The 288,358-nt window shown below is 41.8% G+C and overlaps 5 protein-coding genes and 1 long non-coding RNA gene across 15 annotated transcripts; 3 read left to right on the plus strand and 3 right to left on the minus strand.

Moving 5' to 3' along the window:
- Window positions 1–13,825: 13,825 nt before the first annotated feature.
- rock1 (Rho-associated, coiled-coil containing protein kinase 1) lies at window positions 13,826–67,688 on the minus strand. Of its 3 annotated transcripts, none has more exons than XM_010886462.3 (33): window positions 66,834–67,678; window positions 46,022–46,103; window positions 42,641–42,741; window positions 42,266–42,403; window positions 39,537–39,712; window positions 39,231–39,315; window positions 38,624–38,768; window positions 38,203–38,341; window positions 35,332–35,423; window positions 33,817–33,976; window positions 33,214–33,283; window positions 32,930–33,018; window positions 31,836–31,884; window positions 31,580–31,715; window positions 29,628–29,719; window positions 29,056–29,302; window positions 27,186–27,292; window positions 25,515–25,665; window positions 24,317–24,477; window positions 23,935–24,119; window positions 22,970–23,039; window positions 22,777–22,880; window positions 22,433–22,598; window positions 22,167–22,260; window positions 21,299–21,387; window positions 20,982–21,173; window positions 20,189–20,354; window positions 17,401–17,471; window positions 17,174–17,262; window positions 16,921–16,999; window positions 16,454–16,715; window positions 16,039–16,246; window positions 13,826–15,639 (listed from the first exon to the last, which is right to left on the minus strand). In XM_010886462.3, the coding sequence occupies exons 1-33, from the start codon at window positions 66,924–66,926 to the stop codon at window positions 15,570–15,572; spliced, it is 4,158 nt and encodes a 1,385-aa protein (XP_010884764.1). In that variant the 5' UTR covers window positions 66,927–67,678; the 3' UTR covers window positions 13,826–15,569. The 3 variants fall into 3 exon arrangements, with proteins under 3 accessions (XP_010884764.1, XP_010884774.1, XP_019900959.1); XM_010886472.3 differs by having other exon boundaries at window positions 13,826–15,151; window positions 66,834–67,677; XM_020045400.2 differs by lacking the exons at window positions 13,826–15,639; window positions 16,039–16,246; window positions 16,454–16,715; ... (1 more) ...; window positions 17,174–17,262; window positions 17,401–17,471 and adding an exon at window positions 17,493–19,762 and having other exon boundaries at window positions 66,834–67,688.
- A 4,155-nt stretch (window positions 67,689–71,843) lies between these two features.
- greb1l (GREB1 like retinoic acid receptor coactivator) lies at window positions 71,844–127,838 on the plus strand. 4 transcript variants are annotated; one of them, XM_020045516.3, is made up of 34 exons: window positions 71,844–71,981; window positions 96,922–97,041; window positions 100,169–100,427; window positions 103,463–103,622; window positions 104,410–104,589; window positions 104,956–105,132; window positions 105,553–105,729; window positions 106,889–107,014; window positions 107,704–107,820; window positions 108,773–108,910; window positions 109,194–109,319; window positions 109,725–109,862; window positions 109,985–110,170; window positions 110,331–110,630; window positions 111,042–111,170; window positions 111,527–111,661; window positions 112,199–112,396; window positions 112,520–112,700; window positions 113,247–113,436; window positions 115,208–115,341; window positions 117,212–117,554; window positions 117,754–117,866; window positions 118,784–119,013; window positions 119,291–119,862; window positions 120,158–120,260; window positions 120,519–120,674; window positions 120,911–121,050; window positions 121,290–121,451; window positions 121,830–122,034; window positions 122,704–122,875; window positions 122,999–123,368; window positions 123,513–123,713; window positions 124,170–124,308; window positions 125,107–127,838. In XM_020045516.3, the coding sequence occupies exons 3-34, from the start codon at window positions 100,326–100,328 to the stop codon at window positions 125,268–125,270; spliced, it is 5,964 nt and encodes a 1,987-aa protein (XP_019901075.2). In that variant the 5' UTR covers window positions 71,844–71,981; window positions 96,922–97,041; window positions 100,169–100,325; the 3' UTR covers window positions 125,271–127,838. The 4 variants fall into 4 exon arrangements, with proteins under 4 accessions (XP_019901075.2, XP_010884786.2, XP_028974599.2 ...); XM_029118766.2 differs by having other exon boundaries at window positions 71,845–71,981; window positions 122,704–122,869; XM_010886484.4 differs by lacking the exon at window positions 100,169–100,427.
- Window positions 127,839–129,545: 1,707 nt separating this feature from the next.
- Window positions 129,546–153,972, minus strand: abhd3 (abhydrolase domain containing 3, phospholipase). The gene is made up of 9 exons (XM_010886501.3): window positions 153,713–153,972; window positions 152,170–152,333; window positions 145,184–145,366; window positions 144,070–144,115; window positions 137,422–137,534; window positions 133,520–133,693; window positions 133,201–133,249; window positions 132,891–133,056; window positions 129,546–131,386 (listed from the first exon to the last, which is right to left on the minus strand). The coding sequence occupies exons 1-9, from the start codon at window positions 153,869–153,871 to the stop codon at window positions 131,202–131,204; spliced, it is 1,239 nt and encodes a 412-aa protein (XP_010884803.1). The 5' UTR covers window positions 153,872–153,972; the 3' UTR covers window positions 129,546–131,201.
- Window positions 153,973–155,312: 1,340 nt separating this feature from the next.
- On the plus strand, window positions 155,313–224,435 carry mib1 (mindbomb E3 ubiquitin protein ligase 1). 4 transcript variants are annotated; one of them, XM_010886533.3, is made up of 22 exons: window positions 155,313–156,412; window positions 157,052–157,223; window positions 161,063–161,192; window positions 165,619–165,723; window positions 168,895–168,961; window positions 169,427–169,631; window positions 169,790–169,976; window positions 171,137–171,281; window positions 172,270–172,403; window positions 176,088–176,195; window positions 181,544–181,741; window positions 187,204–187,355; window positions 213,753–213,885; window positions 214,207–214,293; window positions 214,931–215,089; window positions 217,849–218,030; window positions 218,125–218,314; window positions 218,467–218,545; window positions 218,700–218,840; window positions 220,037–220,114; window positions 220,572–220,672; window positions 221,838–224,435. In XM_010886533.3, exons 1-22 carry the CDS (start codon window positions 156,184–156,186, stop codon window positions 221,976–221,978), a joined length of 3,123 nt encoding a protein of 1,040 aa, XP_010884835.2. In that variant the 5' UTR covers window positions 155,313–156,183; the 3' UTR covers window positions 221,979–224,435. The 4 variants fall into 4 exon arrangements, with proteins under 4 accessions (XP_010884835.2, XP_010884842.2, XP_010884852.1 ...); XM_010886540.3 differs by having other exon boundaries at window positions 220,040–220,114; XM_010886550.3 differs by having other exon boundaries at window positions 218,700–218,786.
- Window positions 190,682–196,232, minus strand: LOC105019944. The gene is made up of 3 exons (XR_828682.5): window positions 196,146–196,232; window positions 192,901–192,996; window positions 190,682–190,893 (listed from the first exon to the last, which is right to left on the minus strand). It is a non-coding gene; the product is annotated as an uncharacterized LOC105019944 (long non-coding RNA).
- Window positions 224,436–245,830: 21,395 nt separating the features above from the next.
- gata6 (GATA binding protein 6) lies at window positions 245,831–253,401 on the plus strand. 2 transcript variants are annotated; one of them, XM_010886572.5, is made up of 7 exons: window positions 245,831–245,938; window positions 246,664–247,623; window positions 248,315–248,481; window positions 249,120–249,245; window positions 249,563–249,650; window positions 249,762–249,847; window positions 250,544–253,401. In XM_010886572.5, the coding sequence occupies exons 2-7, from the start codon at window positions 246,720–246,722 to the stop codon at window positions 250,712–250,714; spliced, it is 1,542 nt and encodes a 513-aa protein (XP_010884874.3). In that variant the 5' UTR covers window positions 245,831–245,938; window positions 246,664–246,719; the 3' UTR covers window positions 250,715–253,401. The 2 variants fall into 2 exon arrangements, with proteins under 2 accessions (XP_010884874.3, XP_010884880.3); XM_010886578.5 differs by lacking the exon at window positions 245,831–245,938 and adding an exon at window positions 245,969–246,300.
- Window positions 253,402–288,358: the final 34,957 nt, after the last annotated feature.

The following is a 288,358-nucleotide window of genomic DNA, read 5'->3' on the forward strand; positions in this document are numbered from 1 at the left end:
AGCTTCTCCATGACTGGCAAGTTTATCCTAAGTCTGCATCCCATGAGCAGTTGTGCTGCTGAGAAACCACATTCAAGTGGTGTTGTGCTGTACGTGAGCAGACTCTTGTAGAAATCAGTTTCACTATCTTTTGCCTTGTGCATCAGTCGTTTCACAGTTTGTACTGATTTCTCCTCTAACCAGTTTGACTGTGGGAAATGTGGACTTGATGTAGTATGGACAAAATCCCAATCCTTGCTGAACTCTTTGATCCTTGCATTAGGAAATTGTGGTCCATTTATCACTAAAGACCGCTTGGTACTCCATGTATAGAAAATATAGATTTGGTACATTTTATCACAGCATCTGCAGTGGTGATGTTCAGTTTACAAACCTCTGGATACAAAGAGTAGTCGTCTGTGACAACAAAGTAGTCAGGTCCATCACATGTCAACAGGTCAGCTCCAACTTTCTGATATGGTCTACCTGGTGCAGGGTGTGGCTTTAGTGGCTCTGCACAGTTGCTTGCTTGGTACCTCAAACATGTAGGACAGTTTTATACTTCGTTCGTTACATCTTGGTTGATTCTGGGCCAATACATAAGCTAATTTCTTGCACTTCTCGGTTCCTAGTTACCCTTCATGAATCTTTTTGAGCATGTCCTTTCTCAGGCTCTTTGGAATTACAATTTTGCTTCCTTAATAGACAATGTTCTCAACTACTGTCAGCTCTGCAGTTCCAGTATTCAGCTGTGTCTTCTGAGCAATCTTGCTTCCTGTTTGGCCATCCATTCAATATTTTTCACTGCGTTCACAAGACTACCATCACCAAACAGCTCTTTTGCCTGTCATTTTACTGTTTATGTAACCCTACACAGTACAATTGCTTCATCTATGTCTAGGTCTTGCTCTTGTAGCAGCCTTTCTCTTAGTCCATTATCTAGTGCGACTAGATTCAGTAGGGTGAAATACAGGACTTGCCTCATGTTCCTGTTGTTAGCTGACGGGGGTAGGACCCATCATGGTCTTCTTTTGATCTTGCCTCATGTTCCTGTTGTTAGCTGATGGGAATGGGACCCATAATGGTCCTCTGCTGCTGTAGCCTCATGTTCCTGTTGTTAGCTGATGGGAGTGGGACCCATCATGGTCTTCTGCTGCTGTAGCCTCATGTTCCTGTTGCTAGCTGACGGGAGTGGGACTCATCATGGTCTTCTGCTGCTGTAGCCTCATGCTCCTGTTGTGAGCTTGTAATGTATACTGTTGCTTTATTTTATAATTATTTTCTTTTTGCTTATATACTTTTCTTTTTAATTCTCACTACGTAGTTGTCGGGAACCATGTCACAAGAATTTCATTGTGCAGGATGACGCTGTGTTGTTTGGTGCATTTGACAAAGAAACTTGAACTGTATATATTTATATTGCAGCCACATTATTCACTGTTTGGCTATTTGCATTTATGAGCAGGTGTACCTAACAAAAGTGCTGGTTTTGGGATTGTTTTACTGTAGTTTTTATCGTTTCAATCAATCAGATGTATTTTTTAAAGCCCATTTTACTTCAGCAGTTTTCATAAAGGGCTTATGCATATACCCAGTCTAGAAACCCCAAAGAGAAGGTAACAAAAAGAATTGATGCCAGTAGTTTATGGATAGTTTTATGGTATCTTTTCATAATACTTTGTAGGGTGGTTTGTATTTTTAGTTTGCATGCTAGTATACTGGAGTTTGTATGTTTAGGTTGATAGTAGTATATGGTAGTTTCAATGGTGTTTTGTATGGTAGTTCGTATGTTTGGTTAGTATGTTTAGTTTGCATGATAGTATAGTATTTTGTATAGACCATACTCTGTCATAAGAGTTGACAGAAGCAGTCTGATACCCAGACTAGAAGTTGGACTATTAGAGTGAGAATTCTGAGCTCCAACATTCAACTGAAAGTCCTACATACCGTTCATAAAGAACCGACAACAACCAGTGCCTCTCTCCTCCAACTCTCTGTTTATATCACAGGCCACCTACAATGCTAAGTATTGGCGTGCTTATAACCCAGGGCCTCTCAGTAGTTAAGTCATCTAGCGAAGAGTAGTGAGTGATCAAGCAGTATAACATCTTTCATCTAGGAGCACCAAGTCTGACTGCCTTGAATGTAGAGAGACAAGGAAGTTATACTGTTCAGAATTCATTTTGACTTCAATATTATCTTCTCACATACAGTTCCTCTCACTCCAGAATGTTGGCCGTGAAGCCCACACACCCGCAAAACACAGACACCCACGCACACAAACACACATCGACACAATCCATCTCATCAAAGCGACAATGATAATGATAGCCAGTATTTGTCTGTTTCTTTGTTCCTGTGTCAGAATGCCATAATAAAACATTGGCAGCAGAACAGAAACTGGGGAAGGAAGAGTGTCTCCCATAACGGACCTTGTTTCCATGGACACCCTGTTTCTTGTGGAGCTGTAGGCTGCTATTAAAAGGTTAAGGTGAAACACAGGTAAAGAGGAATGTGTTATGGGGGCCAGAATACACCACACACACCGTGAAAATGGCAGTGTTTTTGTTATACTATCTTAGTGAGGACCACTACAATAGTAAAACAAGGAAAATAATGCAAAGTAAGCACATTTGGCCTGAACTCACTTTGACAAGATGCTTTAATTGACTGGGGTTAAGTTTAGGGTGATACTTAGGTTATTATTAGGTATTAATGGTTATATTATTGAGGTTTGGTTTAGATTTTTTTTTCTTCTACGATTCTAAAGCACAGGACCTCTCAAGTAAAACACATGTGCGGGTGTGTATGTATATTGATATATCCAACATTTGAATATGTGTATTCATAGTTTTCAATTGGTTCAGTGACAACCTGGCGGGCAAAACATTGTTGAAACATTTGCGGCTAACACTGAGAATTCTATGGAGCTACTGTACAAGCCGGTCAAATGTTCTGCTTTAACTGCCCATGAGTGTTTCAATCACCTCACAATACATTAAGTCTTACACACTGCAAGTCTTAGGCACATGTGACCGATATACATAGCACCCGCTGAGGGTGCAGTATGTCCTTTACATCGTTTAAAACAGCGACATCCCTTCAAGAGCTGTACTTTGGGGATGTGTATATACCTTGTGGAAAATCCATCCCCTTACACTGCTACCAAAACGAAAGCATACAAAAGTACAGACAGCTATCTGTACATTCGATCTGGGTGGGTCAATAATCCAAATTGTTTGGGAGGTGAAGGAAAAGAAAGTGTAGCGTTGTGCAGCCTGTATAGCACAATCTTCTGACAAATGTGCCGCTACCGGTAATAATATACACGTTTCCCTAATGTCAGGTAAACCATTCCAACTGTTTAAATTACCCACCGCAGCCTAGGTTGCTGTGGAGGTTTGATTGGTGCGATTTTCTCCTGTAATAACCTTGTTATGTTTAGCAAGAGAGGTTTAGCTAGCCACACTAATGTTAGCTAGACCATTTTAGTTCGTTGCATCGGAGCAGACGAAAATAAACCATGTCATTCATTATAATGTTTACATTTAGATATGATTGTAAATATAATAAATGTATTTACATATTTTATACTTTTACCGCTGTACAATCGAGAGCATTCTGACAAACTGCACCACAGTTAGCGGTTGCTCCGTAGCCGACCAGAAGGCCCTGCAACGGGTGGTGAAAACCACCCAGCACATCACTGGTGCCCGGCTTCCTGCCATCGCAGACCTCCAGCGAAAGCGATGTCTGTGCAGGGCGCACGGGATCATCAGGGACCCTTCACACCCATGCCACAAACGGTTTGACCTCCTGCCATCAGGCAGGCGGTACATGTCTCTTCGATCCCGAACCAGCAGGCTCAGGAACAGTTTCTTTACATCTATTCTAACCCTGCTTAACTCTGTGACCCCCTCCGCCTCTCAGGGACCTTGTTGCACTACTCCCTTGTACTACTCTGACACAGCCTTGCCAGTCTGATAATGGAAGTTTTCAGTTGTTACAGTTACGTGTCTACCACAGGAACCGCACCGCTGCTATCCGTGCATTTCAGTTGCACATGCACCGTGTGCATTAAATTAACCTCTTTGCACATTCAGAATTGCCATCGTGCTTGGATTTTTACAGTGTTACATACGCATGTCTACCACGGGGACCTCATTGCTGCCATCTCTGCATCCCGGTTGCGCATGCTACCTTACTCCTTCAATTTGCCTCGTTTGAACATCTAGAACGCCATTTTGAATTTGTACCCAGAAAACTATTGCCCCACTTGTAACATACACTATACATAATACTTGTACATTTCCTGCCCTCCTCTATTTGCACTTCCGGTTAGATGCTAACTACATTTTGTTGTACTGTACATGTACTGATCAATGACAAGGTTGTATCCAATCTAATATATGCAGTTAGCGCATCCAATGGAACTGTAAATATCTGGCTTTTTGAAGTATAATTAGTGAAAGCTGTGGAGGTGTCGATGGAGGGCATTGGAAGGATAGTTTGTTTTGCCCACCAAGTGGGTGGGCCAATCAAATCAAATGTCCAGTGAATAAATAAAAAGTAACAGAATACATCTGCTGAGAAAATAGTTTTTTTTTGTTCAAAACCATTAGACACTTGAAATATCTGAAGAGATAAGGGTGCGTTCACTGTCGTTCACAGTTTCCCCTTGAGGAATCGACGGAAGAGGCAGACTCGCTTTATAGTTGATCCACAGCCAGTCACCAGCTCCGGGACGTTGTCATAATATTTCCAGCTGTATGTCCTCAGAGTTCTTCTCCACTCGTGCCCACTACCAAAAATTATCTGCGGAAAGATAACACACTTGGTCTCCTTAATCAGAGAAGGAACCAGGCAAGCCTAGTTCAGCTGGCCCGCAATTAAAAGGGATACATTTTGATACCCTCACTGGATTCGAACCCGGGTCTGCCACATGAAAGGCTGTCTTCAACCACTACGCCACGGTGCAATACGGTATAGCATCTCACCAATAGATAATTTTGTCAAACTAACATCACACCATGTTTGAATATTTCGCTAGACACCATTAAACATTGTTTTAAACGGACTAACGTTTCTTATGAAGTTTACCTCCACCACAAATAGCATCTATGAACTGGATGGCTTTTGCCACTGGCCGTTTAACAGCTTATTTGCCAGTAATAGGCCTACTAGTATCTAGTAACCTACTAATTGGTCATAAAAATTGAGCAATTTCTAGCAAGACTGAAGATAAACTTTACACTGCAAAAGCAATTTCATTTCATGGCACAACAACGTTTGTTTTTCTTTCATTCGTGAATGACATTGATACAATAAAAATCAATATAGGTGACGGTAACTAACTTTTTCGTCAAATGAAAAGACGAGAGAATCGTGGAAATCCCTACTCTTTCACTGCCCAAGGGGTTGTGATCTAGCCTATATTACCCCAAAAACCAATGCACAGATGCGTACATCGAAAATCCACCAGAAATAGTCGCAATATAACCGTAAACAGTTTTCAGTCTCAGCTACTTGTGTAAACAGTTCAGTCTCCGCTACATACTATCAAATTAATGCTGATAGTGTACAGATACATTTCTCTTTAGAAACATTCACTGAACCAACTGAAAAAACAATGGCTTGCTACGAAGATAGATGAGTTATGGTGTTCAAAATGTTTGATTGGATTGTTGGATTACACAGCGCCCATGTCAGCATCAAAGTCTTATTTCTATAATTTTTCATTTTGAATGCTTCCAATTTAAAACTTGAAGCTTTATTTATATAGCAGAAATTTGAAATATTCTGAAGCCGAGACATCATTGCTGTATGTTTGATTTAAATTATGATTATTTTTCAAGGGGGCGAGATTGAGTTGTCTACAGGATCACATTTTATTAATACTGTTTTCCTGACGTGATGTCATTCGGTGACTGGCCAGAGAATGCAACGGTTGACACAGATAGTCTGTTTTAAACGTTGCTGTTTTACGGAGTGTTCAGAGGGCTTAACAGTTTCCAACAGGCCTCAAATTTCACGTTTTTAAGGATAAGGCCACTTGGGCGTAAGGGGGTACTTTATTTGGCAGGGCACCAAGGCCATAAAGAAATTTATTTTAAGAAAAATGAAAAACAATTACTGTAGTGATTTAAGAAAGCTTGTGACCTCCTCATGCTTTATTAACTAATAACATAATTCATTATTGACCGAAATCAACCTAACTTCCTAGTTCTACCCTTGTGTGTCTAACATTTAGAAGTATGTTGTTCTTTAACCGATGTTAGTTAGCTCAATGTTAATCCCTTGTCAAGAAAGCCCCAAATCACCTTCAAATTAACACCTTTTGTCCAATAAATCCAGATGTCTTAAGCTAGGGTGGTCATATCGTTTTGACAGTTGCAGGGCTGATTTAACAGTCTGATTTAACAGTCTGTTTTAGCACAGAATTTTTTTTAAAGCAACATTTATATTATTTTTATTAGTTTGTAATTATAATGCTAATGTAATGAGGCGTACAAAAATAAATCACTAAAGTCATTTATGTTAAGCAATTTATTATGACTTAAGATAGAGTGGCCATATTACAGTTAATGTGGCTAGGTCTAAGTTCATATTCAGAAAAAAAAATTAACAGAGAATTATTCATGTTAAAGAGCACTGTCAATTTCAATAGCAGCCAACCGAGAAAATGATTTTTCCAACAGCCCAATAAGGCCACAACGGTAACTTCGTCTACAATGATTTATTGGGGTAGGTGGGCATTACGGCCACTCAAGGAGGCATCGGAAGCCATGGCCACCGTAAAATGAAACTTGTAAGCCCGGCGGTCAAGTGAGTCTAAGTTGGAACTCACTGACACTGTGACGTCTTACATCAGTTTCTGTGAAGATGTGTGTGTGGCGACAAAAACCATCCTCACATACTGCAACCAAAAACCCTGGTTTACAGCAAAACTCAGGCAGTTTCGTCAGTCCAAAGAGGAGCCCTACAGAAGTGGAGACAGAACCCTGTACAATCAGGCCAGAAACACACTGACAAGGGAAGTCAAAGCAGCAAAGAAGAGATATGCTGAAAAACAACTTCACAGCCAATGACCCCTCGTCAGTGTGGAAAGGCCTGCAGGTACTCACCAACTACAGGAGACCAACCCCCCACACTGCTGCATCTCAACGACTGGCTGGCGAGCTGAATGTTTTTATTGTAGGTTTGAGTGGCTCGCAGTCACACCTCTCCCCCACTCCAGCACCATCTTCAAACGGTCACCTTCACCCACTGCTACCCTGTCACATCTACTCACCAACCCCCCACATGCACAAACAATCTGTGAAGAGGGTGTACGGCAGCACTTTCAGAGGCAGAAGACCAAGAAGGCTCCTGGCCCAGATGATGTGTCACCATCCTGCCTGAAAGTTTGTGCCGAAACAACTGGCCCCCATCTTTACACAGATCTTCAACAGATCTCTGGGGCTGTGTGAAGTTCCCTCCTGCTTCAAACGCTCCACAATTATCCTGGTCCCCAAAAAACCCTCCATCACTGGATTGAATGACTATAGACCTGTCATCCTCACATCTGTGGTCATGAAATGCTTTGAAAGATTAGAGTTGGTCCACCTGAAGGATATCACAGGCCCTTGCTAGACCCCCTGCAGTTTGCCTACCAGGCTAACAGGTCTGTGGATGATGCTGTCAACATGGGACTGCACTACATCCTGCAACACCTGGACTCTCCAGGGACATATGCAAGGATCCTGTTCGTGGACTTCAGCTCAGCGTTCAACACCATCATCCCAGACTGGCTGGGGAACAACACATCGAGCACCCAAACAATCAGTACCGGCACCCACCAGGGGTGTGTGCTCTCCCCACTGCTCTTCTCCCTCTACACCAATGACTGAACCTCAAGAGACCAATCTGTCAAACTACTGAAGTTCGCAGATGACACTACGCTCATCGGCCTCATCTGGGATGGTGACGAGTCTGCCTACAGACAGGAGGTTGAACAGCTGGTCCTCTGGTGTGGTCAGAACAACCTGGAGCTTAACCCACTCAAAATTGTGGAGATGACTTTGGACTTCAGGAGGAGCCCCCCAACTCTGCCCCCTTCACCATTCTCAACAGCCGCGTCTCTGTAGCGGAATCCTTAAGGTTTCTGGGATCCACCATCTCTCAGGATCTTAAGTGGGAGCCCAACACAAACACCATCATCAAAAAGGCCTAGCAGAAGATGTACTTCCTGTGCCAGCTTAAGATGCTTAACCTGTCCATGAAGCTATTGATCCACTTTTACACAGCCATTATCCAGTCTGTTCTCTGCACATCCATCATGGTTTGGTTTGGATCTGCCATGAAACAGGAAAGGTACTACAACGGACAGTCAGAACTGCATAAAAGATCATTGGTGCCAACTTGCCCTCCATCCAGGACTTATACAAAACCAGAAACATCACTGCAGATCCATCACACCCTGGATACAACCTGTTCCAGACCCTCCCCTCTGGTAGGCGCTACAGAGCACTGTACATCAAAACGAACAGACACAGGACGTTTCTACCCACAGGCCATCACTCTGATGAACAGTCAACTTCAGACACTTAGTGCCAGGCACAATCCCTGTCCAAACCCGGTAACTCTGACCCTATCATCCACCTGTTTTCTACTTGTTTTTTTTGTCATCCTGTAATTCAGTGCTGTTCATACTGTATATATACTGTATTTATCATATCCACCTACCTCATGTACATCACACCTGCACAAAAATTACTTATTCATTCCAGCATCGTTTGCACTCTGCTACATTACACTAGATATAGATTACATCCACAGTCATTATGTAAATAATACATGTACTAAAATATTTATTTCCAGCATCCTTTATACCCTGCTCATTGCACTATTGTCCCATCAGTCTTACTATGTTATTGTTTTGGTTTATTATGTGTATTTATGTGTACTGTATATGGCAGTCGGTGACTCTTGTTGTGTGCCCTGGAAGTTTTTTTTATGATTAAGCACATCCTGACTCTGTATAATCCAGAGTCAAATTCCTCCTATGTGTACACATACCTGGCTAATAAAGCTGATTCTTATGAGTTCTTCAGCCTTGATCCCCGAAGCATTCTCCTCACAGCTAGCCAATTCCGTACTTGTGCGAGTTGCTTCTTCCTTTACGTTTTCTTTCATTCGACCTCAGTCACCATGTTGTGTTGTTTTCGTAGGTCCAATAAATACACAATGAATAAAATAAGAACGTTTATTGATTCTCAATATAAATAGTACACTATATGTATTTGCACTATATGAGTCAATATGTATTTCCATTGAGTTACATTGGGGCCAATGGGATGGGCGGAGTAAAATGCCAGCAACAATTGCAAATACACAGTGCCCTTTGATTCTTTTGCATATAATTACTCTATCCACCCTCCTGAATATTTCCTACAGTACATTTTTACAATATACACTAAGGAAAGTGGCAAAATAGATTCATTTAATATGATTAAAATCACGTTTTACCTATGACTTATTTTGAAGGCAAAGTCCGAAAACCGGAAGTCTTATTGTTGCTACGGAATCGCTAATGTTGCCAGCATGACGCAACTTCCGACGCCGCCTACTGCAGAACGTGCGCCTGCTTCTTACAATTCAACTGGTTTTTCGCGAGGTTGTCGTTATTTCATCATTACAAGCCCCACCAGCGAACTTTTGCTAGCGGGCAAAGTGGTTGCGCACATGCCACTAGTTATTTGTCTAGGAGTATGTTCTGTGAACTGCTTTGGATTCCTGCATCATGTCTGATCATAAAACATTCTCTTACGCTTTCTCATAAATTGGTAGTAATTGAGTGTGGAGTTGGAGTATAGCATGGTACACAGCCAAAGATCAGTGCCGGCCCGTGGGGTTGTGGGGCCCTAGGCAAGATCATGAAAATTTGCCCCACTCGAGTAAAAAACTGTCATTACAATTTTATTAAGGAAGAGAAAGCACGAGACGACAATTTCAATATTTAAGTTTATACATGTGTATTAAGTGTAGCAACAACCTACATATGAAAAAATATTTACACGATGAAACTCAAGTGTGTCACTTGATACTCTCAATGCCAGGTTTCTGCGTGAAAGGGACTGGATTATGGCCACTAAGCGGGTAAGAACCTCCCTCCAGCGCCTCTTCTCAAACTCTAGAAGTGACATTTCCTGCATGTCTATTGTTTCCCCCTTTTCGAGACGCATCGCTAACTCCTTCCATGCTGTCAGATGTTTGAAGTGTTCAGGTGTGTTCTCGTGGAAGTTTAAAATGGATTTTTCCAGTCATTTAATCCACTTCTGATTAAGTTGTACTCTTTTACAGAAAACAATTTACAGCAAAAGCAGAAGAGTGCATAGCTTTTAGGTGAATAGCTTAGCCAGCTTCTCCTAATTTGCTCACCATTTACCAAAGTCCTGTAAAAGTAGTGTTGGTGACATGATCTACCATCTTCTCTTCTGGGAAATTTAAAGTCAGATTTTGGTTGCATTGGACCTCTGTTTACTAAATCAGATCTCATTGCACCTGACAAGACAAAAGGCCAGTCAGCTGGATCAAGAGGTGGAGCTTGCTGGACTTTAGCTGAAACATCTGCAGAAGGTGCCTCAGTTGGAGTAGTCTCTTTTGCTTGGGAATCGGATGGGATTCTGAAGACTGCGGTTTTGCCTCAGGATCAGCAGATGACCCTTAAATATTAAATATACATTAACACAAATGAATGGACAGTGTAAAGGCTGATTTAAATAAAGTAGGCACAATGTTGTGTTGTACAATATAAATTAATACAACTAGTGTTTTATATCAGAGTGCAACTAAAAATTATAATCCTCAACAGTAGCACTACGGAAACATTTTGATGTTGCGGCATCATGGACTGAGTCTGTGACTGCAGCTGTGTGTACTTTAAGGAATTTCAGCATAGCCCCTAGTACATAAGACAGAAAGCACACGTATAAAATTAAGCATATAAAATACGGATAAATTAAAGGTGTTTTTGTAATGCATAAGATACTGTCACAATTATGCATAATGACTAGAAATGCAATACTACATTTCAGCTTAAGACCTTTATGATGATCACAATAACACTTTTTTCTTGCATTATTTAGACATTTTATGGTGGGTTAAATATGAATTTGGAATGAGGGAGAATATTTTTAGCGGGGAAGGAGAATGGGTGGGGTGGGTTAGGACTGCATGATAATAATGAAATTTGATTTTGCTCAAAATTATAATCGTGATTAGTAATGACCATTATTCTCAGTTGAGAAATTGCAGAGAAAGAGACAGTTAAATTAATTGCATAATTAACTAATCAAAAGGGGTAAAACGGCCATTTTGCGTACTCTTTACAACCTAATTACCCTTCACCTAGGCTAGGCCTGAGATGGCCCGCCTTAATTTAAACAACTAACATACTATAACTTACGCATTATTTATAGAAGTCAGAAGAACATACCTTTACTTTGAGCTTGTCTTTCTTCCTCAAACATTTTCCTCTTCCTCTTCTCATCTCCAGACGGCGTTTGGATGCCATTTCTATTCAAATTCTGATTTCAATTCAATTAACTAAAAAGCATAGCTGAGTTGCTGACATGACTTCGACTCTGACAAGACTTCGTGACGTTGTGACAGACAAGAGGCAATCCAGATATGTGAAGTCGGTATTACCATAGAGATTATAATATTTGGTATTTTATTTTTGACAGCACATTTTTGTCATGCAAAATGACTAATATATAGGCCTAAGCAACTAAGCATTACTAAAGTTTAGAGCGCCACAAATAAAAAAAATGTCTCGTTTCTAAAAAGTGAGCATTTTGGAGAAGTGTGGATGAGTCCATGTGTGTGAATACTGTGATAATTACGGTACTCGAGGTGTCCCACTATATCACGGGAGGCATTATGCAAAATAGTGTGTGAAGCGCTACTGTGTATATTTCTTATGTTTTCGTATTTTATTCATTCTATTCTTATGTATTTATCATCTTGTTCTGAAATTTGTCATGTATGAACTATAGCCTACAGAGCTATCCTTTTAATGTATGTAGTGGGTCTGGGTATTTTTGTAGCTACCATCTTTATGAACTGTATCATGTTTAGTAAGGTCCACGCAATGATTCGTCTAGAAGTGCTCACACGAGCATTTAGTAACATTATTAATAAAATATTTATTATGAACGTCATAAGATTGGGGGCCCCCCTTGAAAGGTGGGGCCCTAGGCGACCGCCTATATTGCCTAAAGGACAGGCCGGCGCTGCCAAAGATACGTGATTACGTTTTCTTCATGCAAGGTGTCGTTCTGTAGAATCTGGATTCTGTGCGCAACCAAGTTTTCCTGCGATTTTGCCATGTTATTTTAAATTGATGCAATTTGTTTCTCCAACAGGCACCCACATTTTGTCTTGCAAACATTTGGCAATGTTGACTATCAGGACGCAGTATAGTTTCATTGAGTGTGCCTTGATGGTAATGTTTTCTCTACAAATGCCAGAAGTTTAAGATGATGGGAACTGGAACACACATTGCTATTACATTATGCTGTAGTATAGTTTGTGGTCTATGCAACACTTAAAATATCAAATTCTATCCTCAGAAAATACCTTTCCTTAGAATGGCAGGTCAAACGAGGCCTTCAACTGTGTAGGTTTTGCTGACTGCAGGTGCAAGTTTGGAGCAGAGAGGTATGTAGCATCTCTTAATTCTGCTGCAGTCCAAGATATTTTCTTCACACTAAAACATCAACTGGATTACACATGCCATGAAGCACCACACAGTCCTGTTCATTTACATTTGGACTATTCAATATTGACACAGGAACCTTCCACATAGTAAGCACAGATTCTTCCTGGAAATCTGCCCACTGAAAAAATCTGTAACAATCATTCTATAAATCCTTTGTCACTAAAGCAATACCATATTATATGCAAATGTATAATACAATTAATGTTGTTACATCACCTAGCAATAGCAAGAAAATAAAGTTTGTGGTAAATGTCAGAAATTGGGGTGGCCATCAAAAACCATTAGATTAGCCATATCCCCCTAATATAACTGTTCAAGCAATGGATGATCATGTGAATATTACATTGAAAACACATTAACCAGAAAGGTAGATCTTAAGTAATGTATATGATTACCTGGTTTTCTTCATTTCCTGGTTCAAGATGTCCTGGGCAAATGTGATGAAATTAAAAGTAGTTAATGCAATGTACATGGTATCCTGACATGGCATACTGTGTGACAGGAGGAAAGTATACTGCCACCACAAAATGTCACCCTTGATAAAGATGATCTATACTTTCAGCAACCATAGTGTACAAAAATGGTTAAAACCTAAATACCATTGGCCACTATTAGAGCAATAATTAAGTTCAAAACCAGTGGAATGGTAAGCCTGCCTTGAAGACACTGCATGCCAGACATACCTCTTCTTTGATCCCAGGACTGTGATTGTACAATAGCTACAATCCAAAATCTATGATGAATCACTCATCATTCATTATTAATTATTTAAGTGTGTCTACATGCAGTTACTCGGAAATACGAGTATGTACAAAATCCCTCTCTGATCAGCTACATTTACAACAAAAGTCTGATTGTAGATGATAAAGATATGTTTATTGACACATATCCATCAGTGCGGCCTCCAATGCAATGAAACATGCGAATCATCCAAGACAAAATAGTAGATAGTTCCAGTGCTTTCTTCTCTTTTTACTGAAAAATGTAAAAAACAAAACAAAAAACATTTTGAATTAACGGAGGTATTCATGATCCTTATTTTCCGAATTATTTACACCGAGTGGGATTTGCGTGAATGGGATCCTACCATATTAATATTATTATAACTAAATCTTTAACAAGCCTTCGTCAAGGTACACAGTCCAGATACTGTTATGAGATACACACCAGACTCGGGGAACTTGTGTGTTGACACATTACACTATTGCAATAACACATTACTCTCATGAGGCAATTGATATAAACCAGACAGAGAACGTTCTGATAAAACCACAATATGGTAGATAAAAAAATAATGATGGAAGAGTTAAGATTTGTCTTGTTTTTGGAGAACACAAACAGATATGGCAGTAAGATCATTATCTGAACGTTAAGGCACTAGGTGGGCCAAATGCTACACCTGTTTAGTCTTCTACAAATAATTTACAATTCAACAGTGCAGTTTTACATTTGTTAACTTAATGTTTTCCTTTTGAACCATTTAACTATGAGTCAATGTAAGGCAATACATTACAAATAAAAACAATACAAGCAAAAAAAAATATTACAGAAAATGTACCCAATGAACAAAAACAAATCGATTACGTTTTTAGGTCTCCTATACGCCATTACAATGGAATTTCCTTATGGCTTGGAGAAATAACAATAATTAATAATAAAAATAATAATGCATAGATTTAAATGATGATCTTGCATGCTCCTCACTCAAAAACATTTAATACTCAGTTCCCAATACATACTCCGTCCCAACTGACCCCTGATATAACTGACGTGCAGAGTAATAAGGGATAGGAGAATGAAGGCCAGCAGAGTCCATCAGTCAAAGGCATCATAGTCGTTTTAGATGGAAAAACAATTACTGATAGAGTATCTGTTTTCACAGACATGGAAAGAAAAGAATCCCATTTCTGTATCCCCAAGATGTACCCATTTAATACAGAGTTTAGCCAATCCTACAACAGTACCTCAGTGTTGACCGTGTTTACATGCAAGACTCCCAGCAAAACCCCCAGTTCAAAAAAAAAAAAAGGAAAGATTTTCCCATGACTGATGACTGAAATATGTACTACCAACGGCATGGCATGAGCCTCTCTCTTCCCCATTCAGGACCCGAGTTTTGAAAAGATGAGCCACGCCGCCTTCAGGAAGAAATTCATAGTTGCAAGTATGTGGTGCCTGGGTGATGGAGTCTTAGCTGAGGACCCAGGTTGAGAGGGGAGGATAGGAGAGTGTGAGGGGAAGAGCAGGTCTTCTCAGTGTCCCTCTGGCCTTGGGTCAGATAATTGTCCCAATTTCCAGCGCTGGTCAGATTGGTTCAAATGATTTATATAAAATAGGGACTCCTTTTTTATGTGAGAATAAAGGAGGAAAGAATAAGTCCCAACAGAATCCAATGGTTCAGATGGTTAGCTGGAAGAAAGAACAGAAAACAGGTGTCCAGTAAAAGAGTGCAAGTAAATTCACAGTTAGTTAGTACTCCCGACAGAAAACATTTAAGACATAGCAACTGCATCTCCAATATGCTTTTAATGGTCTCTGGCATCATACTTGATAGAGGAAAATGCAACAACCCATATATGCGACACCTGCTACAGGAAAAGTTCCATAGGGCTAAAAGTTAGTCAACGAAACCAACCCACAACAGTTAAGTGTCAAATTAGACGGAAAGAATTCCCCAAGTCAGACCAAAAAGAACCAAAATGTAAGACAGTTCCACTGTTGTTAGATACACCAACACAGTCAGTTAATAACAAAAAGTCAGGCCAAAACAGTAAGGAGATAACTAAAAAGTTAGAACTTCTGATAATATGGTGTGGAGGAGTTGTTGTCAACAAGTGCTGGATGTTGTGTCTGCTGCTTGGAGGCTGGAGGCTGTGGTAGCAGAATGAGACTGCGACCTGTTCATTACACACGGCAGGAGAAGACAAATACCAAGTCATGTGACTGACCGAACAATAACAGACAGTCCACTAGCAGTAGCACAGAAAAATAGGACTCTCCCTGAACTCCCCAGAATATAAGCCTATAATTCCTCAATGTCTTGTATGGACCCAGACAAAACTCAAGCTTTAGAAAGAGTGCAGCTGCTAAGGCAGTGTCAAAGGATTTAAAAATAAAAGGACCTTTAGAAAACCGGGTCTGTGGGACAATAAGAGGATGTTTCTAAGATTTCACTCCATTCCCTTTATAGGGCCGTGTATTTAACCAAAAGTCAAGAATATGATGCTCTGGACAGAAGTAGCACAACATATAAGGAACAGGGTGCCTTTTCTGGCACAAAGAGTCTGTAAGGTTACCTTGGCTTGCCCGTAATGCTTTTCGGGTTCTTGCGGAAGGACTGGTTGGCTACAGAGCGTGTGGACAGGGTGCGGGGCGACGCCCTCATGAAAGAGGAGGGAGGTGTTTTGGGAATCTTCTTGCCCAGGTGGCCGATCCATTTCTTTTGCTCGTCTTGGGATAGCGCGAGCAACAGCATGTCCCGGGCAGAAGTCACATCGTAGTTTACTGTTTGAGAAAGGACAGTTAGAGACCAGCAGCCAGAACTCAGACAGAAACAAACTCAGGAAGTTTCAACCTCTCTGGAACTTTATCTCCCCTTTAACTCATTGCTTACCACTCAAAAAAAGCCAAAGGTAAACATTTATTATTTCATTGTGTATATTAATTAAAACCGTTTTTCTTTGTCTTTATGGTCCAAACCCCTGACTGTACCTTTGCAGGGGGCGATGACATCTTCCTTCTTGTCCAGATGGTCCTTGTGGCACTTGACGTGACAGCGGCGGCACTCCAGGGCAGGTGGGGGCTTAAAGACGTGCCATAGGGGCTTTGCGCAGGCCTCGCAGTTGGAGGGGAAGTGGTAGAGCGTGGGGATGAACTCGTGACCTTTATGGGGCAGACAGTTGGTCTTGTCCCCCTGCGAGACTGTCTCCATGTCTGCCTCCTTCCTGCACTCCCCCTCGTTGGCATACAGGATCTGAACAAAAGAGTCACCGGTTGAGTCTCTCCAAAACACGCCTAAGCATTTCTGTGAATGAAGGACTAGGGTCCTCTGTTGACAGCTGTCGAAATCAACGTGGCTAATGCATTTCCATCAACTATCATTACAAACAGCCACCATGCTATCGGATGCAAGACAAGAGAACAGGAGTTGAATGTCAGGTGAAAACGTTCCTTCCTACCTGGAATATCCTGGGGATCTCCTCGGTCTCAGCACGGTACACATCACCCTGGGTGACCGGACGCACGTGGAACAGTTTGCTGCACACAAGTCATGAGCAATGATCGTGTATCAGAATACAGTCTCAAACTGTTAAGCTCTCTCACGAACAAGCAGAACTCATCAAAACGTCTCTAAGACGGTGACATTTTGTCAATGTTCAAAGAAAAGGCTATTGGAAAGGAAATGCAAACCCATAAAACAAGCATACATACTCGATATCTAGTACCATGGAGGGGTTGGACTGTTCTTTGTCCTGTTCGTCGTTGTAAAACAGAATCTTCTTGCTGCTAACCACCACATACTGAGGAAAATAAAATCAGTAAATAATAGTACGAGTCATTCTGGCCCTAGAGGTAGACATGTTGGCAGCACATCAGCGCCACTCTGACTGGGCCATTTTACATATGCAGCTAAGTCAATGTCTGTAAATTAAATTTACCTGCTTCTTCCAGCCATATCGTTTGATATTAGGTTTATTAGGAATGGACAGCCACCCTTCCAGTCTGGATTCTACACAGGCACAAGATGGATGCAAATTAATACCAAGACTTTTAGTAACAGCCCCCAAAATGTCATGCAGTGATCAAATTCAAACGGAACTGAGGCGGGGGCCCAAGGCAGATCTACTATAACTTAGTGTGTTCAAGTTCAAATAATCAAGCATTTCTCTATGCTCAGGTCACACTTTAAAATAATTATAGTATACAGTATTGTGAAGTTCAAATATGCCATGCTGTTATTCAGTCGTTTTGGATTCAGTGCAAAGGGGAGCAATAGATCCTCACAATAATACCAGTATACAGGTTGAGAATCACAGATGTCATACAAGCAAGCAAAATGCATTTAAATCCAAATGACCACTTTCAATGAAAATACTCATGTCATATAATGCCACTGTCAAGGTCTGTATACTGTATAGTTACAGGATGACATGGCTTCATACCCTGGGTTGTTCAGAACAGAATGAGCCTGTTTGGCTCATGTGAGAAGTTGCAGTTGAACATGATCTCAAATACCCTCTTGCCTCCGTGCAAAATGTTAATTTGTTGAACATTATGAAAGCCCAACAAATGTAATCTATTGCTATGTTGGCAACAGACAAAGCTTTCAAATGATGCCCAAATGGTCAAGATGAACATTTCTAAGGGGCAGTTTTGGGATGTGTAAACAGCAGCGTGCTTGCTCTAATTCCTCAACTGCACAGCCAGGAGTGAACCTGACATTTTTCAGGTTCCTTCCGGAGAGATAAAACCAAAAGTCACCATATTGACGAAGTCTTCTGTAATATATGAAAGTGCACTGAAGTTACTGGCACCACTTTGGAGAGGTGTGGCCACTTGGAGACACCCGAAATGACCACTGAAGGCCAGATATTGCACCTACCCCAAATTTTCCAGGAATATTCATGTTACTGAATATATCCCAAGTAATTTTCAGATTTTGGTTACAACAAATGCACATATAATCATTGTAATGCTTACATGTAATCATCTCTATTTCCAAACTGTTCACTTTTAGCCATGGTTATTAATATGCTTTCCATAAGCCAATCGAAGGGCTTAAGGGTTACATCGAATGGCAAATTTTCGCTAAAGCATGTCATTTCAATGTTATTCTTTAAGCAAGTTACATATCATCGAGTAGTTTCAATTGAACCAACCAAAGCGATGGAATGCCAAGAAAATGTGTGGTGGAATAGATCCCAAATCACCTCAATTCAATATAGCATACATTAAGGTGCCTTGTTATATTCCAAATAACGCGGAGGTCAAACATATGGTATGACGCGATGCCTATGTAGATGTCAACTCCATAATGCTGAGGTCAAACATATGGTATGACGCCTATGTAGATGTCAACTCCAATACCACCACCAATTTCTATATGTTAGCTATGCTACCAGCTCATAAGTACTGGCAGTAGGATTTAACAGTCACCAACTACTTGTAAGCGTGCGGTGTAACTAGAGCGCAATCAGAGATCGTAACGTGACCAGGAAATCCATTCTGACGGTAGCTATGGTGAGGCTGGCCAATTTGCATTGCCCATGGGACTTCCCAGCCACTAGTCAGCTAGTTACACCTTCAACAGTTATATGTAGACTGTGGTGGTTAGCATGAAGCTGCAACATAGTTGGGAATATTGTTCCATTATGTTAAAGTGTTACCAATTTGATTTAAAGAGCATGCTTTTGTACAACACAAGCTGGAAAAAAACTGAAGTGATCAAAAGATCCACTACAAGTGTGTGACAGATCTAAGTGGCATTGCTTCTGTTCGGAGGTGATCATGCCAACAAAGAAAAACATAAGAGAAGGTTTGCTTGAAGCGAAAAAAATAAGGGATCAGAAGAATGGGTTTGATTCATGGTTTTCAGACATGTTTTGAAAGATGCTGCTCAGAGTGATGGGTTAAACCAAAGTATTATATGAATCATGATTAATGGTTAGTAAAATATCTTGTGAATCATGATTTGTGCTTAGTAAATGAAAATGTCCCCACCCTGACACAAAAGCCAGGCTTTTTTTTTTTTTTAAAGCCAACTAGGTTAAACGCCACAAATAAAAGCTTTAACCTCTTTCTATCACTCGGATTGGCCTTTCAAAAGTGTTGGTAAAGGCACACAAGAGGGATACCATTCCCCAAACCCACACCAAAAATCAAATCAAATCACCCAAAACAGACAAAACTGAAAAAGGTAACAGACACACAGTATTGCAGGCCGGGCCTCAGCCTCAGAGTTACTCACAGAAGGAAAAGAACAGAAGATACAGAGATAGGGAGAAGAGCAACGAGAACCTACTGGAAATGGGGGAATAAGATGAGGAGTTTAACCACAGACACATTCAAAGAACAGCAAAACAATGTTGGCAGGGCTCCAAAAACGAAATCCTTACAGGAAACCTAGGAATCAGCATTCTACACCCACCTTCATGCTGTAATACACTTAATCGTATGTTTTGGGGACAGGCTTTGATGGGCGTTACAAATGTGCCTATTGAAACACTATACAGACGCAAGTCTAATCACTTCTGAAATTCTATGATATAGTAGTTGGGCTACAGTCCCGCCCCTGGAGGGAGCCGTCGATCTCAGTTTCATCTTATTAACGTCCCATTAAACGAATCCCGTGCGCCACAGCTCATCTGGAGCAGGACCAAGGACCTTCGGCGTAGCTTGTCCTTTGACACGGCAGCCCCTGGTGAGCGGACCCTGTGGTGACCTTACCAGCAATGTTGCTGTCGGTTTCATCCGTCTGCAGGCTGGTGACGCTGGAGTTGTCCATGCGCAGCTGCAAATCGTTGAGCTTCTCCCTGAGCTGCTCGATGTCGCTCTCCTTGCTGTCCAGCTGCATCTGCAGCTCATTGCGGTATGTGCACTCTTCTGACAGTTGCTGTTTTGGGAAAAGGACAGGCAAGCAAAAACCTAACTGAACGCAGGTCATTTTGGGAACAGCAGATGCACGGCACCACAAAGAGGAAATGTAGTGCTGTCTGTCATGTTTTACTTCAGCTGTGCTCGAAATCAGAAATGGATTTTATAAATACTGTGATCATAATTATTATGAATATACAGAAAAGCTCTCTTTGCTTAATTTTAAAGCATACTACTAAATGAAAGGGTTCAAAAATTATAGGATTGAGACAAATCTGACACTACTGCCAAACTCACTGACAGACAGTTCAGAAACACATTTACTTGCTAAGAAAATGTACATATCTCCAGAATCGTACTTGATGTATATGAATCAATATAAAGAGAAATGAAGAGAGGGATGGCATGGCTGAGAGCTTTTGATTGGTTTCATATAACCATTCAACACAGCAGCAGACTTCCTAGTTATGTTTTAGGACAATTAAGGCAAAATAATGTGTAGATGTCAAGGTTAATTAACAACAATTACCAATTCTCCTTAACAGGGGAAGACTGGCAGTCAGATGAGGTGAATTTCATTGTTTCTGACTATTCCAAAGGGAACGCAGTGTATTTCTCTAGGCAGACTGAATAATACATTACTGACCGCCTGCATCTCACTGAGTTCCTTCTGGTACTTGATGGCCATGTGGTTGAACTTGTCCTTCTCCTGATTGAGCTCTAGTTGCAGCTTGCGGTTCTCCTTCTCCTTCTTCCGCAGGTCAGTTGTGCTGCCCTTCTTCTTGGTGTCCAGCTTCATATCCTTCCTGTTCATGATCTCTGCCAGCTTGTTCACTGCCTGGAGGGACAAAGTTGAGATGGAACAAAGCTTAAAACACTTGTAAACACATGTAAGTTTAAAAGGGAAAAGGAATAACACCGCATTTGAGGTATAAATACGAGGCAAAACGAGAAACTCTTTACCTGAGTCTTGAGCGTGCGCTCTGTGCTGAGGACCTTCTCATAGTTGGCCTTGATTGCGTTTGCGACCTCCTCTTGCTGGGAGACATACTCTGCAGGGGAGATGGAGAGAGTATTAGGAAATGGGCTTTAACTGACGTATAGGTAAGGGACCGTTTAAGGGACTCCATACACCTCATCCATTGACCAAGAATACAACAGACCCAGACTAAAACAGAAGATAATACACCTAGAATACAACAGACCCAGACTTAAACAGAAGATAATAAACCTAGAATACAACAGACCCAGACTAAAACAGAAGATAATACACCTAGAATACAACAGACCCAGACTTAAACAGAAGATAATAAACCTAGAATACAACAGACCCAGACTAAAACAGAAGATAATACACCTAGAATACAACAGACCCAGACTAAAACAGAAGGTAATACACCTAGAATACAATAGACCCAGACTAAAACAGAAGGTAATAAACCTAGAATACAACAGACCCAGACTAAAACAGAAGATAATACACCTAGAATACAACAGACCCAGACTAAAACAGAAGATAAACACACCTAGAATACAACAGACCCAGACTAAAACAGAAGATAATAAACCTAGAATACAACAGACCCAGACTAAAACAGAAGATAATAAACCTAGAATACAACAGACCCAGACTAAAACAGAAGATAATAAACCTAGAATACAACAGACCCAGACTAAAACAGAAGATAATACACCTAGAATACAACAGACCCAGACTAAAACAGAAGATAATAAACCTAGAATACAAAATTACAATAGATACAGAATAGAATAATACAACACCTAGAACATAAAATCCCACTATATTATGAAAACGTAATTTTTACGTTACCTTCCTTCTGAGTTCGAAGCTTTTCATCCATTTCTGCCTTCTCCTTGCTGAGGTTCTCCACATCTTTGGTCAGGGTTTTATTGGATTCCTCAAGCTAGGGGAGAAAACAAAATAATTCACAGGTTAATGTGTAGATGTCGTATAATCATTATCAGAATAACAAATGCTACTAAGATGCGGTTTCCTCTGTGCCCACAGACCACAGAGAGTTTGCATTGATTTGAGCTCCAATGCAGGAGAGGAACGTGTATTCAAGGCGCACTGACCCGTGAAATGGTGCAATCCTTTTCTGTCAGCTCCTGCTTGTGCCTGGCCAAGGCCTTCTTGTTCTCCTGGCTCAACTCAAAGTATTGCTCCTCCTGGAGCGCCCTGGCCAGCTGTTCAGACTCGGCCTTGGTTACCGTCAGATCCAACTGGGCCGACAACGAGTCCCTAGAGAGAGGGCGCGCACACATTTAAATGGAATCATAATCGTCCCGGATTTGACAGTAAGGTGGTCGGGAAGTTGCACTCTATACTGGTAACATATGTCGTTAAAATACTGACGCTTGATACATTCAGAAAAGCATGCAAGTACATTTAGAGGAGTTGACATGATCTGATTTGGTACCTTTCGCTGTGCAGCTCCTGCACCTTCTTGTGCTCTTCCTGGACCTGCCTGTTCTTCTCCTCGATCTCTTCTTTTAGTTCCTTCACCTGAGTTTTATAAAGCGTCTGAAGGCAGAGACAGAAGACATGGCATCAGTCTGTCGGCCAGCCACTGAGAACTGACATGGGGCAGTGGGGTAGAGGAAGCTACTCACTGAGAAATACTGTTCGGCCTCAAGTTGGTCCTGAAGTTCCCTCATCTGTCCCTCGTTGCCCCTGTATTGCCTGTAAAACAGACACACCACTCTTCGTAACACTTTGTAAGCATATACAGTATACTGCGCACTCGTGTTACAGAAAACACGGGGGGGGGGGGGGGGGGATCAAAATCCTATTATCCTAACCCAATTATGGACAAACAACCCTATACTATTCAGCAGGTGCCTGGGGTGTTATTAGATGGGGAATATTACCACCACTCCACCCCTCCATGCAAAGCATTGTAGGGAGAAGCCTGTAGAACGCACCAGAGCCAGATTAAAGATCCAGCCAGTCTAGTCTGGTGGGAGGAGCTGGACTGTATGTTAATCCTTAATCTTGTGGTGTAAACACTTCATAGGGAAGCTTTGCCAAAGTTACCCTCTGAGCCGAAATAATGACCATTGTAGGACAGTTTAACATTTTGACTCCCAAAGAAGTATTAGCTGGCAGCGCGAGTGAGAACAAATTAAAACTAGACTGTGAGAATAGCTTTTAAATGACTAATAAGTCAGATGCATGTCTGGAAGGCATTCCATTCATTTGGAAGGAATGTAGATGCATTAAGACAATACTCAATGTGGCTTGTTGAGGATCAAGGTGGAAGTTACCCACAGATTTGGGATCAGATCATCAAACCTCCAGCCCAGCAGTAACTATTAGTAATCTCAAACACTGAAACCCAGTCAACTGTGCCAAGGGTCATGAATTCATGTTAAACTCCAGTGGCGTAGAGGAACTACTTCATCCATCTATGATACATTGGATTGATGCCTCAGAAATCCCACCCAGTAAACAATTTCAAAATGGTACATTTTTAAAGTGCAGTCCCCTGTCCTCAATCTATATAGGATGTAAACGACTTCCTCCGCCGTTTGGGGTGGGGTCACAAGTCAACCCGTTGCGGTCCGTGACGACTCACTTGGTAAGCTGCGCCAGCTGGAACTCGAGCGAGCGTTTGCTCTCCAGAGCCGTGTTGATCTCCTGCTTCAACTGCTTCTCCGAACCCTTCAGCCGGTCCGCCTCCTGCCAGCGGCTCTTCAGCTCGTTCTGCGCCAGCAGCCTTTTACTGGACTCCTGCTCGAGCTGCATCCCCAGAGCCTTCACCTGAGAGGACAGGAAAAACCGTTGGTCCTAAACATGATGCCCAAGACGGGTCTCCTGCGTTCTGTTAGGAGGCATGAATCCTAACTACTATGTGTTGTGCCACAGATTTCCATCTTTTTGGCAGAATAAGGCGGTGGTCACGGTGTGACTGTGGCCATGCAGCCTAGAGAACACAAGGTAGCGCCAGGTGAAGTCACCTCATCCTCCAGCCTCTCCTTCTGCTTCATTAGCTGCTCCATCTTCTGCACGGACTGCTTCAGGTCAAACTCCAGCATGGAGCACTGCTTCTCCACCTCCACCACCCTGCTTTCTGCTCGCATTCGCGCTGCACTTTCCTCCGACACCTTCAGCTGCACCGCTGGAGGGAGACAGGAGACAAGTCACTAAAACCACACACAGTATCCACCATTATTCTATCGAAGGACCCTCTTACATACTGAATAGGGCATTTGAGTCAGTCTGGTGGTGTGGTTTATGAAATAATTACAAGACCTTATTGGCTGAATTAGTTTTGCCCATTCCTGCAGTACATATGAAGCTAAAATTAATTAAAAAATATATATATTAATGAATAATTTCATATTTTTTTTAATTCTTCGCTTGTTCAAACCCACAGTTTAATCAACTGTGGCTGGAGTCGCACAGGTGAAACCGCTGGATGTGGACAGCCAGCCTTGTATAGTGACACATGATCTGCTGTGGCGAGGCCGGTTAGCGCGCTGACAAATTCTCAAACAATGATACAGGCGGCTTATGGTAGAGTGATGAACATGAAATTCTCTACTGGATACGCCAGCCTGACCATTTCACAATCCCTCAAAACCTGAGACGTCTATGGCAATGTGCTGTATGAGAAAACAGCACACTTCAGTGAGGCCCTTTATTATCCCCGTGATCATGCTGTTTAATCAGCTTCTCAATACACCACACCCTTCAGGTGGATGGATTATCTAGACAAAGGAGAAATAATCACTTACTGAGATGTAACGTTGTTCGAGAAAAAAAAAACAATTTTCAACTCATGGGCCCAACACTCGACATGTTGCATTTATATTTTTTATGTTAGTCTATTGAGCTAGTCTCGTAGCAGGTGAATAGCTAGAGGCTCTGGCTCATTAGTAGGTAGTTTTCCACTGGAAGAAGTCAATGTTGCTTTAAACTGTGCAAGCCTGAAGTCAAGTCTGATGTTTTTAGAAGATAAAATCTGGACCCCGTCTTAAGACATACGGAGATAGTGTCAACATCCCAGAATTCCTCCCAACCCATCCAATGCCCCATGGGTATAAGAGGAGCAGGTGGGAGAGACTCGGGAGATAGAGGGGGAGAGACGCGAACCAACAGACAGACGGGGTGAAGCAGTGAGTAGGGCGTGCTCCAACACAGACTAAAACATACCATGCATGGCAGCTGACTTGGCCTCCTCAATGGACTCATATTTGTCAGTGAGCTGGGCCCGCGTCACCCTGTGTTCTGTCTGTTCCTGGTCCAAACGCTGCTGAAGGATCTTTAGCTTGTAGTTCAGGTCGATCTCCAGGTTGTTTTTCTCCTGTTGGGTAGAGATGAGGGGGTTTGCCTTTTAGATTACAATAAATATGATTACATGGAGCCCCTCATACATTTAGGTCCCAGATAGATGTACAACAGATTGAATTCATCCCCCTTGGACTAATGTGGAGCGATAATCTGAGTTAATTCAATTAAAATAAATAGCGTAATATGCCAAATGCCTATGTTGTTTCTTTAAACATTTTCTGTGAGGTTTGGTTTTATGGCAAACCAGCACTGCATCTTACAGTCCACACATAGCATGGTTTGTTTTTTGTGCAATATTGCCCAGTCTGTCCATGGACCTTGTCACACTGTTGAAGTGTGACAAATGGATTTAGTAATATAAGTGGAATAAAAAACAGAAATTTTCAAATATCATTGAAAAAAGAAAATCTAAACTTATTCACCCCCCCCCTGAGTAAGTACATGTAGAAACACCTAGCACAGAGATTACATCACATCATTGGCCTATGAAAGGTTTATGCACCTGAATTGTGCAATATTTATCCCTAAATTCCTGTCTCTGTCAAGGTGTACAGTATCATGGCTGGACTGCAGTTTTTAGTACTACCATAGCTTTTAACAGACCTAAGTAACCAAAGTAAAAACTGTGACTGTAGATTTAACCTTATGCTGTTGGTTATTGTCCCGCCGAAAGGTCCATTTCTCTGCCAAAAACCCTGAAGCATTTCTCCTACTAGAATTTTGCCAATGGATTTTCAGAAAACTCTCCCAAGTCTTTACCAATGTCCCGCATACCCAAAATATTAGGGCACCATCACCAGGCATGAAAAGGAAGTTACTGGGGTGTTGGATTGGTCCCAAACACGAGGCTTTGAAATTAGGCCAAAGTATACTCTAAATTGTAGCAGCATTACATTTGTGCCTTATACAGGATACTAGTTTTGTGATAGTTTCTTTTTTTTCTTTTCACACCATACTTTAGGTAATGATTGTGTAGTCACTAATGGTCTCACGGTCACATTGTGAAGCAGTGTTCTTCATGTCCCTAAACCTCAGTCCAGAAGGACAACTGTATCTTTGATGGTTGAATATTCAAACTACAGCATAACTATTAACTTGGCCATGCTTAAAGAGATACTGTCTGCTTCTGTTACACATCTACCAATCACTTCATGAAGCTTTCAAAAAAAATCTCCCTGTTTCTTGTAGTTAAATTGGTGCTTCAAATTCAACACTTGACCGAGGACATTACAAATGTGGCGGGGCAGAGGTAGTAAAAAAAAGGCACTGTGAAATTTGTTAACCCATCTGGACCCCTGAACCAATAACACAGGTACATTCGGTTAACAACAAAGGCATATTTATAGTAAATGTCTGATTTACCACAATTTAAAAGAAAATAATTACTAAAACAACGGTTTTGTCTTTGATATGTCCATTCAGAACAATCCTGGCAACAGGTGGACATTAAAATGGACTGGAAATTCATTATAATATTACATTCTGACAGCAGAATACATTTGTGTGACATTTGGAAAGACTTGGATGACAAACCTTCTCCAAGTTGTTGCTCCTCTCCTGGGCTTGCTTCCGTTCCGACTCAACTTTGGACAGACTGAGCTTCAAGTTCTTATTGTCCTCTTGAAGACCCGTCATCCGGGCTAGAGACACACACAGAAACAGTGTCACCATCAAAACAGTGATTTGCGTAACATGTTAAATCCACATTGGCAACACCATAAAGCATAGCTTTCAGATCTGGAAAACTAAATGCGTGGAACACGACAATAAAGTAAACATTTATTACACACTCACTTTTGTACACTTCAAAGTCAGTCTGAAGAGCAATAATAACTCAACATGACCCATCTGACATTCTTCCTGACACATCTCCTACTGCACAAAAATAATGAAAGGTCTTCTCACCAGATAAGAGGAGAGTTTGATTAATTAATTTGCGTCTGATAGGAATGCTGTGGGAATTGGGCAGTGCCTGGGCACGTTTCATGTTATGAATGAGACTAGTTAGAACTTGGAGCAAAGGCTCCCCAGGTGTCCCTTAAATAGTTGAGAAGAAAGAGCAGGACCAATCAACTCAGATCAGTGGAACATGCTGAAGACTGAGTACACTGAAGCAAACCAAAATGGTGTAGGCAATCACATTAGTCCACGCCAGTTCTAATGCAGGGCCAAGAGAATCCGGGTTTGGAGACAGACACTACGCATTTACTCAAACCGAGTCATGCCCAAGTCACATTTACCAAAAGAACAATGAGTGCAGTCTTTGGGTATAAGCAACTAACTGTCCCAATTCTCTAGCCTTTTCCCTGTTCAGTGCACTCCAGTACACAGACTTCAAAAGTCTAGGGTTGGTTTAAGAGACCATGGTTACATGAGTGCTTGGATGTCTGTTGTAAGTATAGACACGCCCCTATGGGATGGAGGTAGCAACGGCCGGGGTCAGCCCGTCACACTGTAGAATGTGGGGCCCTTATCGAGGCAATGCATTTTTTTTAAAGCCAATAACCAGCAATTATACGCCTTTGTACTTGGAACTAACAGACATTTTGGCAATTTTAATCTCGTACAATTCAGTATTTTTTCCCATGAAGCTGAGATCAAAGGCACTGACAACACGGCCCACATTTTCAGCCTTTTAGATCATGTAACTATGTATTCAATTATTTTATCTACAGAATCTTTGGACAGTAGCCATCAGTCAATTAACATATATTTCACAATATTCTGGATATCATACAGATTAACATTTCCTTTGCCATTTAGGCTATAGCCTGTTGCTAAGGTCTACTGGGCAACTGGTCAATAAAAATGCCACAGCAATTTCAACTAATCCATACCTACAATCTGCTCGTTATCTTGCCACCACTCAGAGACGGCACGCATTGTCACTACCAGAGACGGCACGCATTGTCACTACCAGAGACGGCACGCATTGTCACTACCAGAGACGGCACGCATTGTCACTACCAGAGACGGCACGCATTGTCACTACCAGAGACGGCACGCATTGTCACTACCAGAGACGGCACGCATTGTCACTACCAGAGACGGCACGCATTGTCACTACCAGAGACGGCACGCATTGTCACTACCAGAGACGGCACGCATTGTCACTACCAGAGACGGCACGCATTGTCACTACCAGAGACGGCACGCATTGTCACTACCAGAGATGGCACGCATGCCAATCCCCACTTTCACCTTGAGATCATTGGATTTCATGGGAAATTTTTTCGGGCATAGTTAATGTTTTTAAGGACAGATATTCACGCAACGTTTACAAAACATTTTATCCTGTCATTGCTATGACTAGCTACGGCAGAAAAACCCTGGAAGTGTAGCAATCCGCTAACCGGGATGAAAGGGTGGTGCATTGGATGTAGCCACAAACATGCTGCGGTACCTTGCAGTTGGCGGATCTCCTCTGACCCCTGACTGTAGTTCCTCCTCTCAGAGTCCAAGGTGTTCTGCAGCTGCAGCAGCTCCTTCTCCAGCTGGGCCCTCCCCCCGTCCGCTGAACGGCTCTTTTCCTGCAGCTCTCGGTTCAGCCCCTCCAGCTGACTCATGGACTTGGCCATCTCCGTGTGGCTCTTCCGTAGACGCGCCGCCGTGTCGGACTCCACCCGCAGCAGGTCATTGGCCTCCTCAAGCTGTCAGTCAAGGATACAGAGTCAATGCTGCTTGCTGACACACACAACTGCTTCAGATTCTGCATATTTAGACCATGAAACAGTTGCTATTTGAAAGTCCAACACCAGTCCTGTATATGGTTATAATTCCTTTGTCTCACTTGCATATGAAAACAAAATTATTTAAATTTGATGATAAACATCAATGTATGCAAAGCAACAAAGACATGGAGTGACAACACAGGGACACATCTTTGTTAATGCTCACATGTGTATCATTCTCATTCTAACCCCCCCCCCCCCCCCCCCCCGAGTGGTATAGTCTCATTATAAACAACAACTGTACCTGATTCTGCAGTTGGAGAATCTTGTCATTAGAAGCCTGAGAGTTTTGGCTGATTTTCCTCATATTCTCAAGCTGCTCCCGCAGGGTGGACACTGGAAAGAATTAAGAGTAAAAATAAAGTCAACCATTCTCCCCTTCAAAACAACCCACTAATCGTCAGAAGAGAAATAGGGCACATCCATATATATTTGATTAACCAATCTCTTTGAAGGTGTCCAATTAAAATAAAAACATGACTAAACGTTATTAAGAAACATCTGCTTTTGTGGCTGGAATAAACTTAAGCCTGGCATTTCAACTCCTCTGTTTATATGCATGTTGCTATGTGATCTGTTTAAGGACTTATTGCATGTAAACCCACTTATAGCTTTACAGCGATTCCCTGGTCCCAGTTAATGGAAGGGTCAAATAGGGCATGTGCATGGGTTAAGACTGCTAGTTAGCACTGCAGAAGGGGTCACAGAATAGCAGACAACACCAACAGGGCAAGCCGCTTTCATCTTGCTGTCGGGGTCAGTGGTAATCCAGTTGGGACAACATCTGTTTGGGGCAGATCAAGTCTGTTTCCCGGATGGTGCCATGGACCCTGGTCAAACGTACTGTATTATATTGATCTTTGTTTCAATGAAGGGGCTAATATGTGCAATCAGACATTACCTATGTGACCAATGGAGAGAGCTCTATCAGATGCTCTTGGTGGAATGATTACTAGTGGATTACATTTAACTATTATTGTTACGTCCAGGTGGAAGATTGGGTACTACTGGAATACATTTAACTGTTATTATATTTTTTAAATACTGCTGATAAAATCTGCAATTACTTCTAATAGAAAGAGAATGTTTTGATGAATTAATAAACTTCAAAAAATGATTTTACACATGATCAAATGGTTAACACTAGGACCGCCAAATGCCTAAGTAAATAGGCATTTGAGGATGTACTTTAAAATGTGTCATTATGAAAGCTACACCCCCCTCCATGACCTTTCTTAAATAGATGTGTTTTACATTGTTCAAATCAGTTTAACAGTTTGTGTTTACTAATCTGGGAAAATCACAGGGCACTTGGCATTGGTACGGAGGCAGGCACCAATCAAGTACCCAGGCAGGTAATGATGTCAATGGATGAACGGCCGATAGCCCCAAATATGAGATCAATGTCCCTAGGTTAAATGGGTGTGATAAACCCAGACACACCTATGCATGTGATTCTAAGGTAATGACGAATGTTGATGAGGGTGGAAATTGTACAGAATCTGCACTCGGTCAGCAATTAAGACACTGAATACAATTAATAACGTGTAGCTCACAACGTGTAGCTCACAACACTTATGTATGACAATATATAATGTTGTGTTTTGTTAAAATTACTCTTAGAACCAATCCATTTTGCAATCAAATATATTATTTTGATTGTGCGCGCCCAGGAACACCCCATGACCTCATAACACAGAGAGATGCTAAATGAGTAGTAAATTATTTGGACGCTGACAGATTAAATGGGCATTATGTCAAACCTTGTCATTGTAAAGAACATTTCCATGAGAAGTTCAACTAGTCAAAAGAATGCACACCAGCTTCTGTAATGAAATGGAAAAGTGACAGCCTCCCTCTAATCCATCCCATCAGTAAGAAACGCGGCTAATCTTCCCTTAAATAAGCAATGGCACATGGCAGGACGCGACAACCCTCGGTCTGGTTGCTAAAACTCTACAGTCAAGTTAGAAATCAAGCACTAAACAACATAGGGATTCATTGTGCCATCTAAATCGCTTAATTGTTTTAAAGAACTCTCTCAAACCATCATTGCTACAGCTTTTACAAGGTGGTCAACCAAAAGTAAAAGTTGTAAGAGTCAGTTTGCACTGCTGCATGCATTGTTGCTGTAATTCAGATAACTTCCAAAAGGTGGGAGCAAATCAGGGATATTTCCTTTAATACAATCCTTACCCTCATTTTCCATGTTGCGTCTTTTCTCTGCCTCCTGGTCGGCCTTTCTTTGGTATTCGGTGGCTCGGTGCTGGATCATCATCTTGTCTTTCTCCAGCTGAGACATGCTGGCCTCTACACCCTTCCTCGCGTTGGCCTGGGAGATGAGAAGGAACAGGATTAAGTCCTTATTTAGGCCCTATGTAATTTGTTTGCAAGACACTTGTAGACAACCATAGAATTATAATTTATTAGCTTTGATAAGTGTTTCACTCACCTCTTCGTCCAGCTCTTTCATGATCTTGTCAAGCTTCGAGTTCGAGGTCCTAAAAAAAGAAAGTTTTGCACTTCAACTTGCTTTGCTTGATCTTTTAACAATGGAACTGCTCTAAATGAACAGCATATTTTATTAAAACCAACATGTGTATTAGTTTAGTGTGAAACTGTGACTAATTGGTTAATTAAATGATTGGAAAGTATATGAAAGGGATCCAAGGAACACATTTTGCAAGTCCTAAAATGCTCTTAACATATAATTATAAGTAATGATTAGCAAGTCCCATGTAAAGTCCAGAAGTTTCTCAGCTCAAATCACAAGTTCCTAAGTTGGGGTAATACTTCAACACCATTTTTATTTCCTGTTTTAGTTGCACTGCAAGCCAATACATTTAAGAACACTACCTCACGCAGCACAGCAAATATTCTTGATACATTTGGTCCATTACACACCACAAGAATACCTAAACCATATCAAAGGCTGGCTTTTGGGGTCTGAGAAAAAGCATGAGAAACTTTATTTTGGGTGCACCTACCCCTGAAAGCTGCAATGCAGTCCTTGCATTTTTATATTTTTAAGCACTATACGTCAAATCACTGTGTGCTCATTTAATGAAAAACTCTATAACTCTATAAAAACCGATAATACAACATAAAAAAACAATCAGAGATAAGCCTTATTTTGCCCTCAGTTTAGAAATATCATAAAGAAAGATCGTGTATGTGAATGAAGACAGGGAACCACAGACAGGGAGCATGCCACTGCTGCTTTAATGAATTGCAGGAAAATACCAATTACTGACACATGAAGTAAACCACATTTCTAGCAGTTTATTTCCTTTTTAAAGTTGTTGAATTGCATATTATGTCTGGATGCTTCCATTCAGTCATCTTTCTCCAGGACACATATTTAACAGGACACTCATTTCTACGAGAAGAGAGGATGTAAGAGTGAATGAAGCCCTTTTGGAATGGGGAAGTCTAGTCTCCAGACTTTTTTTTGTTGCTAAGTCGAAAGTCACAACATTTGTGACCGGAGTTGGACTTGAGTCCAAGTCACGTGACCGGAGTCCAGATATCTAACAAGCTGCATACCTGCACTTCTGTTCCATTTCATCCTTTAGCTGCATCTCACTGTGGAGCTGTTCTTCTAACTGGTAGATCCTCTTCTGTAGGTTCTCCAGCTACACAAAACAAAAGTACAATGTTTTAAGACGCATGCAAAACATACTTGCATAAGTGCTAAACTAGTGTACAGTACATTATGTACTAAACACAAGGTAACAAACGTACAATCCAAGTCTGTTAATAGCAAGTTCAGACCACAGCAACTCCAGACGCAACAGACTGACTCATTTAATTTGCAAGTGAATACTCACATGGCTCTTGTCCTCCTTAGTGGAGCTGCTGCGTTTGTCAACACACTTGGTGCTGGAGCTCCGGGGAAACCTGGGGCATAGACCACAGCACATGATCACAGTGGGACCACACTTCCAGGACCACAGCACATGATCACAGTGGGACCACACTTCCAGGACCAAGGCCACAGACAACATGACCACACAAAACACATTCCACTGAGTGAAACACATATTGGTTGTTAGCGAAGTCAGGTAACCTGCAGTAGGAGACAACCAAAGGTAGACTTCTTCCAAGCTTTCTATTTAAACTAGTGGCATTAGGCTCCTGTGGCAGCCTTAAAAACTGTGCTGATGGATTTAGTAGGTGCAGGTAAAATGTGTTGATGTTAGACTGACAATTGACTCAGAAAAAGGAGCCAGAATATTTTGACTGTGGTGTGTCAAGCCTCTCTATGAATATGGTAGGTTTCAACCCAGCAGAATATGGTAGGTTTCAACCCAGCAAAACACAAACTCTTTCCTGTCCAATGAAGTACAATAACTAAATACATTTTACTGAAGCTGCAGGACTTAATGGCAATTGCAAGGAACAAAAACCTGGCAATGCGGAGTGACACTTACTGATGACTGCTGTAATAGGTGAAGCCCACAAAGGGCAGCTGGTTGCCCACAAAGGCCTTTGGTATGGGGAAGGTCTCCTCATCTCCCCGGTCTTCCTCGATGTCATCAAAGTTACTGGTGTCAATGTCGCTGCTCAGCTCAGGCACCACTGGGGCCGCCGCTGGAAACACGGAACGGAAGGTGGAGAAGAGAATGACTCTGCAGAGGGACACCGACTCTACTAGTTTCCTGTGGCTTTCTATGGCACTGTGTTGTGGAAGAAATGCCAGTCCTAAACGTTAAGGCATATGTTGGACTTCTAATGCTGGGCTTTGGCCAAATAAAGATTTGAGTATAATGACACCCAAGTGACAGCAACACACTTGACATCAACCCATATCTTCTCTCCCATTATGGTATAGACTGTTTGGTCAATCTAGCCAACATGCCAACTAGGATATGAAATGTATCAACTATAAACACTAGCACTTAGTCTGGCATTTGATACAGTAGGTATGGTAATTCTGAGAGAGAGTTGTCTCTTTCAGACACATCATAAATGGTATCCGATTCCCTATCAGGTGCAGTAGACTGGCACCCAGCCAGTCAGTACGGTAAGCATGTAGAGAAGCAGCTACGACGACAACTGCTATCTGTATCACACAGAGCCAGACCAGGGGCAGTGTTGCCAAACCAAAGTGCTGGATTGCAGACTGTTTGACATGATCCCAGTAAAAAGAGCTGCTACAGCCAATGGATTTACATTTAGCCCTCTGCTGGAGAGCACAACCTTAAGACACGGCTCCAGATCAGCAAGGTAAGCAGAAAGTAAACAGTTTGAAAAATAAGCTCACCAGTTTTAGCTACCAGTTTTATCCATTTCCACTATACATTTATATATAGGGATGGACCAATACCACTTTTGCATTGATAATACATACCAATTTTGTTGACATGGGCTACGATTGTCATAATTCTTGCACATGACTGAATTGTATGTTATACAGCTTTGTTAAGATTCTTGAATAAAAATATGTTGAAATACACTGCATTTGTGGAAATCCTATATAAAGGTAGAATGGGAAAGTGAAGACGTACTGGACATGTTAACAGCAGATTGTTATGACAATCCGTTTCAGCTCTTTAGACTCTCTTTGATGATACTTGATGACATTTTTAGCCAGTAAACATCATTAATGTTTATATGGTCCTCTTTTATACAGACAGGCCAAATAAATCAAGAGAGTCTTAGGCATGGCATAAAAGTGACATTACTTAGAGCTGCTGACCTCTTTTGGCTTTACAGTCAAGGGCTTCAATCAACCATCAAGGTTAACATGAGGGCAATCATATCAATCAGTTCTGGGACATTAATGTGCATGAATGGTTATTATTCTGAAACTCCATGAATGTCTGAAGCAGGTCAATTAGCAAACTAGTATAATAGCACATCTGTAACATTTGTCAATTGAAGAGTATATAATGAAGGGGGAGGGGTGTAACAAAGAGGAAACAAAAAACCTGACACCAACTCACTCTCTCGGATGTTCTCCCATGTCCACTGGTCATTTTTAAAGAAAGCGTGTCTCTTGATCTCGTCCACCCCATTGCGACCCAGCCGTACCTCCCTGGTGACAAATTAAACAAAAGTACACATAGAACAACATCCAGCTTACTGATAATAAGCATTGCAAATGAATAGAAAACCCAGTGAAAGCATTTAAACATGATAGCTCCCCAAAAGACCACAGTGCATTAAGTAATAACTAAGTCTAATCACATCAACAAGATCACAATACATTTACTTTAAGGAAATCACTTCCTGGCTTTCTGCCATCCCACACCTACGGGAAGTGAGCCATCTGCATTGTCACAAGTCTTCTGTCCTTGCACCCCAATGGCGGAACCAACTTCCACCTGAGGTTAGGACAGCAGAATCTCTGCCAACATATGAAAACCTACCTCTTGAAAGAGTACCTAAAATAACTACAGCCACACCTCCTGTTACTCCGTGAACGCAACATTATCTGTATAGTCTTCTGCCTTGCACAGACTTTTGCCCACAATTAATTAACTGAGGGTACTCACTACTACGGAGTTGTGGGCTTCACATATCTTGTTAAAATGTATGCATTAACCGTAAGTCACTCAGGATAAGTGCCAGCTAAATGATTTAACTTCAACTATAAATCAATGATGAAAGCAGGAAATCAGTAATAAAAGATGAAAGGGACGGTGCAAGGTTGTCAACTAGCCTTTTATCTACTTGCACAGACTCCAGGTTACTCATGAATACCCTTGTTTTATGGACAGTGCCTTGTCAAATAGAGGCAGTAAGCATCTTCTGGTTGCGTTAAGTCCTATTTTGTAAATGAAAGCCATGCCAATGCACCATGTTTGGGTTCACTGTATTGCCTTATAAAGAACCGCCGTCCAATGAGTTCAGCAAACGCATCAGTAAATACATGCAAGCCAGTTCAGGTGGCAGCCAGGATCAAAAATGAATCTGGGCTATTTACATTTTGTTTACATGCTTGGAGGCATTTCAATGTTACATTTTTCTTCATTACTGCAAGCATTTTTTGGCTTTTAACAATAGGGGTCCTCCTTTTTGGCTGTTCACCGTAGAGGTCCTCCTTTTTCAGCGTTAATATTTTTTAGATTTAACCTCATAAGGGCTTCATTGACACCTCTTTGATCCTTGTGGTGATACATGTTAAAGACTCCAAGCCAATAACAATACATTTTAATTAAATGCAAAAAGGACCCTATATTCCAATAATCTTGAAAGTCCAAATGTATTTCCAGAGGTTAACCATTAACATCCCTAACGCAAATACATAAGGATCCATGAGTTGAGCTAAATGGGCAAATAGATAGAGTATACAGTGAGGGAAAAATATATTTCATCCCCTGCTGATTTTGTACGTTTGCCCACTGTCAACAAAAATGAAATGATCAGTCTATAATTTTAATGGTATGTTTATTTGAACAATGAGAGACAGAATAACAACAAAGATATATAAATTGATTTGCATTTTAAAGAGTGAAATAAGTATTTGATCCCCTCTCACTCAGAAGGAATTCTGGCTGCCAGGTGGCTTTTATACAGGTAACTAGCTGAGATTAGGAGCAATGATCTCAAGGCAGCTGGGACCATAGTCACCAAGAAAACAATTGGTAACACACTACGCCGTGAAGGACTGAAATCCTGCAGTGTTCGCAAGGTCCCCCAGCTCAAGAAAGCACATGTGCAGGCCCATCTGAAGTTTGCCAATAAACATCTGAATGATTCAGAGGAGAACTGGGTGAAAGTGTTGTGGTCAGATGAGACCAAAATCGAACTATTTGGCTTCAACTCAACTCACCATGTTTGGAAGAGGAGGATTGCTGCCTATGACCCCAAGAACACCATCCCCACCGTGAAACATGGAGGTGGAAACATTATGCTTTGGGGGTGTTTTTCTGCTAAGGGGACAGGACAACTTCACCGCATCAAAGGGACAATGGACAGGGCCAAGTACTGTCAAATCTTGGGTGAGAACCTCCTTCCCTCAGCCAGGGCATTGAAAATGGGTTGTGGATGGGTATTCTAGCATGACAATGACCCAAAACACACAGCCAAGGCAACAAAGGAGTGGCTCAAGAAGAAGCACATTAAGGTCCTGGAGTGGCCTAGCCAGTCTCCAGACCATAATCACATAGTAAATCTGTGGAGGGAGCTGAAGGTTCGAGTTGCCAAAGGTCAGCCTCAAAACCTTAATGATCTGCAAAGAGGAGTGGGACAAAATCCCTCCTGAGATGTGTGCAAAACTTGTGGCCAACTACAAGAAACGTCTGACCTCACTCATTAAAATGCATTTTGGCGTGTTTTTCTGGATTTTTGTGGTTGTTATTCTGTCTCTAACTGTTCAAATAAACCTACCATTAAAATTACAGGCTGATAATTTCTTTGTCAGTGGGCAAACAGCAATGAATCAAAAATAATTCCCCTCACTGTACATGCCAAAATCTGGCACTATTCTTTTAAAAGGGCACTGCATAGAATCCTGCCTCTAAAATATACCTGGTCTGCTCCAAGTCTTCCCTTACTGATTGAGACCGATATAGTACTTGCTAGTCCAGGGTGGAAGGGATAGAATTGAGAGTGTCTAAAGTGAGTTTAAGGAGATCACTAATGCACACCGATAGACGGACCAGGGAGACAGTTTAAAAGAGTAAAGTCAGTACCTCAAATTTTGTAGAAAAAGATGATTTGAAACATTTAAAACAACTTCAGATCTTGCTTATTTTTACACTAGTAGTACAACAACAACAACAACAACAAAAAACGGACATTGTTCCCCTTTAAAACTAATATGTGCATTTCTTTATCTAGACTATCCAAAACAGCATCATCCTCCTAACCTGTCAGTCAGGAAGGCACAGATAAGGTTCTTGGCATCCTTGGAGATGTCACTGTCATCGGGGAAGGTCAGGGCATTCTTGTGGTTCATGATCTTACTATAGGTCCCAACCAACGAGTCAGCATAAAATGGTGTGTCACCTACAGGCACACAAAGCCAAACGTTAGCTAGTGTATATACAACCAACACATTTCAAATGGTCCTCAATTGTGATTTCCTAACACCTGACCTTAGAGAAATATTAAGTTCTAAAAGGTTTTCGTTTTTACAAACGTATGTCTTCTGAAACATAATCGGAATAATTTGGTCCAGTACTTTAGTTCTGGACCAAATTATTCAAGTTATGTTTCAGAAGACATACATTGTTGGTATATAAGGATCAGTTTTACTTGGATGGGAAACGGACTAGTTTTGCTACTAACCAACAAGCATCTCATAGAGGAAGACTCCCACAGACCACCAGTCACACTCGCGGCCGTAATATCCATCTCCTCCCTGGGATTTTAGTACCTCTGGCGAAATATAGTCTGGCGTTCCCACAGCTGTGTCACATCGTACCATGCCATCCTGAAACAAAGCACCACAGTAAACTGTGTATTGAGAAACATTTGTGTCGCATCATACAACACTTACGCGCTCTAAAACATTTCACAGCTCAAGAAAACAAGTACCTGCTTCAGCTGCTGCTATGGGCTGCAGCAAATTAAGTAGTGGCACATTTATTTTTGTCCTGCTAACGTCACCTACGTTTGTATGGAGTATTTCTTCTACTTATGACAATTGGAACCGGTTAGGGGCAGTTTTCTGATAACTCCAGTAAGATTGTACTTCTATTCAATTAAAATAACTGCGGAAGAATAACATTTTATACACAACATCACAAACATTGGAAAAAAGCCACAATACTACAGAAATACAATGGTTGCAGCAAAATGCTCAACCATTTCTAAAAGTGGACTCTACAGGATGATCACTTGCTCCCTAATCATTAGCAGTCATGGTGTGTTGGAGCTGTATTGTGATAGCTACCTTGTTCATTTTCATACAGGTCCCAAAGTCTGCCAACTTCAAGTGGCCTGCTTTGTCTAGCAACATGTTATCAGGCTTCACGTCCCTGAAAAGATACATTCATATAACAAACTAGCAACTATAAAACTTAAGACATAATATTACACAAGCAAAACATTCTCACAATAAGAGCAGTTCACTTAACCGGTAACCAAAGTCCCAGTTTAGAAAAACCGCATCAAGAACTGCAACTACTGAAGTAAATCAATTAAAGACACTCCAGAGCCAGCTTTGGAAATATAGGAAATGTAGCATTAAAAGTAGTACCGGTGTATGAAACCCATGGCATGGATCCCATCCAGAGCAAGCACCACCTCAGCGGTGTAAAAGCGGGCCCACTTCTCAGGGACGTCATAGTTGCTCATCAAGTTCACCAGATCTCCGCCAGGCATGTACTCCATCACCATGTAGAGGTAGCGGTCATCTTGGAAGGCATAAAACAGCTGTGGGGAGAGGAAGGGAAAAGGTTAAGGTTAGTGAACAAATGGAAAGGAAATTAACAAAATGTTTGAAACTACATGAGGATTCTGCTACAATGTCCTGAATCCCACTCACATGCTTCTTAGCAGAATGTTCCTATCAGGCAAAGTGAGGAAGAGACTAGTGATTCAGTAAAAGGCCATGGTTCTAAACTGGTTGTGTCCAAGGACCCACATTGAACAAAGTTGTCTTAGGCAGAAACTCAAAAAGAAAACATAACAGAACTTGATATGTGGGTTCACGAGTGAACCTCAAATGCTAACTGTCTAATGACCCCATGAAAAGCCTCTCTCAATGTGCAGGTGTGCAAAAACGACCTTTATTTCCATTATTTGAGTAAAAACAAAAAGGAATATATTGTGATGCAATAGCCATATAAACCAGCCCTGCCAGAGACTACCGCCACAAAAACAAAAACTCACCGAAGCTAGTGAACCACTAAATGCAATGTTCCTTCAATAAGCTAGCAACTGTAGTAACATTATTTTAGCACAAATTAGTTTAAATGAATCAGCAACTGCCCGTGCTGACACGAGTGAAGTATCTAGTCAGCTGCTATGTAGTCAGCTGAGCTGTCCCACAATGTTACAATGATGCTGGCAAATGGAGTTTTTGAAGCATGCTGAATTATGGACTGTTGCTGGGAAGTTAGAAAGTCTTCAGCAAGCTGTCAAGCAGTTGCAAATCAATGACAATAAATGTGTTCCTCAGTGGACCCAAAAACCTTAACAAGATTATATTCCATCCCTGCGTTTGTCAAAGAAGGTAACAGCAGGCAGTCTAAAACAATCAAAATCAGTTCATGGCATTGCTGATGAATACTGATGTGTTAACATCAATACTTTGTGTAGGAGTATTTTCAGACAGTGGGTTTTGAAAAGAATGAGACGATTCAACGAATTGAGGAAATGTAACAGATATATCCAAGTAATCTTGATAATTACGTTGGTAACCTGGACTGGCTGTGCAAAACGTTGTTTGCATGGGCATAATCTATAAATAGAATCAATATCTGAAAGGGAGTGGTTTTGATGACAGGGGCTCAACAACAACTTTATAACCAGCGGTCAAACCATTAGGGTTGCACGATATTGGAAATAAATGACATTGCGATATTTTTTTTTTCTGCGATATATATATTGCGATATGAAAAAATACAGGATGTCTTCAGAAAGAGCTTTGGCTATCAACCTGACAGTATGTATCCTTCATTCTTCCACAGCCCCATCCTCTATAATTAAAATGTATGAAACTCATTAAAAATATATATATTTCAGAACAGGTTGCTAGGTAATAATATATAACAGTAATAGTATAGCAATAGCAACAGTAGTAAAACAGAATGCACAATTGGGCATAACTTACTAACTGCAAGATGCAGTCTGTGGCCCGGGCACTGTAATCTGGTCCACTTGTTCAGGTGCAGCCTTCACCATGTTCACGGCATTGTCTGTTGTAATACAGACTAGACAACTCCTTTAGGCCCCAATCAGCTAAAGCTTCTCTCCTCCCTGTTGTGATATTCCCACTTGTATGATCCTCTGGGAAATTGCAGTTTGCAAACAGTGACTTTTCAGGTGGAGGTCCTCGTTAATATAGTGTACGGTCAGACTTATGTAGGGCTCCGTTGTCCGGCTGGACCACAAGTCTGTTGTTGCAGTATAATATTCCACTTGTGACAGTTTTGTTTCAACTTGTGTCTTGCATTTCTCATGCAGCTCTGGGATGGGAACTTGAGAAAAATAGTTGCGTGATGGCATTACATACCGCTTGTCAAGCGACCGGATGTTTTTAAAACCCTCTTTGGTAACCGTGTTAATTGGTACCATGTCTTTGGCAATGTGAAACCTAATTGAATATGCGATTTCTCTCTGCCGTTTGGAATTTGGGGGTGTAATACTGGCAAATGCATCAGAAATAGATTTTTGCTTTGGACGGCATTGAGATGCTTTGCACTCGTCATGCGAATATTTGTGGTGCCGCCTTAAATGTGGCAACAATTGCAAGGCATTCTCGACAAAGTACCTGTTTTTGGTCAACATCTTCCTGTCTGTAGCTGAAATATTTCCATGTAATTGACGATGCTTTTCTTTTTGCAACCAAATTCTCCATTTCGGTCTTTTTTGCCTGTTCCTCGCTCATCATTTCGTCACACGCAGTCTGCATGTCAACCACGTGCACCAACGAACTCAGTGTTGAAAATAATAATAAACTGTGTAGTCAATAACCCATAAATCAGAGTCAATTACCTTATATCAGACAGATATAATGCAGGTTTTCCACTTGAAAAATATATATATAGTAGACTGATTCAAGTTTCCCTTACTAAATCACACATTCTGCCATGTGACTACTGCGGATGCGTACATCACAATGTCGATGCTGAAACGATATATCGTGCAGCCCTAATTAGAATAAGTTATCATTTTTATTTGTAACTCCAAACAGTTCTTCCCTACAAGATTCTGCCCACAGGTATTCTAGCACATAGACTTATTTGACTCAAATATCAATACCTGTACCACCCAGGCGCTATTCGCAAAGGCCATAATGTCCCTCTCCTCCCAGAAGAAAGCGGAGTCCGACCTCTTGATCATTTCAAACTTGCTTAGCAGCTTCATGGCATACACCTTCTTTGTGGCTTTGTGTCTCACCTAAGACAGACAGGAGAAGAGCATAGTTAGGATGTATACTGGGCTTCCTTAGGAGATGTAAAAGGCACAAATGTAAGCCCGTACCACATATATAAAACATGGCAAGCAGATATCACAACTGACTAGATTCACACAGGACAATATTAACAGGACAACAAGACAACATTAGCAAGACAACAGGACAATATTAAAAGGACAACAGGACAATATTAACAGGACAATATTGTTGATCCTCACCAACTGCACTTCTCCAAACGCCCCCCTCCCAATAACTTTGACCACCTCATAGTCCTCCGCTTTCATCCGTAGGTCTCGGATCTTACTGATGGTGTCCTTATCTGAGGAGAGATGACATTGATAGGAAATCGGTTAGATCAAGGCTAAATAATGGTAGCTTGTCTAAGTATGACTACAGTGTAGGGCTAAGTAATAGAACTCAACCTTAGACTCAATGTTGCACCCACTGCTATGAAGCTTCTGACAAAAAAAACGGTCAGTAGGGCTTTTCCATTTTTCGGTCCGTGTATGCCAACCAGGCAGTACGCAATCAAACAAGCAGAGACCTCTGAGGATTACTCATCAGGAATGTAGACAAATGTCAGTTTGTCTAGATTCCTGATGTGTTAAATACACAGGATCAATACATATTTGTGATTAGAATTTGCAGAAAATCTGATGCGGGAATGCTACCGTACACGGGTGCTTTTTGCCTACCACTGTATTTAATGTTAGCAATTGTGCTAATATTATAGGATAAAGGTCGATCAGGAATTATATTCTACTTGAGATATAAAAGCACATAAAAATTGAGGAATTCAGATATTACAACATTTTAGTACTAGCCAGAGAGTTTTGGTACAAGGTAGGAAATACAGGCCAGTTTCTCTCCTCACCACTGACCAAAATATAGAAGCAAAGACTTAACAGGCTTAGTACTTGGTACTTGATTTATACCGAACAAAGGTATCAGACAGCATGTTTTGTTTAGCACTAACAACTTAAATTTATGAAAAAAAAAAAAATAATTTCTTCCATTAACTCAGACTATGAGATGTTGACCAACAGAAATAATAATATACAACTGAAATATTTAACGTGATCAATAATGGATGCATAATAAGCAGTAACGTATAGGGCACAACCAAACCCATTATATGAAGGACAAAATAGATCAAAACTTTTTGAATAATCAAACAAAAAGAGAATTGTTTTCTGGCAAATAAAGTGATGAAGGAAACTCCTCTTTGTGACTGCGTCGCAGTGCATCCCTATCCGCATAGAAAGCCTCTCTGGCTGGCATGTCTCATGTAACACTGGCTTCCCTGACCCTGGGGTAGCATTCAGCCAAATTTGGTCATTGCTGAACAAGATAATTTCATAGTGGTATGGGTCACAACTGGCTCAAGAATGCATGGAAAAAGGGGGCTGTGGGGTGCACCGGAGTTCAATCGATCTAAAAATAAAGCCACAGACTAGGACCATTTGTTTTGAAGGCGGAGTTCATTCCAGCAGTTACAGTTTCAGGAAGTATATAATCCTCCTCCTAGAGAAAAGATATTTAACAAAACAAAGGTATTAAAATAAATGTTTAGAAGCGTTTTGAAACAATTTAATTCACAGGATTTAGGACAAACATGCTCCCGAGATCCGCCAAGTCTGGAGTGCAAGCAATGCAAAATAAAAATTATCACATATATGTTACTTAATCATAAGATCCACATTCACAGTCATTGTCAACTGCTAAAATAGAATGTGGTTGAAGGAGTGACCAGCAAGTCTTCACAAATTGAACCCAGGCGAGTGCTTGAAAGAGAATTACAGATGAATCAAAGACAAACCTAAACAAATTCCATTTTTGGGGGGATTAACTCAGAGAATACAGAAACAAAGTTGAATCTGGTTTGAAAGGCTACAAAAGATCATGTACTTATCTGGTAAAATAACCCAATGTTTACCACCCAAGACATACTAGTTACCAACAGCTGCTAGCTTATCTCCACAAATGTTTCATGTGTTTCCAAATGTGCTCAAATGAATACCAGTGGTTACAGTCTGTCAAACTGTTAATGGTGGCTTTTTCAGCTTTAAGCCGTGATCTCGATTGGTGTGGATGGGCTTTAGCAAAACGGGTGCATTGTTGCATGACGATGCTTGCGTGGTCTGTCTGGGTGGGGAGGGGGGGGTTAGATTATCATGTGTTTGTACTGTGCAATGTGACTGATTAGACCTTTAGTAGTGTGATAGAGTACTGAATTAGACTAGATGTCAGAGTAATAATTTGCACACAGTAGAGCTGTAAGGAGTAGTCAAACCCTTAGGGGCTTGTGGCCAAGGCATGACTGTCCATCAAAACCTCTCTAACACTTGGCTGTTGTACATGACACTGGTACCCTCAAGACTAAATGAACAAATAGCCTGTGACATCTGAAGCCCCAAGGCATTACAGTAGCTCCTATTGACAGTTGCTAATAGGATGAAGAATTTCTGAAAAGTTAAGGTCCAGGTTAGACGCTGTGACATTATGGCCCAATACACAAAGGTCATGCCAGATTTGCAGACAACTCCACATTGCATACATCGTTTCTCCCCCTTTGCTTGAAAGCCCATACAAAGTCACTGGGTCTAAATATGAATAGTACCATGAGTGGAGCATAAAAGTAGAATTGTGAGACACAAAAGGACTACTGCTTCATGTTCATTCTCTAAATGTGCCATTTGCTGGGGCTTATTGTATACTTCCAGCCATTGCAATTACAGATGAAGTGGCTAGCCAGCTGGTCAACATTGGAAAGTTAATTATTTGTGGGAAATTGTAGGTCCATTAGCTAGCTAACTAGTTATCTTTCAATTCTTTGCTAGTTAGCCAGGAATCTAAAGCAGTACATTGGATATTCTAGGCAGTATACCACGCAAAAAAACTGTACATACACTCGTTTAAGGTATGAAGATAAAACATAGCAGTCAGGCAACATATGAAACATGAATAGACTAGTTTTCGTGCCAGATTTAACTTCCTCTCACTTTTGTAGCAGTGGCCTCCATTGTTTAAGAAATGTTGAATTTTTTTGTTATTGTGGCACATTACATCAACAAGCAGGGAATATTTCCGACGCTTGCATCGTTTCCCGAAATGTGTACACAAAAGGTCCGCTTCTGAGCACTGTCCTACGTGCTACGTTTCGATTCTGATTTTAACTCACACTTTGAACATTCTATGCTCCAATTTACATGTACCCACCATGGCTGTACACATCTTGCCCCTTATGCTAAAAAACACATAGCCCCTAGAAGTTCCAAAGTCAAAAAGACATGGTGGTCTCCTCGGTCTAAGAGGGTTTAGTGGTGAAGAGGGGAACCTGTCATGTCATCATAGACACCATGTGGGTCCTCGGCCATTAATGAAAGCCCCTTTGTTAGGGACAATGAGTTGGCTGAGCTGCAGACAATTGTGCCCGGCCCTGGACAGAGGCGAGGCAGTGACCCAAAAACCGCCTCCACTCTCTCCTGGCTGAGCCTAGTATAACATGGCTGTGTGTGTTTCTACAGAAGACACAGATTCTGCACAAAGGAGGGAAAACAAATGGAAAAAGAGAAGCCTTGTATGGGATTGCTACTTACATCTATTCAAAAAATTGTCGATGCTTTTGTTTTTCCTCAAGGCTGGAAAGTCAAGGTCATACACCAACGCATCCAAGCCATCCTGGTGAGAGGAGAGAGAATAATTAGCACATGGTATAACATGAGGCCTCGGGCCACAACTGGGGCAGAACTACAACACTCAAACCAGGCAACTGCTAGTATAACGTAGTTAACCAAAAATCCATAGTTAGCCTAAAACCAGACAGACCTCTGGTGCAGGGCATGATAACTGGACGTTACAGGCTATAACCCAGACCTTTACAATAAGCAACCCTGCAAGAGCCAGTCTCTGCCTGGCTTAGCCAACAGGGGCCTCAGTTTTCAGATAACCTCTAACAAAAGATCAGATTTTTAGTCCACGGGTAGCTTAAACAATTAAGTTCATCCGCTTAATTACTAATGATGGATTGGAAATCTCAAAGTTCTAAAAAAAAAAAAAAAAAAAAAAGCTCATGTAGAGTTTTGGCAGCGGTAGGTATTGAAAACATTTAATAATCTGTTCATCTTGAGCTCAATTACAATAAAGTGTTGATATTTAAAGACAGATGAAAGGCCAGACTCTTGGGCACATGGTATGGAGAGTGGAATGTGAGTTAGAGAGGCTGGTACCCAGACTCAGGCACTGAGGACAGTGTAAAACAGTTTTACTCAGCCCAACACCCCAACAGTATAAATGGTAATAGCAAAGCCTGGTTTGTTAAACAGCTCAAATGTATAGGTACTTTCATGATGTTTGTTTGGTTTCATCATGAAATTTCCCTGATATGATAGTGTAACAACCGGTTACATGCAGACAAACAATCGGAACTGCGTTTTTGCTTGGCTGCGCTGAGTCATGGAAATAGTCCAAAACACTCTATACCAATGTAGTAATCAGAATGAGATTATGAAGTGCTCCCTATATCAAGGGCACATTACCCTGCAAAAGTCTTCCATTACCCTGCAATAGTCTTCCATTTCAAAAGCTAGAATCTCTAGGATCCACTCTGTGCTCTAGAATGCAGGAAATAGGACTGTGGGTCAGAGGGCGCTATACAAATTATTTATTTTATTTAACTTGTTTACATTCTTCATTGTAACCACAATAATTGAACTCTTGCTCAAACTAAAGTAAACAAACAAGTAAAAAAAGGCAACATAAACATTATCAACCTAAGTGGGGCACGTACACTGGACTATGAAAGTCAACGAGTACGATTTTATTGGGTCCAATTTTGATACAAAGAAAAAAACAGCCCGGGGGAAACTGACTGACTGTAGTCTATAACCTTTCAAAACCGAATTGCTGGAAAATCAGAGCCATCTTGTTACCACAGCTGAAGAGACATTTTCAGCTCTTCTAGATATGATATTTATGTCATGAATATAGTCAGTTTGAAAGCAACTCTTGTTCATCAATATTTAAAATGCCTAAAATACATTATATATTACTTATAACTTATATTTTTACACTCAATTGTGTTCGTTTTTCAAAACATATTTTTATTGTTGTAATATGAGGGCTCAGCTGTAAGAGACTTTGGTCTCAGTTAATTTCTCGGTAGAAATAAAGATAAATAAAATAAACAGACGCTTGATATGGCTTTGTGATATGGAGGGGCCTATATACTCAGCAGCCATTGCGATTGCATCTAGGGCTTACTGGGTCGTAGCGTGGCCTACAAACGCAACATTATTTGGACATTAACAGTAACAGCTAAAAATAATGAAACCTTTATACTAGCAGTAGGTATTATATTTATCTAATGAAAAGCAGGCCACCAATTGATTCTTGATGAATAAAAATAAAAAAAAGTGCTTCATAAGTGTAGTTCAACTGTTTTCCCCCCATCAGCACCCAACAGGAGCTTGTCTAACTCACAGATTTGGAAACAAACTAGACAATATGGCTGCATAAGACCTGTGTGACGGGCAATACTTTTATAAGAATGTAAGGTAGTATTACAGAGGCTGCATTACAGGAGCAACGCTTAACCTTCTGAGGACACACTGCAAGAGCCCAACTGTTTACGGCAACAGCAGCAGCACATCCCAACAAGAGACACCTTAAGTCATTTATCACATACCTACTCAAAACAAAGTTCAATCTTTAATTTGATATCATGGATGTATGTTGATAAGAAAAAAAACTAGTCAAGTATTACTGACACCAAGAATCATTTTTTAATTAGCACCAAATACTGGTTGATTCTGACATCGGCAGGGTATATACAGTGCAGGCGATTACTGGCCTCTTTTGCGACAAAAAAAGTAGGAGCATAAACAAGTTGTGATTTGTGGCAAAAGAAAAATCTACCAGTGATGCTTTCAAAAACATTCGGACATTTACTTTAGTAGCTGTATTTTGCACACACACGTCAATGACAATGTGCACACTGTGCTGTAGTCTATCGTAGGTTGAAAGATGATTTCATACAGCATAACACTTTTTACCAGAATTGGCTCGTATTTGTTCAGTAACTGCATCAAAACAGCATCCAAAAGTTTAAGTAGCGTAATAGCTCCCCTCACATGTATTCATAGACACTGTTCCTGGTGCTCATCTGCACAAATAATTTTTTTTAATGAAAGCAGTTAAAATAATAGAGGATATTAGAATTAGTGCATGTCTGCTGCTAATTTCAGCTTTAATAAAGCACTCTAAAAGACAACCAATGAGGGACTGGGGAAGCCAACTGAAAAACACAGTGGCATCAGTGACACTAGTCCGGAGCCCACGTCTACATGATTATATTATTCCAACACTACGAATAATCCACAGCATAAACTCTAAATATTTACACTACTACACAATCATAGTTAATGGTGAACATAAGGGTCCCTAAGAGCCTGGTCGGTAGAGCCATGCTGAGGAAAACGAAGCAATGACCGGCGGGATTTAACCTAATCTTCCTTAATCCAGGATGTCTTACACAAAGAGGGCAGTGGGTGGCACACAGAAAGAACAGTTGAAGCCAGGGCCAGACCTGTAGCAGGACCTCTACGGCTCCTTCATTGGTTTTCACGCAAGGGAGAAGGGAGCGTCGAGTCCGACACCAGGTACTCATCGAGGAGGGCCTTGATGTAATGTGTTCAAGACCTGAGCACAGAACTGACCTTGGTCTACCTAGTTATGATTTGAAGAAGTGATCTGTGTAAAAACAAAACTACAGATGACACTACTGAGACATGAACCTGACCCGCCACCTGACCCGCCACTGTCCTCCTGCTGGGAAAACAAAAAGAAGGGTCACATGGTGAAATCAGCTGCAGCTCAGACAAGCAAAGACGGACCCTCTTATGTGACTCCACTGATGGTAGTGGTGCAGTAGTGTCCATGTGATGGTAAGTGCACAATATCCACACACTTTAGACGAGCAAACACAGTGTTGAGAAACGAGAGCAAGCTAGAAAACGGGCAAGAGCTGGAGACAACGAGAGAGAGAGCGCTAGCTGGAGAAAACGAGAAACCCTTTTAAAGTGGAGAGTGAATGAGCAAGAGCCAGGGACAGTTGAACTGAGGAGGCCAGACCCAAATATTTTTTTACCAAAGTCCTACCTTTTGCTTTAACACAACAGACCCCACCCCCACCCCCATCCCTCCCCTCCTTTGGGTCGCTCCTGCTCTCTCCCTCCAGTCCTGCACGATGCTAATCACACAGCTCTGTGCACAGCAATGCACGTTTGCATAACGTCCTGCCACAGAACTCTGGATGGCCGCTGTTCTCATTCCTTAACAGGACTGTACACGTCAGAGTGCTATTTTAGGTATGTGGCCAAACAAGTTCAACAAATGTTGAAACACAATAATAATAAAAGTACCAAGTCACAAAAATGTTGGTGGCTTTTCAATGAGTGCTAGTGAGATACCATTATGAGAAGTCGAGTGTTTGTTTTCCTCTCCATCCATTTGTAGAACAAATGACGGAAAAAACAAAAATCTGAAAAAGGAAGAATTTTTCACCACTTGGCCTGAATGGAATGACGAGAGACCAGAACATAGGGTGAGCCTTAAACTGAACAACTTACTACACAGGGTGGAAACTATGGGCCTATAGTAGGCCCCCAAGTAAAATAAAGTTGTTGCAAGGCAAGGGACCACAATGCATGAACAACTACAAAACCATACAGGATTCATAACCTCTGAGGGGGAACAAGGCTCAGTACAATGTGTTAATCTAAAAGCAGTGTACCATTGTTTGGTTGTCAGAGAGATGATTTTTATACCATGAGTGTCACAGTTTGCAAATTCTATATTTCTCTGCAATAGAAAATGCTTCTCCTGGCAAAGATCCTCAGTAATGTTTAACTGCCTCCTATTTCTTTGTCTCTAGATTTTACAGTAAACCGTGGAGATATGGATACATTCTAAAATGATGAATACCGCTATTTAACTTGTTTTGAAAAGAGCAGTGTGCAATATCAGGAATTGAGGCTAAAACAATGAGTTATATTAATAAAACACCTGCAGTCAATAATGGAATGTATTTTATAATATCTGAATAATCAATTGCTAGTTGCACCCCTTACACAGCGTGGGATGACAAAGAACATTTAAACAGTGATGCTTCCTTGCCCACATGTAGACATAAGACCACACTACACAAGCCATCTGAAAACTATTCCCAGTTAGACAAACGTAACCAGACTAGACCTATTGCATAATGCAGAAAGATTGTCAGCAGGTAAAAAGGCTGGGGGACTGCACCAAGTTCAGTCTCCGACAGCTCTGTTCCTCTGGCTCATTCACATGGACAGCAGGAACAGAGGCCCAAACCGGCCTCTGCCCACACGGATCAACACACTGATCAACACATTGATTCCCACTGATTCACTCTTTATAACCCGTTTGTCCTTTCCAGCTCCGTTCAAACCACTACGATAGAGGCATTACCTGGCCAGCAGAACACACATTGGCTCAGGTCATTTCAGCCCAGTAGTGAGGGCAGAAGCGGAGGTGTTAGCTCAGCCACCTTGGTAAGGTCCCGGCCTGCCCGTTTCCAGGCACAGTAGAGAAATTGTGCAATAAGCAAGAATTAATACTTACCAAATAGAAAAAAGGGAATGATATGAAAGGCTCAGAATCCCAGAATATAAAGCACCTGATATGATCTAATTGAGATAGACTTCACTCAATCAGGCATGGAGACTGGACATGACATTCAGAAGAGACATACTTACTGCCTTGTATGATGTTGATGGCTGATACATTCAGGCCAAGTCAAAACAGAGTGAAAGCACTCAAGACTAGGCCTAATTCAGTAGTCAGTGAGACGCCTCCAGCCTTCACATACTGATGCCTTCAAATGCATGGTAAAAACTATAGAAACTGTTCCAAATGGGGCTCCCAATTGGCACAGAAGTCTAAAAAACTGCCACGCACTGTAGTGGCGTCATTGCAAACCACAATAGTATCTTAGTTGCAGTATTACCTATGGGGCCTGAGAGCCCGGCAAAAGGGAAGTACAAATTTACTCTGCACTCCCTGGCTTGGTGAATAAACAAAACATTGGGTATTCGTTGCCCTGAGAACATTTAGGCTAACCAATTTCCTACTGACAATGTGAATCCCAGGAGGTGATAGAGCTTGCTGAGAGTGGAATCCCCTTCTGACCTAACGCTCTCTAGATATTTGGGCAAAGTTAGGTTAAATTGCAACATATTGCAATTAAATATTGAAAGAAATTTCAGACTTCCTTTTTTATTTGACTTAGGGAAGTAGTTGAATCAGACCAAGGACAAAAATGGTGAACAGATGCAAAGTTAATATCTCAAATCCCAATCAGAAAAAGCTGAACTGTATTCTAATGTAACTTTTAAAATAATACTTTATTTAATCAACAGTTTCATAACGTATGGTTTTATGAAATATAAAAACCTGTATCAAACCTGGTTCTTTTTGCAGTGATGAAACATTTGAAATAAACCGCCTGCCTTTCACAGCCATTACAGTAAAAGACGCAGGCTAGTATAGAAGGTTGAATATCCCAATTCTGTACAGCTATCTGATCGGCTATATCGGAAGCAAAGAATCACAACACTATTGTCTATCAATCCCCCAGCCAGCAATAGGTACCATGCCAATTGTGCACCACCCAATGGAGCCCTGGTCACAACCAGCAGCAACACAACCTGGGATAGAACCCAGGCAGTAATGGAGCCCTGGTCACAACCAGCAGCAACACAACCTGGGATAGAACCCAGGCAGTAATGGAGCCCTGGTCACAACCAGCAGCAACACAACCTGGGATAGAACCCAGGCAGTAATGGAGCCCTGGTCACAGCCAGCAGCAACACAACCTGGGATAGAACCCAGGCAGTAATGGAGCCCTGGTCACAGCCAGCAGCAACACAACCTGGGATAGAACCCAGGCAGTAATGGAGCCTCAGCTCTTTCACTTGTTTTTCAATACCAATTAGGAAAAGAGTATATAAAATTGTTCTATAAATCCAGTTGAATCCCTTTTGAAAAGTCATTTGAAAGGCAGCAGAATATACGACTAAGCAGAGCAATGTACAGGCCTGCTTAAAGCCTAAATTGGCCTTTCCACTACCAATGATTTATGTCTTCAGAAAAAAAAGCAAGAAAAGCAAAACAGAGGAGAGCACTGCATTGCGGTTTGCTAAGGCTCTGTAATTCACAAGTTTCTGATGCTGCAGGAAAGAGTGACATATTGATCCATAAGCTTGAATAACTAGGGCCATAAAACATAAATGCATTGCAATTAAACACATTACATAGTTAATAGTAAGCCCCATTCATCAATTTGCTTAAATTTGTCACAAAAACAATGTTCTCATCTTAATTCTAAGAGAATGAAACAAAAAGGGTGTGTTTAAGGGTTTTTACCATAAACAAGTCAACATAACCTACACACAAGTATCAGTAACTGACTTTTGGGACACATCCTATATTCTAAACATGTCCAAGAATGTAATGAAAACACTATCCACCCATACAGTTGAGATTGATACTGTTAAGAGGTTTACACTCTCCCTCTCACACAATCCCACTCACACCCACCTCTTGCATATGCAGCCTACCCTGGATTCACAACTATGAATAGCCCAACTATTCCTTTTCACATTGTCCTGTGCCATCCAAACACATAGATAGCCTGGTGAGCGGTCAAAAATGATCAACAGTAGCACGCAATAGCTTAACTGGGCAATGACTGCAATCAAAAGCTATTTCTTGAACTAAAAAAATAAGTTGACTGAGAACACATTCAGAAATTTTAAATATATTGATCTTTACATCAACGACCGGGGAGCAAAGGTTTAACGGCTTTGCTAAGGGACAAAACAAACTTCACCTTGCAGGCAACATTTTGGTTGAGCATTAACATCTTCTACCATAATCTCTACTGAGTCGTAGAGATGCATTCAGAGGAAGTATCCTCCAAAACACCAACCCTTCACCACCATGCTGGGTGGTTGATCGGGTATCAATGTGGAATGCAGTGTTTGGTCTTCTTTAGATAACAGGACATACTGTACATATGCTGTTCAAAAAGTCAACAAGCTTGCCAAAACAACTAGGAGCACCAGTCAAGACTCGTCAACCATCCGAATGAATTTACAGACGGGAGTTGAGCCTTTCAAATGACATGGGTCTAGTAATGTCTCGCAGAAATGAAATATATCATTCAACTTTATTGGCATCATATTTTCCCGTATCAACAAGCAGGCATGATGGGGGTACTGTGATGTTTCCCGTATCAACAGGCAGGCATGATGGGGGTACTGTGATGTTTCCCGTATCAACAGGCAGGCATGATGGGGGTACTGTGATGTTTCCCGTATCAACAGGCAGGCATGATGGGGGTACTGTGATGTTTCCCGTATCAACAGGCAGGCATGATGGGGGTACTGTGATGTTTCCCGTATCAACAGTCAGGCATTATGGGGGTATTGGAATGTTTTAAGGAAGGTTTGCTGCCTCAGGACCTGAAAACAATACCAGCAATTTAAGGAGCCATAAATGATACCATGTAATCAAAGCATTCTTAAGGAGACAGTCCGGCCATCTGTCTGGGAGGTGATCTTGAAGCAGGAGACAATGGTCTAAAATCCACAAGCAAGTCGACATTTGAATGGCTAAGATTTAACCAAAACGATGCCAGACTTCTGAGTCTGTCTGATAAACCCAATGTAGGGAGAAGGCGTCACAGATTACCCTTATATCTGCCACTATATGGTACTAAGTCATTTTTAGATAACTTGAAAGGGTTACTGTCCAGGCTTTTATATAGGGCAGTCCCCCAGTTAGACGGTTTCAAAGTAAATCTGAAACTGCCATGTAAAAATTCCCAAGCTATGCACTGATGCGGTAAACATGCAGGTCATAATGTCACCACTAGCACCATCATCTGTATTAAGTACTGCAGATAATGCATTAAAAACGGTTGTATACAAGGCTGCATACAAAGCTTTGTGGCACACTTGCAATATGAGCTTATGACATTAAGCTGTTCATTACAACATTTTTAGACTGAATGCTATTCAGAACATGGTGGTTATATTTAAACTGCAAAAGGCATGCGCTGATGACTGAGAGCAGGGCCTAAAACTCCGGTTCACAAGCCACACAAATCTACCAGTCAGTGAGATTTTTTTAAATAAATAATTAGTAACAAAATCTCTACCATTAAGAAAAGGGACACTCAATAACATGACTAAATAAGGAAAATAAAACAGAAGAGTAAAAAAAGCATGGCATTTTTATATAAAGCTGAAGGGCAGCATATTCCACACAGACAACCTATTTTTTCCAGACATTTCAGATGGAGTTAGTTTCCATGGGCGACTAACCCTAACCACATATTCTCTAAATGCCAATGCTGGGCACTGTGGACAGACCAGGCACAGGGCTAAGTGAAGCCTTACCTCAGCCCCCTTTGAGCATAACTGTATTGGGGTTACCTATCAACATGCTCAAGATTCTGAACTTCCTAAAATGTTGATGCTTGAACTACTTTTGTGCCTACATTTGGATTTAATGGTGTCATTAAGCAAAATCACATGTACAACACTTAAAAAAAACATTTCACGTTATTTTAGACGCAGGCAGTAACTGTTTTTGACAATTTGGCACTTCTGAGCCCAATACATTACATTTCTCCTTACATTTCCATTGCTCCTAATACACCCTAAGTCGATAGAGGGAGTTGACTCCTATTATCCATATAAAATATACTAATACAGCACATGAATACACATGGATTTTAGTTTAAATATTGTAAACACGATTCATTCAAATCATTCCATCACGTCACTGACCCATTGATGTCCTACCCACATGAGCCATACAGATGCCAAAGACATGAGGTGTTAGTTTAGGCCCTCTCCTCTAAACCCAAACAGTGCCAATGACAGGCTCTCTCAACTAAAACAACTGTTGGTAAAGCTTTGTTGATGGTCCGAAATCAAACTAACAGGCAATTCTCTGTATGCAGAGACGTGGGTCGTGACTTTGAGCAACTCTGCTCGTCATAAACAAGGAGAAAAAAAGTTGACCAAGAAGCACACTGACTTCCAACAGTACATAATATCTAGTGACAGCAAATCCCACTTACCTAGAAAGACTGCATATCTAACAATCCTTGTAGATAAACGCCAATGACAGTGAACCCTGGCATGGCAAACCGGGGCATTCCATTTCCTTATGAGGCCCCATTTATATTCGTACTGGCTGTCACAAAGACTGACGTCAAAATAATATTGAGTTATTCCAACAGAGAGAAGCACCACTCACGTGTTCCTTGGTACTGACCCAGGATTCTCAAAGTAAACAGGGCCATGGCTGCTCCTGACCTCAGCCCGGAGATAACCAAGCCTAACCGATTTATTAAACATTGACCCAAGGATCTAGAGGGATCTCACTTGCTCAGACCAGATCGGCAGGCTCTACTGAAGCCCACAGACAGCACAGCAAGCGCAGGCAGGGGGAGATTCCATGGTTAGTGGGATAAAAGGAAAAATAATGACAGTAAAGAGAAAAAGATTAAAGGGATAAAAAAACAGGAGGCAGTGATGTTAAAGGAAATAAATCAAGGGAGAGGGCGGCGGGTTTGGTAGCCCATTAATTAAAGGGCTGGGATCTGTATCATTTTAGTCTGCATTCTTGCACATGATCAGTCAGTTCAGGGGAAACGTTATGCGCAGCCATGAATAGCAGGGCCCATTGTTGTACAAACAGGTAGGTGAGTGTCTGAAGAGTAAAAGTTTAGAATTATACAACAGCACAGGCAAAAAACATTCTGACTAAGCCGTGCACAGATGCAACTCGGACTAAACTTTTACCTCCATATTTCTTACAACTGGTATGCTGTTCTTCCCTGGAGGCTAGGATGGATATCGGCATTAAGTGGGTACTGTAATGTATAACACGCAAGGCAAATTGTGTGGCCAAAACTGGTGAAAAAGAATTCTTACTGGATATACCGAGATCTGATTATTCAAGATCTGATCCAGTATCCAAAGACAGGATAAACATGATACAGTTGACCGGCAGGTCCTAAGTTGGAGACTGCATGGTGGCTGTGGATATTGGATCTGGGACTGTATGTGAAATACAGAGCGAATTTGAAATAGTATTAAAAGAAAATACCCCAATGATACATATAGCACATATCAGGGGTTTCAACCCAGGTTTACGACCCATGGGGGTTCTTGAGAAGTCTCATGAGAAAATTGACGAACGGTTAAAGGAACATGAGGGGGTACTTCAGGGGTAATCCAGGCTCAGCAAGTCTGGAGTAAACTGAAATCACTGATGTTTGTGAAAACTGCTGGCAATGATGCATGATTTGTGACATGGCACATTTTCAACAGGATTTTCCAATTTGAAAATGGGTAGACTGTGCCCATAAAGGCAACAATGCGTGGTTACGCTATGACATTCAAACTAAGTGGTATTAGTGGCTTAATTTGTGTCAAGAAAACATTCCACACAACATTATCACAAAACTGTTATGTTGACAGAGGGCAGGATGGATCAAGGGATTCATGCATTTTATTCCAAATTCTAACCTGGGTGTCTACATGTCAAGGGATAAATCGTGATGTCAGGCCAGGCAAAAAAAAATGTTCAAACAGGAGAGGAACACCGATTGGTCTTCTGCTACAGAAGCCTATCCACTTCCAGGTTCAACAGGTTGTAGTGTCTGAGATGCCCTTCTACTCACCACTGTTGTGATTATTTGAGGCTTTTCTGTCAGCTTGAGCGAGCCTGGCCATTCTCCAGCCTTTCTCATTAACGTTTTTTTTGTCTCACAGAACAGCCGCTCACTGGATTTTTAGTTTTTCGCATCCATCAATGTAAACACAAGAGACTTTAATGTGTGAAAATCAGAGGAGATGAGTGGTTTCTGAGAAGCTGGAACCAGCATGTCGGGCACCAACAATCACACCACGATCAAGGTTGCTTTAATCACACATGTCCCCCCTTCTAATATTTGGTCAAACAACTAGACCTCTTGACCACGTCTGCAAGCTTTATATAATGAGTTACATACCACATAACTCACTTTGGCAACTTGAGTTAACAAGCAGATTTACCGAATAGCGGCCATTGAGTGCAAATAGTCTATATGATGCGCATCGGATACACATTGCAGTTGGTTCCCGGACTGGTTCTTTAAGCATTTATCGGTCATCTCCACATATTTACCTCCCCTCCTCAGGTTTGAGCTCTATTTGTTGCAACTAACCACTTCCCATGACAAAGAACTAATTTGCCCAAGGGAAACATTTTCCGGTAGCTGATTTTGTAACGTTTTCATTGGAGCTTTTTCATTACAAGGTGTTGTGGTTAGGCTAACACAGACCTGTTGTAAAGGAACTGGAAAGATTTCGAATTCACAAGCACGGTGGATATTAAACAGGGTTAACTTTCAGTGCGACGTGACAGAAAATAACTTTCAGCATCAAATCAGCAGCTTTGGTGGGGAGTTAATTACTACCCTACTATCAGACATCCTAAACACGCTTTTAAAGACCTACATTTGTGCACAAGCCAGGCAATATGTGCTCAAGCATTCACCTACTTAACAAATAAATGAAACCACAGAAATGAAATGGGTAGTGTGTGGAGATAGATGCGTAGAGCGTTTTTACCACAGACACTGCCATCTTATCTTGTCGCAGCATTTTAAATTGGGGATGTCATTGATAGACCACATACCATGTATTACACGGGCCAAGCTACAATGGAAAACGCACTTGAAACATTAACGTTCACTGCCAGACAAGTCGAAAATGTTTAATGGGCTTGTGGGGCAATAAAGAAGGCCTTATGTGTCTGATGCATATCAGATAATTTAGATTTACCTAAATAGTTAGACAAGAATTTCAGACATTTAGTTAAATAGCTGTACTATTGCAACCGTGCGCAGCAATGTCATCAAAAACATACGCACTGTAAAACATTTTTAAATGACATTTAGAGGATTTCTGGCAATGTTTTCCCTTTGTATGATTGAACAAAGAATTGCAATATTATTTTGGGGGAATTTTTTTTTACTGAACGTCACAGTCAATTCATACCTATAGCAACGATGTTACCAAGAACCTCTAGGATAAACCATCCAAGCCAAATTAATTTCATACACAGACTTATCCTATACTTAGGTCAGAAAACAGGGAACAAACATAGGCATAGTAAGCCCAAAGTACCAAGGAACTAAAACCTGGCTAACACATGAAGTCTTTATCTTATACAATGGCCAGTGTTGAAGGTCCTACCTTCTCAACCATTGGTGAATGGGACTTACACTTGGACCGCACTGGTAGGGCACTATAATTTCTCTGTTGTGCAGATCGCAAGCTAAATTCACCTAAATAAATGTGTCAAGTATATTTATATAATTCTAATATAGTCGTGTTTATTAACTATAAAAGTCGCAGGGTGGAAGATCACTGAGCTATGCATACAGTATGTGTTGTTCCTGACGGCACGGGCTCCAGACTCTCCCTTTATCCATATAGTCAGACCACCCACCGGCAGCAGCACTGTGCCTCTCGCCAACAGAAAGAATCTTTTGCCTCATGCTCTCAGGGTCCTTCAGTCAGCACATCAAATTTATTTTACTCTAAGAGGGGCTTCAATCAGTATCTCTACCATTAATGTCTTATTGATGGAGTGAAGCGAAAATGGTGGTCCTTTTGGCAGGTTGTCCCATCTATGCAGACAAACTCTGAAGCGCTTATGTTCATGAGATAGTTAAGTTTCACTTTAATAAACTGGCATACATTTTTAAAAGTGCTTTCTCCACTATGGGGCCCTGGGTGTAGACGGATGGCAAAATGTTATATTTTTGTAAATTCTGAATTAAATGTATAACAAAATGAGGAGAATGTGAAGGTCCATGAACACTTTCCAAAGGCTCTATATATTTATGACATCATAACATCTACCTATGCACCTTATCACTCCGTATAAGTATCACCACATTCGCAATTGCTCAGTATACACATCACCACCCGTTGTAATTTCTTTTCTCAGATAAACAACCTGAACCACAGACAGAATCACATGCATGTGCATGTTATCTGTCCACAATATCGGTGAAAAATATATTAACCCTAATTACTTTTGTTTCGATCGTGCATTTACTGACTGGATTGTACACTCATTAAGCATATCACACAGGCAGTTCTATAAATAGGGTAACCTACATGGTGATATGACCATTAACCATGTTTAGGATACAGGTTCTTCACTCAGGGAACAACCTGGGCATTAATCTCTTGTGGACAGATAACATGAACATCAATGGTAAACTATATCTGCCATGAAACAACAGTCCAAGTGACGTCCAGCCAGCTCCAGAGTATTTGTAGGAACTGGTACCGCCCCAAGTTTGAAAAGCTTACCTTGAGGGTGGGAACATGGCTCCAGTCAGGCTTTAGCCTCTACAAAGCCAGAAAAGATTGTCGACCTGGCTAGCCTGCAATGTTATGGCCAAGAGGAAGATTGTTGAGACAAGTCCAAATGGCCCTATTGAACAAGGACAACCACATCTACTTACCACTAGCGTGACTAAGCAATCTGGTGAAACACAAAGGCCACCATTATTGCTCCAAAACATGGAGGAATAATTCATTTTTAGATAAGACAGCACAATCAACCAATTACATCATTGGTTGAAATTACCCATCAAGAAACATTTAAAATACTGCTGAGGTGCATAATTGTGTGAAACACCTCCAATCACCCCTAATTATATAGGGAGAGTAAAAATCTCCCCAAATAGTGCCTAGCGGTGGACCGTCCGTTTCAGCATCTGACCAATTACACGAGACTTCAGTTCAGGGTAAACTGAGGTTAGTCAAACCCTGGATGAATTCAGCCATCCCATTCTTTCAGCTGGGAGTCAGCATTAACAAATGTGATCAAATGCAACAAGATAAACTGTCAAATAAACAAAATGCCTAGTTATTTTTTATATATTAACGACTGATGCTTGCTCTGGCATTAAGAACCAGCAGAGCTCGTTTCTGTCTCAACTACAAAGACAACAGCAGCCCCTTAAAATATCAGCAAATGTTTCCCATCACAATGCTAGGAATTCTGGTAGTGCAGACAGACTCTCAGAAACAGAAGCCTGTCTATAACTAGGTGCTGGGGAGCAGGCAGCGTGTTACAGATAAGGCCCCCACTCCAATGGAAAGGATTTGGACAGAAGAATGACAGGGCTGGAACAGTGTCTGAGTGATAAGCCATCCCAGAGTGGAAGATGCAGGCCAAATGCCAGTCCAAAAAAATTCAATAATCCATAGGCAACAACATCACTGCTTTAGAATCAACTAGCGGTATCCCTGGTGACATAGGAACACAGACAACATGACAAAAACTTTAAATGCTATAAATATACATTAAAACGGAAGAACAATAACTCCAGCATGGAGAGGGGTGTGATACAATTGGGATTGCATTCTTTGCGAGGTGGGGGAAATTAGATATATCCTCAGAAGCAATATTTGTAAATGATGCCAGGGTACACAGGTCATTGAATGACAAAACATACTGACTAATTGGTTTTCGACAATTGTGTTACATGAATATTAGCCAAAACGTTTCATACAAGTGCATCCCAAATATTTGTAGTGGCTTTTAAAGTCAATATCAGCAATTGACTGGTGCAAAATGTACACTCCTACGGCTCTGCCATTTTTGAGCCAAAACGACTTTGGATAACCCTTGGCCATAACATTGCAGACTAGCTTTGGATAATCTTTTGATAACAACCATAGTACCATATGTAACACACTTTTCTTTGCGTTTTTGATTAACCATAAATGCTACTCAAAGCCTAGCAGCCAGACATGTTGGAAACTGCTTTATGAGTTAAATATACTGATTAAAAGAGTGGCTCTCAGGAACCTGAGTGTACGGTCAGTCTACATAGCTTTGGTTTTATGGGTAGAGAGAAAACACCCAGTTAGCTACCTCAGAACTGAGGCTGGACAGGCAGCTGTGGCTCCAGGCGCAGGCAGCACGTACAGAATGGCTTTGAGACACACAGAGGACTCCAGGCCAGTCAAACACAAGAGGTTATTTGATTAGTATGGAATTTTATTAAGCGGTGGGTGGAGTAGCAGGGTGGTGGTGGAGTGGGAGCTGAAGCAAAGGCTTCCATTCATTGATCAGAGGAAGATTGCAGCTAGGGGGAAAAGAGGAACAACACCCTTGTGTGTGGCTGCCCTAGGCCTCCATTGCGGAACCATCCCCACAGCTTTTTGCCATTAAAAGTCAGAGCAGAGACGGAGTTTGTGTATTAGGTGAGTTTAATTGCCTAGCCTTTCTCTACGGTAGCGAGGCATGGAGGTCAGGGAGACTAAACAACTGCTCTTGTTTAAAGTCAGAGTGGTTTTAATGTGGAGGCTAACTATCAGCGTCCACAGGGGTGGACAAATTATACCCTACGGGCCGGTTCAAACTGTACCATGGTTTGGTCTGAGTTTAAAGAAATACAAATATTACATTAAGTATGGGATAGTTAAGAAAAACTCCAAGCCACTTACATTTTTGATGCTCCATGTATGAACAGTTTGACTGAAAGATGGGAGCCCTTAACGAGGACAGGGGTTCGTAATTGCAAAAGATGCTGAGTGATTAGCCTCAGATTTAGGGCATTTTTAAGTAGAGTTGCATTTTTGGCACTCAGAATTGGTTGTACAGATCATGATTAGGAAACACCCACAAAATATCTGTTGCATCACACAATACAACATGTTTGAGCATTTACCTAATCAATTAAAATCATTCAGAATGCATCATTCTAATTCAATGGTTGAAAATAGAATTTGATTTGGGGTTATGACAGGGTAGGAACCAATGAGTTGTCAAACTTCTTTCCCAGGGGAAGTGGTGTTACATTTAGACAAGTAGTTATTGTTTGCCTTAGCATAAACCATGATGGAGGCAAAATTAGGTGGCTAACATTAGCGATTAACAAAATTTGAGGCAATGCCAGTTTTCGAATACAAAAGCAAATGAACTAGCATTTTTCAGAGATCAACATATAGAATATGTAAGAGTCATTGTAATACTACAATAAACACCATCAAAAATGTCCAGTAAACAGCTGCAGTTGTTTTAAGGTAATGTTTCATATGACCTTTTCCTACAATAAAATGTATCCAACTGCCGGAGATAACATTTCTGGCTGGTACATCTATCAGTTTGTATTGACTTGTAATCTCCTTATACGTGCTTTAGACAATCACAGTCCAATCCTTCTCACTCTAAACCACCCTGGACTAGCTAATACTATTCTGGTCTCATTCGTTAAGGGAAGACGAGGAAGAGAAAAGTCATTATTTAGAGGCTGGATAATACACAGCTCCCCGTTAAGGGTATGTATTGATAGATAGGGCTCTCACGATTATGACATCAGTAATTAATGATGAGTAAAAGCTAAACAAATAATTTTGATGAATGATTTAATTGTCTATATTCTTAATTTTAGGCTACTATTATAGTCTAAGCCTCATAATATTGTAAAAATACATATGGCGGATCGGGAGATGGTTCTTCGGGTTTGTGGTGCTCACCCTTTCTGGAGCAAATCTGACAATTTGCCTCCTCTGAATGACTGCACCCACCTCTTATTTGGCTTAAAACCAAAATGCACCCAGAGCAGTGCATGCGTTTGGCTGTGTGTTTGGCTTTAATGTTAACATTTGCTCTCCACAAAGCGCAACCGCAAAGCAATGACAATTACATTTTCCTATGCAATGTGATGTTTCACCTCGCTCTGCTGCAAATATCATTGCCTAGTTATTTGAAATAGCTTATTCTAAAACTATAATGTAGGCCTTCCTAATGTAGAAAATTGTGGTTCAACGATCAGTTGATTCATACAAAAATGACAATTTTATTACATTTTTATTTTATTAATGCTAAAATATGGATGGAAATGAAAAACAAATGACTTACAACTACTAATGACTTAACTACTAATGATAATAATATTTTTCTTAAGTCAGAGTTGCGACAAAAAGGCGACTGAACAACATTTGTTTAAATAATGTTGCAAAATTACATAACACTGCAAAACCACATACTGTAAATAATTTGCATATGGTATTTAACAATGACATACAAATGCCTTATTCATATTGGAAACGTATGATTTTGGTATCAAAACGCTGTGCCAAAAGATCATTGTCATAAAATGTAATGGTGATATGGCTGAAATAACCGCAATCAGGCAATAATGTAATAATTGCGACAGCCATATTGACAGCATGCTGAAAGAATATAAACAGCATGTGGAAACTGATGCCTGGCTTAGTGAGTGACAGGGGCGTTGTGCTGGAAGCTAGCAGCTATGGCACTCAGGGAGAGAGAATTAGCAAAAGGATGAGAAGCTCATTTATTCCAGCAGCTGAAGCACAGTAGAGCAGGGCCTTTTTACAGGATTGGTAATGATTGTGTTTTACAGTTAAAACAAATACATAACTCCCCTCAGATTGGCTTTCCAATAGGTTTCTTGTTTTTTGTTGTCGCTCTTTGGGGTTTAAGCCGGGGAATGTGGATGAGCACTGACTAAAGGGCTTTTAGAAATACACTTGACTTGATCTAATTGTATTTCCAGTCTGGCTGATTAATAAGGGTTCTAACACTGATTAGCCAGCAATATAATCTTCCTTCAATATTGTGAAACAGTTTGACAGCTTGCTTAGAGGATTCTTGGACAATCTTGGGTGAAAAAAATCCAAATTACCTAATAGGCACATTTCAGTACATTTAACAACAAATAGGGCATACTTATTTAATCCACTTAGCTATATTATAGTATTTCCTGGCCAATATGCGCTGCCACTAAAGATGTGGATCAAATACATACAGCCTTCAATAGGATGCTCTAAATCCGGGGTGGGCAATATATTTCACTGGGGGTCCACATTGAAAATGCCAGAGAGCATCGTGGGCCAGATTACTTTTTTAACCAACATGCCTAAAAAACACACAACATAGCTAACTCTGTTAACTTGCATATTATATTTATGCATATTTATTTTCCATGCAACACCATTTTCATAATTGAACTTAATTTACTTCAATAATGTTTTTATGTATGGTTTTTTTCTGTTAACAACTGTTATTACAGCAGACAAAGGCCTAAAAAAAAAATCCCTTTTTAGGGTTATTACTCAAGAGAAATGTTGCAACTCACATTTGCCTTAAAACTTAACTTTCAACCCAACAGAGTAAGCTACATTACATAAGGTATAGCGTATAACAGTTTTATAGGCATAATAGTTATTAGGGCAGACATAAGTCTATGAAATCACTTCTGAAGATTGTCACTCAAAGCAAATGTTGGTATAATTGCCGTCATCTAACTTCATACAGTATATTTTTTGTCCTACATGCTTTTAACGACAGTGATTCCAGCAGCCCAGACCCAAGAAATCAACTTTTAGGGCTACTCATTCAATATGAACAGGAGAGCCTCGTATGGGTGTTGGCAAGTCAGGTGAAGTCAGGAGTCATTTATATTGAAGCAGTGTGCGATTCTGATGAAGCAGTGTGCGATTCTGATGAAGCAGTGTGCGATTCTGATGAAGCAGTGTGCGATTCTGATGAAGCAGTGTGCGATTCTGATGAAGCAGTGTGCGATTCTGATGAAGCAGTGTGCGATTCTGTTGAAGCAGTGTGCGGTACTGGTGCAAGATGTTCATCAGTGAGGCTGCATCTGCGCTTGGACTTGTTGAACTGTAGCATCGGATGACAGTTTTTGTATTTCGCTGCATGCTTGCTCTGGAAGTGCCTCTGCAAATTGTACTCTTTAAAAACTGTCACGTTAGCTTAACATATTAAGAAGGTTGCTTTACCAGCGACATCGGCAAATAAATATTTTCCTGTCAATAGTTTTTTAAATACCCTGCTTTCGTTATCAAATTTTCTTAGGCTCATTTCCAGAGATCGCTAGCCATCAATTGCGTATAGTATGTACAAATGATAACTTCCGCGCGTGGATTGTGGTGCTGGTCCCTACGCATCATAGCAAAGCAAATACCTTGTTCCAACTTAATGGTATTTTAAACAGACAGTATGATACTGCTGTACTTATTACTGGGAGTGCCAAGGTACTTTTAATTTGAAAATAAATATGCAACAGTAAATAAAGTAACGTCATCTGCGGACCTCATCAGGTATTTTTTATTATTTTAAAAGTATTGGATGTATCGCGGGCCGGATAGAATGACTCAACGGGCCGGATCCGGGTCTGCTCTAAATAATATTAACCAATACAAAGTATGCATTCACATATGCTCACCTGTATTATAATAATTACCAGAACACACATTTAACAAGGGACGTCCTATGGATGTCCAGGGGACCATAACACAACCAAATGATGATTGGGGGGTGGGGGGGCAGGGAAACCTACATTTTGTTATTCTTATTTTTCAATGACCATTGATACAGAAGCACCTGTTGAGGTGTTCATGAGGTTTACAAAGTGCCACTCCGATACAAGTCAAGACACCAAGTCGTCACAGCAGGCAGACCCAATTCCCGCAGGTGAACGGGTGCATCTGAAGTGGCAGGTTAGACGACCCTTAGTTAACTTACTCCACTAAGACCTTCCTGTAATATTACTTGCACATCAGAAAGCTTTCAGGTAGACACCCCCAAACCTATACTGTACACGGTTTTATTTCTTAAACTGCAAATTAGCAATACCACAGCAACATGACCATCAATAAGTGTTTGGAAATACAGTAAAAAGTATAAATCGTAATTATATCAATAATTCAATAATCGACTTGATAATGTTGGAGTGCTGCACTTATGCTGGCATGCGCTGGCTAGAACTTAGGCCGGACAACTAACGTTACAAAAAAAACCTACTTTAACTAAATCGGGTTCTTGTTTCCTCATCATGGTTGTTTAGAATGCCACTTGTTCAGCTTGCTAGCCAAATAACGTTAGCTAGCTAATGAGCGAACCTACATCACCTGGTAGCAAACGTTAGCTAATCTTCAAGATGTCGGCGCGCTAATAAATAGCCTACTGTACCGGCAGTTACTCATGTACCTACACATGGTGGTTAGCTAGTAAACATTATGAAATGTTTAGTTTATTTAAATAAACACTACTAACGTAGCTAACCTTAATTAGCTAGCCAGCCAAGTTATGCCTTTAACATATATGGTCATGCTAATGCCACATATTTGCTAATGACGGTTAGCTAAGCAAGTTAGGTACTATAGTCGGTTCAATAACATTAGCTGACATTAGCTAACTTTAGCACGGCAAGTTTATCGTAAGGCTAGCTAGCTAACTTACCAAAAGGCAGTCCGTGTTTATTTCCGACTTCGGGTCCTTCAACATGGCATCGATTTTCTCAAAACGAGCCTCCAAACTTTCTCCAGCCGACATTCTTGCAGTCAAGGAGAGTTCCACACCGGTGTTACAATTAAAATTAGAAATCTCACCAAAGGACTAGCGATTCCTTTGCGTGAACTCAGTTACAGTAAATTGGAAACCACAGGTACAATCAAAGAAACGTGTCTCTTCTCAGTTTTTCACAGACGATGAAATATTTGAAGTGGCGTTTGATATTCAAAAGCCACATTTTAAGAAAATCAGTTTCCTTGTTCAGGTTTGGCAGACAACTTCAGCAATTCAAGAGCTAAATGCATCAACAGATTACAGTCGGCGTCCGCAGATGCCGCGGAGGAGGACTTAAAAGTATATCGATACATCCAAAGAGTAAAACTTAAACCGTTTTTAAAAATCCAATAGTTAGCAAAGTAGACATTACTTCGAGGCCTCTGTCCATATATCAGTGTCAGGCCCTTGCAACAAAAAAGACAATCGAGTCTGACAGCTGCAAAGTAGAAGTGGTGAAAAAAAAAACTTATGAACTCAGCCAGCTAGATATCCTTCCAATTGTCGATCAGTTTAAAACACGGTCTGGTTAAAACCTTTCATTGCGTTGCTTTCGCACTAAACCTCACGTTGGCATCGAAAGCGACCGATACAGACGGAAAACGTGTTGGTTCTACATAGATAAAGCTGCTTTAGATCTGTTATTTTTCAAAAAACAGACGATGCCTGATTTTCTCCCACTGGTGACCAACATGTCCGCCTTCCTGTTCAAACACCCGGAGAAGCAACTTTGAAACGTCAAGCACTGCGCATGAGCCCCCTAGAGGCGGGTTAGATGCGTTTCTCTGTTGACACATCTACAACGCCTGGATGGATTTCATCTTAAATATATGCGCATTTTCTGATTGAAATTTTCCATCGCAGCTCATTTGTTTATACATATGAAACACTATACTTTAATATCACATCAGAAAGAATATCACAAATGCTAAAAACACACTTAGCTACAATTCAGACAACCGTCTAAGGCACTCAATTGTAGCACTTAGCTGACAGCCAGGCTAGTCGGTGAGTGGCTTGGAATCTCCATCCTGTAGCTTGGAGGAAGGCATGTCGTATCTTCAATTCTCCAATATCCGTTCAGAGTTGTTACAATGAGACAGGTAAAGTACAATAAGATATGACAAAAATCATTAAGGGACAGTGTTAAGAAAACGTTTGAATAAAAATCACAATAAATCTCTGAAAATGTTCACTTTTGTTTCAATTGATTCTGTAGCCAGAGTAGGTAACAAACTCATTGGTCAAACTGGATTTTGGGTTAATTTTATAGAGAGAATGGCAGAGAAAATTTCATCTGCGAATAGATACTTTTTATTTAGGATGTCTTGGGTATTCTGCATGTGATTGGATGGTGTGACCAAGAGGCTTGATGGTGTGAGTATTATAGTTTAGGTGCTCTTATATGAAAGTTGTTCCAACTTGAACCATTTCCACAGTAAAATATATGCAGGACTGCAAATGGGTTTGACCATTCGGTCAAATGCCTCCACTGTATCAAGAAATATAATGACAACGTCCACATTAGAAAAACCTCTGTGAATATATTATAAGAGATGTATGATTGAAGATCAAGTTTCTCTTACGGATGATCTGAATTAAATAGTTTGCCTACCAACAAGATTAACCTGTTAGCCAATGAGTTAAATTCTTTGGGATCCTCTAAGACGTCCTTGTCCCCGTAGTTTTAATCTATTAAACTATGGCTCAACAACTTGGCAACCACCCTAGATTTACAACATTTGTCACTGTAAATTTTCACAAGTGTTTGATGCGCTTGCCGTCTTTTGTGTAGTCTTTGTGTAGCCTTGGACATTTCCACATATTATTGTGTTACATAAAATTTATTATATTAAGGGTCATAATGTCAAAGTGAACAAAAATATCTGCCAATCGTTCTCAATTAATTAAATGTGCTAAACAAAAAATGATTGATTTCACAACTATTCGCTCCCTTTAGTCAATATTTGAATATATTATATTAAGGGTCATAATGTCAAAGTGAACAAAAATATCTGCCAATCGTTCTCAATTAATTAAATGTGCTAAACAAAAAATGATTGATTTCACAACTATTCGCTCCCTTTAGTCAATATTTGATAGATAACCATTCGGCAGCAATTACAGGCATGAGTCTCTTTGGATAAATCTCTACCAATTTTGCACATCTGGATGCAGAATTTGTGCCCCAATATTCTTTGCAAAATTGCTCAAGCTCCAACAAGTTGGATGGGGTCTTTTGTTGTACAGAAATGTTCAACTCTTTCCTCAATTGGATGATCTCCAGGATTTGACAGGGCCACTTCAGGACACTGACCTTTTAGTTTTTAAGCCGCTCAAGTGTGGCTTTGGCTGTGTATTTGGGGTCATTGTCCTGCTTGAAGATTAATTTTCTCCCAAGTTCTAGGTCTCTTGCAGACTTAACAAGTTTTCTTCCATGATATCTCAGCGGTTTGCTGTGTCCTGAAGATCACGGTACTCCGTTGGTATGTCTGGCTGAAGGGCACCGTTTGGACTTTCCACCAAATAAGATCCAACTGGGATCAGCCGACACCTTTCCTGGCACATCGGAGACCATCCCATGATCGTCCCCTCTGTTTAGGATCTTACAGGATCATGGAGTCGGAGCCAGAACATTCCTAGAACAATAGGGTGAACATGTGCCTTGATGATGAGGAAGGCGATGCATTTGTGATGAGGGGAGTAGACAGTTATGGCAAGGGGACTAGTGATGTGTGTGACCCCTCCCTGCACCAATGGGCCAGCTATCCAGAACAAGAACAGGGATGGGTGTGGTGAATACTGACAAGACGAGATGCAGGGAGGCAGTGAGGCCCTGGTCCAGGAAGTTCCCTTCCGCTCTGCAGTTGCAAAGGCTGCATGTTGCATGTTGCAAGTAGGAGATGTTGACTAGAAAGGGCTGGGTTGACAGAGTGGAGGGGAGGTTTACTCCTTCCTGGGCAGAGGCAGTGGGACATGTGTCACTCGCTTTATCATCGGGCCTGGGCCTTTTGATGTAACACTGGCACAGGCTCAGACTACGGCCACGTTGTCATTCCGAAGCGAACAGGGGCGCGGAACCCCTCTATGCTGCATGACACACCCTGAGGAGGTTGTCTAAATAGATGGCCGCGGTGATCCAGGGAAAAGTGGTCATCCTGTTTGGCCAGCTCCGTCTGGACTTCCTTTCTCAGCCAGGTGCGGAATAAGGCTATAAGGGCGGGCTTGTTCCAACCAATAAAGGGAGCTACCATTCGGAAAGTGAGGGCATAGTTGGAGGTGGTCCAGGAGCTTTGGCACAGGTGGAGAAAACTCTCAATCCCCTCTCTGCCCTTAAGGGGGTGACCAAGGACCGCCCAGAACATAAATGGAGTTCTTCATAGGACCTTGAACCCACCCCTGTCCCCTATCAGAGGCCCACTCCAGTGCTTGACAGGTCAGTAGAAAGGTGACAGTAATTTTTAACTCTTTCCACACATAAAGACATGACATACCTAAAGAGTTAATGGAGAAACAAGACAAGTGCGGGATTGGATGATGAAAGGGCGTTGGGTCGGTGGCAGCTAGTAAAACAGCAACGCAGAGTTTGAAAGCAGGAGGGGAGGCGGGACCAGCATGTTCTAGATGAATAAAGGATACCAAAGTAAAATAATTTTGTGTAATTTGTTAGATTAGTTTAGCTTTATCTGTCTGTAGGGTTGGAGTGAAGATTATGTATCCATGTCCCAAAATGTAAAGAGATAACTATCCAGAGGTAGTAGTAACTTTTGACATGACTGTATGTACAATATTTGCTCTTCACAGTTTCATTTTTCAACACACAGACATAGTTCTACTGGGTGACATGCTGCTGTACTGCAAACCAAGAAAAGCACTTAACTTAAGAGTAATCAGTGTGCAGTGTGCGTTTTGCCAGTCACTTCGTGATCTATCTGAATGTTTTGTGGCATGATGGGAACCTTTTGGTACGCCTATCCATTGCCTCCATGCTTTGTTGGACCTCTGACTTGGTCAAAGCCGTGTGCACATCATTTTGTTTATTTTCACAAGGAGGTTGAGCGTGACTATGGTAGGAAGGCTTACACTACTCTTGTTCCACTACTCTTGTTCCAATAAGCAAGTAGATTTTCTGCATTATATCCTAGGTTTGCGCGAGCATTTTTTCCCCGATAGAGGGGGATGTTCTCAATCTGATCAAAACCCACAAGCGGAGTTGATTAACTGGAATAATATTTGAATTAGACTTAACGTATAAACAAAATGAAACACGTGTGCGTATGACAGGATATGATGTTGGATGTTATAAGCATATAGGCTACTTTCTTTCGTTTCTAACTATTGTTTATTTTGTAGTCTATGTTAATATACCTATATATGTTTTGCTTACATATGGGTCACAGGCTGTGTTCTACTAGAATGTACTAGCTACATGTATTTTGTTTTATAAAGAAGACGATAAAGATCACTGCTTTAAGACCTTTTTCTACAAGTCTAGCCTAAATTATCTACTTAGTGAACACCGTTTCATGAATGACCAATGAATATGACCCCTCATTACTTATTCGGGGGTGAAAATATATAGCCTAGTCCTAGCTTTAGCTTAAAATAATACTCAGTTTAGCATATATTGGAAATACGCTTTACGTGTAAAGCTCACGACATCCACCTCTAAAAAAGTCTTGTGTGAAATTATATAGATATATTCTGAGTTTGTGTTCTATGGGCTGTTTTTTTTGTATATTGATATGCAGCTAATTTTAGATATAGGCAGGTTATAAGATCTGCTCGCCCGTTCATCACTCTTTATTTTGTATGGTTCATTACAAGAACTACATGCCCGAGAAATGTCCCCACGTAAAGCAAATGGTACATACAGTAATTCCTTGACGTCACTTCGAGGCTCGGAGTACTGTGGCTCTGAATGCTCACAGGATTGTCAGGAGCTGCGAGCGCCGTGTGGAGTGGGAGAGCAAACTAAATAAACTAAATATTCTGTCTGGGTGATACACGTTTTAACATCAACTAATCTGAAATTGCAAATTGGTAAGTTTCTTTAAATGAAATTATTGATGTAGGTAAAAATGTATGTGTTTTACAGCTGGTTATGCATTTAATCTTGAGTTCGGACTGTATTGCGAACGTCTTCTTTTCCTGGGGGGGATGGGGTCGAGTTGAGACCGAGAGAATGTCTGAGTGTTATTACATTATATTAAAATAACACCAATGTTCTGTCTATGTATGCCTTATGTATGCCTAGTCAGTGGCGTCACACCTATTGTGGCAAAGTGAGGTGAGGTGAAGAGGGTTGTGGGTCAGGGCTTCCCAGCATATACGGATCTTCCTTGATGTAGATAGGAATATAGATGATGTCTTTTTGTGTTTATAACATCCAGACGCAGACGTATGCTCAAGGAAATGTTAATGGGCATATTTGAATTACATTTGGTAGCTGAATAACATTTGGTAAAATCAGGTGTGTCATTAGCATCATTTAAATATGTCACTAGTGTTATTATATTACATAGAATTCCAGGAAATAAACTTCAGAACAACCTAGCTTCCTCAAATTAAACTAAATCAATCTTGTTTTGTGTATTTATAGTGGTTAACTCAATAAACAACGAAGTGAACTGGTAACATTTAAACAAACATTTAAAATTTCCCGTTTGCTAAAAAGTTTGGCAACTGCCCTATGTTGCTTTGTTTAATGTAACTCACTACATTTATACACTATTTAAATACTATAAAATGCTATTTGTAGAACAAGAAAATCCTGCAATTATCAAGGCAGCCCCTTGGTTCCCAGAACATGGGCTACGTATCTTGGCAGGTGTGTTTTTATAATTGAAAAAGAAAATAAAGTCTATAGATTTCAACAAATTTAGGTACAACATAGAAACATTTAGAACAAATTTAGGTCAAAAATAGTAACAACATTAAGCAGTTACAGTGGATATAAAAAGTCTACACACCTTTGTTAAAATGCCAGGTTTTTTGTGAGGTAAAAGAATGAGATAGATCATGTCCTCTTTTAATGAAGAGGAAGGTTATTGTGAGTTTTTAATTTTTCAGTTTGTTTTTCAATTGAATTGTTCACGTTATAGGTCACATGGTGGAAAAGGTTCTGACATGATTCATCTTTATCTCATTCTTTTACATCACAAAAACCTGGCATTTTAACAGGGGTGTGTAGACTTTTTATATTCACTGTATGGAAAAAAGTAAACTACATTTCGGAAACAACTCAGTGTAGTCAGCCCTCCATTTTACCTAGAGGCGGTCTGCGCCGTTTAATGAAAGAAATCCACTGTTCACCAGCCTGCTATCCTTGTAATTTGTTATAATGGGTTTTTGTGGCGCTCATACCCAACTGACACCTGGGCATACTGTATGTTGTCAGATAGAATATGCAACCGTGGTGCTTCATACACCTTTTCTCAGTTGCATTTTCATTGCCCCCTCTTTGCTTGCCTCCACCTGGAAATGATTGGAAGGACCTCTATGGTCTTTTAAGAAGAAATGAAGAGAGTAGACGAGAATAAGGCATTGAGAAAATACCATTGTCTCTTTTTGTCACTTAGAAATGTACATTGATGTCAAATGTTAATATATTTTTTTATTGTCATGTCTTCACTTACTCTCAAGGCCTTCTAGTCTCTTACCTCTGTGTTACTTCATACCTCTGTGTATTCATTTATCTGTTTACCTATGTAATGCACAGAATAGTAAATGTGACTCCCAATCCAATTTACTTTTGGAAATGTTCTGTATATTGTTGAATTTAGGTAGTTCCAGGGGTCTTATTGAAATGTTCTTAATGATTTTTGTCTGACACAGTTGTAACTGAGAAACACAGTTTGTAAATGCTTACAAAAATGACACGAGATATGGGATCAGTCAAAACATCCTAATGGGTCAGTACATTTTTTTTGCAGACACTCTCATCTAGAGTAACCTACAGTTATGAATGCATACATGTTCACCCCCTCCTCTCATGTGGAAATCATATCCACATCCGTGGCATTTCAGTTGCCATGCCCTACCAACTGAGAAACACCGGACAATCCTGTTTGGGAACACAGACTGCATGGTCCTTACCTGATTTTTCGAGTTCTATGTTAAGGTAGCAGATGAGTCGTAGATGAGAGTGACCAGGAGATCTGGTGTGATTGAGCTATTATTTTAAGTACTACATTTACGAACCTGTCTGTCCAGACCAGATCCTAATCAGCAGTACTGTCCTCCATGTTTCATGTCCTAGAGGTGAACTACATTCCGTCTGGCTCCACAAATACTAATCATCCCCCCTCTGTAACTTCACCTCCCATCTTCTGGTTGGATTCTCTGTGGCAGAGCTTTCCTACCCGGTTCCTGGAAAGCTACTGTACCATAAGATTATTTTCTATAAATCCTGAAAACACATTTCAAGTGCAGTGTGCTGCTCACATAAACAATCTTTTATGTGAGCAGAATTGTCATTGTCACGTGAAAAAGCTTTTTTTTTTATCACTGTCCAGATGTCAGTTCATAGGCTACATTAGCTGATCAGACTTTGTTCCTTGGAATGTACTATTGTTATATAGCTTCATGACACTTATGCCAGTGTGGATCATGCTGAACTCTGGTTGCCTATGGCTCTGTGTCCGGACTGAGCACGTGCCTCCATGTCAGTAAGGGCAGGGGTCTGGCCTGTGGGCTCTGGAGCCCTGAGCACGGCGCTAAGCAGACTACTGAGCCGGCCATCTGGCCCTCGGGGGGCTGGTCCTGGCCTGTCCTGGCTTCCTCACACGCCCTCTTTGTTCACTGGGAACAATGTGAAGTTAATCTGGGAGAGATAAGAATAGCCTTTTCAGTGACACTCACTTTGCTGCCCTTGGTCCGACAGGTTTTTCTCTCATAGCCTTGAAGGAGACATCTCTTTATCTTTGTCTCACCTTACTGTGTTTTGTCCTCTTTTCTCTCTCTCAAATGGTACAGCTTCCTTATGGAATCACCAGCTTTCAGCTTCTTTGTAGGCAATCGTATGTAGACAAACATGGGGGGTTATGCATCGATGACAGATAGTTGTGAGAGAGTAATGTGCTGTGAGCACTATATTCCAAGTTTAAAAGAATGGAGTTACACTAGGCTAACAGCGAAACACAATGCTAAATCTGCTGCATTGATTTACAGCTATACTTTTAATGCCCTGAATGAGTGTTCACAATAAGATTAAACTCATCTCTTTCAGCCCCTACAAGATCCACGGTTTGTCTTTCAGGATCTATTGTTCCTCTGCTTCCAAGACCTGCAGGGAGGGACAAAGGTTCAGTCAAAAGCCGCCTGACATTTCTTGCATTGAGATTGAGAGCGCTCCTGAATTTGAAATAGACCACTAGCTGTTCTAGATCCATGCTTTTTTAGTCAGTTGTTACCAGGGTAGCAGGTTGATGAGCAATGTTTGGTTCTCTCTGGTTGGCTGGTTTAATATCTGTTGTAAATGGTCTTTTATTCAAACCACATCTCTGTTCACCTTGTTTGGTGTTTTGCGGTAGTCTTGACAACTAGGGTAAACACTTCTGGGTAGTGTCGTTCTAATGCCTGTATTGAAATACACCATTAAATATTGATCACAATACCCCATCCATCACACCTGTTATGACAAACCAGCGTGTGAATGGGTGGTTCATCAATGCCCTCTGCACTTTCCAATAAGGTCAAGAATGCAGAAGTTTCCGTTTTCACTCAATGTTGCTCTTGACACCAGCAGGAGCATATCAATTTGCAATGGTTGAATTTGCCTTTACTCTTAAAGGGAATGGGAGGGACAGAGAGTAAACCTTAGGCTATTATCAGATAAAAGTTAGGGAGTGTTCCACTCACTTGCCCATGCAGATTACTTACTGATATTTCTTATTTTTATTGTTTTAGGTCCAATTGCAGTGTTTCAATTATTAAAGCAAAAATAAATTCCAAAGGTGCTTTGTTTTTTTAAGCCTGTTGGTTCAATCTTATCTACAGATATGGATCTGAAGACCATAATGGGCTTTACTGGTAAAGAATACAGATGGTGCCAGAGACAAATCTTTTCCTTTTTAGAGACCACCTGTTTTCTGGCATTTGACGACTCTGTAAAAAGAGGTGATCTACTAAACATCCTTCATTAATCAAATGTAATCAAAGTCATTACATTTTGCATAATACTTGAATAATTTTATTGGTTAATCTGTTCTCTAACAGGTTTTGGCTACCTACAACTTTGTGAGAGGTTTTGTCTGGCAATTCCAAACTGGTCTCCTAATAGTGGACTCTAACATATGGAGTGTCTAAATTTTGAATAAAACATGTTCACTATAATTTCTTAAACATTCAGTCTATGCATATTAACATCTCAAAACAACCCTTATGTATATAATAGACATATTGTTAGAAACATTTCTGAAATTTCAGGTGTGCGTTCTATATATTTTTTACTGTAGGTATTATTTATTTGATATAGAAATGTGCAGGTAATAAACCAATGCAGCTCTCTTTTAGCAAATTACTTGCGGAAAGGTTTCCCACTGAAATTAATTTTCCTTCTCATTCACTTTGTTGGTAGGGCTTATAAAACCTCTGTATTTCAAAAGCTTACAGTAGAATGCCCTGTTTAAAACAATATGCCTAAAAGGTCATATGCTCCTATGAGAGGCCTAAATCTAGAAACCAAAAAATGTGTGATTCAATTATAAACAATTCTCTGTGAGAACTGTCAAAAATATTGTTTCAGCTGTTGTGGAATCAAGCTATGGAATTTTAGGTTGCATTTCATTTTGGTAACAACACTGCATAATGTCCATCTTTGGGATTGATTACTACCAGCACTAGCAATCAATAGTTAGATATTTATCACAGATGGCACTAGTCATTCAAATAATATTGAGTCATTAGTTTCCAAGGCCTCAACCAGGACTAAAGTGTTTTCTTGAGTGCATTTTTTTATTTAAGTGAGTGGAATAAGGTCTTCGGGGTGTTTTGTAGTTAACCATCATGGTCTGATTCAAAGGTATGATCAGCTGTGGAGTTTGGAGATATCCTCTTCTAACTGCTGCTCTTCTGGTCCAGACAACTTTCCGCATGGGTGCTTGTAAACTTTTAACCTGTCTTTTTTATTGGGGGTCAAGAATGCCAGGAACCCATCTGCATTGTTAACTCTTTGTAAAAATGAGAGAAAGAAAAACATTGACACAGTATTTGTTGCCAGATGTATCTGAAAATCAAAGTTAATTGCTCGGTTTTTCTGATTTTGTTAGCGTTTTCCGTCAGGATGTCTTACCTTTATTTGGTTTGTTGTCATATGTTACAACTGTTATTTTTATTCTCACAGTTCACAAAGCGGCATTACACTTTTGTTGTTTATTTTTTGAATTCCTACATTGTTTTTTCAAATGTGTAATAAGTCTAGCATCTGTCTGTGGGGTCCTGGAATTTACATACTTTATTTATCCAACAAATAACCATTCACTTGGTGCAGTACATTTCTTTCTGATGTAATTAGTAAAAAGCATATTTAAACTTGCCTAGCCTTGTTAGTGGACAACCCCCCCCCCCCCCCCCCCCCCGAAATGCTGTAAGAAAGCAAAGAAAGATAATAGATAAGGAAGGGAGAGAGTTGGGTTTTGGGGGGGGGGTGTGGGAGTGACTGGGATAGAAACAAGACAGCTGGAAGGGTAGAGAGGGAAGGAGGCAGGGAGGAGGATGTGCAATGGAGAAAACTGACTGTATGTACAACCGTTCAAAAGTATAGGGTCACTTAGACATTTCCCAGTTTTCCATGAACACATACATCCGATGTGTTTGAATAGGAAATACTGTATAGTAAAATAAATAGGAAATATAGTAATTGACAAGGTTAGAGATTATGATTTTTAATTGAAATAATAATTTTGTCCTTCAAACTTCAAAGAATCCTCCATCTGTAACCATTACAGCCTTGCAGACCTTTAGCTTTGTAGTTGTCAATTTGTTGAGGTAATCTGAAGATATTTCATCCCGTTCTTCCTGAAGCACCTCCCACAAGTTGGATTGGCTTGATGGGCACTTCTTATGTACCATACGGTCAAGCTGGTCCCACAACAGCGCAATAGGGTTGAGATCCGGTGACTGTGGTGGCCACTCCATTATAGACAGAATACCAGCTGACTGATTTTCCCCTAGATAGTTCTTGCATAGTTTGGAGCTCTGCTTTGGGTCACTGTCCTGTTGTAGGACGAAATTGGCTCGAATTAAGCACCATCCACAGGGTATGTTATAGTGTTGCAAAATGGAGTGATAGCCTTTTTTCTATTAGATCTCTTTACCCTGTACAAATCTCCCACCTCACCACTACCAAAGCACCCCCAGACCATCACATTTTTGATCTGAACACCTCAAACTTAGATTTGTCTGTCCAAAACACTTTTTTCCAATCTTTTTCTGTCCAGTGTCTGTGTACTTTTGCCCATCTTAATCTTTTCTTTTTATAAGGAGTCAGTTTGCACTGTTCTATGAAGGGAGTATTACTTCAGTTTCAAGATTTTCAGTTTCTTGGCAATTTCTCGCATATAATAGTCTTCATTTTTCAGAACAAGAATAGACAGATGAGTTCCAGAACAAAGTTCTTTGTTTCTGGTCATTTCGAGTTTGAAATTGAACTCACAATTGCTGCTGCTCCAGATACTCAACTAGTCTAAAGAAGGCCAGGTTTATTGCTTATTTAATTAGCACAACAGTTTTTAGCTGTACTAACATAATTGCAAAAGGGTTTTCTAATGATCACTTAGCCTTTTAAAATTATTAACTTGGATTAGTAAACACAATGAGCCATTGGAACACTGGACTGATGATTGCTGATAATGGGCCTCTGTAGGGCTGCACAATTAATCAAAATATAATCGAAATTGCAATATTGACATGTGCAATATCCAAATCGCCAAACTTACGGGGTTTTCATGTGAGGCAACGCGCTTGGATTGTACGTCCGTAATTGTTTTTCTTGTGGGTGCTTTAAGTATTTTTGGAGATTACTTAAATACCTGCACTAATTTTGTTTAAATACTTGATGGTTTTTCAATGTTAGTTTGAGTTAACACTGCAACTGCTAGCGAAGACTTCGGCTTCAAGTTTGCGAGTGGCACCAAGATATTGTCCCACATACAAAAACAGCATGGTTATTAAAAGTTTCGGCTGTCGGTGCCTACAAACAAACTTAATATGGAAGAAAATATACCTCAAGAGGTGAGAAATGTTGCCTAAACAGATACGGCAACAGCACAAATATAGCAAACGCTGCAAACACCCCTGCATTAAATGAGAAGTTAAACAAATAGTTCGACACAGGCTGCTCCTTCAAATTGGTAATACGTGTAAAATAGAAAACACTGAACTTTAACTTGATTTTTATTCAGTTTAGTTGGACATTATGTAGGCTATGGTCTCTTGTTAAGTGAGATTATCTACGTTGTTTACACCCATGTTTGAAAATCACAAATTATAACCATAATTGCAAAATCTGTCAAAGAAATCGCAATTCAATATTTTATTCAAATCGTGCAGCCCTAGGCCTCTGTACACCTATGTAGAAATACCACAAAAAATCAGCTGTTTCCAGCTACAATAGCCATTTACAAACTTAGTACGCTGTATTTCCGATCAATTTTATGTTGTCCTAATGGATAGAACATTTTCTTTTCTTTTGAAAACAAGGACATTTCTAAGTGACCCTGATCTTTTGAACGGTATTGTATACTGTTGCCGAAGGTATAACCCAGTTGGATCGTTAAAGCCAATCTGAAAAAGCCCCAGGCCCATCCCCCCTCTGAATGAAGATGGTGAAAGGTCACTGACCTCTTTCATTTCTGGGCATTGATCCTTCTACTGGAGGTGGGGTTTCGATCCTCCCTAAAGGACTACTAGATCAGCTGTTATACCTGCATTTCTCCAGAGAACTGTTCTAGTATGTTGTCAACAGTAATATTTCAAAACAGGTTAACTGGACAGTGTAAAAGTGATGTAAATAATGCAAATATGTACTTCTAGTTCAAGTGGGTCTGTATGGGAAGAAAATAATTATCAGAATGTCCTTTGAACTTGACTGTTGTCTCTCTGATTTTAGACAGATCTTCATCACAATTGAGCTTTATGGTGTATCTCATCAAACACATTTAGGTCTTTCTCTTGAAAGTCCATGAATGCCTTGCTTACTGACTGAAACAAAACAATCTTTGTCATAAAGACACTGATAATTCACATACAATACAAGGGTTCTGATCCACTGTTCTTAGCAATGAGCAAGGGCCTTCGTGCTACAAATGTTTTTAAAAAGGACAGCTAGAACTTGCAATATGTAACAAGGAGCTGAACATCCTATTCTATTTCTGAGCGGAGTGAAAAAGGAGTCTCTGCACATTTCAGTCCGATGCAATTTCAGAGTTGTAGTTTGCATTGTCTGCTATTTCTGAGGGAATGAAAATGCACCATATTCTCAGAGCACACACCTTTTGGCGCAATCTTATACATGGTAATGAGAGGGGCTCTGTTTCAGACGCTCGCTTTTTGACCAAGTCTTTGTACTTAGAGCATGGTGATGGATGGCAGTGATGGATGTCACTTCCTGTTGGCCTGCTGGTTATCTCAGATCCTGATGTAGAGGACAGCATGTTATCTCTTGTCTTCATCCCTGGAATCCCTGTACCCCCCCCCCCAGTAATCCTCCTCACACCTCATCACTCCCCCTCATAATGCCCTGTAGAAGGCTATTCCTTCTCAACTTCCCATCCATGTGTGGACGTGTGTGTGTGTGTCAAGGTGAAGGATGTTTGGCCCCTTTTACTTTGGACTTTGGAGTTGTAATCATCAAATCAGACTTTCAATTAATTCACTGAATGCTCATTTTCTATAATTTTACATCAGAGCTGAATTATTGTTGGCTATTCTACTACAGAACCTAATATATATGCGTAATATAATGTTACCATGTTTCCTTCAACTTGGCCAAAACTGTGGCTGACTGATCTCTGATGTGCTCACCATTGTAGGCTAATTCAAAAGCACAGCTGGATAAAATACATATCTAAATGTATATCCCTATGAAACTGATTGAAATCAGATGGTTGGTATGCAGATGCTGTATGGTTGTTTCATGGATAAAATCCTGAGGAATTATCATTTAAGATTGACTGTGAGAAATGTGAAGGCAATGAGGCCACCCAAGGTGTGCATGGAGAATGTTTGCTTTTAGCTCCGGGAAAAGTTTCACAATCACTCCGATTTAAATAATAAAACTCAAATACTTCCAGTATCAATGTATGTAGCCTATTATTCAGTGTTCATGATATATTAATCACATAAATAAACTTTTAGGAACTCACCTACATCTTGATGTGAAGTCCTGAATGACTGGAAGGAGGTTAGGTTTTATTAGAAGTCATTTGATGTTGTATTGAGGTAATGAATGAGATATGAGTCATTGCCGGAATGTCCCCCAAATGTCCTGCTTAGGAAACACAGCATACAAACTGTACTTGGGACAATCTGCTGTGTATGTATTTTCTGTCTGTGACACCAATTCCACAGGAACTCTGGCTACAGCCAGAGAAATTGTTTCTACTTCTTCTCTAACAAAACACAGTTAACACTAGATATTGACAACATGTTGGTTTTTACTGGCTTAAGGACAAAAGCTCTTCTGTGCTATATACGTTTTACCAATGTTTTAGCAATATTGCGGCTGTGTTATCATTACGCTAGTCTCCCATCCCGATGCTCATCCCCTCTCGCACATACACCCCAAGCAAACACGGTGTAATTAAACCCAAGGTCGTGACAGATTCAGGACTGCCAAGGGAAAGAAGTGTGTGTGTGTGTGTGTGTGTGTGTGTGCGCGTGTGCGTGAGTGGGAGAAGACAGGGGAGGGGATAGAGGGCCTCGGGCCGTAGCCTGATCTTGCTGTGGGCTGTCACAGATTGTTCAAGGCCACCGTGACCAGAACCTAGCCAGTCAGGACACTTTGTACTTCTCTGTCTCTCTCTCTCTCTCTCTTTATATTTTCCTTTCCCAGCTCTCTATATCTCTCTATCTCTGTCCACCAAATGGGGTCTCGAGATGAGTCTATTGTGAGGCTGACTGGTTCCCTGGATTATGGGTTGAAGAGAAAGGGTACATAGTGCCGTGTTATATGATTAGAGTTGGTGTAAGGAGCGTCTCTGAATTCAGCCTGTGCTCCAGTCTCGGACAGACCTAAAACCATGAAGCCCTCGGCAGGTGTGTTGTGGGTCATTTGTCTTGTCTAAGTTTGTCCTAGTGGCGCAGGGCTCTCAGCTCCCCACTTTGATATGATGCAGAGGCCATATTTACCGGGGCAGATCAGTGCTGACCTCTCTCTCTCCCTCTAGTAGATTTCTAGCCTGAGATAAGTCATGTTACAAGGCTCATTTATGGATCTCAGATGACCACTCTCTCTCCCAGCCTCTCTATTTCTCTATTTTCATGTGCTGTTACTACAATCTAGCCAATCAGAATTATTATTTTATAGAATAGTTCCACAGTCCATCTACATAATGTCCTGTTCACTTGTGTTAGACAGACAGAGCAGCTTGAACTATATTATAAACAGTTTTTTATGTACTGTATATTGCATAGTATGACTGGACTCATGCACTGTGTTTAAAAAATGTAAATATTCTTAAGTTATCTTTCAACCAGTACCTCTTGTATCAACTTTATAATTCCCATGTTTTCTCTGTGTGGCAAACTTTTCAAACATTTTCAAAATTCAGAAAAGGTGAAAGAGGGAAATAACATGATCAAAGAGAACAACAGCACATCCCAATCTCAACTGGTGTTTCATTTTGCTCTCGTCATCACCTTTCAGAGCTTAGTAACTAATTAACCCTTCTCCTCTCAACCCACATCAAGACCCACAGTAGAGAGCATGAGCTCAGCTCCTCTCAGCCCCGACTGGCACATCTGCCGGGAATATGTCCTGTCTCCCGCAGGATCAATACAGATGAAGAAGTGGCCACTGTGCCTGAATGGGTTTACTGTCACTTTTCTCATCAGTGAGGTTTGTGTTTGTGTCAAGGCCTGACAAAAGCCTCCCCAGCCACCATTGTCCAGTTAAGACAAAAAGAAGAAGAGAGTAGAAGCCCTGCTGGCACTGTGACCACCATGGGTCCTGGCTGAGCTGTGGTCAGCTAGAAGGCTGGGTTTAAAGTGTGGACCTTGTAACCAGGGGCAACGTGGCTACTTATTATTAATCGGGAGGGGGTGGGGTGTGTCTGTGCTGTTACAGCAGAGACGCCTGGAGGTCAGGAAGAGCGGCATGATGGATACAGCTGATCGACCCACAAGAAAGTAAAGGGGGTGGAAGGAGGGGAGGGGGGAGAGGACTGCTTCCTTAGGACTTTAAGGACGTTCTTTGTCAATGTGTCACTCAAATGAATTCAAGGTGGCTTTGGGACTTTAGTGGGAGGAAAATCAGAATAGATGGAGGCGTCTCATTCAGTGAAGTGTCTGTTCTCTTCTTCTTTATATCCTTCTTCTAAAGGCCTTTATTTATCCCGTTTAATTGTGATGAAAAGTTGTTAGACCGTCTCTCGCAACATCATTACATTTAAATTAACCAGATTTAGTGTATTCCGGTTTGTGTGCAACTGGATGTACCGATATTGTGTATCTTACACCGATAGATCTGAGATATAATTGCAAAATCTAGTGATTGAGGAAATGTCTGTCACTGGAGACCTGGACCCCTCACTGCTCACTGCTGTCATCTGATAAGACAAAGTGTTTTGATAATATTGCCCTCCACCCCATATGAGCCACAGCTTTAGAGTTCCCCTTTAACACCTCAACAAATAGGCCTGTCTAAATAGCAATGGAAGGCCAAGACAGGTTCTGGGGACACTTGCCATTAAAGGTTAAGGGTTTAGGGGAGGGGGAGAACATTTTGGTGTAGGCCAGATGCCCAAATGGAGATGTTAGCTGTGATGATGTTATATGGGTATGTAAACCATGTTTGAGTTGGGCTATGTTCCATTTCTCCTGTCAACTCATGATATGCGAGAGGAGTGTTAAGACAGTTATAATTTAGTTCAGATAGGAGTTTGTATGGATTGATGGTTGTGAGTTAAATGTGAAGGGCTTCTCTTGTTGATAACACCATGTAATAGATTAAGTAATATGCTGCAGTCGTACTAACATATTTAGTGGTAGTTCTCACAGTTGCAGTAGAAATACGCAATTAGGCCTATACTTTTAAATATAAATATATATATATATATACACAAACATTATAATTGTTAATACAAACATTTTGCATTTTTTCAAGTTTCTCAAAATGGCAGCTCTGAATAACTGTTTCTTTTTCTTATGTTCAGATAGAGCTGAACTTGTGTTCAACCCTGGCTGTGCAGCGTTGTAAAATGCAGAGTGAGTTCACACATAGGGCTTCTATTTTATTAGGCCATGTCAGCAATCCAGCATTGTAAATTATCACTAGTTCCGCGTTGATTAAGTTTGTTTATCAGGATAAAGATTTTGCAGACAATTGTACTGTAAAAACATATACAGTATACCAAACAAAATATATATGGTATATATTTACTACTAACGTATGCATTTTTATTTATAATTTCAATCTAGAAACCCTTCAAGTCATAGTTTGATTCCCCAGGGACAATTTAACTTGTGGAGACCACCATTTGTTGTGCTAATGCTGCATGGCAACTAACTACAAACTAATAATGAGTTCATTTGACATTGGAGAATTGCTAAAGTCTTTAACATTCCCCGAACAATAGCATAGATGTCAAACAGTCCATCTTTCATAGGATGGGACTGGAGAAATGGAACCACTCTCTAATGAATAAAAAGTGCTATGTAAGGACACCGTTTACCAAAAACATTGTTCTAGCTCATGCTCTTTGGAATGAGATGTAACTAAAAACAACTTAAAAGTTGGCATTAACTTTGTATGGCAACTATACATTGTCCTTAATAGTTTCAGTTTTGGCAAGCATTTGTTAATAAAGGACAGTGACCCTTTGTCTGCTGTATGTGAGGCAGGCTAGTAGTTGAAGGTTAAATACCTTGCCCTTAAACTCTTCCTCCACTAGCCCAGAGCAGAGGCTATTTCCAGTAGGCATAAAATAGCATTTAATAGAGAATGTCTCTTAAGCTTAATCTTTTTAGCCTATGAATTAATCTGTGTCTGGCAAATCAGCCCTTAGTAGTAACAAGAAAATTTAATATAACATTTGATGGGCATCTTGCTTTCTGTAAATACATTGACAATGACCTTCAATTCAAAATCCTGACAGATATTTTCTATGGACATCTTGACCAACAAGCTCAGTCTCTCATGTCGCCATGGTACTTCTCAGATGGGTTTTGACTAGTTTGAACAATTTGATCTCGTTTGGAGAAGTAATGGTCCACAGGGGTTACTGTCACCACCTAAGTCAGGAAAGGGACCATTGTTTTACATTCTAGTATCTCCACAAATAATTGTAGAATCCTGAGAGATATTCAATAAGCTAGGTAGTTATATCCTACAGAGTTAGCAGACTTCCCTCAAATTCTTCTCTTCATGCCAGCCTGCAACATCCTCTGTATTTCCCAGCAATCTTGCACAACAATACAAATTGCACTTGATTTGTTATGTAAATGTATGTAATGTTGTATTATTGTCAATTCATTAAAATATTGTTGTAACTGTTATGCACTGGGAAAAAGACAATTACCATAAAAAAGGAAGCCTGTCTGCCCCTGGTTATGTCCCTAATGAATTGGTCCCACACAGTCTCTCACATCTGTAGACCACAGCTACATTGCTCCCAGTTCTTTCTTGGACACTCAAGAGACCCCCCCACCACACCCACACACACACACACACATTTTGAAATGACTTTTATAACTGGACTGTAAACTTCCAGTGGCTTAATGATGATGACTTCTTCATCTGCCCAAATGCTCCTTTTGTCTGCCTTCCCCCCTAGCCCCTGTCAGCTCCCCCAGCCCCTCTGTCACACCAGGCCTTAAACTCTGGTTCACTCCCCTTTATAGTCCCCACTGGCTAATCCACAGCTACACCCCCAGGCTCTTCTGACACTTTTCTGGCTGGGGTCTCTGTTTTGTCTCCCTGTGCTGTCTCTCTGCTCTGTCTCCTTGTGCTGTCTCTCTGTTTTGTCTCCCTTTGTCCTTGTACTGTCTCTCAGTTCTGTGTCCTTGTGCTGTCTCTTTGTTTTGTCTCCATTTTCTGTTTTCCTGTGCTGTCTCTGTTCTGTCTATCTGTTCTGCTCCGGCCGACTTCAGCAATGGCATTCATCTGGAATCCTGCTGCTTTTGGCAGCCTTTTGTTTTTGTGGCCTGGCTCAGCTTGGCCCAACCTGCCCGGTGGAATGACTCATCTGCTATCCGACTGCACTTCAAGGCCCAGCAGGTAGTCTTTGGGGGGGGGGCTCATTTATAAGGAAATGAAAGCAGGGGGACTAGATGCCACCAGGCTAGTAAGTGACATTGTCACACCTAACACTCTAGAGGTAGCCAACATCGGGGAGAAGAAGGTGCTGTGGGAGTGGGTGTGGGACTTTTCACATCAGCAGCACTGTTATTGTTCTGTTGCCATCTTGTTGTTTTGTGCAGGTTTGTTGTCTTATTTTAAGTCTTCAGACACACTGTTCCCGTGAACACCTCTGCTTTACTTTCTGTCCTGCATCCTCGATACTCATCCCTCATGTCCTTCAATTCTACAATTACATTTTACTCCCAAAATGTCAGCTTTTACATAAAAGCAAAATGACGCTCCCCATAGTGTTAACCGCAGGTCTGAATTCAAACATCTGAACGTTTTGACATTGGCACTTTGTAGAGTTACAACAAAGTAACAATCCTAGCAATTTTGGAATTAAATGAAAAAATCAAATCCGTATGCTGGATCTAAAGACATTTGCTTAATTCCACTGGAAATCCTACTGGAAAATGGTGAACTTGAATATAAGGTTAGTTGTGTCTTAGATGCATGGGAATATTAATTTCAAGGGAACACAAATGTCAGGGATCAAAGTCTCCCTGGTTGCTGCATACTCTATTGTGTTTTATTTCAGTTGTGGAAATGGAATCATCCCTTTCATTTGGTGTCGCTCCATCTCAGCCGTCAAAGAATTACACACATTCCCAAATCCTGTTATTGAGACATTTTTAGCACAGTCTATGAGTTATACAGTGGTATCTAAAAACAACAGGTTGACACAGTCATTGGTTATGTTAGGTAACCTTCTAGTTCAGCATGTTTTGTGAGTGAAAAATCACAATTTCACTTGTATCCACTATGACCAGAGGAAGACAAATTAAAGTTCTATCTCGAGGTCCAATCAAAAGTGTACAGGTGAATGAGTTTAAGAGTAGATGGTTTCCATCTCCATTTAGAGTCAAGGAAAGCGACTAGCTTTCCAAAGCATAGTTTGGTTTTTACCGGTTGGTTTCAAACAGAAATTATTATTATACCTTTGGGTATTAACTTTTAACTTAACTTGCTAGCCAGCTATGCAAGCATGGTAAATACACAGCGACTTTTGCTAGTGCACAACTGTAATTTTACCATTATCATCACCAAGTATAAAACAAATGTATCTTTATGCACTTTTCAACTTCTATCAAAACAGTGGGCAAGTGATTCAAGGCATGGTCAAATTGTTGTAAAATATAAAAACCTTGACTGGGAATCTTTTGTCGGTTAACTGACATTGGACATGGGTGTGCACTCATGGTGGCAGAAAGACTGGCCATCCCATGTGCTTCCTACATATACATATTCATTATTTCTAAATAAAAAACGTTATACGCTCAATTAAGTTATTTAGATTATTCCCTGAACAGTACAGGTTCTATTTTGTTGATGCAAAATACACATTTTTTTATGCAGAAATCATTTGCTAAAATGCTGTCACTTTCATACTGTATGTAGCTATTTCAATGTTTGAAATAACATTTGTGAGTATACACACAGTTTGTTTGAAATTATGACACAAACATTGTTACGCAGGAGCCAAAAACCTGTGTGTGAAATGTAAACTGAAATTTAAAATGTTCAGCCACAACATGGGGAGCATGGCACTGTAATGCATGTGTATATACTATACTAAACTATGCTTGTGGAATCTGGGGTTTAAAATAATGCAGAACTGTATTCTGGATAAAATTATAACATTTTACAAAAATGTAAGTACTGTATTGTTGAAATCAGAGCGTAAACAACTCATAGTATTGATTTCTTAACTTTTAATTTCAGTACATCACAGACTGACTGCCACAAAATCTTTACCATAACCTACAAGGATACAAACAAAATACAAAATTCAGTTTTTAAGCAAAGTTGTAGTAATTTTATTCATTCCATTTTGTGAATAGAGCACACTTCTCCCAATTTTTTTTGCAAAAAAGCAGTAAACAGGAGCCAGCAAAAAGTTTTTGTAAATGCAAAAACCTTTTCAGACCTTCAAAAAGGCGTGGCGACTTGGAGGTATTGCCTTGCATGACTGTTTCTTGTGTAAACTGAAACAAAAGTTCCACTTGTGTGCCCTATTGTGACTATAGTCACTTGTTCTTTAACCGTATTTACTAGATACTTTGACTGAGAACAAATTCTCATTTACAGTGGCAACCTTGAGAATAGTTACAAAGGTAGGAGTAGCACCAGTGGCCACAGCAGGAATTCTTCACTAGGGGAGATCTCTTCTCATTGTTGAAATAGTAGCTAGTTGGCCAATTCTTTGTGGTAAAATATCATTGCAAGTTGTAACCATACTTCCCCAACATTGTTGAATATCAGTGTGTCTGCCTTTATAGCATGCTTTCTCTATAATAGCAACTTTTAATAAGATGTGCATATTTCATCATCTGGCAGTAGGAGTATTTGTGTAACTGATATCTAACTCAACATAAGGCTAGTTAGCTGGCTAGCATTTGGTGGATCAAAATCTCCAGAAACCGCAATCATTACCAATATTGTTAAAATGTATTGAGTGATCCATTTGACTATATTCACTTGTTGTTTTATTGAAATCAAACTTTCATTCTTGAAAATAATTTATAAGATAAAAAACGAAATAAGTTAACTAGATATCTGTATAGTGCTCATGATTTCTGGCAAACTAACTAGGCTGCTTTAGCGAAAGAAGAGAGAGGGAGTGAGAGAGAATGTGTGTCTGTCATCTTGGTCAGAAATATGACCATTTTATTTTTCTTACTGAACTTGATGGCCAACTTTAAGGCCAAGTCCAGATATTTTTATTAATGTTTTTTATGACGTACCTTTTGCTAGCTCACAGGATTTGTGAATTGTTCAAAGATCTGTATATAATGACAGAATAACCATGTCTCTACCTTATGCCCACATCATTTTGCCGACTCCATAAAAACACAGATGTAAACTGAGACATTTATGATAAAACATTTTGTTTTTCAGACACAACATACATGTTAGCAGAGGCTGGAAGAAATATAGCAACTGGACAATCCAGGAATCAGAGTTGTCTTAATGGGGGATTAAGACATTGGGATTATAATGCCAGTCACATAGTCTAAACAGTGTTCCAGTTTGACTATAATGCTGCTTTGGGGAGGGAGAGATGATAATTGATAATCCTCACAGTCAATCACAATACTGGAGGCTAGCTGATGATGTGTATGTTGTCTGTTACAGTGATCTTTGTGTATATATCCATTTTGCAGTGTTGTGGACAGCTATATTATTATTCAAACAATTCCAAAATATATAGAACGTTTAGAAATGTTTAGAAAAGTGTCTTGAAGGCCATGTGGGCTGGCCATCCTAGAAGTCACAAGACACACTAATAATTTGTAAGTTTTACTACTTTTAACATATTTCCTTGAAGTACAAGGAAAGCAATCTTCATTAGAGTTAGTCTAAGCAGCAAGTTTCTCAATGCAGCCCTATGAACCTGAGTCAATCCTGAGCTAAGACAAAGCAGCTTTACCTCTGAGAATCTGGAAAGCAAGAGAAGAAATGGAGACTACCGTCCTTTGGAATTTGAAGACAACAGCAAAGAGGAGACCCCCGTCTGTGTCCCCTATCCCCACTGTCCTGTCCCCTATCCCCACTGTCCAGTCCCCTATCCCCACTGTCCTGTCCCCTATCCCCACTGTCCTGTCCCCTATCCCCACTGTTCGTGTCCCCTATCCCCACTGTCCTGTCCCCTATCCCCACTGTCCTGTCCCCTATCCCCACTGTTCGTGTCCCCTATCCCCACTGTCCTGTCCCCTATCCCCACTGTCCAGTCCCCTATCCCCACTGTCCTGTCCCCTATCCCCACTGTCCTGTCCCCTATCCCCACTGTCCAGTCCCCTATCCCCACTGTCCGGTCCCCTATCCCCACTGTTCGTGTCCCCTATCCCCACTGTCCAGTCCCCTATCCCCACTGTCCAGTCCCCTATCCCCACTGTCCTGTCCCCTATCCCCACTGTCCAGTCCCCTATCCCCACTGTCCAGTCCCCTATCCCCACTGTCCAGTCCCCTATCCCCACTGTCCTGTCCCCTATCCCCACTGTCCAGTCCCCTATCCCCACTGTCCTGTCCCCTATCCCCACTGTCCAGTCCCCTATCCCCACTGTCCGTGCCCTCTATCCCCACTGTCCTGTCCCCTTGTTCTCCAGTCACTCTGTCACATGACCCATCTTTCCTCAGGTGGCTGTGGAGAGTGGAAGGTCCACTTCCCCTTTGTCAGGCCCTTTGGCTTACCCTCAATACGGTGATGAGGGATGGGTGGAGGGAGGGCCACAGGGCCAGCATTCAGGCCGAGAGTCCTTTGTTGTCCCTCGTAGGGCTCTTTTGAGGCCAAAGAAACCGCTGGGTTTACTCATTATCCTCATTTCAAATGGGTCTATTTAAAAGTGGCTGCTGTGTCAAATGCAGGGGAGGGAGGGAGCTGCTGCTGTGAGCTGAGGGACATTAATCACACTGACACTGCTCTTCCCCCGGTTGAACTTGCTTCTAGTACAGGTCTGTAAATAAGCTTATTATGTTTGGTTTGATTGGCAATTTATATATGTACTTCAGACTGGAAACTAAGTGTTTGTACTGAAGTTACCAGTCTAACCAGTTTAATTTGGTCATCCTTTAACTTGCCTGTTTCTTGGAGCTTATAGAGTACACTGACATACATACTTACATACTGACAGGGTAGTTGAATGATACACACATTTCACCTTAAAACACAAACCCAGATGTTCAGGAAAGAATTTTCAGCAAAGAAGTGTATGATGAATTAGTGCTAAGGAGTAATGGAGCACCTGATTGGCTAATGTCTCAGTTTATAGCGGTCTCACACACGCCCGTGCCCCACTATAACCATTGGAGAGGAGGTGAGAAGAGTTATACGGCCAGATTAAACCAACTGTCTACCAGATCAGCAGTAATGAACTGAAGAATAAGTCAGTCAGTTAGTCACACTACTTGTCTGGCTATTCAAAGATGAAATCTTTAACAAATCACTAACGACTGCTAAACAAAATTGTCGATTTCAACCTTATCTGCCTTAATGTTTTATATGTATTATATGTATGTTCTTTTAAATGGATTTATGTTTCGATTATGAATCATATAGTTTTTTTTAACATAAAGTTATGTTGATAAGTAGTAACTTACTGAGGCTTACTTAGGCCTTTATTTTTCTAAGCAGACAAGTGTTTGTACCCTAGGATGGCCCAGTGGTCTCTGACACCTCCGAGGCACATCCTCCATTACAGCAGTGGTTCCATTCTGAGCCACTGCTTTTTCAGCAGAATATCTCCTCTGTCTCCACTGTCGAAAGTTCAATAAAGCGTAACCCCCTCCACCCACCCACCCACCCGCCCAAAAAAGCATATTTCAATGAATCATAAAATGCCCCAAAATAAAGGTTAAATTATTTAAATAAAGAATAGATAATTATCTATTGAAGAGAAGGTTGAAGACGCATCGTGTTGTATAGTGACGGCAAATCCACATTTTAGACGAGAAGGTGAAAAGAGTTCATATGGAGTCAGTGGTAAGTATGGACTGAAGTGTGTCACATCTCCTGTCAAGTGGTGGTGTGTTGACTTGGGCCTTTTCTTAGTTTGCTTGAGACATTCTCAGGAACCTTACTCAAATACAGAAATGAATTACGTGGTCAAGAAAAAAAAGGGCCCATATAAATGCCGGTTGGGGTTTTGCTGATCTTACATGGCAACCTTTGCTACCACTTAAACGAAGTTCAACTTATAAAGTCTTTGTAGCATTCATAAATGCGTGAACACTACAGCAAGTGTTCCTGACCAAGAAAAGTATTTTTATAAAGTGTATAAACCTACATGCATGTCACATTCCGCAGTGTAGCCCTTTATACGCCATTTAAAAGACACATGCTTATTTATTAAGCCTTAATGTATGTATGCATGTAAACCTTTATTACTTTGTTTGAACTGTGACAAGGCTAACTTTTAAATAATTAACAATTAATTATTGTGAAATGGCAGCCAAAAAAGGAACACTTGAGTGTAAACTAGGTTGGATTTGGCCATCAGTCAGCTGTTTATATTTACCATTCAAAGTCATATGATAGTGGAGATGTGAATGACGCTGCGACACAACATCCCTTTGCTCTAGTGGCATTGGATCTGGAGAGTGGGGGCAAGGGAGGGAGAGATAGAGTATAGTATTATCTTTTTCTCTTAATCAGCCAATAGGTCAGGATCTGATTGCAATGTCACAATCTTTGTTGTGAGAGTATTTTCAAAAGCGGTGTGAGGAAACTGCATTGGTGAGGAGACGACAAATTGATTAGTGTCCAAATAGTTCAGAAAAGATTGCCCCCAAAGTCCCCATATCACTGGAAAAATACCGTGTTATGTAGTTGTGCTGTTTATGCACCCATGGACACTTCTACGTGTTCATTAGCCGTAATACGACAACTATTTTCACCAAATGGGCCCGGAAATATCCAGAAAATCTGTCACCACTCACCGATTGTTCGAAATGAAGAGGCATTTGACCAGCCAGACAGGCTGTAATGACACTAATCCTTAACATCTGCCTGCATAGCGCCTGCTGCTTTGTGGTGACGGTCGGTGGATCCTCAGTTTATTTATTTTGACCAGATGAGCCCCTGGTATTTATAGCGGGGGTAAAATCCCCAGTTAGAGGTCAGTCCCAATCCTGTGGTGGGTTCTGTAGGGCCAGGGTTGGGGCGGGGGGACAAATTGCACAAAACTGACCTGACATTCTTCTTTTCCCCATTTTGCGAAGGGTTGAGGTTGCCATCTCTAAATTGGCCCTAATAAAAAAGGGAGGGAGTGGCGGAGAGAGAGAGCGGGAACAAGAGCAGGAGAAAGGGGTGAAAGTTAAAAACGGGAGGTAGTCCAAGGCTCCCCTGTGCTGCTGTGTCATGGCATGGCTGTGTTGTCACCCTGTTGAAGGCTGAGGGCCGTGTGTGTCCGGGCGGGCGGTGTGTTGTTACCCTGTTGAAGGCTGAGGGCCGTGTGTGTCCGGGCGGGCGGTGTGTTGTCACCCTGTTGAAGGCTGAGGGCCGTGTGTGTCGGGGTGGGTGGGCGGTGTGTTGTTACCCTGTTGAAGGCTGAGGGCCGTGTGTGTCGGGGCGGGCGGTGTGTTGTTACCCTGTTGAAGGCTGAGGGCCATGTGTGTCGGGGCGGGCGGGCGGTGTGTTGTCACCCTGTTGAAGGCTGAGGGCCGTGTGTGTCGGGGCGGGCGGGCGGGCGGTGTGTTGTCACCCTGTTGAAGGCTGAGGGCCGTGTGTGTCGGGGCGGGCGGTGTGTTGTCACCCTGTTGAAGGCTGAGGGCCGTGTGTGTCGGGGCGGGCGGTGTGTTGTCACCCTGTTGAAGGCTGAGGGCTGTGTGTGTCGGGGCGGGCGGTGTGTTGTCACCCTGTTGAAGGCTGAGGGCCGTGTGTGTCTGGGCGGGCGGTGTGTTGTTACCCTGTTGAAGGCTGAGGGCCGTGTGTGTCCGGGCGGGTGGGCGGTGTGTTGTCACCCTGTTGAAGGCTGATGGCCGTGTGTGTCCGGGCGGGCGGTGTGTTGTTACCCTGTTGAAGGCTGATGGCCGTGTGTGTCCGGGCGGGCGGTGTGTTGTTACCCTGTTGAAGGCTGAGGGCCGTGTGTGTCCGGGCGGGTGGGCGGTGTGTTGTTACCCTGTTGAAGGCTGAGGGCCGTGTGTGTCCGGGCGGGCGGTGTGGCACTGTGGCAGGAGGGGATGCTGCCCCGTGTCTTTGTTTCCCTCCAAGAGCATCTGCCACTACAGGGGGTCAGAAGGGCCAAGATGAATGAGGCCCTAGAGAATTTACTCCACACTCAACAAATGGCATAAAACGGGTGGGGGCCAGGGGGGACGGGGGAGGTGTGTGGGGGTGTGACTCAGAGAAGGAGAGAGAGAGAGAGAGAGGACATAGGGGTTCTGCTGTACTGGAGGAAGGAGGAGTATTCACTATCCTTACTATGCAGGAGTATCATTTCCAAGGGACTGCTGGTGGCTTGGGGATACACCAGATCATACCTTTCCCCATACATATCATTTCATTGGATATATCCTCATTTTTTCTCTCTTTCTAAACTGCAAGCCTACCCAAAATGGACTATTATTTCTGACTGATTTATTTTCCGCTGTTGAATATAGTTTGTGAGTTTTTGTGTTTTGGATGTTCTGTCAGGCTTTCTGATCAAGGACCCTTGGAAGGTATGGGAGCATTTTGGAGTATATGGTCTAGCACTTTACTGGATTCCCATTAACATGGCATTGATGGCTCAGCTCTTAGCACCTCATTTAAGAGACACAGAAATGTTAGTCCCTTTTTGCATAACCCCCACCCCCTCTTTACTCTGCTGATGTGTACTCTCTTCCTCATTCCTGCCTTTTCTAATGTTAACAGTAGTCAACAGTCATTGTTCTGCTATTTCTGAAAACAGGCACAAGTTTCTTTTTAAATTGACTTGAATGTGTATAGATGTTTGATCTTATTTGATCACCATTTTATAGGATTAGAAAAATCACATTTGAGATAAAAAAATTACAAAAAAGAGCTCAACACCTATAGCATTTTAAGTTAACTAAAAATATTTGTCGTTATATTATTAAGCTCTGATGTGTTAAAAAAGCACGATAAGGTTTCCTGAGCCAGTGTCAAATGTTTCTGCATCTACACTGCGGTCCATTTTTACTTCCTTTACAACGCGTGTGTCACACCTTTATTTTTGTGAAACCCTTGACTGATTTTACGACGTTGCAGTTATCTTTGAATAAAAGGTTTAAGGGATATCCTCTGTCTCTCCAATGTGAGGAGGGTAATGTCATTATGCCCATGAAGGAAGCCAGGCAGAGAGAGGGAGGGAAAGGAGGAAGATAGAGGAGCAGGGGCAAGGGTCAGTTCACAGTTCTCTTGGACTTAAATATCTAACATTGCTTTGGCTTGAAATCTATTTCATTTTATAAAGAGGAGCTCTGTTTTCACACAGCTCATTAACAAGAAGTAAGCTGCTTCAAATGTACACAGACCTAGTTGTTTCTGTGTGTGCCTCTTTGACTACTGCCTTGAATTCCCTCTTCACAGCCCTCAGGCAAAGTTCTCTAACAGCACGTCATGCTGAAAGGGTCATTTAATGTCATTACCAGAAGAACAGGGCCCCACCATTAGGTGCCCCAGGCTGTGCATGACTATGTCTAGATTTATGACTCCGTTGGGTCAGGGACTTCTCACTGGCCATCTGTACTCTCCACTTTTCAATGCTTGGTTTCATATATGTAATATAAATATATATATATGTATTTGTTGCATAGTTGAGAGGTTTATCTGCAAGTACCTGACCTCCAGTGTTACTGTACCTGACCTCCAGTATTACTGTACCTGACCTCCAGTGTTACTGTACCTTAACCTCCAGTGTTACTGTACCTGACCTCCAGTATTACCGTACCTGACCTCCAGTATTACTGCACCTGACCTCCAGTGTTACTGTACCTGACCTCCAGTATTATCGTACCTGACCTCCAGTGTTACTGTACCTGACCTCCAGTATTACCGTACCTGACCTCCAGTATTACTGTACCTGACCTCCAGTATTACCGTACCTGACCTCCAGTATTACTGTACCTGACCTCCAATGTTACTGTACCTGACCTCCAGTATTACCATACTTGACCTCCAGTGTTACTGTACCTGACGTTCAGTGTTACTGTACCTAACCTCCAGTATTACCGTACCTGACCTCCAGCATTACCGTACCTGATCTAGATACCATCCAAGTGGAATGACCACCGATGGGACGCTGTGACCTTGTGCCTCCCACTGACCATGTCGGTTCGTTATCCCTATCAGTGTGAGACCAATCATTCACAAGTATATCCGCTCCAGCGCCATGAACAGCACGAATCAGTGGCGCCAGGGCGAGGGCTTGGGTCGGTGCGAGTCTCGGTATAGACAACCATAAACCCTAACACCCCAGTGTGTTTTACAAAACCACCCCCGAGGCTGACGGATCACGTAACCCCTTTCCACCATCAACGGTCACTGCATATGTCGTGGTTCTGCGCAATCTGTCGCCTCTTAGCGCCTGAGCGGCCTGACAGTCATTCATATTCATGGTCAGACATGTTGTCTTGACTGCACTGACCGTTTGAAAGCTTTAGTGCATCATTTAAACTTGAGTTTGATTCCAATATGGTTCTTGAAATATTAGGTTTTATTCTTTGTGTTGAGATAAGAGGTCGTGTAATGTATGTCCCTGGCGGGAAACACTTATTTTTGTAAGTGCTAACGGTGACCAAGACTAATTTCATGTTCACAGTTTTGGGGACACCTGTGTGCTGATCACTTACAAATCACTGGTAAACATTTAGCCTCATGTATGTCGTCCACATTTTATGTGTTAGTTCATTGCAGCATTGGCTGAAGATTCCGTCTGCTAATCTGTGTTAATAACGCATTCATCTGACTTCCGTCCTCAGCTGTGGAGCAGTTGCGTTGAGGGGGATGTCACCGCAGAACGGTTACACTCAGAGCTTCTTCTTACCAAGCATGTAGCAGAGGAGAACAAGCCCCTTCACGCCTGGGAACGATCACACGAGGTAAGGTCAGGTCTGCTACAGAGGAGGTTGGAATGCCTTAAACTGATCAGGTTTTATAGCGGCTGTCTGTAAGCTGAGTAAAGGAGGTCCTTTTGGAATATGTATTTCTGAAAGAGGAAGGAGGGTCTTGTTGTTTTGGACACAGTGTAGTAAAACTTCTGAAAATTTGAAACTATTGCGAAAATGTTATTGCAAATGTTCAGATGGTGTCTCCCTGTTTCACTGAATTCTTCATTTTCATGCCTAATGAAAACAACTCATGTTTTCTCCCCTGTGGTCTCCTGGAATCTGCAAGCTTCCAGAGCGACAGATTTCAATTCTGACCTGAGGTCAGATTCTTGCAATATGGCCATTACGGCCACCCAGGCTCAGGAATTTGAAGGAGAATCTGAGGCCTGTTTTCTGGTCAGCTCCCGCCTTCCAGTAGCCTCAGAGAAAATATTGTTTTCTTCACATCTTCAAACAGGATCTGTCTCTATCTGAAAAACACAGATCAGACACTTATTTATCATCCATCAATGTGAATGACGTCAATTGAAACCACACTTGACCACTCTGCTGCATCCGTTGGGCCACCTTTGCCACTGTGTGGCTTTGTTGTGATGGAGCAGGTGATGAAAGGTCTCGTCAGTGTTCACCTCTACACCTCTGGCTGAGTCAGCTGTACGAGGTCACCACTGTGGCATTGCAGTGTGAGACTAATGACAAATCTGCTCTCTGTTGCTCGGGGCTTGACCTCGACAGAAGACCTCAGGAGCACATTTTAGCCCCCTTTACCAGAAACTCCTGCCTCAGATTCTCTGTCTACTTATACCTTCCTCCATCCATCACTGGAGGACAAAATACTGTAGCTTCTTTATGTTAAGCTGATTATCTCTGTCAAAGCACAATCAGGCACCACACTTAATCTTGTCCTTTGTATGTCATGGCCGGAGAGACCCCTGCCCCGATCTCTGCCCCTCTGCCTTCTGAGTAGGTTCTTGGCTGGAGGCATGGGGGCCAGGCAGGACAGGAAAAGGACTTTAGATGTCTAGCTGCTCTAGCATGATTCACAAGTCTGAGCTTAATTTACAAAATAAGCGCAGACACAGATTAAGCCTAGTGTAGGACTAAAAAATCTAGTTCAATGGAATACTCCATGGAGCTTTTTGTTTTTTAGTCCTAAACAAGGCTTAATCTGTGACTGCGAAACCAGCCCTAAGAGTTTTTAAGGTTTCAAATATATAAACTGCACTGAGGTATCTTAAGTATCTACCTGGGAAGAGGCATGGACTTCTTCCTTTTGTATAAAAAAGCTTTTGAGTAGAATGAGTAAAAAGTGAGTACTGTAGTATTTAGCAGTTAGAGTGATCTCTCTAACATAGGTACTTTGGACATAATGATTAACCCAGTTAAGTCTTGGTTGATTCTATTTCATAATAGTTTTGCTGTCCTGACTTGCTGCTGTCCTGAACTCATTGATAAGAAAGACAACAAATATTTACCTTGGAAGAGCAAGGCTGTGTACTCTGTTTAGTACAAGGTAGCATTCCAAGAAGTTTCTTAGTAGATTCTTTCCAGAGTGTCAAATAGTTAATCTTTGGTTTTTGTTCGTTTATTGTTTGGGTCTAACTCTGTTGCTGTCTTGGGTCTCCAGTTGGAAAGGCCTTCTTTCCACTTCAATGTATTTTCCGAAGGGTTATGAATAATATTTGAGCCACTACATTCTGTTTGTATTATTGTGTTATTATTTTACATTGAGCCGCTATATTATTTTGTATTATATTTTGTGTTATATGAGACCAAGTAACACAGTTCTTACTGCTCTTGTTGGATTGATAACTGGTTTACAATTGCAATAATCTCAGAAGTTTATGGTTTATCACCAATATACTATGGCTAAGTTCTGTGTCCAGGCACTTCGCAATGCGTTGTGGTTTATTAGTTGTAATCCACACCCCCTCATGCATTATTGCTTAAGAATTTTGTTTAGGATCAGGGCATTTTATTTTACTGCAGTTTAACTATGAACATCAGGTATATGTCATGTGGCTTCTACAGCACATTGATTCCACCAATCCTCGCATGCTTGGCCTGGTGTGCCTCTGCTTGGGTAATGCTTATACTGCACTTGTCTGTCCCAGTTTGTACGATTAATGTTTTCTGTAACTGGCCAGTTACTCTTGTGAAGCAAGGTTGTGCTCTGCTTCGTCTAGATTGGTGGTCGCAGTGGTGGTAGAGACAAGATTTTCCAAAGTCATGGAGTTCATCCAGGCAGAAGAGGTTTCCCATGTCTGCCTGGCCGTTTCGCTCGATTGTGCCCTGTTATTGCTGCCAGTTTGGACACCTTTATTGAGGCCTGTAGAAGGGGCAAATTATCTAAAACGTCACATTGGAATTAAAATGCAGTAATATATATATATATATATATATATATATATATATATAAATTAGACCAATCTGCTGGCACCTATCGCATGTTATTATAGTAAAAATACTGTTAAACGCAAACCTCCCTCCTCAATGAAATAATTTATAAACAATTACAGTGGCATATACCTCTTTACCATATAATGCAGTGCTAGCTTTGATACTGTAGCTTTGGTACTGTAGCTTTGGTATTGTTTTTTGAAGGCCATAAATCGCTTAGCATAGTCAAAATCAATAGGCATAGTATTAGTCAAAATACACTATAGCACAAATAACCAGATCCCTAAGTAGCGTTGCACAGATGTCTTTCACACACCACAGGCAAGGTGATGGTTACAGAGACCCTGACTGTTCCCAAACAGACCTGAAATGGCTGTAAGTGTTTCAGTTTTCACACTAAAACAACACCAGCCAAATGTGGCCCAAGAACAGAGGTAACAAGAGTTTTTGAGGCCAAGGCTATAGGTTAGGATTTAAAGTGTGACATTCTTTTCAGTCCACTGCAGTTGTACACTTTGCTAATGATAGGTGGGTGATGTAAACAGGGAAATTGTCAAAAAGGAGAGGAGATTTATTTAAGGAAAGTTATTTAGCTGCACCGGCTGTATCAGCCGTTCCATATGGGGGCACTTAGCATTTCCCATAGACCTGCATAGGTTTTTTTAATATTTGAATTAGGGCTTTTGACTAAGCTTAATCTCTCCTTACTCCCTATCAGGGCCACCAGGCAACCTGTGTCCCCCTGCCTGTCCAGCTGCCACCTCGCGCCCAAAGCCAACCCCAGGCCCACACGGCTGACCTCAACAGATGTCCAGAGTGGACGAAGGGTGGGGGCAGCGGGGCCTAGGCAGGGCAGGAAGACAGAGGAGGAGAAGATGATGACGACTTACAGTTTCAGAAAGAAAGATAAAAAAAAAGAGGGAAACAGTGAGACCAACAGAGAGAAGGGAAGGGGAAGGACAAAAGACCGAGCAATTGTGTGTTCTCGCGTGAGATTTTAAGTGCATCCTAGCGTCTGCATGACCCCTGTACTAGTGTCGTTTGTAGAAAAGTGTTTGGATTGGTTGGCTACTCTCTTCCCTCTTGGTAATGGACATGAATGGAGCTAAGAATTAACAGGATTGCTGTAAGTTTGTTCAATTTATACACTGTCAGGGTTCCTGTAAATTGGACAGTAGTTTACAGGCAGCAAGGTGGCAAGTGATTGTATTTCATATTGTGGTTGGCCTACAATAATGTACAATGACTGTATTAAAAAAAAAGTAAATGCTAAAATAATTGTAATAAATTAGTGAATTAACAGATTTGTTAAATTAATTGGAGGGAGATGTCACAGCATTATACTTAGCATTTTTATGGTGCAAGCAGGTTGGCTGCTATGTAAACTGCTGAGATATTACAGATTTAGTTTTTAAAAAAAATGGGATGCTGCATAAAATGCAAATAAAAGCAGAATGCAATGATATGCAAATAATTTTTACCTGTATTTAATTGAAAATAGTATGAAGACAACATATCAAATGTTGAAAATTATAAATGTTTTTGGAAAATTTGATGCCAGCAACACGTTTCAAAAAAGTTGGGACAGGGGAATGTTACCTCTGTGTTGCATCATATTTTCTTTTAACAATGCTGTAAGCATTTGAGAACTGAGGAGACCAATTACTGTAGTTTTGAAAGTGACATGTATTCCCATTCTTGCTTCATGTAGGATTGTAGCTGCTCAACAGTTCAGGGTTTCATAATGGGCCAAATGTTTTCAATAGGTGACAGGTCTGGACAGCTGGCAGGTCAGTTTAGCACCCGTGACTATTTTACTACGTAGCCATGCTGTTGTGATACGTGCAGAATGTGGTTTGGCATTGTCTTGCTGAAATAAGCAAGGCCTTCCCTGAAAAAGACATGGCAGCATATGTTGCTCCAAAATCTGTATATATTGTTCAGCACTAATGTGCCTTCACTGGTGTGCAAGTCACCCATGCCATGTGCAATAATGCACCCCCATACCATCATGGACGCTAGCTTTTGAACTGTGTGCTAATCACAACCTGTGTGGTCCCTCTCCTCTTTAATCCAGAGAACGCAGTGCCCATGATTCCCAAAAAGTATTTATAATTTTGATTTGTCAGACCACAGGACAGTTTTCCACTTTGTCTCAGTCCATCTTAAATGGGCTTGGGCACAGAGAAGGCAGTGGTGGTTCTGGATCTTGTTTATATATGGTTTCTTCTTTTCATGGTAGAGTTTTAACTTGCATGTGTAGATGCAGCGATGTACTGTGTTCACAGACAGTGGTTTTCGGATGTGTTCCTGAGCCCATTAAGTGATTTCCACTACAGAATCGTGTCTGTTTTTAATGCAGTGCCGCCTGAGGGCCCACATATTGGTTTACTTGCCTTGTCCCTTGCATACTGAGATTTATCTGGGTTCTCTGAATCTTTTAATTATATTTTTCATTCTATAGATGATGAGATCCACTGGCGTGACCATCGGGGGTGCAGGGGGTATGGCTGCACCAGGGTTTGTGGTGATTGGGGGGCTGTGATTGGCCTCTATGATAAATATATTTTCTATTGCATTTCTATTTTATTTTGTTGTTTATATGTGGTTATCTCAGTCAGATGTTGGCTGTGAGGTTCATCTACGCCAGGATCGGCTTCCATACATATATACCGCATCATCATTTTTCATCCGGGAGGGGGGGGGGTGGTAGGGTAAGGACAGCTTAAGTGATTCTTAAGTTGTTGCACATCCTACCCATCCTCACTCCTGACAGACCCATCCTCACTCCTGACAGACCCATCCTCACTCCTGACAGACCCATCCTCTCTTCTGACAGACCTATCCTCTCTTCTGACAGACCCATCCTCACTCCTGACAGACCCATCCTCAAGACCCATCCTCACTTCTGACAGACCAATCCTCTCTTCTGACAGACCCATCCTCTCTTCTGACAGACCCATCCTCACTCCTGACAGACCCATCCTCAAGACCCATCCTCACTTCTGACAGACACATCCTCTCTTCTGACAGACCCATCCTCACTCCTGACAGACCCATCCTCGCTTCTGACAGACCCATCCCTTCTGGAATGATCTTTAAATACCCATTCATGCTACTGACCTGGTTTGGATTTTTTTATCATTACACAACTTTTCTAGTCTTTTTTGAAACTTTTTCTTTGTCCCAAATTTTTTGAAACTTGTGGCTGGCATCAAATTCACAGTGGGCATATATTTTTCAAAAAACTACAAAATGTTGTCTTTTTACAATTTTCTATTGAATATAGGGTTTATAGGATTTGCACACCATTACATTCTGTTTTTATTTAAATTTTTGCAGCGTCCCAACCTTTTTGGAAACGGGGTTGTATATTTGGTCTTAACAAAAGCTTGTAGCTGCAAATAGTATTTTCTGTTAACGTTTTTCTTTAACCCTGCGGAGGGTTGCTGATTGGCTACCTTCACCATCAACACCACCACTCTCAATACATTCTTCTCTGCTTCTCCCTGATCACAATTGTAGTATTAATATTTGTATTTCTACATGCAATTCAGCATCTAGCCTAAAAACAACAATACAATTATTCACCTCGATGTCAATTACATTTTTCTCATAATTAATTTGTTTTTGATCATTTGTACTTGTCTTGTAACTCTAGTAATTATTAACTGTACTTAGGTTCACTGCCATGTATGCAGAGTAAAAAGAAAGGACATGTCTGTCTCCAATACATTTTAAATTAGAATGGTTTACTAGGGATTACTTTAAGATATACGGCTCCATCATGAATGAGTGTGATCTGCCATTCCCCTTGAGTGTCTGTCTCAATGCAACAAATGGAATCCCAATTAGATGATTGTCATTACAACCACTCTTTCTGATAGTCTCCAACCTATCAGTATAATAGGAGGTTATAGTTTCCATTAACTCACCTTGTAGGTGACTCAAGTCTGGCACGACTGTATGAATTACAATTTCCCATTACAGTAATGCTTTCCTCTCATTTCAGGTTATGGGGAATTCATACGCAGGGCAGCTGAAGTCTGCTCGCTTCGAGGAGGCCCTCCATAACTCCATTGAAGCTTCTCTACGATCGAGCAGTGGCGACCCACAGCCCATTTTCACCCAGCTGTACCTGGAGCCTGACCAGTATCCTGGCAACATGGAGGGTAAGTGTGTCTGTCTGTCTGTCTGTCTGTGTGTCTGTCTTTGTGTCTGTCTGTGTGTCTGTCTGTGTATCTGTCTGTGTCTGTGTTTCTGTCTGTGTCTGTCTGTCTGTGTCTGTGTGTCTGTCTGTCTGTCTGTGTGTCTGTCTGTCTATGTCTGTCTGTGTCTGTCTGTGTGTCTGTGTGTCTGTGTGTCTGTCTGTGTCTGTCTGTCTGTGTGTCTGTGTATCTGTCTGTCTGTCTGTCTGTCTGTGTCTGTGTGTATGTGTGTCTGTCTGTCTGTGTGTCTGTCTGTCTGTGTGACTGTGTGTCTGTCTGTCTGTGTCTGTGTGTATGTGTGTCTGTCTGTCTGTGTGTCTGTCTGTCTGCGTGACTGTGTGTCTGTCTGTCTGTCTGTGTGTCTGTGTCTGTGTGTCTGTCTATCTGTGTCTGTGTGTCTGTCTGTCTGTCTGCTCATTTTTCCTAATTTAGGTGGTCATGTATAAAAACATTCGCTATCTGGGTCACTGAAGACAGAAACACATCATTATACTAATGATAAGTAGTCGAATGGCATTATGTTATCACCACACAGCAAATCCAAATTATCTCACTAATTTTGTTCTCTTAAAGAGAGGTCGACCTGGATGGGGTTGGGTTATGTGTTAGGGGTTCATCCTTCCCTTGAAAAAAAGATTTGCAAAATGGCCAGTCATCCTCTCTTTGTCTGACATCACATTAAGAGAATAGGTGAATGTACATAGTTATGGGGAGCTTATCCTATGTGGTCATTTGTGTGTTATGGGGACAGACATAAAGCCCAAGATGGACCTGTCCCTACCCTGCGCCGAGCCTCCGGGTCAGGATCTGTTGATGGGCCGGACCTCCACCCAGCTGGAGGACCTGGAGGAGGAGGATGACTCTGACAGCAGCACCCCCCCGCTGCCCTACCTGCAGGGCCCAACGCCAGACGGCTGCTGCACAATGGATGGTATTTTTCTCAAAAGACAAAAGCCTTTGGATTCAGATCTCTGGCAAAATAAAACCTATAGTATGGGGCCTCTTGAGTGTCAGTGCATCGCTACACCCTGGCCTCTATTCAAGGGTGTGTCCATTCCAGGATGCTCCAATAGGCGGTGAATATTGGTAGCATTCCAATTTGCTTTGTTTTCTGTATGATTCCTCCTGGTGTGTCAAATAGTTCTTTCTGTTTTCTCAATGTTAGGTCGGTTGTTAATGTTAGGCTCTTCTTTAGGTTCATGCAAATGAGGGCTTTGTTAAGGAAAGTCTTTCTCTCTCCCTCTCTCTCTGTGTCTGTTTGTGTACTCCTGACTGATGTTGTCTCGATTTTCCTCAGGTTTCTGTCAGGCCGGTAAGGACCTACGTCTGGTCTCCATGGCAACGGAGCCAATCGAAGTTCCAGCTGGGTTCGAGCTTGTCGGTGCCAAGTCCCCCAGTATCCCAGAGCACATTCTGGTGTGTGCCGTGGACCGGCGCTTTCTGCCTGATGAGAATGGGAAAAATGCACTTTTAGGTCAGTCTGTCATTTGTCAGTGACCTAATACTATAAATCGAGTCTTGAGTTTCCGTATAGGTAATTTCTTGTAAGACTCAAAAATAAAGGCACTATTTTAGACACTTTGACCTGATATACTGAGGTAGAGAGACATAGCAATTTTTGGTTATTATTCAGCTCTCAGCTTGGATGAGTCATCTGAAATGATACATTTTTCCTACCGCCTTATTGAAGATTGCTAGTATTTTTTTCCCCATTTCATGGTGCATTCAGCATTTGATGAACCTGTAATGCGTCTTATTTAATGCAATATTCAGTAGGTTAATTAAATCCTGGTTCTGAAATGTTAAGTGATGGCAAAGTTACATAAGACTATAATGTGTCCTTATAATTTATAACTATGCATTCATTTTGTTCTCTGTGTCGTGGTTTCTGCAGGGTTTTCAGGTAACTGTGTGGGGTGTGGGGAGAAGGGGTTCCGGTACTTTACTGAGTTCTCCAACCACATCAACTTGAAACTGGCCACGCAGCCCAAGAAGCAGAAGCACTTAAAATACTATCTGGTGAAGAACTCTCACGGTGCTCTGTGCAAAGGACCTCTCATCTGCTGGAAAGGTGAAATGTCTCACAGTGTGCCTTTATTCTTTTTTGTTAACACTTTTTGTTTAATTGTACTCAAAGATTGTAGGTTCAGACATCATGACGTGTCCCAAGTTTAAATCTGTCTGCGATTAGGAGATGCTGAAAACCAAAACTGTCATCAGAGTGTTGAAATATTAGCTTTGATTTGACATTTTTTATTTCTGATGTCAGTAATGAGGACGGTCCCTAGAAAAGTGGAACCTCTGGTCATCATATAGTAGCCTAATAGAATGAAGTGGCGTTTTGTATGAATATCTTGTAAAACTAAGAATAATAATAACAAGAAAGACATTCAGGGCTATAACACAAATGTAAATGCCTGGTGCATCCTGGGGGAGAGGGTTGAGTGACCCTGATCTTTTTTCAGTTGACCTGCACAGTTTAACATTGGGGTGGTGTTTGTAGCTTAACTGTTAAAGAGCGGTGTTATATGGATATTTAATGCAAGTTTAAAACGGCTGTAGTTCAAAATGTACATAAACATTATTTTGTGTTTGTTTCTTAAGAAAATTGAGATTTGTGTTAAATACAACAAGGTCCCATTGAAGCTTATGAAGCTAAATGCAACTGCATTATTGATATTTCAGATATGAAGAAAGGTATGAAAATTCTGTATAGAACCAAAATATTCCACATCGTTTTCGGACTTTTCCACTCTTAACACTCTGGCTGTTGAATGCGTTGGACTTCATGCAAATAATGGTGCCAAAATTAGTTTTGGTGGTATAAAAAGAAATCATGCACCTTACGGTTGTCAGCCTGAATGTCAAAGTAGTTAGTCTTGGTTGTTTGGCTCTACAGGTGGAAGCAGAGAGCTCTTTCAAACATAAACGGTTGTGCATTAGCATGTGTGTGAATTGGAAATGAGCAAAGCCACAGAGAGTGGGGTCAAAGCCAGGGTCGTTCTTTATCAAAGGCAACCGTGAAGCAATTTGAGATAGGTACCAAGTTAGGAAACGAACATCAACAGATTGTTACTTGTCAGCTAGGGGATTCAAAATATCCACCTTGCAATTACCAAATAAGCTTCCTTCTGCATTCAACATAGATTATCAAATGATTCACTGATAATTCACTGCTTTTTCAAGGAATGTAAAGAAAATGTATGTATTTCTCCCCTCCTTATCCCCAGACTGTAAGACGCGCCAGTTCTCCAGCAACAGTGCATCCACCTCCAAGCCCAGCTCCTCCTCCTCCATGAGCAGCAAGGAGAATGGAGGCACCAATGGCCATAACTCCTCGCCCTTCTCCTTTTCAGGTAGGGCACCAACATGGCCCTCGATATTGGTTCCATTCATCGTGTGTTTGGGTCTCTGTTAGTGTAGGATTTCACATAGGGGTTTTAAAAAAAAATTTATTGACATTTTTTCAATTGTTCAGTTCAATTCAGTTTGAGAACGGTAACCCCTATCGTTGTATACAGGGTGTCGGCTGAAAGCTATGATTTCCCATCTTTGGTTTGACTTACTACCATGGAAATGACTACAGTGATGCATTGTCTTCTGAAACACCTTCAATCACTTCTAATCATGTATTGTAGAGAGACTGGAAAATACCCCAAATAGTGTCTAGCAGTTTTTTCCATTCCAAAAAGTAAAAAAGTTAAACCGTAATTATTGCAGTGCACCAAAGAAAAAGCCTCCAGTGTGTCTTGGCTTAAAGTTTGGGAACTGCTGATCTAACTGATGTGTTAGACATCTGTGCTGATACGCTGTACTGGCATGACCTGACTAACCTTGAGCAATATCCTGCTCTCAGAGAGGTCAATATGACCCAGAGAGAAGGGCAGAGATTTGACTCTAGCTGGACAGTCTGTGTTTGTTTACCTAGAACTGTTTGGTTAAAGTTATAGTTCACTTTAGCGAATGGAAAAACTGAATTGAGTCATTCTTTCTGTAAGTATTTAGTTAAGGTAATTAACCAGCCTGGGGTCTCATCGCCCTCCAGATTCCCCTCCCACCAGGACTCCCTCTGGCTCCTTCTTCACAGCCCAGGACCTGGCGCCAGACTGCAGCTTCCTAAAGCCTCTGGCATCGACACCTGGGGGCAAGACTCTACCAATAGGTTCAGCTCTTCTTCTCTTCCACCACCACTGTTTCTGAAATTGTGTTAATTTAATGAGACATTAAAACTACATCAGTGAATTTTCCCTCACAACTTCAGATTTAAAGCACCATGTTACGTTATAGGTCAGTAATATCTAGTAATATTATTTCAACTCCAAATTCAAGTGTATTTTCTATTTACTGAGTGGGAGGGTGTGGTGATGGGTTGGTACAGGACTGCTCTGTTCTTTTAGTGTGTGTGATGTCAAGGCTATTTTGCCCCATCCTGCTAACTCGTTTTTTTAGATAACACTGCAGGACCAGAAAAAACCGTTATGTCCCGAATGTCACATATGAAATAAACTTCAGCCTAGGTATTTCTAAGGATCAGAAAAAACCTGACCATCCATTTTATTATTTCCCATTATCTGAGTAGGAGAAGGAGTTGTGGCCTGGAAACATGCTTGTTTACATTTCCAAGCATTGGCCAGAGCTGTTTTGTGTAGATTAGCTTCTCCTTCTAATTACACACACATCTCATCAACACTGAGGAGAAAATCCCTGGAATTCATTTTCAAGCTTGGCAGTCCAATAGCTTGTTTTTCAAGGTTGCGAGTTCGACGGGCCTGGGCTGCACATACCAATCAATGTGTTGCTGTAAATGCCCACACAGTAATTCTGAGATTGGAATCTGCCCAATTAGTTCAATGGCAATAGGAAATCAATAGCTCAGTGTTCAGCTGGCCAAATCATTCCGCCTGTTGTACAGTCTTTATAGATGTCTTTCATCTGTTTTCTTTTTTAATGATGAAATGCGTACACCTCATATTTGTTTATGTACTATAATAGTGAAAATAAATACACTGATATCATCGCTCAATAGAATATGAAAAGGATACCAAACCGTCTATTTAGCAATAAATAATCTAAAATGTATTGTGGTGTAACACAGTGTGTTTATGTATGTGCAGTGCCCACGGCTCTGAGAGTGAACGGACCGACCAACGGACTGGGCGCAGACGGCCGCCCCACCTTACTGAGCCCCTCCCAGGTGTCGCTGGGAGCTCAGGGACAGGGGTACAGAACCTCTGACCCAGGAGACAGCACTGGTGAGAACCGTGTTCTGCTCACTGGTTTTGTGAATTATGTTTTCTCTTTTCTGTTACAATACATCTGTGCCTGCTGTGACTCCAAATGTTCTCTGTCTTTTTATTATGGATCACCATTTCTGAAATACGTGGGAGAACATACAGTATATATTAATCATAGTACATGAATTAACTAAACAAATCCCGCTGCAGAATTGGTGAAATATTTGAGTGCCCCAGACTGTATGTGTTCAGCGGTTACGATAGTCATTCACTCGTATGTATCTGTGGTTTTCCTGCCCAGTTTCCTCTGCCATGACCTCAGGTCCACCGAAGAAGCGCCACCGCGGTTGGCACCCCAGCTCCACGGTCCCAGTCCCCCCCACAGCTGTCCCGGTGCCCGCCATTCGACCCATCGTCTGCCCCACAGGTCTGGTCCTCAGCTTTTCGTCATATTTATTGGTTTCCTTGTGTATCACCCCACCACTGATTGCTTAAGCCAAAGCCCATTGTGTCCTGGATAGATGCGGCCAGGTCCTTGACATTCCGTGTTGCCAAGGCTGATTCATTCAGCATCACCTGGACTCTGGTGCAGATAGCTACATTAGTTAGAGCAGGACTAGAAAGAAGCTGCAAGAAGACGCGTGGTTATATAATGTATGTCCTTTCATACAGTATATGGGGTCTTATTCAAAGGTTGTAAATAGTATACTCCAATGTATTTTATATTCAAAAGGAGAGTTTGTGCCCTGAAGTGTTACTTAGTGAATGTGTCTGCTCGACGTGCATCTGTTTGCTCTCCGTGGTCCGACGTGGTCTGTCTGTCTGTCATCAGGCCCTGTTCTGACCCTGCCCACTCCTCAGCCGTTGGTAGCGGGTCTCGTCCAGCCTCAACCTGTCACCGCCGGGGAAACCGTCGTAGTCCCCGACAACCTCCTCAGCACCTCAGGAGTCCGCCCAGTCGTCCTCATTGGTAGAAACAGACTAACTGCTATACTCTGCCGGGTTTCAAACCGACATTCTGTGACGTTTCGAGTGAGAATGAAAATGGGGTTCCTGGCTGCACTCTGACGAAGGGTTGGGTGTTTTTTGCAGGGCTCGGCACCTTGCCGTACTTCTATGGGAACGTGGGGGACATCGTGGTGAGCCCTCTGCTGGTCAGCTGCTTTAAGGGCAGCCAGCTGACTGAGAAGACACTGGCCGGCCTGGGCCTGACCAGCAGCCAGCTGCTGAGTGTGGACACCATGATCCTCCTCACCCTCCAGTACCTGGCACGCTTAGGTAAAAGCCTCAAAACGCCCGTTACCGGGTGCTCCATCAACGCCGATGAACTCCGGTCACTCCAAATGTGGCCCTAGACTCGATCGCCTTGTTTCGCACTGTACCAACCGGGGTGCACCGTTCCCCTGCAAAGAACGTCACCCTCCTCCTTTCCTCCCAGGTCCGGAGCAGATTCCGCTGAGGGAGGAGTTTGAGCAGATCGTGCTGAAGGCCATGTTGGTTTGTCCGGAGGGGCCGTCCATCTCCCCAGCTCAGCTGCCTTGGCTGGCCCGCCTGGAGGCCAGCGTGTCTGGGGGCAGTGTCCAGGTTCTGGTCAGCCACAACTCCCTGGGCGAGGGCATCTCCGAGTCCCTGCGGTCGCTGTGCGACGGGCCACCCCACCAGCGGTGCCTGCCCACCTATTTGGTTATTGTGTGTGCCTCCAAGATGACTGGCAATGAGTTCTGTGTGCTGGTGCTGGGTGAGTGTTCCCACATTGTCCGTACTGCATTACTGCACTGTTAGCTTTTATTCTCCTTATTCATTATTTACTGTATTTGCTATCCTATTTGGATATTTTCACTGGACCAATACTAAAAGCGCCAATTGTCCATAACCTGTAATTGGGTGGGGCTGGGTTCTGTGGAGTTGTAATACGTAATATCACGTCATACCCATCATATATGGTCTAGCACAACTGTCAGACAATCAGCATTCAGGATTCAACGCACCCTCTTTATAATGTTCTACAGTGTACTGCGCAGTTCTATAGCAGGCACTACATATCTGTAAGTGCTAGACCCAATGGAGGGAATCTACAGAGTCTAGTATATATTTTCCGTTAATTACAGAATACTATACACTGTAATATTTGAATGTATGTGTCTTCCAGGAAAATATCAGGCGCGGGCGCTAGCTGAGGGGATGCTCACCACCAATGAGTTTCTAAAGGAGATCAGTTACGAGCTTATAACGGGGAAAGTCAGTGTCCTGGCGTCTCACTTCAAAACCACCTCTCTAGGTGAGTATAGTAGACGCCTGGGGACTCCATATCAACGGAAAACACTCAAAGGTCGTTTATACGCTATTTTGTCTTGTTCTTTTTGTGGAGGAAATATTGTTGCTTTGGACGTCCAGTGAATGAATCAAACAAATCCAGGAAAATCTAAAAAAACATGAAGAAAAAAATTTGTCCACTCATACTGCTTTATTTAGCCATACCATGGAGTGAAAGTCAGTCGATCACTCGACCGAAATGGGATATTGTAGACAAAAAGACAGATGCATCAATATTCGATGAGAAGGCTGTGTGTGTTTCTGTTCCTGCCTGTGGTCACATGTCGCTGACCGGTGCCCTGTGGTGTTGTTTGTTTGCAGGGGACAACCTAGACAAACAGCTGTTGCGTTACCAGCGACGCCGGAAGGGCCAGGTCATCCAGCCTTTCCAGGGGGACGTCACCGACCACATCCACTCCCAGGAGGCAGCCAGTATGGTGCCGGCGTCTGAGTCAGGTGAGCCACAGCCTCTGTCTGACCCCTTCCTCTTTCCCCCCCTCTCCTCTTTCTGATTGGATGAGAATTTTAGATTTGATTGGGTTCAGCTTTATTGTCACTGAACAACAAAATGCAGTTATCATCTAAACGGAAGTGCAAATGGAGGAGGGCGGGGCAATTACAAGTATTAAATAAAGTGTATGTTACAAGCGGGATGTGTAGATGTACACTGAAGGCAAATACAGTGCAAAATGGCAATACTAAATGAGCAATGAAGGCAAATAGGGGAGGGCAGAAAATGTGTATAACATTTTATGTATATGTATGTGCAAGTGGGAATGAATAGTTGTGCAATAAGGCAAATGCAAGTACAAATAGCAATTCTGGGCAAATTGGAGGTGTAGGGTAGCATGTGCAGCTGAAGTGCAGGGATAGCAGCAATGAGGTTCCCAAGGTAGACATGTAGGTCAATTGAGAACACGGATGGATGTAATAACAAGCCCTGTGTGGCTCTGAGTTTCCTGCTGACAGGTGTGTGTCCCCCCTCCCCAACAGAGCTGCTGAGTGAGGTGTTTCAGATCCACCCTCCCCAACTGAGCGTAGCCAGGAGCCTGCTCTCCCAGGTGTGCTCTATAGCCGACTCAGGCTCCCAGAGTCTGGACCTCGGACGCTTCTGCAAGGTGGACTTCCTGGTTCTAGTTCCTCCCTCGCACGTCCTTGTGAACCAGACCGCTCAACGCATCCGACAATCTGGTACTCATGAGGGGGACATTAGAATTTGAAGGCTGTGGTTGGGGAGTGTCATGACTATCACCGCTGATGTCTTGCTGGCGATTGTTGGACTTGTAGTTATGTTTTTGTGCCTGTGTGTAACAGGTGTGCTGGTGGACCTGGGTATAGAGGATGCTTCCTCAGCCCACCAGAGGTCTGACAAGTATGTGGTGCGACTGGATGGAGACGTTCATGCCAAGATGGAGGCCTTCATGAGGAAGGTTAAACAGAACCCTTACACTCTGTTTGTCCTCATCCACGACAACTCCCATGTGGACCTTACCAGGTAAAGCAGACAAACACACATGTTTTAGGAATATACTTGGGTGGGCAAAGGTTATTCTTATTCAAAATCCGGTCTTCATTAACCCAAACCCCAGTTGTACTGTACATTTTTGTCTAAAATGAATCCCTAAGCTCGAGAATTTCTTTTTTCTTTTGCGGACATTAAAGATAAAAGAACGCTGTCCTCCACCAGGTTAATATTGTGTGAACACATGTTTTCACACACATTCACACACTTTTGAGTTCACTCCATTTTGCGCTGCTGATGCAGCTGGTTCTGAAAGATGTGGTTTTAAAAACTTTGCTTTGGCTAGAGGGTCTGTGCTTGGGCTGCACTGTGAAAACAAACCAGCCTATGCCAAGACAGAGAAGATCTGAGTCTTCTGTGTAGAAATAAACTTAGAACAACTCTCCTCCAAATTCGTTTTGGTTTCCCCTCCCTACACAGTGCCAGTCAGGGACAGTATCAGCTAGTGAAATGCCATGACCTTGTCCTGCTCCGCTCTCCACCTTTTCAACACCTCCATCTTCCTGTCTCCCTCCACAGCGCGCTGTCAGGCTCGGTGTGCAACGGGGAGCTTCAGGGTCTGGCTGATAGGGTGGTCAACTGCCAGGAGGTCCTGGAGGCCATGAACCTGCTGGTGCTACAGGTCAGCTGCTTCCCCTTCACCCTACAGACGCGACAGTCCCGCATCAGTGTCCACAATGAGGTGCACTGGCCTGCCAACCACTGCCTGGTGAGTGGCCCTCCACCAGTGGCTCCTCACGCCATCTGGTGGCACCTAGTCACTATTGCATTGACCTTTTTGTCATTTTGCAGCAGACTGTTTTTAAGAACTGCTTACAAGCGTTTACCTATACTAAAGATACTTTTCCTAAACTCTTCATGCAGCAACCCTCAAACATCACACAATTAGCCAAATAGCAAATGTTCTGCTCAAAACCACATTTTGTTCATTTAATGCCAATTCTACATTTCAAAATGCAAAACTAGCACGTTTTCTATACAAGAGGTCGTATAGTCGATCACAGCGCAACAACTTTCAAAATACTAACAGTTGATGGCATGTTTCAGTTCTAGACAATATGAAGTCCATTGTTTTTTATAATTCTGTTTCCTTTTACTGTAAACCACTCTAAATGTTTTTGGGTGTGTCGAATGTGGGCATTTTTCAATCAATCAATCACATTTATTTTATAAAGGCCTTTTTACATCAGCAGTTGTCACAAAGTGCTTTTACAAAACGCCTAGCCTGAAACCCCAAAGAGCGTGAAACAACTGAGTTGACGGGCAGTGGCTAGGAGAAACATATAAAGAACCAGGCTCTGAGGGGTAGCCAGACCTCTTCTGGCTGTGCTGAGTGAACATTTCAATAGTACAAATTGTAATCATTAATAAATGTATGTGGGCTATGTCCAGAGTCTATAAAACATGATCATAGTCAAAACCACAGCCAGATTGACAAGAACAGGGACATTTGGGGCTTGGGGTCAGCCGAATGGCAGCTGAAATCATCAAGTATCATCAGCTACTTGATCCGCAACACAACCTGGAGGACTTTGACTAGGCAAGGCAAGGCAATTTTATTTATATAGCACATTTCATACACAATGGTCATTCAAAGTGCTTTACATAAAAACAATTTAAATATCCATTTGACAGAGGTACTGTTACAGAAATAAGAAAAAATAAAAACCATTAAGAATATAAAACCAAATACAGAACAGTGAAGAAATAAGAAAAAACCTAGTGACAGCTATGAAGCCTTTGGGCCTGGCAGTCCGGTTTTTTTGGCAAGTTTTTGGCAACTTAGTATCTAAAAGTGAATGAGTCATCTGTACTTTATAGAATGTCCAGTAAAAGAAAAAATTGACAGATTTGCTGCAGTAAAGGTTGTATTACCAACAGGACATCATTCTGCCAAGGATCAACAAATAATACAACATATATGGCCTTTGATTCCAAATGTGTAAAAATAAAACACATTTACAGTAAATCAGCTATGTTTTATTGATCTGTTCATTCATAAATGCTTATCAGCTATTTCAATATAGCTTTAAAGCTGTTGTTGCAGATATAGGGACAACCTTATATTCAAGGTTTTGAATGTTTCATTTCTGGCATGCTGTGTGCAAGCATTTGTAAATAAGACAAGATCCATAATTGTAGTATTGGGTAAGCTTGTATGTAAAGAGCATTTTAGTGTTAATGATATGGTCTACAACAGAAAGATGTTGTGCTAATTGTGTATAGAGTTTTGAAAATATGACTACAGATTGGATAAAAGGATGTTAGTGAAAAGGGTTGTTAAATTTTTTTATAACAAGAGCCACTGTATCCAATTTAGGTTAACAAGCACACTCTGGTATCACAGAGCTTGCTACTAAAACCTACACAATCTGAGATTGTTCCACTACTCAAAAGCCAAATGTAAGTAGACAAAAAGGAAGACAGCAAAAAGTAAATTTTCTTAAACAGCAGCTGTTGCTTCTGCATGTGAACCCTAGGGGGAGCTGTCTCCTAAGGAGCAGGTGTACTTTGGCCTGAGGAGCTACAGCAGGTCCCTGCAGTGGGGGGTTGCCAGCCCGATCCTGCGCTGTGACGACGCCTTCGAGAAGATGGTCAACACATTGCTGGAGAGGTCAGTGACTTTGGCGTTTCTGGCTAGAGGTCATAGAATCTCTTAGGTTTAAGGTCATGTTTAAAGGTTCTGAGAGGCAATTCCTCTCTTCCTTTCTCACACATTCTGAATTTCAAAGTCAAATATAGGACCAATAATATACACACATCCATATATATATAGGACCAATAATATACACACATCCATATATATATATATGGAAAATATTTTTTTTGATCCCCTGCTGATTTTGTACGTTTGCCCACTGACAAAGAAATGATCAGTCTATCATTTTAATGGTTTGTTTATTTTATTTTATTTTATTTGAATGAGAGACAGAATAACAAAAAAAATGCTACAAAATGCATGTCAAAAATTGTATACATTGATTTGCATTTTAATTAGTGAAATAAGTATTCGACCCCTCTGCAAAACATGACTTAGTAACTGGTGGCAAAACCCTTGTTGGCAATCACAGAGGTCAGATGTTTCTTGTAGTTGGCCACCAAGTTTGCACACATCTCAGGAGGGATTTTGTCCCACTCCTCTTTGCAGATCTTTTCCAAGTCATTAAGGTTTCGAGGCTGACATTTGTCAGCTCGAACCTTCAGCTCCCTCCACAGATTTGCTATGGGATTAAGGTCTGGTGACTGGCTAGGCCACTCCAGGACCTTAATGTGCTTCTTCTTGAACCACTCCTTTGTTGCCTTGGCTGTGTGTTTTGGGTCATTGTCATGCTGGAATACCCATCCACGACCCATTTTCAATGCCCTGGCTGAGGGAAGGAGGTTCTCACCCAAGATTTGACGGTACATGGGGCTTCCATCATCCCTTTGATGTGGTGAAGCTGTCCTGTCCCCTTAGCAGAAAAACACTCCCAAAGCATAATGTTTCCACCTCCATGTTTGATGGTGGGGATGGTGTTCTTGGGGTCATAGGCAGCATTCCTGCTCCTCCAAACACGGCGAGTTGAGTTGATGCCAAAGAGCTCGATTTTGGTATCATCTGACCACAACACTTTCACCCAGTTTTCCTCTGAATCAGTCAGATGTTCAGTGGCAAACTTCAGACGGGCCTGTACATGTGCATTCTTGAACAGGGGTACCTTGCGGGTGCTGCAGGATTTCAGTCCTTCATGGCGTAGTGTGTTACCAATTGTTTTCTTGGTGACTATGGTCCCAGCTGCCTTGAGATCATTGAAAAGATCCTCCCATGTAGTTCTGGGCTGATTCCTCACCATTCTCATGATCATTGCAACTCCACGAGGTGAGATTTTGCACCAACTGTTTTCACCTTCTCACCAAGCTGCTTGGCGATGGTCTTGTAGCCCATTCCAGCCTTGTGTAGGTCTACAATCTTGTCGCTGACATCCTTGGACAGCTCTTTGGTCTTGGCCATGGTGGAGAGTTTGGAATCTGTTTGATTGATTGCTTCTGTGGACAGGTGTTTTTTTATACGGGTAACAAGATGAGTTTAGGAGTACTTCCTTTAAGATTGTGCTCCTAATATCAACTTGTTACCTGTATAAAAGACACCTGGGAGCCAGAAATCTTTTTGATTGAGAGGGGATCAAATACTTATTTCACTCATTATAATGCAATTCAATTTCTAAAGTTTTTGACATGTTTTTTGTTGTTGTTGTTGTTGTTATTCTGTCTCTCACTGTTCAAATAAACCTATCATTAAAATTGTAGACTGATCATTTCTTTGTCAGTGCGCAAACATACAAAATCAGCAGGGGTTCAAATACTTTATATATATAAATGTGTATTACAGCAATATGTAACATATCAGCTATGTGGACAATTCAGGCATAATGTATGTGTCATCAGAGAGCTCTTGTCTGACCAGCTACCCACCAACATCACCACCTCTTCTTGTCCTGTTGCAGGCACCCCCACCTACACAGCATGGTGATCCGGAGCTACCTGTTGATCCAGCAGTACACAGAAGCCATGATGGCTCTGACCTCGTCTCCTTCCCTACGGGACCACATCACCCCTGAAACCCTGGCCATGGTGGAGGATCTGATCAGCGCCCCGGGCCGGGAGAGGTCCCAGGGCCGGGGTCACATGCTGCTGGTCCGGGTGCCCTCTCTGCAGCTCGCCATGCTTGCCCGCGAGCGCCTGGAGGATGTCAGGGACAAGCTGGGTCTCCAGTTCTGCTTTGCCGTGGTGCTGGGAAGCCCTGCCACCGAGCTCAGCCTGGCCCAACACTTCACCAACCGACTCATGGTGAGACAGAGGAGGGGGGACAGGGTGGCTGTTCATGTGGACACGCCCCCTTTAGTGGTTTGCTGGCAGCGTCTCCGAGAAACGTGTCACCATCACATCAAGGGGCTCACCCGCTCCCGTCTGAGGCGGAGACATTTGGGTCATTTGGGACCCGGAGAACTTGGTTTCCAATTCTAACTATGTTGTGTTGTTACTGCAGGCCTGGCGGGCTGAGAGTGAGGACTGGGTCCCTCACACCTATGAAGATCTGGAGGGGCTTCCCTGCATCGTCATCCTCACTGGGAAAGACCCCCTAGGAGAGACCTTCCCAAGGTACTGAACTCACACATCACTTATACCACTGTAGAAGCCGCCTACTGGGATTTACAGCATACGAACTATTATAATGTAATGTACAACATATGAACTATTATAATGTGATGTACAGCATATTCATTATTATAATGTGATGTACAGCATATGAACTATTATAATATGATGTACAGCATATGAACTATTATAATATGATATACAGCATATGAACTATTAGAATGTGATGTACAGCATATTAACTATTATAATGTGATGTGAAGCATATTAACTATTATAATGTGATGTACAGCATATTAATTATTATAATGTGATGTACAGCATATTCATTATTATAATGTGATGTACAGCATATGAACTATTATAATATGATGTACAGCATATGAACTAGTATAATATGATATACAGCATATGAACTATTAGAATGTGATGTACAGCATATTAACTATTATAATGTGATGTAAAGCATATTAACTATTATAATGTGATGTACAGCATATTAATTATTATAATGTGATGTACAGCATATTAACTATTATAATATGATGTACAGCATATGAACTAGTATAATATGATATACAGCATATGAACTATTATAATGTGATGTACAGCATATGACCTAATATTATATGATGTACAGCATATGAACTATTATAATGTGATGTACAGCATATGAACTATTATAATGTGATGTACAGCATATGAACTATTATAATGTGATGTAAAGCATATTAACTATTATTATGTGACATACAGCATATGAACTATTATAATGTGATGTAAAGCATATTAACTATTATCATGTGACGTACAGCATATGAACTATTATAATGTGATGTACAGCAAATTAATTATTATAACAGTTATCTTCATCATGGATCGGATTGATTCCCTCACTTTCCTATATTTTCCTTTTCTAGGTCCCTGAAGTACTGTGATCTGCGTCTCATTGACTCCAGCTACCTGACACGTACAGCGCTGGAACAGGAGGTGGGTCTGGCCTGCTCATATGTGTCCCTGGGAGGGGTGCAGGACCCCCATCGGCACCAGGACACAGACAAGACCAGCTCCCCCCAGGACCCAGACCTGGACCTGCACATGGACATGGAGAGGCCCCAGAGCAATGGCAGCGCTGCTACAAGAGGCTCTGGTAGGTCCATGGAAAACAGACCTGTCATATTTACAGAACAGGCTGAATTTAATTTAGTTCAGTTAGACCATGAATTGCTCTGGATAATGTGTAGTGATGATGTTACAGTGCAGGATAATGTGTAGGAATGATGTTACAGTCCAGGATAATGTGTAGTGATGATTTTACAATCCAGGATAATGTGTAGTAATGGTGTTACAGTTGTACAGAAAGTTCATGGTGTGATGAAATAATAATGAGTTTGAATTCTCTCTGCTCATCCCTCTGTGTTAATCAGGCTCTCTGGCAGAGAGCTCGTCTGATATCCCAGATTCCTCCCAGAAGCCCTCCACATCAACCTCCTGCGCCCAAGGAGGCAAAGTGGGGAGCGTCATGATGGACGATGGGACTGGTCCTGTCGCCACCTCCTTCTCCCCCCACCAGGTCAAAAAGGAGTGTGACTCCATGGGCAGTGCCGTGGCCCAGCCCACTAAAGCCCCTCCCTCTTTCTGCTCCTCGGCCACCTCCTCATCCTCCCCGTCCTCCTCCAACCAGCGCCCCAGTCAGTCCACACAGTGTGGTCGGGGCCGCAAGTCCCCGCCCGTGTTTCCCCGGACCGTCATCCTGTCACGCGCCGCCTACAGCCTCCTAGCCGGCGAATCGGGGAGTCAGCTGAGCTCCTTCTCCCTGTTGCCTCACGCCGACGTCAGCTGGAGCAGCCCTCTGAGGCCCGACTTCAACCCTAACCTCCAGGGGGCAGAGCAGAGTCTCTTCTACAGACAGTGGACCATAGCCAGGCAGCACCATGCGGACCACGAAGCCCCCCCGGTGCCACACCCACGGCGCCTGCTTCTCAGTGGACCCCCACAGGTTAGATATCATATTAATTCAGTATATCACCTCCTTCCTAATTCTCCATCCACAGTGCACACTGCACGGCGTATAACAGAGCTGCATACTGATGTGAATTCACCTCTTGTACTCCTGCCATTCTGATCCAGAGGATCTATCCCACTCCCGACAGGGCTGTATGACCAACGCTGCCGCGTCTAAAGATGCTCTTTGAATGCGTTCTGAACATTAGGGGTTGTTGGCTGAATGCAATGTCAGAGTGGTGACAACCAGGTAGTCCATTTAACTCCTCTGTTGGTTTTGCCCGTGATAGGTGGGAAAGACTGGTGCTTACCTGCAGTTTCTACGCATCCTGTTCCGTATGTTAATAAGACTACTGGAAGTAGATGTGTATGATGAAGAGGAGCTGGAGGAAGGTGAGGGGCAGTGTTCTGTTTAACCTAGTTCTTTTTTCATCCTTTGCGTATCTATCTCCCTATTTATCTGTTTCTTTGTCTCTCGCTGTCACCATCTTTGTCTGTCTCAGTCTCTCTGCCTCTTCCTCCGTTGTTTCTCTGTCTCTCTCTTTGCCTCTGTCTCTTTTTGTGTCCCTTTCCCTTCCTTTGCCTTCTAAGTCCAGAAACTGTAGTTGATGTAAATGTACCGTATGTTGATGTGTAACCCTCCTCCCCTAGAGATGACGGAAACATCAGAGGCTGTACCCCAAGCCTGTCCGCAGTGGCCAGACATCGAGGAGATCCCCAAGCTACCCGTAGACCTTTTCCCCAGAGACCCGAAGTTCAGGCGGGCTAGTGCTGTTTACACTGCTAAGATGCCAAATGGCTTGAAAGGTCAGCAGCAAATAAAACCAGTTTTATACTCATCCCTGTCATTGCAGTTACAAGCTGCCCTTTCTTTGATTGATTTAGAGACCGATTTAACTGCATGCCACAAAACATTGGTTGAGTTAAAAATTTGAGCTAAAATCTGTGGTTGCAAGTTTATGTGTGTGTTACTGCCAATTTAATGATTAATTTTTCCTAAACTAAATAGCATTGCCGGTGTAAATTTTTGCTTGTCTAAACAGATCCTAAACTGGAAGAAGAGAACCAAATGCCTGTAAAGAGGCAGACAGTGTCCATACGGCTGAGTATGTTCGCGGCCCACAATGCATTTCACCATTGTGAACAGTGTCACCATTATGGTGAAGCCAACCCTGCCACACAGGTGAGTGCAAAAGGTTTAAAAAAAGCCATGTATTTAAATCTAAATATGGCTCTGAGGGGGAACAGCTAGTTTGTCATTGTCACTTAGTTGGGAGAACTTGATTTATTGGCTTAACTAACGTAACACCTGCCATAACACCTGCTTCAATATTGCTGTGTCTTATATTCCAACCACACCCATTGTAAATCCAGTGTGTGTTCTGTATTTGTGACAATGCGTGATGATGCGTTTGTGTTCAGCTGTCGGAGTGCACGTTCCACGCTTTCACTTTCTGCTCGTCCATGCTGGGAGAGGAGGTGCAACTCCACTTCATCATCCCCAAAGCCAAGGAACACCACTTTGTCTTCAGCCAGCAGGGCAGCCACCTGGAGAGCATGAGGCTGCCCCTCGTCTTTGCCAAGGTGCAGTGTGGGGAACAGTGGTGAATTGAAAAAAACGTTCATTCCATGAGACGGAACTTATGTGACATTAAAATTGGTCTTGAAGACCTGTTGTCCATTTCCGTATCTGCTCCTGGGGGGTAGAGGGCTATCATGGTTCTATTGTGTGTACTAAACTGTCCAATGACATCTTCACAAAGCCAGCTATGTACCTCTGTATCTCTCCTTCCCTTACAGTTTCCTGTGTAATGCTACTGGAGCCCTGGGCCCAAACCCTAGTGGAAACAGCTTGATCTTGTGAATTTTCAGCTTAGTTCTCAGTCTTGTTGACATGACGACCTCTGCCCTTAGCCTGCACCACTATTCAACTTTAACCATACCTCACCTTTGTCCTCCCAGGACCCCAGTCTGGTGAAGAGCCCGATCTTCACCCCGACGACGGGGCGGCAGGAGCACGGCCTTCTAAACATCTTCCACGCTATGGAGGGTGCGGCCCACCTTCACATCCTGGTAGTAAAGCAGTATGAGATGCAGCACTACAGGAAGTACTGGCCAAACCATATCCTGCTGGTGCTGCCAGCCATGTTCAACAGTGCCGGAGTCGGTGAGTGTCTGGGCTTTGAGGACGCGGTTTGTTTAGGTGTTGTTCTGAGTCAGGAACTAAAAATACAAAATACAACACTGACACAAGATCTGTGTCAAAGGACACCTTTGCCCTACTTGGCATTCGTGTAGCAACAGTATGTATTTAAAGCGTTCTCAGTGAACAATCTACTGTATATTGCTGTCTGCGTGAGTCACATGCATACGTAGCGGTTTTAGGTGAAAGTTGAATACGTATCTAGAAGGGATGGGTTTAAAAATCATTGCCAAGACGATAGTCTGACAAATGGATCCACCAATCAGGTTTAGTCTTTATGGATGGACCAGTAGTGTTGTAGCTGCTGGGGCATTAGGTAAAGGGTGACATGACAGGACAGTTTAACAAGTAACCAATGAAGTCATCATTTGAACCAATAAAGTGGTTAATGTTTGGCAAATCTTGTCCTGCTGTGTTCATACAATCTGTGACTGTGATCCAACCTGAAGCTTTCAGAGTTGGCGGTGATAACCAGGTTCCAGACTTCTTCCTAATCAGGTCATATGGCTAGGCAAAACTAATTAATAAGAATCAATGGGTCTTTCTCATTGTCTGTATCATTATGGTCAAAACCCTGATCAGAAGTAGTACTGAGACACACACCATCAATAACATAGCTGCAACATGTCCCAGGGGCGGCACGGTTCATGATAAAGGAGCTGTCCTACCACAACCTGGAGCTGGAGAGGAACCGTCTGGAGGAGCAGGGGGTCAAGAGGCAGGACGTCTGGCCCTTTATAGTAATGATGGATGACTCCTGTGTGCTCTGGAACGCACACCAACCCCAGGACAGTAACAGGTACAGGTAACAGCAGAACCTGGCCCACACAGGGATGCCAGTATGTAGTGTATAAACACCTCCAAAACCCCTCTGATTACTGACTCATTAAAACCCACTTGACGACCAGCTCTTACGTCTCTCCTTCAGTGAGGTGGCAGAGGCCGGGCCCAGCCTTACCAATGTGTCCCTGAAGACAGTACTGCAGCACATGGAGGCCACCCCTAAGATCTCCCTCTACGCCATGTGTGGCACCCGCAAGTGGAGCAGCGCTCTAGCCCGGCGCCCGCCCAGCGCCCCCTTCTCCCGGTGTCACCTCCACGACTTTGTCATGCTCAACGTGGACCTGACTCAGAACGTCCAGTACGATCTGAACAGGTACAGCTGTGAGGAAGTGGACTTCAACCTGAGAGCCAACAGCAGTGGTCTCCTGCTCTGTCGTTTCAACCACTTCAGCCTGATGAAGAAACACATCCCCTTTGGAGGACACAAGGACTTCCTGGTCAAACCCAAACTCGTGGTTGGTTTTCTTCTCCTTGGTTTCCTACCACATCTACTCGTCTTTTTAATCTTAGTGAGATACAATATATATGGTGCTGTGTGTTATTCAGAATATGTCTGGAACAATCAATCCCCTTAAACTTCTTGTCTGCTCTTCCTTCAGGTGATGGAGAACCCAGCCCTCATCAGCCCATCCCAGTATGTCTGTGCCCCGGACAGTGAACAGACTCTCCTGGCTGCCCCAGCTCAGTTCCTGCTGGAGAAGTTCCTCCAGAGCTGCAGCCACAGACTATTTCCCAAGGCCATACAGAACCGTACCAACCCTGTGTTGTCCATAGACAGCTACCTCAACATAGGCCCTGAAGTAAGATATTTAGACAGTTACCTCAACATAGGCCATGAAGTAAGATATTTGACAGTTACCTCAACATAGGCCATGAAGTAAGATATTTGACAGTTACCTCAACATAGGCCCTGATATAAGATATATAGACATTTACCTCAGCATAGGCTCAGATGTAAAATATTTTAACTGTTACCTCAACATAGAACCTGAGGTAAAATATTATGACAGCTGCCCCAGCATAGGCCCAGGTGTAAGATATTTAGGCCACTACTGAACCTTATCAGGGGCCCTGGCAAGGTACAGTATGAGCTGAACAATCTTAGAAAACAATTGGAGATCACGCAACAAGGTATCCATCCCATGCATGGAATATTAATGCTAATGACAGGTTTTCAACATTTCTGGTGTATAGCTTGGCCTAATGGGATGTTACCATACATAATAATGATGTGACTGTGACCTCTACATCCTTAGGTGTCAGTGTGCTACGTCAGTTCCCGGCCACACTCCACAAACCTGGACCACCAGGGCCTGGTCTTCAGCGGCCTGATGCTCTACCTGTGTGACTCCTTCGTCGTTTCCGGCCTCCTCAAGAATTTCCACTTCCTCAAAGGTAAATGATGCCATGTCAGTGTTTTTTTTTTTTGCCCTGCGTGAATTAGACTAGATTTGTGACAGGTGCTTTAGCGTGTGATCCTAATGTATCCCAAGATGACGTGCTCTATGTGACAATGTGTAGTTTAGTAAAACACACATGTTAAAAACAAGCTGCTCAATGTGACAATGTGTAGTTTAGTAAAACACACATGTTAAAAACAAGCTGCTCAATGTGACAATGTGTAGTTTAGTAAAACACATATGTTAAAAACAAGCTGCTCTATGTGACAATGTGTAGTTTAGTAAAACACATGTCAAAAACAAGCTGCTCTATGTGACAATGTGTAGTTTAGTAAAACACACATGTTAAAAACAAGCTGCTCTATGTGACAATGTGTAGTTTAGTAAAACACACATGTTAAAAACAAGCTGCTCTATGTGACAATGTGTAGTTTAGTAAAACACACATGTTAAAAACAAGCTGCTCTATGTGACAGTGTGTAGTTTAGTAAAACACACGTTAAATACAAGCTGCTCTATGTGACAGTGTGTAGTTTAGTAAAACACACATGTTAAAAACAAGCTGCTCTATGTGACAATGTGTAGTTTAGTAAAACACACATGTTAAAAACAAGCTGCTCTATGTGACAGTGTGTAGTTTAGTAAAACACACATGTTAAAAACAAGCTGCTCTATGTGACAATGTGTAGTTTAGTAAAACACACATGTTAAAAACAAGCTGCTCTATGTGACAATGTGTAGTTTAGTAAAACACACATGTTCAAAACCTAACGACCTCTGACCCCTCCTTTAGGTGCCACGTTATGTGTGATTTGCCAGGACCGCAACTCTCTTCGTCAGACCATCGTCCGACTGGAGCTGGAAGATGAGTGGCAGTTCCGTCTTCGGGACGAGTTTCAGACGGCAAACTGCAGTGAGGACCGACCGCTCTACTTCCTCACTGGGCGCCATGTTTGACCCTGAGACTAATGCCCTCCTGTCTCACAGACCCGAACCAGATAGGTGGATACCCGCTTACCACTGATCTCAGACCAGCTAACAATCATGACTATTACTGGCTTGTCTGTCTGAGGGCACAGCCGCTGTCCAGTTGACCTCCCGTCACACAAACTCTAATCAGAGAATGTTCCCTGGTCTGTTCCAATCACAACAATTCCCTGTCTATCAAGATACCAGAAATACGTATTAGGCCCTGAGAATGTAATGGACATGTGAATGGTGAAGGCAGATGGGAGTGACTTATCTGTGATGCTCCTCCACCTTGTTGCAATGTGTTTGGAACAGAGGTAGTTTGTCTTACCTCAGGTCTGTGTTGGGTTCGGTCCCTAATCTGAGCCTGTTTGCAATTCATAGACACTGAGGCTCAGAGATCTGCGCTAATAATACTGATTTATTTTCTTTCTGCAATGAGCGAGTCACCACTGGTAAATGGGATTTATTCAAAGATTGTAAATGTGCAGCTGTGATGAATGCAGTTCTTCTTGGTATGTCCAGTCATGGACCTACGCTTTATCTCAGGGTTTTTAAAGTGAGACTTAAACAGAAGTTGTCCGTCACGATAGGCAAGCTACTATCTTTCTCACCTTCAGTGTCAAGTGGTGTTACTTTCTTATCTGTTGTGATCTTGTTGATACCCCTGAGCTGATATGACCGACCAAAGACATCCACATGTGCACCTTGCCCTCAACCCCTCCTATTCTTTCCCTTTCTTCTTACTGTCCCCCTTCACCTGTCTGCCTGTTTCATATCAACCCTCAAGAAGAAATCCAAATCTGCTAGTAGATTACTCAGAACTTGAGCAACCTAAATATCTAGTGTATATTTTATATACTGGTCAGTCTGTGATAACATTTCTAATCAATATCCAAGCCACAGTGCAGTCTCATCCATTCGAATGGGACACCACAAGGACATGGGATTTTGTTTCATTTGTGCCTTTTCACTGTAATATGTTTACCCTCGCTAAGTTGTTCCTGTGTCTCTTTAATAATCAACTTATCCATTCAATTGGAGCGAATGAGAACAGCCCCGAGTCCTGTTGACAAATTATCCATCTCTATCGGGCTGATACTCTGACAAAGATGATACATTTCCATGATTTTCATCAGCTCTTATTAGATAAGGATGCTGAGGAATGAGCAAAACTTTCACTGCCACCTGATCCTGTTGTTGACTGTGCCTGTGGTCTTATCTCTGGCTTTAGCGTTGCTAAGTGTTCTGTTTTCTGTGCCTGATAGTATTGACAGCATAGAGCACCACCTATATACCTTAATTCATCAAGTCAAATCACCTACAGTTGCAGGGTTTTTACATGAAACCATGGATAATCAGAGATTGGGTGTATTACTGTAATTTTCCAATGAGTAGATCAATAAACCTGAAATCAGGTAGGAATGTTTTTTTATATTTTACTGCACAGGGTCATCCAAAGAATATGCCTTAGTGAGTTCTGTTACATGTAAGCATACTCATTCTCATACACTCAATGGTTACACATTTACAGTGAAGGTAATGTTGTAATATGTCTTACAATGAAGAGGAAATACCATTTGTATGCTAAGAGTTAAGGGATCTTAGGATTAATATCTGTTGTTAAGAGCTTTGTTTACATGATTAATATATTAAATCAACCCTATTACGGCTTGTGGAGGGTTTTTTATATTTTTAGTATTGTGTCACTTTTATCAGTTTTGTTTTAGTATCATACTGATGTCTTTCTCTGCATTCTGTGTTTGATGTCATGATAATGTCTTTCTGTCTGGATTCTGGGTTTGCCAGCAAGGCTCAAAGTATCTACCTAAGATTTCTTCTTACCATATGTTTTTTCCCCTCACATTTCTCATGTCAGATTTTTGGTAGTATTTAAAATGAAATGTCCTTTACATTAGTGATTCTTATTTATTTCAACAAGCATTTTGGACTGATAATCATATGAAAGTGTAGTAATATGAATTGAATACTGATGGAGTGTATCCTCTTCTAAAAACAGAAAAATTGATGAAATCTTTGCACAAGACCAAAATATCTTGAGTCTTATCTACTGAATGTTGTGGGGGTAGGATATGTTAACTTGCACTATACAACTTGCCAGCAGCAAAAAAAGTATTGAACATTGTCATCAAAGCTGTAATGGTAGATGTTTAACAAATACACCAAAACATATTAATCACACTTTCCAGAAAGTAACACAGTGTTGATATATTGATTAATGATCAGACACTTTGATATTGATCAAACCCTTTTGACCCATAGAATGTGTCTTGTATGTAGATAATTAGAAAAACACATGATTTATGCAATTTGCTTCTCACAATCGTCACTGGAGCATCTTCTGTTGTGCGTATGTGTCTTATTAGAGATTTGGCGACTCACCCGATGGTAGCCGTGACCTTACCGTCATCTACCTCATCTTGACCGTTGTGGTTGTATTGTAGGCTGTGAACATTTGACTTTGAAAAACATGCTTTTGTTGTTGGAATGTATGAATGTAAAATAGTAACATTAAAATAAACTAAGGAGTTGTGAGGATGTTTTTGTTTTCAGTAAATGGGTTGTGCTTATTTTTTCATTATATCTTTTTTGGAAATGGTTTTATGCTTTATTCAAATCCGGTTTGGGCTGTTTGCATGTACATATAAGCAGCTGACCAAATTGACCATATCATAATATCACACTTCAGTTTCATTCCCCATCTTAGACATTACATGTATCAGCCAGTGGTTGTGTGCCATTATCGACTGTCATTGACTGACAGGTTGCTGTAACATGATCTGTTTAGCTAAAATTTAAAACACACCTCCTAAGGCATATTAATAGCTGTCTGTTATCAGCAACATCTGGGCACCTTTTAACTTGGTCTGAAACAGATATGTTTTATTGTATGTTTCATTGGAAAAACAGGAGTTCACAGAAATCCATCCTGCGTGGGACTACTGAAGCTCCAGGACCGAGTGTTTATTCTGTGATAAACAAGGGAATGAGAACAGGGAGAATGGTTTACACAACTGATCTTCCAGGAATGTCTGTGCAGTAAGTCTGGATGTCCTCAGTACTCGTAACACCAATTCCATCCAGGAACAGCACCCTCCTCTTTGTTTTACTTTTGTCTTTGTAAAACATCGTCACAAGGCCCTTGCCTAAATCCCTAGAGCACTCATACGGATTTTCATTAGTTCAGCCCTCAGGCCAATCTTTATCTGAATCTGGCAATATTGTATATAATCTAACCATGCACTTTCCAGATAATGAAAGTATTAAACCTCTGACATAATTATTAATGAAACACTAGTAATCAAACCTAGTGACCTGGTATGTTTGCGCGTGCATCCATGGCTGTGTGTGCATAGGTTTGTATGTGTGTGTGTTTGTGTGTGTGTGTGTGTGTGCGTGCGTGTGTGTGTGCGTGCATGTCTAGTCAATACAATGTAGGTCAAATAGATTCCTGATGTGAGATGTGTCCTTGGGGTATTGTTGCAGTTACACAACTATCATAACCATCCGGATGAATTGTGAGCCACAGAAAAACCCTGCAGCTGCTAGTACCCTAATGACTCACTCCTAGCCTTCTGAACCATTTAGCTGAAACCAACACCCAGCTATCTGGAAGATTACTCTGTGTGTGTGTGTGTGTGTGTGTGTGGGTGTGTGTGTGTGTGTGTGTGTGTGTGTGTGTGTGTGTGTGTGTGCATGCATGCATGCCTGTGTGTGTGTGCACATGCGTGCGTTCGTTGAGGATTATCGGCCAGTGAGAGTAACACTCTTTGAACCCGGGTCCTGTGGAAACATTACACTAGGACAGCCAATGACAGCGAGGGGACCAAATCCATCCAACTAAGAACTGTGAGTGTGGCATTGCGTGACAGCTGTTTCATAACCTAGTGACCTGATTGTGCAGCTCCTGATGGGTTGGTTATATGATAAGCTATACAGCTGTTCTCTGGCAAGGTTATGGTGGAACACTGCTGCTGTTCTCCTGTCTTCTGCAAAGATGTTACTCGAAGAGGGGAAGGAAATGCGCAACATTTCTGTGAAAGAAATGTATGCACATCCTGGATTAGGATGTGAAAGAAATGTATGCACATCCTGGATTAGGATGTGAAAGAAATGTATGCACATCCTGGATTAGGATGTGAAAGAAATGTATGCACACATGAAGCTGCATTGGATAGAAAACCTTTGAAGTCAATATATGTAGGCTGAGTCAACTGAGAGAGATGAGACAGGAGACAAATGCACTGCAGTAAGATCCATTTAATAATTTATTAAATACAGCATAATACACTTCATGTTGAAACATGTGCATGTAGCAGTACTTTTACTACAACATTTTATTTTAAAATATTATTGCTGGGCATGTTAAACAGAACACTTTTTTAAAAATATAAAATTAAATTTAATGACTAACAGAATATGTCCTTTGTGCTACTAATTGCGATGTGGTGTTATTAGTCGTAAGGTTCAGGACGTGATAACGCCGTGATAATGCAGCACATGCTACTTAATGGCCACCGAGCACAATAAAGAAACATACAAATTCCACAGGAATAAAGTCATACATGTGTATGATACGAAACCCCATTCCCTTCATAGTGCAATGCTTTTGGAGTAGGCCCATTACCTTCTGGACAAGAACGTGCACTATAACGGAAAAGGGTGCCATTATACCATTGTACGCATTGTCTAAACCAGCGCATTGACGGTCTGGTTGCCAGATCTGGTGCTACTCACACATGGAAAACGTCATTTTGTCTACACCAGAACCAATCTGGCAACCAGCCTCATTGATGATACATTCATCTCAGTCAAAAGAGAGGCTATGAATACATCCTATCTAGCCCATCTTATCGTAACACAAACTGCTTTCCTGTACATCATACACATCACTTTACCTAGCACCTTCATTCTAACATGAGGTTTCAGGGTTGACATGCTCAGCCTATAACCTACAACTAGGTTAAAATACTGTCAAAAAGTAACTAAGATGTGTTTGTGTCCTCAACATAAGTGGAATACAATATCTCTATGGTATTTGTATATTCATTTATTAGGCCTATCGGGTATACCTACTTACATATTAAAAGCTATTGAAATCAAGTGCATTTGCTAGAAGGAATTAGATGAGGCATGGTTTGTTTAAAGTAATATAGTGCAATTTCACATTCCTTATTATTAACAATGAATTATTCCAATAATATTACAGTCATCTGTTAGAGCTATTCATTGTGCATAAAGAAAGAATGTGTGATTAAAAGTGCGTGCAGAACAATTCAAGAAAACATAAATACTATAGTCTTTGATGTGTTAGGTAAGGTAAAGGTAGCATCTTGGAACCCAGAACCAAATTTCTCACTACAATAGCAGCTAGCCATCTGTCACCAGAGATTAGGTCATATAATTTCTGATAGGTCTATAGGATCTTTAACATATTCCATTCACATTCATAACAAACCTTTGACAGACAGACAGGTAGATAGACAGACAGGTAATATGTAAAAAAAAAAAAAAATCCCTGAGGACTAAAATCCTACAAGATTTGCTGTTTGAAAACACAGATGGATGGAAGGAGACAGCTGAAGTTATTCATGCCACATACTACTTTAGCTAGCACAACTAATGTGAACATTCTCATATTTTCGATGTGGACAAGAGCAGTTGCATTCACTTTTTCAAGTAAGCATGATATGATGCTGTATAATTGCTATACACATATCTTATATTAATTAACATATGAATGAACACATGAATGGATAGACAAATATTGTAATTGGACAGGATGTGCCCTTCAAAAGAAATGTGATCTTTTTTGCTTGTGGTGAGGGAGGTAGGAAACGAAGGAATGAAGGGAAGATTTTAGGAGTAGATGAAGAATAAGGGGTCAAACTAGTCCCACTAGCTGGAAAGGTCATTGAGGTCACTGCCCTGTTCTATGACAGCCTTGGCAAACTGCTTGAACACGCGGTCCATGTAGGTGCTCTGTCGTGGCCACAGGCCTTCCAGAAAACCAATATGGCCGCCGTGGCAGGTGATGAGGAGGGCTAGGTTAGGGTTCTGCTTCACCGCCTCCACTGGAATGGCTGAGGAGAATAGGACACCAGAAACACTGTTGATGATCTAATAATCAAGCAGTGTTCATGTACACCAAGCCCTACAGAGTAGATTAGATTTGACTCCACACGGAAATACTTTTCTGCCTCTGCGCCTGGCCTCTTGGTCATCTTTGAGTTAACAATCAATTCCACAATGTACCAGAGAATACATGAGGAGAACTGATGCCATCTGTCATAAGGCTGAAGCTGAACTGCACCAGAGAATACAGGAGGAGAACAGAAGCCATCTGCAGCTGAAGGCTGAAGCTGAACTGCAAAATGGATCTTTCAGCAGGACAATTATTGAAAACACTTGAGCAAATCCACAACCGACTGGATAAAAAATAAGAAACGGGACATTGTAGAATGGCTGAGTCAAAGCCCAGATCTTAATCTAACAGAAATGCTGAGCAAGATTTAAAGTGGGTTGTACATTGAAAATCCCTCAAACTGATCACACAGTTGAAGCAGTTCTGTTTGAGCTCTACAGTATGCATCACAAATAATAATGATGTGAAAATGACATAAATAAATATTGGAGGAGAACAATAGCCATATCTAACAAGCTGGAGTGGCTCATTTGCATCATTGATTAACTGTGAAATGCACACCCAATATCTCTATTAATATTAAGAAAGAGGAAACGTTTGGCATGTTTCATGTCAAAATGTGGCCATTAGGTTATTTCTGGCAAAAGGGTGAAACAGGATGACTCATTACCCACAGGGCCTGCGGTTTTATCTGCAAGGCCTAAAATTGTTTTATAATGATCTGTTACTTCTGACAGAACTAGGCAGTGGTATGCCTTTCAAAGTAGGCTGCATATCAGTTACTCACACATTCTGAAGCATTTCTAAAAACACCACTTCCTCCTTTCAAAAAGTCCAAAATAGAAGAAATGGAAGAAATATTTCTGTGTTTGTCAACTTGTCATTTAGTTTGTCTGTGTTAATGTCTGTGTTGACTACTCTATTGCGTTATGATTTATGCTATGGGTTAAGCTAGCACTTGCCAGTTATTGTTATTTACCCTGTACATGTTTACAAAGTGATTAAGATATCATGACAAATACTGTATGTTTACTATAAGTTAATGAGGCATAACATTTGATTTTACTAAAATGTGACTAAAATGTAAAGGCATTTTGTTGATCAAAATGGCTCAGTGTTTTAATCATGTTGACAATAACTAGACTAAATAATTTTTCAATTGAAAGAAATTGCCTAAAACTTGACTGAGATTAAATAGAAAATTGTGCCACAATTAACACTGATCTTTTGGCAGTTGCTGTGATGAAGCATAGCACTAATCACAAATGGGATATTACATTATTGGGGAGAAAAATGAAAGCAAAAATGTTTTAGTTTTTAATCCATTTCAGATTAAGGGTGTAAAATAACAAAATGTGAAAAAAGTGAAGGGGGTCTGAATTCTAAAACAAATAATAACAGAAATTGGTGATTTAATCTGAGCCCCCCCCAGGTTTTCTCACCGTGACGAGGAGAGAAGACATCATCTGCAGCATTCAGGCACAGCATTGGCACCTGCACAGATTTGAGTCTATGGACGGGACTGGCATCATGGTAGTAGTCGTCATTGGTGCGGTAGCCAAACATAATCGACGTGAACCTCTCATCAAACTCTCGGATGGTCTTGGCCTGCCGAGGGATTAAGACAAAGTTCAACGATAAGGTGACAGCGTTAGTGCTGGCAATAGTCCAAGAGGGCCATAAGGACCTCACTAAAATACATTTGCTGCATTTCTATTTAAAGGAGGTCATTAACATGGTTATGCGTTTTACCTTCATCACATGATCAATGTCGTAACTCTTCTCAAGGACAGATTTGTGTCTGGAGAAGAGAAAAAGTTGTGGAAGCAGAAAGTAGGGAAGTGTGTGGGTGTGCTTTTATATCCAACGACAATGCCATTATAGTACAGAATAGAAAATATGTCCAGGTTCCCCAAAGAAGAAGACCAAGAGGGACATATACATCCAAACCAACTACTGGGGTTGGGTACTAATCACTTAAAGGCTAAACAATGTAGCTCAATGCAATGACCAGCTACGAGCAGGACAAGTCCCCACCCCAACTGTGACTCTAGAAACAGGCCCCGCCCACCTGTCGACACCCGCCTGCAGACAGCTGGTGAGGTAAGAGTTAAAGAGGAAACGGTCCAGAGGTTTCTCCAGAGACGCTGTGCACTCAAACACATCCCAGCCTGCCGAGAACACCACCACCCCCTTCAGACACGTCGCACGGCCCTTCCTCCCGAGGTAGTTGGCCAGCATCATCCTGGGATTACAAAGAAGGGCCAGAGAGGGAGAGGGAGGTGGTGGGGAAAAGATGAGGAGAAGACGTTGGAGGGATGTCAGGGAAGATGGCGTGTTGTGGAATGAAGAGGAGGTAGCAGAGAAGGATTGAGAAAATGTTTTACTCTTCATTTATCTGTGTTAAACTAGGAGATTACGAACTCTATTTTGGGGTTAGCATTAACATCGCACTAGTGTCAGAAACATTTTCTGTCAATTTTGACCTGTTATACTAAAACTCTTGTGTGCAAAGATAAGTAACTGATCTGTCTTATAGCTTGCTTATAGCTTGCTATCGTTCAGATGGGAGGGGTTAAAATAATAATAATTCAGGCTGGGCTGGCAGGGATATTTCAGACCAACCAAAAGCTGGTTTTAGTGTTTGGTTATGGCATGAATTATCCATTCATTACACACATGGCCCATATGTGCATAATATGTGAATATTATTTTCTGGCCTATAAACACATTTAGAAATATTCTATTCAGAGGTTATATTGCAGTAACATCTGCTTTCTTTCTGTTTCATGATTTAAAACCAAGTCAGGCTATAAAAAGATTGTTAGGAAAACCACAGCAATTATGATTTTTGGTTATGCATCCACATGTATCCAAGACAACTACCCTTTTAAGTGGACTGATACAAGCATGCTTGGTGAGAATGTTATGTCAGACTATGGGAAACATTATGCAGGTCTCCAGCAGATCTGGATTCTTCTATGAAAAATATATTTGTACAGAGATAGCTTTTTCTGTCATCAATGATTCCTGTTAAATTTCCTGTTTAAAGCCTTTAGTAGCCTGAATAAAGCAGTAGGACACTTTTTATGGCAAAATAAGAAGGCTTGTATAACTTACAAAAAGCTACAGCTGTCAAAAGAATTGGGTGTACTTGACCTTCCTAACCTTAAATCCTATTACTGGGCAGCACAACTTGGTCACATGGCATCATGGATTTACTAACTAAAAGATCTATCATGGCTTGGGAGTGAGAGTCAATACTGTGCTATAATGCCTTTACTGGGTTGACCCTTTATAGCACACCCAATTTGTACACACCGATTTAAACAAAACCAAATTATGAGTCATCCATTGAAAACATAGGAAGAAATTCAACCACAATATCCAGGGGACAGACAAAATAACAGAAACACCACATGGAAATGGACTGTTACTTTGAAGTAACCAAATCACAATTACAAATGTGGCTGCAGAGGTCACATTAGGTTGATTGGCAATCAGCTGTAAATATGTGTCAGGTAAAGTATAAAAGATGTCTGACAATTATCACTTTGACATTTGAGTTTTCAAAGCAACATGAGGCATTAAACAGAGTTCCAAAGGAAAAAAATTGTCTGCCAAATTGCAGGTGCATCTACGGAAGAGGATTAGTGCCAAGCAATAATAAAAAAAATAAAACCATCTCGACATTAAAGTCATTATAATGCAAGATTAAACTCGTTAAATTTCGAGAAAAGAAGTCGAAATACAATCTTGAGAATAAACTAATTAAATATCGAGAATAAAGTCGTTGTGTTTCGAGAAAAAACTTTTTATATTTAGAGAAAAATTTGAAATACAATCTTGAGTATAAACTCATTAAATATCGAGAATAAAAATCGAAATTAAATGTAGAGAATAACGCATTCAATCAGTGTGCATTGCATAGCCTACTGATAGAGGACATGGCAGAGTTGGATCAATTAGTCAAGGTATATTATAGACTTTCTTTCAGTAACAAAGAAATACTATCAACTTTAGCTAATTATGACAGAATTATAATTAGCATACAAACTTTAAAGAGAATTTGCAAGCGGCTAGGTCTTTTTAGAAGAAAAAATCTGTCCAATTTGCGCGATGCACGCGCTTTTGTCCAACATGAATTGACCAGTGGACAAATGCAAGTTCATCGCTGGCTTCACCTACGCGCGATTCATTGAGATTCATGGGTTGAGATCTGGTGACTGTGGGGGCCATTTCAGTACAGTGAACTCATTGTCATGTTCAAGAAACCAATTTGAAATGATTCGAGCTTTGTGACATGGTGCATTATCCTGCTGGAAGTAGCCATCAGAGGATGGGTACATGGTGGTCATAAAGGGATGGACATGGTCAGAAACAATGCTCAGGTAGGCCGTGGCATTTAAACGATGCCCAATTGGCACTAAGGGGCCTAAAGTGTGCCAAGAAAACATCCCCCACACCATTACACCACCACCACCAGCCTGCACAGTGGTAACAAGGCATGATGGATCCATGTTCTCATTCTGTTTACGCCAAATTCTGACTCTACCATCTGAATGTCTCAACAGAAATCGAGACTCATCAGACCAGACAACATTCTTCCAGTCTTCAACTGTCCAATTTTGGTGAGCTCGTGCAAATTGTAGTCTCTTTTTCCTATTTGTAGTGGAGATGGGTGGTACCCGGTGGGGTCTTCTGCCGTTGTAGCCCATCCGCCTCAAGGTTGTGCGTGTTGTGGCTTCACAAATGCTTTGCTGCATACCTCGGTTGTAACAAGTGGTTATTTCAGTCAGTTGCTCTTCTATCAGCTTGAATCAGTCGGCCCATTCTCCTCTGACCTCTAGCATCAACAAGGCATTTTCGCCCACAGGACTGCCGCATACTGGATGTTTTTCCCTTTTCACACCATTCTTTGTAAACCCTAGAAATGGTTGTGCGTGAAAATCCCAGTAACTGAGCAGATTGTGAAATACTCAGACCAGCCCGTCTGGCACCAACAACCATGCATTGAAGCAACTGCCATGTGCTTGGTTGATTAGATAATTGCATTAATGAGAAATTGAACAGGTGTTCCTAATAATCCTTTAGGTGAGTGTAGGTTATATACTGCACTTTTTGTTCTTTCTCTAGGCTACTATAACCAAGGCTAGATTAACAGCTATTTATAAATATTAGATTTTATGATATTTCTGTACATGGCAAAGGTAGGCAAATCAAATCATAATGTTTGTTATGTGTGGTGAATGTTTGTTATGGTACTGTGCTCTCCCTTTGTAAGGCAGTATGTCAGTTGAGAGGTACTGGATGTCAAATTAATTTAGCCCTCAACAAGGTCTGGGGTGCTGCACTAGAAATGTTTCACTGTCCACATATTTATTCTTAGTTTCTGGGCTTCTTAATGTACCCTGGCTTTCTAGCTGTATTTTTAGTGATGGTTATCAACTCAAAGAAAATAAAACGGCATGTCTATAGACCCACTTTGATGTATATACAGTTTCAATCTGTTTTAGCTATTTTGAAGTCTCTACACCCACTTCTCCCCAAAGAAAAATCATAAGAAACATGTTTACGTTTTTCACTCAAACCACTAGACACCCGTTTGGCTGTATGTTTGACAACCTTGGCCAAGGGTAACTCTACGACTTACATTTTTGATAAGAACATCCATGCCCTTCTGGAGAATAGAGTTGATGACAACAAAGTAAAACACAGTAAATCAAAGCAACAACATATTTAGCCGTGGAACCTGTTCAGATCGTCCCTTTTGACGCAAACGCCAACTTTGCACCCAGAACTCTGGTTGTGAAACTAGAGAAAATAATTACGAAACACCCTTAAATTCATAGTGCTACAAATGTCCTAAGATAATAACATTAGGTTTGTATTTGGGAAAGCAGAAGGCAGGAAAACAATAATAATAACATAGGCAAACAATGACATTACTGTAACCACTGTACACTGACATACCCGCCCATGGAAACTCCAGCGGCCATAAGAGGGGCGTCCTCATTGGTCCTCCTGACGTGTTCGATGACAGCCTCTAGGTCCTCTGTGTTGGCTGCGCAGTATGTTCTAGGAGTCTGGTGGCACACAGAGATAAGAAGAGTTCACTGTGTGCTTTTCCAGTGTGTGTGAATGTGTTTGTGTGTATTGTGTACTATCTGCCTGCGCCGCATATGAACACAGAGGTATGGGCCCCCCATAGTCAGGTCTGGTACATAAAGTACTGTCAATGAAAGCTTTCGCACCCTCATGCGCTCACAGGCACACAAACATCCGTACACGACAGTGCTTGCGATAAAACAAGGCGCGCAATGAGCCCATATCAAATAAAACCAATGGGTATTTGTTCCATAAAAAGGTATTAATATAAGCAATATAAATAACAAGGAATACATAAAAAGAATGCTGTGAATAGCAGTAAGCTGATTATTACCAGAGTACCAGACCCGGGGTGGTGTGCGTATAGCTTTTATTTTTATGTACATATAGTTGGAGGTAGTTGTGGTTAGGTAAACAAGAGCAGCTGTAGTAGCATATATGATGGGTTTTAAGTGAATGTGTGCGCACAGCATCACTATGCATGGCCTTTGGAACATATTCAGACATCTTCACTTTCTCCACATGTTGTGCTGAAGACTTAAATTATAATTGACAAACCAAATTGTCTGTGAATCTACAAACAATATCCCATATTGACAAAGGGAAAACACATTTTTAGAAACTTCAGCAAATCTGAAAAATAAAAACGAAACTATCTAATTTACATAAGTATGCATGCCCTTTGCCATGACCCTCCAAATTGTGGTCAGATGCATCTTATGTCCTTTGATCATCCTTGAGATATCTTCAGGAAATCATTGGATTTAACCAGTGGAAGATTCAAGTTTGGAACCACCAAGATTCTTTCTAGAGCTGGTCGCCTGGCCAGTCTAACAGAACTTCAAAGTTCCTCTTAGCAGAGATAGGACAACCTGTCAGAAGGACAATCATCTCTGCAGCATTCAATCAATCAGGCCTTTATGGTAATTGGGCTAGATGGAAGCCAAAATAAAACTATTAGGCCTGAATGCCAAGCACTACATCTGGTGCAAACAAGCTACCCCTCATCACATGGCTAACAACAATTCCCACTCTAAAGCACGGTGGTGGGAGCATCATGCAATGGGGTACAAATTAGCTGCATGAAGTGGGTGACAGGTCAGGACTGAGGAAAGGATGAACAAAAAATACAGTGTTCCTTGAAGAAAATCAGATACAGAGCACACACAATCTGACTGGGGCGAAGATTCATCTTTCAGCATGACAACGACCTGAAGCACACAGCCAAGACAACCATTCAATCAAATTTATTCATAATCAATCAAATTTATTTATAAAGCCCTTTTTACAACAGCAGTTGTCACAAAGTGCTTTACAGAGACACCCGGCCTTAAACCCCAAGGAGCAAACAACAGTAGTGTTGAATTTCAGTGGCTAGGAAAAACTCCCTAAGGTCGAATTTTAGGAAGAAACCTAGAGAGGACCCAGGCTCAGAGGGGTGACCAGTCCTCTTCTGGCTGTGCCGGGTGAGATATTAAGAGTCCAATTGGAATAATAAATACATTTCTCTGGGCTAAATCCAGAGTCTATTTGAATTTAGACTAGGTCAGAAGTATGACCAGGTGGACAAGGACAGGGACAGCAACGGGCCCCCCAAACCAGGTAATCCGCAGGTGTGGACCAGGACCTCATCTCCTTCTAAAATTTAAAACTGGAGGAAACTGAGAAAAGTTAGTAGTACATCCCTCATATCCCCCAGCACAATAATATAGCAGCGTAACACCTTGGAACTGAGACGGGGGGGTCCGGTGACACTGTGGCCCTACCCGGGGGAGGCCCCGGACAGGGCCCAACAGGCAGGAAATCAATCCAACCACATTGCCAGGCATCAACCAAAGGGACACCCACCAACCGCAACCCCCCTGAATGAGGGCCGAGTATTGCTAGCGGCGTACAGCCCAATTGCACAAGTGCGCAACAGAGAGTCAACAACAAGCCAATGACTCTTCCCCCGAAAGGCATTGGAGGGAGGGCATCCCAGTGGCGACGAGAGCCCACCTGGCAAGACAGCAAGGGTGGACAGTATCAAGCCTACTGGTCACCTTCACGCCCCCGGGCCAGGCTACACCTAATTATAAACCGTGCTGTAGAGATGAGTTTTTAGTAGACACTTGAAAGTTTGCACTGAGTTTGCATTTCTAACCTTAATTGGCAGATCATTCCACAGGAGTGGAGCTCTATGAGAAAAGGCCCTGCCGCCAACTGTTTGTTTAGAAATTCTAGGTACAATTAAAAGGCCTGCAGCTTGCGATCTAAGGTTACGTGTAGGTATGTATGGCTGGATCATTTCAGCCAGGTAAGTAGGAGCAAGTCCATGTATTGATTTATAGGTTAAGAGTAAAACCTTAAAATCAGCCCTAACCCTAACAGGCAGCCAATGTAAGGACGCCAGGACAGGAGTAATGTGTTCAAATTTTTTTGTTCTAGTTAGGATTCTAGCAGCCGTGTGCAGCACTAATTCAAGTTTATTTATTTGTCTGGATAACCAGAGAGAAGAGCATTGCAGTAATCTAATCTAGAAGTAACGAAAGCGTGGATTAATTTTTCTGCATCAGTTTTTGATAGAAAGTTTCTAATTTTTGCGATGTTTCGAAGATGAAAATAAGCAACTCTTGAGACATATTTTATATGTTCCTCAAAGGAGAGGTCAGGGTCAAGGGTAACGCCAAGGTTTTTTACAGTTTGAGTGGCCATTGAGTGGCTCCGGCACAAGGACTTGAATCTGATCGAACATCTGTGGGGAGACCTGAACATTGAAGTCCACTGAGGCTCCCCATCCAAACTGACTGATTTTTAGAAGATGTGAAAGGAAGAACTGGAGAAACTGCTAAATCCAGATGCGCAAAGCTGGTAGAGGCCTACCCAAGAAAAAGCTGTGATTGCTGCCAAAGGCCCCTCTACAAAGTACTGAATAAAGGGTCCAAAACGTATGTACATGAGAGATTTCAGTTTGAATTTTTGAAAAATTGGCAACAAATTCCTAAAAATGTCATCAAATATGAATTTAATCTATAACACAACAAGATGCGGCGAAAGAGAAGTAACTGAATACTTTCCCAAGGCAACTGTGTGTTTTCATCCAAAAAGCTCTGGCATTACAACTGTCTGACTCAGGATCAAGTACTATTCAAAGTACAGCAGCAGCAACAGGAGGAGGTACAACACCATTTAAGAGCAGAATAAGTACGTAGATCACAGCATCTATTTATCACAAGCGATGAATAGATGCAAGGAGCCTGTTGCTGGAAAGCTTCTTTCCACTAATGGTCTGCAGCATCAATTCATCACGAACATAGCACCATCGATTAATGCAAGTGTTTTTCTAACAAATTAAACTTTGCAACTGCTCCACATTGTACCTAAACCCACTAAAGTACTAATACCTGACTAGATTTAAAATAACCTTGGGATGATGTAGGTTTTATAACTTATAATCTCTGACATCACCATCACAGAGTTTTAAGTCCATTTAACGCAGCCTATTTCTCAGTCAGACGTGGTGTCTTTCTCTCTGGCTGCAAACTGGGACTACCAGCACTTTTCCTCATCAATATTCATGCAAAACCTCAGCCTGAGCGATATCATTTGTTTTCCCAGCAGCCATACTCCCTGCTGTGTCTTCGTAGCCTATGTTTGAGTAAAGGACTACTGATACTGTTACTGACAGATATTTTACAAAGGATTACATGGCCTTATTTTCTGTGATTTTTTTGTGACATCTTTTGTGACATCTTACATATTGTTAAAAGAAAAGTACTGTATTAAAAAAAAAAGATTTGTGAAATCAGCAACTATAAGAATGTGAAAATAATGCAGCAATTGTTCACAAATGTAAAACACAAAATAAAACGTCATAATTTTTGATAATAGCTTATCTTAATGAACAATGGAATTGGAAAGTATTCAGACCCCTTCACTTCTTCCACATTTTGTTACATTGCAGCCTTATCCTAAAATGTATTGAATTGATTTTTCATTCTCAGTCTTACACATTTTAAAATCCCCCAGAAATATTATATTTATATAAGTATTCAGACCTTTTCACTTCTTGATGCTAAAAGGTTGGCACACCTGTATTTGGGAAGTTTCTCCCATTCCTCTCTGCTTTTGAAAATTGAAGCTTCGCCCCAGTCTGAATTACTGAGTGCTCTGGAGCAGGTTTTCATCAAGGGTCTTTTTTTACTTTGCTCCGTTCATCTTTCTTCATATTCTTACTTCCTGACTTTCCATGTAGGCCATATATGCAGTCTCTTTCTAACAGACAAAGAGAGACCTGTCAAATCCCTAGATGTTACAATGGAGTTCTTAGAGACGTCCAAGATCATCTTCTGGTCAGCTCTGGGGCTGAACTTTGTGGGACAACCTGTCTTATGTAAATTGCCATTAGTCTTGAGGTTTCTCAATTTGCAGATCTGTTTGACAGTTGAATAATGTACTTCAAATTGCTTGGAAATGACCTTGTAATCCCAGACTTATAAGCAACAATAACCTTTTTTATGAGGGATTCAGAGAGGTCTTTTGATTTTGGCATGTTGTTACCAAACAATCATATGGTTAAGACCAAGGCAGAACAATTTTCTAATCTCTTTTGAAGGCTGGACGCTCCCAAGTTACTCTCAAATGATTTTCTTATCATTTGCACCTGTTTTGTTGCACCTGATTCTAATTTTAGCCATTTCGTGAGATGATAATCGTAGAGGTGTACTATTTTCTGCATAAGGAAATTGTATTTATTTCTATTTCATAACTGGTTTCAATGTTAAAAACATGTGTTGTGAGATTATCCTATGAATAATTTGGGTTGCCTTTATTAAAAAATATGTTTCATTAATAAAGTATACTTTCCAGGGGTCTACTTTTATGAAGGTGGTTTGAGACTAGCAGAATTACATTAGCTTTAAGAGCTAATACTTGGAGTTTAACTAAGGCTAAGACACTACTGGTGTGTGTGTTGGGGGGTCTTTGTGGAATTAGGCCAATAGCCCTGGTTGTGGCAGAGCAGAGGACATTTCTCACAGTAGGACATTCATTCCAAACACTGTGCCCTATTTAAACAATGCACACTATTGAGACTAAACTAGCCACAGAGAAAGCAATCACAAAGGCGTATAAATGCATCGTCATTTGCATAAAACTTCAGCTCAATTCCTCAATGATAGTGGAAGGAGGATAAATCCTTATTTTCACCACCAATAGTAGTGCATAAATCATTGTACAGTTAACCACAAATGTATTTAGACAGTTTCTATTTTTTTATGTTTATTTACCCATCGGATTAAAAATTTTACATTGACTATGGGGTAAAGCGAAAACTTTCAGTTTTAGTTTAGTACCTTATTTACACAGAACTACACAATGTCTGGCAATAAACTCCTTGGTAGCTATGACAATGTGTTTTGGTGTCATTGACGTGATGAACAGCTTTAGTACACATCAGAAATCAACATTCTGCGGCCATCAGCAGTCACAATATCAATGAAGACAAGTGAGCCAGTCTCAGTTGTACCCATACATGCCAAAGCAATAACATTATCTCCAGATGTTTGTTCCAGAACTTTACAAGTTATTTTTGGTACTTGGTATTTTTGATGTACCCTCTGAAGTTCTGCTGGTGTACTGTTCTGCATCTGACACATAAATGTCTCCCTCCTTGAGAGTGTTCCTTATCAGTCACCCTTGGTCGACCAAGTTGTTTGACATTGCTGAAATCACTGGTGCTTTCTCTCCTTATAATGTAACAAAACGTCGATTTTGACACAGAGCCAAAAATAAATGGAGAAATCTAAGAACTTTCAACACTGGAAAGTTCTTCGATTTTATTCACATGTACTAATTAATTATGAGAGCGTTGACCTCAAATAGCAAATTAGATATATTTTGACACTTCTCATAAACTATGGCATGACATAAGAATCAGTGTAAGATTTGGCTGATATTGTTGCATTTTCCAAAATAATAATTGCATCTCTTAAATGGCATCTTACCACTTCCTCAGTTCAAATGGAGAATATGGTAACAGAGTACGTACCGACAGACAAATACAGACCACAAAGAACCACACAGGATATTGCATGATAATTTCTACCTGAAATATAGTTTAGGTGTGAGAGTATGTGTAGTGTAGTGCGAGAGAAAGAACTGTTTTTTCCTGACCATAGAAAAAGAAAATCCTGGCAAGCGAACAGGAAAGGTTAATTTAGCAGCACCCACTGGTCATTAATCCCTGCTATGTAACAAAATACTCTGGTCTGTTTGCATACTGTCTGGGTAGGCCCCTATTGGGTTACACAATACACCAAGTGTTACACAATGTAGGTTACAAACTTTGGATTATACACTATGGGTTACACACTATGGTCTACAAACTATGGGTGTAAAAAGCACCAGTGACAATGAATGAAAAAGTATGCACATTGAATGGAAAGTACTCTGCCAAAAGGATGTTGTGAGCGTAAATATAAAATATAAACAGTATGAATGCAAATATTTTTGCACCTTACAGTCAATTCTTACCAAAAGAGTTTCACCAGACACCCCTCTATTGTTGAAAACCACACATCTGAAAAACAAAGAAAACTGTTACTTAACCTATTGAATAATTTCCTTTTTTGTGTTGCATTCCTTGTGTGAAACTATAGTTTCCCCACTTCTGAAACTACAAGATGAATGCTTATGCAGCTACTAAGATAATGTTCCTAGGTGAAAGCAGGTTTCCAGACTGTGTCATGATTATGCTAATCATCCAGGTGCACTGCATTGCTCAAAGAAAATGCTGTCACAAAAACAAGATATTAAGAGATATACTTTTACAGTACTGAAAAGTGAACGAGGCAAGATATGTAAACAGACACATGTGTACTTCTATTAGTAGTGAACAGCAGGAGCAGAAACCTCTCTCTAGTCATCTGTTATCTGAGAGACTGAGAGCTGTCTCTTTCTGTTAAACTTAGCAGTTGGGTGTAGTCATACTGTAGATTAGGAAGAGAGCAGGGCAGAGGGTGTAGTAATGAACACTTGCTTCCTGCTGCATAAGGGAAGGTGGTTGGGCTAAGCTAAGCTGCTAAGCTTGTACCAGTAAGCTGTAATTGATGAAGCCAGCAGACCAGGCCTTTTGGTGAGAGCTGGCCAGGAAGATGCTGAGTAGGTCTGCTCCCGCCCTCCTTTCCTGTCTGGAAACTGCTCCGTTTCAAAGAATTAGTGCGGAGAACACAAAACACAGAGGGGCATTTTGAAGGAGAGAAAACTGCCTCCCTCTGCATTTCTTAGTGCTTGTGCAACATTCAGCCTTTTCTTTCCAAAGCTCTGCCTGCTGAGAGCTTTGCTAGCATCTCTCTTTCAGCAGCTGCTTACCTCAAGTAACCTTAATCCATTCGTACACAGTTTTTTTGAAAACACAATGTACAAATGCGTTTGTAAGTACAGTCAAGTCCTGATGTGTGCAATGCCAAGGGACAAATTTGGACTTTTGAAATGGAACGTTCTAAAATATATTGGCACGTGAACAAGTGTTAACAGAACATTGTGTTCACAGTAGCCCTGAAACACAGTAATAAATGGAACAATCATTTTAATAAATAAATTGTGCCATGTGCATTACTGTCCTGCACCTCTAGCATGGACCACCCACCTGTATCCCAACTCCCTGCTCTGTTGGACCATGTGGAGGATGTAGGACTCTCTGCTTGTACCAGTCAGGCCTGGGAGAAGCAGGACAGTGGGCCGCGTGGCTACGTTGGGGTGGGAGGTGCTGTCATCGTTATCAAACCAATCCAGAGAGATCTGCCCTCCGTCTGCAGCTCTAATGAGCTCACTGCAAAGAGACACATGACCATCAGGGTAGAGGGCCACTGCAAAAAACATTTACATACGTAATCACACACACACACACAATGCAGTGGTCGTATCTATACTGCCTTGCTTAATTGCTTCAAATACACTACTGTTCAAAGGTTTGGGGTCACAAAGCAAATTTTATGTCCATTAAAATAACATAAAATGGATCAGAAATACAGTGGAGGCATTGTCAATGTTGTAAATGACTATTGCTATTGGAAATGACTGATTTTCTATGGAATATCTACAGTGGGGGGAACAAGTATTTGATACACTGCCGATTTTGCAGGTTTTCCCAATTACAAAGCATGTAGAAGTCTGTCATTTTTATCATAGGTACTCTTCAACTGTGAGTGACGGAATGTAAATAAAAAATCCAGAAAATCACATTGTATGATTTTTAAGTAATTAATTTGCATTTTATTGCATGACATAAGTATTTGATACATCAGAAAAGCAAAACTAAATATTTGGTACAGAAACCTTTGTTTGCAATTACAGAGATCATATGTTTCCTGTAGTTATTGACCAGGTTTGTACACACTGCAGCAGGGATTTTGGCCCACTCCTCCATACAGACCTTCTCCAGATCCTTCAGGTTTCGTGGCTGTCGCTGGGCAATACGGACTTTCAGCTCCCTCCAAAGATTTTCTATTGGGTTCAGGTCTGGAGACTGGCTAGGCCACTCCAGAGCCTTGAGATGCTTCTTACAGAGCCACTCCTTAGTTGCCCTGGCTGTGTGTTTCGGGTCGTTGCCATGCTGGACGGGCCACGACCCATCTTCAGTGCTCTTACTGAGGGAAGGAGGTTGTTGGCCAAGATCTCGTGATATATGGCCCCATCCATCCTCCCCTCAATACGGTGCAGTCGTCCTGTCCCCTTTGCACAAAAGCATCCCCAAAGAATGATGTTTCCACCTCCATGCTTCACGGTTGGGATGGTGTTCTTGGGGTTGTACTCATCCTTCTTCATCCTCCAAACACGGCGAGTGGAGTTTAGACCAAAAAGCTCTATTTATGTCTCATCACACCACATGACCTTCTCCCATTCCTCCTCTGGATCATCCAGATGGTCATTGGCAAACTTCAGACGGGCCTGGACATGCACTGGCTTGAGCAGGGGGACCCTGCGTGAACTTCTTCCATAATAATTGCGCCAACAGTTGTTGCCTTCTCACCAAGCTGCTTGCCTCTTGTCCTGTAGCCCATCCCAGCCTTGTGCAGGTCTACAATTGTATCCCTGATGTCCTTACACATCTCTCTGGTCTTGGCCATTGTGGAGAGGTTGGAGTCTGTTTTATTGAGTGTGTGTGTGTCTTTTATACAGGTAACGAACAGGTTCAAACAGGTGCAGTTAATACAGGTAATGAGTGGAGAACAGGAGGGCTTCTTAAAGAAAAACTAACAGGTCTGTGAGAGCCGGAATTCTTACTGGTTGGTAGGTGATCAAATACTTATGTCATGCAATAAAATGCAAATTAATTATTTAAAAATCATACAATTTGATTCTTGTTTTAGATTCCGTCTCTCACAGTTGAAGAGTACCTATGATAAGAATTACAGACCTTTACACGCTTTGTAAGTAGGAAAACCTGCAAAATCGGCAGTGTGTCAAATACTTGTTCTCCCCACTGTACATGGGCGTACAGAGGCCCATTATCAGCAACCATCACTCCTGTGTTCCAATAGCATGTTGTTTGCTAACCCAAGTTAATCATTTTAAAGGCTATGTGATCACTACAAAACCCTTTTGCAATTATGTTAGCATTGTTGAAAACGGTTGTGCTAAAGAAGCAATAATATTGGCCTTCTTAAGAATAGTTGAGTTTCTGAAGCATCGGATTGTGACTTCGATTACAGGCTCAAAATGACCAGAAACAAATACGTTTATTTTGAAACTCATCAGTCTATTCTTGTTTTGAGAAAAGAAGGCTATTCCATGCAAAAAATGTTAACTGAAGATTGCTCACAGCGCTGTGTACTATTCCCTTCATAGAACAAAGCAAACTGTCTCTAACCAAAATAGAAACAGGAATGGGAGGCCCTGGTGGATGACTGTGCAAGTGGACAAATACATTAGAATGACTAGTTTGAGAAACAGACACATCACAGTTCCTCAACTGGAAGCTTCATTAAATAGTACTTGCAAAACACCAGTCTTGACATCAACAGTGAAGAGGTGACTATGGGACTGGGCTTTCTGGGCAGAGTTGCAAAGAGAAAGACATATCTCAGACTGGCACTGGATACATTCATGCAATGCAGACCAAATGAAAAGACACTAGAGGATTATTTGATGCCATCTGTCAAGCATGGTGGAGGCAATATGATGGTCTGGGGCTGCTTTGGTGCTGGTATATTGGGAGATTTGTACAGGATTAAAGGGATCTTGAAGAAGGAAGGCTATCACTCCATTTTGCAATGCTATAACATACCCTGTGGATGGTGCTTCATTGGAGACTATTTTCTCCTACAACAGGACAATGACCCAAAGCACAGCTCCAAACTATGCAAGAACTATTTAGGAAAGAAGCAGTCAGCTGGTATTCTGTTGATAATGGAGTGGCCAGCACAGTCACTAGATCTCAAACCTATTGAGCTGTTGTGGGAGCAGCTTGACTGTATGTAATGTAAGAAGTGCCCATCAAGCCAATAAAACTTGTGGGAGATGCTTCAGTAAGCATGGGTTGAAATCTCTTCAGATTAAAAATCATTATTTCTAACTATGTCAATTACTATATTTCATTTGGCTAAATTTCCTTTTTAAACTAATTTCATGTATGTTTTCACAAAATACAAGGACATTTCTTAGACAATATACAAGGACATTGACCCCAAACATTTGGACAGTAGTGTATATGCTACTAGACTTTTCTTTTTTAGCTCATACACACATCCTCCTGCATGCAAGCAAACACGCACAAAGATAAACACTCTGCATGAAGGTTTCTGCATTGCAGCGTTCTTACAAAATGTTCAGTAAAGCAAAAGCTCACTGCAGAATGCAGATGTTGTGTAAATACAGATTCTAATAGAATCTTCTGGCTCTTACACATGATGCTTTGCTGTTTGAATAAACAGGCCTAGATGATCATAAATCAGAATTCTTTTTAAGTATCTACACAGTCTTGTACATGACAATGCTGTCTTACTAAACCTAAAACCAAGATACATCATAGAGGCATTGTTCATTCCCCAGTAGAAGTCCCCCTTAAGTTGTAGGTACAAGAAGCACATTTTAGAACCATCACTACGTTTGTCAAAGGGAATACAGTCACATTGTAAGGAAAGGGAAAAAGAAAGCACTGGTGAGCTCCAGAATGGCAAGTTTATGACCAAAGAATGTGAGTTACTACTCTCCTCAGAGGACTTCACCAGCCCATATACAAAAGGTGGACTTCAATGGGCAAAAACACAAATTAAAACAGGATGGCCAAAAAGCACCTGCAGAGTCCTGGAAAAAGGTATCATGGACCTTTTAATTTGGAGCCCAGGTGAAAAAAATGGAGGACTCTTGACTGGCCAATTCAATCACCTGACCAATGATTTACACATGCTAAGGACATGACTGAAGGCTATAGGCTGAAGAATCAGGAACTGAAGATGGCTACATCACAGGCCTGGCAGGGCATCAACAGGGAAGATACCCAGTACAGGCCTGGCAGGGCATCACCAGGGAAGATACCCAGTGGCTGGTGATGTCCTTGGATAACTGACTTCCGGCAATCATTACATGCAAATTATATGCAACCAAGCACTACGCATGACCACTTGATGGTAAATCATGTTAATCTGTCCAATTACTGGAGGGACTATGTTCCTCAGATGCTGTCATTTCTAAATTGTCCATCTGTTATGGGTGGAAATACCCTCATATTAAAGCTTTCATTCGGTACTTTAACCTCATGGTTGTTGTATCATTTTAAATCCAAAGTGCTGAAACACAGAGACAATTGTCACTGTACAAATATTTTTGGAGTTCAATGCTTGTGGAACCTCCATAACGAACGATAGGGAAAGCATCTCTATATACGATAGTTCCCATAACAGCATCTGTTGGATAAGGGTCATCAGATCAGCTAGTGTCAGTCCCAGAACTACATTAATAGGGAGATCCCTACATGCAGTAGTGGATTTTTAGAGTGTGTCAATGTCTAGTTTGGTCAAGTCTATGTTGTTAGCTGGGGTTAATGAATGCCAGCGCAGCCCATCTCCCATGACCTGTCTACCAACCAGTCCTACAACACGTGCACCAACCAGTCCATCGATCCGCTCACCAACCAATCCCACGACCCGCCCACCAACCAATCCCACAACTGCCCACCAACCAAGCGACTAGGAGACTACACCAACATGGCTGGACAAACCAGACTGGCTTTGTGGCCCTTGACTGTCAAATTTCCATTCCATAAAATTTTCTAACCACTCCAGCATTAAACACGCACTTAAAGGTACATTCTGTGGTGACGAGTATACCATGACACACATTTTTTATTCATTGGAGGATTATGGTACTTGAGGTTCTCGTACCAAGTGTTTCATTAGGCTATGTGAAACAGATGCGTGTTCTTGTCTAACTCACACTGCAGCAGAGTGCAGCATCAGAGTTGATCAGTTCCACCCCACATCATGGAATTGGCTAGGTTTGTAAAAGTTTATTTTAACAAAAGGCAGCAGACATGGAATTATTTGATTTGAAACTAACGTTGGCATAAGAGAAAGCTACATTTAAATCTAAATGGTGGGTGAAATTTGCTTCAGGTTTGCTTCACCATACAGTATATTTCTCAAGCACATACATTTTATTTCATATAACCTCTAGACTATTGCACAATATATTCCATAATGTGAACCAGATACTTTAGCAACACTACAAATACTTTAGCAACACTGACATTTTTACTTCCATGTTAACCTGTATTCCACAGCATTCATTGTGAATTCTAGTCATGGACAGGAATCAACGCTGAAGAAGGATAATCAGAAATTATGTACACAAAAGGATTAAGTATGTAGGATTAGAAGAAATTTTACTTCAGACTAAAAGGGAACATATGAAACCATCATGAAAAATATTTTCCTTTATTATAGCTGGATAATAGTTATAATTTCTGACAGAATGTTGACTTATTTCACCTTTAGAGTCTAAAATAGGGCAGGGACTAGGGCTGTGATCCAAGCCACAGAACAGGAACAGGAGGACACCTCTTTGACAGACATGCTAATCCCTGATTCAAATGAGTAGAGTGAGAGACAGAGAGAGAGTGGAATTTCACTCCGACAGTCCCAGACAGTTGAGAGAAACCTGGACAGGATCTCTGTCCAATTCTGCGCAACATTCCATGATGGCTCAAAATGTCAAAATGTCTTGATCAGAGGTTCCTTTCTCATTTCTGTAATGTGATTACTACACTTTAGTCCAGTGTAGATTTAATTGTGGACAGAAAAGGTTTTCTAGTCCCTCAGGACAAATAACCTCCAGTAAATGACATCAGCTAAACACACGTACGCACACAGATACACACCGGCACAAACACAGGCTTTGATCTGAGACAGGTGGTGGGTGAGACCTTTCTGCTACCATGGTGCATTATTGGAATTGGGAGACATGTAGCTGCTTGATTGGGTGGTCAGACCAAGGCGAAAAAAGTTAGAATGCCCTTAGTACTAGGACATCCTTCGAAGTCACTATTAAGATCTCATTGACATATTTTATAACTGGGCGGCTAGACTGTCCAGGCTAATGTTCCATTTTGTGGTTAGTTGCCTGCAGTGTCAATTTCAGCAATTGTACTGCATAATATATTTTAGGAAAAGGCTTTCCCTCAATTGGGGATTGGCCATTGAAAATGTTTTGATGTTGCTCCTTAGTCAACATACTTGTATATAATAAATGATGGCACTGAACAAATGATGACATTACTCTGGCATACTCTACCACAACCATTTCGAATTGATGTCAATCCACCTCATTAATGCAGGAGGCCTAGGACAACCCTGGTCATTAATCTCTAGAGGAATGCACAAACTAGCCCCGGAGGCCTGACCAACTACCATCACACAAAAGATTCCTTTCACCTTTGTACTGCAAAATCTTGGCTGTAGATTGGTCTTAAATTGTGAAACCTGAATGAAAAGAACTTACATGATCAAACCAAATGCTAAAGCTTAATCAACTCCGGAAGGAAGGCAAAGTCTGTTTCTAACACGGCAGGGAACATTCCACCGCTTTAATGTAAGTTGAAATGTCTGTTGCCTACAGTGAAAACAGAACCATTGAGTTCAATGGTCAATAATTTGATTTTCTACCTTGACCAAACACCTGAACTTGCAAGGAGACAAATTCTCATACTCTTTAATTAGGGTCCAGTGGTTTTCCTTGTCCGGTCACATGGCCAGGTGATTCTTAGGGCAGTAACCAAAGCACGTTACCTAGCGTTTGGACAGCAGGTGCGTTAGTTACTGATGGTAGTTGGTGATGAGTAGATAACTAACACTGCAGGGGGTGAACTGCCAGGCCACTAGGCTCGATCCTTGAACTTTACCAGACACTGAGCTTCTATGAAATAACAGGTGTGAACAGTTATGGCAGAGATGAACTTCAAATGTAAGAAAACCTTGCGTGGCCTTTCCTCTGTAATACCTGTTCACTCTGAGATAAAAGTTATTTGCTTATTAACCAGTTATTAACATTCATTTGGCAAATGTCACTCATTCAGCTATTTAATTCATTTGACAAGAACTCTACAATAATTTCTGTAAAGGATTCTAGAAGTCTTACTTTCTGTAGCTTACTCCAGGTTTAGCTGTGACGAAAGGTCTGAGCAGCGTTTGGATCCGGCTCTCCCAACACCAGAAGGTCGGATAGTAGGTCTCCGACACCACGGGACATTGGTCCCGCAGAAACTGGTAGAACTTCTTACCACCAGATATCAGTTGGGGCTTCTGCAGTAGAAATCATGAACCAACAAAATCTTGATAAGTATATGGCTTCATGTTCATTCAAAATGTACAAAATGAAATGACCTTGATAACACATAGAATTTGTTTCACTGAAAGAGAACATAGAATTCTCTATGTCTCATAAATATTTGACTGTTGTGTATGGTTTATTTGCTAGTTCTAGTGTCCTTGTGTATTGTCATTCTTGGTGAACTACATTACTAAGGAACTTTTTCGGTCTGTTCTGCAGTCACTTGAAAAATGAGGAGATTGATAAGAAGAACCGAAACACAGTGTTATCATTGTAACTGCCTGGGATTATAAGAGATAATCACAATATAAAACAAGTCCTGTTGGAGTATACAGTGGATATAAAATGTATACACACCCCTGTTAAAATGCCAGGTACTTGTGATGTAAAAAAATGTGACAAAGATAAATAATGTCAGAACTTTTTCCACCTTTAATGTGACCTATAATGTGAACAATTCAATTGAAAAACAAACTGAAATATTTGAAGGGGGAAAATAAAAAACTCACAATAACCTGGTTGCATAAGTGTGCACACCCTTAAACTAATACTTTGTTGAAGCACCTTTTGATTTTATTACAGCACATTTTGTTTTTCAGTTGAATTGTTCACATTATAGGTCACATTAAAAGTGGAAAAATTCTGACATGATTTATCTTCATCTCATTCTTTCACCTCACAAAAACCTGGCATTTTATCAGGGGTGTGTAGACTTTTTATATCCACTGTATATGCCTTTAATCTATAAACGTGTTTAACAAAAATAGAATATAAAATGTATACCAGTTTGTAGAGTGTGATTTAACATCAATATGTCCAAATGTTATCCTATCCCAAAGTGTTTAATTAGTTAGGAAAATCCAATATTTCAATTAAACGAACATGAATTCGTGAATTTGCTTTACATTACATAAATATGCTTGACAGCTTGAATAACAATTGCCTACAAGGAGTCAACAATATCGGGATTTATATTAAACAACAAACGACTCAGGATAAAATATCTGCAGCTTGCAATAAACGGCTACTGAATGTGTAGCCTATCTATAGGGCTATGAGAAATAATGAAAGGACAAATGCTAAATTAGACAGTAGAACATGATATGGCATCTACAGAGAAATGTCATTATATCACACGTGCATTATCACAAATTTTCAAAGGTTATATGCTGTAATGATCAGCCTCTTAAGCAAACCATGCAGCCGCTTAGCCGGGTTGATGCGCAAAACCCCAGCGATATCCCTCATCACAACCGTTATATGGCACGGTCCAAGAATTACAACGCAACTGGCGATTACAGTATGCAGTATGAAATAACACTTCTTCAAAAAAGCCACTATGACCCCCTACCTTCGCGACAGAGATCAAATAATAGTAGGCATACGCTGCGCAGAAGCCGAGCACCAATGACAGTGATCCAGATCCAAAAAGCCCAACTTTCACTTGATTTTCCAGATAAAGTGACAGGTCTCTTGTCAAAACATTAAAATTGAAGTCCAGTGAGATCATTTCCAGGCCCCTGTTATTTCGAGCTCTTCAGCTATAGCGGCCAGGATCGAATGAAACCTCTACTGCTCTTGAGCACAAGCGGAATACAATTGTGAAGGATAGTCAAGGGGATCAGCGATATATATAGAGGCAGAAGATGGCGCTCTTTGACCAGTCTGCGCTAAACTTGCCAGAGAGAAATTCCCAACCTATTTTGTTCCGGGGACAACCAAAAAAAACGCCAGAATATCTCGAGGACCACACTATGAAATGTATTGCATTAAAAGTTAAATATATTACAGCTTTAAAGCACATTTTAATAGCAAAAGTAGAGTCTGGGCATGTCTGAAATGTAGAAATTGCATAATAATAATTTGGACAACGGTTATTATTTTCGGAAATTAAAAAGAATAACATGTAGCTGTTCCATGGACCATTAGGTTGAAAACCACTGCAGTAGAACCAGTCAACACAGAGTAGGGACAACGGAAAGTGGGGACAGTTACAGTTAGGTAGTTTTAATTACTGATCTTATCGTCTGATCTTATTGTCACACTTATCTTAACGTCACATAGAGAAAGGATCTAAGGACCAAACCATTCGCTGGATTTACGGGAGGTTGTGAATAAAGTATTCAATTAAATCATATTTTAATTAAATCATAGACTATAGGTCAATACAAGACAATATAATATTATAGAAGACCGGTTAGACACATAACCAAAAAAAATAAAAAATGAAAACATGTTTTAAGAATAGTTTCTGTACATAGGAGTTTATAGCTTGCAGGTATACATTTATTAGCATATTTCATGCACCAGCTTCTACTTCACACACAAAATCCGCATGACCACGCAAATTCCAAATAATCAAGGCTATTTAAATGTAAAAATTCTGGCATAAAATGCAACCCATGATTCATAAGCATTAGGCCCAGGCTCCGGGATAAAATAACTGAGGGGGCATTCTTTTTATATAAATGAGGGGGCATGTCTTATTCATTTACCATTTGCAGTGTTTATGGGTAAACAAAATTAGGTGGCACAGTTTCTATCTGGAGGGGCAATGCCCCTTTGGCCCCTTGGGAGCCAGGCCTGATTAGGCCTAAGGTGCGCATGTAAATAGTTACAAATTGGGGTTAAGAAAACTTTATTCCAGGGAATAACATATAAAAAAGATCATGTTGTAACACCATATTGTAACACCTTGGCCACAACTTTTTTTGCACATGAAGACTAGGCCTTCGATTGTGTACAAGAAACTAGGCTAAAACAAGATTTACTAAAGATATAAATATATCTATATATATATATATAGTCATAAAACACGTGAGTTATTAAACAATTAAACATTTGGAGCGTTTTAGAACATACATTTAGCATGTTGCATTTAACCCCGCCTTCTGCTGTGTCAAATGACGCTATGAACTAGCCAAACCAAACATCTTCGTCGTCCACCTTCGCTTGCTTGAGAGATGATTGACAATAATGGCGACGCGTTCATCCTGAGTTTAGTTATGCGACCCATTTGACAGAAATAAATAAATACATACATGTGAAAAAGAAATAATAATTAATAGGATAAATATACGATTCAAGGGATCAATTATTTCATAAAAAACAGTACATTACGCTAACAGGCTACAGCGTTACTCAAGTTGTGGAGCCCTTGTGGCATTCTTGCGGAGGCACTCACAAGCTAGCTAGCTACACAGCTAGCAGCTGGCTAACAAAGGTCTACTGTTTCGTGACGATGCAGCTACTTTACCAGCTCTTGGGGTGACAACATATTGTTGTATTGGGACGAAGCGCCACCAAAAGTGGATAACTACCGAAAGATACCAGATTTTTTTGTATTGTTGCAGAAGAAGACATTGTCTTGTGTGGAGTGGAAAGTGCGTGCCATTCAACAGCTTAACGTTAGTTACTTGGGCAGCTAACATTAGCCACTTGCTAGTCACTCAGTGTGTAAGTTAGCCTGGTTGTTTCCCAATCACAGTGCAGCAGTGTGTTGTTGTTTGGTCTTGCTAACGTTCATTGGCAAGTTAAAGGACACGTTTGTGCCATTCATAGTACGATATATTTGACCAGTAATGTATCTTTGTTTTTGCAGTTAGCGTGTGTCTTTTAGCAATTTTGTTTTGGAACTTTACACAACAAGCAGGCTAGCCTCAGCCTAGCGTGCTAAAATTACTTGCCAGCTAACGATACGCTCTGGACAACAACAGAACGATTTTGTGTCTCAAAATTATCTTGACTAGACAGAATTAGCTAGCTAGCATATTGTGCTAGCTGGCAATACTTCTTTGTGCTGTTTGCGAAAACGTTTCGTAAATGACCACGGGTAGGAATAACCGTGTGATGATGGAAGGAGTTGGTGCGAGAGTGATCCGTGGACCCGATTGGAAATGGGGAAAACAGGATGGCGGAGAGGGACATGTCGGAACCGTCAGGAGTTTTGAAAGTCCGGAAGAAGTGGTTGTTGTTTGGGATAACGGGACTGCAGCCAACTACCGGTGCTCTGGTGCATACGACGTGAGGATATTTGACAGTGCTCCCACAGGTAGTGTTGCACTGCTGGTTCTGTGATCGCAGTATTGTATTCTGTTAGCCTTTTATCATGTGTTTCAATTAGCCTATGTATTGGATGTTGTGTATACAGAGTTGTTTGGCTACCATGTTAATGTTACACGTTTTGCATTGCATCTTGCGTACTACTTGAAAATACCCAGAGTTGGATAATATTTACTGTACAGTTGGGTTACACATAAAGGAGATGCTTCAGAACCTGGCAACAGAGGAGACAATGATATCGCCCGTTCTCTCTGACAACCATAATCGTTCAATTTAAATGTCCGTTAAGGTTAGCTAGCACTACAAATTTGTCAAAATAAGTTTGTTGATTATTATTAACCTAAATGTAGAGTTTGGCAGAATAACTATTGTCATTACTGCAGTTACACTCGATACATTTTGTGGCTTTCCGTTTAGTCAGTGATGACGGAAATTACCATGATTATCTCCTTATTAGGGAAATGGGAATTTCTTTGACTGTTTACACTGTGTATATAATGCCCACTGACATTTTGGTTGAATGATGGTATGAAGATGGCAAGTCAGGAGACCCCAGGCAGATGGTAGATTGTTGCTTTAGACTTTGACACCAACAGTTTCCGTAAAGGCCTTTTTACTACTCTCTCAGGTATCAAGCACGATGGCACAATGTGTGACACCTGCCGTCAGCAGCCTATCATTGGTATCCGCTGGAAGTGTGCAGAGTGCACCAACTATGACCTCTGCACTACCTGTTACCATGGAGACAAACACCACCTTCGACACCGCTTCTACAGGATTACCACCCCTGGTAGTGAGAGGTGAGTTTTGTCCGCTGCCCTGTTAAGACAGTGAGCAGGATGGGTGAAATTTCTATGCAATCATGCTATACGTTATTCTGTCTGATTATCAGCTCAGTGTAAATGCAAAACGGAACCTGAAAGGGCTTAATGTGTTGGGATGCATTTATCAATTTAGCTTCAGCTTTATGACCCAATGTATAGTTTAGTTAAATTATATAATCTGATCTACATCCTTGGATTGTTTTTTTTTACCCTTAGTTTTGCTGCATACTCTCTGGTTATATCTTTCTCAAAGAAGTGGTGTCTGTTTTTGTCCCCCAATCAAGGCTCTCTGTTGCCAGGCGACTGCTCAGCCTCTTGCAGAATCAATGGTGTTGGGGCCTTAGCCAGTCCCATGTTACTGACCATGTGTCTGCCTTGTTCTGCTTACATGGTTGATGTAGTCAGAATAATGAAAGCAAAATAGCACCTAATGCTAAATGGAATGTATTAGTTTGAAATAGGTGAATCTTAGAATCTATCTTACAGAAGCACCTACTAGTTAATTTGTGTGGTTTTAAAATGAAGTACCTGAGTTGAAACAACATGCAGGAGTGAAACCAGGACAGTTTATTGGGTAATAACATAGAGTGGAGATGCTTTCTTGCTGTATCAGACACTCCATCCGTTTCCACCCCTTTATCCGAACCAAAGGGACACAACAAACGGAATTGGTGCCACAGCTGGCATCCTTTCAACGACGTGTGACTTTAGTTCCCCCGAGACAATTATTGCATGAGTGCACACAAAGGCAGCGCCCCACCCCACACACACACACAGACGGTGCTCTGAATGAAAGGCATGGTGGATTATTTTGCAGTGACACTTGTGATTATTCAACTTTGCGTAAGGGTGTGCCCAAGAGTGTGCTCCTACTTGGCTACATTGGTTTACACCTACATTGTCCAACTGCTTGGTCAGGTTGTCTATCTTACTACTTTTTTTTTCATCAGGCCATCAATGCTGTACAAGCGATTTGTATTTCTAATTGTATTTGGTCTTATAGCCCACCTTCCCATGCGCTGTTCAATCTTTACACGACGTGTGCTCTACGCGTGGGACGATATGAGAATTTCATGCCACGATTATCCTGGCAAAAATTATCCCAATTAATAACAATCCCAATAACAATTCTAGTTTCTAGCTCAAAACGGCTGATCGGATATTGTAACCATAACATAGATCTTGTTTTTGTGCATTTAAAAAGCCATTGAAATGAAATAATATCAAAAAACGATTTTAAATGCTTTTATGCTAGAACATGTAAATCTCTAAACGTATATGTTGCCAGCTTCATTGACTAAACATTGCTCAGGATGTTTAGTGGCATTCAGTAAGATATGTGCTCCCCCTGTTAAATTAAAGTAGTCAGGAACACTTTGGTGACTGAATACAGAGTGTAGAAGTTAGACCTAGTACTGTAGTAAAATAATTTGATTTTTCATCATGTCATTCTCCATCGCAATGAATAGCCTAAAACACTGTTGACTTGTGCAGTGGTGATAAAATAGAGCACTGTAACTCTGGAGGGACGTTCATTTCAATGACTAGCCTACTATCAGACACCCCACACACACCTTTATAGCCCTACACTTGTACTATACACAGGCCAGGTAGGCCTAATGTGTGCCCAAACAATGTCCTATTCAACAAATAAATGAAAGTGCACTAATTAGCGGGCCGGTGGGAGAGATGCGTTTATAATAAATATATTTAAAATGTGGCTCCACATTTTAAAATAGGGATGTCTTCATGAAAATACTATAGATGGCAAGAAATCTGAGATGTGCAACATCAAAGGCCACTGCCTGGCAGGTAAAAACTATTTAGCAGACTTAATGCTTTCGGACACATTTCTATCATCCAACTAATTATCCAACAAAACAAAGATCTGATAATCCCTCATCTCTGGAATATGTTGGATCGTATATGGCCAACATTGGATGCCAGTCGGCTTGGTATTGATTTTACAACAAATCAGACAGATATTTTGGGTGACGGATGAAAATGTCCCAGATCCGGTTCGGCTGGGATTTACATTTTGTTATCCCAAGAAGACCTCGACCATGAAGACACTTTCTTGGTGGACATGGAAGCACATTCAAGTTGTTAGTCATTTATTCTTATGCTTCCTCCGAGGTGAGACCGATTTATAGGCTGATGGAAATAATGGACCTTTTCATAATCTAAGATTTCGTTCTTTCATTGGAAAGTTTGGGGAAAGTTTTTTGTAAAATCAATACAGTACAAATCTGACAAATTATGACATTTAAGAATTTTATTTGAATTTTTATTGTAATTGACAATATTCTACTATTTTCTTACCCGGCTTACTTTAATCTCTGCTCGTATTCGTCCATTAAATAAATCTTGTTCTTGTGCATTTAAAAACACATTACAATTAAATATAATCAAACAAGAGTTTTGTTGCAATAATACAAGAAAATGTAGAGCTCTCATTTACATGGGGGCTCGTGAGTAGAGCCATTCGGCTTCATTGACAATACATTGCGGAGGATGTTTAGTGGCATAGTACAAGGTGAGGTGAGATGTGCGCACCGCTTGTAAAATCAATCAAGCAGTCAGGGAAACTTCAGCGAGTGGCAGAGCTTTTTCAAGTCCCTCATGTGAGGATTATCCTGATTTACGACTATCCGATTATGGAATTTCTCAACGATTTCATGATCCGGAGTATTTTTCATGGCGATTAGTACTAACATCGTCTATCGTCCTAACCTTAGTGTGCACAGAATTGGAATGATGCATGTCAGTACTGTGACTAACAATGTCAGTCACATGCTTAACCCAGTTGCAAAAATGATCAGTAGAGTTTATGTACTTCCGTGATGAACATAATGTGTACTACCTTCTCATGGCTATGTAAGCATGACATTTTATCCCTATGATCAAACATGACATTTTTTTTTAGTGATCCTGCTGGCTTAGAGGCTCTTTAAGGTGCACTTCTAGATTTTGGCAAGGAAGCCTTTTATTTACCTCCCAGTAGTAAGAATTTTTATCATAGGTACACTTCAGCTGTGAGAGACAGAATCTAAAACAAAACTCCAGAAAATCACATTGTATGATTCTTAAATAATCTGTTTGCATTTTATTGCATGACATAAGTATTTGGAAGAAGTTCACGCAGGGTCCCCCTGCTCAAGCCAGTGCATGTCCAGGCCCGTCTGAAGTTTGCCAATGACCATCTGGATGATCCAGAGGAGGAATGGGAGAAGGTCATGTGGTGTGATGAGACATAAATAGAGCTTTTTGGTCTAAACTCCACTCGCTGTGTTTGGAGGAAGAAAAAGGATGAGTACAACCCCAAGAAAACCACCCCAACCTTGAAGCATGGAGGTGGAAACATCATTATTTGGGGATGCTTTTGTTCAAAGGGGACATGATGACTGCACCGTATTGAGGGGAGGATGGATGAGGCCATGTATCGCGAGATCTTGGCCAACAACCACCTTCCTTCAGTTAGAGCATTGAAGATGGGTCATGGCTGGGTCTTCCAGCATGACAATGACCCGAAACACACAGCCAGGGCAACTGAGGAGTGGCTCCGTAAGAAGCATCTCAAGGTCCGGGAGTGGCCTAGCCAGTCTCCAGACCTGAACCCAATAGAAAATCTTTGGAGGGAGCTGAAAGTCCGTATTGTCCAGCAACAGCCCCGAAATCAATCACAGTTGAAGAGTACTTATAATTAAAAAAAATCATACTTCTACGTGCTTTATAAGTGAGAAAACCTGCAAAATCGGCAGTGTATCAAATACTTGTTCTCCCCACTGTATATATATATATTTTTTATTTTACAGAGTCCTGTTGGAGTCTCGCCGCAAGTCAAAGAAGATCACAGCCCGGGGCATCTTCACTGGTGGCCGGGTGGTGAGGGGAGTGGACTGGCAGTGGGAAGATCAGGATGGAGGCAATGGCAGGAGAGGAAAGGTACTTGTTTTGTTGCAAACTGTTCCAAAGGACACTAGTCAGCTCTGTTGTTAGAACGAGCTGCCTTTTGTTAACTGACACAATGCTTTTGACGTCTAGACTGCCTTGAAGATATATTTTATTCAGACTTCTATGTCTTATTGGGCAGGAAAGTGCTGTAAGAGAGTTTTTGCTGTCTCTTACAGCACAGTAGGTTGAATTTGATCCCATGCTGCAACAATTTATGTGTCACAGTGATAGCGGCTTAGACCGCAGGGCCGCTGGGCATCAGTAGTAGACACTAATTAACACGTAAACCGCGCATTACTCTGATATTATTTATTATATAATGCAATTATCCCGGTTGTGGGTGTTTTAAATTTCTTAATTCGTAGCTATGTTAGCATCCAACTTGTGGAATGTGTTGATTGATTTATAAAATAGGTCCTCACTGTAAAGGGATGTTTTCATGCGTGCAAGAGGGGGTTATTGAAGAAAACTGTGCCACCATGCTTGATTTTAAGCGATGATGACACGTATAGCAAAACATCATAAAATAACCGAAAGTCAAGCTCCCGTCTAGAGGTTTTTAAATTAAATATATTTATTCTTATTACAGTCACCAATCATCTCCATTACAATAGTAAGTGAATTCTACTTTAAACAGTGACTACTAATGATGGCTAGCTGGGCTTACTATTCTACCTATGTTTTGATGAAGGTTAACATGTTGATGATACACCCTGAACACAGAAACATACACTTGTGCTCTTAAGTTTGCATACCCTGGCAGAAATTGTAAAAATGTTGCATTTATTTTGAAAATATGACTGATCATGCCATAAAATTATTTTATTTATGAATAGGGATGATATGAAGCCATTTATTATCACATAGTTGTTTGGTTCCTTTTCCAATCATAATTATAACAGAAATCACCCAAATGGCCCTGATCAAAAGTTGACATACTCTTGAATGTTAGGTCCTTGTTACAGACACACAGGGTGACACACACAGGTGAAAATGGCAATTAAGGGTGAATTTCCCACACCTGTGGCTTTTTAAATTTTAATTAATGTCTGTATAAATAGTCATTGAGTTTGTAAGCTCTCATGTGGATGCACTGGGCAGGCTAGGTACCAAGCCTTGGGGAGCCGAAAAGAACTGTCAAAAGACCTGCGTAACAAGGTAATGGAACTTCATAAAGTTACTTCAATCACTTATTAAGAAGTGGAAAATTCTGGGCTCTCTTCATACCAAGCCAAGGTCTGGTAGACAAGCAAGATTTCAGCCAAAACTGCCAGAAGAATTGTTTGGGATACAAAGAAAAACCCACAGGTAACCTCAGGAGAAATACAGGCTGCTCTGGAAAATGACAGTGTGGTTGTTTCAAGGAGCACAATACGACAATATTTGAACAGAAATGAGCTGCATGGTTGAGTTACCCGAAAGAAGCCTTTACTGGGCCAGTGTCACAAAAAAGCCCAGTTACAATATGCCCGACAACACCTTGACACGACTCTCAGCTTCTGGCAGACTGTAATTTGGAGAGGGGTCAACAAGGCCTATAGTGAACAGAATACTATCCCCACTGTGAAGCATGGTGGTGGATCACTGATGTTTTGGGCGTGTGTGAGCTCTAAAGGCATGGGGAATCTTGTGAAAATGTATGGCAAATTTAATGCAGCATGTTATCACAAAATACTGGCAGACAATTTGCATTCTTTTAAATGAAAACTGCGCATGGGATGCTCTTTCTCTTTCCAGCATGGCAATAACCGTAAGCACAAGGCCAAGTTGCAGCAGAAATAGGCGAAGGTTCTGGAGTGGCCATCACAGTCTCCTGACCTTAATGTCATTGAGCCACTCTGGGGAGGTCTCAAACTTGCGGTTCTTGCAAGATGACTAAAGACTAAGTGACCTGGAGGCATTTTGCCAAGACGAATGGGCAGCTATACCACCTGTAAGAATTCTGGGCCTCATAAGACAAATATTACAAAGGACTGCACCCTGTCGTTGATGCTAAAGGGGGCAATACACAGTATTAAGAACTAATGGTATGCTGACTTTTGAACCGGGGTCGGGTTATTTTTTTCCTTGTTGCCCCATGTTTTACTTTATGATATTGCTATTCTGTTATAACCTACAGTTGAATGTGAATCCCATAAGAAATAAATGTTTTTTGCCTGCTCACTCATGTTTTCTTTACAAGTGGTACATATATTACCAATTTTCCAAGGTTATGCAAACTTTTGAGCACAACTCTACATCTTTAAGTGGTTTAAGTAGGTTGATAAAAATATCAAGATACATTGTTCTAACAGACATTTCAAAAGATGAGACCAAAATCAGACTGTCAGGCCTGAATTCTGAAGTACTTCATCTGGCAAACAAGGTACCGCTCATCACTTGGCTAGTGCCATGTTATGTTGGTGAAGCATTGTGGTGGGAGCAACATGTTATGAGGATGCTTCTTATCAAGGATCGCCATCCTTCGCCTTTGCCTCTCTGATATTTTACTTGTCCTGCCACTTCTGGCCTTAACAAGAACTGTGCCTGTGGTCTTCCATTTCCTCACTATGTTCCTCACATTGGACACTGATGGCTTACATCTCTGCGATAGCTTTTTGTAGCCTTCCCCTTAACCATAATGTTGAATAATCTTAGTTTTCAGGTCATTTGAGAGTTGTTTTGAGGCCCCCATGTTGCCACGCTTCAGAGGAGAGTCAAAGAGAACAACAACTTGCAATTGGCCACCTTAAATACCTTTTCTCATGATTGGATGCACTTCTATGAAGTTCAAGGCTTAATGAGCTCACCAAACCAATTGTGTGTTCCAATTAATCAGTGCCAAGTAGTTACAGGTATTCAAATAAACATGACAAGGGTGCCCACATTTTTGCATAGCCTATTTTTCACATCTGATTTAATTTCATACAACTTAATATTGCTACACTAAAACTCTTTGTCTGGCAAATACCCCAGTACTCAGCTTTTATTAGAAAATGAATGGCATGCCTCTGTGATAATTTTCCGTGACAAGTAAATTATTATGCAGCCTCAGAGGGGTGCCTAAACCTTTTCATACCACTGTATGTACATCAGGGAAAACAAATCTCAATAAATCGGCACACATTTAAAAAACACAAATGTTTTTTCATAGTCTTTATGGGGTCGTGTGTAGATAAATGAAAAAATCAATTGTGTCTACTACAAAACAAAAGGTTGAAAAAGTGAAGGCATCTCCATACATTCCAAAAGCACTGTATGTGCATTATGTAAGTTTTAAGTTTAGGAGAAGTCAAGCCAATTAATAGAAGATAGAACTGAAATGACAGCACTACAAGTTCAAATGAGAAAGATAGGCTACAGTACATAACGTGTGGAGTTGCTATTTAGCTAATAAGATTATTAGATTTACGTTGGGATCAAATGCCCAGTTACGTTTAGACTAGCTAACATTCAATTAGACTAGCTAACATTAGCTAGCAATGTTAGTTAGGCTTATAATTATATTTTTTAATGCACTCAGGACTGCTGTTATGTATTCTGAGGAGATAAATATCAGTCAGTCTACCAGATCAACATGAGTTGACTTGTTTGATTTCCTTGTTCTTTGCTGCCCTCATCACTCTGGCACACATCATATGACCCCTCCTAGTTGAAGAAAAAATGTCTTCTTTTGCTCGTTTCCTTCCAAGTCTCGTTGTTGCGTTTACTATTACAGGCCTAGTTTGAAGAGTCAAACCTACTTTTTCACTACATATGTTCTCACCACAGAATACACTTCAAGAGTTTGGATTTGTTTAACATTCACTGTGTTGATTTTAAGAGAACAGCCCCATGGAGCTCTAGTGGGTTGACTCCAGTTTAGACCCCAGTTATATTCAATTTAAGATTCCCCACAGGCAATTTTAAAGGGTTCATTTTACTGTGTTATTTAATGGTATATCTCATTACTGTTTTATGACGCTGTAAGCAATATGCTCAGGCAGCTTCACACAGCTGACTGCTATTACTTGTCCCCCAGCTTAGATGTAGGTATGCTCTTAGTTTAGGATGAATATTATTTACCAAGGCCCATTAATCAATTACCCCAGGAAAGAGAAATATTACTTGGGTCTGAATTAAAATCAAATTCATCTTTAAATGTAAATATGGAGAACTCTGTCAAACAGTTAAAGGGATCATTTATTTGCTATTCTTTTCTATTCTATTTATTTTGTTTACTCCATTCTTTCTACCCTATAGGACCTTCTGTTTTTTTGGGTGTTATATAAAATTTCATAATTTACTTGCTGTTATTCATTTATGTGCCCCAGATTTACATAATACACTTCATACTTCACCAAATGTATTGTGTGTAAATGAGGCATGCCTTTTAATGATTCTTAAATGGCAATACTGTGGCGAACTTCTTCCCTCACTTCATCTCATTCCTCCTCAGGTGACAGAGATCCAGGATTGGAGTGCAGCCAGTCCCCACAGTGCAGCCTACGTCTTATGGGACAACGGGGCCAAGAACCTCTACAGAGTGGGCTTCGAGGGGATGGTGAGTAAAACAACACATACAAAAGATCATCTGTCAGGTGTCCTTTTTATTTGACCACAGAGGCCAGGGGGCTTTCTTGTGCAGCCCGTCCTTTGTGGTGTGATTGCCGCGTGGCTAGCTAGTAGCCAGGGCCCCATTGTTGCAGACAGGTGGATGGAGGGAGGGAATCTACATGAGAAAGGCAATCTGTTCCCTTCTGTCTTTATGAGGAAGAGACTGAACACAGAGGTCAGCTTCTGGGGGAGAAGAGCTGCTTCGGGTCCCACAAAAGCCTTATATGACAGGCAGCCTCTTGATTGGTCGAGGAAGTCCTGTTTTTTTTTAATGTGGCCAATCAGATTTTTAGCTTGCTTGTGTAACAGATTTGTCCTTTGTTCTTCTATTAGGTCTGTTAGGTTTGAGTGATTGAAGTAGACTACATCTGTTTCTGGATTAATGTGAGCATGGATTATGTATGCTTTTTGCCCAAAATAATGAAAGTCAAAGCCTGTATTCAAACATGGCTGTGTCTGTCTTTTATTCCTCTTAATGTTCTAGTGCTTCAACATTGCACTTGACTTTTGCCGGACTGCGTAAGCGGAGCCGGCCTAGAAGAGCAAATGTCTCTTACTGACTGACTGACTACTCCTTGTTAAATATCGTAGTGGTTAGAGAAGTGGACCTGCTAAAGTTCCTGCGTTCTAATCTCCTCACAGTCTAAATAAATTATGCATTAGGATTTGTTCCGGATAGACACAAACTTCATTGGCTATAACCTTCAGTATCTACGTTACAGTTAGCCTAAAATATTGCATATTGTTTCTGGTGGATTTTCGAAGTACGCATCTGTGCATGCTTTTTGGGTCAGGATAGACAAAAACGTAGCTGGCTACAACATTCAGTAGGCACGTTATAGTAAGCATAAACTAAAACTGTTTATGATTATACAGTATTGCAACAATTTCAATAATCATATGGATTTTCGACGTACGAATCTGTGCATGCTTTTGGGGGTAGTATTGGCTTTATCAAAACCCCTTGGGCAGTTAAAGAGTAGGGGTTTCCACGATTCTCTGGTCTTTTCACTTTACGAGATTCAGTTATCAGCTATATTGATGGAGTTATTGTATCAATGTCAATCACGAATGAAAGGAAAATGAATGTTTTTGTGCCATGAAATGAAATCGCTTTGACAGGGAAAAGTTCATCTTCAGTCTCGCTCGCTATTGCTCAATTCTTATGACTATTCCAGTTGGTAAGTTAGTACGTCCTAGTAAGTCTGTTACTGGCTAATAGGCTGTTAAAACGGCCAGTGGCAAAAGCCATACAGTTCATATATGCTATTTGTGGTCTAGGTAAACTTAATATGAACCATTAGTCCGTTTAACACAATGCTTAATTGTGTCTAACGACTGGACGAAGGTATATCACTGTGGCGTATTGGTTAAAGACACATCCTCTCATGTTGGAGACCCAGGTTCGAATCCAGTGAGAATATCAACATTTAATACTTTCAATTGCGTGCCGGCTGAACTATGCTTGCCTGGTTCCTTTTCTGGTTCTAGAATCTGTCACTTTTAACACTTTTAAACACACTGACAAAATTGACAATGAAACACTGAAAACAAGCACTGTATTGCAAAAATATCCTCTGCATACAAGTCTCCCTTGCTTGTCAAATGTATTTTCTTAACATTGTTTTTCAATAACTTACCATCATTTCCTAATAATAAACTACCCCTCAGTAAACCATTCTCTAAAACTGTTCATGGATGTATTTTGTACAATACATTCACTGTGGCACAGAATAGTTTTTCTGCAAAAAGTATCCCTTGTATATTAAAATATAGTGTGGTTGGATTTATAACACAATCACTGTCCAGATTAACAACAAAAATATAATCCAAGTATGCTTATTTTTTTAGATATGTTCTCTACATTAATTTACTTAAGCTCTAACCATTATTAATGTGCTCCACCTTATAATGTTTTTAACAAGTTTTCCTCTCACATTGTTATTCCACTATGCAAATCTGCAAAAGATTAATTAATGTCATATATATATATATATATATTTCACTGCAGATTTGTATTTTGAAGACAAAATATGAAAACCAAATGTAATGATGCCTGCTTGATGCTAATCTAGTGAAACCAATTGTAGCTATCGAGTTGTGACATTTTAGCTAGGTAGCTTCTTACCTTTGGTTGTCTCTCAAACAATGGCTAACTGCTTTATGTCAATGTCACAGCCACTTACTCACAATTCAACCCAAACGTGCATGTGCACAGACACAGCCAGTTATGTTTCTTTGACATCACTTTAAGGCTTGATACTCTGAATGTCGGATACAGGATGTTGTTGCTCTGCTCTGATGCCCGTGCGATAGTAAACTGAGCTCAGCTTGGTAAAAAAGGAAATTTTATTTCATCAACATATTGTATTTGTCTGTAGCGGTGCTTCACAATTTAGTAGCGGTGGAGTGCCGCTCTGATTACAATAAGAGGGAAACATTGAAATGATCTGTGGGTTTGGTTCGGGCCCGTTATTGTCAAAAATCCTTGTTGTCGAAAATGTTGGTTAATCTCTCAGTACAACTTGAGACTTAACAGTTTTTCCTTTCCCTTTTCTTTGACTCATTGTGTTTTCCTTTCCTTTCTTTACTCTTTCTGTAAAAAAAAAAAAAAAAAGAAACACGAATGTCCTTCAACAACAACAGAGTCAAGTTTGTTGGTTTGCCTCGTAAACATGGTCTGCTTCTGAAATGGTACCCTTTCCCCTTCATTGTTCACTACCTTTGGCCAGATGTAGTGTGCTATGTAGGCTGCCATTGTGGACATAGCCAGTGTGCGGGTGAACCCTGCTGTGTACCACCATCTCAGTCAGGGGAGCAGGGCCCATGTCTGCACTGCCTTGTAATCATCGTGGCTGCCCTCTAACTACGGCACAGTGGATGCACATCTGAGTCATCACAAATGATATGATGCAGTGCCTCCCTGGCGAGCCAGTGCCTTGTAATGTTTCCATATCCTTCACAGGCCTGAGGGTAAATGCTGTTGTTGCCACACCCAGGATATCACTGCAGCAGTGAAGACGTGTGATTGTACTCCTTCAAGGGTTTCTGCTGTAGTTGTAATAAGTAGAATTAAGTACCGTTAACTGATTCTCCGTTTCCCGTCCCTTCTCTTCAGTCGGATTTGAAATGTGTCCAGGATTCCAAGGGAGGCTCTTTCTACCGAGACCACTGCCCTGTTCTGGGTGAGTACAGCGCTGCTGGTCCGTGGCACTACACCCACCGTCATTATTGCACCAGTTTCTCCTCAGCGCATGGTTCTGCAGTGGAGTCCAAGGGCATCAGGAGCACGTCCCTGCCAGACTGCTCTTTGTGGTAGTGGTCACTAGGTGGCAGCACCACACAGATACAGCCTGGTGCAGTCATGGGTCACACTGGCACAGCATTCCTACAAACCCGTCTCATTGGCTTGGGAAAAGACTCCAAATTCCTGGTCAGTGACACCTGGGTGGTGCTTTGCGCCCAGTGCAGCGCAGGAACAAACAAATTAGGTCCTCGTTTGAGAGCCGTAATAACATCAGCCTCTCCGGGATCCCACCTGTCCAACCTATTTTGTCTTAATGACACAAACCTGGTTAAGTAAACGTGTTAGGATAGGCTACCCCCTCATTGTGTAACCAGCATGTATTTCCCCTGCCGGCACTCCCCAGGCGAGCAGAATGGCAACAGGAACCCAGGCGGTCTGCAGATAGGAGACCTGGTCAACATCGACCTGGACCTTGAGATAGTCCAGTCCCTGCAGCATGGCCACGGTGGCTGGACGGACGGCATGTTTGAGACTCTCACCACCACCGGGACCGTGTGTGGCATCGATGAGGACCACGACATTGTGGTGCAGTACCCGAGTGGAAACAGGTGATTTAGACCAGACCGAGTCACAGCCTCGGGCATAAGACTTGTGAAATGGAACGGAAACCGATATGGCCTGAAAGAAACCATTGATGACCCTATTTCCCGTTGGTGTTGTCGTAGAAGCCATGTTCAGGTGTAACCAGCGTGTGTCTGCGTTCCAGGTGGACGTTCAACCCTGCCGTGCTGACCAAGGCCAATGTGGTGCGTAGCGGGGAAGGCGTCGCGGCGGGGGCAGAGGGCGGCAGCTCCCAGTTCCTGGTGGGAGACCTGGTCCAGATATGCTACGACATCGACCGCATCAAGCTGCTGCAGAGAGGACATGGGGAGTGGGCTGAGGCTATGCTGCCTGTAAGACACCCCTGAAACCACTCACCTGTAGTAGAAAAAGCAATTCTTGAGTTTTCTATGATGTTTTATGATCAATAACCAGAACCTTGCTGGAGCAAGTCAAAAAAAATTGTTTCCCGCTTTCTCACCTCCCATTTGTGAAGACTGTATCAATCAAGTGTGCTTTGACAATAGAATATAAAATTCTATTGGAATTTAGTTGTAGTCTATAAATTGGCACAAGCGTGTGTTATCATTGCTTCTCATCAAATTGTTAGAAACACCACTCTACAATCTGTCAACACTCCACTAAAACCAACACCCTCAGCAGCTAATGAGCTGTAACACCCAGTGATGGGTACTTACTTTGATCACTACCCACTGCTACAGCTGCTCTCAGCCTGCCTGTCTGCTGCATCCATATATATTCATCCTTTCTTCTAGGGCAGGGTCATATTCTGTTTCAATATCCACATCAGCATACTATTTATATATTCAATCATTATCTTTTACACCAGCTTATTTTTTACTCTGCCCTATGGCATCTCACTGTCTGTCTACATCTGATGTGTACAAAGCTTTTGACGAGTGACATTTAATTTGATTTAGAACGTATGTATGTAGTATGCTGGAGAATGCAGTTATTGGAGCCTAGCCACTCTCTTATCAAAAACAGTGAGACCCCCAAATGCCTTTTACCTCGCTCATCTCATATAGTGTTTAAGTGGAACTATTTTCATCTGTCTGTGTGTCCCTTGGCGGACATCAACAAGGTGTCAAATAATTGGCTGTATAGATGAGAAAAACGTCTGGCTCTCACTCAGCCCTTCAACTGCCCTTCCCTTTGAATAATCAGAACACTGCTTAAAGACTCATCTGTGATTATGCTTTCCTGTCATGTTTTTGGAAAGGAAGAAATGAGATGCACAGAAACACAGCTTTTCTTTGTGTTGTTCATTTGATTTAGAATTTTCCTATGTTTTCTATACCATTGTTTTATCGAAGATTAAACTAATGGTTTTAGGATTCCCTTCCATAATTAGTTCTAAAACAGAAAGCTACTTCATTAGTTTGTCTTAAGGCATAAACTAACAATCATTAACAATTTATTTTCTGTAAAATTGTAATGAAAAAGACATATTTTTCTATAGCAATGTAGCCGATGTGTTGTTTTCCCTCAGACCCTGGGAAAGGTGGGCCGTGTGCAGCAAATATACTCAGACAGCGACCTGAAGGTGGAGGTTTGTGGAACCTCATGGACCTATAACCCTGCTGCTGTCACTAAGGTGGCCCCTGCTGGCTCCACTGTCACCAACGCTTCTGGAGGTAGGCTAGACACCAACACTCTCTTTAGGTTTAAGTACGATGTAGGGACTCAAGTATTTACTTTAATACAAAGTCGTATTTACCCTTATGCTAACGCTAACCTTAAATTGCTTGTAAACCTGGCATCAATTCTTAGTAATGTTCTCCTGATTTGTTAGTTAAGTGTGGTCTTAATCACCCACCAAGACATAACGGCCAGTAACTTTATTGACTCTTCAGACTGGTCAGCTGATACTACGGGTGTTTACTTTATCATCACAAATATGCATAACACTTTGATGTCATGCCTGAGCAATCGCCAGTGGCAACTATCAAATAAACCTGTCGCACACAAACATTACCAACAGCAGTGAATTTGCATGCAGCGTGTAGCGTGGCACAGCATGAAGTTTCCGATTCTTTACTAGCAAACTTTTCATCCAGCCAATGGATATTCAATGTGTGTGATTGTGGAGTTGCCTGTCTGTGCAGCTCGTATTAGGAGTAACTTTATAGGCACGTTTTGATCCTGCCTAGAAAATACCTGAAATTGAAGGGAAATGTTTGGAAAAAACATTTATCACAATAGCAATGCATGTTTATGATAGTACTTCTGTGGTGGTCATTGTACCTGTCAAAGTACAGAATTAACAGATTTTTAACAGGATTGCAAATTTTAGCCCTTTAACTCCATGTACCTAACTTTAACCCTAACCCCAAGCATGACATTTACCCTTAACCTGCAACCAAAGCCTGAAATAGACATTTTTCCTAGGTTGAATTTGACAGTTGTTGAAAACAAGGATACTATAAACACAAACATGGTCACAGCATACACAATTACTGTCTTTGAACACAGACCATAAACAAATGCCTTTTTCATTACCTTTGCTGAGAGCCTGTTTATAAATGCACCACAGATGCCCACACACCACACAAGCATTCAGCACTACTTGGTACTAGAAAACGACCCCTCTTAAGTTGTTGTCCGTCTGTGTGGTTTGTGTAGAACGTCTCTCACAGCTGCTCAAGAAGCTTTTTGAGACCCAAGAGTCTGGTGACATCAATGAGGAGCTGGTCAAAGCGGCAGCCAATGGAGACCTGGCGAAAGTGGAGGACATCCTCAAGAGGCCTGACGTGGACGTAAGAGATCTCTGGATTCAAAACAGCCTCCAGGTTGATAGAATATGCCGATCACAGTTTAGTCCCAGGGCGCCATTTTTTCCCTCTAAGATATATTTATTGCAAATTGAAATGGCTAAATAATGATAGAAAGAAAGACATTCCTCCAGGGCACAGTTAAACATTCAGCAAGAAGTGCCTTCTATACATCACCGTTTACTGCAGTCAGTCACACCCATTTACTGCACACTCTATCTTAAAAACATTACACTCCAGCCCAGTGCAAGCATCCAGGGCATTGGAGGGCACTGCAGTATTTGCTTCATTCAGTATCTATACGAGCTGAATATGCATGTATGTTCTAGGGCCAGCTTTCCATTTGACTAGGAAAACTGTGGGACCTATTTCTAATCTATATATTGGGCACCGAGTTGTTCCTGGTCTGATGGTTAGTCTGCCCCCAATGGTGATGTTTGCCTTTTCATCAACTAAGCCATTAAGCTCCTTTAAGGAGTGCTGTCGCCACTCCTATTTCCTTGTTTAGAGAGCAACTTAGAATAGGAACTTAGCCTCCCTCCACTCATTGTAAGTATTCTGCGGCATTGTTTTACTGCCGATGTTTGGGGGTTCACTGCCTTTGAGACTTGGAAATTACTTAGAAACGGCTGATTTTTAATTGCGTATCTACATGGGCATATAGAGGCTCATTATCAGCAACCATCAGTCCTGTGTTCCAATTGCACGTTGTGTTTGCTAATCCAAGTTTATCATTTTAAACGGGTGATTGATCATTACAATACTCTTTTGCAATTATGTCAGTGCAGCTGAAAACTATTGTGTGTATTCAGGTAGTAATAAAACTGGCCTTGTTTATACTGGTTGAGTATCTGGAGCATCAGCAATTGTTAGTTTGGTCATAGGCTCAAAATGGCCCGAAACAAGGAAGTTTCTTCCGGAACTCATCAGTCTATTCTTGTTCTGAGAATTGAAGGCTATTACATATGATAAATTGCCATCTTTTACAATGATGTGTACTACTACCTTCACAGAACAGCACAAACAAGCTCTAACTAGAATAGAATGAGGAGGCCCCAGTGCGCAACTGAGCAAGAGGACATACATTAGACTGTCTAGTTTGAGAAACAGACTCCTCACAGTTCCTTTACTGGCTACTTCATTTAATTGTACCCGCAACAAAACACCAGTCTTGACGTCAACAGTGAAGAGGTGACTCAGGGTTACTGGCCTTCTAGGCAGAGTTGCAAAGAAAAAGGTTATATCTCAGACTGGCCAATAGATAGAAAAGATTAAGATGGGCAAAAGAACACAGACATTGGGCAGGGGGGAAAAGTCTTATGGATAGATAATTCTGAGTTTGAGTTGTTCGGGGCACAAAGAATAATATTTGTGAGACGCAGACTAAATGAAATAATGCTGGGGGAGAGCTTGACGCCATCTGTCAAACATGGTGGAGGCAATGTGATGGTCTGGGGGCTCTTTGGTGGTGGTGTAGTGGGAGATTTGTACAGGGTGAAAGGGATCTTGAAGAAAGAAGGCTATCACTCCATTTTGCAACACCATGCCATACCCTGTGGACGGCGCTTGATTTGAGCCAATTTCCTCCTACAACAGGACAATGACCCCAAGCACAGCTCCAAACTATGCAAGAACTATTTAGGAAAGAAGTAGTCAGCTGGTATTCTGCAGTGGCCAGCACAGTCACTGGATCTCAACTCTATTGAGCTGTTGATGCAGCAGCTTGACTGTATGGTACATAAGTGCCCATCAAACCAATTAAACTTGTGGGAGGTGCTTCAGGAAATATGGGGTGAAATCTCTTTAGTGGAACAAATTGACAACTTGAGGTCTACAAGGCTGTAAATGCTGCAAATGCAGGATTCTTTGATGAAAGCAGTTTCAAGGTCAATTATTATTTCAATTAAAAATCATTATTTCTAACATTGTTAATAACTACAGCTCCGGAAAACCTTAAGAGAGCACTGCACCTCCAAAAAAGTCGAAAAGGAAGGTTTTGAGTGAGGAACAGAAGCATTCAATGTGCAGTGGTATCTTAATTTTTCCCGGAGCTGTACACTCACCTAAAGGATTATTAGGAACACCTGTTCAATTTCTCAATTATCTAATCAACCAATCAAATGGCAGTTGCTGCAATGCATTTCGGGGTGTGGTCCTGGTCAAGACAATCTCCTGAACTCCAAACTGAATGTCAGAATGGGAAAGAAAGGTGATTTAAGCAATTTTAAACGTGGCATGGTTGTTGGTGCCAGACGGGCCGGTCTGAGTATTTCACAATCTGCTCAGTTACTGGGATTTTCACGCACAACCATTTCTAGGGTTTACAAAGAATGGTGTGAAAAGGGAAAAACATCCAGTATGCAGCAGTCCTGTGGGCGAAAATGCCTTGTTGATGCTAGAGGTCAGAGGAGAATGGGCCGACTGATTCAAGCTGATAGAAGAGCAACTTTGACTGAAATAACCACTTGATACAACCGAGGTATGCAGCAAAGCATTTGTGAAGCCACAACACGCACAACCTTGAGGCGGATGGGCTACAACAGTAGAAGACCCCACCGGGTACCACTCATCTCCACTTCAAATAGGAAAAAGAGGCTACAATTTGCACGAGCTCACTCATTGGACAGTTGAAGACTGGAAGAATGTTGCCTGGTCTGATGAGTCTCGATTTCTGTTGAGACATTCAGATGGTAGTGTCAGAATTTGGCGTAAACCGAATGAGAACATGGATCCATCATGCCTTGTTACCACTGTGCAGGCTGGTGGTGTAATGGTGTGGGGGATGTTTTCTTGGCACACTTTAGGCCCCTTAGTGCCAATTGGGCATCGTTTAAATGCCACGGCCTACCTGAGCATTGTTTCTGACCATGTCCATCCCTTTATAACCACCATGTACCCATCCTCTGATGGCTACTTCCAGCAGGATAATGCACCATGTCACAAAGCTCGAATCATTTCAAATTGGTTTCTTGAACATGACAATGAGTTCACTGTACTGAAATGACCCCCACAGTCACCAGATCTCAACCCAATAGAGCATCTTTGGGATGTGGTGGAATGGGAGCTTCGTGCCCTGGATGTGCATCCCATAAATCTCCATCAACTGCAAGATGCTATCCTATCAATATGGGCCAACATTCCTAAAGAATGCTTTCAGCACCTTGTTGAATCAATGCCACGTAGAATTAAGGCAGTTCTGAAGGCGAAAGGGGGTCAAACACAGTATTAGTATGGTGTTCCTAATAATCCTTTAGGTGAGTGTATATTCCCTATTCATTTTTCTACAGGCCTATTTCCTATTCAAACTCATTTCATGTATGCTTTAATGGAAAACAAGGACATTTCTAAGTGACTCCAAACTTTTGAACGGTAGTGTATGTGTGTGCGCGTGCACGCGCATATGTGTGTCGAGGAGAGCGCTGGCCATGTGCCCTAGTGCCTTTCAGTGGAATTATTGCTTAAATGTTGGTGAGTGGGCCAAGAAAACTGCCTGCCAGGACGAGACGTTCAGTGACTCCCAAAGGGGCCTGCATTATAATGTATGCCCCAAAGTATTGCAGCAGTGCATTTGTCAGGGAAAGACACACTTTGTGTCTGCTGGTGATGAGACTGGATTACCAAAAAGAAGAATACAGCAGTCACAAATATTTGTACTTTGTGTCTTTGCAGGTGAACGGGCAGTGTGCTGGACACACAGCAATGCAGGCAGCCAGTCAGAACGGTCATGTGGATGTCCTCAAACTTCTACTGAAACACAATGTGGACCTGGAGGCAGAGGTTTGTCCATGCAACAGTCCTGTACCCCCCCCCCCCCCCCCCCATACTGACATCAACGCTAGTAATCCTTCAATACTATCACAAACACTGCAGTATTCCTTCATTACTAATATATTTCAACATTCAATATATTTAGGGCTGTCACAGGTAACACATTAGCGCAAAACATTTTCAATGTAAAACACGTTCATTCCAAACTCCATTTCTTTCCCAAACGGAACGTACGTTTTACGAGCATATTTTTCTGCATACCCTTTAGTGCAGTAAACGTCACACTGCGGTGTGTGATAATCTTTTCTCTGCAACTGCAGTTTCTGTCATGGCCATAAACAACCACCGTGCTCTATTCTTGACAACCCATTCCCAGGTGTTTTTTTCGGATAATAGCAAAAAAAAATAATAATTAAGACATTTTAAATACCCTTTGATTCAGCTTCCCACAGTGATTTTAATCCAAAAAAATGTTATTACCATTTTAGTAATTTAGCAGACACAATTATCCTGCATGACTTAAAGGAGCAGAGTTAATGGGATAATTGTCAAAAAATCATATTCTCCTTAGCTTGGGTTGTATCTAAAGCCCCACGGTGTCATAATCCAGAATAAGCCATTGTTTCCTTCTGCCCCAGCCCAGAGTTTTAGCTTCATTTTCATTGTCAAAATTTATGTTTTGGAACCGTTTGACTGCTTTAGCATGTAGGACTTGTGCATTTGTTTTGATATAGAAAAGGCTGCAATGCAAGCAGATCATTTACTCCAGAAACCTGTTGATGTTGTCGTCGGGAAAACATACTTATTTCCAATGCTTCCCTTTTTTAGATCTAAGTTTTGTTTACTGCTGGTGTCAGTCCATGTCTATTCCCGGCCCTAGGGAAAAAGCATGTGCTTTTTCAGATGGATCCAATTCCAAATCTGCTAACACAACAAATTACTAAACTTTTTTTATATTACAATGTTCTTTGCTTTGTTTAATATGCATCATGGGACTTTTGAGATTAACAAATTAATCGTTTAAAGATTCCATTTTTTGCTGGATACTAATATGTTTGTATGTGCATAATCTGTTTTTGATTACATGGGGTAGAAGTTGGCACAAATTACATGGTACATGGTCATTTTGGGGACTCTTCTTGGCTTGACAGCGGCCCTTTTACAACCAGCGGCCACAAATCGCAGACTCTTAAAGATTTTATGGCAGCGGTGTTGGCACCCCTTTATAATGACAAGGGAAATATTACAATAATACCATATACATGGGTAAGACGTTTTATCACCATGCTGTTCTTGTTTCAGGGCTGATGCCCAACTGAGTATTGTACTCAAAAGTGCATTAATCAGGCTTAATAACATATTATCTAAAGAAGGCAAGTAATTAGTAGCTGACTCTATTGTATAATTTAGATGTCACCCAATTGATTATGGGTGCTGTATAACATTGTCTTGCTAGTTATGATTGTGGGGAGTTCACAAAACTAGAGCTAGCTGTGGTTAGCATCGCTGGCTTTTTTATTTGGCAGCCTTTTATAGCTAATGACATTTCAGTATTTAAGTAAATTGGATGACATTGATGCTACAAATTTTTTCTTTAAGGTATGTGCCTACTTTAACAATGCCGTTGTCTTCCCAAAACCTGTTGAGATGAAACAGTAATAATCCCCAGATTAAACTAATTTGACCATCAATATGGCTGCAGCGTCTGTAGAATGTTGATAACCAGGGCAGTGATGCGACAGAGTGAACAACCCATGAATAACAATGTGTAGAATTTAAATATTCTTGAAGTTGGGCTCACCCTCAATTTATATTACTCTCCTGTTCAACAAAGGAAAAAACTTACTTGCTCTATGGGCTAACAACATGTAGATAAAAAAAACTGCTATGAACAAGATTTTAACTTTACATAAAGATCTTGGGCTTTCTTAAACTCGTTATTATTTTTTTAACTAGTTGAAGTATTCTAAATTTAAATAGCAGAGGAGTAGAGGACGATTTCATCTAACTAGGTCTGAAACATTAGGAATTTATGCAGTTCCTCAAAACTGTACTGTTAGCAGGAAGTAACCAGCTTGACCAGATGCATGTAATAGGTGCTCTTCTGCTCATCTGACATCTTATGATGCCTGAATAGGTATTTTATGTATTAGCTAAACAGATTACAGAAATGTTTTAGTTGATGATGGTCTTATCTTGGTTAATCCTCAATACAGTCCTTAAGTATGCACATGAGGATCAAATAAGTGTCAATGCGAGAATTGCTTAAAAAATACAACAACATTGTCTGAAAAAGTTATAGTTGACAGGTGGATATTAACATATACAGTAGGGCAAAAAAGTATTTAGTCAGCCACCAATTATGCAAGTTCTCCCACTTAAAAAGAGGAGAGAGGCCTGTAATTTTCATCATAGGTACACTTCAACTATGAGAGACAAAATGAGAAAAGAAATCCAGAAAATCACATTGTAGGATTTTTAATACGTTTATTAGTAAATTATGGTGGAAAATAAGTATTTGGTCAATAACAAATACAAATAATAAGTTAATCTCAATACTTTGTTATATCCCCTTTGTTGGCAATGACAGAGGTCAAACGTTTTCTGTATGTCTTCACAAGGATTTCACACACTGTTGCTGGTATTTTGGCCCTCTCCTCTAGAGCAGTGATGTTTTGGGGCTGTCACTGGGCAACACAGACTTTCAACTTCCTCTAAAGATTTTCTATGGGGTTGAGATCTGATGACTGGCTAGGCCACTCCAGGACCTTGAAATGCTTCTTACGAAGCCACTCCTTCATTGCCCGGGCGGTGTGTTTCGGATCATTGTCATGCTGAAAGACCCAGTCACGTTTCATCTTCAATGCCCTTGCTGATGGAAGGAGGTTTTCACTCAAAATCTCACAATGCATGGCCCCATTCATTCTGTCCTTTACACGGATCAGTCGTCCTGGTCACTTTGCAGAAAAACAACCCCAAAGCATGATGTTTCCACCCCCATGCTTCACAGTCGGTATGTTGTTCTTTGGATGCAACTCAGCTTTCTTTAAATGTACTGGTTTAAGCAGGGGGATACGTCTGGCACTGCAGGATTTGTGTCCCTGGCGGCGTAGTGTGTTACTGATGGTATTCTTTGTTACTTTGGTCCCAGCTCTCTGCAGGTCATTCACTAGGTCCCCTCGTGTGGTTCTGGGATTTTTGCTCACCGTTCTTGTGATCATTTTGACCCCACGGGGTGAGATCTTGCGTGGAGCCCCGGATCGAGGGAGATTATCAGTGATCTTGTATGTCTTCCATTTTCTCATAATTGCTCCCACAGTTGATTTCTTCACACCAAGCTGCTTACCTATTGCTACTGGTGTCCTTTGACAGCTCTTTGGTCTTGGCCATAGTGGAGTTTGGAGTGTGACTGTTTGAGGTTGTGGACAGGTCTTTTGTACTGATAACAAGTTTAAACAGGTGCCATTAATACAGGTAACGAGTGGAGGACAGAGGAGCCTCTTAAAGAAGATGTTACATGTCTGTGAGAGACAGAAATCTTGCTTGTTTGTAGGTGACCAAATACTTTTTTTTCTCATTTTGTCTCTCATAGTTGAAGTGTACCTATGATGAAAATTACAGGAGAACTTGCACAATTGGTGGCTGACTAAATACTTTGTGAAGGCAAAAGTAAAGTAACTGACATACCAACTTGCCTGTAAAATAAGGTGGAGGGGGTGTTATGGTTTGGGCATTTATGGCTGCCCCTGGAACTGGCTCACTTGTTTTCATTGTTTTATGCTGCTGCTGGCAATAGTTGCATGAATTCTGAAGTGTGCAGAAACATCTTGTCTGCTCATATAGAACCGTGTGCCTTACGACTCATTAGGTTGGAATTGACTTCATAGAAGGACAGTGACCCCCAACATACTGCTGAGGCAACCATGGAATTATTCAGACAAAAAGTATAATGTTGTTTATTGGCCAAGTCAATTACCTGACATAAATCCAATTGAGCATTTTTTTTAAATGCTGAAGACAAGACTGAATGAAAATCTATCAGAAAAAACTGAACTGTCCAAATACATATGGACTGCACTGTAGAATTAATCAAATGTAGTTATAAAACCCTTTTTACATCAGCAGTTGTCACAATGTGGTTTTACAAAATACCCAGCCTGAAACTCCAAGGAGCAAGCAACAACAACTGTTGAAGCACTGTAGAACTACAGTGTTGGATCATTGGTCAGGTGCTTGATTAAATTCTGGGTCCATATGTGTTAATATATTAGAATGTAACTTGACTAAAGAATACCCTCTCTGTGAAAATTACCAGCACGTTTATTGGCCAATTCACCCCTCCCTTCTGAAATTGAAATGCTGCAAGCACCTGCCAATTCAGGATTTGTCCCAGCTGTTGTTTCATGACATATTTACAGTACCATTTATGTTGGCATAGATTTTCCCTTAAATACTCTCTGAAAATTAATGAAGATAACTAGTGGTCAAAAATATATATTCAAAATATTTCACAGGGGACATAGCTACAGTGCTAATGAACTAGATTTGTAATGCCAGAAAGATATTTATTTCAGTGTGCCCTCATCAGCCACTTTATTAGGTACACCTACTTGTTAATGCAAATAGCCAAACAGCTAATTATTTGAGCTACACATAATATTGGTTTAGCTGTTAATGTCGGACTATGGTTGCTGTTGGTGCCAAATGTGGTGGTTCCTCCATCTCAAAAACAGTTGAACTAGGATTTATCACACAGGTAGTCTCTTGAGTTGGCGGAGAATGGTGAAAAATAAAACACCCAACGACTGGCAGCTATGTAGACGAAAACAACTTGTTTGTTAGTGAGATCAGAGGAGAATGGCCAGACTCATTCAAGTTGACACACAGGCCACAAACACTTAAATAAGCACCACAGCAGTGGTGTACAGAAGGGCATCTGTGAACACACAGTCCGTCAAACATTGCAGCAGATGGAGGCATGATGGTTCCCTATATAGGTATACCTGATGAACTGGCCCGTGAGTGTAAAAAGGATAATGATTTGTTATTCACCAAGTCGCTAGACCCACCAGCCAAATTAGAACTGTCAGTATGCTTCCATTCTGCCCTTCTGCTTTTGATTTTGTACCATGTGTTGTTGGTGTTTTGCTGTGAAGTTAAATTGTTTGTGCCAGATTGTTCCCCTGTGGTAAATCCATTCATTACTGTGTTTTGAATTACCAAACTATTATGTCATGCACTACTCTATTATAGAATATGGAGACGACTGGTATGGTTTGATAAATGGATGTGGTTGACAGTAGGGTGCCTGGTAGAAATCCTTTCTGTATGTCACAGCTCAATGTTGTTTGCATCAGGACAAGGATGGCGACCGAGCGGTGCACCACGCATCCTTCGGAGATGAGGGCTCGGTGATAGAGGTTCTGCAACGGGGCGGGGCTGACCTTAATGCCAGAAACAAACGGAGACAGACCCCCCTACACATCGCCGTCAACAAGGGCCATCTGCAGGTGGTCAAGACCTTGCTGGACTTCGGCTGCCACCCCAGCCTCCAGGTAACAACTCTGAACATATGTGTGAGTGCGCAGATAGGAGTGCATACATGAGTTGAATTCATCTGTACATCGTGTACTCAAGTGAATTTCATGCTGATGTTGAAGGGTCGAGTACGTTTGCAATGATACATTTTACTGTTTGCTTTCTGATAAAGGAGACCACAAAATGATAAATGTTCTGTACAGCATTGACTGTTTTGCTGCACAATTCATTCAGATTTTAGCAATGAGTGAGTCTGGCTGTTTGTTTCGTAAAAGCATGATAATATGGGACACATTCAACGTTTTCAACTCAGGAGCTCGAGGCCGGTTTCCCTGCTTTTAATTATTTTCCTCTAACCAGGGACTGATTTAGACCAGGGACACTAGGTTGGGGCTATACATTATCAAGCAGAACAGAAAACCAAGTCTCCGGACCTTGTAGTGTGAATGTTGAATGCCCCACATTTTATTAAATACATTATTAGGCTACCTGCTTTGGAGCAATGTCATGAATCTAATTTCGAACCAAGTGTTTGTGCGGTTTTCAAAACACTCAAAGGTTTACAATGTAAACATCGTCTTCACTTGAACAGAATAACTATTGATTATAGACTGCTGTAGGCTTTGGTTAATTATTAATGTTAAATTCCAATCTTGCTAATATTGCCGTATGATCTAGCTGTTTTTGAGAACAACTAGACAACCAGATTCGATGGGAAGCACCAAATATGTGCAAATTGTACTGCTGCTACCTTCCAATAGATGCAGTGGGCTTTTAAAATACTAATATAATTAGCTATCTAGCAAGCTAGCTAACATTACTGTATAATCCATGCTGTAATTAGCTACATTTCACTGTCAGATGAGACAACACAGTAGCTAGCTTAAGATCAGTTCTGTCAACCCAATAAACCATTCAAAACACACAGCAAAACAGATAGCTAAGCATTCTTGCACATGCATACAGTGCCTCAGTTGTACTTTGCAATGTGTAAACATGTTCTTGCATTCTCTTTCAGTTTAGCTCTTGACTGTCTGAAACCAGTGAAACAATACTGTCCGTGGTCACTTCTACTTGACATACCTTTAATAATTAGATTCAACTGATTTGAACTAGTCAATGGTGACAGCCAAGGAATCACACCCAACTCAGGAAAAACTATTGTCCCCAGATTGCTTTACCTGGCCTGCATCGGCTGTTCAGGAATATCATCGGCCCTTGGGAGAACCCTGAATACACATGAGAGCATTTTGGGGTTATTCAGCAGTAGCCAATAACTTAGTCTTATGCAGCCCTCTGCCACCGTAATTCTGACGCTAGAAAGGGCTTTTGCCTGTGACATCGTCCAAAGCTGTAGTGTCACTGCCACATTGAAGAATACTCATTAAAACTCTTCATGGTTTTTAGGATCTGCTTTCTGATTTAAAAAAAGCTTGTAAATAAAAAAAATTAAGTAACGGAGTAATGTGAGAAGTAAATATTGGTTTAAAAATGAAAATATGGTGCTTACTTTACCCATGCTCTGTCAAAGGTTTCCTGCATACCACTTGACCTACTGCAGTAGGTATGTTTGTCTATAGTACTCTTCAGAGATGATGAATATTCATGTCCTTTTCAAATTATGAAATGACATATCGGTAGGATGTTTTCGTTTTGGCCAAATTGTTGTTTTTTTTATACCATTCCTGCTTTCAGTGCAAGAAGAAATATAGATACAAAGCTGATTCTATGCTGCATAATCATTTAACAGAGGTAATGACCTCCACATGGACAAGCACAGCATTTGGTAAAACCGAAGCATGTTTGAAAAACAAGTGGTTCATAGCTTATATCAATATTACACAAATTAGTTCATTGTTAGTGTACATAGAAACACAGACAGGTTCTATTGATCTCCCTATCTTTACTGTCTCCAACTCCAATCCCACCTGTTATTTTGCATCACTCCTGACCCTATACATTATTATGGAATACATCTTACATTGTGAATGTAAAGTATTAATTATGAAGGGAATCTTATACAGCAAATATATGAAAATGAATAAAACCCTCAAAGAGAACTTACATTGTATAATCAATTGTAAGATATTACATATACTTAGAATTTGTGATGAATTTGGTTCAAGTGCTCACAATTTTATCTTTGCATTCTGAGAGGAGCCAAGCTTTAGACCGCTTTAAAACCCACTTGTGTGCAACAACACATGATTGATGAGCCTGCTCACATAAACACACCAGCAGCTTTCATCATTCATCAGATATATCACCCAAAACAACCAGTTTTACTAGGCCTATCTAAAAGGCGGATGAAACGTTTGCCTCAGTATATATTTTTTAGCATTAAAGTTGAGGTGGTCCGTAGTCAAGGCTCCTGACTGGGACTCGCATTGGTTTAGGCTATAAAGAAAGACACTAAAACAGAGAAATGCCTTCTGACAATAGGCCTAGTAGAAGGGTTGTTTTGGGGGGGTGAAGTGTCGGGTGAATTTTGAAAGCTGTCGGTGTGGATGAGCTGTTTCATCAATCATGTGTTGTTGCACAAACCTTTTTTTATTACCTAGGCTAGTACATGTAAGCCCTGTTGCTTGACAGGGCTCTCAGAATGAAAAGTTAAACAGTGACCACTCAAGCCAAATGTCACAAAATATATATGTCATATCTCACAATCGATTATGCTTCACACATTCAGCATGTTCACTGTGACAGAACGTTAATGTATTTTCTTAGATTTTCTGCATTCAGCAGTTGTATGTTGTGTAATGAGTGGGAAGGATCCAGCGCTGTGCTGTTGCTCTGCCATGCTCTTCATTTGTAATAGGGGTTCGTCATTTGACAGGCCAACCAAAGCCCCTTGAATTACTGAATTTGACCCAAAATCCATTTTCCTTTATTTTCCTGAGCAATCCACCATCTATGAAAAAGTATTGAAATATCATAATTAGGAAGCACCATTATATCGGCCAGCAATTGTTATCGGGAAATTATAGGCAAAAATGTAGTTATGTTTTTAAATATATAGGAACGTTATTTTGTATAATTAGCATTTTACATTTGAACTGTCATCAGAAGCAACATTTTATTTCATTAAGGCCAGTGTATGCAGGTACAGGTATGACAAAGCACTGGTATCCCCATCAGTGTTATCTGTGTGTTAAAGGAATATTGAATTGTATTATCGGTGCATCCCTATTCATAATATAGAGAAGGATTTCTGTTGCAGCATGTGTGAATGTTCTTTCTTTTTTGGCTTGGGACCACTGTTGACTTTTTCAAAACCACAAATGTCCTTTTTCAAATGTCATTTTCAATTCATGCACAGTATGTTATAATGTTTTTTCGCATTCTGTAGCTTTGGTAAATTAGCAATGTTAAAAAATTTCAGAGACCAGCTTAGAGTTGCGCAAAACTTAAAGTGCAATGCTCCCTGGACATGCTTGCTGGCTATGTTGATTTACACCTTCTAGGTTATGTAAAAAACACATCTATCATATGACTTAAAATGTTACCATATTCATCTGCATAGTAGAGATTGTTTTTCTAGCTCAAAGCTGTGTGAATGAGGGAGACAGAGGTGTGGAAACGACTTTCCTTCATGGTAGTTGTACTAAGTACACTGCTCAAAAAAAATAAGGAAACACGTGAATCACACATCAGTTCTCGATTAATGAAATATATAAAAGATCAAGATCTTTACTGTACTTTGTGTAATTCGTTGAACAGTCAATGGAAACCAATATCACCAACCGATTGAGGGCTGGATTCAAACTTGCACCGAAAATCTAAGTAAACAATTGAAATCACAGGCTGTCCAAACTCATAATGTGACTCAGTAGTGTGTATGGCCCCCATGTGCCTGTATGCACTCCCGACAACATCTGGGCATGCTCCTGATGAGATGGCGGATGGTGTCCTGGGGGATCTCCTCCCAGACCTGGATCAGGGCATCAGTGAGCTCCTGGATAGTCTGTGGCACTACTTGGCATTATTGGATGCATCGATACATAACATCCAAGAGGTTCTCAATTGGATTCAGATCTGGGGAACATGCGGGCCAGTCAGTGGCAGCAATGCCTTCGTCATCCAAGAATTGTCTACACACTCTGACCGCATGAGGCCTGGCATTGTCCTGCACCAGGAGGAACCCAGGGCACACTGCACCAGCGTAAGGTCTGAGGCTTTCGTCCCGGTACCTAACAGCAGTCAGGGTACTGTTGGCTTGCACAAGGAGGTCTGTGCGACCCTCCATGGATCCACCGCCAAACTGGTCATGTTGGATGATGTTGCTGGCAGCCTAACTTTCACCACTGCATCTCCAGACTCTTTCACGTCTGTCACATGTGCTTAGTGTGTACGTACTCATCTGTGAAGAGAACGGGGCGCCAATGGTGGACCTGCCTATTCTGGTGTTCTCTGGCAAATGCCAATCGAGCTGCATGGTGCTGGGCTGTGAAACCCGGTCCCACTAGAGGATGTCGGGCCCTCATGCCAACCTCATGGAGTCTTTCAGTCAGTCTGGTCAGAAACATGCACACCAGTAGTAGGTAATTTTGTAGGGCTCTGGCAGTGCTCCTCCTGTTCCTCTTTGCACAAAGGAGCAGACACCGGTCCTGCTGCTGGGTTGATGCCCTTCTACAACCCTGTCCTGCTCTCCTTGTGTAACGGCCCATCTCCTGGTATCGCCTTCATGCTCTTGAGACTTTACTGGGAGACAGCAAACCATCTTGCGACAGAACGTATGAATGTACCATCCTTGAGGAGCTGGACTGCCTGTGCAACCTGAATAGGCTGCAGGTACCGCCATATGCTACCAGTAGTGACAAGGACCCTAGCAAAACTAGAGAACAATCTGTCCGGAAGAGAGCAATTGTCTGTGGCCACTACCTGCAAAACCATTCCCTTTTTGGGGATGGTCCTCCTGTTGCCTCTCCAGTGCATCTGTTGTCACTTTTATTTGCACCAAAACAGGTGACACTGATTCACAATCGCTTATGCTTACTAACTGGACAGATTGATATCAATGAAGTTTAATTGACTTGGTGTTATACTGTGATGATTACATGTTCCCTTAATTTTTTTGTGCAGTGTATATTACATTAAGCAATTTCAGCTGAATATATGCTTATCATAACTATATGGATATATTGATGTGTTAAACAAGTGTTCCACCAATTAGCTCATTTGCTGATCTGGAATGCAGGCCATGGTTATGAGTGTTATGAATTGTACAGCGTATTTTCGTGCGTCCCTAACATGAGAACTATAGAGCAATGACTCGTTACTACACGGTTTTGTGATTTCACAGACAGGGATACAAATACAAATGATTTAGGGAACATTTGTATTTTACCCAGCTTAAGCTTAAAAGTGCATTTACAAAAGTTTTGTGATTTGTCTTTGTGGTTTTGAATTAGATTTGATTAGTGATAACGTTGTTGATAATGGTGTAACAGTGAGGTTGATGTAATGTCCCTTGTAACAGGACTCTGAGGGAGATACACCCCTGCATGATGCTATCAGCAAGAAGAGAGATGACATGCTGTCTGTGCTGCTCGAGGCGGGAGCTGACGTCACCATCACCAACAACAACGGTTTCAATGCCCTACACCACGCCGCCCTCCGGGGGAACCCCAGGTACTGCCCTTATACTTAACCTGACAATAAACGCTTTCCGCTAGGCTAGTGATAACACCTGTTCACACTGCTTGGAAATCTGCCTTTGACATCACGGGACAAAGTGTGAATGGGTTGGTAGGCTCTGGACTCCCGTGTGATTTGTGTTTTGTGAAGTCTAACAAGCGTTTGATTTTGCATTCTTGTTGAATTCAGATAACTGAATAGAATTTTAATGTTAGTGATTGACTGACGACCATGTGGAGGTTTCCATTTGATTTGGAATTTTCTGTCTTTGCCTGCCTCCATCCATACATTCTGCCTCCTCATGCTGGGCCTCCTCATGCTGGGCCTCCGGGCTTCCGCTGCTCCACTTTGGACTGTTGGGATGTTTGGCTGGTAGCTCCATCAAACTGAGACTCTGGCTGTGGACTGGCGGGGGGCTGATGTCAGTCAGTCTTCCAGCTGGCCTTGTGGTCTGCCTTGTAGTTTCTGGTATGGTTCAGGGTGGCCTAAGGGATGCTAGTATCATTCTCCTTCCTATGGTTCCCTGTAGCTGACACACATTCCATTGGCACAAGGACAGAGGGAATTGGGGTCAGAGGGCTCTAGAGCACCTGCTATTTCAACCCTGCAAAGCCTGGTCCGGTCTGGTCTAATCCACTGGCAGTGGCACAGACAGACAGCAGAATAATAGAGTGGATAACACAGGAATACAGCCCCTCAGTGTCCTTCTCGCTCTACTGGCCTGCCACAAATAGATAGGCAGTTAGAACAATAATCTTGATTGCAGTCTCCTTGCCTTGCTGTCCCGTCCTGGTAGTCTGTTAATGTACCTCAGTCTGAGACGCATTGAAGGCATTTGTCATATTCTAGTAATTTCCCTAGTTAATGGCATCAAAAGATGGAAGACAAAATGCTTCTGCTTTTCTATGGTCTCTTTCTTATGAGTCTTGAATGTTGAGTGGGTTGGTAACTTAACTCTCTTTGTACTGTAGGACTGAGCCGTGTTACATCTCCTTAGACTATGGATGGTGTTATCACACTGTGAGAGTGTTTATCTTTGTGTTTGGTCTTTAAAATTGTCAAACATAGTATTTATTAATGTCCTTGAATTGTGTAATAGGCATAAACATCTGCAAGCGTCACTTTCAGTTATTGCACAAATAACTTCATTATTGCACAAATAACTTCATTATTGCACAAATAACTTCATTTTTTCAGACTAAATTCATTGTGTGTAAAGACATTTCTACCTATTAGAACTAAACAGGTATTGTCTATACTAATCCTCTTAAGTCATGAAGACTGTATTTTCTTTTCCACCAACTCTGCTATTGTTTTTGAATGATTTGGGACATGGCTTAACTGGCAGATTAACCTGTCTGTATCTGTCTAGGGACGTGTCATCTTCACTGACCACTAATGTACAACTGCTTTTGATAGAAAATCGGAAATCACACGGATAAAATCCCCATGCCAGTTTGGTTGCACCCCAAAGGCGAAACAGATCGAATGTAGCCTAATGTTACTTTCCAGTTAATGGGAAATGTGCTGGAGTCACTATTTATTACAGGCCAGGGTCCATGTTGTTGCACCATGCTGCCTTGCTTTGCACTGCCACTGTCTCACGCGCCTTCAGAGAAACCAAGATGTATGTGGCCCTCTTGAATCTGGCCATTTACTTTTATTTCACACTTAAGCTCCTCCACAATATTCCAGAGAACGAAAGAAAGATTGCCCTCTGGACAACTAAGTCTTAAACCCCTTGAAAACGACATCTCCCTTAGTTGAACTGAAATGACTTATTTTAGGAGTATTTTAGTGGAGTGCCATTTGATTCCCCATTGAGCGCTTGGGACTGGAAGTAGCTTCTGACTGCAGTTGTCTGTCGTATTCCTGAAAAGCACTCAGGTGGTTGTCAGAAAGACTGAGTTTAGTGGCAGTCTGTGGCATTGCTGAACACTTGGCGATCCTGTACATTGTAAAGTGAAAGCTATTTTCCTTGAAATATCTGTTGAGAGGGTTGGTCGTGTTCAGTTGTTATTACCATTGTTTACTGCTCCATGTTGAGGCAATACGTGTTCAACTATGGATGAATGCTGCCTGCCACAGAGATTTCTGGTATGGAACATACACAGTACCTAAAAACAAGCTCCTGGGATCAGAGGAAGCAGTCTGACAGTCCTTCCATGTACCGTAAATAGGTGAGCCCTTGGCCACATTTTTCACTGGTGTCCTGTGTCACAGGGCTGTGTGCGCGCTTGGGCCCTCCAGGTGTGGGTTTGGGTATGAAGGGAGACACATCGAGTGAGTGTGGCATCTGACATTGTGGGTAGAGACAAATCCGCTATACCAGCAGGCACCTGCTAATGTGAGAGCTTAACTATACATACAGCTTCATCATCGCTTGTGTGCCTCAAAGCCTTACGTGTGTTTGTGCGTTAGAGAGACAAGTGTACATTAAAAGCAGATTTAGTGTCTTTCTCCTTATAAAGCAACGTGGGTTTTGTGTGTCACTTAGTGTATACTATTTTTTATCAAATTGTGTGTTTTATCTTTGTGTACCTTTTTAGCCCTTCAAAAGTGTGTCTGTGTATGGTATGTGTGTTTACTGCAGGGGGACTGGTTCCTTTCAGTGGCTTTGACTTGGAGGCTGGAAGGCGCTAGCTGATACAGCACTGTAAACAATAGGATTAATAGCCCGTGACTCATAAACACTACGGTACAGTGCTCCAAACAGAAAAGGCCCTGCCAGACGGCACCACCACCTTTTTACGGGCCTCTCACACCCTTAATACAGAGCCTAACATCCCTTTTAACGCTTCAGTCTGGGATCTGGGAATCTATTCAATGGTCAAATGGGCCGGACTTTGTTTTGTTGATTTTTCAAATAGCATAGTGCAGCTTTCAGGCCCAAACAGATGGTTAGGTCAGCCTGTAGAGTAGTAATGACCTGATCTGCTGGGTTAGTAGGTGCACATACCATTATGAAAAAACAACCAACCTGAAATGGATGGTTCTCTGCCTGAACTATTAGACTAGACAACGGAGAGCACTTCTGATGTTGTTTGTTGTAACAGGGCTCTTAATTAGGGAACACATTTCACAGGGCCTTGTAGAGAAGAACATTGTAAAATGGAACTGTCCGATGTTTGATTTCTGCTGTCGCAACTATAGAGAAGACAGTTCTGAATTCAGAATGAGGGTTTTAACACCTTAACCTGCCTGGAATTTGCTTGTTTACACTGTCACATGCTTTACTGCCAGGCTAGGCTGGGTTTTAGGTGTTACAATGCTGTTAGTAGAAGGATACGCTTCAATTCAATTAAATAGTCATCAAATAATACATAATTAAGGATTTTATAGTAAATATGACACTGTTGCAGTTCTCAAATCAATTATATCTGGAACCATTCAGGTTATTGATAGGCTTATTTAAAAATAAATTGAACAGCATGTTGCTTTTAGATCACCATATAATCAGATGGACAGGAGCTGTCAGACCAATTGGGAAGACAAGGTGTGCCGGTCAGTGCTGTTGGTCAGGGACGGAGATCTAAGGGAGGAAGAGAGAAGGCCTGTGTGTCAGTCTGCAGGGGTTTTCACCTGGTGGTTTGGGCGTTCTGCTCCCATCCTCTGGAGCGTCCAGCTCTCATCCCCCCCCCCCCTTTCTTGTCCACTACCTTAACTCACACAGACATGAGGGATCCAGAGCAGTTGTGTCACCGTCTCCGCTCTGCTGTCTTCAAAATGCTCCCTTAAATATTCACTTTCAGTTTCTGTAGCCCTCCTGTTCTTCGTTCCCTTGCCTGTTCGCATTGCAACCCATCAACATTGTAGTTGTCATCATGTTATCTTGTGCTAGTCAGGTGGAGGGGTTAGTTATTATGTTATCTTGTGCTAGTCAGGTGGAGGGGTTAGTTATATTATCTTGTGCTACTCAGGTGGAGGGGTTAGTTGTCATCATATTATCTTGTGCTAGTCAGGTGGAGGGGTTAGTTGTCATCATATTATCTTGTGCTACTCAGGTGGAGGGGTTAGTTGTCATCATATTATCTTGTGCTACTCAGGTGGAGGGGTTAGTTGTCATCATATTATCTTGTGCTACTCAGGTGAAGGGGTTAGTTGTCATCATATTATCTTGTGCTACTCAGGTGAAGGGGTTAGTTGTCATCATATTATCTTGTGCTACTCAGGTGGAGGGGTTAGTTGTCATCATATTATCTTGTGCTACTCAGGTGGAGGGGTTAGTTGTCATCATATTATCTTGTGCTACTCAGGTGAAGGGGTTAGTTGTCATCATATTATCTTGTGCTACTCAGGTGAAGGGGTTAGTTGTCATCATATTATCTTGTGCTACTCAGGTGAAGGGGTTAGTTGTCATCATATTATCTTGTGCTAGTCAGGTGGAAGGGTTAGTTGTAGCATGGGGCCCCTTGGCTGTTGCTGTGTTCTTTCCACAGCCATCTGACTGAGTTCAGGTCTGTGTCTGAAGTGCTCTGCATACATCCCTGCTATTTTTAAAACCGTTGAGTATCTGGAATATCCTACCTGTAATGTATTCAAAGGCAGCAGAATGTTGAGTCTGAGTCAAGAAGTAAGTAACACTACACCAGTTTGTTGAATCTCTGTTGGGACTTTTTATTGGTCCTTTTGGAAGAAGGTTAGACACATTTATCAATGAAACATGACCCTTGATCATTAATCAGTGATCACTTACTGACGATGATGAGAGTCGACGAGAAACATTTGTCATCAAGGCATTAGAATACAGCGAATTGTTGAATCTAATATCATCCGGTCGGTCAGAACATTGGAGGAGAGAGGGGAGCTCCGGTTGGACGATATGTAGTCATCAAAGCATAGCTACAGCTGGTTGAAGGGGACCAAATCCATTCAAGAGGTGATTTGGTTCCTTTTTACCAGCTTTAGCAAAGCCTTGTGGGTTCACGGGTTTAGGGAGTGGAGACAAGCCTGCCAGAACACACTGGAAACATAAACACACAATACAGACCAGTCCAGTCCATTGCAGCGAAGTGGGTGTCGTGTCCTACTACTGCAGGAGCAGCTACCCAACCAGTCACACACTTAGGCAGCCAGTGGGGTAATCACATCCAGACCTAAGAAGGACCGCTAGACTGTGTGCTGTCTCTCCCTCCCTCTCTATCTCTCTCCCTCTCTGTTGTTTCCACACCACAACCATATCACAGATCGATCAAGGACCAAGATTGTTTACCAGATGTATAAATCTGAAGCATCCGGTTGGAATTTCCACTCCCCACCAAATAAGGTAAGGAGAGGAAGCCCAGCCGGCAGTGGCAGAGTATAGAGCCAGCGGGACTGGCAGACATTTCTGATCATTTACTCATTGATTCAACATCTCTTTAAACGGTTTTTGGGTCTCAAGAGTAGAATGTTTGAAGAACGGAGTGAACTGTTTTGTAGATTTGACGTTTTATTTACAAAAATATTGCTCAAGGAGCACCAGGGCGCCAATGAGTTATTGCAAGTACAGAATAGGCGTGCCCCAATGGAAATGTGTAAATTCATCCTTCGTACTCACCTATAGGATGTTGCTTGTGCTTGAATCTGCCCTCCTTCCGAGGTTCTGCCCACTTTGCCTCACTCTCCTCCATTTCAGACAACACTGTGTTGGGTTCTGTATAAAAACCGCGGTCAATATTGTTGAATAATCCCCATCTCTCTCATGGTCTCCTCTGCCCCCCAGCCATCGGTTTATCCTTGTTGTCAGTTATTTGGTTGCGCTCCAACAACACTCAGACTTTGAAAAATGATTTCCTCCAAAAATTCCCATAATTTTTTTGCGATGCACTTAAATCAAATTTTACAGGAATCATTTAGCAACTTTACCTGGATGATTAGGGCACGCTGTGTGAGTTCAACACACTACTAATAGGGCACATGTTTAGCGCAGTCATTCTCATCATTGACTGATTGAAGTAGTATGTATATACATAATGAGGTCCATTGCAGATCAGTTGGTTGTGGGTTTGATTCCCATGGGGGGCCAGTATAACAAAATATGAACATGTATGCATTAAGTTCCTCTAAATATTAGTTCCCGCTAAATTATGTAAATGTGAAAATAATAACGAGCCAATTCTTTTCTGATGTCTTCCTCTGTGTTCTTTTTGAGAACTGTTTAAGTCTGACTTTAAAATGTCATTTAGTTATTACGCCTGGTTTCGTATTTACAATATTCTCAACAGTCTGTGCATATATAGGTTGTTCTATGAGTGCCCATAAGAGTCACTGTCTCAGAAAGTAGCCTGGCTGAGGGATTGACAGGATGAGATATGTAGAGAAAGAGGGGGTGCGAGAGAGGGTATAGATGGCCGCTCCATCTAGCTCACTGTCCATAACGGGGCAAAAGCAGGGGGGATGACAGACAGACTCTGAGCATTTGATAATGTCAGCATCTGCTGTTTGGTGTCAGACAGGCTGCCAGTCCCAGCCAGAGAGGGGGAGGCCCTGTGGACAGTAGAATAGCTGCTCTAGCCCTTTACAGGGGAAGACAGGGGTAGATGGATTGAAACATGGAGATGGTCATTGACAGAAACACTGAGCAAGGGTACAGACTGAACGTAATGGGAGACGAGACTGCTGGGGAACAAAGGTGCAAGACAAATGTACTGACCAGAAAATTACATTTCAGCTGGATATAACCTATTTACCCAACTAAAATTTAGTCTTATTTTAATATCCATATTCCAAAACCCCTATGTCAAGCAGTCATTGCTGAGCTTTACCTAAAGCTTAGTTACATTCCAAGCTGCCCTAGACTTCATTGAAAAACAAAGCAGGTCTGTCTCATTCTTCAAGCCTACTTGCATTTTAGTTTCACAGCACAGAGATTCTGAATACCTCTATCACCAGTTTTATCTTCATGAATCAAATATGACTGCACAGAGTAAAAAAACAACAACAACCTCAATGTATTAAGAGAAGACAAGTAGGGTACAAATTCAACCCCTCTCATTCTGGAGTCTAAAAACTCTGAATTTTTCCTGTCTAGTCTCAGTGTCTCTAGAATGGCACTGGCTCAGGTTATCGAAGACCGCATTAAAAGTCTTGTCTCGGCTCTACCTATTTTCTCTTTCTCTCGTGGATGGCAAAATGGAATTCGTCTTCACACGGCATCGTCCTCAGCATATTAATTAAGCCACAATGGTATGTCATTATAACAGTCCCATAGCACAGAGGTGTCCTGGGGGAGCGCTAGTCTTTTCCTGTGCTCCACTGCTCTGCTCTAACATGGTCTGGTTTGAGCTGCTGTAAGCACCGCACTCAGTTCAGCTCACTACAACTTCCACAAGCCTTTGTCTTCCACTGCAGGAAAAAAATAAATCAATGGAAGTGCTTTCTTGGTGTTGTTTCACCTTTTTCACCCCCAACCCCCCCCCCCCTCCCATGGGCCTGTATTTGTTTGAAGCAGTGATACAATTGGAATCGGCTGACGGGTCTGAAGCCTGGCCTGATCCAGCATTGTGACTTTTTGACGGTCCTAAGCTGAACTGCTAACTGCCATGCGGCGCTGCAAAGCATTTGGCAAGCATAGCAAACTGAACAATGAGGCCAGGAATCAGAAGAGGGGGGTAGGGGGTGGGGGGTTGGGGTGAGGGAGGGGGAGGGATAGATGGGTCTGGTGCTACTGCTGGACAGGACACAGTAGGCCCAACACCATGCCAGCCACATGATACAGGGCTGAGGCAGAGCCAGCCAGCAGCTTTGGAGACCACAGCATTGGCCTGCCCATCTGACTCTTTCTGAATACCTGCCTTTCTGATCTGCCTCCTCAGCAACTCTCCTCTCTGCTGCTCTTCCATCCCCTCGCCACTTTCAGAACACAAAAGATGGCAGCAGTTGGCCCCAATTCACCTTCCTTATTTTCACGTCCCAAGCCAGGGGACCTTTGGAAAAGATTATGGTATTAAAGCTGGAGCCTGGCTCTCTCTGGTGTAACTTTCTTCGTTTCTTTCTCACTCACTCTCCCTTTCTGTCTCTGTGCTCTACTTAAGTTTGGAACTAAGTTTCAGCTGGCTGTGATTCAAAAGGCCACAATGCAGTTAAACCCACTAATAATGAAAGGAGGCCCTGTTCCTACGACGTTGTCACAGGAGGATTATTCCTCCAGTTTGTCAAAGTGACGCAACTCATTTCTTCCTAAACTGGAACCAAATAATTTCCAAGTATGTATTCCTACTGAGGAGAACACGCTACAACTGACAGAACCAACTCATTTTGTAACACATTTCTACAAGCCAAGCACACTTACTACATTTAAACTCTGGTAGATGTATATAGGTTAAACAATTTAGGTTTTGGAAAATATTGGGATTGCTTGATTAGTCTTGTGCTGATAATATTGCCAGTCAAAACCAAGCGAGCCATTTAGAGAGCGCTGCTCTAACATTGTCCACCCAGTGGTTATACTGCTGCAGTGAGTCTGCCCACAGACAGTATTGGTAATTTATTAGCACTTAAACCACTCTCATTCACCCTGTTCTCTCTCTCACGCTATTCTCATTTAGCCCCTGGATTGCAGTCATGTTTACAATCATCACCATACACAGCGACTATCATCATTAAAATAGAAACAGTCCTGACGCCAGTAGAGAACCAGCACCTCGCCAAGAATACATACTTCTTTACATTCCATAGCTGTCATATGTTCATATGGGTACATAAAGAAGTATGTACACCAAGCAGGCCATCCCAGTGAGAATCGCAAGGTTGCACGGAGCCGTTAGTAGGAGCAGCACAGAGAATGTACATGTTTATCCTCACCGTTTTCCCCTCTTAAGAATGCAGTGGGAGTCTCCACTGTAAAGGTGACTTTGAGCGTGATTTCAGTTTCTTTCCTTTTGCCGCCCAGTAAAGTTAAAGCAGTCCCCCCCTAAACATCACAGGTGGTCCTGACCAGGCGGTGGCGAATGTCCCAGTGACCCCATCTGTCCTCCAAAGAACTGGGACAAACCATTGGGAACTGGGAGGGGTTCTCTCTTTCTCACTCTCTCGCTCTCTCTTTCTGTCTCTCTCTCTACAGCAACGGAAGGCTGTCCTTGTCTTCTTGCAGAAAAAGGGGAAAAAATGCACTGGGGGGGGGGGGTTAAAAACATTCAAAGTAGTTGAGGATAAAGGGTAGTTGAGTGGTTGCCTACGCGTCCTTGGTACAGTCAGTGGTAAGCCTCTCCACCTTGTTTTATGAGGCTTGAACCTACAGTCCTGGAAATAGGGGTGTCCCTTTCAAGCTACGTAGACTACACAGCACACATTTACACCTTCTTGTTCCTTCCCCTTTTCTCTCCCTCTCTTACCCACCCCCCCCCGTATCTCTTACTGCCTAGACACTTCCCTCACACCCGCTTGTGCCCTACGTGTCTGTGTTGTCACCGTCCGCCCAGGTCCCTCAGCCAACGTCCAGCCAGGTCCTTAATGCCCACTGCCTAATGCTGCTGTTGGAGCCCAGGGTGGGGCTCTACGGAGGTGGAACAGGAAGCCATTGTTAGCTGTGTTTGGGCTCACACACAGGCAGGCCACAGGTCACATGCTATCGCTAATACTGGCCAGCCCACTCAGCACTTGGATGTGGACCCCCTCCCCCCTCACACTTTTCCCCCCTCCACCTCTCTCTCTGCTCTTTGTGGGGCTCTCTCTCTCTCGCTCTCTCTCTCTCTCTCTCTCTCTCTCTCTCTCTCTCTCTCTCTCTCTCTCTCTCTCTCTCTCTCTCTCTCTCTCTCTCACTTTTCCTCCTCACCTGTCTGTCCTGTGTTTACAGTGATAGCAGCTGTTCTGTTGGAGGAGGAGGGGGGGACAGGAGGCGATAGATCAATACCCTTTTACGTGGCAGTGTAACATTTTCATTGAGTCTCTAATGAATCTTTACCCCAGCACAACACATTCCACAAGTCAACAGTGTTTGACGGCAGGTCATCCTCTATAACCCACCAGCATGCCTGGCTGCTATCAGAACCAGCCTAATGGCTGGGTAGGGGACATTCCTTTACATAAAACCTCTGTGCATGTGGATGACGAATGTGTAAATGTGTTAATGCCATATATAGTGAGGCTTATTTGCGTGTTCTGGAAATAGGAATGAATGAAGAGGTGTCTGGAAAGTATTGGAACGGTCCTGTCCAGTTGTTCTCAGCATGCAGATAGGGTGGGGCGGGCTGGTGGATGAGACAGCGCTACTGTGTTGGAGGTGTGACGTCCCGTTTAGGAATTGTCACAGCCGCCTGAGAGAATGAGCGAAGAGGGAGGAATAGGAATTCCATCTGGTGGACCAGCTAGCGTCTGACTGACTGGGATGTAAAGGGGAATGAAGGATCCCACTGGTTGCCAGTCTGGCCCTGCGACATTCTGCAACACTGCAGCAATGTTAGTAGTAGGAAACTAAGGCAAACACAATTGCTAAAACAATTTCGTACACCTAAATAAAAGTCATTAAAGGGCCTGGGGAAGTTCAATCCTTTTGGCAAAATGTTTTTCTTTTGTTTCAGCACAAAATACGATATAAAAAAGCAGGAAATATCTAAAATTGTACTTAAATGAGTCAATGTAGTTAGTTTTACTACAGCATCCATCCACTGCATTGTGGTGCCCTGCCTCTTAGCCCCTAGCCAGCAGTCAGAGAGAGAGAAGAGGGAGAACCTGGGTTATGACCACTGGTGACACTCATCCACCCTGTCAGCCGTAACTCCCCTCATCCCCTCCTTCATCCCCCTCAGTGTTAATTCACCGGCACAGCTGTGTGCCGTCAATCCTCTCACTTTCATCCTCCCCTGTTCTGTTTAAAAACTCACGTCCCGTTGGTTCCCAACCACAACAGACAGCGTTCCTTCTGCTGACCCCTCGTCGTCATCCCCCACCCCGACCACATCCTCCACATTCCACCCGTCCATTCAGCCTGCCGCCAGGCTCCGGACTTATGTCATCAAAACGTACCCCTGCCATTAAAGAAAAAACAACCATGATGATCCCTTCTCCGGGGAAAAAAAAAAAAGAGTGGGTGAGCATTAAGGGTGTCCTTCTGCCAACAAATACTGTATCTCCTTAAGCAGGTGGCTGCAAAAAAATAAAATGGACGAGTTCCAAGTCAGGTGGAGGACAAAGTGTGAAGAAGAGCTGGATATTGTAGTGTGTTTGGCTCAGCCTCAGCCTCTCTCCACGCCAGTGCAGGTTTGATTCAACGGGTCTGTCATTAGAAAGTGGCGGGGCTGCAACCGTGTCGCCTAATGAGCCAGGCAGGGAGAAGGAGCTGTGCTGCTGCAGCATGTCCGGCCACAGCACCGCCGGGGGGATGCAGGAGGGAGGAGGAGGAGGAGAGAGTGATGGGGAAAGCGAAGAGAGGGAGAAGGAAAAAGAACCACGTTCTTGAACAAACGAACAGAATAACTTTCCCCCGTCGTTGGTTCCACCTTCACCTGCTTCTTCCCTTGCATGTTTTTTTTTTTCTTTCTTTCTGCACTCCTTTCGGGCCGGTGTCCCCCTTTTTCTCCACCCCCCCCCTCCCCCCCACACCCCCGCGGGTCTTCCTGGGCAGTCGGTAATGGACCACAGCAGCGAGAGACGAGCCCCGGGGTGTTGGTTGGTTAAGTTCTCTCCTGGCCGGCTGGTGCTGTGTACTGCTGCCTGCTGCTACTGCAGAACAGTAAATTCCGCTCCCCTTCCCCGACTGACTACGCTGCTCCCAGCCAAGCCACGCGCCTATTAAAGGACTGCGTCCCTCCGCGGTGAGAGAGACGAGGGGGAGCGGAGCTGGGGACAGACGTCAGGGCCCATCAGCGATAAACTCCCCGTCCGAACGAAAAAGGGGAAGCATATATTACCTGTCAGATTAGATCTGGGGCTGTTCCTCCTCTCCTCCCTCTCTCCCCTCCTCGTCCTCCTCCTCCTCCTCTCGTCTTCCTCGGTGAGGAGAACCATAGTGACCTAGAGAGCTAGTGCTCCAGCTGCTGCAGCCATCGTGTGCTGGTGCCTGCCTGACTCGCTGAATCAGCTCTCTGGATGGGGGGAGGGGGGTGAGTGGGGGGAGCGCTAGAGTCAGAGAGAGGAGGGGGGAGAGAGAGCACACGTTTGCACACAGAGACACGTCTCTCTCACACACCCACCAAACACATCACACGCATGCGTTTGTTTTTCTATCCCTACGGGGACCTAAGACCTAACCCTGACCCAGAAATCAATTTCCCCTAACATGAATTATACCCTGACCTTAAGCTTGGTATCATCGCTTCTATGCCTAAACTTAACCTAGCCATAACACCTAACAGCTAATGCCTATACCCTTAAGGGACCACAATTTATAGCCATTCACCATGTCCAATGTGGGTTTTTACCGTAACTCCTGAGCCTGAAATTTAATTATACTTATTTTGTAGTCCACGTAAATGTGTATCTCAGAAACACAACCACACACGTGCACATACACACAGGGATATCTCTTTCACACGCCATCCAACCTTTATTGAGCTAAGTTTGAGTCCAGGATTAGGCATGGTGGCTAGATATGCTTATATACAAATATTAATCAGTGAGTATCAGAGTTAGGGGAGGCATCACTGGCCATTTTGTTCCATGGGTTCTTGGTGGGAGACGGGAATGGGCTACGCAAGGAGAGATATTTCAATTTTCGATTACTTGAGACAGCCCATCCATTGTACTGACGGATCTGCAGCCTACTAAGTGCGGTTATGGATGGTCCTTTGGCTGAAAAAAGAGATGTGTTTACGTGACAAAAACATTCTGTTAAGTTTGACAGCATATAAAGTATATACAGATTTGACAGCAATGAAAATGAATGTGTGTGTAGTCTGGCGACTAAACCAGTCAAGCTTATTCCTATTGTAACCCCCTATTGTAACTGATATTACTAATGCTGTGAAGACTCACCATGCAAAAAAATTCATTCATATCGGTGTTTGAATTATTTAATTATTATTGGCGCACCTGCTCAGGTGTAAGAGTGTATTTAACCTACGCCGTTTCTTCACTAACCAAAGTCTCACTAAACATGGCAGATTAATGTGCATTGCCCTAGAGATCCACCATTTACATAATTGACACTGATTGGCTAAAGGGAACGCTGTAGTATTTAATTGAAATGTGTTAATCACATTCTTCATGTTGGTCGAAATGGGGGCCCTCCATCATTCCTGGTGGATGGCGTGTTTGCGGTCACATTCTAGTAGTGGAACTACTTTACAATGCAGCTTTGAGTCAAATAGCAGAGAAGATTATTGAAGTTTTGCAGAAGAAACCGATTTTGATAACAATTTGCATGTGTTCTCGTTACCTTGAGGGAGGCCCGGGGTTGCCTTTTTTGTCTTTATTTACCTTGGAGGGCCTGGTGAGTATTAAAAGGCTGTTCCCGGATGAAGTCTTTTCAGTAGAAGGAACACCCTCTTTCAACCAAACCAAAGCTGCCAGGGTCACCTCTTCAGGGGGAGAAGGTCGTGACCTAGAGAGGTTGTGCTTGGTAGCAGGAGGGAAAGAAGCTAACTCATGCTCAAATAGCATATACAAACATGGTGAATAAGAGACAGGCTAACTCGTGGTGCCGCCCATAGAAATTGAATGACTAGTAGAAGAGTGTGTGTCTGTGGTGTCCTCTCTTCACACTCTGCTCTTATGGCTGGCCAGGCATTTAAAACACGCATTCAGAATCCGTCCTGTGTTGCTGGGCTGCTCCGGTGTCTCTCTCAACCACCACCTCCCTGACCATATTTAGTCAAGCAGTGCAAAAAATAGACCCCCACCCCCCTCCCCCACACACCATCTCCCTCTGCCTTGTTCCCTCCCTTCTGTAACCCCTCTCAGCAGCTGTTGGCTAAAGGCTCCGGGAAGCCTCCGTGTAGTTCCCCCGCCTATCGATTGCACCTCTCATCCGTTCTGCGAGGCGAACAGCGTCCGTTGGCTTGGCCAGGAGGACAGGCGAGCCCAACATTGCCTGCTGCTCCTGCCATTTGCTCCGCTATTTTTAGTACCGCCAAATAAAGTGGTCTCCCTCTCATGGATCCTCTTGTATATTCCTGATTCAGTTTTTCCCCCATCTCTCTTTTTTTCATGTTTCTCCCTCCCTTTCATCCCCTTCTTTCTCTCACTCTTTGCCTGTCCTTTTTTGAGTAGTGCTGGAGCACACTGCTTATGGAGGAGCTTGTGTCTGCTTCAACTCTATACTTAGAAGCACTGCGCATGTAAGAATTGGAGGAGGGATAGCGGGTGTGGGTGAGAAGTGGAAAGGCTACTGGAGAGCAACTGATATAATTGTGCTGCCAGAGTTCTTGTGTCCATTTTGACAACACCTGCATGCTAGTATCAACCTCACTTGGCCTAGTGTTAACCAAAGGCTTTGGGTGTCTGTCTTCTTTTGAGCTTTTATTAATCTTCCTGTGGCTTTCCCAATGCACAGTGGCCACTGAAGAATCCGTTTAATTAGTTGGTCTCATCACGGGACCCATCTACTGTATGTTCTTTCTGGAATGTCCTCTGTGCCCTTTTCGCTCTCTCTTCTGTCTTGCTCTGTCCTCTCTCTCACGGTCTCTTTCTCCCCCTCCCCCTTGTGTATCTCTCCACCTCTCCCCCTGGAGATGTGCCTGTCTTTGAATATTCCTGCTTCCCCTAGTGCTCCAGTCCCTCATCACCCTGCGCTGCATTTTAACTGCAGTGCCCGAGGATGTGGATTCCATTATTCTTAGCCCATGTTTTTTTCCCCACACCATTTAGTGTTATGTGCCCTGTAAGTAATCGTGTGAAAACATCTCTGAGGTATTTGTGTCATTAGAAAAGAGAACGATAACGCGCCGAGACTCAGAAGCTGACAAGGAGAAGGGGCTGAAGGGGGAAGTGTGTTGTCATCAGAAAGTCGCCGATTGTCTTCGTTAGCCCAATGCTCCCCATTCCCAGATTGATTTATGTATCGTTGCTAACAAGCTCCCTGGCACCACTTTCTCAACTCCACAATAGCAAAATTATATCCCTGTCTTTTTATGGAACCGGGGAGAGATCCTTGCATAGATTTAAGTATGCAATTCAATTAATGTATTGTCAGTGCAATTTATAGCCATTCGATTACATTATCTTTATGGCTATTACAAGAATTGACCATTTGCCAGGTTGGAATGGATTCATTCCAGGCTAATGTGTCTGCCCAAAGCTTGACCTTACATGCCCAATGAATGTGCCGAATTGCAAACTGTATAAATGGCAGGCGCGGAACGTCCACCTGTTATTGGTCTCAAAAAGGCGTCCCGCCGTCCTGTCTGCACTTTCCTTCAGCACACAGACAGGGCCCTCCTTAAATACCTAACACCTTAGCTCACAGCCATCATGTGTCCACCGTGGCCATGTGAGTAGGCCCAGGAGCGCTTTCACCTCCTTACCTGACCAGCTCCCCTCATCCACACCGCTTCCTTCCCTCTAAGCCCATCTGCTGTTCACCTCCTCCGGTCTGGCGTGTGTGTCATCACGCGGCGTTGCCCAGGCGCTTTACGTGTGGTTGAAGTAGATCCGCTGTGCAGTAAGCGATGGAGGGACAGGAGGCTGGCTGTCCCACTGCCCCATGGGGAGGATTCAAGCAGGATGTCAAACTAATTGTCCCTCTGCGGTTTTCTCTCAGGGAAATGTTTACATCAGCATTATCCTCTCATAACTGTCTGTCCACGATGAGATGTTTACTGCCCCTGCAGCCGGTGCCTGTGTCACCCACTCCCACCTTGTGTTTTACCTGGACTGAATGAAGAGGGAGCAGTCGGCTCACTGTGAAAGTCTCACATGGCATGGTAGTCACCCCGTAGACACACTCACCCACAGCCATGGACAGTTGAACATAGTTAGGTGGGACAACCACACAGCATGATGATAATGCGTGAGTGCTCACGCAGCTGCTATGAACAGGCCAGTGCTGGTGTTATATGATTCAAGAGAAGCAAGGATTTGTTTTGTTTTAATATAATATATTGTATTGTTTTACACAGGGCTGACAATTAATGCTGGGACTACTCCCTGAAAATCTCTGGGCCCACATTAGCTATGGCTTGGTTAGAGCTATATGCTGTTTATTTTGGTTAGGTCACATGGTCATGGAAATCCTCTTGGTCAGGTCACGTGGTCTGGAAACCTCTAAGGATAAAGCCCCTGGTGTGCAGTTGGGACCTCTCCAGTCTCCAGCTTGCCCAGCCCACGCTGAACCAACCCCAGCATTTTAATCAGCATTATCATCAGCATTATTTCCCGCGATGCAGGTGTCTGCCTCCGAAGCCCCGACACAGCATCGCACAGCCCCATGTGCATCCTCCCAGCCTGAGTGATGAATAGTCTGGCCTGAATGTTTATCTGAGCCGCTAATCGATCAATATGAGAAGGAAGGGGCCACAGCACTAATGGATGGCTTGGGTTTCAGCTGGATGAAGGGGTGGGGCATGTGTTCTCTCTACTGTCTTACTCAACACTCATGCTTACTCTTACAGGGGCTCCAATTAGAAGAGTCATTTATACACCACTTGGTTGTTTAGCAATAAAACAGGCGTTTGCTCAAGTATGGGACCATAAGTTGTCTACTTAGATTGTTGATTGTAGGTTGTTGACAACTGGTAAACTAAATTAAGTGAGTACCTAACTCAAAACCTTCCTTTCCAACTTTTTTGTAAAGGAAAGAAAAAGGTGCAGTGGTCTCTTAATTCTTTTTTGGTCTTTTCAAATGGTACACACATGATCCACAGTAACAGGCTTTTATATCTGGATCTCTCTTAGTGTGACTCGTTGGTTATTTACCTGCAGTGTGTTTGTCTGGCCCCAGTTTATCAAGTTAATCCTAGCTGATTCCATGATGCAAAATGCTGAGGAGAAGTCCTCTGGTGTGATCTATTAAAAGATGATTGATCTCACGTTACTCCAGGTAACCTTTGGAATGCCCATTAGACAAAATGTGCTCACATAGCACCGTTCACTGGAGCCAGTATTTGTATCCAGAGGCTCATCTCTTTTCTCTATACTGTACAGTTTATTTCCAGAGGCTCATCTTTATTCTCTATACGGTATTCGTGGCCAGAAGCAGTATGATAAATCAGGAATAGACCTGTTTAACATTTTGGGTGCCACCCAAGAGCCGGTATGGGTTTGGTTTAACGGCCCTACTATGTTACATATGTAGAACACAGCTAAATGAAACCTCCCCCCAACCTTCACTGATGTAACCCTAGTGACGTGTAAAGAGGGACTTTACATTCCAACGTCCCCATCCCAGCCAGTGTCCAGACTGTCTGTCCAACAGATCAGCCAGAGGACAAGCCGTTACAAGCCTGAATCCTCCCGTGTCCAATCAGAACGCCCACACCTCCTCCGTGGGCAGGGCCAAGCATGGCTCCGGGCCAGTTGATTATCGTGGCCATGGTATAATTCTCTCTTCTGTCTCTCTCTCTCCTTCATCCTGTCTTTCTTCTGGGGGTGGGGTGCTGCTCCGTTCCTCAATAACTCAAGGACACGGAGCTCTTGGTGAGAGAGTGACAGTTCCACACACACATTAACTTTGACACAGACACACATGCTTCCATGCAGACCAGATAACAGCACAATCTGCCATTCTTTTTTTGACCGCAGGAGCGCTACCAGAGCCACAGATACGGGATGACGTTAGGGTTTTTGGAAGTATATAAGGCTGCACGGTAACTGAGGTTCACGCGGACGTCACTAAATTGACATGAGCAATATTAATCACATGAGCATGTGGAAGCTACATGTAACATCTGTTTTATCAGGTCTTTTTTCTCTCTTTTGGCTGCTTTTTGAACACACAATGCCCTGCCCTCTGTCACTGAGGAGGAGTTACGTTAGGATGTCATGGTCTCAGTTAGGACAAACATCAATTGTACCTACAACTGGTCACGCAGTTAAGACAAACCAGACCACTTCAGACAGGCACGTTAACACGCGGTTGTTTTCACACCACAGACGTCAACAAACAAGCTTGACAGCTACTGACTGGAATAGTCATTGAATACCATCTACATACCAACTTGGTATGCACAGAGATGGACCGTTCGCACTCTGGAAACCCCACGCTCCCAACTGGACAAAGCTGTCACACTGGAGTTTATTAACGAATGCTAAAATAGTCGCTCAGTCCGTCCTGCCGCTGATAACTGGAAAGATTGGTGCACGCCTAAGTTGGGTGCAACGGCCACGCCGCCGAGCCACGCGCCCGCCGAGCCACACACCGCCGACCTCCTGAACTGCATATGAAGCAGTGCTACTGTCTCTGTGTATACTGTGTACTGGGCTTCTCTGCTCTGCCAAACCTAGAAAGAGTAGGATTTATTTGTGTTGGTTCCCTTTAAGTGCCTCAGCATTGCAGGTAATAAATACAGGAGATGAAGGTTCTACTCCCCACTACACGCTGACAAGGCTCTATGAATATTTTCTCACTCCATTTAAAAACAAATGTTGTTTATATATTCATTTGATGTATTGCATGGGCAGGTTGATGCTTTATGGCCAATGATGGTGTCCTAGTGTTTGGTGCAGCTCGTCTGTGTCCGGTCACGGTTTACTTTATCATTGACATGTTATTCAGGATTATTGTAGATTTGAGAGCAAAGTCTGGCCTGGTCTTTCTATTTCATTGCTCCACTGCTTCATAGTGGGGATCTGGTACACGTCATGTTGCGCATAATGGCTTCATAGCTACATCTTACTAGTTGAGTCACCTCACGACTGTATGTTAGGACATGGTCCACATTCACATCTGGTACAGCCCCATGTTACGGCAAGCATGTAGGCATGATGAGATAGTAGCTAGCTACAGGTCATGTAGGCATGTTGAAGTAGTAGCTAGCTACAGGTCATGTAGGCATGTTGATGTAGTAGCTAGCTACAGGTCATGTAGGCATGTTGATGTAGTAGCTAGCTACAGGTCATGTAGGCATGTTGAAGTAGTAGCTAGCTACAGGTCTTGTATAATTCTACATTGTTCATTATGTGTCAATGAGTTATTTTGGTAAGTTAAGCGGCTCGTGTGAATGCAGTGTGACGGGTGAGTGAAGTGAAAGATGTTTGTGATGCATCATGTGCATGCAGGACGCAGCTTCTCTCTCAAAAAAGGAGCACCTCGCATTATTTAACCTGTGGTTTGGAAGCATTGCAAACCTCAAGCATAAAGACGATAACCAGTCCTGCTCCCTGGTGAGACATTATGTATGGTCTGTAGCGCGCTGGGCCATATGGCCGCGTTGTTTTAGTGTTCATGGAGGAAACTGCAGCTGGTACAGTCCTTTACTCCCCATTATTCCTCTCCACAAACAATGGATTAATTTGAATGAGCTTAATGGGCTCTGTTCCGCTGTGTATATCCCTGTGTAATTTGTAGTTCGGAAGAAGGTGAGGAGGAGGAAATCACCCATGACTCTCCTTGTTCCCTACAACACGGCAGCCTCCTTCATCTTTGTTATGATCTCCTTACTACAATTACAACATTTTAGTGATGGACAAAATCTGATCTAGGGTTTTTGGTTTATTTGGGTGTCCCCTACAGAGTGAACACAGCCATCCGTCCCAGGCTAAACAACGTGCGTGGAAACAGTGTGTGTGGCAGCCAGCGCTTGGTGATTTAGAGAGCTGGATTTACGAGAAGGCTGTAGATCGTTGGTGCCTGTCAGACCGTCTCCCCATATGTTGACAGTCCAGCAGTCAGGGAGGCAGGAGGCGATCGAAGGCCTTGGCTTGGAGCGACTGAATTTTCTACCAGTGCTCTGTTCTGCTCCACAAGCCCACAGTCAATCCCTCCACGTCTGGGTTTTTTTTTGTTCACTTTGAAACAACAGCGTGAAAACTTCTCCCAGGCAACAATAGGTTTTATCTTGTACTTTGTTGTTCATGCCATGTTTGATAGACAGAGTTGTGGAATCAAGAAAAGGGTCAGGAAATCAGTCATGATGGTACCGGAGGTGGTAAAAGATAGGGTTTCACTAGGTTTGGAGTAGCTAGTAAACGTTGCTGCTCGACCAGCTGTTCTCGCCATTGTGTTTGATTGCCATCTACCTGCACACGCCCTTTTGTTATGAATTGGAACTTAAGATTTATGAAAATGAAAGTATTCATTTTTTTCTGGATTTGTTCCTACCACTGCTGGTTCTGTGTTATGATTGAATGATTATTATATGTATTGTGGCAGAACATGTATTATGACAACAAATGTATTTTGATTGGTGCACAAATTAAATTTATTTTCCAAGGTGTTGAAAGTAGTAAAGCGCAAACTAAAGAGGAGCATTGTGGGAAAGATAATTGGGTCATCTGAAACCAATGGTATATTTATGTTCCATTGGGGTCTCTGGCTGTCTCCGTCTGTCTTCATAAATCCATATGAATCAGTATGTTCCCCAATGCAAGGTGATTTAAAGATATTAAAAAAACAAGGCATTAACATGCCTACTTCAAATATGGACTGAACCACACTTGGCCAACTGGGTTGCTTTAAAAATTCACCCACTTAGAAAATGTTGACACAAAGCAAGGTCCCACGAAATTAAGGCATACCAGAACATTGTAGTAATAATGTCACACTGTTTTTTCACCCATGCCGGTTTATGCAAATAAATAGTTGTTACTAAAAGAACACGCACACCCACATAACGCTAGACAAAGGCAGTGAAGGTCACATCGCAGGGAGAATTATTCCAGCCACGGCAGCCTAATCAAAGGCCTTTCATATGGAGCTGGGGCCTGGTTCTTCTGTGATGTGCTGTTTTACCCCTATTGCTTTATTTAGCCATGGGCTCCTCCAAGCCACTTCCACAGCTTTAATCAGGCACAGATTAGACCTTGGACACCAATTGGGTGCCATTATCAGGTAGAAGAAAAAAGCATCAGGCTCCAGACCTGGTAGGGTTGATGTAAATACCATTGGACTAGTCAGTCTCACTGGAGCTACTGGTAGTCTCACTGGGTTTCCACACCATTTTTGGTAGCCAAGCAATATTTACTTATTCAGGCCCTGTCATCATATATTCGCATCATCTATCCTAGGTCTCTCTGAAGACTGTCAAATGAGTTTGTCTGGACTGTTCCATAAGGAAGAGAGTGGAAACGGATAGGAGGGTGGATCTGTGCATTAGCATTCTGGCTTTGTGGCTTTTGTGAATGATTTGTTAGGAACAGGGCCACAATTTCACTGTGCCTGAACATATCGATCCTGTCGTCACAGTCTGACATACCCATGTGTCTTCCCAGGAAACCTCATCTGGGTAGGGGATTCTGATAGGGCTACGTTACTACCATGCATCACCAATGCTGCTTAACCAATAGTCGACAAATGCAGTCAGTAGCCATGTTTCTGTCAAACCCTTCTCATGCCATGAAATACCAGTCACAGAAAAACCTCATGGCAGGCGTGGTGGACACCCTAAATTATAAGATGTTCTACAAATGTAAAAAAAGTTTAATGGTGGTTATGTTCTCGTAAATAAAACACAAACACACTTCTTATTCTGTTCTAGTGGATTTACTGCCCCCATGTCTGGTGCCCTCATGTGCTGTTGCATTGTGGGTACCAGGTACTGACCACCACACAGATGGCTGTCAGCTGGGCCAAGTTAGCATAAGGGCCCTGTTGACTCGCGCTTGCTCCCACACGCGCACACACACGCACGCACGCACACAGACACAGACACACACACACGGTAAACCGTCGCCTCGTAAATGACAAATTGCAGCCCAAGACAACAGGCCTTGGCTGGGTGGCCCTAAGGGACTTTGGAGATTTCTCACAGGGTGACCCAGTTACTTCACATCTTCTCTAGCTCTTTCTCTCTCGTCCTCTATCATTTTCTCTTCCTCCCTCTGTCTTTGACTACCTCCTTTTCCTTCCTACTAATTGGACCCCCCCCATTCCTTATGCATTCTGAGGCCCTGTATCTAGAGCTGCCTGCAACTTGAACAATGGGAACTTTTCATTTCAATTCAAGTGCTTCATTTTATAGGAAACATTTACGTTCCCAAAGCAGCTAAAATAGATAATGTGCAGCAGATCCCAGCGGTTAATACAATCACAAAAGTGTACAACGACAGAGGCAGTTCATCAGGCCATTTATTTAACCTGCTTCCTTTCCTGCACATGATCAGAATGTCTTGAAGCTTCCTTGGTGGTAATGCCCAGGTCAGCTCTATACCCCACTGCTACTAGGATCCAGAGTCAGAGCAGACCTCCCCTCTCTTCCCCACGTTACCACTCGAAATTCAAAACAAATTGAACACAGGCATGATAGAAATGTATAAAACATTTATTTTCCTTTCCGGCAAATAACTGACTGCATTGCAGCAGTGCCAAGCAGCATGGTTGAGGCATAAATATTAATGTCTGCCCATTTTACCCAGCATGACAGGGAGCTTGTCCATCTAGTACACCTCATAGAGATGGAAAGAGAACGCCTTTCCGAGAGAACAGCCTATCCCAGAGAAAAACCTTTCCCAGTGTATGGTAATGTTTCTCTGTGTCCATCTCTGTGGTCAGTCTTCTTCTACTGGAGGTTCTGTTCTCTGTCTTTCCAGCCCAACCAACACTACTGGGCCAGTACTGTAGTTCCACCGAGCAAACACCAGAGGATGCCAGTCCACTGATAGGACTGGGCATGCAAGCTGGGCTGTCATTGGTTAGGTTGTTGGTCAATGTGAATTTTTGACCAATCCTGACAGGGAAGGACAACGGAGGGAGAACAAAGGCTGTTGATGGCATATTGCTGATCTGGTGTATGGGACAGTTTCTTTGTGGGTCTCTAGCGGTTGATTACTTTGACTTCCAGAGGCTGCACATGGTTCAGTATAATGATTCACCATGTTAGTTGTCATTTAGGTCCAAAAAGATGGATTTTGCAAGGGAAACGTGTTCTCAACACTTCCTAAGAGTATTTCCCATGTGACATTGTTTTTTTTCATTACTGGCTGCATCTCTGTCCCCCAACGTGGTTCGTTGTTGTGTCACCCTGTCTCTGTCTCCAGCATTTTCTATGGGTTTGGGATTGGTCCCACAAACAAACAATAGGGGGAAAGCCCTGGACTATTGGAAATCAGTCCACCCAGGGCTTGATTCAATATCGTCACCCGCTGATTTCATTCTTTGAGTTTGAGTGGGGCTTTGTAGTGTTATTTGGATGAGAATGTGGCTTCACTCTTCACTCAGTAGTGTCAATACAGGGCTAGAAACTTGAGTAGAAGTTGATATATCTGTCAAATAATTATTCAATTACTTAATTGTATTATTTCATTTAGTTGTTTAAATGTCCCGAGTGTCCCATTTCGTAACTACTGTACTATGTTGCAGAGACCAGTCTGGACTCATTGAGTATGAGGTAGCTGCAGAGGGGATCCCACACACCCCTGCATTAACACGCACCCCTGCATTAACACGCACCCCTGCATTAACACGCACCCCTGCATTAACACGCACTCCTGCATTAACACGCACTCCTGCATTAACACGCACTCCTGCATTAACACGCACTCCTGCATTAACACGCACTCCTGCATTAACACGCACTCCTGCATTAACACGCACTCCTGCATTAACACGCACTCCTGCATTAACACGCACTCCTGCATTAAGACGCACTCCTGCATTAAGACGCACTCCTGCATTAAGACGCACTCCTGCATTTAGACGCACTCCTGCATTAACACGCACTCCTGCATTAACACGCACTCCTGCATTAAGCCTTTTAAGATGGCTGCAAGCAATGCTGCTGTGCATAAGACACACACACGGGGTGGGGGTGGGGGCAGCTCAGCACTGCAGTAGTCCAGCAGCCAGGCTCATTTCTGCAGTGGACGGAAGGATGGATGAGCAAACGGATGATGGATTAATGGATGCATGGCGGATGGAGGGATAGATGGATTCATTAATGGGTGGATGGATATGTATATGGATGGGTGGATGGATGGATGGATGGATGGGTGGATGGATGGATGGGTGGATGGGTGGGTGGGTGGGTGGGTGGATGGATGATGGATCGATCGATAGATAGATAGATAGATGGGTGGGTGGATGATGGATGGATGGATGGATGGATGGGTGGGTGGGTGGGTGGATAGATGGGTGGGTGGATGGATGATGGATGGATCGATCGATCGATCGATGGGTGGGTGGGTGGATGATGGATGGGTGGGTGGGTGGATAGATGGGTGGGTGGATGGATGATGGATGGATCGATAGATAGATAGATAGATGGGTGGGTGGGTGGGTGGGTGGGTGGATAGATGGGTGGGTGGGTGGATAGATGGGTGGGTGGGTGGATGGATGGATGGATGGATGGATGGATGGATGGGTGGGTGGGTGGATGGATGGATGATGGATGGATCGATAGATGGGTGGGTGGATAGATGGGTGGGTGGGTGGATAGATGGGTGGGTGGATGATAGATGGATAGATGGATAGGTGGGTGGGTGGGTGGATGGATGGACATTGTGGTGCTACTACAGCTAGCAGATGCTGTGCTGATGCTCGTAAGTGTGGGTGGGCTTTAGCTAACCAGTTCACCAGAGAGCCCTGAGCCCTGACGCCTACTCTCCACCACATGTGTGTTTCTGTATGTCTGTCATTTTTCTCTTGACTCTCATGCTCTTTGCCTTCCTTTTTTGGTGCAGTTCAGAGACACGCTTTGTGTTGTTACACAGCAGTGCTGGCCAAGGTGACCAGTTTATCTACAGAAAGTCAAGAGACGTTAATCTTGATGTAGCCCTGTTTCTGCCTGGATTCAATCTGAATGCTGGTCATAGCCAATGTGGCTTTTAAAGGCAGTTGAAAATTGCGTCTACATAACATACAACATATAACACGGGGTCTATCCTGAATGTCCTCTCTCCGAGCGCAGTGCCTTTTAAAGGCTTTTGGATGGAATCCAGGACCTAGTTACCACAGTTACCTGTTTGACTGTGGCAACTGAGCGACAGTGTTGTCTCAGTGCATGAGGTGTTTGGATGATACCCAGTGGACTGGTTGCTAGCACAGGCACCTCCCCCAGGTAGGCCAGACAATGGACAGGTTTTGGAGAGCTGAGGCGGTTGATGGGCCAGGGTGGAAGACCCAGTGTGCTCAGCAGGCGGTTTGTTGCATATCTCTTTCCTTCTGCCTCTCTCCCCCTGTCTCCACTCTCCCCCCTCGGCTCTACCTCTCCCCCCGTCTCCCCTCTCCCCCCGTCTCCCCTCTCCCCCCCGTCTCCACTCTCCCCCCGTCTCCCCTCTCCCCCCATCTCCCCTCTCCCCCCGTCTCCACTCTCTCCCCTCACTCTGCCCTACCTCTCCCCGTCTCCCCTCTCCCCCTGTTTCCACACTGTCCTCTCACTCTGCCCTACCTCTCCCTGTCTCCCCCCGTCTCCCCTCTCCCCCCGTCTCCCCTCTCCCCGTCTCCACTCTCTCCCCTCACTCTGCCCTACCTCCCCCCGTCTCCACTCTCCCCCCGTCTCCACTCTCCCCCCGTCTCCCCTCTCCCCCTGTCTCCACACTGTCCTCTCACTCTGCCCTACCTCTCCCTGTCTCCCCCTGTCTCCACTCTCCCTCCACACACTGCACTACCCCACCCCCCCTCACTCTCCTGTCTCACTCTCTTTTCTGGATTATTTTCCAGGATCAGTTTGCCCTCCAATGTGTCTATCTTTTTGGTGTGGCATTGCATAGTCGGCTCTCCTTTGTCAGTGCAGATTATCAGTTGGCTTTATTTCCAGACTCAGTCCTCTTTGCTGCCTTGTTGTATCGTGTGTTTTCTCATGCAGCAGTCCTCCCTCTACACTGCAGCCTCCAAATGACCTTCAAATAGGAACACATTTACTCTTTGCTGCCTCCTAAACAACACCATTTGAACAATCGATAATTGTTGGTGGGGGCTTCGCATTTGCAGGGCGAACACTTTGGCTCCCTTGTTCACTCCCTTGGTTTGACTTTAGAACATTGTTTTCTAAAATTACACAAGCACTTGTACAGTAGTCAAAGACTAGCACAAATAGAAACTGATCCTGCTGCTACCCTATCCTTCGGTTAATGTGCCATTTGTTTGATTTCCTTGGAAGAATGAATGGTGTTGTTTTGTTGCGTTAAACTAGGTTTCTACACCATTTATTCTCCACTGCAGGGTTTCTCAACCCTCCTCTAGGGCCCTTTTTCAACTCATCTGACTCTGAAACGCCAGGGGGCTGAGGAGAGTTGCGTATATCTAAGTACACTCAGTGACGTTGATATAATCTATCCTGCCCACATCCATATCCAGCCAAAGGTAGTTAACTAAACAGGCTGCTGGGCCCCTCACGACACCCTAGTCATATTCACTACTGATGACCTACCTTCCTTTCTGGAATGCTGTTGTCATGCACCTATAGTCCCGTTCCTCTCATCCGTGACCCCCCCCTCTCTCCCCAGTGCCATGCGTGTGTTGTTGTCTAAGCTGCCCCGGCCCTGGATCGTAGATGAGAAGAAGGACGACGGTTACACTGCCCTGCACCTTGCTGCGCTCAACAACCATGTTGAGGTGGCCGAGCTGCTGGTGCACCAGGTACTACGTGCGCACACACTAACAGTCCATTGATGGTGTCGCTCCTTTAACTCTATTAAGACTTGTGTGTGTGTGTGTAGGGAACTTGTAACAGGGGTTTGCATGTAATGAATATAGTTTTTGACATCCATAGAGGCTATAACCTGTTTCCTCGTAGGTTCATGATTGTCTGTTTCTTATCTGAGATCACGTTGTTGGTGCAACTCTACAACAGGCATGTGGAGGAGCACATCCTGTAGATAGGTTCCAGCTGGCCCTGGGAGTTCATAGAGGGATGGTTAAATGTTAACTCTCTGTGTTCCCTCTGTTTCTTCATCTCAGGGCAGTGCCAGCCTGGACATCCAGAACGTCAACCAGCAGACCGCTCTGCACCTGGCTGTAGAAAGACAACACACGCAGATAGTCAGGGTCAGTTTCTACCCGAACGCCCCATCCACCACGGCCTCCCCCTCTCCACGCCCCTCCCCCTCCACGGACCCCCCCCCCCCCTTTTTTACTTCTCTTTTCGGAACCCATAGGAAGAGTAACTGCTTCCTCTGGCAGTAGCTAATGGGGTTCCTCACTCTCTCCTCTTTCTCCTCACCTCTCTCCTGACCTCCTCCTCTCCCTCTCTCTCTTTTCACTCTGTCTTTTCTGTCTCTTTCGCCTCACCCCCTCTCTTTCCTTTTTCCTCTCCCTCTCTCCTTTCCCTTCCTCCTTTTTTCACACTCTAATTAAAGATGATATCTGCCGCTATCTCCCTCTCCGTCCCTCACTCCTGACAGTGCACTAAATGCTGTTGAGAACATCAAAGACGTTTCATTTAAAACAGAGGATTTCTCACAGACTTAGCCCACTAGGTCCAGGCTGACCCGGGATGAATGCCTTTTTTGCCAAGGAAACGTGTGCGAGGATTGTTGTGCATCCAGCCTGGGAAAGGCTGTCACATCGCCATCGTGTGGTGTGGTGGGGAAGCGCGCCCTCATTCTGGCGCAGCACGACCTCTAGCTGTGATATGATGCGGTTCCCTTCATGCCTGTGACCGTTCCAATGTGTCTGTGTTCAGCTGCTGGTTCGGGCCGAGGCCAAGCTGGATGTGCAGGACAAGGATGGGGACACTCCTCTCCACGAGGCGCTACGTCACCACACCCTGTCCCAGCTCCGACAGCTGCAGGACATGCAGGATGTCAGCAAGGTGGAGACCTGGGAGCCCTCCAAAAACACGGTACAGAATGAACATTCATATCTGTTGGATTTAATTTAGCCAGGTGCCATTGAGCTGTAGAAACACTTTGTCAAAACCTGGTGGAAAAAGCTGAATGTTTGTCGTCGTGAGCAGTCCTTACTAGGAACAGTGCTCCCATCTCAGCCCGCCGGACCATTTCAGAGCTCCTGTCTCCACAGTCATTTATCCTGAACCTGTCTTATGCTCCTTCTAACCAGAGCTTCTACATACAGTGAGGGAAAAAAAATATTTGATCCCCTGCTGGTTTTGTACGCTGTGATCAGTCTATAATTTGAATGGTAGGTTTATTTGAAACAGACAGAATAACAAGAAAAAAATCAAATTATGAATTGATTTGCATTTTAATGAGTGAATTAAGTATTTGACCCCTCTGCAAAACATTACTTAGTACTTGGTGGCAAAACCCTTGTTGGCAATCACAGAGGTCAGACGTTTCTTGTAGTTGGCCACCAGGTTCGCACACATCTCAGGAGGGATTTTGTCCCACTCCTCTTTGCAGATCTTCTCCAAGTCATTAAGGTTTCGAGGCCAACGTTTGTCAGCTCGAACCTTCAGCTCCCTCCACAGATTTGCTATGGGATTAAGGTCTGGAGACTGGCTAGGCCACTCCAGGACCTTAATGTGCTTCTTCTTGAACCACTCCTTTGTTGCCTTGGCTGTGTGTTTTGGGTCATTGTCATGCTGGAATACCCATCCACGACCCATTTTCAATGCCCTGGCTGAGGGAAGGAGGTTCTCACCCAAGATTTGACGGTACATGGGGCTTCCATCATCCCTTTGATGTGGTGAAGCTGTCCTGTCCCCTTAGCAGAAAAACACTCCCAAAGCATAATGTTTCCACCTCCATGTTTGATGGTGGGGATGGTGTTCTTGGGGTCATAGGTAGCATTCCTGCTCCTCCCAACATGGCGAGTTGAGTTGATGCCAAAGAGCTCGATTTTGGTCTCATCTGACCACAACACTTTCACCCAGTTCTCCTCTGAATCAGTCAGATGTTCAGTGGCAAACTTCAGATGGGCCTGTACATGTGCTTTCTTGAACAGGGGGATCTTGTGGGCGCTGCAGGATTTCAGTCCTTCACGGCGTAGTGTGTTACCAATTGTTTTCTTGGTGACTATTGTCCCAGCTGCCTTCAGATCATTGACAAAATCCTCCCGTGGAGTTCTGGTTTTAATTCCTCACTGTTCTCATGATCATTGCAACTCCACGAGGTGAGATCTTGCATGGAGCCCCAGACCGAGGGAGAGTGACAGTTATTTTGTGTTTCTTCCATTTGCGAATAATCGCACCAACTGTTGTCGCCTTCTCACCAAGCTGCTTGGCGATGGTCTAGTATCCCATTCCAGCCCCCTGACATCCTTGGACAGCTCTTTGGTCTTGGCCATGGTGGAGAGTTTGGAATCTGATTCTGTGGACAGGTTTGTTTTATAGAGTTAACAAACTGAGATTAAGAGCACTCCCTTTAGGAGTGTTCTCCTAATCTCAGCTCGTTACCTGTATAAAATACATCTGAGAGCCAGAAATCTTTCTAATTGAGAGGGGATTAAATACTTATTTCACTCATTAAAATACAAATCAATTTATAACATTTTGACTTGTGTTTTTCTGGATTTTGTTGTTGTTATTCTGTCTCTCACTGTTCAAATAAACCTACCATTAAAATTATAAACTGATCATTTCTTTGTCAGTAGGCAAACGTACAAAATCAGCAGGAGATCAAATATTTTTTAAAAATATTTTTCCTTACTGTACGCTGAACCTCATTAAATTGTTCTCTTGTGAAGTGAGACTGACCCTGCACTAAACACCACACGCTGCTACTCACTGATACACCCACCACACGCTACTACACGCGGATACATCCACCACACGCTACTACACACTGATACATCCACCACACGCTACTACACACTGATACATCCACCACACGCTGCTACACACTGATACATCCACCACACGCTACTACGCGATGATACACCCACCACACGCTACTACACACTGATACATCCACCACACGCTACTACACACTGATACATCCACCACACGCTACTACACACTGATACATCCACCACACGCTACTACGCGCTGATACACCCACCACACGCTACTACGCGCTGATACACCCACCACACGCTACTACGCGCTGATACACCCACCACACGCTACTACGCGCTGATACACCCACCACACGCTACTACGCGCTGATACACCCACCACACGCTACTACGCGCTGATACACCCACCACACGCTACTACGCGCTGATACACCCACCACACGCTACTACGCGCTGATACACCCACCACACGCTACTACGCGCTGATACATCCACCACACGCTACTACACGCTGATACATCCACCACACGCTACTACACGCTGATACATCCACCACACGCTACTACACGCTGATACATCCACCACACGCTACTACACACTGATACATCCACCACACGCTACTACACGCTGATACATCCACCACACGCTACTACACACTGATACATCCACCACACGCTACTACACACTGATACATCCACCACACGCTACTACACACTGATACATCCACCACACGCTACTACACACTGATACATCCACCACACGCTACTACACACTGATACATCCACCACACGCTACTACACACTGATACATCCACCACACGCTACTACACACTGATACATCCACCACACGCTACTACACGCTGATACATCCACACCTGTTACTGACTCTGTTGGTCTTCCACAGCTGATTATGGGTCTGGGTACCCAGGGAGCAGAAAAGAAGAGTGCAGCATCCATCGCCTGCTTCCTGGCGGCTAACGGAGCTGACCTCACCATCCGCAATAAGAAGGGCCAGTCCCCCCTGGACCTCTGCCCTGACCCCAGCCTCTGTAAGGCCCTCGCCAAATGCCACAAAGAGAAAACCAGGTAAGACATTTAGCCCTTCTGCCAAGGCCTGGCCCCTAGCTGCCAGGCTCAGTCGTGTCCATGTCTTCCATTGTCCTCCCCCTGTTCTGTCCAGTGGCCAGGTGGGTTCCCGTAGCCCCTCTCTGAACAGTAACAGTGAGACCCTGGAGGAGTGCATGGTGTGTTCGGACATGAAGAGAGACACTCTGTTTGGACCCTGTGGACACATCGCAACCTGCTCTCTATGCTCCCCACGTGTCAAGAAGTGTCTCATCTGCAAGGACCAGGTCCAGTCTAGAACCAAGGTACTGTCATCATTACCTAGAGGTTCAGTTGGAAACATCTTGGCTGCTGTTCTGACTTGCAATCTGCATGGAACTCACAAGTCTCTCCCCCATGTCTGTGAATGATTTAATTGGATTTGACCTCTTCTGACCTCCCACCGTTTTCCCTGCAGATCGAGGAGTGTGTTGTATGTTCTGACAAGAAGGCTGCGGTGCTGTTCGAACCCTGCGGTCACATGTGTGCTTGTGAGAGTAAGTACGCTGACGGACTGAACCAGCCCAGGTTTCTCTGGGTTTGTCCTCCTCAACACCACCATGCCTGGTTGCCACAACGCACCAGAACCTTTGAGCCGTTCCAACAGGGCTCCCTGACCTGTGGTTCTGTGTGTTCCCTGCCTCGCTGCAGATTGTGCCAGCCTCATGAAGAAGTGTGTTCAGTGCCGGGCTGTTGTGGAACGCCGCACGCCCTTCGTCATGTGTTGTGGAGGGAAAGGTATGGAGGATGAGGCCGCTGATGATGATGATGATGATGATGATGAGGACCTTAGTGAGTGAATCTTCCACACATTCCCTTTTAATTCTCTTTTTTCTTACTCCTTTCTGTCTCACGCTCTCTTCTTGCCATGACTCATTTCTGTTTTCCCCCATGATGACCGTTTGGGTTTTATTTCTGTTTATTTTATTCCGTCATTTGAATGTTATCATAGTTTTTGCTGAATGTGTTATTTTCCCAGACTAGGAAATACCCCTCTAGTATGTGGTTAATTCATAACCTCTCGTTGTGATGATGTAATCAGACACTTGGCTTACCTAGTGTAATGGAATGGGTTTTATTGTGATGTGTCTTGAAATCACCTTTCAGCTGCATGCTCTAATTTAACTCACTAAACTTGGCCCCCATAACCAGCTATTCATTTTCATTTAACTGGCTGTTTAGCAAACTACTTTCAATATCACCACCCATCTATTTCTCCATCCATTTCAACATATTAGCTAAGCAGTAATGGTAGATCGTTTGATCGTTTATGGGTGAATATGTGTGTAGTTAGGGTTATGTTCACCATCACTAATGTTGTCTTGCACACACTTTTCTATCGCGTTATTGTCCCTCCTTTATGACTGCCCCTCAAACACAGTTCTCTTCATTTTGTTGTCCTTATTTTTCATGTTGAGTTAAAAGGGAAAATGTTGCAAGTTCACTGATTATTTTATATTGCCATAGACTTGCTTGCTGAAAGATCTTTCTGTGTGTTTCAGTGTGTTGCCACACAAACTCACTTACACAAACCCATCACACACACACACATACTCGCACACACGCAGATGTCTTTAAAACTAAGTCCATCATGTCTATTACATGCACATGCCCCTATGTCCCTTGACGCTTGTAGAGGGCTGCCAGGCTAGATAAGACTGCCTCAGGGTTAGGGGGGGTTGTCAGGTTACCTGCTGAGTACCTCTGAGCCGAACAGCATTTGTCACTCTGGCTTTCCTCCTAGTGATCCAACTTAGTGTTTGTTTTTGGACTTTGAAAGAAGCGGTTACAGCCAGCCGCTTTACTCGCCCTAGACAAGCCTTGCCACCCCCACCTCCCAGCTAACAACATGATTTCCCATCTAAAACCCTATTTTCCCTCCTCTGTCTGGAGGCCTTTAGTAGTGAGTAGTTTTCTCCTCCCCAGGCCTGGTCTTGTGGAGCATTCATAAGGGCTCCTGCTATAACACTGTGACTGGTTATTCTCAGCAGGTAGCTCTAACTCCGCTCTAATGGCAGGGGGGTCGCAGGATCTGCTGCAGCCCAACAATCTGGCGCTGAGTTGGTGTAAGTATCTCATCCTCTCCCCTGGTTCAAAACCCCCCAATATCCCCATGGGTGTCCCCACTACCCCGCCTGGCCAGGCCCTTCTTTCTAAACCCTTCTCCTAGCAAAGATCCATCGAACACTCCTCAACACCACACACACACACACACAGATACACATACACATACACAGATTTTCACTATTCCAACAGGTTGTGCCCTGCTTTTTATCAGCCTGGATTTATGGTGTAGAACCCATCCAGAATGGCCCACAGTAAGGGCTGTAGGTTTTCTTGCTTATTTTGGCCTTCTAAGCAGCATGCCAACCGAGCATCTCCCCCATCTCACTTCTCAGGCTTTCCCTCTTGTTGTCTCTCCAGGTTGCATCTCATCGGCTCGGGGTCCCCGAGTTTGAGAAACCAGTACGTTGGTTAGCTTGTCAATGTTGTCTGTGTTCTGTCCCTGTTTCCCTCCTCCAGCCAGCGGTAACATCCCAGCCATGCAGAGAGACAAAGACAACACCAATGTCAACGCTGATGTTCAGAAGCTACAGCAGCAGCTGCAGGACATCAAGGAGCAGGTAAGCATGGTGGTATGTACTGAAGACGCAGTAGTATGTACTGAAGATGCAGTAGTATGTACTGAAGATGCAGTAGTATGTACTGAAGACGCAGTAGTATGTACTGAAGACGCAGTAGTATGTACTGAAGACGCAGTAGTATGTACTGAAGACGCAGTAGTATGTACTGAAGACGCAGTAGTATTTACTGCGGACCAGATCCCTGTGTGTCATTTCACTTTATATGTTCTTAGTTTCGTTGTGACATATACACACAGTGGCCCTCATTTATCATTCTTGCGTAGAAACGGGCGTATATGTTGGCGTAAGATTTTGCTTACACTCCTCTCACCGCCTGATTTATGAAGCTGTGCGTACCTTTAAAATCCAGGTGTACGCAATACCTGCCCTTGATAAATGCCGCGGCCGAAAACAATCCTCATTAGAATAACACAACCCTATATATTCAAGTCTCCGCTTCCCCCACGCCCTCATTTTACGCCATGGACACACGGAAGACGGCAAAAAAGAGAAACTTCTCTGACGTGGAGATTGAGACGATCACCAGGGAGGTAGAAATAAATAAAATTGTTTTATTTGGCAGTTTAAAAAGCGGAATAAAAGATGATGATGTGATGTGGAGTACCATTCATTCACATTAATAATTGCATGACAATTTGTAATAAACACTGAAGTTTGTAATTATTATGTTGTTGTTTTTTTTATAGTGGGTCATAATATATCATATCTTTTAGTTTGTCAGTGCGTTAGGATTTTTTTTTCTGCGCATTTCCGCACTAACTCAAAAAGTGCGTACACCACCTCCTGAGCTGGCGTAGGATTTGAGAGTGCCGTACGCCAACGTCCATATTGATAAATCTCAAAGTCACCGTGGTTTTGGGTGTACGCCAGGTGTACGCTGGAAATTTGGTGTACGCACTTTTGATAAGTGAGGGCCAATGTGTGGATATTAGACCTGCAGTCGTATGCTAATAGATCGCATGCTAATGGGTAAAAGATTCCCACTTAGTGAGTACCAAGATCAACCAATAACAAGCTCTATGCAAATTGCTTTGCGATTCCAAGTTTCCAATACAACAAGAAGTTTCTATTACAGCAGCCATTTTCACAGTATAACGGGGATAACTGAACTTAAAGTGTACTGAGTGTTCCTGTGTATCTACAGACAATGTGTCCAGTGTGTCTGGACCGACTGAAGAACATGATCTTCATGTGTGGCCATGGCACCTGCCAGCTGTGTGGTGACCGCATGAGCGAGTGCCCTATTTGCCGCAAGGCCATCGAGAGACGCATACTCCTCTACTAGAGTCCCAGGCTTCAGTCCCGGCCTTCTAGACCACCACAACCATCCCCACATCAAGGACATCAAGAGACGCATCCTCCTGTACTAGAATCCCAGGCTTTAGTCCCGGCCTTCTAGACCAACACAACCATCCCCAAATCAAGGACATCAGAGCACCCTCCTCTACTAGAGTCCCAGGCTTTAATCCCGGCCTTCTAGATCACCACCTCCCCATGCTTCAGTCCAACCAACCCCACCAGCTGATGCTCTTTTATCAATCACATCCACAATGCTGCCCTGACTGTCTCTTCCGGCCCTGCACAGGGCAACTTACATCCAGAAAGGCTAATAATAGACTTCAGCATTACGATTGTGGCTTATTTTAGAAATGGAAACCTTGTTACAAATACAATCGTTGTATTAAAGAGATAACCTTGGTGTCGTTGTACCTCAGCTAAAGGCCTGTAGCAGACTGACGTCTCTCATTCCCTTGTTTCAGGAAAAGGTGCTTTCCTTGTCAGAATGCCCTTTCGCCTCGCACTCCTACTCATATCTCTCTGGCCCCCTCCCCTCTCCATTTCTCTCTGTTGTTTTCCTGTTTCTGTGTGAGAAACTCTTCCTGTTATCATTCTATCTGTGGTGGCGTCCTTGGCACACAGCCCTGTCCTGTGTGGGACTCTTGGCCTTGAGGTTTGGAGAGGGGGGGATAGCTAGAGCCACTTAGTCTCATCTCCAGGGTCACATATTCAGTATAGCACACTGTAGCAAAACAAAAGTTTGCATCAGAAAATGTGTTTCTTATTGGACAAATGAAGTGTTTTTTTTGTCCATTTTGGTGCCTAGTGACTAGGACCCAGGTTCTGCTGTGTGTTTTCTACGGGTTGGGAGATAGGCAGGCAGGTTGCTGATCTCATTATCAGACGTTGTGTAGTGTCCTTTTCTCTGCAGGCATTGTACTCTCCAAAATTATTCTGTTGACGGACAGCTTCTGTAGCTAAAGTGTGCGTCCATTCATCAATGATCCTTTTATGTTTATTTCTTATGCAAGCCTATTGGTAATGGAAGCTACTGATGTGGGTTTTCAGTAGGTTCCAAATTTGCTCAACTACATTTCTGGATAACTACAGTATGATGACTTTTGTAAACATGGTCAAAATGCTATTACCATGACTTTTAAATGGTTCAGTAACTCTCCCGATACCCATGCATTTGAGGTAGGGTTATTCTTGTGACACGCTACTCAGTCAAGTGTTGAAGACGGCACTGGACAGCTTTGCAAATTGACAATGCTCTCTAGGTTGAAAAACTGTTGATAAAGCGAACGTGCTGATCTCTGTCTGTTTTGGTACAGTGTCGGTCCAGTCACCAGGCAGCACCTTCTCAGCTGCACCTTGTTCACCAACATTTTTGCTGAAGTGCATCACATTTGGGCTATGTACTGTGCTCTAGACCCAGTAGAGATGCAGCGTTTCATTTACTTACTTCCTGTTAACTGAATAGGGTCTATAATGTACTTTCTGGACACTGCAGATAAATTCACCCATTGTTGAGCTTTTGTATGAAACAGTATGTCATTATGCATGTCACAAGTTGCTGTGGAGCTGTTCCAAGACTGTTGGTGGTGTTGTCTGCCTGATATTCCACCATCTTTTGATTCTTCTAAGCTTTGCTCGTAACCCTGGATTATTCCTGTGCCATTGCTTCCAAAAAGGATGTACCTAAATACATGTTGCTTGGGGATATGGTGCTCTTTACCTTGTATTACTTTTTTATTTAAATGTACTTTCTTTTTTAAACAAAAATGTATTGAGGAAGAGTACAATCTAATAGAAAGCCAAAACGATAAAATGTAGAGTGAATTATTTTGTATTGGTGCCCACATAAGGTTTAGAGGTGCACAGTGTATCTCTGGAAACCCTCTACTATAACGTAAATGTAGCTTCTCACCCACATATTCTGCTTCTGTATCAATGTTGCTGTTGCCTGACTTTTTGTCAGGTTCTTTGTATCCTAAGTTTCTATCAGTGTTTTAAATGGTTCCCCAGGCTATGTTGACACTAATACAGCAGATCTCTGTGGAAAAATGCATTAAACATATGGTCGCGCTGACAGCTGACCAGCACACGGTTTTGGCAATGCAAAGAAGACATTTTTTGGGAAATCAGAAAAAGGAATAGCTTCACACTTTTTGACTCCCAGTTTTAATTCTTCACTGATTGTGTTGCTATTTCAAAAGCTAGAAGCACTAATCTTTCTTCATGCTAGTATGGTTGTCTTGTTACAGTTGTTATAAAGGCCCATTTTGTACCTTATTTTCAATACTTATACCTGTCCCGATTTAAAAAGGTTTTAGTTTTGGCATGAATGTTAGGTGTATGTATATGCACTACAACATGTATCATGAACGCTGATCACTCTGTATTGCTTACAAGTGCTTTTAAAATAGCTGAAATAAAGTTCTGAATTAACCTTGGGACATCCCACAGGAGCTTGTTTTATTGGTTTTCCTGTCACTGTCAATTAACTGGAAGGCGACAGTGTTAACTTCTGTCAGAAGTGTTCATGGACAGTAAACATGTTGCACTTGCTCTGTTTTACTCTAAGCTAGAATCTCACAGTTTTTCTGTGAGTTTTTGATTAATTTACAAACTGTCAACACATTTCTCTGAGTAAATCAGTTGGCCAAACATTAATTTCCAGAACAAGATGATATAGCTGCAAATGAATAACAAGCAGACCTTACGGGATGGTATTACCCTCCCTGATGACCTGGCTGTCCTGGGGGCCCGTGGTATAAAACTCCTCTCCATCCCTTTCCTTGTCCTGGGCTTTACTGTTTGGCTGCTGTCACTCACACCCGGCAGGGTTTAACTAATAAACTTACCCCCTGGTGGTGTGCTACGACCCCTGACCTCTTAAAGCCCAGTTAGCTCTGCCAGCCTCCCTGGCCCAGGGAAGATAGTGATGTCCCCAGTCAGGGTGATGGAAGACCTCTCTTCTACTCATCATGGCTACAGCTCCGGACAAAGACTAGGCCATGTAGGGACTTTCTTAAAACGGGCAGGCACTTGATTTTTATTGGACCATCCTGTGTTGACTTTAAATGAACTGACTTTTTCTGGTGTGGTGCGGGGTCTAGTAGGAAACCCTGCAGTACTCCAATAAAAGGGTTGCCTGCACTTGGCGATATTATTCTGCAATTAGACCCCAGAGGGGTGAACTAAAAAGTGGATTGCTGTATTTAGTATATTTGTATAAGTATTTACCCGCAATGGGGACTTTCCAAATTGTATAATGCATTTGTCTTACTGAAATGCACACTACCGTTTGACAGTTTGCAGTCACTTAGAACTTTCCTTGGTGTCCATGAAAATATCCATTAAATTAGTTTGAATAGGAAATATAGAAAAATGAGTAGAACATAGTCATTGACGCGGTTAGAAATAATGATTTTTAATTGAAATAATAATTGTGTTCTTCAAACTTTGCTTTTGTCAAATAATGTTTGCAGCCATTACAGCCTTGCGGACCTTTGGCATTCTACTTGTCAAGTTGTTGTGGTTATCTGAAGAGATTTCACCCCATATTTCCTGAAGCACCTCCCAAAAGTTTAATTGGCTTGATGGGCACTTCTTATGTACCATACGGTCAAGCTGGTCCCACAACAGCTAAACAGGGTTGAGATTTTGTCCATCTTAATCATTTATTTTTATTGGCCTGTCTGTCTTTTTCTTTGCAACTCTGCCTAGAAGGCCAGCATCCTGGAGTTGCTTCACTGTTGACATTGAGACTAGGGGTTTTGCGGGCATTATATAATGAAGCTGCTCATTGAGGAACTGTGAGGCATCTATTTCTGAAACTATACTCTCAAATACTTGTCCTCTTGCTCAGTTGTGCATTAGGGCCTCCCACTCCTCGTTCTATTCTGGTTAGAGATAGTTTGCGCTGTTCTGTGAAGGGAGTAGTACACAGGGCTCTGCACATTTTTCTATTGGTACACAGGACAATTTTCAGGAAGGGTTTAGGGTTTTTTAAATTAAGTGAAATTGTGCTTCTATTAGTAGTGTGGTCTTCCAGACCATTTGAGCCATTTTGGTTAAGCGTGCTGTGGATCTAGCTGGCTGAAACAGTTCTTCAGGTCAGTGTGTAGATTTCCAGCCATGGTATGAGGTGCTGAGACAACCGTTCAAACCAATTTTCTACAACCTCTGAGGCAGAGTACTGCCTTGCTGCCCGGTCCTGTTTCATTAACTACACAACACTGAAGACAGTTTGAAGAATTTTGAATGTATCAGGAGATGGGGAATGTGGACATTTTGAGGTGGAAGCAGATTAATGAAGCAGAATGTTCTGTTTTCTTTCTCTAACTCTGTTCAGTGGTTATTTATACCCTGTATAACCTACCACATGACATAGCTCCATTAATCAAGTAAACAAGGATCCCCTTACTCTAACCGCATTATTTAGTATCCTCCAGAATTGTTTTTTAATGCACGAGTTCACATTTAAGATGTTACAGGTTCAGTGTATTCACACTAATCTAAGCTCCTGTGAACACAACATTTGTCTTCAATTGGAACTTATTTCTGATTAAATTATTGAATTATTGAAATCTAAATCAAAAGGAAACTTTTTGGCTGCGTATTTTGATGGCTGCGTATTCAACCTTTTGTTTAGACTGGCCTTCATTATGAAATTAGAATTTTACTTAACAAATCATTTAGGTTACCTGGACTCAATCTGTATGAAGTTTTAGGTATTATTTTTATTAATAGACCTATCTCTCATGAATACATGATCTGTAGTTAGTATTTTGTTTAAGCCATGGATTTAACTGTACAGTTGAGGGAATTTTTTCAGTCTTATAAAGAAGGATTGTGATTGGTAGATGAGTTACAATAACAAATCAGACATTTAGTATCTCCTAAAGCATTGTCTAGTCAATAATTATGCAGTAGATTATGTATTAAACCACCCAGACACATTAAAGATACAGTTGTCCTTCTGGACTGGAAGATACATGATCAGGGATATGACAATGAAGCTAGTTGATCTGTTTTTGTCACAGATCAACTACTAAAGGAAAACATCCTTCAGTCTGCTTTACATCAAACGCTGGAGTGGAATTCAGATTCAGCAAGACAATAACCAAATACACAAATCCAAATCTGCACTTGAGTTATCAAGAATACTGTTACTGTTTTTTGAGTAGTGAACTTACAGTTTTTACTTTAATAATCTGATTTAACATCTATGGCCGAAAATTGCCTGATGAATTTAGAAAAGAAATACGTGAAATGTATTGCACAAAGCTTTTAGAGACTTACACAAGGATGCTGATAAGCTGAAGAAGAGCATCTCTGAGATGGAGCAAAACCTCAATGATGTACAGAACCTAATAGAACAATTTGAATGTGATAAAAATTAAATAAATTAAGTTCATAAATTAATTGTGGACCTTTTGTAAGTCCACAATGAACGCTTATCAAGCTACAATAATACACCACTTTTAATGATTTATAATTTTTTACTATTTTGTATAGAAAAATTAATTTACATATACAATATCCCATTAATTAAAAACAGTGGGTTGTCTTTGTTAACTAAAGCAGTTGGACTAAGTTGAATTGTATGTTTTGGAACACACCACTAGGTGGAGGTATATCCAATCCCCAGTCAGTGTATTCACCTGTTCAACATAACTCTGACAGGCTACATACATATCTTCTTGACAGAAAATTAAATGAAGTCGACTGCTACTGTCTTTGCAAAAAGCTTTCCTATATTTGTTATTTACATTTTAAAACATGCAATGTTGAAAGGAATTATTTAATTCTCTCATCGTTATATGTGACATTGACACGTCATCCTGGCTCTAGATAAGAAGTCTTGTATTTGTTTTATTATGTTTTTGGCAACTGGCAGTGTATGGGCCTGTCTTAGGTCTGAGTGCCGTGTTGGAGACATTGATCACTCTTTGTCTGAAGGTCCTCTAACATGTCATGCAGTTCAGAAGTAGGCTAGAGCTGTATTTATGGTCGGGCTTTATGGCTGGCCAGGGCAAAGTGCACCCTGACTGTCTGGACAGGCAGGTCTTGGCCCAGAGTGCCGTATACTGGGAGTGGAGGTGTGTGTGTGTGTGGGTGTGTGTGTGTGTGTGTGTGTGTGTGTGTGTGTGTGTGTGTGTGTGTGTGTGTGTGTGTGTGTTGTGCGTGCGTGCGTGTGCATGTGTTAGCCTACTGCTGTGCGTGTGTGTGTTGGTGGAGTTCGGTCTGGAACCACCACCCACCCCACCTCCACAGTAAAATCATAAAGAAGATATATTATGTTTCTCCTCCAAGCACACCTCCATATTCCTCCATACATAGGGCCACAGACTGACACTGATAGCTTTATTGGTATTGATCAGGGCAAAGTGTTCTGGGCCTCTGCTGTGAAAAACATATTACACATGCAGCATCCGGAGGTAACAAATGAGTAAACAACTCGTGACTTGATGCGATGTTCATTATGTTACCCAATTTGTGGTTGGAATGTTCAGCATTTTAGCCAACATCTTCGAGCCTTGGCTGCATCACAGTGTGGAACACTGCGCTGTGTCTCTGTAGTTGGTATCCTTCTACAGTATTATTAACACTTATCTGTGCTGGGGACTGATAACGTTGCGTGACACCATATTTATGTATGCTTTCTAGACAATGGCAGATAGCCTATATAGTTATTTTAGGGAGTGTGCGAAAAATTTAATATTTCTATTTAATATTGATATTTCAGGTACCCTCAAAATGCTCATTATTCCCACATTTTTTATGTTCATGCGCTTTTTTGGTTGTTGCTGTTGTACATTCTTGGCAAATACCAGGTCTGTAATAAACAATTATGTTTCTAAATGTTATTTTTAAATAACTCATGTTGAAAACAACTTAATATTCTAAGATCAAAAAATTACAATTACATTTATTGTTTTTATAAAACTGCTTGTTTGTTGCAAGTCATGATGGGCCATTCAGAAACAGTCAGAAATAATCTGCTCAAAGTTTTTATTCAATTTTTTTAACCAGGTAAGTCAATTGAGAAATAATTTTCTTTTTCGATGACGAGTTGGCCAATATGTTTTCAGATAAAAACAATAACACAACACAACCCCAGAATCTGGTGTTGATTGACATGACTGAAAAAGGGTCATTTTATCTGGGATTTTCACAAACTTCAGTCCCAGCCATTGACAAGCATGTTCACAACATAATGCTGCCACCATTTAACTTGAAAATGCAGATAACCAATGGGTGCATTCACTTAAAAGTACTAACCTTTGTAACAAAGGGAAAATAATGAAACCTGTGATTTAAAAATAAAGTAAAATTGCAAGACAACACTACAAATACCGTTTACTTTCTGTTAAATTGAATACAACCCAATATACATCCTGTAGTTTTCAAGCATTATGGAGGCAGGACCATTTCATAAGTATGCTTGTCATTGGCTGGGAATGGGGAGTTTGTTGGTATAAAAATACATGCAAAAGGAGCAAAACTCAGTTAAAAGGTAGAGTAAAACACACTTTAATCTTTTGAAAACCTTACACTGTTGTATTTTCCAGATCGATAAAAACATGTAAATGCTTTAGAGGTTTTTACATTTAAGAAAGTCCAATTTGATAAATAGAAGCTGCGTGTCAGATGCTCACAAGCAGCTGCATGAGTAATTTACATTTAATTGATATGCCAAATTCCCAGTGCCGTCTCAGCTGTATGTGTTACTTGACCTTATTGATGTGGAGGGTTGTGTCCCACTAGGCACCAGGCTTATCAGCACCACTGGCTGATTGGAGCTATGAGAGCCCGAAGCTCCAGCCTGTAGGGCCACATTTACAGTGCAAATGTTATCGTTCAGATGACACTTTAAACAGTCTTTATCAATATATAGTCATTCAAGGTTTATGAGCTTTGATAAAATGCCACTAACCAAGCGGGGTCATTACAATGTGTGGTGGACCGCATATTATTATTATTTTTTTTACAGTGCCTCTCTTGGGTACATTTCATACTCAACTGAAATAAAAACAAACACTCGACCAAAATGGGGAGAGGAAAGTCAGGCCTCCATGGAGCAGCAATTGATTTTCTTACATAGAGGGAGAGTAATGTTATGGGGCAAACTACACTAGTGTGACTTTGGCATAACCTTATCATTGTATTATCTTTAAAACAGTGGGTTATCATAATTGCTTACTTAATAATTCTATAAAGCTGTGGAAGTCCAACCTTTGGTTGGGCAGTAAACTAAGGAGGCGAAGTGCTTTAGATTCAGAGAGATTGGTAGAATTATGTGACCTAAAGGCTGTAAATACTGTAAAACCATTTAGTGTATTACAGGTGTTATATTAAATTTTTTTGCAGAATTATGGGGAATTATCATCTTTTAAGAAACTGAACATAGTAAAAAGAAAATATCAAAGACGTATTTGGGTGGACGGGAAGCTGTGAAAAGTTTTCATGAGTAGCAATAGTGCCAAACAATGAACCATTCCTGGTATAACCAAAGCAAAACAAAATTGTCTTAAACATTTTGCTGAATAACTTTTTTTATTTAGAAAAATGTGTATTGAAATATATTTTAGTATTTGAGAATGTTTGTTAGATCAACTGTTTTAATAAAGCACTATTGTTCCCATGAAATCTTTATTAATACTAAGACATATTTTTGTGTCAAGCCTTCTCTTGGAAGTGATTAGGTCCACTCTGCAAGTAATGTTGAACAAAGGAGGAGTCGTGTCTAATCAAGAGTTGAACCAATCATGTGAACCAATCGCAATGTTCCTCACTCACAAAAATAACATATCCACATGTAGGTTATTAGAAGATCCATTTCAGTGCAATATACCAATATGTTTTTGAGGGGACACTGATGGCCATGTAATTATTATACTTCTAGCCAATTGTAACAGTTCTGATGTCATTTTGGTGTAAGAACTGTTCAAAAAACATTCCTTTGGGCAAGGGAGTGGGCTTGAGACCATCTTATCAGCCAGTTAGAGATGGGTTTGCAAATACCTTCACAAAAAACTGGTCATTTCAAGGGCTGAAGTAGGCTCAACCAAATAAAGTATGAGAAAATTCAGGAGCTATTGTTTTTATTGAATGCTGTGATATAATTCACACAGAGTGATAATAAATACATTTCAGAAACCATACATTTTCCATCAGTTGGTACTGACTCTCTGATGGTTGGGCTGCCTGGAGTTCACTGGTACTGACTCTCTGATGATTGGGCTACCTGGAGTTCACTGTCAGTTTTGCTATCTGGGAACCAACATAGTTTTCTGTTCATAATTTAGAAACAAATATTTTTATTAAAGTATATTTATAAAAAATAAATGTTATTGAGTACCGCCCAGTATACTTGCATATACTTCTACAAACTTGAATTCCTTGTTCATTCTTTTTATTTCATAATATTTCACAAATGAACACTTCATTTGGAAATGGTATGCCAGCCTACAAATTGTCATGACTCAGAATTACTGAGTGTTCTGTTGGGGACTTCTGCTTTTCCGCATCTGTGTTGAGTTCAGTCAGAAATGTTAAACTCTGCCTGCTTTGCAGATCACAGGACTAGGAGGTCTGAAGCCGAGAAACTCTTGGGTCCTAGTCATTATCCAGGTCTCTCTCTCCAACACTGAGCGCTGGAATATTTGTGCATTGCGTATTGATTCGGGGTACAACCCGTGGTTGTAAAAGAGAGATAAAGAAGTTAGACATTAACTTTCTTTTTCCAGGGGTCACAGTGTGTTTTCACGTAGACCCACCAACACACACAAAAAAACCTGCTTTCTCAGATGAACTCTGGAATATTGATTTTGCTCCTCTCGGCATCTCACTCTTTCTCACACCCACAGGAAAAAGCCTTTGCAGTCAGTATTTCTCCTTTTGGATAGATAGTGCGCCCGGCGAGCAGCATTCCTGTCTACTCCCTTCAAGGCTAAAGCATGGTGGAGGGGAGAGCTGGGAGCACCTGCCTGCCTGCCGTACTGCTGCTGCCGCCTGAGAGACAAACTGTTGTTTTGTTCCACCCTCAGCTGAATCCAACACTTCTTCGTAACACTGCTTTTTCCACTGCTCTCTTCACAGTTTTGAAACTGAAGTAAAAGTGCAAGCAAACGGAATAGAGATTGCTATTTATATGCTCTTTGTATCAAAGCTCAGAAGTTAGAACTCAGGGGAAAGAGATCAGACGCACCCTGGTGATAACAGGATTGTGTTTATTAAAATTCATCGTATTAATCAGGTGCTTGTGACGTCCTATGCATTAGTATATACTGACCTTTGAACTGGGCTGTAGTAAAACGAGCATGTCCACTACAGTTGTATTGTTTTTCAGTGTTGAAGGCCATCTTACCCCACAGTATGAGAATACTGCACCTGGTTTACATGGCAGCACACGTCAACTTCGCACATTTCCATTGGTGGAATTTCTCACCCTTGATGCTGTATAGTGGGGGGGGGGGGGGGGGGGGTTGGGCGTCCGAAAATATCACGCTAGGTGGCCTTAACTTTCCCCCTTTCTCTCAGTAACTGAACTGGCCTCTTAGATAGCAGCTAACCCCAGATACCAACCATGATCTATCTGGTACACTGTATTTCTGTTGGTCGGCCTGGAAAATGAAAGGGAGTCTTCTCCCAGATTGATAACTGCTTGGCACTAGAGCTTGCCTTAAAACAACTCTTGGAGAAAGAGAGACGCTGAGAGACAGAGAGAGAAAGTGACAGAGAGACAGAGAGAGAGAGAGATTGGCGTGAGAGTAGAGCATCCACTTAACACAGACATCCCCCACTGATAGGGTCTGGCTGTTATCCTCCCAGGTCGCCCTGCCCATCAGGGCCAGGAGACAGATGACGTGAGCCCCTGATAGGCTGTCTCCACAGAGGAGCCAGAAAGGAGACAAGACGCCAACCCAGGTCCGGACCGGGCTATGCTGGCTGGGACACAGAGCAGGCCAGTCTAGTGTCCTGGATGACTGGGATTGGGGTGACTGGCGGCGTGGGTCTCTGGCTGGCTGACAGGCTGAATCCTGTCTGGAGAGGGAGAGACCAACAATGACCCCAGACAGACAGCTCTCTCCCTCTGCTGGACGTCATTATGACGTCACACAGTTGACTTCACATAAAGCCCCTGGACAGAGTAATGACAAGGTCACCCAGGTAAAAATAATCCAACCTTATCCCAATGCTGACTATAAAGTAAAAGGTTGTGTAAGCATCGTACTGCAAGCTGTAATAGTATTGTAAATAATGCGCTGTTCTCGGGGAATTACATGTAAGCTGTTGCATGAAACATACGTGAAACGCATTACAAAACAAACAGTAACTGTAACACATTACGTTAAAAGCAAAACGTTTTTTATCGGATAAAAGATTTGGCTGGTGAAAACAGAGTACGTCTTTGTTTATATTAGCCTATCCATAGATAAAGCAGTTCAGTAATCTACTACGGTCACAGATTTGCCAGTACAATAATTGACTATCTATACTTGGCAATTCATCAATAAATTCAATAATTTTTTGTTGTTATGTTTAATGGTGCCTGTAACATGGCACCACTTTAAATATTATTGGACAATGATGCCACATAGTGTATTATGTGGAGATTTGAGTAGGAAAGGTGTGTTGACAGCAGGCACTCTCCCCAATCTCCATTCTATTCCAAATCCGGAGTTGTGCTTCATGCAGGTATGTCACATGACGGTTCTTGCCTTAGTTAATACTGGCTTCTGACCACATTGGGTTACGCTTACAAGACTGCAAGTATCATTCATGGTTTTGCAAACAATGTCTGGTGTTGCTACATGTCAATCATATCATTATACTGAAGAAGAAAGCAATGCTTTAGAAACATGCATATCCCATAAGGAAAACTGCTAAATCAATTCATGGCCAGCTATTTAAACTCTAATATTGATTGATCCTGTGTGTTGTTGGTAATGTTCTTGTAAGATTAATGGAAAAGTAATTAAAAATTCGCTTAAAGAAATCAGATTACTGAGTTTGAGTAATCCAAAAGTCATGTTACTGATTACAATTTTGTACAAGTAACTTGTAATTGTAATGGATTACATTTAAAAGGTAACATACCCAACACTGCATGTTCTTTTATTTGAACAAAATCATCTATCTACTCTGTCCCAACCATTTCGGCATACTCCTACTACAGGCAGTATTGGATTGAAGATTACAGCGAATTTATCGAGATGGCTTCCGCTTTGCAGATAGGATAGTGACAACACTTATCTCTAGATATTCTGTTATCAAAAAACTATTTAGCAAAAGAAACAGACATTAGAGCAGATTTTGGCTTGGCAGAGTGCTTTAACTTTACCCTCCTCGGTACAAGGGTCTGTTTGCACAGTGCATACACCATCCTCTGCTTGGCTGGCTTCACAGAGACATTCACATTAATAAAACATCGCTTTAACATTTATTTAACTCTTTTGACGTTAAATTATCTTCCTACTAAGGCTTTTGGAATTTCAAAACAAATTCAGTCTGCCTTAAGAAAAACTTGGATGAAATACGGTTGAGTCTAAACTAGTGAGTACAGAGGAATTTCTATATGAAACAACTATGATTCTGGAATTTTTATTCAACAAATTGAAAAGTTATCTGTGACTGTCCTGTGTGCTGATTAGGTGTTCCATGGCTCCTGGGTGGGGGTAGGCTGTGAGAGAAGGCCCAGCTTGGCAGGGGTTTGGGGGGCTGAGGGAGATCACAGCAGGGGTTGAAGCCTGCAGGTCACCATGAGGTTATCCTGACCTGAGTTAGGATTCTGCTAGCTGTATTTATCAAGCCAAACTATGCATGTTTTTTGTGTGTGTGTGTGTGTGTGTGTGTGTGTGTGTGTGCGTGCGTGTTTGTGCATGTGTGCATGTGTCTGCGTGAACATGAATGGGTGTGTGTGTGTGTGTGTGCATGGTAAGATGAGGGGGAGCTGGTCTAGGATCCAGCAAAGGTGTCTGTCAAGGATGGAGCCCCTTTCGGTGTGGAGCCACAAGGCCATTTTGGGGGAGTGGGCTGGGGGAGGCGCAGATAAATGGCCTGTTCCTCTGACCCTGGAAGGGTACTGGGTCTGTCTGGCTGCCACAGACTGTAGCAGATTGTGAATACCACAATAAGACATTATTAGGTCTTTGCGAAATTGTATTCACCAAGGACATAATTCCCTTTATTGTTTATTATCCACCTCCCCAACCAAATGAGACAGAGCGTAAAAATGAAACAATATCCTATGTGTATCGTTAATATGCCCAACAAGCAGGTAGTATTTGTTCTTGTCCTGGATTGGACCCGTAAAATGGGTCTGCAGGTGCTGGGCCGGGGGCACATGTCTAGGGCTGTGTTAACCATTAACTATTAACACAGCCATATAACCACGTTACTGATTGACGCCTCCTGTTCTTGAGACTCTTGCTGACCTGTGTGGCGTGGCCGGGTTCTCCGCACACAGGTGGGTTTCATCCAGTGGGAACATCTCCGTAAACGCCGCAGAGGGCTTGGCTCATGTGTAGGCCCAGCCTGGCCTCCTGCTCTCCTACCCTGTCTCCCTATCTCCCTCTCTCCACCACTCCCTCTCCCAGTCCCTCACCCCTCCTCCCCCCTGCTAACCCAGCCCCTGTTTTCCTCCATCTCTTCAGTCTCACTAGCTGGATCCATAGAAGCGACCATTATTCCCATAAAACCCTGCGGAGTAAAGATGGCGTGTACAGAGTGTAGGAAGCCCTGGTTGACATTTAGTGCCTCTAGTGCTTTCCTCCAGGGCAAAAGTCTAATGTTCTCTGGGGAACCTTGGATATATAACACAATCTGGCAAGACATGTCTGTGTGCGCTGAATGGTTGACGGAATTAGGCAACGCTGTGGGTCAGTTGGTGCGCTAAACTAACCTGCCTCCCTCACTGTGGGGATTTTATGCAATGTTCAATCTGAAAGCATAACAGTGTTAGTTTGGATACTTGGTTTATTTGCTTCGGGTTATAAGCCAAACGTTTGCTTGTAACCAACACGTAATGCCATCTCCCAATTCTGGGAAGATGTGTCTATTTTACACACCGGTGTTGGTTCTCTGTAGTGGGTACCAAGGCAAACAAAAATGTTAGAACTCCCTTTCATCCTCACATCTGTACCCATTGTTCTGAGTTAATGCACTTTATAAGTGGGTCAGAGGGGAGAATGGAAGGTTGTTATAGTCAACATCTCCCAAAAGGCTGTTGAGAAAGGTGAGGTCAATGATTTATTAGCCTATAGCTACCCTGGGTGTTCATGGTATAAAACAGGTGCTGTGGGTCTAGAAACACCTTAATTAACTGGTTAAAGTTCTTCGAAATGTTTGCTCCTTACTCCATCACAATTCACTGGTAAACAGTTTTATTGAGCTGTTCTTTTGTGAAGTATCTCTCGTTCACAGGGGGAGATGGTTGAAATTTAAACAGATCTTTTCATTCATATTTACTACATTGTGTTTTTAATAACACTAATGAATGTTACATTTTGATAAGAGAAAAAAAGGATTAAACTAATCTAGTACAAAATGTATCATAGCATGGTTATTATTTAGTTGTTCAAACATGAAGGATATGTCATTATCTTAACTATTATCCAACTTGTCATGCAGAGTGTAAGCAACATGATGATGTCACTGGTAGTGTTCAAAATAAATGCTATCCCTTAGGTTCCCAACATTATCAGGGCATGGTGTATCAACTTCCATGATAGCTTGTTTAAGCCCTTCAGCCACACACACACACACACAAACACACACACACACACACACACAAATAAACGTACATACACACATATTGTCGCGACTGTTGATAGCGTGTTGCTGTCCCCATTGGTTTAAGTGTTGCCAACACCTCCACCTGTCTACCACTACATTTCAGACAATGTTTAAGGTTTGTCTGTGTAAGGGGAGGATGGACAGGAGGAGACAGGAGGGGACAGGAGGAGACAGGAGGGGACAGGAGGGGACAGGAGGAGACAGGAGAGGACAGGAGGGGACAGGAGGGGACAGGAGGGGACAGGAAGGGACAGGAAGGGACAGGCGGAGACAGGAGGGGACAGGATGGGACATGAGGAGACAGGAGGGGACAGGAGGAGACAGGAGGGGACAGGAGGAGACAGGAGGAGACAGGAGGGGACAGGAGGGGACAGGAGGAGACAGGAGGGGACAGGAGGAGACAGGAGGGGACAGGAGGAGACAGGAGGAGACAGGAGGGGACAGGAGGAGACAGGAGGGGACAGGTGGAGACAGGAGGGGACAGGAGGAGACAGGAGTTATGAGATGAGTGCTCCTTCGAGGCTCACTGGATGAAAGATTTTTGGGAAATGCCATTTCTTTGCATTCAATATTGCCAATGAGGATATATTTTAAAGTAAGGTTTTCTTGACAAATCTGCAGTTCTATGAAATGCCATGCTTTACATGTACTTGTTTGAAAGGCAAACTTTGCCTGACATTTAATTAATGGCTACAGTATGTACAAGACGTAATGGAGGCCCGTGTCCCAGCCTTGTGAAAGAGTTTAAAAGAACAACCACATAGACACCATGTGGAAGGGAGAATGTTAAAGGCCTGACCGAATAGCTGCTCCAGTCCCCCATGTCTTTTTTGTCCCCCTTTGTTGGGCTAGATTGATACAGGCCCACATTCACAGTGTTACAGTAAATTATACGTGCCGCAGATCATCTTGATATGAACACATTTTGAGAGTCAGAAGGTTTTTTTAGGTCATGGCAATGCCCCCTCAAAGACAAACTCTGACAGAAACTCAAACATGGAAAGGCCCGTGCACGCACAAACACAAACACACACACACACACTAAACACATTTGGTTTCAACATGGAATTATAAGTGAATGAGTTTAGGGAAGGACTGTGAATTTAAAAAGAAATTAGTTACAGTGAAGTGGACGGAGGTGACATGCTGCTTTTCAGCCTGACCAGGAGTCATCGCATGTCTTTTCTGCTGTAGTGTAGTTAGGCAGGAACCATAACCAGGCAGCAGGCATAATACTCCCACCATGAGCAAACAGTTCCGGACAAACAGAACGAGCTGCAGGCGCTACGGCTCTGCCTGGTACAGCACACTGAGGACGGAGACGCAGGCACAAAGGACAGCCCATGATTGGTCTGTTTGATGGAGATCTGATAAAAAAAAATCATAATTGGAGCATGTAGAATGCACATGTTGACTGTTTTCAGTCAAACAAAGGCTCTGTCACGCCATCAATTGGACTGGTCAGGCTAGCATGTCAATGTTTTCATTGTCTGGGCAACTGGAGTAAAGTGGCAACAGAAACAGAAAACCAGCAGTCAAGTTCACAGTTGTGCACATTTCTTTCATTTCGTGTAATTCTATTGTGTGGTGTGGCGGGTTTGTTTGTATGTGTCAATATGTCCATGCACATGTGCAAGTCGAGGTCATACAGTCGTGAAAGGACAAGTGGAAATGTTTCTCCACAACGGCAGACATTTTTAGTTGGTTGTGCTTTGCAGTGTTTTCAGTGAAATGTTATCAGGTCTGCCAGGCCCATTGTTTGTTCTGCACACTCAAACAGCCTCACACATTTGAATCCATTTTCCACTGGAAGGAACGATGGTTTTACTGGGGCTGTCCATTTGAGAAGGTCAAGGCCCTGTTCTGGGAGGATGCATTTCAACAGAATTCAGCACCACTAGGTCGCCAATCCAGGTTTGGAAAATGTCACCCTATGTGTTGGATCGATTCATAAACTCACAACACAAGACCAACTTATGGTAAGCCATGGTATCACAGTCACAGATTACTTAGAGTAACTTACTTACTGTATATTATTGACTGCATACCTTTAGTACCTGTAGTACTTCATTTAAAAGGTGAGGAGCAGAGGAGATGAATGAAACAAATGGAAGCTAATAATAATTGGGTGGACATGATGAAATTAAGGCCAGATTGTAAATAGCCATGACAATGGATTAACACATACTTACATTATCAGCGTCACGGGATCTTTAGTGACCACAGAGAGTTAGGAATACGTTTAAACAGGTCACATAGTCCCATTCCAAGATACTCTGGACCAAACTGCACCTATTGTACAATTCTAGGACTTTTACCCAGCTAGCTATTTGGAGTGAAACAGAACTCTCCACGATCCACTTATACAGATACATGCTATATACTTTCGGAACTAGGAAAAGAAACGATGGACAAGAGAGTGATTCATTAATAATCTACCAAGATGGAAGTCTCACTCCCCTCATACTGTGTTTGACTAATAAGGAGCAGACACAGCAGGTACAATTCAATGGCCAGGCCTTGAGACTAGAAGGGCCTGTTTATGGCAAGGCCTGGCCCTGCAGCTGCCCTTCTCCTCTACGTCTCTTTCTGTCAGGCCCTCCTCCCCCTAACTCTCCCCCTAACTACTCCCCCCATCTCTCCGCCTCGGCTCTTTACTATCTAATGACGTCACCTGTGCCAAGGCTGATCTTTTTCTATGGCGCTCCCAACCTACAAACAGCTGATTCAGGGAAAGTCACAGTGTGTGCTGGAGACCTGACCTTCAGCTAAGACAAAACACAGAGAGGGACTGGCTCTGGCTGTCGAGCTAACAGGATGGAGGAGACGGAGACATTAACATGGAAACAATAACACGGCCTTGCTCCAGTTTGAAAAATCTAATATCATCTATAAGCTGTAGAACTCCGCGACCTAATACAGAGATGTGTATTTAAATGCCTTGTCCCGTTTATAATGCAATACAGAGAAGTTGATTCAAAACCCCTGTCATGTCAAAACATTTAGTATGTAGTATTTCATAGCCAAAATTACCAATTGGGGATTTTTCAGTAAATATCTAATCAGTTATGCATTCTAAAAGGAAATGCTGCCATGTCATCTTTGTACAAGAAGAAAACAACAAAGTCGAGAGCTGGAACAGCCCATTCTGCCATTCTAATCTTTCCCCCCAATTAGCTTAAGTTCTCACTGCCTTCAATTGGTGCAGTGTTGAATTATACACCTCAGGCTTATCTGGTTAGGTTGTCTAATGGCTTTTTAAACACTTGAGTCACATGGGTGATGGATGGATGGAGGGCTTATCTCGGGGTCCATCACAGGCAGAGCATCCCAGGAGGAACTTTCTGACATGGGGTTGTGAGGGGCTGGATGGCCACGGCCCACCATGCACCACACTGACATATATCCATACATTATATACATCATTTCTACATAGACTTCATCTTATGGTCCATCTTAGGGAATACCTATACTTATATGTGTCATGCCCGGTCCTTCCTTCCACTGGAAAGATCAACCTCGTTTGCTGTATGAGGTGAGTCAGAAGGCAGGACACAGTTTAAATGAGAGGATATGCCAATATATTGTGTTAAGGTCTTTGCAGGAAAAACATTTTAACTATGCTGCCATCACTGAGACACAGAGAATGTTTTTTGTGACCATTTTTGTGATTTCTTTTCTACTGCTGTTAAATTAAGAATTCACCATTGAAAAGTCAACTGAAAGGCAATATTACTTTGTTTGTAACTTTCTCCATAAGCCTATTTTGTGTGGATGTAGATTATTTACTTTGGGAAGTTATTATTATGGGCATATGTGGTCCTGATATGGTTGTACAGAAAGATACTGAACCTCATAATCTTGTCTATATGTTATTCTTTGTAATTGTTGGCTCCAGTCTGACTCCTATCTATCCTGCATGTCATTTTTTATTAGCCTCCAATTAATAAACAGAACCAAGGTCAAGACTAGAGAGACCGTGGGTCAAAGGCATCCATGTCACCAACCTGTGACACCATCACACATGGGCTGGTACTACAGAGGGGCTGTTTCCATTTCTGTCTGATTATTTACTTTTATGAGTCTGAATTTGAATAGTTATTTTTTTTTAAATGGTATTGGGCCATACTGTTCAAATTGTTACTTTGATCTTTCTTCATGTTCTGTTTTTGTGGACTAAGTGACACCAATCCCCTATCCTGTGCAAAACTAAGCAAACACTCCCCACTACATCAGTATCATTAGATGAAGAGGAATGTAGCTGGGCATAGACAACTGTTCATCACATGACCCAGCTTGGGTGCAGCCGAATGTCTGTGGCTGTTTAATAGTTCTGCGGAAGCTGTCACCCAATGGAAGTTAGCTGCAGGAGCTTGATACCAAATCCCCTGACCTCTCTTACGCACACACACCCATACTTCTCAGACACACTCATAATCGGGCAGGTGAGGGTGTTCCGTTTTGTGGGCGAGCCATGGAAAGCAGGACGATTCACACTGTCCAAACGACAAAGGTTGCTTTTACACACCTGCCCTGCCTCGTTTAATCATCTACTACTCCAAACAGACATCCCATCAGCCACTAGGGCAGCCCCTAGGGAGGTGTGTCACCAACCGCCATGCTGCAGAGATGGAAGTTCTACAATTTCCCTCATTAATTATTTTTTATTAAATAAACAAGTAGTCACACTGCAAATTTGAATCCTAATCATAAATTTAATTGAAGACCTAAAACAATGCTTTTTATTTAAATACATTTTCAAAATATCGTGCATATTTAATCAACCTTCCATGGGAGCCATTGACAGACAGACCAATATACAGACAGAAAGAAAACCAAACCGCTGTAAATAGGTCATTTAAATGCTTAAAACATGTGAAGAGATTAATAAAAGACAATAAATTACTTTCACAGCTTCCTCATTATGAAGCAAGTTGAGTCTGACTCCATAACAAATCACATCTCTTCCTCACAAAGCTATAGCTATTTACCAGAAGTCAGACCTGTAGAAATTATTGTAACTGTGAATAATTTTGAATAAGGATTTGGGATATTTTACATGGGTTGTTGGATATATACATTTGATGCAATTAATTCTCAAATCATCATTTAGAATATGATGTCATCATAAGCCAAATTCAACGTGCCAACTGAAATGGGATCGAGTGATTATTTTATTGTAACTCAACAGCTAAAGCATATTGTCAAAAGATATCGGAGGCTAATTCTTTAATTGTATTAATTGTTTCATGAGATATCAGTAGGCTTATTAGTTCTATATGTGCACCCACTTCAGTTATGAGGAGAACCACAGTAGGAAATTATATTTTATCATACTTGATCACCTGTTGGTTTGATCGTATTTATGTTCATTATTGTATTCAATATGCAACAATGGAATCCAAATAATTTAAATTCGCAGACATTACTGGTGCTCTTTGGGTTTTATGAAACCATTGGTTTTCCCCGTTAATAATAATCAGCCAAAATGGAATTATACTCTGAAATGACATTACACTCATGAATTACTTCAAAATGTAGTGTACGGATTATATTCACGGATTTTCTGTTAATAGTTAGTCGTTATTTGACGAAATAATTTCATTGCCAAAAAAAATGTGTTTCTAAAATGCTACAGAAATATTATCTGCAACTGCAAGTCTCAGTGCTTCTATTGCTTATCTTCATCGTATGTTATCAACCTTTTTTGAGATTAAATAGACACTCAAAAGGTCATGATAAAATGCTGTGTTATGTTTAACAAGTGGATACAAGGAAAGTGTAGCTTTTTTATTGGAATATCTGTAATTAAATAATAATAAGCTAATAATATAACAATAATAATTATAATAGTCCATTTGTACAAAAATACGAAATATTGATCTGATTGGATATCTATAACGTGTTCGCAGAGAACGTTTGGCAACGCCATGATTCAGATTTCAACGTGCAAAACAATATGCAAACAATGTATTCAGACACCGCTACACATTTCCCTTGTGTCAACGGTTGATACCAACGGACATAACTAAACCAACAAACAAATACTGACTGTTACAGTTTTGTTACATATCCGAGCACAAAGAAATATTCTCAAAGGGATGTAATCAGTCTGACACAGGGTGACTTATTAAGTAAATGTCTCAAGGCTACAAGTTTTACAAATCGCTGACTGTTCCCCATTCATTATAAACTCGCACCTTTGTTGACATTATTACACCCCAGACAAGCAAACTTCATTTACGCCTTCAACACCAATCATGAATAACTTTCAAATGTGATATGTCCAAATGAAACCAGTCAAAACTGATTTTACAAAGTTATCAGATTTTTTTTTAACAATGGAAAAACAATGATCATATAACTTGTAAATATATAAAATGTATAAATATCGAATTTATTATATTATTGTGGCATTGAGGGGACGAAAAGCTTTACTGGGCCTATGCACCATGACATACAGTTCAATACTTATAGGTCTCTATATCTTCAGTTTAAGAATATAGGTTTCGGTAATGAAGTGCAATGTTCCTGATTATCTCAATAATTGCAAGACTTCTAATAAACGAAGACCAGCAGCTTTACAGTAGGAAATGTTGTGTTTAAACATGAAACAAACATAAGGAGATCATTAATGTCATGTCACTACATATGGTATTGACACCTGAAGGCGATTGGCTATAAAATTAAATATACAAACATTATAACAATGTAAAGATATAGCCATTTAGAAAATCTATAAATAAATATCACAAAGTAGGCAAATTGCATTCTAGTATGTCACTAATACTGCCACCTCTATTTAGAATAAATAATTATGTATACATTTTTGTAAAGGCTAAGCGATAAAACTCAAATTTATGACTAAGGCCTTAACAGTGCCATTAAAATCAACTTTAAATTATTTCACCTATAACAAAGTCATAATAAATTTGTCGTTATTAATTGCCAAAATTATATAGATTATTACGGGCTTAAATCCATCAAAACCACATTTCGGTAAATTGAACTAATAGTAAGCCTACTGGTTTTAGGTAGCCTACTTGACAGAAAAACTAAAAGCTGCCTGCTACAAGAGCGAACCCCCTCGCAGGAATGCTTTCACTTCTCAGAATTAGAAGTGTGTCGGCCTAGGCAACGAAAAAATATTGTAAATAACCACAGTGCCTAAACTTTGCTTTGGCGGGTTTGACTGAATCCCAGCCTAATTGTAGATTGCAAATGAGCTTGTCCCATGCCCCGGCCTGTCTGTCCCTGGACAGTGTGAAGATAGAGAGGCTGAGACTGAGCGGCGTCCCACGTTCCCCGTGGTGATTCGTCACAGGTAGCCTAGCCTACCTGTCAGAGAGACACGCTTCATGGCATAACAGCAAAAACACCTCATTCGTCAAGTCGAATTGGAACAGACAGTAAAACTAGGATTATGTATTCTAGCACCTCCTGAAAAACTGCCTGCCTCCTTTGGCTTCTCAATATCCAGCCCAGACAGTAGCGACAGTTTTTTTTTCGTGTTCCATTAGGCCTTTTGATAGGTTCTGTTTTTTCAAATGTTATTTTGTGCTCTCTACGACCTCGCATAATAGATCTAACTAGACACACAGTAGGTGGCTGTATTGCGATTATTTTACTTGCGAAGGCGCTTCCAGTCCATGGCACGCTACACCGATAGGCATAGTTCAGTTTTATAACTATGCAATTGCTTTAAAATGTTAGGTTTAAACATTGCTAAGCAAAAAAAGTTAAAGGAATGCAAAGACCAAGTGAAGGACAAATAGCTACATGGGCTCTGATCTGATAAAATGCGTGCATTCTCCAACTGGCAGTTGGAACACTTTGTTAGCTGTTTAAAATCAAAAGTAAAGGAAGAATGGCCATTGTTCGAGACCACTCTACAACAAGAGTCAAACAGAGTATAGATAAATGTTGCAATAGCTTGTGCCCCCCTTCTCTCTCTCTCTTTCTCACACACGCACTCACTCTGTATGTGCAACGAAACGGTGACCTACAATTTACCCTGAAACCCGTATCGCCTACCAGTGTTATCCAGACAAAATGTAAATAGATAGAAATACCAGTTGAATTCTTCCCAGGTTGACTAACGACAGACCTATTTGTTATCCCTTGGAAGGAGTGCAGAAGACTAGTAAATGAATGGTTTAATTGACACCTGGTTACTTTTGATCATTTCACTGAGCCGATGTATATTCCAACTGAAAGAATCATCGCCAGTTCAAAGTAATCCCTTCTGCAACAACACATGCCTGCTGAGAGTTTGTGCTTCTATGGGCCTGAACCCTTTTGATCCCAAATGAAGGCGTCTAACTTAAATAAACGAATTAGTGAATGGTCTGCCCCAACATAAAGCTACAATGGTGAATAAACAAACAAAAAAACAAAACAAGTCAATGTTAAAGAGGCAATCGTGGCTCCTTGCCGAGGTTTGGATAACATTCCTATTTAATTTCAAAAAATAATAATAGTATTAATGAATTCTAAATAATTACTAATTTAGGCCTATATTGCGGTTTGTGGACCTGAAATATGTTTTTTTTACTCTGTATTCGACGTCAGCAGTTTTATATAGGCCTATTTTGAAAATATGTTACTTTCGAATTAATTGCTACTACAGATGAACTACGTGTAAATACATTCTAAAGAATAAATGTAGGCTAAATCTTTTTTTTTCTCAGTTGTAAGGACAATTATAACTACCACTCAGGCATCATGATAGTTGTATTAAACAATACAGTTTCTACACAATATTATTTGATTATAGACTTAATGAATATTAAAAAAATAATTATTCAAACCAAGTGGACTGGAAAATCGATCTTTACTATTAATATTTCTGTATAGGCTAGTGTATTCATATTTCGATTTTATTATTTCCTTCGCGTTCTCTGAAACGTCGAATTGATTCATTTACAGTTTAGACGTGATCAAGTCTCTCAAAGGCTGGCACCCCCATTGAGTAGATGTGTTTGCTCAAGTGAAATCCAATCAGAGAACGCCCTCAGATTGTAACTGTAGCTTGGAGAAGCACCTCCTCTCTAAAAACCTCGTCACGAACGCAGTAACACTTTCATTCCTATCTTCCCGGAGAACAGCTACGACCCTATTGGAAACTTGAACCAGCGTCTGATGGCAGAGAACTAGGTATGTGGTGAATATCAGTTCCTTGCTCTTCTGTCCTTAATATTTTAGTCCAGTATTGGTAAAACATCTGGTTTCGGTGCTCGTGCTTCTGGGTGCCAGCTGCGCAGAACCTAAATCATTTGGGGTATTGTTTTGTCACCCTTACCCTGCCCATTGGGTCTTATCTGTTATACGTCTTATCAAGCGGTTATCTCTTCTCTGCGAAGACATATTGCGTTTTGTTTCCTATCTGTAATGGCGTGTGGTTTTTTGTAATTATGGAGAGGCTATCTCGAGAGGGGAGGATTGGGTTTTGACATGGATGGATTCAACTCCTCTGGTCGTAGCGTTTGCGGTGGTTACATTTCTAATGGATTAATCATGTAAGTGGTATTCTCAAAAATGTCTAATACAATTGTCCATAATCATCATATCTTTTTTTTTTAATTTTCTTATTTCATGTTCTCAAAAATTACGCGAAAGCTTAAAATGAAACCAAGCCCACATCAAGGGCAGTTTTGGGTTTGAATTGCGTAGCTTACATAATATTATTATCATGGGTGATAACATGTCGTAAATGATCGCTTAATATGTAACGTCATCTCTTATATTATGTTGGTAATTTAAATGTAACTTTTTTGGACAAATAAAAAAAAGTTCAACAGCATGACGTATAAGGACCAATCTACAGTGTGATAGCCCCTCTTTTCCTATTGATCCTTTACAAATTACTCTCTAATTCCCAGCAACGACGACAACCTCACAATTTTATAGCCCTACGGTGTATGGAAAGTGATCCTGGATGGACCTGGGCGAAAACAGCTGGTCCATGGTCAAGCGAGAAGTGTCCAGCAGCCCAGGTTCACCGGCTGAACAGAATTACTTACACGGCGGTCAGGACAGGAGGGACAGTAACAGCCACGCGCACGACTCGGAAGGGCTCAGGTCACCGCCGCCAACCGATCAACTTGACTCAGTGGGACATCGGCGCACCGACGGGCCAGGCAGATCCTCTCTACACTCCTACGTCCACTTCGGACACGGACACCATAACAACAACACAGCCCTTCCCACCCCAGAGGACATCACGCTGTTCACGGATTTAGATCAGGGCAACAAACTCATCATCTCCAGTGGAGCGCACCCACACCATAAAGGGGGCCTTATTGTCGACCCCAGCGACATGTATCAAACCCTAGCCATCGCGGCGGCCCACCAGAGCCAGGCGAGTTACGACTCAAGCTCTGGGGGCTATATGCACTCCAACACCAACTCCCCAGTGTATGTACCGAGCTCCCGGGTGGGACCCATGATACCCAGCCTCCCTTATTTGCAAGCCAGCGGGTCATCTCAGCCCAGCCATGCCGTCACCAGCCACTCAGTCTGGTCCCAGTCTACTCCGGAGAGTCCCTCCTACAGCACCGGGAGTCCTCATACCTCCAACCGTTTCCACTATCCTCCAAGCCCGCCCATGAACAACGGGGCGCCCAGGGATAACGGCTACAGTAACCTAAATGTAAGCAGTCGAGACCAGTATGGCCTCTCGCGGCCTCTCAGTGGATCCTACACCAGTCCTTACTCCCCGTATGTTGGACCGCAGCTATCCCAGTTGTCCTCGCCTTGGCCTGGAGGACCATTTGATAACACCATGTTGCACACGTTGCAAAGCAGAGGGGCGCCTTTGACGATTCGAGGACCCAATGGAGGTAGGCCTTTTATCATATAAAAAATTTAAATTATGTGGACTACTATTACGTAAAGTTTATATCAGATCCTGAAAGTATATTTATTGAATAGCTGTTGATTTCCGACGTTCTACACATGGCGAAACAATATTTAAAAACCTTAAAACGAGACGAGGACAATTACTTACAACATGATGACATGATACTTTAACGTGAGTGTTTCGGCCTATTTGTCCTAAACGTTCACACGATCTAGCAAGTTGTTATCAGACGTAAAAAAAATGTGTATAGTAATGCTAAGACATTACCTCCATTTAGAAATAAATCAGGATTAGGCTATTTTTTTGTGACCTGGGTTGAAAATTAGGCTATCACTGAAATCGTTTTATACCTAACGATTATTAGTCCCGTTATATTTAGAGATTTGAGTGGCAGTAAATAAAAGCATACATTGATGATTAAATATTAAATTAAATATTCGTAATGCTGTGGTAACATAAGTGGTATTGTATTTTTAATGTAGCATACATACCTGACGTCTCATTTAAAGGGTTGCGTGAGATTTATTGAGATTGAGTTTGATAATTAATAATCATTAAAAATGACATTTATATATTACAAGGCAGGTGCTCACTTAAAAAATACGGACCTTTGGTACACTAGCACATATCAGAAGTGACGTGTAAATGACTGGTGTAGTTTCTTTCTGCAGATCTTCTGGACGACCTCGGAGAGAGCAGGGAATGCGTAAACTGCGGCTCCATCTCAACGCCACTTTGGAGGCGCGATGGGACGGGCCACTTTCTTTGCAACGCTTGCGGCCTGTACAGCAAAATGAATGGACTGAGCCGACCATTAATTAAACCACAGAAGCGGATGGTAAGCAGCACGCGCTCAGGGGACTACTTAGCCACTCAACAGCCTCTATTTATTTAAAACAATGGCTTAGGTTATCGCCGAAGATCTCTATGCTCCCTAAATAATGGTGATTTAATTTGACCAACAATTGACAAGAATGTCGGACCATTATATTGCACACTGGCAAGCATCCATGCAAAAGGAAATTTTGTCTGTCATACATGCCATTTAATTATTCAGTGTCAACCCATGTACATACGTTACATTAGGAAAACTACATGTGTTCCTTGCTCCATTACGTAGTTGTTATGCCTAATAACAAATCAGTGATGCGTACATTCCGTGAATTCGTTAACGAAATAATCAACACTAAACTTTAACTGGATTACCCCAATATGGCCAATATTTTGTTTAGGAAATGAGTGCATCTAACATTAATAATCATAAGAGAGGAGAATCCCTTCCCTGTATGTCCAACGATTCATTGGCCTATAAGTGCTTGGATCCGAGCCAACGATTCCACTACCATCTTAGTCTCTAACCTCAACCCGAGGTTGTGGCTGCCTCTCTTTTTTAGTAGGCTATGCGCTCACCGTTGTATAACTGTAGCGTCGAACTTTGTTACAATGTGTTTATCGTTTGTGTATTGCCTTCCCCAGTCATCATCCCGACGAATCGGTCTTTCCTGTGCCAACTGTCAGACAAGCACAACCACCTTGTGGCGCAGAAACGCGGAGGGAGAGCCGGTGTGCAACGCATGTGGTCTCTACACAAAACTACACGGAGTAAGACTCTGTCTTGTCATTATGTCTCCAGTGAACAATGTTTTTTAACTTCTTGATCCACGCCATTATATACCCCTATAGTAACTGTCAAGTACGTAATTGCTGTGCGTTATTGTTCAACCACATTGAGGAGCAATGGTGGACACCGTTTATTTAATTCCTATCCCAATTATCTAAATGTATTGTTACTGAATAATATTGTTTACAGCACAATTTATATGGTTTGATACATTTACGAAAATCACAAATTCGTCATTAATTACGGATAACGTTCCGGATGATAACATGAAGACTAATTTATTCCTTATTTTTTCCAGGTACCTCGGCCGCTCGCAATGAAGAAAGAAGGAATTCAGACAAGAAAAAGAAAACCTAAAACGTTGAACAAAACCAAGGGATCCTCTGGTAAGCAATTAATATTTTAACTTAAGCGAAATAGTCCGCTTTTTCAGTTGTGTAACTGAAATGCTTTACTGTTATGGTCCTCTTTATAATTGTTTAATCATTTTGCCACAGGGAACAATTCTGTCCCCATGACTCCAACGTCAACGTCTTCTTCTAACTCTGAAGATTGCTCGAAGAACAGCTCTCCGAACACGCAGGTGCCTGGATAATGATTATGTATTTTTAAAAATGTTATTAAGCATTTTCGATTTGAAAACATGTGTGGGACAGGCCTAGTTACATTTTAAACGAGTTTTTCGCCGTTTGCAGACGTGTTTGTATAACTACTGTCCTATTCATGGAACACCTTGATGTCCTGTTTCACAAATTAAGCAAGACTAAATTATTCCACATTTCTTTATTAGAGTAAACTATAAATCTTAAATTTTGCTTTTTATTTGAATATCTAAAATATAATTAGAGCCTTTTAGATTTTGTTATTGCAATAATTGTTTTTTAAAAAAAGGGATTGCTGTGAAACATAGGAGATACAGAGATATCTTAGCTAATAATAAACTTTAATTTGATATATTCATAATAAAAATAATATTGTCTTTAGAATATAGAATTCATAAGCATTGAGTCATACTGTGGGAAGTATCCTACTATAAAGTCTACTAAGTTTGGGAAGTGGTCAGAATTTTTCTAAATTGTGTCATTCAACATTGTAATCTCTGATTAATGTTTACAAATGAAATCATGCCTAAGGACATTTTGTTGATAAAAATATAGTCATTTTTTTGCCTGCTCTATAATAATGACCAGCTTTTATTGATATGCCCTGGCTGTGACTAGAAAATCGATGCAGGGTCATTTTTCCTGAATATGTGACTAATATTTATGTCCTGTTACAGGTCCAGCCCTCTGTCCTGAGTGGCCCAGTGGAAGGCTCAGGTTCTGGTGGCTCTGCTGTGGTCAAATACCCAGGCCAGGATGGCCTCTACACCAGCGTGGGCCTCAGCCAGTCTGTCGACGTAGCTGTTTCAGTCAGGGGAGAAACCTGGTGTCCTATGGCTCTTGCCTGAGTCACCAAGCTCGGGGATGAAACCCCCCAGCCCATTTCTCTCTCTCTCTCTGTCTCTGGATATCCCGCTGCTGCATAGAGGAAGTATTCAGTGCCTCACTGGTTCTGGATGTATTTCCTGCTACCTGCTTATAACTGTTGGACAGAGACAGAAACCACTCACCTCCACACCCCCGCAAGTTTGATGCATCCATGGAATATTTGCGATTGATTTCCAGAATGGTGTGAGAAAGCCATAGCTCCTTAACACAAAGGGAAATATGTGAGAGGAGGCCCATTAATGTATTCTGTTAGTCTGCAGTTTGGATGCTTTCTGGACCGAAGTGCTGTGCACTCAACATCTCTGTCTGTCTCAGTCTCTGTCTCTCCCAACCATGGAGGTGGATCAAATGTTCTTTGTTGTCTAAAATGAAGAAATATGTACATAATGTTATGGATTTCCCCCAAGACAAAGCGGATATTAGAGCATGATATAAAAAAAAAAAACACCTGCACCAATCCTAAGAAGAACATTCTGCTAATATTTTTCGCAACTGGAATCAATCTATCAAGTTACCAAGACAACCTTCCTGAATCAAGAGAAAGTATTTATTAATCTTCCATTGCTGAAAAAAATGACTATGATTGTTAAATAAAGATATGGATATAGAGTAGAACTGAAACAAAAACAGCCTTTATGATTTATTATTTTCTCTTTCTCTTGTTGAGTTAATAATTGTTAACAGTGACTGTCAATCTGCGCATTTCCACTGATGGCTCTTACTGTATCTAAATGAATTGCTTATGGTTTTAAACAGGGTGTCAAAGACTACTATATCCTGTCGGCCAATTTTTTAAATTTTATTATTTGCTACATTCAACAAATAATCAAAAACTTTATCCTTTTGAAATTACAATAGTGGTAACTTCTTGGTACTATTTTTAAAGAAATTGGTAGAGGTAGGCTTTTCTAAGGTGAAGATAAAAAAGAGAACATATTTGCATACTCCTTGACATGTACAACAGCTAGCTAAGTACTGTTTGAACAAATGGCACCAAAATCATTTTATAGATGCATCTTTTTGTTACAACACAAAAGAGGACTGCTGCAATATTCCTAGTTGCGACAAAAACTACCTAACTGATATTAACTGTATACATTCACAGATGCTAATGCATTTGATTTTCACAATTACTTTAAACAATGCAAATGCTTAATGTTAATAAATGAACAACCTCAGTGGATTTGATACATTGCTAAATTGCCCCTAAATTGTTTTCGTTTGATAAAAGAGTAACATCTGTTTCTACAACCCACAGCACACATTGTCATAAAACAGAATTAGTCAGTGAGTATAATGTTACACAGTGACTACATGGCGACGAATGTGTAGTTTCAATGGGGATTCATCTGAAGAGTGACATGTCAACAGTTATAAGTGTAATGTGAAAAATATGTTATAAAGATTGAAAACCTTTCAAAGGTTTCAAAACATAATTATAATATGATAAATTACTGTTTTATTTTGTTTCACTTAACACACAACAAAACGTGTAATACATTTTTTTTTATTTAAGAGAGATCAGGTCCGTTGTTAATTTTTTAGATGTTTAATCTGAATATGACTTTCCTATTCAATACACAGATCCTGCTGTACTGTATGGCTCCCTCTCCTCTTCTAGGAGTGCAAGTGGTGCCTCCTCTGCAGAACTCTCAGTGGAACCATTTTAGGGCCAGAGAAATTCCTCTAGCTTTCAGTGGAATGTTCATTTCAGTGGAATTAATCTGAAGGTCATTGTGAAACTGCTGTTTAAAGTGCATTTCAGTTTCACCATCAGGACTGTTCTGCTGAAACACGTCCTGAAAATAATTTTTTATTTAGTTATTTATTTTTAAAAATATCATGTTTATGAATTGGATTGCTTTTCCTATTTTATGATTTGGATATTTGTATTTCTTTGGTTGGTTGTTTTGTTCATTAAACCGTTTTCAGTAATCCTATTTAAATCTTTGGAATAAATTGTTCTGATGATGTGTGAATTTGGAATAATTTCCCCTGTCTTAGAATATATATGAAGGAAAATTACACACTGTGCTTATGTGTGTTATAGTGGTATTTGATAGGTCTTGCAGCAAATGGAATTTGTACAGTTTTCACTCCATCTAAACATGTGCTGTGAAGGTACATTGAACCATTTTGAGGTTTTGACATTTAAATAACCAGCTTTATTTGTTTAATATTCAGACATTTGTTGTGTGTTAAATTCACATATAAAATAATTGTCATTAATATTTCTAACATAATTCCTTCACCACTTGAGTCAGGAAGGTTTGATAAAAGCTAGGACCAATATTGAGAAGTATAACCCAACCAGGTAATTCAAAACCTGATTGCTGATTGGCTAAAAGCAGTGTTATTTGAGATGAAAAATATATTTTTACAGTTCCAATTGCATTAGCAACAGAGTTATTAGAGCAATAAGGCTTGTGGGATATTGTCAGTACACCACAGCTAAGGGCTCTATGATGGCATTCCATGTTGCATCATGCCTAAGAATAGCCATTAGCTATGGTTTACTGGCCATATATCACACCCCCTCTGGCAATATTGCTTCATTAAAGCTTACTTTTCAGTATTTTTAAAAAATTGAACTGCTATGAAGATTTCTTCAAAATACGTGTTGGAATAATAAACCAAACCAAACATTTATTTAAACATTGTTTTTCACATTTATCTTAAAGAGAAAGATGTTATGAAAATTTGTTTTTGACGAAAATAATAGAAACCTTCTGAGGATTTTGAATCTCCATACAGTGATTGTCTAGTTGTTCTTGCATTTTATATTAAAGCTAGCCTTTCCTCTTACACATAACATTAAATAATGACGTTTTCTTTTTATGATAACTTGCAATGCGTTCCAACAAAATGTATCATGTCTTTAAGTTTGAAGTACATTTTTAAGACCTTAGAAATGATACCATTGGTAGACAAACATTATAGCTATGGCTAGATGGTATGTCTGGAGGCACTTTGACATTATTATGTTGGAGAATTTATTAAATATAAGGGCAGTTATATGCAACAACATATCCCACATAAGCCAGAGAAGGCTTAGAAAGTCGTTTGGTATCAATATTGTGATTGAAATGTTATTATAGGAAAAACAGCAGTTTGTTTGTACAACCCATCCCTCGCATTATATTAGTTTTGAATAGATTAGTGAAAATAATATGTTCCAATTCAAAGCTCAGTATCTTTAAAAAAAAAAATCTTTGATTTTATTCAGTGTAGGACATATCCCATAAGTTGACTAATGTTTGCATTCATTGTTGTCCCCCAGTCATGGATTGAGGCGATAATCATGTAAAAATACCACATTATACTGCTGCCAAAGACAAATGATGAAATGTCTCCAAGATATATGTAATCACAGCATAGCATGAAAACAATATTTAGAAAGTAGACAAACACAATCAATCAGTACTTTTTTTTGAAGCCTTTTTTACATCAGCAGTTGTCATAAAGTGCTTTTACAGATCCCCAGCATGAAACACTAAAGAGCAAGCAACAGTTGATACATAGTGGCCAGAAAAAAAACCCCAGTAGGTCGAAAATTATGAAGAAACTTAGAGAGGAACCAGACCCGAAAGGGGCCGAGTCCTATTCTTCCTGTACCGGGTGAAGATTATAAGAGTACATTATCTTTTAGGCAATGTCAATGTTTTTGCATTTACAGATGACAACCAGGTCAACAAATACATGTGGGCCCGAGTTATTGGGGTCAGGTAATCCTGAGGCGCGGTCCAACATATGAATACACTGGACACCAGGAAAGTTAGATAGAGAATTCCAAGGATTCAAATGGATACTTGAGCATATTTTTCAGACTGACCCTTGTCCCCGCCACATAAAAAAATACAAAGTAAACAACTGGGACTAATGACAGGACAGGATGAACCTAGTCCATTGTTTCCCAATCCTGGTCCTGGGGACCCCAAACGGTGCTCATTTTAATTGTTGCCCTAGCACTTATTCACTTGATTCAAATCGATGATAGGTTGATTACATCAATCAAGTGTGTAAGTGGTGAGGTAACATTTGAACCAGGTGTGTGAGTGCTAGGGCAAAACCCAAAGTACACACCCCTTGGGTTCCCATTGTTTAGGATTGGGAAACACTGCCCTAGTCACTCGGCACAATAATATAGCAGCGTAAATCTATGGGCTGGGACAGGGGGTTCCAGAGACACTGTGATCCGGTGCACAGATTATTTTTTCAGCATACCTTTTCGAATAAAAAAGAAGTTGACAGAAAAATGCCTCTCTTGACATCTATGGAGAGATCAGGTTTGAGAGAAACACAGAGGTCTTTAACAGGCCTCAGACAGGCCATCCACACATCGAACACATACAAAATACATTTTTGAGGAATAGGATCTAAACCAGACAAGAACATGTCTGTGTAGCCCAACATTGATTTCCAATCTCTACAAAACAGGGCCAGCCCTAGCCTTTTGGGGCCCTAAGCAAAATTAGATTTTGGGGCCCTCCTTCCCTATTGGTCCCCGGGGCTCAGTAGCAGACTGGGGCCCCCTAGAGGCCGAGGGCCCTAAGCAACCGCCTATGTGGCTTATGCCTAGGGCCGGCCGTGCTCCAAAAGAAGGAAACGATCTGTAGGTCTACGAATTTGCGAAATAGTCCTAGGCTGGTAAGGTTTTTTCATGTACTCAAGGTGCTTTGAGGGAGGATTCACAAGACATTTCATTTCTGAGGTCCTCCTACTCTTTGGTATTCTGAGTAATTATGCATAGTGTTCAGGGTCATGTACATGACAACATTCACCCCTATTTCACCATAAATGATTTGTGGCTGTGAAGATCAGTAGCATTTAATGAAAAGAAATACAAACCAAAGCCTCAAACGTATTTGTTGAGTTGTTGGTGAATAGTGCAATGGGCTGATGTATTTGTCACCGCAGATATTACAAAAACAGTCTTATCTGTGTTGAATGTGGTATATTTTATTGTCAGATGGATAGAGCACAAGAAAGACAATGGGAGAAAAAGAGAAAGTACGAAAGGCAGAAGCAGTGAGAGCGTAGGACACAAAGTGATTGACGCTTAAGGCTACTTTATTTAGACAGTGAGCAAGAGAGTCAGTGTCATCCCTGATGGCAGCACTGCTGAGTTGAAAGTCCTCTGAAAAGGCTGGGGCCAAGGTAAACATGCAGCAGAACGGCAGAGCTGCGTGGGGACCAAAGGACTGCAGGCCTGGGTCACATAAATCTGGGGACACCGAAGCAAACTGTTTTTAAAAGGAAAACATCAAGGTAATCTGCCCCTGTTTTGAGGCCTTTTCACACTACAGTTTTTTTGTTGAGATTAACAAGCTTTGTCGCAAGATTTGCATCAGTTTAAATTTTTTTTATAAAGTAAACTGATGAAAATCTAAATAGTCAGCGGTCACCATCTGTGAGTCGTATTTAGTAGTATTCAGTCTAGATTCTCCTCATACATGGCATCCTCTGTGTTTTGTGGTCACATGAGTGCTGATATGAGGGGTTGAGTATTAATCAATTGCTGTATTTGACAATGTGGGCATACACTACTGTTCAAAAGTTTGGGGTCACTCAGAAATGTCCTTTTCTTTCAAACTGAATGTCAACAGTGAAGAGAACACAGACACTGGACAGGGGAAGAACTAGGGCAGGGCTGGCCAACCCTGTTCCTGGAGAGCCACAGTCCTGTAGGTTTTCTCTTCAGCCTCATTTGTGACTAACCTGAGTCTGCTTTTCATCCAACTACTAATTAGAATCAGGTGTGCTGAATAAGAGTTGGAGAGAAAACCTACAGGACTGTGGCTCTCCAGGAACAGGGTTGGCCAGCCCTGAACTAGGGAGTCCAGCACCCCAGGTCCCCTTGTCACTGTTCACCTTCAGTTTGCGCTGTTCTGTGAAGAGAGCACCACCCATCCTTGTACAAGATTATCAGTTTCTTGGCAGTTTCTCACATGGCAAAGCCTTCATTTCTCAGAACAAGAATGGACTGACGAGTTTCAGAATACGTTTCTTTGTTTCCAGCTATTTTGAGACTGTAATCAAACCCACAAACGCTGATGCTGATGATACTGAACTAGTCAAAAGAAGGACTGATTTAATGCTTATTTAATCAGCACAACAGTTTTCAGGGGCGTTTTCAAGATTCAAGGTTTATTTGTCAAATGCATTTAACAACACAGCATCAACCTGCACAATGAAATTCTTGTGTCATGGCACCTGACAACTATGTAGTGAGAAGAATATATAAGCAAAAATATATCCAGACAAAAATAATGAAAATAATAATAAAATATCACAAATATCACAAAAAAATTTATATTAGCAGTAGTTTATAGACAAGAGTACTATAAACTAGCAACAATCTGGGTAGTAATTTTTGAACATATAGATATGCCCAGTTTGGCAGTAATATTCACAACAGTGTAAACTTAATAATGTGTAATAAGCTTGTGAATAGTGGTATGACACACTACAACTACATAGTGAGAATTTAAGAAGAAAAGTGTATACACAACAAAAATATAGCAAGAAGATAAAGCAATATTGTACACAACACTGTACATAGCAGCAGTTTAAAAAGAGTACTGTAAACTAGCAGAAATATTGGTAGCAGTACTGAATATTATAGATATGGCAGGTATGGCAGTAATATACATAAAGATGTATATTATATGTATATTAAAAAAACATACATTTTTGAATGAGTAAGATGGGGAGTATGAACAGTATGGTAGAAGCACTGAGTATTATAGATACATATGAGAGTAATATGCTTATGAATGGTACATGCAAAGGAATATTCTAATGCACACAGTTCTTGTGTCTGGAAGTGCGTGATTCGATGCTCCAGTAGCAATTACCAGACGGCAGCAGTGTGAACAGACAATAGCCTGGGTGGCTGTGATCTTTGATGATGTTCCGAGCTTTCTTTAGGCATCATGTTTGGTAGATGCCTTGCACGAAGGGTAGATGGCAGCTGATGATGCACTCCGCAGACTTTAACAACCTCTACAGGGATTAATGGTCCGCAGTGGAGCAGCTGCCATACCATGCAGTAATGCAGCCTGAGAGGATGCTTTCAATGGTGCACCTGTAGAAGTTACAGACATGACACATTTCTTGAGTCTCCTCAGGAAATAGTAGTTTTTGGGCAGTTTTTACTGCTGAGATTGCTTGTCTGGACTAAGAGAGTTCATCTTTGAGGAATTTGGAGACTCTCCACTTCAGCTCCGCCACATCCTGACATCCAGATCAACTCTTCCGTCTTACAGTTGTTGAGAGAGAGAGGTTGATGTCCTGGCACCATAGTACCAGGTTCCCTAACTTCTCTCTTTAAGTGGTGTCATCGTTGTTGGAGATGAGACCCAGGATGGTAGTGTTGTCCATTATTCGAGGATGATTTTGGAGTTGTGTGGCCATGCAGTCATGCATGAACAGGGAGTACAGGAGGGGACTCAGTATGCAGCCCTGGGGGCCTCCAGTGCTCAGGGTCAGTGTAGAGAAGGTGAGGTTGCCCATTGTCACCACCTGGGGTCTGCCAGTCAGGAAGTCCAGGATCCAATTGCCTTTTTCCAGGTGTTGCCTTTTTCCAGGTGGGAGAGGGCGGTGTGTGTCGTCAGGACGATGGCATTGTCCGTAGATCTATTGGGGCGGTATGCAAACTGAAAGGGGTCCAAGGTGTCAGGAAAGGTGGAGCAGATGTGAGTTCTGACTAGCTGCTCGAAGCACTTCATGATGGTGGAGGTCAGTGTTACAGGGCGGTAGTCATTCAGGCAGGTGATGGAAGGTTTCTTCAGGACAAGGACAATGGTGGTCCCTTCTAATGCTCTATTAGTCTTTTAAAATGATAAACGTGGATTAGCAAACATTAATCCAAGTGAGGGTTGCTGATAATGGGCCTCTTTACGCCTATTTAGATATTCCATAAAAAATCAGCCGTTTCCATCTACAATAGCCATTTACAGTTAGGTCGGGAAATAATTGGACACAGACACACCTTTTTGATATTTTAGCTGTGTACCAAAATATATTCAAGTTACAGTTAAATAACGAATATGGGCATAAAATGCAGTCTCTCAGCTTTTATTTGAGGTATTCACATCCAAATTGTAGGAAGGGTTTAGGAATTACAGAACGTACTGATGAGCTCTGCAACACATAAAAGCCTGGACGTCCACGGTTAACAACAGTGGTGGATGATGGTAGAATCCTTTCCATGGTAAAGAAAAACGCCTTCACAACATCCAGCCAAGTGAAGAACACTCTCCAGGAGGTAGGCATATCATTATCCAAGTCTACCAAGAAGAGAAGACGGTACTAGAATGATGGGAAGAAAAAAGTAAGGAGTAGGCTTGGAAAGGCTCATGTTACATAGCATACCACATCATCTATAAAACACGGTGGAGGCAGTGTGATGGACGGGGATGCATGGCTTCCAATGGCATTGGGTCACTAGTGTTTATTAGTGATGTGACAGAAGACAGACAAAGTGCATAGGGATATATTGTCTGCTCAGATTCAGACAAATTCAGTGAAGTTGATTGGATGTAGCTTCACTTAATAGATGGACAATGACACAAAACATACTGCGAAAGCGACCAATTAGTTTTTCTAAGGCAAAGAAGTGGAATACTCTGCAATGGCCGAGTCAATCACCTGATCATAACCTGATCGAGCATGCATTTCACATGCTGAAGACAAAACTAAAGGCAGAAAGACCCACGGACAAACAACAACTGAAGACAGCTTCAGTAAATGCCTGGCAAAGCATCACAAAGGAAGAAACCCAACATTTGGTGATGTCCATGCGTTCCAGACTTCAAGTGTTCATTGCCTGCAAGTATTAAGTATTAAAAATGAACATTTAATATATGATTGTGTTAATTTGTCCAATTACATTAGAGACCCTGAAATAAGGGGACCATGTGTGAAAATGGTTGCAATTCCTAAACATTTCATACAATATTTCTTGTTCAACCCCTTAAATTAAAGCTGAAAGTCTGCACATCAAATGCACCTCCGTTTCATTTCAAATCCATTGTGGTGGTCATGAAGAACAAATATTATAAAAATTGTGTCAGTGTCCCAACATTTCCGGACCCAACTGTATTTCTGATCAACTTGATTTTATTTTAGTGGAGAAAAACATGGACATTTCTAAGTGACCCCAAAATCTAGAACAGTAGCATAAGCTATCTAGCAAGAGGTATGAATCAGTGTTGGGGTCGATGCATGTCAGAAAAGGTAGAGCACAGGCCAAATAAACGTATTGACCAATAACAACTACATGACCCTCAGTTAAATTCAGTGGTTACACTATTCCAAATAAATCCAGTGTCACAGTGATTCCCTGGTAAATATTCTGTGATGCAGTAACTGTTCTGTCTCACGCACCTATGGACAGGAAGACCCTCACTTCTTCAAGCTATTGTGTTGTTGATCAGAAAAGGTTATCTAGCTGATTGACACAAGAGATGTCCCCTCCACAAAGCCATTAGCTTTAGGTTTGGGCAACAGAGCTACGTAACTGACTATCTGCTGTAGTTACACTTGCAGAAATAAATGTTAAAAGATTGGAATATTTCCCCATCAAAAACAAGTGAAGGAAAAAGTTATGTTTGAATATCCTTTGATTTGCGCCACAACTATAGAGGACCAAAGCAAAAGTCTCACAAGGAATGGTTAAAGATTAAGTGCTACACTCTTCTGGAGTGACCAAATAATTACTCCAGCCATTAGTTCCACAAATCGGGCAAAGAAAAATATTTTGCCAAATTCTGTGTAATAACTGGTCAATCAAGAACAGTTTGGATAAATCAGTGCCACTGTTATTAATCTCAGAATTTGAATATACTGTATATATGTGAAAATAAACCTTAGAATTTCTTTCCATTAATACATCTACTGTGACAAACCTGCGTAAAATGATAACTTTATAAGTTTGCAAGTTTAATTTCTCCACTAAACACTGGCTGTGCATGATCAATTTAATTCCAGCAGGCATGGCCAGGCGTGTGTCCATTGTTGAGTACACTGTTGTGACTGTTGAGTGATGTTATGTCTTCTGTATTTTGTTCAGTTTTTTTACACACGAAATGAAACTGGTGAACTGATCTAAAAAAAACATCTACATCTAAATTCCTGATCACCTGCTGTTTGCCTGACACCTTCACAGTCTTGATTACTTCTGTGTGGTGAAGGGAAGCCAGGCAGATAGGAAGTGATCTTGGTTTCATACAATTTTGTGATAAATTGATACTGAGTTTATTTTCTTGAATGACACCAATGCCTAACTTTGAGAAGGCAAGACCCAGGGTAAAGGGGCAAGCAGTTGGTACAGAATGTATCTTTTTTACTTGCCCATAGATACATCCCAAATTGTCAGTGTTTATCTTGGGAGCCTTTTGTATTGATTCAAGTGATCAGAGCAGAAGTTGCTCTCTTGGCATGAATGAATCACAGAAGAAATAAATGCTTTAAAGCACGGTAGATAATGTTTTGTCAAGGCGTCATGTATTCAACTTACATATTTTCAAAATAATTGTAATATTCAGTTTTTACTCTCAAACTGAAATGCATTGATTTGAATTATGGAACTCAACATTTTCTTCAGGGGGTGTTTTTTTATTGTGACTCATGAACTCAGTTTGGAAATGACTCCTAGATACAGCCTTGTGCAGGACACTGGTTCTCTAACTGCTGGCAAAAGTTGCTCTGCTCTCTCTGCGATGTATAATCTTTCTTGCACTTGTGTCATTGTATCTCTGGTTGCTAGTTAAATTCATTTTGACTGTTCTTTGACCTCTCTATGATCTCACTCACGCAAGCCATTCTGCGGGCAACAGTGTTCACCAAACTGACGCCATTATGCTACTTTTCTTGACTGTCAAACGTAAGAAATGCAGCTCGTTGGTCCAGAAACCACTGTTGCTAGATGGTAAAATGGTACACTGTGAGTTCTTTATCAAAGCACACTTGCATTGATTATTTTATCATGGCAAAGAAGAGTTCTGAGACAAATTGTGATTTCCATTTGATCATAACACCGTGAGGGCAAGGCACTGTGTGTATATGTTCCACCCATCGCCAATCTCTGTTGACCAGATACAGTATGTTCCTTCGCACATGTGTGTAGAACTGTGCAACTATATCTGATTTAAATTCAAATTCTGATACCTTTTGTTACAATGAATAGATCGTGGTCCATTTTCCATGTGGTGCCTAATGAATATGACCTGAGCCAGACCAACCCCCCATCCCCCCCCCCCCCCCGGGGCTTTTTGGGCAGGACTGGGTAGGACTACGACAGCCCAGAGACTCCCCCAGGACTTGCTTGTTGATCTTTCCGCAGACAGGCTTTTCAAAGGGGAGCTCCCCTTATGCTTGGCTCTGCCCTGCATGGCATGCTGGCCCTGTCTGCCCCCGGAAGAGATGGGATCTCTGACTCAGCCCTTTTGGGCTTCCTCGACAGACCCACAGAAAGAGAGAGAGACAGAGAGAGACAGAGAGAGACAGAGAGAGACAGAGAGAGACAGAGAGAGACAGAGAGAGACAGAGATAGAAGGAGAGAGTAGAGAGTAGTGGATAGTAAAACAAATAGTTTTATTTTTTGCTTTTTGTTTAAGAATGTGAATGACAATATATACATATATATATAATATTTGTCATTTGTGATCGGAAAATGTTTTCTAAAGGCATTGTAATACTCGGTGTGATTGTATTTCTCAATCTCATGGCATTTATATCTTTTTACAGCTTTTATGGTGCTTGGAACAGTTAAATGACAAACATTACATGAATTCCTGCTCTTACCAGTCATACATTCATACAGTCATACATTCAGACTGAAACACTGGAAACAGAGACCAAACATCAAAGCCTTTAGATAGCTGTACCGTATTGCTTGGTGAGAGAATTCACTTTTCAAAGCCATTTAGGGTGTTGACAATGACAGTAGAGTAGAAACATTAAAGAGTGAGGAAAGAGGCCAGCAACTAGCTAGCCTGTGTTTTTTTCACTCTCTCTTTCAGTTTTTCTGTCCTCTCTGTGTATGTGAGGAATGTGAGGAAGTTGTAGGAACCATTCTTTATGATAGGAGGCTGAGAATGGAGGAAGGGAAACAGAGCAAACCCTTTCTGTCAGGAGAGGGGAAGAGAGAGTATCAGTTATAAGTGACATCCCGGACCCTGTGAACCTGGCTGACGTGACACTGAGACTGACAGGAATTTAACAGTACGATAGTAACTGAAGGGTGAGCAGGGACGGTAGTTATCATAACATGCAGGGCCAGTAGCTGGCCCACCGTACAAGAGTAAGGTTTAGGGATAGCCTTATGGTCTGGTATTGTGAGTGGGATTAGGATAGGACTGGGATATGGCCCTGTTTCCCGGAGTTGCAACCTTGTCTCAGGAACCTACGTAGACTATTTTACGGAAATCCATGGCACCCGATTTCGTATGATATATGACGTTACGTTAGGTTACATTACAATGCGCCACCAAAACGTATGATACATAACGAAATTCTTAAAACGTAACACATCTTACGAACGCTATTACAACGAATCAAATGTTACGAGCGCTATTAAAATGTAAAATAACAGACAAACGTATGATATTTACGAACGCTATGAAAGACGATTTTTTAACAAAATGTTTGACCTGCGTTTCAAACCGGCAACATTTGGATGAGAAGGCAGTCACCTTACCCACTGCCCCACACTAGACATAGGGATTAAGGATGAGTAACAGCGATAGCAAGGTCGCTAGAATATGTTATAAAAGCATTTCATTGTTAACGTTACGTTAATGTTAGGCATCACAGCACTGGGGTTAGGGTTAAGGTTATATCTCACAGCACCGGGGTTAAGGTTAGGGTTAAGGTTAGGGCTACAGTTAGGAAACAAAAAAGATTAGGTTAAAGTTTGGTTAGGCTTACGTCTCACAGCACTGGGGTTAAAGTTAGGGTTATGGTTTGGGTTAGGATTACAAAGAAAATCACTTCAAACATATTTATGTTGTGACAACACTACTCAACAAGGCAGGTTACAGGTTCCTCACTGGCGCAGTGGGTAGCGTGCCTGTCCAGGATGCGGGAGGTCGCAGATTGGTACCATGTTTGCTGCTTTTTTTTCCATTCCGACTCTAACGTTATTTTACTGAACATAATAAATCTTACGAAATGTAAAATAATCTACGTCATCCTTCTGAGAACAGGTTGCTTGTGATATGATATGAAACATGAAGTGCAGCCATAAAGCCTTAAATAATACTTATAACGTTTTCCAGTAGGAATTGCGAGTTTGTTGCGTTGTTTCCAATAGTGTCCTCATGGTCATTGTTTTAACGTAGAAATATTTACTCCAATGTTTGCAACATGCACGTTTTATACAGACATGGTGATCTGAATGTCAATTCTAATTGGGCATTCCACGGCTGACCACATCAGGTTTACACTGTCCAGAAAGAGACTTTCTGGACACACAACAGACTGAATGCGGACATCATTTGTGCATGATATAGCCTTCTTTTCTACTTCTAATGAACTTTAAATAACATTATAAAATATCATATAACTACAGGCTTATTAGAAACCTATAATGCTTTTTTATTTAAACATATAGGTATGACCTGTGACTAGCTGTTTGACCAATTGTTTTTACCAATAATGTTTGTGTTTTTTTTTTTTTTTACATAGTTACTAAAATAAGCTGAAGCAGAGAACTACATATCGCTGATGCTGCTTCAAAACCAGATCTATTATTGAGCTTAGTAGTAACCATGGCAAAGTAATATTAGATATGTGTATACCATGCAACGCTGCATAGTTTATAAAGGGAGTGGGAGGGTCCTCTGGCCTCAGAATTAACAAAGGAAAAAAAATTGACTATCAAATTATCATTTATTTCCCCATGACAAATGTAGGATTTATTTAGTTATCTACTGTAACGCTATCAATCCAACAGGTGAAAGTAAATACATATCTAATTGCTCAAGCTCTGACTGAGTATCTTCTCTACTTTTTCTCTCTTACTAAACCCAGCCATCAGGGACATCCTTTAGACATACAGACGTCTGTGGCACAACCTCCCAATGTTGTGGATGTCCTAACTACTCATTTCTGTTTGAAAGGAAGAAATTAGCTAGTACTTTGAAACATATCCACTAAATCATGTAACTATCCAAGGAAGGCATAATCCACCATTTTTGAGTTCAGAGTCGGGTCATAGCTATCTCTCCTCTCCCACTAGCTAACAGTCAGCTTGGCGTCTGAAGGGGTTTTGAATTAAGTTCAGCACTTGTGTGTATGGGAACCCCAGCTTGCAGCCAAATGCAATACTTTCTTGAGCATTTCTGTCATAGCCCAGGCCTTTTGAAAACATAACAATGAGAAATCGTAACAGATACATTTTAATCAATTAACTATATCAACAAAAACAAAGCTAATCGTTCTTTTATTGGTGGAAAACACATTATTATTTCATGGTGACGTGAGATCTGGTGTCAGTCATTCTCTTGAGGAAATCTGCCCAGAAGAATGCACTACAATGTATGTATGTATGTTTTTTGTTTGCATGTATGTATGTATGTATGTAAGCATGTATATTTGTATGTATGTATGCATGTATGTTTGTATGTATGTATGCATGTATGTTTGTATGTATATATGTGTGCATTATAATTGTAAAATGGATTGTTCAAATTACCAAAGGTTCTTCACACTGTTAACAGCTTTCTTGTGCTGCAAATGCAAAAAGTTTACCAATGCCAGCAACTGCCATAGAAAATAAACCAAAGCATGGATTGCTGTCATACTGTATTTACCTTGTATGTGTATACCACCGACAGGGTGATTTAACTGATGTGACATAAAAAATAACAGAAGTATTTATTTTAATTTTCCCCACTGTTCAACAAACTGCCATGACCTTCTATCTATGTTATCATTATGGCTTCCCTGTGCTTCACTTCTGATATGTAAATATAGGCCTCTTATCTGCACCAGGCCTCGTCGGCAGCAGGACAAACAGTCCAGTGGGAGACCCACAGAGAACAATGTGAGGAGAAGGATGATCAATCTAGTCCAGCATCTTCCCAATGCGCGTGTGTGCATGCGTCCATACGTGTGCATGTCTGCGTTGAAACCTAAGATAAAGTGGGTGGAAAGCACGTCAGCCTTCCTGGCTGGTATCAGTCCTCTGGCTCCATGAGATTCTGCATGGAGTCACAGATCTAGCTGTTCAGGTCAAGTACAGGGTACATAGTCTGTTGGATACCAGCCCCTCCTCCCTGCAACAACGGCAGGCACCGGCCCACACTCTCCCTCTCTCCCTTTCTCCCTCCCTCTCTCCCTCCCTCCCTCCCTCTCTCCATTCCTCCCTCCGTCTCTTTCTATTCTCTCTGGTATGGCTGTGTAAACATCATTTGGCTCGCTGAAGGTTTGAAACACTATACATTTTCATTTGGAGTTGAGATTGCTGTGGCACGGATAACATAGAGGTTGTTGTTGGGTCTTTGAGAGGAGAGATGAGTCTCTGGGTTGCAAATGAATAGGCCAACTCTGATTGGCCAGTCATGCTAAAACCAAGTTCAACTCACTGTACTTGAATCACCTTTCACCACAAAAGGTAGGTAAACTGTCATGAAGATTTCTAAACTGTGTGATGTGAATGTTCAACACCCGCAAAACCACCGCATCCAGAATATGTTTCCGTAATTCTGTTTCTATGATGGGACCGCAGCAGGGTCTACTCTGTCCGTAAAGAACACAACCCTTCCCTTGATCCCTGGACAGACTGACCAGCGCAGACCCTTTGGCTGGGGCCGCCAATTAATTATAGACGTGACTTTAAAGCTTCCTGTTTTTCTCTCTTCAATTAAACCAATCTGCCCCAGCGCTGGAAACAGAGGAAATAACCTCAAAATGGTCTCTAATTTCATCACATTCAACTATTTGGTACTACCCGGTCCAAAGCAGATTGCATCTGGTCGTGTTAATGTAAAGATCAACAATGTTTGATCGCAGGGAAATTATGTCTGTCATTTCTTCCTGTTTGAGCCGGCGTAATGTGGGAATTTGTGAAAAGTCTGCTCAGGCTGGTCTGAGATGGGCACTGCCCCATGCCCCTTTGCCGGGGTTAACTGGTACGTGCCCGTAGTCAGGCCTATCAATCCCCATCAGTCTCTGACTAATATGTTTATTATTACACTCATGCAGCCACTTACTGAAGAGAAGGGGAAAACTCTTAATTTATTCCTTCAGCTTTCTTTTGAATTCCAGTGAATTCCTCCAGTGTTACGATTAGGAAGCCAGCTGGCTTTTACTGACTACACTCAGTACTGCCCCACAACACTGCTTCAACTAACTCTGATATATGCCTCAGCAACCTGGTATGTACAACATATTGGGCAGTATTATAGCTGTGCTGCCAAGTCAGTTGATGCACAAAGCATTTTCCCTCTCCCCCATGCAGCCAGCACCTGACAAATCGACCTTGACAGCCGACACACACTTTATCTTCCTCTCCCCTTTCTGCTGCAACACTTCTTATTACACTAAATCTACAGCGCAGCATTCAAGAGCAACAAGTCAACTTGACTGTTATCATAAATGCTCTGTATTTGCCATCTGAATACCTGCCAGTGTTTTCCAACAGTGCCCTTTTCAACTCTGAACTGAAACTCACCTCCGGGCTGCCTTAACCTCTGTTTTTCACAGGCAGGGAAACCGGAAAGGAGGAGAAAGTGAAGACTTAAAGTGCCCCAACCAGGGCCAAGCCAGTTAAAATGGGAGGATTTCAGCTTCACAACGTCTGAATTTTGACTTAACACATTCTCTCAGGGTCTATATCAGATAATTTCTCTCTATTGTTTTAGCATGATATCAGTGCAGCAGATCTATCAGGGTGTGTGGTGAAAGTAAATGAAAGAGAGAGGTAAATAGTAAGATAGGCCACTACAAGTCAAGCGTAGGGGTAGACAGATAAGAAACGTAGAAATGAAAAAAAGCCACTGTCAATGGGTTGCGGGTATCTTATAGTTCTCCAAGCTGAAAATTAAGAACGAGCAGGCATCAGAGTAAGATTCTAAGATAAGACATCAGTGTGGTAAAAAGGGAATGATGATGATGAGGAGGAAGGAGGTAGTCTGGGGGCCAGAGTCTGTTGATATGACATTATCACATCGTCACCAAGGAGGAAACCCTGGCAACCCGCGTAGGCCCTTCCATAAACAGGCCGGTTATCACATCACTAACATTTATTTAACCCTTCTCTCCAGAAAAACACTGAGAGAAAGAAGGTGTTTAGAGGGGAAGGGGAGGGTTGAAGGGGAGTCATGTTCCTCAATCCCTCTGGCAGAATTCACTAAAATGTAAATAACACACATGCACAAACACAAACACGAGTAAATAAACATTGACAAGGGTCCACCCCCTGACTTCTGGTACCCCCATCCCCTGAAACCCTGTCACCCCCATCCCCCAACCTCAGGCACCTCCCATCCCCAGACCTCTGGCACCTCCCATCCCCAGAACCCTGGCACCTCCCATCCCCAGACCTCTGGCACCTCCCATCCCCAAACCCCTGGCAGCACCCATGCCCAGACCCCTGGCACCTCCCTGACCCCTGGCATCCCCAAACACCACACCCCTGCCACCCTGACCCCTGGCACACCCCTATCACCGAACACTGGTAACCCTATTCCTGGCACTTGCGAAACCCCAATCCCTGGCATTTGAGAAATCATACTTTCGCAATGGAACACCCGACACATACCTACACGCCCACAAAGAACCCACGGTTCCATCATCCACAGAACTCCCCCAATCCATTTCCATTTGCCTCTCTATGTTCTCCTTTTTTATTCTGTTTGCTGAGGACATTACTTACTGGAGGGGATAGCGGTGGGGGCCGGATCCTTAGAAGCGCTTGTCCATCACTCCCTTCCCTCCCGTGCTCCCATCTCTCCTATCTCCCTCTGTCCATGCCTGCAGTGTTGGGACTAAACGCGTATCTCTCTCCCACACATCTCACGCCAGGCCGGCCACATCTTATGTTGTTCTAATTCATTATCCAGTAGGAAGAAATGCAGCACATCCCAAAATAAATACATGTGAGTCTCTTGGTGTAGGAGACTGTGTTTTAGAGTTACAGCGATAGCTAGAGCCTTTAGACTGCAGTGTTGTTTTTTTAACCAGAGGAGGATAGATCTCTATTTGGGTCTGGTGTGTGTCTGTCACTCCGGTGCATAACATTTTCACACAGCCCAGTTGTGCCAGGCCTGTTGGGACTGTCTGTTGATTTACCCCCCAATACACCACTTCCAAATGGGACCCTACCCAAACAGTAAATGTGGCTGACATTACTGTACATTACACTATTGGATGTCAATGCACTTAAACATCATGTACCACATTTTGAGGATTTCAAAAATGTAGGACATGATTAAAGAGAGAACTCCTCCCTGCACTTGCCAGAAGCATCCTGCATGTCACTGTTAACCAGGCTCAGAAGAGATGGTCCTGATGGGTCCCTGGATGGGAGACCAGATGCTCCTGGTAGTTCTGTTAGAGGTTCATTAGGGGGCACTGGTCAATATATGAAATCCCAAACTAAAGGGGGACATTGCCCTGTGTTAGCTGCCAACTATCAGATAGGATGTTAAACTGTTGTTCTGAATCAGTGTAAGAGTTGTGTTAAGCCTGGTGTTCTGGCCAACCCTTATTTCCTAACCTACTCAGCTTCAAATCGACCTATTCATCCCCTATCACCTGGTAAAATAAGGTTTTCTTAGTCAGTTTACCTGGTAAAACAAGGGTAAATAGATAAACACTGGGGAGCCCATGAGAACTTGTCACTTAGAGTCTGTGGCTATCTTGGTATACTAGTCTGAGGCTATCTTGGTATACTAGTCTGAGGCTATCTTGGTATACTAGTCTGAGGCTATCTTGATGCCACTTCAGGTAAGGTGACTAAATGGCCAAATGAACATTCTGTCAAACAGAACCCTCATGTGACCCTAACACACACATTATACACATTGGTGTACACACACACACACACACACAGGGCAGTGCATGGAGACTGTTACTGGCACTAACTCCCAAACATTTACTGGGCCTCTGGAACATCAATAGTTTGTTTATAATTAGCAGTGACAGGCACCTCTTGACTACTTAGAGAGTGATAGTTTTTCAAAATGGCCCCAGGGGAACCGTTGACTGATTGGCCCTAGGTGGCTGGCTGGCTGGGAGACCTCAGACACAAATATACAAGCTCCCACACACACACACATGCATGCATACACAGACCCTGACACACACACAAACACACACATAGCAGAGCCGAGCATGGGGACTGTTACTGGCGAATGGTAGAGGGCCGCATTCCATACGAGCCGCTCAGGATGTCTGACAGCCCACTCAGATAATAGCCCAGTGAGACGAACTCTGAGGCCATTGTGCCTAAACCATGTACGGAACCACTCAATTAGTGAGCAAGGGAGGATAGCAGGGCAGCCTGGGGGACAGGGGGTGTGAAGAGGAGAAAAAGAGGAAGGGGGAGACAGGAGAAATGGGGAGCAGGGTGAGGAGAAAAGTCCTTCTCTTTAATCCTTTCTCTTACCTAAACTTTAAGGATCCTGATTCCAGAAGAGAGTTGGTAACCCACCCCAGACCGGTGAATAAACCGAAGTGATTATGTGGAGAGGTGTCACGTTTTAGAGTGTGTGCATGTGTGTGTGTTTGCGTGCGTTTAAGCTTGTATTTAAGCGCGCACTATTCTCATGATTGTTTATGAAGTGTTATAGCGTCTATGGGAACACATCACAGTCACATCTCACATGGAAACCCAACCTCTTGTAATCTGAAGGGTAATGGATTCTTCCATCCACCAGCAGCTTGGTGAAGAACATTTTTCGGTTGTCATAAATGCTTTTAAAACAATTTCTAAGCACCTGGGTGAAGGCTTGCTTTAGAAACACCGCCTCCATGAACATTTACTCCTACAATGAGACAAGGAATACTTGGGCAACTCCTCAAACCACAATCCTTTTACTTCTCATCATCAGTTTCCTGACACCACCCCCGTATATAGAATCTCTTTCCCTCCCTCCCTTCACCTTTGTCCCCCTTTCTCCCTTAAATGTAATAATATTTCCTCCACCTTTATACCCCTTATTACTTAAATGTAATAATATTTATCTCTACCAAATAATGTTAAGATCTTGCCACATGGCATCAGACAGGATGAGTGGTTGAGAACTATTCACAACAATGCTTATATACAATTGACATAAAATGTTTGTGAAATATTAGTGTCACCGTAAAAAAAATATGACACATATATTTATCCACCTTCACCTTCCTTTTCTTCTTTTATGGCCTCCATCCAAGTATATCTTCCTCTACAGTCCAAACAGGGCTTAAACCAGTCTCAAACTGGCACCACTCAAAAGTAAGTGATTTAAGAGATTTAAAGGCAGAGACAGAATTACGGGGTTGCAAGATACAGAACGCAGTGTTGCAGTTACCTTTTGCAAAACTACGCACATTACCTCCATGTGTTACACCTACACCATTACCTCCCTGTGTTACACCTACACCATTACCTCCCTGTGTAACACCTACACCACTACCTCCCTTGTGTTACACCTATACCATTACATCCATGTGTTACACCTACACCATTACCTCCCTGTGTTACACCTATACCATTACCTACCTGTATTAGACCTATACCATTACCTCCCTGTGTTAAACCTATACCATTACCTCCCTGTGTAACACCTACACCACTACCTCCCTTGTGTTACACCTATATCATTACCTCCCTTGTGTTACACCTATACCATTACATCCCTGTGTTACACCTACACCACTACCTCCCTTGTGTTACACCTATACCATTACATCCCTGTGTTACACCTACACCATTACCTCCCTGTGTTACACCTACACCATTACCTCCCTGTGTAACACCTACACCACTACCTCCCTTGTGTTACACCTACACCACTACCTCCCTTGTGATACACTTACACCATTACCTCCCTGTGTTACACCTACTCCATTACCTCCCTGTGTTACACCTACACCATTACCTCCCTGTGTTACACCTATACCATTACCTCCCTGTGTTACACCTATACCATTACCTCCTTGTGTAACACCTACACCACTACCTCCCTTGTGTTACACCTATACCATTACCTCCCTGTGTTACACCTACACCATTACCTCCCTGTGTTACACCTACACCATTACCTCCCTGTGTTACACCTACACCATTACATCCCTGTGTTACACCTACACCATTACCTCCCTGTGTAACACCTACACCACTACCTCCCTTGTGTTACACCTACACCACTACCTCCCTTGTGATACACTTACACCATTACCTCCCTGTGTTACACCTACTCCATTACCTCCCTGTGTTACACCTACACCACTACCTCCCTTGTGTTACACCTATACCATTACATCCCTGTGTTACACCTACACCACTACCTCCCTTGTGATACACTTACACCATTACCTCCCTGTGTTACTTCTACTCCATTACCTCCCTATGTTACACCTACACCACTACCTCCCTTGTGGTACACTTATACACTTTACCTCCATTTGCTACACCCACCTTCCTTTGTTTCTCCTTTCACCCCCAATGCTCTCTAGTTTTCGTCCTTTCCCTAGCCAGCCTGTCACTAACCTTTCACCTTCCTTCGCCCTATCACCTGCAGGTGGCCCTTGCCTTCCTTTGATCCAGTGTGGTCATTTAGACTATGTACAGTAAGGCTTAACCCACTCACTAAAACACACCTTTTCTGTGTCTCTCACCACGTGACGTTGAGATCCATACAATGGGTCCGTTAGCCTTGTGTTGTCCGAAGCCTGAGCCTTGGATTAGAGATTAAAGAACAGCTAGTGTGAGGTAAATATAGGAAGTAAATACAACAGAACTATATACTAGCTGCTGCCCCAGAACGGATGTTGATGTCAAACGGCCTACTTTGAACTTATCGCTTAATGCTTCCATTACCAACTGAACTATAGGAACAGAGATGGCTAGACAGGAGCATGCTCTAACAAAGGTGGGTGGTTGCTCTGCACTGAATTGCTGCCAGAAATGTGTTGCTCATTGATACGTACCTACTTAAGTGGGAACTTGAATTGAATTTGATGCAATGTTATATCTTAGCAGGATATGTAATAGAAAAATGTACTTTTTAATAATCACTCATAACATCTGGGAAACATCCCAAAGTTTTGGGTAAACATTTATTTTATTGTGAATTTCTTTGTCAGGAAACCTTACTCATGTTGAAAGACAACTTCTGAAGTACAAGAAAAATAAATCTATACTGAATCTACACTGAATCATACTCCAACATAGTAATTTATATTTTATATATTGGGATCACTTAGAAATGTTCTTGTTTTCCATGAAAACATACACTACCGTTCAAAAGTTAGGGGTCACTTAGAAATGTCCTTGAAAGAAAGAAAAGCAAATGTTTTTCTATTGCAATAATAGGCAAGCAAGTTTATTTATATAGCAAAAGTCTTACATAGAAGCAGTTCAATGTGCTTTACAAAGTAAAAGAAAAATATAAAAATACAATGTAATATAAACAAATACTACAATAAAAACAATATAACATCATAATAATAAAATATTGAATCATAAAATAGAAAAATAGAATAAAAACTAAATAAAAACTTAGCTGGTAGATGCCATAGTAGATTCCATGAGGAAGCTACAAAACCTGTAAGCCTAAAAGTGGGGTTAAGTTAAGCGCTCAGTCAAAGGTGTGTGAAAAGAGAAGTGTTTTTAACCTGGATTTAAAAAAGTATATGTTTGGGGCACGTCTAAGATCTTCTGGTAGTTTATTCCAGTTGTGTGCAGCATAACTGTTAAATGCAGCTTTGCCATGTTTAGTTTGGACTGGGTTCTACTAGCTGACCTGAGTTTATGGATCTATGAGTCCTACTCGGTTTATACTCTTCCAACATATCAGAAATGTATTCGGGGCTAAAACCACTGAGTGATTTATAGACTAAAAGCACCACTTTAAAATCTATTCTGTAACTGACCAGTGCAAAGATTTAAGAACCGATGTGATGTGCTCTGTCCTCTTGGTCCTGATTAACATTCTAGCAGCAGCATTCAGAATGAGCTGCAGCTGTTTTACAGTCTTTTTGGGGAGTCCAGTTAAGAGGCCATTATAGTTGTCAACCCTACTAGAGATAAAAGCATGGATGAGCTTCTCTTGGTCTTTTTGGGACACCAAGCCTTTGATTCTGGCTGTATTTTTAAGATGATAGAATGCTGTTTTGGTAACCGCTTTGATATGACTGTATAACATGAGATCTGAGTCTAGCAGAAGACCAAGATTACACACTTGGTTTTTAGGGCCCAAGAATCCAGCTCTGTACTAATATTAGTTATTTTATTTTTGTTGCCAAACACAATAATCTCTGTTTCATCTTGGTTTAATTGTAGACAATTTTGATTCATCCAGGTATTTATGTGCTCTATACAGTGACACAGTGAGTCTATTGAATTGTCGTCATGTGGTTCAAGAGACATATATATTTGAGAATCATCTGCATAGCTGCGGTAGTTAATGGTGTTGTTCTGTAGAATTTGGCCCAGAGGTAGTATATAGAGATTGAAAAGAAGTGGTCCGAGAACTGATCCCTGGGGTACTCCGCATGTCATAGCCACCATATTTATGATTGGCAATGGTGACAAAGTAACTCCAACCATCTAAATGAGATCTGAACCAATCAAGGACTGTCATGGAGAGTCCTACCCAACACTGTATTTCTGATCAAATTGATCTGAAATACAGTGTAGATATTATGAATGTTGTAAACGACTATTGTAGCTGGAAACGGATGATTTTTTATGGAATATCGACATAGGCCAAAAATCATACATCTTTAATTAATCAGTTTATTTAATAATGTATTGTGTAGGTTTTTAGCATTCTATGCACTCTATGATGCTCAACTACAGTGGCTAAATACATGAAACAATGTCAACACTGTATAAATATCACCACGCATATAAAGATATGTAAATGAAGATGAAATGTAAATGAAGATGCAGATTAACACGGTGAGGATTATTTACATGTGTATGTTATGTGCATGTGGCTAAATGTGACTGTGGATGTGTGTGTGCGTGTGAAATTGTGTGTGTGTGTGTGACTGTGTGTGTGTGTGTGTGTGTGTGTGACTGTGTGTGTGTGTGTGACTGTGTGTGTGTGTGTGTGTGTGTGTGTGTGTGTGTGTGTGTGACTGTGACTGTGTGACTGTGTGTGTGTGTGATCAGTCAGTCCATTTCAAGTGCTGAGCAGTCTAATGGCTTGCAAAGAAAAGCTGTTTCAACTGTTGGTATGGGATCACACGCCCCAATACAGCCTCATCTGTTCAACTGTGATTGAATAAACATCACGTGACTAAAGTGTTCGGTGTCCTTTATGATCTTACAGGCCTTCAACTTGCTTAGCTTCAGAGTGATGTCTTGGACCAGTAGGGGCTTGTCCAGAGATGTTCTGGGCCATCTTAAAGTACGAGCTGAGGCATCTCGTGAACGTCTGTGGAGCAGTTTCCATGCCAGGCCGCCGCACAGTCTGTCTGGATTCTCTTGATGGTGCAGCAATAATATTTGATGTCTCCGGCTTATGTCTACGCTAGGAAAAAGAAAACCTCTGACACTCTCTGTATTGTAGTTCCATTGTGCATCAGGTGTTTTACCTCACGTCTTTAGTTCTGCTGACATTCAGGGAAATTCTGTTGGTGTTGTGCAGAACCATGTGGTTGTGGGTAAACAGGAAGTTAACCAAAGGGTTGAGGACCCACCCCTGGGGAGTCCAAGAGTTAGGAACCAGTGAGGAGGAGTTGTTTCTGCCAGTCCTCACAGCCTGTGCTCTGCCCGTCAGAAATTCCAGTGTTCAGTTGCAAAATGCGGTGTCCAGAACCAGTGCTCTGAGCTTGGTGACAAGTTTGGAAAAAAACAACATTTGTTTGAAACTGCTCCATAGTCAGTTAATAGAATGATCACAAAGATTTTTGTCTCATCCAGGCGTGTTGCGGCAGTGTGCGTGATGTGACTGAGGCATCCTCTGTTGATCTTGTGGCAGTACTCAAATTGAAGTGAGTCTAGGGATCCTGGTCATCTGTTGCTGATGTGGTACAAGCTCTCAAAGCACTTCCTGAGGAAAGTGAGGAATGCAACGGAGCAATAGATAGTTATTAGTACATTATGCCCTGGTTATCTCGACCACTGAGATGATGGAACTACAGCCTGGGACAGGGGACAGGTTGAAGATGTCACACTACAGCACAAAATGGGGATGCCTTCTGGGCCAGTAGTGAGTATTCTATGCATTTACTTTTGGCATCCCTGGTGGATTTTTCATGGAGCTCATACCTGCTTGGTTTGTATGTGTTGTACAAAATTGGTTGATTGGGGACACTCTGCTCACATTGGATGCCACAGCACAGGCTTCAAGCAGGATTCATGTGTGTTCGTTCATCTGAGGCTTTGTGGTTAGGGTAAATCTGAACTGTCGTCATGGGAACAGCATATTATTCCAGTCTTTGTTGTTAAAGTCGGTGTCGACCGTCTTCACTATCAACTGGGGGAATTCATGACAAATCAAAGGAGGGAATGTTTCCTTCTTTGTGTAGATTTACTGTGGTATGTATCACCAGGGACCTCTCCAACACAGTGTTGGAGAGGAAGAGGAAGGACATTGCTGTAAGGTTAAAATGACCCCTTAATACGTTTCCATTCATTGGATTTTGCCATGTATAATGCAATTATGATTATAATAGTGATTGTAAGTGATTTATCTAGTCTGACAGGGGACATGGACAGCAAAAATACAGAAGGCATAACAATCCTCATGCTATATACTAAATCAGCTGGGCCATGCAGGAGAATAGGCTAACATAACAATAGAAGAACAACAAAAGGCATATGTATAAGGAAAAAGTGAGAGCAACCGAAACGGGGTTTTGCAGGGAAAAAATACCCACCCCCAGCTATAAAGAAATAGAGGTTTTATAAAGCGTGGGAGGGAGTGGGGGGGTAGAGAAGACTCCTCTTTCATAGAATCTAGCCATTAACTGCCAGAATTCTGCATGTCTCCAACATACCAGCGTAAGCTCTGCATAAAACTGAATATAAGTCTATCTAATGTTTCATTCTCACCCTTGTAATGTAAAAAAGTCACTTGATTAATTCAGAATCACAATTTGCTGCAGATAAAAAAAAATTTAGTGTAAGTTATTTTGATATAAAGGTTTGGAGCTAGGCTGTAGCATTAAATGGCAAAAGATTAAACGTTTGTGAACTACATTGAAAAGATGGATGGGTACATGGTGGTCATAAAGGGATGGACATGGTCAGAAACAATGCTCAGGTAGGCCGTGTCATTTAAACGATGCCCAATTGGCACTAAGGGGCCTAAAGTGTGCCAAGTAAACATCCCCCACACCATTACACCACCACTACCAGCCTGCACAGTGGTAACAAGGCATGATGGATCCATGTTCTCATTCTGTTTACGCCAAATTCTGACTCTACCATCTGAATGTCTCAACAGAAATCGAGACTCATCAGACCAGGCAACATTCTTCCAGTCTTCAACTGTCCAATTTTGGTGAGCTCGTGCAAATTGTAGCCTCTTTTTCCTATTTGTAGTGGAGATGAGTGGTACCCAGTGGGGTCTTCTGCTGTTGTAGCCCATCCACCTCAAGGTTGTGCATGTTGTGGCTTCACAAATGCTTTCCTGCATACCTCGGTTGTAACGAGTGGTTATTTCAGTCAAAGTTGCTCTTCTATCAGCTTGAATCAGTTGGCCCATTCTCCTCTGACCTCTAGCATCAACAAGGCATTTTCGCCTACAGGACTGCCGCATACTGGATGTTTTTCCCTTTTCACACCATTATTTGTAAACCCTAGAAATGGTTGTGCGTGAAAATTCCAGTAACTGAGCAGATTGTGAAATACTCAGTCTGGCCCATCTGGCACCAACAACCATTCCACGCTCAAAATTGCTTAAATCACCTTTCTTTCCCATTCTGACATTCAGTTTGGAGTTCAGGAGATTGTCTTGACCAGGACCACACCCCGAAATGCATTGAAGCAACTGCCATGTGATCGGTTGATTAGATAATTGCATTAATAAGAAATTGAACAGGTGTTCCTAATAATCCTTTAGGTGAGTGTATAATGTGCAGGCTAGAGTTTGGAATGATCCTGAGAGGACTCTTGTACTCAATCTACAATCCATACTTTGTCTTTGCTTGTTCTCCCAAATCTGTACACTGCTAACAAACTACAAGGTCCATATATACATTTCATAAAATGGTGACTGCATTGATGTCCAAAGTTTATTTTCATATGGTAAGAAAGAATTAATGGATATGTATATAATGTTAAACAATGGTAGTTTATGAATTGTTAAACACTTTGCAAGTATCTAATTTGTCAGCGGTAGGTGGAAAGTTGCCAAGACATCGCTGGTTCACAGAATCCTTAAGTGGGGATATTTTGGATTTTTCCTTTCCAGACACCCATCCTGACCCACACTGGGTCAAACAAGTACAGGCGAGTGATTAGTGTTGCAAAGTTACAGGAATGTTTCCTTCATTCCCAGGTTTTACCGAAATTCTGGTAAGAATGTTCCCAGAATCATGAGAATAATTAGGTCATTTGGAATGACTTCATCCAGGATTTCCGGAAAACCTGTGAATTTAGGAAAAGATAGTAGAATATTATAATCCTTACTAGTGTGGGGGCTGAAGGATTGTTGCTCTGAGGAGTGAGACTTTCAGCTACATGTACTTACCTTAACTGAAGACCAAATACTACACTGTTTTGTGAACACTCTATAAATTCTATAAAGATTTGGTATGAGTGGATAAAAGAATCCCAACTTTTAAAACACTGCAATGGGGCAATATAAGATCAAATTCCAGTTTCCAAGCACTGAGAAATCCTGGAAATGGTAAATATGGAGGAGGTAGGAAACATGATCAAACATGGTTTCTCTTTTCACAATGTCTTCATCCCTCCCTCCCACTGGAATCTGATGACAAACTAGGTTTAACCTCCCAGCTATCTGCTACTCAACCATTTGTAACACCGCAGGGTGTGGGAGTTGTAGCCTATTCTCCAGAGAAAGATGGAACAGAACTGTTCAAGTCTGTAGAAGACTCATTTATGATTGAAGGCAAAGAGGCAAAGTATGAATGTTCAGGGCTGTGATCATATAAACACCTTGTATCATGTGACGAAGGGTGTGGTGCATTACATCTTTCACTGGTTACAGAAAACCGTTCATGGTATGCAATAAAGCATCTCCCAGGGACTCATCCTGCAGGCCAATAGTTTGGTAGGAAAATCCAGTCAACCCTTTAATATCTCATCATAGTAGCCAGTCCTCTAGGCTGGGCTCTAAATATAGCCTCCTCTCTTTAGAAGAGATAAAAAAGCTGAAATCTTAATTAGCTTGACATCAAGGCAGCAGCAGTGTTGTCAATAATATCCTGCTGGCATGTCAACTTGTGCCAGTTCTTTCATCTCATCCCTAGAGGGTCCAAAAGTCATTGGTTTTACTTGGGCATGCTGAAATACTGGAGGACTGGCTAGTGAGATATGTCAATCATCACAACATCATATCTTTATTTTGGTTTGGAATAGTACCTTACTCAAATCCAACTTTTTCTAATGCTTCATTCTTTGACAGGGATCCTGGATGAGATCATTTAACCTCTGTGAACAAGATCATTTCACAGGTTAAATGACTTGATGCTGAACACGGGTTTAAATAGAACTCACATAGGAGGCCTTCAGTAGCCCTAAAGCAGGGCATGAAGCCAGCTCTACTCCGCCATGAGACCCTCTGTGTGCCATTGGCCATTTTCTCGAATGATAAATGATTCATATTTCCACCCATTGCGTTTCCTCAACCTGTACAGACAAAAGAGAGAGAGAAGTGCTGATGCTGCTCCCAGGAGGCTGTTTTCATAAGTGGTTCGGCGTCACCGCTGTCACAGGCTGTCCTGTCACCCTGCCTCAGCTATCCATTAGCTTCTGTTGGGGAGAGGAAGTGATCCAGGGGTCTTATTGTGTGTAGGGCAGACCTGCGTGTGTGTGTGTGTGTGTGAGTGTGTGTGTGCCTGCGTTTGTGTGTGTGTTTGTGTGCGAAACTCCAGAGGAAAGCACTGGCTCCAGGGGGCCTGTCCTGTTCTCCCTCACAGCTCCCCTCTCAGCTGGTGGTGAGACTGTCGGGCAGGATGGGGATGAGGCTGGAGATAGAGGGAGGCAGGGACGGGGAGAGGGAGGGGTGGAAGGGACAGAGGAGGTGCTGGGGCGGCTCTTGCCCTCTCTCTGACAGGATCTGGTCAATGTCCTGCCGCCAAGATTTTCAGCCCAAAGATTACACACAAACACACACACATGCAAACTTATCTGCAGTGCATCTGCCGGGCCGCCTGCGCAGTCAGCCTGTCTCCATGGCGGCCTGCAAGCTTTTCCTGCTGGGGGGAGTTGGGGGAGGGAGAGAGGAGGAGAGAGAACGCTCTCAGTGAGAGAGAGAGTGGGGAGGTGGGGAGGGGGTCAATGGGAAACTGAGTTTGCTGGGTCCTGCCAAGTCGCTGAGCTGAGCTATATGGAAAACACCAGTCCCATCCAGTGTAACAGGCCTATGCACTTCTGAGTATCGAACAAAAAAAATAGCTATGATGACTGCTTGCTGGCTACAGACCCTCTCTGCCCTCCCTTCTGTCCTCAGTCTTTCTGTCTGTTGTCCGGACCTGAGCCACTCATTTTCTCTATGGTTATGAAAAAGAGGAAGAGAAAAAAAGAGGATGAAATCTAATAATTCCAGCAGAGCCCTGTATATATCATTCCTTCTCTCTGTGGATTGAGATGACCTTACAATGACCAATCTGTGGCGCTAGATTCAGGTCCCATTGGCGAGTCATTTCATCATTCAAACAACATGTGTTCCAATTCTCATGACCTAATGCAATGTAGAATGTCTAAAAGCTGCTCCTTATGTTTTCTCTGTTCTTCCCTCCACTCCATCGTCAAGAGAACAATCCATGATAGAGTCTGCTGCATGGGAAAAAATGCCAGTTACATTTGAATGGTCCTGACAGAAAAATTGCAGTTAAATTTGAATATTTACGGAAAAAATATAGCATGCACCAATTTTATATTTTTATACAGAGAACATGGTGAGTTTGGTGTGAATAAAAACTTTTTTTAAAGACAACTTCTTGATTTTACAGACAGACTACTAAGAAGTTAAATGATACCGACTGATATAAAATAAGCATTTAACAAATACATCTGGGTTTCATGATTAATGATTTTGAGGGTGGATTACACATTGAAAATTAGGCAAGAGTTCTTCATGACAGAATGAAAACCTTTTGAAAAGGTCCAAATAGTGTATACAGTTACATTCAAAAGTTTGCATACCCTTGGAGTCTTGGCAATAAATGTACCAATAAATGTACCAAGTGAGCAGGCAAAACACGTCTTTTATTTCTTATGGGATTCACATACAACTCTAGGTCATAACAGAATGGCACAATCATAAAACAAACATGGCAAAAAAAAAATTAATACCTGACCCCTGTTAAGAAATCTGCATACCCTTAGTTCTTAATACTGTGTATTGCCCCCTTTAGCATCAATGACAGCGTGCAGTGTGTAATAGTTGTCTATGAGGCCCCTGAATACTTGCAGGTGGTATAGCTGCCCATTCGTCTTGGCAAAATGCATTCAGGTCATGTAAAGTCTTTGGTCATCTTGCATGAACAACACGTTAGAGATCTCCCCAGAGTGGCTCAATGACATTAAGGTCAGGAGACTGTGATGGGCACTCCAGAACCGTCACCTTTTTCTGCTGTAACCACTGGAGGGTCAACTTGGCCTTGAGCTTAGTGTCATTGTCGTGCTAGAAAGTCCAAGAGCATTCCATGCGCATCTTTCATGCAGAAGAATGCAAATTGTCTGTCTATTTTCTGATAACATGCTACATTAATCTTGCCATCAATTTTCACAAGATTCTCCGTGCCTTTAGAGCTCACACACCCCCAAATCATTATTGAGCTACCATCATACTTCACAGTGAGGATAGTATTCTGTTCAATATAGGCATTGTTGACCCCTCTCAAAACATGGCGCTTATGGTTGTGTATTTCTTTGTATCCTGAACAATTGTTCTGGCAGTTTTGGCTGAAATCTTTCTTGGTCTACCTGACCTTGGCTTGGTATCAAGAGATCACTGAATTTTCCACTTCTTAAATGGGGTTTAACAGTACTGACTGGCATTTGCAAGGCTTTGGATATCTTTTTATATCCTTTTCCATCTTTGTAAAATTCCATGACCTTGTTACACAGTTCTTTTGACAGTTATTTTCTGCTCCCCATGGTTCAGTATCTAGCCTGCTCAGTGCATCCACGTGAGAGCTAACAAACTCATTGACTATTTATACACAGACACTAATTGCAATTTAAAAAGCCAAAAAAGGTGTGGGAACTTCACCTTTAATTGCCATTTTCATTATGTAAACTTTTGATCAGGGTGATTTCTGTCATCATTATGATTTTAAAAGGAGTCAAACAACTACAGTGGATATAAAAACACACCCCTGTTAAAATGCCAGGTTTTTGTGATGTAAAAGAATGAGAAATCATGTCAGAACTTTTTTCACTTTTAATGTGACCTATAATGTGAACAATTCAATTGAAAAACAAATTACAACAACATGGTTACATAGGTGTACACACCCTCTTATAACTTGGGGTGTGCACACTTGTTCAGAATTAACCAATCACATTCAAACTCATGTTAAATAGAAGTCATTACACACCTGCCATAATTTAAAGTGACTCTGATTGATCACAAATAAAGTTCAGCTGTTCTAGTAGGATTGTCCTGACATTTTCTTAGTTGCATCTCAGAGCAAAAGCCATGGTCCGCAGAGAGCTTCCAAAGCATCAGAGGGATCTCATTGTTGAAAGATATCAGTCAAGAGAAGGGTATAAAAGCAGTACCATGGAACACAGTGAAAAGAGTCATCATCAAGTGGAGAACATATGGCACAACAGAGAGGTTACCAAGAACTGGACATCACTCCAAAATTGCTGAAAATACGAGAAGATAACTGGTCAGGTAGGCTTCTAAGAAACCTACAGCAACATTAACCCTTTGGCCCGTACGATCACACCAGTGTGATCAATCTAGAGTGGTCCCTGGAGCGTACGATCACACCGGTGTGATTAGAACGTCATGTTTAGAACGCACCATTAGCATACCTAGCTACAAGTAACGTAACAATGGCTGGTAAAACCGCGCTATTATTTACTCACATTTAGCTCAAACAGTGTTTATAACTTTATTTCCTGATTGTAATTGTTTCAAGACCATACTATGATATTAACCAGGTAGAAAGCATTCAAATCGGGACAAGAAGTGTTAGTTACGTACCAACAGACAGCCAACACTAATGCACAAAAACGAATTATATTAGCGACTACTACCGATCAAAACCATTGCAAAAACTTTCTAGAAGTTACGTTCCCCGTTGTATGCATTTTATGTAGTTTATTCATTTTCACTGCATTGAATAACTGGTCACGATTTGTTAGCTAGCGGGCAGCTGACGTTTGCTAGCGGTTAGCTGATGTTTTCTAGCTAGCTACAGTAATAAATCAACCAACTTTTCCAGCTCTTAGAATTCGAGTCAACGAGAGAAGCTTGCAATGCAATGCATGTAGTGTTCCTTACCTAGCAAGGTGACTGTTCAAATGCTGGAGTGAGTTCAAATGCTGCAGAGTACTGAAGTCACGTGCAAAAAAACTCACGCTGGGGGGTCGGTAAGGAATATTTGAAACTCACGCGTGAAAAGGTTAAAGGAACTGCAGGAATGTGTTAACAATCTCCTATATTTTTCATATGAATGGCCTATGGGGTAGGGTGGCAAGACTCGGCTGAATTTTGCAAAAACGAACATCAAGTCTCCCAAAAGCACGTGGGAAAATGTTTTATGGTCTGATGAAACCAAGGTCAAACCTTTTGGCCATAATTCCAAAAAGTATGTTTCACCTAAAGAACCCAATACCCACAGTGAAGCATGGTGGTGGCAGCATCATGCTTTGGGGCTGTTTTTCTTCAGCTGGAACTGTGGCCTTAGTCAGGATGGAGGGAATTATGAACAGTTCCAAACACCAGGCAATTTTGGCACAAAACCTTCAGGTGTCTGTTAGAAAGCTGAAGATGAAGAGGAAGTTCACCTTTCAGCACGACAACGACCCCAAGCACACATCTAAATCCACAAAAGCATGGCTTTACCAGAAGAAGATTAACATTTTGGAATGGCCCAGCCAGAGCCCAGACCTGAATTAAATTGAACATCTGTAAGGTTATCTGAAGAGGACTGTGCACAGGAGATGTCCTCGTAATCTGACCGATTTGGAGCGCTTTTGCAAAGATGAGTGGGCAAATATTGCCACGTCAAGATGTGCCATGCTAATAGATTCCTACCCAAAATGACTAAGTGCTGTAATAAAATGTGCTTCAACAAGTATTAGTTTAGGGGTGTGCACACTTATGCACCCAGGTTATTGTGAGTTTTTTATTTTTCCCCCTCAAAGTTTTCAGTTTGTTTTTCAATTGAATCATTCACATTATAGGTCACATTAAAGGTGGAAAAAGTTCTGACATGATTTATCTTTGTCTCATTCTTTTACATTACAATAAACTGGCATTTTAACAGGGGTGTGTAGACTTTTTATATCCAATGTATGTGATAATAAATGGCTTTACATTATCACTATCCTTAAATAAAAGAGTTTTTTAGCATGATCCGTCATATTTTTAAAATCAATGCCAAAATGTCACAATTTCTGCCAGGGTATGCAAACTTATGAGCACAACTGCATGTCTTAAGAACATCACTGACATTGAGTTACACGTGTTCAACAGTCCATTACTTTCCATTAGTAATTTTGGAAATGTTTGTTCTTCTAACTGTTTTGGTCTGTAGGTCAAAGACGTAAAAGAAAAACATGGGTATGATTATGCTAGTAGATCCTATAATATTCTAGCAGCCCTGAGATTTGCTGTAGATTCTCCTTGGCCATTTATGACAGTCCAGCTCCTGGTGGGGAAACCGGTTCCGGCCAAGTTCTTAGTGTTTACAAGACAAAGTAGCATCTCATGACCTCCAATACTAAAATAGAAACAAAGATAGATTAAGCATTATTACGTTCGGTCACTAATACAGAACAGAGAAAAACTATTGCATAAGTATTCACATCCTTCAGTCATTGTTTTGTAATTGGATGCAATTACAGCCATTACTATGTTTGGATAAATCTCTACCAGCTTTTCACATCTGCAATCTTTGTCCATTCTTCTTCACAAAGGTTGGATGGGGACTTTTGTTGAACAGCAATTTTCAAGTCTTTCCACATATTCTCAATTGTGTTGAGGTCTGGGCTTTGATTGGGTCACTCCAGGATACTGACCTTTTTGTTTTTAAGCCAGTGCGTTGTGGCTTTGGTTGTATGTTTGGGGTAATTGTCCTGATGGAAGACTAATTTTCTCCCATGTCCCAAGTCTCTTGCAGACTTCAGCACATTTTCTTTCAGGATTTCACTGCACTTTGCTGCATCCATTTTGCCCTCTATCTTTACAAGCTTTTCAGGACCTGACGCAGAGTAGCATCCCCAGAGCATGATGCTTCCACCACAATGCTTCATGGTAGGGATGGTGTCCTCAGGAATGAGGGACAAAAAGACCATAGACCATAGAATCTTCTTCCACTTGGTCTGAGATTCACTCATATGCCTTCTGGCAAGTTCTAGACGAGATTCTGGCAAACTAGAGTTTTTTCAACAATGGTTATATTTTTGCTTGTGTTCCATGAATGCTACTTTTGCTATTGTTGCTGTATGCAGTGTCTCCCAGCCGGCCGTGGAAGGCTGTAACTCCTTTAAAGTTACCATAGGCCTCTTTGTGGCCTCCCTGAAAATTTACTTTCTCGCCCAAATACTGTGTATATAGTTTTTGAGGACAGTTTGTTCTGGACAGATCCACTGTTCTGTAATATTCTATTCATTTGTTTATAATGGACTTTTCTCTTCTTTGGGGAATATTCAATGGCTTTGAAAATGTCCTTCTGCCCTTCCCCTGAATGGTGCTTTTGAAGAACCTTATTCTGGATTGCTTTGAATGTTCCTTTGTTTTTATAATGTCGTTTTGGTACTAACCAACTGTTGGACCTCCTGAAATCATGTGAAATACCTTTATTGCACACAGGCTGACTCCATTCAACTAATTACATGACTTCTAAAAACAACTGGTTGCACACCCCATCTCATTTAGGTTCATCATAGCAAAGGGGGTGAATAAATATGCAGTCACGTTTTGTATTTGAAATTAATTTACAACAATTTGCAGATTTTATTTCTCATTTTCACATTATGGACATTCCTGATTAAATACATTTCAAGTTGTAACAAATGTGGAAATGTCCAAGGGGGTAAATATATTTGAGAGCCACTATATGTGTTTTTTGGAGAACCGTTAAAAGGATATACTTAAAAGATGGACATGCTCAAAGTTTTGTCATTGTCTGAGGAGAGTGCCATGTTCCCTTCTCCACTTTCAAGGGGTCACACAATCCACTTAACTCCCCAGTGACATCATAGTAAACACTAGAAGAGGAGAGAGAATAATGAGGCAGGACATGATTGGTCTCCAACACAGTGCAAAGGGTGTAGAGAACATATGTACTTCTGTGTGTGAGTGAGACAAATGGGCAAAACTGAACACCTCGACTTCACATTATGTTGGGGACAAAAGAACAGAGTTTGAGATGTTAAGTAATCGATAGAGGAGAAGCCAAAAGAGCCCTCCCTCGCTCTTAATGTACATTCTGTCTAAAAGCTGCTTGACTAGTATGTGTGTGTATGTTGTGTGTGTTGTGTGTGAGAGGTGCCTGCTGGTGCCAGGCACAGTCTCCTCCAGCCCAGTGTTGACCCTGTACAGTCTGAGTGTGATAAATACTCCTCCTACTGCTCTGGGCGAGGCTCTGCACTGCACATACAGTAGACACCCGCACACACACACGCACACACAGACGCACACACGGGTGTGTACACGGACTTACACAGGCATGCAAGTTTCATAATAGTATCAAAGAGAGGTCTTTTCCCTTGTAACCATAACACAATCTTTTTTAACAGTACATATACCCTTTTATTTGAAGATCCTGTGAAGGGGCGTGTCCTTCATACTGAGAAGAACATGTATGGTGCTATGAAGAACTACTTAAATATTTTTCTACACAGCATCCAAACAAGTTTTTGTTATGTTTACTATACTTTTTTATTTATTTTATCAGAATGCATATTCAGGGGTCCCTTCCCACAGTGAAGTCCCTGCATCACAACTAGACCAAGATTCCTGGATCTGGTGGTGCAATTGATCAACACCTCCCATATTTGGGAGGTTAGTAATCCTATATTGCTGTTTTGCCTATTAACTGCCTTCTAAGAACCAAAACGGCAACTGGTTTGCTTCCAAATTTCCCTATCTCAACATTACCTGTGTAGAGTCTGCTGGGAGTTGCTGGGATAAAGTAAGGCCTTAATCGCAAGTTGGATGTCATGAAATTAATTTTTTATTACTTTGTGCCATACAATACATGTTGAATCAGGTGAGCTTTCTCTGGAGTTCCCATTTGCAGATGATTTCACAGAGGTTCTGTCAAAAGACACCATCACCAACCATAGACACATACATCATGTAATGGCATGACACGACATTCTGTAATCTGGAATTACACTCATTCAACATTGGACTAAAAGGGCATGAAAAAGGTGAAGGGAAACCTTACTAGAGGTAGATCCGCCCAGACCAACCTTAGACTAGAGCCCAGGTGTCAAACCGGTTCCACGGCGGGGAGTGTCTGCAGGTTTTTACTCTCACCTTGTACTTGATTGATTAATTAGGTCTTGTTTAGGCCTGAACTGGGAGCCAATTTATAGGAAAAACCAAAAGCCTGCAGACACTCGGCCCTCCGTGGAACCGGTTTGACACCCCTGGACTAGAGGATCCCAATACAGAGATGATGTATTGGATGGGGTTATCAAGGTCACACCTCAGGTCTCAAATCAGACTTGATACTGTTAAAGATTGTCCATTCAGTAACACTACCTTTATTACTGGAATTCCACCAGCTCATCTCCTCCTTCTATACTCACCACACAACGTTTAATCAACAAGGCAGGTCCATTAGAAAAAAATCTCTGAAATATAGTTTTGGTTCAACACTCCGAATCAGAAGTTCCCGTGTATTCCAGATCGACTGAGGGAACACATATTGCCCACTGCCCTAGTCAGAACAGAGCCTGGTTCTTCATAGCCCCCAACCTCCATTCCCTCCACTCTGTCTAACACACACCCAGCCGGTGCAAATTAATACAAATGACTGTTTTCATTCTGAGCTAGACGACAAAGTATGTTATCACAAGCCTGCATTCTTACTATTAAAACGAA

Source organism: Esox lucius, chromosome 3 (assembly GCF_011004845.1).
Source record: "Esox lucius isolate fEsoLuc1 chromosome 3, fEsoLuc1.pri, whole genome shotgun sequence".
NCBI lineage: Eukaryota > Metazoa > Chordata > Actinopteri > Esociformes > Esocidae > Esox > Esox lucius.

Excerpts from the sequence above, each read along its gene's own strand:
- rock1 (XM_010886462.3), bottom strand. The coding sequence starts at position 66,926 with ATGTCGGCTGGAGAAAGTTTGGAGGCTCGTTTTGAGAAAATCGATGCC. Across the intron at positions 33,019-33,213 it reads CTAAGGAGGACAAGAGCCAT|CTGGAGAACCTACAGAAGAG; the intron begins GTGAGTATTCAC and ends TGTTTTGTGTAG. Across the intron at positions 17,263-17,400 it reads GATATGGCTGGAAGAAGCAG|TATGTGGTGGTTAGCAGCAA; the intron begins GTAAATTTAATT and ends TATTTTCCTCAG.
- greb1l (XM_020045516.3), top strand. The coding sequence starts at position 100,326 with ATGATGACGACTTACAGTTTCAGAAAGAAAGATAAAAAAAAAGAGGGA. Across the intron at positions 100,428-103,462 it reads GGACAAAAGACCGAGCAATT|GTTATGGGGAATTCATACGC; the intron begins GTGTGTTCTCGC and ends CTCTCATTTCAG. Across the intron at positions 117,867-118,783 it reads CTAGGAGAGACCTTCCCAAG|GTCCCTGAAGTACTGTGATC; the intron begins GTACTGAACTCA and ends TTCCTTTTCTAG.
- abhd3 (XM_010886501.3), bottom strand. The coding sequence starts at position 153,871 with ATGATCTCACTGGACTTCAATTTTAATGTTTTGACAAGAGACCTGTCA. Across the intron at positions 144,116-145,183 it reads AGCAGGGAGTTGGGATACAG|ATGTGTGGTTTTCAACAATA; the intron begins GTGGGTGGTCCA and ends TTTGTTTTTCAG. Across the intron at positions 137,535-144,069 it reads TGTCTGGTGAAACTCTTTTG|ACTCCTAGAACATACTGCGC; the intron begins GTAAGAATTGAC and ends GTGTGCCACCAG.
- mib1 (XM_010886533.3), top strand. The coding sequence starts at position 156,184 with ATGACCACGGGTAGGAATAACCGTGTGATGATGGAAGGAGTTGGTGCG. Across the intron at positions 169,632-169,789 it reads CAGTACCCGAGTGGAAACAG|GTGGACGTTCAACCCTGCCG; the intron begins GTGATTTAGACC and ends TCTGCGTTCCAG. Across the intron at positions 171,282-172,269 it reads TGTCACCAACGCTTCTGGAG|AACGTCTCTCACAGCTGCTC; the intron begins GTAGGCTAGACA and ends TGGTTTGTGTAG.
- gata6 (XM_010886572.5), top strand. The coding sequence starts at position 246,720 with ATGGACCTGGGCGAAAACAGCTGGTCCATGGTCAAGCGAGAAGTGTCC. Across the intron at positions 247,624-248,314 it reads GATTCGAGGACCCAATGGAG|ATCTTCTGGACGACCTCGGA; the intron begins GTAGGCCTTTTA and ends TTCTTTCTGCAG. Across the intron at positions 249,848-250,543 it reads ACAGCTCTCCGAACACGCAG|GTCCAGCCCTCTGTCCTGAG; the intron begins GTGCCTGGATAA and ends GTCCTGTTACAG.